The sequence below is a fragment of the Carettochelys insculpta genome, chromosome 5 (assembly GCF_033958435.1).
Source record: "Carettochelys insculpta isolate YL-2023 chromosome 5, ASM3395843v1, whole genome shotgun sequence".
Classification (NCBI taxonomy): domain Eukaryota; kingdom Metazoa; phylum Chordata; order Testudines; family Carettochelyidae; genus Carettochelys; species Carettochelys insculpta.
This window is the reverse complement of record NC_134141.1, coordinates 117,274,013-117,528,384: the sequence shown is the minus strand read 5'-3', so window position 1 is coordinate 117,528,384 and position 254,372 is coordinate 117,274,013. Positions and strand designations below refer to the sequence as shown.

The window sequence follows — 254,372 nt, the reverse complement described above, 5'->3', positions numbered from 1 at the left end:
GCATTCGGAAAGCATTGGCCTTCCCTTCCCATTGAGGAGCTGCTGCTGAGGGATGTGAGAGTGGCTGTCAGGAGTCACCTGAAGTAAGCACCACCCCCTCACCCCTTCCCACGTCCAACTCCCTGCTCCAGCCCAGAGCCTGCACCCAAACTCCGTCCCAGAGCCCACACCCTCTTCTGCACCCCAACCTCTGCCTGGTGAAAGGAAGGGTGGGGGGCAGGGAGTGGAGTGAGCAGAGATCAGGGCATGGCCAGGGTACTTGGGTTTGCACCAGTAGAAAGTTGGCAGCTCCCCAGGCAAGCATGTAAAAGCTGTAACATGCCCAGCAGTGCAGCTGGAAGCTTGGTAGGCACCAGCCTGTGCAAGCACAGATATTGGGCAGACCACGTGTTGACGCCTGCCTTGGGAACCCAAACTGCTGTTGCCCACTCTGCTCTCCCATCTTCATCCATTTCAACCACCCCAGCCACATCCCTGATACCAGCTCTACTTACACCTTTCCATGGCACCTGCTACAGCAGCTCAGTGCCAACCCAGTCTCGGTCCCTGGTATGTCACCTCCCCAATGCGACATCCACCCCCTCACTGCTATCTGCCAGCCTCCACCCCGGTCCATGCTTCCCCCCCAGTATCTCAGCCACCCCTCCCCCCTCCAGACATACCCACCAACACCTTCCCCTTCCAATTCTATCACCCATAGCTTGGTCATGCCCCAATCACCCCCTACCGCTAGCACTGCCAGTGACATTATCCCCAGCTCAATTTCAGGCACTTGTGCATGTCCCCTCACAGCTCCAAATCTGCCCTGCCCTGCACCAGCACACATGCCCTTGCTGAGAAGTTACACTAGGTGAAAGCACACCATATGAGACGATCAATTTCACACAGACATGTATCATAGCTATTTTATTAACTAGTCAGGGAAAAAATGGTATTGGGGAACTGCTAGCTCTTAATTAACATGACAAACAAATCATTACAAATTTACAAAAATAATCCAAACCATGCCCCACTCATGACAAAGCAGCTCATTTGGCACCAGTGTTCCTTGTAAGCTGAGCATGGGAGAGGCCACCCAGGAGATATTCAAATGCTGCCCAGCAGAAGGCCCACAGTGGGCGGCCTGTGTTTCCACGGGTGGTGTGCATCCCCACATACCTCAGTGGACATTAAAATTATTCCACATGGCTGGAAAAAATTAGAGGGAACAGCGTTCAGCAGCTATCTGTTATCACTGAGGGCACCCTATATCTTACTCAGCACAGACAAATCTCATCCCACAGATCATTTACTAGTCAAACCTCCTTGATTTTCTAGTAACAAAAATCAGTTCTGTACAAATAATTTGTAAGGAACTTGATGCAAACAGTTCTGCTGTGTTTTCCAAGCAAAAGCATCGTTCTGATGTTGCCGAACAGCCTCACTCATCCTCAACTCCAGCATTCAATCTAGCCACTTATCAAATCATGTTATGCCTGGCTGACTTATCAAATCATTTTATGCCCGGCTCCTAAAATCTACAGCTATATTATGGACATATGGCCTCAAAATCCTAGCCCAGAATATAACTGGCATAATGCAAAGAACTATGAATTATGGTGGAGTCTTTGAGGGCTATGATGTGTTTGGGGTGGAGTCTTTAAGGGCTATGGCACATTTGTGGTTTTTGTCATTGCTCCAAACTCCCAGTTAGAAAGCTCATAGGCAAACAAGCAACAAAAACTTCCCTTAATTTCGTTTGAACTTTTTTTCTCTTCTGCAGTGGTGAGTGATATCTTTGTGATGCATTTAACTGATGGCTGTAGTCTGTACCACAACTGCTTAGGCACCCTAAAATATTTATTGCCACTAATATTCTCAGACTGAGTCACCCTACAGGTAATGTACCTGCCCTGAACGTCTCTTGTATATTGACTACAGTAGTGGCAATTCTACTGCTGTCAATAACAGCTCACACAATGAAGGAACAAAAAGCAGTCAAGTAGCACTTTAAAGACTAGCAAAATAGTTTATTAGGTGAGCTTTCGTGGGACAGACCCACTTCTTCAGACCATATCAGACCATGAATGAAGGAACAGCTATGAAATAGCAATTTGCAGTACAGATAAGGAAGGTGTTTTGCCCTTCATTTCCAAATTAGCTTAAGTATCAGAGAAGTAGCCATGTTAGTCTGTATCTTCAAGAACAACAAGAAGTCCTGTGGCGCCTTATAGACTAACATATTTTGGAGCATAAGCTTTCATGGGCAGAGACCCGCTTCATCAGATGCATGAGTCATATATAACTTAGTATATAACTTAGCAATCTGTGTGCTTCAAGTGCACAGAAAAATGCCAGGAGATAGTCACAGGAAGCTTAATTTGTAGAAAAGTTACAGTTTCCAAAAACTACAGGTTGAACCTCTCGAGTTTGGCTCCCTCAGGATCTGACCAGTGCAGAATGAGAGAATTTGCAGAGCCCAGTAGGTAAATATGAGCTAGCAGCGTTACCAACATTTCCCCTGCTTACTGGGCTCTGAGAAGATACTTAGGAGTAAATTACAGCTAAATAACAGCACAGAATACAGAAAGCCAGGACTGGTGTCTCTAGACAAACTTTATGAGATTGTGGGAAACTTGTCTACACCTATTACAAGCGGTCATCCAGCTAGCTAATATGCCAGACTATGGCTGTTGCTGAATGAGAGTATGCTGGACTAGAAAGGTTCAACCTGTAGCAAATGTCGTGCTTTGGGAACATAATAATCCAATGAGAAATTTTTTTGGTGATATAAGACTTGTACTTCTGCATTCCACTGCTGTTCTTGGACTGGAGGTGTTAGTTGCTGGAGTTCTGTGGCCTCAGATTGAAATCTCCCGTCTACAACTTGCTTTTGAATTTTCACTTTAGCTGGGTTGTATTAATCTCATAAATTCAGGCATATTCCAAATTTGCCTCCATGGTCTTACGGTCTAGTTCCCTAAACACAATAATAAAAGCTTGTATAATAACCAGTGATTCTGACCTCAGGTTTCATTTTTATCATTAACATTTTTCAGTTTGAAATCATTTGCCTTTCCAGACTCCTTTAGACATGGACAACATCAGCCTACAAAGGAAAGTAGTTCCACCTGCCCACCACCACCCTTCTTCAGGTCCTGAAAACTGAACTCCATGTTGTGTTGCTAGCTGTTTCAAACTTTTCCTTTTTCATCTAAGGATTGATTTTGAACTTCTTTTAGATACTCTCTAGTAGGGATGTTAAGCTGCTAACCTGTAAGCAGGAGGTTTACCGAGACGCTCACTAGTTAACCAGCTCTTCCCAGTGAACTTGGGTGGTGGCCAGCCTCACTGGGACAGAGCAGTGGAGGGGCCAGCAGGATCTCACTGCCACAGTGACACCTGATGGCCACAGCAGGCCCAGGTGCTGGGCCAGGAAGCAGACCCTGAATTAAAATGGTTAACCGTTTCAACACCCCTACTCTCTAGGACATAACTCAGAGAAAAACCTTCATTTTTGGTGACAGCTTTCTTTCTCTTTACAGTTGTCTGGGTAGAATGTTTCTACTTTGCATTTTCACCGTCAGGACAGGCTTCTTTAAATCAGAGGGCAAATACTGAAGCAATCGACGTTTCAGAAATTCACGGCATTGCTCTGGGATTAACTGCACTCCGAACAAAAGGAAACCCTTTGAGAAGCACAGCTGTATCTGGAGACTTCTGTGTTTATTTCAGTCAACTAAATGAGTAAGTAAATCCCTCTCCCTACTTGCAGGACTGAGTTAGGATCATCAGTCTCTTTCGACAATTAATTTAGAGCTACATTGTAGCCCCTCTGTTCTTCAAGTGATGCATGTGGATTTAGCTGCATGACTTTTATTTCTTATTGCGAGTCATGTGCCTAAAGCCCAGGGCACCACTTGAAAGACATTTAGTAGCTGTTTCTGTAGGCAAGAAACAAAACAGACTATCTACTGCTCTGACCCAGCCTGGAAATCTCAGCAGAGAAAAACAAGCTTCTTGTAAAGTATAACCGAGTACTAGCTCTTACCCTATGGCCCTGTACTTATTCTTCTACTGCCATATCAGTAATCTCTCTAAGGAAAGACCTTAGCTGTTGATCTGCAGTTAATTCTCTTTTTGCAGCTTTCAGATGAAAGCCTGAGCAGTGACCAAATCATAAAGGCTCTGTACCCATTATAATCCTCTAACTCCAAGGGAGGGTGGCCTACTGAAGAGAATGCAGGGCTGGGACTCAGTAGACCTAGATTCTAGTCCTGTCTCTACCATGGGCCTGCTAGCTGACTGAGATCAAATTATTATGCCTCAAATTTCTCCATCCGTCAAATGGGAATAATTATACTGTTCTCCTTTGTTAAGTACTTTGGGAACAAATGACAAAGCAGCAGCACACAAAAGCTAGATGGGAGGGAGCTCTGAGCCATCTGTTTTGGTGTACATGTGTAACACAATGCACTGCTTCTTCTGCACTTTACCTGCTTGCTTTTTAATAGTCTGTGATCTGGATTTACAAATGAAATCCAGGCTCAATGGGCTTCTGCTGGCTTTTAAAGAAATGAGTCTCATAGCTGGGGTGGCAACCAGCAGACCAGGGATGGGGACTATCACATGTAGGTGTTGTGGGGTGTAAGCAGCCCTCCCTTCCTATGTTGCTGTTGCATATGGGGATCTCAGCCAGATGGAAATGGGGATCAGCATGGCAAAGAGCAAGAATCACTGTTTAAATTCATAAAGTTTTACATCATTTTCAACCACGGGTTTCACTTGCATTTACAGGAAGCTGTGGAGTGAGTCTCCCCGCTCCAAACAGAGGCCAGAGAAAGGCAATCTACCTTCCGGGGCATCCTGTATGGAGAGCCTGCCAATGAAGTTCCATACCGGTCTACGTACAGTCGCTGTGCTCGTGGCTTCTCATTCCAGAACAGGGGAGAAAGCAGAAGTCCCAACCCAGCAAGCTCAAGGTCAGCACAGAGGTGCGTTAGCAGGTTAATGCCGGAAACCCAGGACTGGAATGGCACAGCGGTGGTGCTGCATTGAAAATTGCACACAGGCCCAGCAGAAGAGGAATACAGGCCGGCAGCTACGTGCGACAATGACCGGCACTCGGTAACAACCTCAGGGAACATCGACAGAACTACTTGGCAGGGAGAAACTGAAAGAATAGCGAGCTGTAGTCCAGAACTGAGCTCCAGCGGGACAGCTGAGTGGAAGTACACATTGACAGAGTAAAGAGAGGTTACATCAAGGATACAGTGGCAGAGCTCCTGCCTGTGCTTTGAATTTGTGGCTACAACCAGTCTATCCTGGCCTTTGAATCAGGAGGAGCAAATTCACACCCTCCCAAACTGAAGCCTATTTTAGAGCCTATAAAATTACACATTTTCTATGAAACCTTCAAATCTGAAAGTATATATAATTTATAATTGTGTATGTATATAGAGTAAATTATCAGGATATTTAAAGGTCATTGTTAGACAACATATTCCTCTGTTGTCCATTTCGTAAAGATCATTAAAATGTAGGTGGTGAGAGATGAATTGTGCCCCATCACATTGGGATCTTTCCCCCACAAGGAAACAAAGTTCCACTTCCAAATTTCATGTGTGCTCCAAACCACAAAATCATGCATAGCTCAAGCCCAATTTCATCCCTGTTGTTCTAGAATCAGAAGAAAAACATATATACCCCTGTACTAAGAACTACACTCAAACATGCAGACTTTATTGGTGCCTGTGTGTCAAGATAGCAGACAGGTAACATGGATGTGAAGTTTGGGGAAGTTCTAGTCTGGAAATGAGCTTTTCAGTTCTAGGTCAATGGCAGTAACCAGATTATTTTCTGCTTTATTAGAAACTAAACACCCAAATCCCAAAAATTGATAACAAATGTGAATTCTGTCATTGATTTTGATGGGAGCAGGATCACATCCCAAGATGTAAGGGAGATAGGTTTGCTAAATGGGGACAGAAAAAGGCAATAAGAAAGTATTATTTCTTTTATTTTCAAGCATATTGAACAATGGAATGCAAAAGATAAGATGTAGCTGACATCATCCCTGAATTGTCACTTCAGATGGGCAAAACCTCACAAAGTTTCTCACTCTGAGTCCTCTTCAAAAAGATGTACCCAAGAGTTAAGCTGCTCACGCAAATTAGCCTGATTGGAGTTGGCAAGGTATGTCAAGAGGAGATTAAGTGGCAGGCAGCAGAACAGTGGCAAGCCCTGCCTCCTAGATGTGCTTCTCTGGAGGGCCAGCTTATGTCCTCCAATTATTTAAGAAGACTGGAGGAGTCACCGCCTACATCTGCAAGGATGGTTTTGTATTGTACAAGAATGGCAGGGAAAGGAGCCAGATAACTTGTTCACCTTCCTCTTACAAGAGCCCATATTAAAGTCAGTGGACTAATCCAAACAAGCTCCTGAAGCATGATAGACAGACAGGATATGAATCAACTTCTTCCAACACTTCCGCATAGCCTGGAGCAAACGCGCAGTTCAGCCGCATAAATACCTCTCGAATTCTAACCTCCAACATCACCATGAGCAAGCAGTCTAATGAGCACTTCCACAGTTAAACTAGGCTGTGATCTTAATCACCCTGGTGAAATCCAACATAACAGACCAAAACCTGACCACAGGCGCTGCTGTGACCTAGATGTTATGCGCACACTCCAGCCTGCCCAAAGCACTGTACACAATTCCCCTTGGCAGCACTGGAAGGGCACATGTGAAGTCTCAGTCGTCGTGGTGAGAAGAGATTTCTTCTGTTGAAATCCTTTAGAGAGAGTCTTCCAGTTGTTGAGTTTTGAACATCACAAAGAAGCGTGATGAATACCAGAACATGAGCACCTCCCGTCGATACAGAAAATTCCATTGGGTTAGTGAACATTATTCAAAGTTTCAAAATTCTCCTTTCCGGCGTTGAAACTGAGATATCAGTCTGTGTGTGTGTAGTTTGCTGCCATGAAGGAAGAAGGACCTTGATGAACTTTGCATGGAGCCTTCAAAATGTACCAAATAATTACCCTAGCATTTCAAAACATATTTTTTTTAAAAAAAAAGAACAAACAGTTCCATGCGCTATCCCTGTGCCCGATGCAAAAATAGCAACTGAATACACTGGTTCTGAGGGGTAGACTGGGCAACTACATTTCTTGTACTCAGTGGCACTGCTAGGCATGCAGCTCCGAGACCCTGGAGAAGAGGAGGGAATTGTAAGAGTCAATATTTCACTGTAAGAAACAGACAGAATTAAACGTAAATGATGAAAGGAAAAGGAGCCTGTTAGATCATCCAGCCCCTTTCTCAGCCCCTGCAGGCTTGTAGTGCTTTTTTAGTGCAGCTTTTAAAAATATCAAAGGATGAAACTTCCAATTCTTCCCATGGGAAACTATTCCACAATTTTCCTGCACATTCAGCCCATATTTTCTATTTCCTAATTGTCTCCTGTAAATATGTAACTGTGTCCTGTACTCTGGCGAGTCGTTCTGTATGAGAGCATCATGCACTAAACAGGCTGTGTGGATCCTAATAAGCATTGACAAAGCACTGTTTGAAACTGGGCTACATTAGCATGCGCTAGGACCTCCAAGTACCCACCAGTAGGCTCTCCATGGACTTCTTTGTACACAGCATACTGGTGAGGACTACCCCACACCAGTGAGGTGTAAGGTCTAACACAGACCCCAAGAAATGCCTTTTAGAATTAAAATACTTACAGCTCATGCTAGTGATGTATTAAACTGTACCCATCAACTGTCGCATAATCAGGATCACCTGTAAAATAGAGATCACAACAGGAACAGCAAGCTGTTATATTGAATTTTTCATTCATAGAGCTCAGAGCACTTTAGTAAAGAGGTCAATAGCATTATCCCTGTTTTTACACAGGAGAAAACAGGAGCCGAGTGAGGCTTGGTCTATGCTAGGGAGTTAAGTCAATTGCCGATATACAATTCTAGTTTCGGCAATTGCACAGCTAGAATCGACTTATCTCCAATCGACTTACCTGGCCGTCCACTCAGAGGGAGGTGGACAGGAGAGTTTCACAGAGTGAAGATCTGGGTAGTGTAGACATACCCCAAAGAAAAAAGGGCTTGCTCTAGGCCACCCAATAGGCAAGTAATAGAACCCAGAGCTTCAGAGTTCCAGACAAATGCCCTATCCATACTACAGATAATAAAATCAATGCTATCTAAGTAGAGGAAGGACCCAAGCTATAGCCTTCAGGTCCAAATCTCAGCTCTCAAAAGTCCACAGCTGTCAATAACCAGGACTTTGGTTTGAACCTGTTGCTGGATAAACTCCTGACCTCACTGAAATCAGTGGCAAAACGGACTTCCGTGGAACCATCGTATCACCTTGTAGTTCTAACAGACACTTACAGGTGCCTGGAACAATGTTTTTAGAGCCATCAATGGCTAGAATTATCAGGGGAATATGAGAATCAGTCAAGATCACCAACATTTACATGGCTGTGGAATTACAGGCCAAACTTGCAAGATCTGTAAAATTTAAATATTAAAGAGGAGTGCATATTAAAATGTTTAAAAATGTGATTTGTAGAATGACTTGACGTAACTTACCTGGCCCGCTCGCAGGGATTGGTAATGGTCCCCTCCTGCACAAAGAAGAACCAACACTGGAATCCTTGTTGCCAAATTATTCAAATCTTTTATATTATTTAATTCTTCCCTGGGTCTGTGTGAGACCCACCAGGCATTTTCTTAGATCATGAGTGCAGAGAACTTTGGTTGGTTGGGGTGTACATGTCCGGATTTCAAAATGTGCCATTATTTACTAGCCTCCTGCAATGACCTTGGCAACAGAAAGACGCAATAACCAGAAAGCCTTTGTCCCACCAGAGCTTGGACTTTTCAGTGGGGTGGGAAGAAAAGTGACAGCCAGCCAAAGCCCTTCACAGCGCGAACCATGGAGCTCCACACACAAACGTCACATCATTTAGCCAGTTCAATATTCCAACCCAAGCCACCAGGGAGCCATTTTTACAAGTGACTCCTCTACTGCCTCCTACTGCAAAGCAGCCCTGGAGGTTAGTCTTCACGGAAGAGCAGTGAAGATGAGGGTGTTCTCACATTCTTTTCTTCTCCCCATTGCAAAGCTGTCCTTCATTCGCAACCCCCCTCCCATCTTTAGTCAGCGGATTCCCTTACTCTCCCCACCTCCCAGTGCAGCTGATTTAGAACGTCTCCTCTGCATGGGGGCATGTGTTCTTAGGTCACCCAGCCTTCTCCAGGCAGATAGAATGGGGAGAAGGGAGTCACACAAGAAATCCAGGAAGTTCCCAGCAGCAGGGATGGGCTAGGGAGCGAAGGAAGTGGCAAATCAAAGCCAAAAGATATCAGAGCATTTCTAGGAACAGAGTAGGGCTCAATTCCACCTCAGTCCCAACCTGTTCTGCCTCCCCACTGCCTCTACCCCACCAATCCCCACCAACTTCTGTAGGCACCTGAAAGAGCCTGAAACACAGACACTTCTGAAAGACTTAGAGTATTTTTGACCCATAGATTCCCAACAGCCAGACAATTACTTTTATTATGTGTGTGTTGGGCTGGGTTTCTTTCTTACCTCCCTATCCCAGGAGCGGGGGCCTGACTTCTTGTTGAGGTTGCACTTCTTTGTGTGCTATAGTAATTTTCATAGACCACAGGAGCTGGGGATGAAAACAGAAGTTAATTGGAAAATGTAGTGTTTCTAGGAGTAGCTGGCATGCGATGTACAGCATCACATCTGAACAACAGAGGTACGGGGTTCCTTCTTCAGCTCCATCCCTTCCACTCTCAAACAGCTGGATTGTTAGTAGGAAAGCCTACAGAAACGAGGGCAGGCCTACACAGCACTGCAGTGCTTGATTCCCCCAGGGGTTGATTTAGTAGGTCTATTAAAGATCACTGATCACACACTCATCAACTCCAGCGTCCACTGGAACAAGAAGTATAAGTGAACTAGATGGGAAAACTCTCCCACGGTGGAGACCCTGCAGTAACTCAACCTAAGGTTCCTCAGTTCTAGCCATGCTATTCATGTAGCTGGAGTTATGTACCTTAGACAGTGGCAAGGTGGTAGGGGGGCCTGGTTCCCATCCCCAGAAAGGGCAGGGCCAAAGGCTGAAGGGGTGGGGTATAGGGCAGTTGGCTCTATCCCCCACCCACCATGCATGGAGAAGTGGCACAGCGCTCCATGGTATTTCAGAGTGGCCCAGAGCTCCAGCCACCACTGCTACTGGTAGCAGCTGGAGCTCTGGGCCCTTTTGAAAGTCTGGGCCCAGGTCCTCTTTACTCCCCTCCACTAGTTGGCAGGCTGACCTTAAGTTGACATTGCCCCAAAGTGTAAACCTGTCCTGAGTTTGATTTCTCTTCAGGGACTGGTGGCTATTTCCTGCTAGCCAGTGCAAAGATATACCTGTAGAAACAGGCTTCATTTTGAGACCAACACAGAAGCAGTTCAGCACCATGCTTTGTTTAATAAAATCCATACATTTGCTAGAGCCAATGAGCCGTGCAGAATGCTGGTATCGGCACAACTTTGAAAACCGACATCCAGCAGTTACCTGGGGGTATGCTTCCTGTTTTACGGAAGTTTACAAAATATTCAATATCTTTCTCAATGCTACACATTTCTAGACTCCTGCGGATTTCTTCATACTTCTGTTAAGAAAAAAAAAAAAGTTATTTTTTTCAAAAAGCATGAAGTGTAGAAACAAACATTCATTTATCTTTCTGAGAAGAGAAAGAATGTAATTTGCAACAGCAAAAAAACCAAAGTGTCAATAATACAAGCAGCAAGTGGTGAAATTCTTGGCCCCACTGAAAGCAATGCATTGACTGGGTATTCGTTATTGCTATCTGCTTGTCAATATTGCCATAGATAAAGCTCAAGCTGTGCACAGATTACCCTGCCTGAGCTAGATGGACTACAGCTAGCGCAGGTCGCAATAGCAGTGAAAACAGTGCAAGGCAAATGAAGAGCCCTCCCCTTCTGCTCAGCCAATAAAAGGCGTGAAGAGCCTTGGTTTTGGTCGGCCCTACCTCATCACTCTGGACGCACTCCTGAGACAGCAGGTTAACGTGCACCCACAGCGCATTGCGGAAGTAGTTGATCCGTTCACACTCCTGGGTCTCAAAGAACTGCAGGGACAAGAGGCCAAGTCAGAGTATCATCAAAAGAACTAAACAGCGTTGTTCCCAGCCAGCTGGGATTAATCTTGGAAGAGGTAAATCTTCTAAGCCACCTCCCTGCCAATGCAAGTTAGAGCCTATTGGACCCACACCAGTGCTTTGTCTAGTCCTATTTCTGGATGTTTTAAGTAATGACCTGACCTTGGGTCAAACTGCATGTCTGCCTGGCATGTGGCCTTCACCTCCCCTCTCTGGGGGAGCCTATCCTACTCTTGTAGGAGGCTGGACTTGGTCTCACAAGTCTTTTCCATTGCTAACTAGTCTAATCCCTTATTCTGTACTGGAAAAAGAGATTAACGGCCAGCGACAAACCAACCTTTTTAACACTACATGATATTAAACAGATGCTGCTCAGTCGTGTGTCAAGGCAGAATCCACCAGGCCCTGGCACTCTGCTCCCTCAGGGTTTGCACATTTTCTAAAGGGACCCCATCTCCTCAAAATGGGTCTTCATATTTCTCCCTGGCCCCATCTCTCTCAGGCACCCACACCCTGAGGGCATCCTGCCTGCAATACCAAATGGCTAAAAGTTGCAGGCCAAACTTATAAGGGAAGCTCAGTCAGGTTACTGGCTCCTGTTGCATTACAGTGGAAGGAGTGACCATAGAAGCTGACACCTATGGACTGCGGGGTGGCAAGCCAACTAGCCAATGCACTGTTTGGTCACCCCTTGATTTGCTGATCCCAAGTCACTGCTCTCATCCCAACACTCAGACCCCACTCCCATGTTAGCCTCATTCAGACTATGTTAACACCGCCTTGGGAGATCGACCCGCTCTGGGTCAATCTTCCAGAGTTTGATGTCACATGCCTGGTAGGGAAACGTGAAATTGACCCCTGGACTCCTCAATATCACCAAGAGTAAGGAAGGTTGGCGGAAGAAACTCTCCAGTCAACCTTCTTTAGTAAGGACGGCCAAGTAAGTCGATTGCAGATACATCAATTCTAGCTATACAGTTGACGTAGCAGATTTGCATATCTGCAATCGAGTTACTTTCCCTAGCGTAGACATAGCCTCAGATAGGCAGGAAACAGTGCTGAAAGCTCCTTGCAGCCCCAAACTTTTGATGTCTGCCCTTCCCTATGTACTCATTCCCTCAGAAGAGTCTGTGGAAGCCATTGTGGAAGTCTTGTATAGAAGCCATTTCACATCCCTTACTTCTGCATGCACACAAGAGCCTGTCCTTTCCTTGACCTGTTTGGGAGTGGCTGGGAGGATAACCTCTATGGAATGCGTTAATGAACTGTTTGGAGTTGGGGATCCAGCTCCCTTGTACCTGTTTTTCCCTGCTGATAACCGTTTCTCTTGGAAAGTGATTTACAATTCTCTAACTAATTGCCTCTGACACTGGGCTTGTTTGTGTAAGGGTATAAAATACTAGAGTTAGCTGCATCAAGCAGCCTTGCTGGACCTGGTTTTACAAGTGGCTCATCTGTTGCCTTATTGAATTCAATAAAGCTGAATGTTAGCCGCCTAAACACAGAGAAGTCACGTGCTTCAACAAGTCCTTTTCCCATTTCCACTGAAAACATGTAACCTTTCACCCAGAGCACACACTTTATCAGCAGTACCTTTTGCAACAGACCCATGGCAGAACGTTCAGACTTGGTGCTCCTATTCAACCTGACCGATCTGTTTCCCGCCCTTGTGTGGGAGCGGACAGACTCTCATTGGACAGAGCCACTGACAGGTTTTGTAAGAGAAAAGCACATGCAGGCAGGGAATTTCTTTTTTAAGAAAGCAAGGCAAACCGGAAAAAACAGCCATATTTCCAGATGGAGTGTGCACTACTGGGAATGGTCTGAGCTGAACTCATAAGTGTACTTCCCTTTGAGAGCAGAGGTCTCAGAACACTTTACACAGGAGATCAGCATCATCATGTTTATTTTACAGGTGGGAAACTGAGGAACCGAACGCGGATGTGACGTGCTCGAGGTTACCCACCTGTTCTGTCTAAAACAGCAGCATCGCCAACAGCAAATGCGATACATCAGTGCTTATGCAGATGTGACTGGAGCATAGGCGTGTCAGAAACGGCAAGACAAACCCTTTGGCAAACAAAGCAATTGCTCCGTCTTCTTGCTGTCACCTTTGTATGCTCCCGGAGGCTTGAAGGCACTCCTTGTCAGGTGATAGGTTACCTTATATTTAGGTCCCTACCATCCTTCAAGGCCAATTTTGTGGCCAGAGGATTTGAAACTTGGTAAATTTCCTGTTTTCAGTGGTCTAAACCTGAAGTTTCACAGTAGTGCGACCATGAGGTCCTGATCCAAAACAAGATTGGTGGGAAGGGGGTTCCCGCACACCTGTTGTAAAGAGGTCACGGGATTGCCACCCTCACTGCTGAGCTGGGCTCTGAGCTGCCTGCAACTGCAGGAGGTTCCACGAGGTAGCAGTGGGATTGATCTCCCCTGTGCTGCTGGGCACACTCATGCTAGGGGCTTGGAAAGGACAATACTTGCTCTCGGTTTGCACAGCTGTAGAAAGCACTGTGCCCCCTGCCCCACGCTCACTCAGCTGGAGGAACCTCAGGCTGCTGCCCAGGTCCAAACAGTGTCCTGCAACAGGGGAATGTGCCTGGAGGCAGAGTTTGTCTGGTTCCTGCCCTCCCACTGTCAGAGCAGTTTGTAGGGGTGTTTACAAATCCTGTCCTTCCCCTGCCCAGTCAGAGCTAAGAGAACAACAAAAAGTCTTGTGGTGCCTCATAGACTAAGAGATATTTTGGAGCAGAAGCTTTCGTGGGCAAAGACCCGCTTCTGATGAAGCAGGTCTTTGCCCACGAAAGCTTCTGCTCCAAAATATCTCTTAGTCTACAAGGCGTCACAAGACTTTTTGTTGTTCTCAAAGCTACAGACTAAACACGGCTACCTCTCCGATCCCAGTCAGAGCTATGTAGCCCGCTTTGAGCACAACAAGGAGCCGTCAGATTTCTCAAGGAAGGGCTTATTTCACAACCTGACAATTTGCATAACTGTGAAATGGGGAGGGCCTTCTTTATATTCCACACCTCTCTCAGCCAGGGACACATGAACTAATTCAACTGTCACTTTGCCTGGTATAAAGTTAGGGGAAGCTCTTTCACCAGTGTAACACCTGTAAGCAAGAGGAGATACACACATACATCTCCTAGAACTAGAAGGGACCTTGGGAGGTCATCTAGTCTAGTCCCCCGCCCTTTTGGCAGGACCAAGCAACATCCCTGACGTCTATTTGCCCCAATCCCTAAATAGCCTCGTCAAGGATTGAACTCACAACCCTGAGTTTAGCAGCCCAATGCTCAAACCACAGACCTATCCAGACCTTTGCCAGCATTTATGATTTTGGGGGGGAAGGTTTGCACCAGACTGAGACAATTCCAAGTTCCAGCCTTCCATCAGTGTGTGTCACCCTGGGCACGTTTTTTTGGTTGGATCTCCCTATGCCTGTCCATTACTGTATTAAATCAGTGTTTCCCAAAGTGTGGTACGCGTACAATCGGCGGTATTTGAAAAGGAGTTCAAAGGGTACACGGCAGAAAATAAATTACTAAAACCTAGGGGATAAGTACAGGACAGCCCTGGGAGAAGGGGGAATACTGATAATGCCAAAGTCACAAAAGAGGAACACAAAATGTTTTAAGTTGGGGAATCACAACAAAATAATTTATTAGGTGGTGGGTCTGTCCCATGAAAGCTCACCACCTAATAAATTATTTTGTTAGTCTTTAAAGTGCTACTGGACTGCTTTTTGTTTTGATAGGATATAGACTAACAGCTCTCTCTCTGTTACTGTATTAAATCTAGAGTTTCATCCAGTAGATGGCAGCACTCTCTGCACAAACTAGCCAGGGTGAAAAAGCCTCTATTTCCCATGCTGATAATTTATGGTTTCCCCATATCTGTCCCTGTTTTTAAAATGCCAAATTCCGGGCCTTTGTATCCAGAAGCCATGTGTCAAGGACATGCAAGTTCAATACGTGTCTCAGTGTTTTACCAATTAGGAAATGGAAGATTCCAACTGTGGTCCCTCACTACCACTGGCAGTGAAGGAACTGCAATCCCAACCTTGAAAGACAAAGCCATCCCTCATTAAGACCCTTTGTTATCTCTAGCATGGATGTCCGCTTTTACCTCACAGGCTTTGATGTGTTCGTTCTGCCATTCTTCCCTAATCTTCTCAAGCATGCCCACGTTCATCTGGTAAATCTTGTCTGGGAGGGAAAACCACCAGCAGTTTGATCACATGTATCACACACAGGTCTGGATGCATGAAAGACTTGGGTAAACAACTCTAGAACACTGATCAAACCCAGTTGTACCCTGGATTTAACTTGAGTCTGGAGCATATGAAATGGGCTTCAAACTCATTTCAAAGGATCAGATTGCTTAATTACAACAGACACACTTTCACCTAAAGAAGCTAAAGATACTTCAGATCAATCCTGGGCAGTAGCTGCTCTTATTTGGTAAAAATAAATAAATAAAAATAGAATTTCCGTTCTATCATCTCACATTGTGACAAGACAGCAGCTGTAGTGAACACTAAGCACCGCATCTCCTAATGAGTCATATACTAATGTAATAAATCTTTTGCAAATGCAATATGCTAAAAGGATATTTTCAAATTCCAAAATCAAATAAAATTTCAAAAACAAAGAAGTTCCCCACACAAACATTTCAGAAATTCCATTTGGGGGCAAATGTCAAAAACATCTGTGTTCATTCTGAATCGGAACAAAAAGAAACTCAGAGGTGTTGAAATTTTCTGCAAACCAAGAATTCCAGATCTGCCACCTGTTCTTGTCCAGACAGTGTCTCACAAACAAAACCCTGACGTTTTCCCAAGACAAATGTGTTCCAAAGTGGGAATATTTTTTATTTCAAAATATTTTTGCTGGAATGTGTGTCACAACTGAATAATTGTTATGCCAAAATTATTCAAATGTTGACAAAAGTAGCATTTTCCATGGGGGAAAAAAAAAGTTTCAACTAAAATTTCCAACTAGTTCCAACCAGGCCATTGTCTCTTCACAAGATGACAATGAGCCACCACAACACGGCATCCAACTGGATGGGGAAGAATTATCCGGTATATAAACTATACGACCCACTATTTTAGGAAAGGAAGGTCTATGCCAGTCACCCCAATAGGCCACTTTCATAATGCATTCCCTTCCATCCCATCCCTTGCTGGCAGAGCCTTGTATGTCCCAGGCAGTAATAGATATCCCATGTTACCAGTACTCACCAGAATCTTCCAGAGCTGTCTTGCTCTGAGCCAACTTCACAAACAGCTGAAAAAACGGAAAGATAAAGGGGCATTGTGAGACAGCAGCCCAGTTTACAAACACTGCAGATAAACCAAGGCTGGAGGTTCTTTCTAGTCTGCAAATCCATCCTTAACCAGAAGGTGAAGTAAAACCACCACACCAGAATTACATCCCTGAGTGTGTCCATGATTCCTCACCAGTGGCTCAAATCTTCTGCTCTGGTTGTCAACTGCCAGGCCTTCAGCTAGCTGCCAAACAACCCAACTCACCTCTGGACTCCAAGCAATTCTGCTGCCAGAACCTCCATGAAGTGAAGAGGGGCTCTCCAGAACAAAAGCAGCTGCAGCATCAGGGTCCTTGTTTGGCAGGTTTCTTAGAAACATCAGCCACTATTTTTAGAACTAAAGTTGTATTTTTTTCCTGGAGGTGATTTAACTGATGAAAACTGTTGGTGGCACAGTATCTAAGACAGCACAGGAAAAGTGTCTTCTAGTCACTCTTCCTCTTACCTTTTCTTGTTGCTTTTGTGTTACAAGATTTGCGCTGCGGTGCACAGCCTGTTCAGCTTCATCTTTATCCTTGCATCGTTGCTCATACAGCCTCTTTGCCTGGAAGAGAGGTGAGTAGGAAACGCAACACACACAGCCACTGAACTGTTGGACCAAATCCTGCACTTACGTTTAACCAAGGCAGCTACAGAATCTGTCATATACATGATTGGTGCTTTATTTCAGTATCCCTCCTCTGGTAGCCACCAACATCTATGCCTCAAAGGAAGACAAAGGCAGCCAGCTGTGCAGCTCTGTGTACCTCTCCTTCCTGCCCAGAGATTGGTTTATGCCCTGAAGTATGAGAACTGATCACTCTCACCACGGCCTTCTAACACAGCTGGTCCCACAGTCGTTTTCCTCCCACATTCTTTGCATGTGCTTTGTACCTCCTGGTCTGCAAGCCGCTTGCCAAGTGCAGGAAAAGATATAGGAAATACATAGGGCCAAAGCCAATGAAAGATTTGGTGGTTTAGTCAGCTTCAGTGCTTAGACATAGGATGTTTTCTCATGCAAGTACCATGTCTACTGTTGAATCATTCCAGTACAAAATTATATTTGGTAATACACAGGCAGTGTTGTATTTCTAATGGGCCTGCATGTGACAGCTCTGGGGCCTGTGGGAACCAGAGAAGGGATGCTTACCTCCACTGTTTTCTTATACTGCAAATTCCTGGTTTTGTGAATAGCATCCATGATAAGCTCAACCTGTGAAGGGAAGAACACCCACATTAGACCATTCCCACCCTCAGGAGTGCTGCAAGCACCGAAGAGCTTAGCAGCCCAGACAGTCACCTTGATAGGTTAGCAGTTCAAGTCTTTTTCTGTGTGTGTCAGATGACAACCCAGCAAGGTGAGACCAACAAATCTCTTCAGGACATATTGTATCGCTTGACTTCAACACCCTCCCTGAGTTGGGCTCTACCAAATTCACAGCCAGGAAAAATGCATCATGGACTCAGAAATCTGGTCCCTTCCCATGAAATCTGCTCTTTTGTGAGCTTTTATCCCAAGTTGTACAGATTTCCCAGAGGAGACCAGTGTTTCTCACACTGGAGGTCCTGACCCAAGAGGGAGTTACAGAGGAGTTGCAAGGTTATTTCAGGGGCATTACGGTATCGTTACCATTATTTCTGCACCGACTTCAGAGCTGGATGGCCGGAGCGTGGTGGCTGTTAGACAACCACCCAGCTCTGAAGGCAGCGCTCTGCCAGCAACAGCGCAGAAGTAAGGCTAGCGCTACTGTACCATGCCATCCTTACTTCTGCAGCACTGCTGCCTTCAGAGCTGGGAGGCCAGAGACCCAGCTCTGCAGGCAGCAGCATAGAACTATGGGTGGAAATGGCACATTGTGCCCTCCTTACTCCCGTGCTGCTGCTGGCTGCACCTCTGCCTTCAGAGCTGGGCTCCTGGGCAGCAGCCAGCTGCACAGCTCTGAAAAAAGTATCACTGCCAGCAGCTGTGCATAAGTAAGGATACGGCAACTCCTCTCTGCCACACACACACACACACAAAACTCCCTTTGGAGTCAGGACCCCTAAAATCACAACCCCATGAAGTTTCCCATTTAAATAGCTGAAATCAGGACTTTACTATTTTTAAAATCTTAGGACCATGAAATTGATCAAAATGTACCATGAATTTGGTACATCCCAGAGGCCTGGCAACCTCCGTGAGCCACCTCTCTTCTGTTTGGTATAAAGTTATACAGTTTAACTACTGATTAACTATTATTATCCTTCCCTTTACAGACAGAGAGCACACTAAAGACACACAGGAGTTAAGCAGTAACAGAGAAAGCCACGCTAGTCTATATACTATCAAAACAAAAAAGCAGTCCAGTAGCACTTTAAAGACTAACAAAATAATGTATTAGGCGATGAGCTTTCATGGGACAGACCCACTTCTTCAGATCATAGCCATACCAGAACAGACTCAATATTTATGGCACAGAGAACCAAAAATAGTAATCAAGGTTGACAAATCAGAAAAATATTATCAAGGTGAGCAAATCAGAGAGTAGAGGGAGTCAAGAATTAGATAAAGCAAACTATCTAAAAAAGCCCCTATAATGAGCTAGAAAATTGTCATCCCAGTTCAAACCATGTATTAATGTGTCGAATTTGAATATAAGAGAGAGTTCAGCAGCCTCTCTTTCCAAACGGCTGTGAAAATTCCTTTTCAGTAAAACACAGACTTTCAGCTTAGCCCAAAGTCCCATGGGAGAAGAGAATGGAACCCAGCTTTCCTGGATCCCGAACATAATACAATCCACTAAGAGCTTGATTTCCAGCTATATTCCAGCCCCACAGTGAAAAAGGCAAGTACTGGGTGCTGAGCATGTCTGAAAACCTGGCCAGGGACCACAGCTGCCCCATTAAAAGCAACTGCATGTTGTAAAGATTACTCGCCAAGATCTGAAGTTCAGGGAGCAGAAAGGCTTCAAATGCAGCTTTCACGGGGGGGGGGGGGGGGGGGGCGGGGGGGAGATACTAAAATGGTCTTTATTTCCTCAAAAGAAGCACAGGAATGCAAAGGCAAAACACATGCAGCTTGAATGAGGAAGTTGTAAAATCACAGCACTGTTTCACTCTGGTGCGGTTACAGCATTCAGGAATGAACTCTGGACCTCCCAAAGCAACAGGGAGTTCAGGGCAAGGGAAGGGACAGGACAGAGAAAGAGAAACCTTACCCCAGCAGACAGCGCACACACACACACACACACACACACACACACACACAAAAACAAACTTCCAGTAAACCTTAGGCTCTTTCACTGTTCCCAGGCCCAGGCGTAAAGCTACAGAACTGGGGTCAAAGATCCTGCAGCCCCCTTTGCAGAAGCCAATGTTTTAACCTTGGCAGTCTGTTCAGATTCCTAGGCATATGACACCCTCCCAAAGTCCTGACCTTTTTCCGATGAAGTTTTTGCTTTTCCCTGAAGTCCTCCATCTTCCTTGCCTCATCCCGGAGCATCTGGGCCAGCTGGATGTGACTCTGCCCTACGTAGTCTATCTCTGCAAGTGAAAAGAAAACAACACATGCACAATGACTGTCTTGACAGGAGTCACTTGTTTTATCTAACATGTAAACACTTCTAAAACACCTTCTCTGGGCGTTTTGTGTAGAACCAGGTACAATTCTTCAAGCGAATGGCAATCAGCTGGGATAGGGGAGGCAGGGGTTCAAATCCTCCCTCTGCCTGATGTGAAGAAGAGATGTGAACTTCATTCTGCCACGTTGTAAATGACATCTCTACCCATTGTCTAAGGGATAATATAGAATGGATCTTTCTCAGACTCCTTCTTCTGACAGCTTCTGCACAAGAGCAGACCAAGGTCCAGGTACACTGGCAGCGTAGTGGGAAGTTAAGGTAATACTGAAGCTACACCTAACAAGCTGCTCACTCCTCTGTCTCCTGCTGCTGTTTGTAACCCATGATATTAAATCTCACAGGTTTAATATCATTAACCAGTGTACATTTTCAACCAATCAGGATGCTTTTAGTATATCACTAAATCAATTAAGTTATCAACTGGCATGAAGTTATCACTTTACTTGCTGTGAGAATAAATCTCTCTCTAAAGATTTCCCTGTTGCACTGTGTAAATATGAACAGCACCACAGTAAACGGACCAATGAATTCACATGTTGGCAACTCTTTCGGGGCAATATTGATCCTCGGTGATCATCAGCCACAGAGCTCTGAGTATCACTGCTGCAGATGGGTGAGTAAAAACAGCAGCGGATGTATTGCAAAGGCAGGGTTTTCACTGACATATTTCACCCACTGGAACGAAGTGCTGGCCCCTCAATCTGTCTCCCAGTGCAGGTCAGAAACCAGGAAAAGACTGAAAGTCCAGTGCTCTGCATGACAGCTGCACTAGCCTCTCCAGAGGCAGGACAAGGAGGTAGCTCGGGTGTACGAGGATCACCACCCTCTGTTGGATGCAAAATTGAATTGTGCATCTGTGTGTAGCCCACACACCTCGGGGTGTGGTTCACTGCCCCATGTAGTGGCACCTAGACCACCTACAGAGGGCAAGAAGGAATCTCCTCTACAGCCTTAGCTGAGAAGCAGCTGGCTTTTAGCTCAAACTGTAGAGGCTCCTGCACTGAGCTCCACAGGTCCCACGTTTGAGTCTGCCTGTGGGCAGTTACCTGCGCGCATCACAGGTAGGGCCATACCAAATTCCAGATGTGAAAAACATATCACAGACTGAAATTAGACCTCCTTCGTGAAATCTAAGGGAGGAGCAGTGGAGGAGGGGCAAGGCTGGGGAACCCCAGCCAGGGGCTCCTACTGTCCACTAGCTGTTAGTCCACCAACCCGGGAAGGGACAGGACTTCCTCTCCCCCAACACAACTGCTCTGCAGGTGAGAGTACCTCTGGATACCTTCTCTGGCTACTGGCTGCAGAGAGCTCCAAGAATGGACCATCCAACCCCACCTCTAAAGGTAGCACAGAAGTGAGATGGCAATTCCACGCTGCTCCCTGCCCAAGAACAGCTTTTCAACCCTCCCCACAATGTCCTTCGGGTCAGGCACCCATCGTTACCATGCCACAAAATATCAGGTAGAAAAATGTGAAATTGATCAAGTTCCAGACCCACACACCGTGAAATTTATCAAAATGGGACCGTGAATTTGGTAGGGTCCTAGACACAGGCAAGAGAATTAGTCAGGACAAGGTTGACATCAGAACCTGAATATTTATCTAAATGCTTCACTGACGGGGTTTAATATCAACGAAGTTACAGCAGAACCCTGCCTGCTTTCCTGCCAGCATCACCACCTGGCTCTGCAGCCCTGGTGGGTTATTGGTGAGCTCAGCCTTCGGGTTCACAGGAGCTAGGCAGCCTGCCCAGGATCTAGGGCTCCATTCCATTCTGCAGCAAATTTCAAAATTTCTCTTTTGGTTTCACTCTGATTCAGAATCAAGTTTTGATAGATCCGACTCTCCCCCGAAAACAGAACTGCCTTTTCCTGCCCTGCGCCAACCGACGCCAGCTGGCTCCTGCTTACTTTCCCACAGTAAGTTCCTCTGCTTTTCAAGCCAAAGTCATCTGGGCCCCAGCCCCAACAACGCCAGGACGTGCTAGAGAGCGCAGCACACAGAACAGCACCAAGCGTGCCATTCCTAGTGCACCCTGGATTTCCCTTTTAGCGCACTCTCTCACTTCTAGCGGCACCGCGGGTGTTGAAATGCCAACACTGCTACAGTTGCACCAGCAGCTTCCTCCCTTGCAGATGATCTGCTGGGACAGAACGTTATCGTGCAGATAACCACACTTGCCACCTGGCGCCAGCCTATTTTAAAAGGCAGTTTAGGACGCCAAGGTTGCCTTAGTGGCTCGATTGTGGCAGTGATTTCTAACTTACCCGAACTCTTTTCAAGAGACAAGCTGGTTTCTAAAAAGAGACGAGGCACATTCTAACCACGGCTGGAGAGCTCAGAACACTAGTATACAAAAAAGCCTTCCTATAAGACCCAATAACTTTATTGTTCCATTCTCCTCCCAGCCACTTCAATTTCCCCACCAGGGAAACGTCAGCAAATTCAACAGCATCCCCTGGTTTCATACCATCGTAAGTGGAAGGCAAGTTGGGCCCCTTATCCCCAATTCATCTGATTTTACAGTTGATTTCTGGAGCAAACGATTGCACAGGCTTACGGGCTTTTGTGTGGCTACAGAGATACATTTTTTGAGCTGTAGCCCACCATCAGTGCCGCCAGATTTCTTGACAAATACAAAGAACAATGTAAAGCAGTTACTCACGTTGCTTAAAAAGTTCAAGGGCTCTCTTCAGGGTGCTGAAAAACACAGGCACAGAGTTGGTAACAGAATGGCCTGACCTACCATGGCATGCAATCGCTGTTTCACTGCTCGATAGCCCCTTCGCTCCAACCGGGCAAGAGTTCAACCTCTCCTGCAGCAGCACCTTTAATATCACTCCATACCCCAACCAATGGGGCCGTTCAGGATGATATTCCTGTGATGCCCCAGGCAGCTCTGGCCCATGCTTATGTTATCATAATTAATATTTGCTGGTATTGTCATAAGACCTAAATGCTCAGCCAAGATCAGGCCTCGCTGTTTTAGGCACTGCACATAAATACCGTAAGAGGCCATGACCTGTTTAGGGCGGGGTTGTCCAAGCACACAAAACAGGTAAAGGAAGAGTTATGCTGCCTAGTCTATGGACAGGGAGCTGAGGTGCAGATGCTGCAAACAGAACACAGATCTAGCTTGTCTGCTTTAATTCCACTCCCTTTTCTGGGGCTGCAGCAGATATGGGCTGTAGTCTAGCTCCCACAGGTCACAGCAGCAGCACCGACACGGGCTTCAGCACAGTCTAACAGTCCAGTGGGGACCCTGGGAAAGCACATAGGTCGTTAGCCTACCCTGAAGCCCATGCGACCCAGGTCTGCATGGCCCCTGAACATGCTTAAGCTGCCCATGGCAATGAGACCCCCACCCCCCAGGTCTGCAGACCTGGCCTTGCGCTGTGCCGCATAAAGTCCCTGGCAATGGTTGTGGTGCAGGCTGGCGCTCCGGCTCAGAAGCCTACGGCACTGGGGAACAGCAAGGAAGCCTCTGTGTTTGGGCTTTGCCTCCCACTCCAGCCACAACTTCAAAGTACAGCTATTTTCCAGGGCTCGCATAAGCCAAGTGTGCAGACCGGGGCCGGAAGGTGCACTGCAGTGGGCTAGCAGCAATATGCCTGCCTGGGGTACAATCACACCTGCATTGGCAGCAAAGTCCTAAGCACCCCAAGAGGAAAGTTGTAGCAGAAAAGGCAGCATAATGATCCTACAGAAACCTCATTATATGTTCTCTTGGGTTTGCAATGTCTTTCAGAGCATAGTAGTGTCAATCCCAACCCCCCTTCACCACCCCTAACATGCGCACGTTGGAGTGTCCCCCAAGAGCTTGGAATCTTTAGGGGAGTGAATTTCAATTACGCAGTGTAGAGGAGATCTGATTTCCATTCAATACAAAGCCCGGCTGCAGGAGGACGCAAGCAAGTCGAGAACACGGCACTTCCCACGCTGCAGCTCGGGGAACTGATGGGACTTACCCCAGGCCACCATGAAGCCAGGAAGAGAACCGGGCTCTCATGGCTCCCAGTCCTTTCCTCCAAACACTAGATTGCAATAACTAGTCTTGACTTCCTTTAAGTAGCATTAATTTCTGAGTAACAGGAAGTTTACCCGGAGGCTCAAGTCAGTGGATTCCAGTTACTGGCAGGACTCTCACAAGTCTCTCTTTTTAGACAGTCTTTTTTCTGTAATATCACTCCAGTAATCCCGCGATCTAACGGACGAATGCGGGAGAGGGGTGTCCGTTAAAACCACAAGTCTGTTATATTGGAGGGTTTACACCAAAGTTTTGCTCTTCTGGCTCCCAGCGCCCGCGCTCTGCCCTGAGCGCGGCGGCTCCTTAGGCTCCAAGTCGCCCACGCTCAGGGCAGAGGCTCCTCTGGCTCCGAGCCACTGCTGTCGCTGTGTGCTCCTCAGCAGCGGGGCTGGGGGGGACGGCACAGCAGCAGCAGCAGCTCTCCAAGCTCAGCCGGGGACCCCACAGCTGCAGAGGTTCCAGCCGTGGCCAGGGACCCCACAGCCATGGCGATTCTACCCACTACCACAGAGGTTCCAGCCTGGGACCATCCCAGGCGTGAGGGGACCGGTGGTGTCTCTGGCGAGTTGCCATTAATAGTACCGTAGAGGACGGTGCTGTGCTCTACTTTCTTTTGCGGGGGGAGGCTAGTGGACATCCCTTATTACCACTATCCGGTTAAACGGGGTTTGCTATAGTGAGAGTTGAGTGTACTAAATTTCAGCTTCCCTCTGACTTGCCCTCCTGTCTTTGGATTTGACATCCCAGCGCAGTCCATCGGTGTTCCAAGCCAAGGCAGCTTCTGTTCTGAACACAAACAGGAATGAGAAAACACACGCAGCCATCTAGACTTACTTCAGTTCTGTCTGCCCACAGGGCTTCTTCTTTGACAAGTTAATGAGCTCTTTGCCATATTTTTCTTCGATTGTTGCTCTGTCACGGAAAGAGAGGAAGTTAGAGGAAATTCACACGCAGTGTAGAGTCTGCAGGGAACTTGCTATAAAAGGGTAAAGGTTGGAAGGCGAGAGAATCAAAATGATCAGACCAACTATGCACAGCTTGCACTGCCTTGTGCTATCTTAGGGTGCCCTGCTAAGGATATGTCTACACTACAGGAAAGATCGACTCAAGCAGGATTGATCTTTCAGAGTTTGATTTAATATGCCTGGTAGAGACATGTGAAATCGAACGATCTGGGGTGAGCAATCGACCCCTGTACTCCTTGATATTGCAAGAAGTAAGGTCGGTCGATGAGAGAGTTTCTCCCATCCACCTCCCTCAGCGAACACAGCCAGGTAAGTCGATTCTAGCTACAACAGTTGTGTAGCTACAATTGCTTATCTGCAATCCACTTACCTGCCTCATGTAGAGCAGGCCTGAATCTTAAAAGGCTAACAACTCTGAGGGCAGAGCCTCCAAAGGACAAATAGCTGAGGTTTGGCCAAAAATGAAAATGAAATAGTGTGATTTTTCCCCCATCCAGCTCCCAGTTGTCCGGCCATCTGTTACAGACAGGCTGCAGGTCATTGGTCCAAAACAGCAGCAGCTAAGAGTAGATCATCACTCTTTACCCCAAAGTCCCCCACAACGCATTTTTCGGGGGAAAAAAAAAAAAAAAACAAACATTTTGTCAAAACAAACGGAATAAAAAAAATCACCAGATGCTACTTGGGAGTACATGGCTGCCAACCTGTGTTCAGACTTTGTTCTCCCTTGAAGCTTAAAGGACATCTCCCCTCCATATTTGGAATAACTGGTGAAGTTTACAACAGTTACCTCTGTTAAGTGGAGGGGAAATTCAACCCTAAAGCTCCGGTGGGAGGTTTCTACAAATCGAGGTCTGTAAGGCTTAAAACTTGTTTTTATTCCAAAGGTACAACATCCAAAGCAGGATCCGAGTCCTGGAGCTGTCACCCACCAACTGGCACATCCCACAGACTATATAGCATTTTTGAGATATCAAACTAGCTTCCTCTCTCTGGAGGAAAATGGAATTTGAACCTTTGGCTGGACCACATGAGGATTGTTCGGCACCTTATTCTAGGCCCAAGTGGCCACAACCAATTGCCATGAAACCAGTATGCATGCGCCCAAGCATATTAAAAATCTAAAGAGCCACTGAAAGTTATGCAGCTATTTATATTTACGCTATTGCCTGCCAAAGCTGACATTCGCATCCCCCTGGGCTTCCTCTTAAAAGAGAAGTAAAAACCATAAGGTAACCCCCGTGTGATGCATACCACACCCTAGTCATGGTGTTCATGAGGCGTTACTACAGCGGTGGCCAATCCGTGGCTCTCAAGCCACATGCAGCTTTTTGGGCCATTAAATGCAGCTCTTTCTTGGAGCCGCACGCCGGGACTATGCTCTGCAGATGCACATCAGCACTTGGTAGGAGAACCGCATGGCAGCAGCAGCTCCACTGAGTTGCTGGCATTGAGTTAGAGTGGTGGGGGGCATTGGGTTATAGCAAGGAACTGGGGGTGCCTGGCTCTGGGGGAGGGCATTGAGCCATTTATTGTATATTTATTTTTATCTGTCTACATATATAGAATATCTATAACTGATATACTACTTGGCTCTTTGCCAGTAACTGGTTGGCCACCCCTGCACTAGTACTAGAATGGTCTTCAGACTCTCTTCTGCAATCTTTTTCTGAGGCAACAGTACACTGAAATCCTGTGGCAGCTGTGAGTAAATATAAGGGCCAGGGGGAGTTAAGGCACAATGCCTCAATGTCATTCATTGGAACAATGATGTACATGATACAGGCCTGCGAAAAGCCAAGCGGAGCTGATGAATTGAGAGAGGAGCTCTACTGACCAAGACCAAGACCACTTTGTCATCTTTAGAGACGCTAGCACAGGGATTCCCAACCTATGGGTCAGGACCCAAACATAAGTCACCATTAGATTTTTCTAAGCATCGCCATCTGGGTGGCTCTAAGCAGCATGTGGCTCTTTAAGGAGCCATTTGCAGCTCCTGATGTGCCGCCACTCGCTCCTCCAGCTCCCAGTCCCTCCCCTACCATGGCGAAATGGAACTCAGTTTAAGAGGAAGGGCCCAGCCATTAAACCAATTAAATTGAGTCCCATTTCAGCTCTGCAGGGCAGGGAACTACCCATGTTGCAGGTAGGGGAAGGGGGTAGGAGGGCTGCGGGGAGCCATGTACAGGAGGCAGTGGCCGATGAAGGAGCCATGTGGGGGGCAGCAGTGGAACTCTTGTGAAAGTAGGTGGCAGGGTGTTTTGGGACTGCAAGGTGTTAACCTGGGGGCAGTGCAGAAGAGAACCTACCTACCCACCCCAGTTTTGAATTTCCTTGGGTCACAAAGTCTTACTGAATTGTCAGAATGGGTCGCCGTCTCGAAAAGGTTGGGAACCACTGTGCTAACCCTTTCCTCTTCTAAATCACCAAGTTGGACTGCGGGTTAGGTTGGTAGCAAAGGAGATCTGTTACCAATCGGACAATCCTGGGGTGGCCTATGTGAAATGGATCTCAGATTTCCAGTCCAATAAGTCACCGGGACACACTTGACAGAACATCACATACCAGGAAATGGAGGCCACAACTGGGAGACAATCATGTTAAACTTCCTTCTACCCAAAGGGAGGATCTGGTAACAAATCTGAAGGCGGAGGCCAACGTCACTGAATGGGACCCAGAGAGGACGGACTTCATTAGTGAAAGGAAAGTTTGAGAGCAGCAGAATAAGGGTGTAAGAGTTTAACCAGTGAACTGCTAAGCTGATGTTTATTGGTTTCTGGGAACTTTGCTGAGAGTCTAGGAGCCCGGGGCAGCGCAGTTCTGGAAGGCGCACGGAGCACGAGCCTCTTTGGAAACACCTCCTAAGATCTCAGTCATGTCTGAGAACCAGGGGGTGATGTCTGGGGGGTTTCAGGGGGTCACATCCTCCCCCCGCACCCTGAGCACTCACTGCTTCCACTGAGTGCAGAGATAATCCTGCCCCTCCCCCAGGACAGCCTGGCCCAAGAGCCGCACCAGTTTCCTAGTTTGCACTACTCACAGAGCGGCAGGGAGGGGGAATGCCCCTGCACTCACTAGAAGCAGCACTGCCCTTCCACATAAGAGGCAGGCAAGGGGGTGGGGCATGGGCAGGGGCTCATGGATGATACCCCCTGGAATTCCCACACCAGCCACCACAGCTGAGGACATCACAATGGGAGCCAGGTAAGTACAATAGATCATCTGAATCTTGCACTCCCCCTGCAGAGGAGTGTCCTATTCACTTGAGGCATGTAATGTTGCAGGCATGTAATGGCTGCAGAATTTACCGCTGGGCTTGGGAACCAACACTAAGCATCATTGGACCAGGACTTCAGGCGAAACAGAGTACCAGCCTCATAGGAAAAGCCACATAAAAACATGTGTTCCACCAGGGAAGATTTTTACATCACCTGTGCAGGGTGAAAGACAGAAAAACCAGAGGGGAAGAGCACATTGAAGTACAGGAACCTGAGCGGTACCAGACGAGAGAATTTGCTGGATGACGGGAATGCAAGACTTTCAAGCACATTAGCAACACTTCAGCTGCTTACTGGGCTCTCAGAAGACCTTTAGGGGTCTTTTACAGCTAAATAACAGCACAGAACATTGAGAGCCAGGACTGGGGGCTGTAAACAAACTTTATCGAACACAGGAAACTTGGCTACACCCATGATAAGTGCTGGTCCAGCTAACTAAAATCATGCTGGACTACAGAGTTTGCTGGATGAGAGAGTTCCAGATTAGAGAGGTTCAACCTGTATTACCATCCCATTGCCTCATCACCACTTAGGTCGACCTCCTCCTCTTGCATTGACTTGATACACAACTCCAGCTATAAGACTAGTTTAAGCTGGAGTCAATGTACCTTACGTCCAATTTCTCCGCCGTCCCCACAGTGGAAGGTCAATGCAAGAAACTCTCCTGTCAACTTCTCTGACTCCTTGCATCTGCAAATACTACTGGGATTGACTGGGCCACCCTCAGTGTTCAACTTAGTGGGTGCATACTAGACCTGCTAAATCAGACTCTAGAAGATTGGTCTCCAGCTATTTTAAGAAAGCTCTGTACCTTTCCTTCAGAAAGTCTTCAAATTCTTTGCAATTCTTCCTCCCATCATTCAGATGCTGAATGATGCTGTCGTAGCCAGCTGTGCTCGTTAAATCGGTACTCTGCAAGCACAAGTGAAAAAAACAGGTCACTCTAGGATCAGTGGAGATCATTGTCAATATCACCTCTGCTTGGAGTTTAAAATGCTCACAGTTTAGCCATTTCCAACCCTTCGTTTCTCTTTCAACTTTTTGTCTTGCATCTGAAAAATGTATAAAATGAAATCTCTTCACTCTGCATTACAGAAGGTCTCACTTTGAGAAAAATTGCATCCCGATTCGCAGGCTCAGATACTACAGATCTAGTGCCAAGTCTTGCACAAGAGGGTCCTGCTCTTGAGTGAGATTTGGGGGTGCTCCGGGAACATAAATAAGAAAAACATTCTCACCACGCAAAGGTAATACCTTTAATTATCTAAGATAATGGCCACAAAATTATCATATGCCTGTCTAAGTAACCCATGCTTTTCAAATGAATATACCCTCAGAAGATCGCTGTGATGGACAGAAGTGCTAGTATACCTCTTTTACATACAAGAGCATGAGGCTAAGGCAGACTAAGGAACTTGCCCAAGGTCACACAAAAATTCTGGGGTAGAGTTGAAATTGAACCAGACTCTCTCCTGGCCCAGGTTAGTGCTCAAACCACAAGACCTTCCATCTCCTATACAAAAAGCTCAAAGCAGATGCCACAAGCTATATCTGGATGGAAGATGTCCCCAAATGATTGGGCAGCTCTGTGTTGTGTGCATGAGAGTTTAAACTGGTTCAGAAGAGACAAACAAGCAGTGGAAAAAAGAAACCGAGAAAGATGGGTGTGCAGTTTGCAGAAAGGAACCAGAAGTCACAGTCAAACAGATAACAGGAAGCCTAAAGTGAGAAGAGGAATAACACCAGGACTAAGATTCAGGAAATGGTTCAAAACCAAGGTGGTCAGAAATGATGGGAGGGGAGGGGAATTTCTAGAGGGTTTGCACATAACTGGAGAAGTTGCAGCAGCACTGTCTGCACACAGCCAGCGTTTCAGCACTGCAGACTTCATCACCGTATGTCAGGGAAGTGAAAGTCAGGGATGGCTAGAAAGGAAGGATTCTCTCATAGAGCTGGTGAATACACAGGGCTAACCGATACTCAGGGAAAGATCAACCCTGGGCAGGTCGATCTTCTGGAGTTCAATTTTCCTGTGTCTGTTAACTTAAAATTAACAGATACACTTCAGGGGAAGAGTCACTCGTCTTCAAGCTGCAACACCCTGTTGTAAATCCTTCAGAAATATCAGAGTAGAGACAGGAAGAGGTGAGAAGTTGAGCACTATGACCCAGGGGAGGCATCGCCTCCCTTTGCCTCTTACACCCATAGCCCATGCTTCCCCCCTTCGGAAGCTGCTCTGCACACTCTTGATCACACGTTACCCTACTCTGAACCTTTGTCAAATTACTATATTAGACTGGACGGCAGCATGTAGAGGTCCCATGCAACTCAGAGTTCATACCCCAGAAATCCCCTTCCAAGGTGCATAGTCACAAGATAGCTAAGAGAGGAGCAGCAGGCAAGAGGAAAAAATGGAGCGAGGCTCCTCCTGACCTGTCCCAGGGAGGGTTGCAGGTGGACTGGAGAGCCCTGGCCCTGTACTAGGCAGGCCTCAGCAAGGAACAGGAAATGTGTTAGACCAGATGTCAGCAACCTGCAGCTCTTTAAGGAGCCATTTGCGGCTCTGGATGCTGCCACTGCTGACTCCTCCTGCAGCTTCCTGCACTGCCCCCTCTGAAATAATGGAACCGAATTGAATTGGTTTAATGGCTGTCAGGCGGGATCCGGCCATTAAACCAATTCAGTTCAGTTCCATTATTTCAGTGGGGGCAGCGCAGGAAGCCACCCACACTGCATGTGGGGAAAGTGAGCGGGGGGAGGGGCGGCCAAGTCTGCCTCTGCTGGAGCTGCACAGCCGCACCTGACCCGGCCCAGCTCCCCACTGCTGGCCCTGGGACGCAGTGAGTCCAGTGCCGGTTCTGCTGGGTGGGAAGGGTCTGAGAAAGTTGCAGGTGCTTTCTGGCCTGACAAGTTTGTGGGGGACCCAGAGCGGGGAGAGGAAGGAGGATGGGGGGACCCAGCATGCATCTGAGGGAAGAGAGCAGACAAGTAAGACCCTGATTCAGTGGGAAGGTTGGGGCAGGCAGGCTGAGGCGGGTTAAACCTGTGGATGGGGGTGCGTGATTTGGCGCCGACAGGGGTTAAGCCTGGGTTGGTGGGGGGCAGAATGGGGGTAAAGCTTGGGGATAGGGGTAACAAATTTCTAACTGGTACAAAATTATTGTGTGCACAGTTCTTAAAACAGGGGTGACAAAAAGCACAGTTTCACATTATTTATTAAGGACCATCTTCTAGTCACACGCACTGCGGCTCTTGAAGTGCTGATTTTGTAACTGAATTTGAAAAAATGGCTCTCATTGCTATTTTGGTTGCGGGCCCCTGTGCTAGACTCCCATTACCAGTGGAGTACCCCAGTAAAGCTGCTCTAGTACTGAGAAGCACACACTGCATCGTGGTCTAGCCATACCTTTTCCACAGAGCTACTCCTTTAGGGACTCCTGCTTGGCTTCCTCATGCGACCCTATCCCCAGCACAGGCAACGGCTTAGAAAACAAATATCAGAGAGGTAGCCGTGTTAGTCTGTAGCTTCGAGAACAACAACAAAAAGTCTTGTGGCACCTTATAGACTAACAGATATTTTGGAGCATAAGCTTTCGTGGGCAAAGACCCGCTTCATCAGTGGGTCTCTGCCCACGAAAGCTTATGCTCCAAAATATCTGTTCGTCTATAAGGTGCCACAAGACCTTTTGTTGGCTTAGAAAACATTTCCTTGTACTCCCTGCACCTGTCTTCCTCCCTCTATTGCCTATTGCCTCATACTTTGTAAGCCCCATGGAGCAGGGACTATCTTCTTCTTTGGGTCTGCACCTAGGGCTTCCAGATGGTACAGTAACAAGAACAATATATCTCTATACAGTACCCCAACCATGGCGCTGAATACAGCTGTTCCTTCGTACAAACCCAGTGGAGGTGAAAGTCTCCACCGCTCCCTTTGCTCTGGAGCCAGTTTTCAGCAGAAATATCACTTCTCACTTTGCTTAAGAGCATGTTTTGGAGAGGACCTTGTGAAAGGCTTTCTGACCATCCATCACTATATTCACTGGATCACCCTTGGCTTCATGTTTGTTGACTGTCTCAAGGAATTCTAATGCATTGGTGAGGCACGATTTCCTTTTACAAAAACCATGTTGACACTTCCCCTACATAGTGTGTTCACACATGGGTGTGAGCTTTCTTTTCTATATTTTAAACCAATTTGCCTCGTCCTGAATTTGAGCATACAAGCCTGTAATTGCCAAGATCACCCCTGGAGCCTCCCTTTTTTTTTTTTTTTTTTAATTGGCCTGTAGTAGCTATACACCAGCTCTTTGGTACAGAAGCTGATTTAAGGGATAGGTTATGTACCACACTTAGTATTGGAAAGTGATTCTCCCTCCAGCACACTGCCAAAGCCAACACATCACTGCATCAAGCATAGCAGCCAGTACTCTTAACTGTTCAAATTCACAGAGGTTAGAGGCACCCCAAGAGATTATCCCACCCACCTACCTGCCACCACAAATGTGCTCTCTCAGGACTACATCTTTGTGTGTTTTGTTCAGTCATCAGATGTCTCACTACCCTTTGGAGACACCATTTCACAGCCTAAAAAGACCATATCCACTGAGAGTCAGCTTTAGAGCTGCTTGGGAATTTTCCAACAAGCCAGGTTTCTTCCGGAAAATGATGATGGGTGAAGAAAGATTTGTAAAGAGCAGAGAAGAAAAGAGATCCACTGCAGACCATCCTACTTACTACGCTCACCTGGAGTATGATATCAAAACAAAAAAGCAGTCAAGTACCGCCTTAAAAAACAACAAAATAATTTATTAGGTGATGAGCTTTCGTGGGACAGACCCACTTCTTCAGACCATAGGCAGACCAGAACAGACTCAATATTTAAGGTACAGAGAACCAAAAACAGTAATCAAGGTTGACAAATCAGAAAAAAATATCATCAAGGTGAGCAAATCAGAAAGTAGAGGGGCAGAAGAGGGGGGTGTCAAGAATTAGATTAAGCCAAGTGTGCAAAAGAGCCCCTATAATGACCTACAAAATTCACATCCCAATTCAAACCATGTATTAATGTGTTGACTTTGAATATAAAAAGAGAGTTCAGCAACCTTTCTTTCAAGGCTGTTGTGAAGATTCCTCTTCAGTAAGATGCAAACTTTTAAGTCATTAACAGAATGACCCACTCCATTAAAATGCTGGCTGACAGGTTTGTGGATCAGGCGTGTTTTTACGTCTTTTTTGTGCCCATTAACTCTTCGTCTAAGAGAGTTTGAAGTCTGTCCAATATACAAAGCATCTGGGCATTGTTGGTGCATGAGTATGATGATATACTTGGGCTCATGTCTCTGCTCCAGATGAGGCAGAAAAGGAATTTAAAATCCAGGCTTTCCACCTCCCAGGTGAATGCCCTAGGAAACAAGTTATCGGCTATTCTGGAATTTATAATTTCTCTTGTTACCTTGGAAAGCTTTTAAAAAGTCTACTTAGTCCAAGTGTGGGGAAAGGAGATATTTTCCACACAGTTCTATTTAGACTATATTTCACTTTATTAAGGAAATAATACAGAGGATATAAACAATTCCCCTCCATTCCAATAATTGTTACAATGAAAATGAGGCTTTTAAACAAGCTGATCACAGCACGAGCTCTTTTTAAAAAGCAGGGGGTGGTCATGAAAAAAGTCAAGGCTTTAATAAAAAAAAACCCACACAATCAACTTCTGGCTCTAAGCTACATCTTTCGGATCATTTATGTGAAAAAGGAAGCATGCATTACACTGTTATAATTCCTCTGGCAGTTACAGAACAAAGGAACATTGCATCTAGACTTTGTCTGGTGGATTTTCAAGGAAATACAATAGACATGCACACATTCAAATGGCCTAAGCTCAGGTGCTGTTCCCCTAGCCTAGAAGGGAGGTGAGCAACCCTCTCCAAGGAACCAGTCACATAGTATGCAGCTAAGATTCTCTTTCCCCCAGGCTCTAAGTCACTTCTACAGCAGGTCAGGAATTACCCATTGGAATGCTTTCCCAACCCAAAAAAAAAAAATGCCCTTTTCACATAATTTTTGATTTTCCACTTGAAGATCAGAATAACAGTCTCCTTGAAAAGCTCTTGTGGAGTTCAATCCCTATTTGAAGGGAGAAAGAGGAACTGACAAAAGCCTTCTGGACAGACAGCTGTGAAGTCTGCTCTCTCTCTCCACACACACACACGGTTTGGTTCTTGTGGTACACTGTGCTTCAAAGAAGCACCTTCCATCTCTGTTATGTAATCATGAGACGTTCTGTACAAAGTATGCCTTGTGAGCTAATCTGAAACGCTTGATCTAATGAACATTAATATCCTGCTGGATTGTGCAGGTTGAACCTGTCTAGTCCGGCAATTTCTTGTCCAGCAACATCTGTCGTCCCACATTATTTTAATTAGCTGGACAACAATTTATCATTGGTGTGGCCAAGTTTCCTGAGGTCCCATAAAGTGTGTATATAGCCACCAATCCTGGCTTAAGTGTTCTGCGCTGTTATGTAGCTGTAATTTACCTCTAAATGTCTTCTAGGAGCCCAGTAAGCATTGAAAGTGTTGGTAACGTGCTACACAATTTCAGCCTACCATCGTCTGGCAAATTCTCTCGTTTGGCACTGGTCAGGTTCCAAGGGTGCCAGACAAGAATCATTAAATCTGTATATGCTATTGCTGTATGGGAAGTTAGGAAGTTTTGCTATGTGTGTGTGTTACTGAAATATGTTGTAAGGCTGGAAACAACAAGCAGCCTTTCAGCTGCAACAGTGGAGGAACCAGACTTGGGGATAGCCCATTCAAAAAACCACACTCCCAATGTCTACCCCTGGAACCACATACAAGCATGACTTCTCAGAGACAGCACCCAGGCACTGCTTCAAGCTTGACTCATAGCATACCAAAAGGAGCCTTCCAGCAAGCTGAAACAAACCATTAAAGAGGGGAAGTGACATCATCACTTGGCCTCTCTCCCCCACAGCAACACCTGGAAACAGATCTGGAGGACATGGGCTGAACTGGTGAGGAGGTCCCAGGCTGAAGGGGCATTCCAACCTGCTCATATTACGTCTCAGGTGGAAACCCGGCTTGATTCAAATCCTGTCTAATTTATAGAACTCAGATTATGATTTTACTTTTATTTCTTAGGGAACCAATATTGATTAATTACAATCACTGAAAAGCCATCTTTCTGTAGTTAATAAATCTGCTTTATACTTTATCTAAATTGGTGTGTTTTGGTTTAAACGCTTGGGAAGTCTGCTCAGGAAGAGATGCTCAGGTGCATGTCCTCTCCATATTGAGGAAGAAGTAGATGGGGTTGTAAATTTACACCTTACAAAGGCAAAACAGTACTGCTCAGGGATTCAAAGCTGGAGGGAACTGGCTGGCACCTTCCTGCAGTTGATTCATGAGTGGCTGGCAAAAGTATTCATATAACTCAACTGGGTACGTCCCTGGCTGTGAACGTCTGTGTAAGTGCAGTACAGAGGTTTGCAGATTGTCATAACATCACAAAGGGAAAGCCCTTGACAAAGCCCTAGCGGAAATGACTTAGCAGGATCTGGACCTGCTTTGAGCACAGGCGTGGAATAGAGGAACTCCTGAGGTCTCTTACAGCCCTAATCTTCTTGGATTCCATGACCACAGCATGAGCAGGAGCCCAGGTTGGTAAGCCAAAGGACTCAGTGGTATCCCAGTTCCAGTCTGGACTTTGGGGAGCCCATCACAGATCTCCCAACACAGCAGACTTTTGGAAATCTGTTCCTGTGAACAAATATTTGTCTCAATTCAGGATGCTCTCCCCACCCCCTGATCCCCACCAGAGTATGACAGGGGGACAGAGAGGTTTTCCATCATCCAGCCACCTTTAACATAGTGCAGCTCCAATGATCCGAGAATCAAGCAGCCCCAAGACCAAGTGCTGCAATTCAACTGTAGGAGAAGTGCTAGAACAGCTAATAGATGAGACGTGAACACTCCGACCCTTTAAAAATAACACAGATTTCTAGGGCCCTGCCACATTCACAGTCCAATTCAGTCAAATTCAGTCATAGAATTTTAAAGACGGTAAATTTAATTATTTCAGCTATTTCAACCTGAAATTTCACAGAGAGTGTTGTAATTGAAGGGATCCTGACCCAAAAAAGAGTTGTGGGGGAGGGAGCAAAGTTAGTGGAGGCTGGGTTGCATCCTTGCTACCCTTATTTCTATGCTGCTGCTGTTGGTGGCACTGCCATCAGAGCTAGGAAGCTGGAAAGAGGTAGCTGCTAGTTGGGAGTCCAGCTCTGAAGGCAGAGCTACCAACAGCAGCACAGCAATAAGGATAGTATGGTATGGAAAAGTCACCTTTATTTCTGCTGTGCTGCCTGCAGAGCTAAGCACATAGTCAGCAGCTGCCATGATCTGGGAGCCCAGCTCTGAAAGCAGCACAGAAGTAAGCGGGATATAGGTATAGTATCACCACCCTTCTGCAATTGCTGCTGCGTGGGGTGCTGCCCTGAGAGCTGGGCACCTGGGCAGCATGACAATCACTGCTCTCCAGGCAGAAGGCAGCACAGAAGTAAGGGTGGCAATACCTTGCCCCTCCTAAAACAACCTTGTGATCACCTTGCAACTCCCTTTTGGGTCAGGACCCGCAATGTGAGAAACACTGGCCTGTGAAATCTGCACACTACCAGGTAAAAGCACACAAAAGGCCAGATTTCACAGGGGGCCACCAGATTTTACAGTCCATGATGCATTTTGTATGGCTGTTTAATTTGATAGGGCCCTAAAGATTAGCTGGCACTAATTTTATTGCATGATGAATGAGTGTGATCAAACCTGCATGGTCCGATACCAGTTCGTCCAGTACCAGTCTAGTCATCAGCTTGTATTCCTGGGTCCCTTGTGACACACCAAACCATTTCCCTCTTCACATCAAACCTGTTTTTAATTATCCCACTCCTCCCATTACACCGCAGCCCCTCAATATGCAGCAGCAGTCAAAAAGCTAACAAAAGGCAAGGAACCATTAGAAAAAGGATAAATAATATCAGAGATACCACAACATAAACCCAGGATATGTCCTTTCCTTAACCCCATCGGAAGTTCTGGTCACCCTTTGTCACATGAAGAGTTGGAAAAGGTACAGATAGAATTCTCAAACTAGAAGGGACCTTGAGAGGTCACCAAGTTCAGGCCCCTACACTCAGGGCAACACCTAGCACCATCTACATCAAGTATGTCAAATGTGCAGTCTCATCAATCCTTTTTTGTGGCCCTGGGGCTGGGAGCCGGCTGGGCCACAGAGCCATGCAGGCAGGTCCAGCCCCAAGGACCTGGCCAGGGCCAGGGCAACCCCGGCAGCCCCGGGATTGGGCTGGAGCTGGCAGGGGTGCAGCTTACCTTAAGTTTATTTAAATTAAAAAGTATTATATATGAGCAAATGATTTTACATATCAAATTTTATGAACTACTAATACAATTATAAAGCAATTAAATTCATATTAAGTATTAAATTCAACCTGTGGAACTCCTTGCCAGAGGATGCTGTGAAGGCCAGGACTCTGACAGAGTTTAAAAAAGAGCTTGACAAATGTTTGGAGGTTAGGTCCATAGATGGCTATTAGCAAGGGGTAAGGTATGGTGCCTCGCCTTTTGTTGAAGACAGGAGATGGATGGCAGGAGACAAATCGCTTGATCATGGTCTTCGGTTCACCTTCTTTGGGACACCTGGCACTGGCTACTGTCAGCAGACAGGATACTGGCCTAGATGGACCTTTGGTCTGACCCAGTATGGCCGTTCTTACGTTCCTAGTCTCAGTTAAAGTTATTGTATTCTATTCACACAGAACCTGAAAAAAAATTATAAAAATATACCTAAAATGTAACCTATAATAAATAATTACAAATTTCCAATAGAAGCACATTTTCCCTGGTGGCCCTGAAAGCTATCAGTTTTCATTTGTGCAGCCCTCAGTATTGTTGAGTGCGAAACATCCTAATCGACAGCATCCCTGCAGGTGTTTACCTAACCTGCCCCTAGCTACTTAAAAGCGGTTATCATGAAATACATTTGAGGTCACAACAAGGATCAAACCTACAACCCTTAGTTTACTAAGTCAGTGCTCTGGCCATTGAACTATTAGGATATAGAATAGCTTTGGCATGGGACTATACAGGACTTAGACTCTGCCTTAAAAAGAGACAACTAAAGAAGAACTGGTAAAAAAAAAAATCTTGAAATCGTGATGAGCGTACAGAGAATAAGGAAAGATCACCTGATGAAATTAATTGGCAGTAGGTTTAAAAGAAATAGAAGAAAAGGTTTCGTCACCCAGCACACAGTCACTCAATCTGTTGCACTTATTGCTTGAGGTTGTGAAGGCCACAATTAGAACTGGGATCAAAAATGATTTGGATAAGCTCATAGAAAATAGGTCCATCAATGGCTATTTGCCAAAGCGATCAGTGACACAACCCTACGTTCTGGATCTCCCTTGTGGGAGCACGAGCACCTGGTGGCCGGGCCTCACTCGCAAGGCAGAATGACCATACACTCCATCTTGGAATGCTATCATACAGCGGCGGGAAGGTCTGAAGTCAGGCCAGGAGAAAGAAATCAGAAAGTTGACAAGTAGTTGGAGAGTCCCCAAAGAGAACATCCTGACAAGCAGATAGTAAGCCCCCAAAGAGAACAGCTGGGGCTAGTAGCTGGAAGCCCCCCAAAGAGAACATCTTGGTTGTACAACATCAGAGGGTCTCAGGGGAGGTTCAGAAAAAGACCAAGGACAGAGGAAATCTTGTAACATGTTCTAACAGGCCGGGAGGATAGAAAGCCCAAATTAGGTAACAAACGCTTTAATTGGCCAGGTATCGAACCCCCAAGTAAGAAACAGTATAAAAGGTGATTTAACAGGAATAAGGGTGTGGGCTCCTGGACACAAGGCGGAGGCTAGCAACTTCCAGTCCAGACAGCAGACCCCGGCCTGATCACCCGGACGTCACCACCACGAAAGGTCCCAACCAAGCCGTATCTCTGACTTGAAGGGCCGCTGTAACGTAGTTATTGGTGAGATGTGGGAGCATTGGATGTTATTGGTAAGTCACATGTAATTATATATAGTTATATGTAACCTAGTATTTAGCTTATGCCAAATAAATAACTATCTATCTATCTATATATAACAAGTGTTAAGTAATTGTAGTTATGAATAAATAAATAAATCACTATTGGTAAATACCACTAGCTGGTCTAGCTGGGTCTGTATAGAGAATTATTGGAACTTAGAACAGCCACAGGGCATTGTGGTGTTCACAATCGGAGTGTTATTGTTCCTGGTACTCATAATACTGTGGAAACCTAGGTTTTAAAGTGAATACACTGAATCACATATTGCTGCTACACTATATCAGGCTGCTATAAAGGTGGGGTGGTTGGTCCTGGGCCACCCGACTCCTCCCGCTGTATCACACCCCACGCGCACCCACGGGACCCGGAGTAGGTCGGCACATCGTCATGGCGTCACTGACAGGAGGTCAAGGGTCTTATCCCTTGGGACGTGGATGCCCGTGGGAGTCAACAGGGAGGGAGTCAAAGCCTGAGGAGTTATTTTATCATGCTCAGTTCCATAAATTGGAAACCGAGCAGGGCGGAGAAGAGGGACTTGGTGTATGTCTGTTTGATAAGGGGGATGACAGGAAGTATACTATGAGAGTGTCAGTTGAGGGACTGGCTTGTGTCTTAAGAAAACACCCAGGGTCGAGGTTTTATCCCAGGGAGGAAAAGAAGCAGTTGCAGTTGGAAGGGATACAGAAACCGCTGGATCCCAAGCAGAATCAGATGCATGCTTATAAAGTGTTTTTAGGATGTGTAGAGAGAGCTACAAAAGAAAAGAACCCGTGGTTTCCGAAATATGCCTTGGAAGACGGGGGACAAGCACATAGGTTGCTGGTAGAGACAGCTGAGGAGTGCTGGGAAGCGCGAATAGCTCATAAAGTAAAAGCAGATGATCATGACCCAAGGCGATTGTTAAAAATCGTGGCAGAGAAATTTGTTAAGTTGTTATGCACCCTAGACACGTCAGAAGGATTGGCTAGGTCGTTGGTCAGGGAACAGGAAAAGGCATCTGCTCTGGAGAAAAAAACAGGAGGACTAGGGGAAGTAGAGAAGGGGGGCACCCAGCTCAGGGAGTCAGCTCCTCTGAGAGAGCCACCCCCCCCATATCCCCCAGAGGTGATTGAGTCAGCGGTCCCCTCAGCCCCGACATTGTATCCAGATCTCAGGCAGCTGAAGGAAAAGGGGGAAGGACCGAGTAGCATAGGAAAAGGGGAACGTGAGCAGACTATGGCTGAAGGGACAGGAGTAATACAAGCATTTCCTATAGCAGTCACACGAACAGAGCATGATCAAACCGGGGGAACAACTACTAAGATTGTGTTACGGACCCGGACCCTGGGGGAACGGAAAGAGTTATTAGACAGCACTAGCAGAAAACCCGGTGAACCGTTGCCTCAGTGGTTAGGTCGGTTAGTATTACAGTTTGGATCAGATCTAGTAGATAAAGAAGAGGCTAGATATTTAGTGCGAAACTCTCGATGGTCAGGGGGTGTTGCGAATAGCCGGGAGATAGAGGATAACACCCAATGGCCCGTCACTGTCCCAGCTGTCGTCTCCTTGATGACAGAAGGCACGTTACAAATGTTTAACATACCGTTGGGATCAATTAGGACTGAGGAGGAGCTGATAAATACCATTGCTGGCATGTCATTTATCATGTGGCAAGCTCGCCAACACCCCTTAGGACTAACAGCAGCTCAGGCTAACAATCCCCGTCCTTATTTGTTTTTGGCAGACCCGTCTCAAGTACCCGTTAGTGCAGTAGCTGTTGAAGGGGCTGGTGAGGCAGCAGGGGTTACAGCAGGAGATCTCATGTGGCTGCAGACAGTAGTCGGACGTCCTTTGGGTACTTTGTTTACGGTCACAGGCAAACTCAAGTTTCCAACAAGCGTAGCGGAAACAAAAGTCCTAGCAGCAAGCGAGAGCAGGCAGAACCAAAAGCAAGGAGAGGGAGAGCAAAAGTTTTCCCCCCTTGAAAGGGCAGTATTTGGGTTCTTGCTGAATAACAGCAATCTTACAAGAAGTGAACTGAGAAAATTGAGTCCGGAGGAGCAATTCACCTTGGCAAAATCGAAGGGTTTTGTCCCTTACGGAGACAGTGAGAAGGGGAAGAATGGGGCAGATGACAAGGCAAAAAACGATTAGGGGTTGCTTCAGACAGGGCCGTATCTGAAGTAACCGAGCTTAATCGAGACACAAGGTCCTACACTAAAATACATATAGAAGGGGAAGTAATCAGATTTTTGTTAGACACGGGTGCACAGGTTTCAGTAATTAAGCCATCTGTCCCACACACTAAATTAGGGAAAAAATTATGGGTCCAGGGACTGCACGAAGTAAAAGCCGCAGAAATGGCTATGGTTAAGGTTAAAAGGGGTAATAAATTTTATAAGATTAGAGCTATTATAGGGCATGAAAATTTACTAGGGGTAAATGAGATTCGACGACTGGGCCTGAAGACATTAATATGGCAGGCCTTACCAGTAAAATTAGAAAGTGCTTCAGTGCATAGTCCAAAAGTAGTTAACGGGAGTCCGTGGAAGTTCAAACTAATTCCTACCCCAGAGGAAGGGAAAGGGCATATAAGAACTTTATTAAAGAAATTGCTGTCAGAACAAAAAATAGAGTTAGTACCAGAGTCAAGGTTTCTGTCTCCCGGGTGGGGAATAAGGAAGCCGAGTGGAGGTGGGTACCGGCTGGTGGCGGATTACAGACAGGCTAATGCACGAGTAGAAAGGGTACAATTTACAACACCATACACCTTACCGGAACTCTGGAAGATGTTACAGTCTAAGAAACTGAGATATGGGGCGAGTATTGATCTTAAGGACATGTTTTTTCAAGTCTCCCTAAGGGATGATCAGGGCATCTTAAACTTTTCAGTGTTAGGGAAATTATATAAATGGAAAGTTTGTCCTCAAGGCTATGTTAACTCCCCAGCAGTGTGCAGTTTAAAGTTGATGGAGACTTTAAGTAAGATAAAGGAGGAACCGGGAACGGTTGTGTTAAATTACGTAGATGACATTTTAGTTGCCGGAGAGGAGAGGGAAACCACACAAAGGCTTCTAAATAAGGTATATCAACAGTTAAAACTGAATGGATGGCAGGTCAGTGAAGATAAGTCGTCCAAGGTCGTGCAAACAGAGTTCTCTTTCCTGGGCCTGCAAATAGACTCTGATGGCATTAGGCCAAGGGAAGGAAAAGACAGACGATTAAAGGAGTGGGAAAATAAGCATCCTGAGAATAAACAACAAGTACAACAAATCTTAGGAGAATTAAACTATATTCGACAGTTTTTCCCCCTAGAAATTAATTGGGCAATTAGGCTATTGCAGAAAAAAATCACTAAGAAACACCCATTTTATTGGACCACAGAGGATTCAGAGGCATTGACAAAACTTATTGAAGTTAGTAACCAGCCGTTAACTCTATCCAGGGTGAAACAGGAGATTCCCATAACTATATGGCTGGCATGGACCGCAGACCATTTTTTAACCAGGATAACTCAAAGGGGCAAGATAATACATTTGGAGCAATGGAGCATAAATGGATCAGAACGAAACTATGGGCCGTTAGGGAAGCTGTTGTTGGGACTTGCACACTTGCAATTCTGGTCAAAGGGGCACGTAGGAATTATAGAAGCTCCTTTAATAACTGCATTAAAATGGATTACACCCGACTGCCCTGCCCCGGATTTTTCCGGGACCCTGCGCACCTGGGCACAACTAACAACACAGGCCCAATATTTTTGGGGAAATTGGGAGCTTAAGGATCAGATTAATGAAATGGAGGATATAACTACCCGCCCTGTGTTTTGCAAAGCAGTAGGGCAACCGTGGATAGTTACAGATGGGAGCACAAAGGGAGGACAGGATAGAGCGGCAATGTACTGTGTAAAGTGTGAAGCCGTAGAGGTTAAAGCATTGCCTTTCAAGCACGGAGCTCAGCATGCAGAAGCTGAGGCATTCTTTATGGGTGTAGAACATGCATTGGAGAAGCATTCACCAAAGGAGGGGTTAATTATGGGAGTCGATGCACACTATATCATCCTTATAGCTACGGGTAAGGGAACTGCAGATTTAAATCGAGACAGGTGGAAAAAAAATGTTACAAAGTGTTAGGGAAAGGTATCACCGAGCATATATAGTGCATATACGGTCCCATAGGCCAGATACCTACTGGGCTCATAAATTTGTGGACGAACAGGCACAACAGCCCATTGCAGTAGGGGCTAATAAGGTTCCAGAGGAGGAAGTGCAATGGTTAGCAAACTGGTTACATAATGAATGGGGACATTATGGGGCTAGAAAGAACTATCACCGATACCAGCGGGAGATAGTGGGGAAAACGGAGATACCGCTGAATATTTGGGAACATGCAGGACGGCAGTGTTTTGTGTGTCAATCAGAAAAATCCATGGGGACGATCGCCCATGACAAAGGTGCTTTTGCAGCTGAACAATTCAAACCGGGAACAGTTTGGCAGGTTGATCTAATGGGACCATTAGAAGGGGCCAGTCAATACCCCAAGGGGCTGGTAATAGTCGATCTGGGAAGCAGACAAACATGGGTCTTGCCCTTGCGAAGGACAACAGCCAAGGAGGTAATCAGAGGCCTTGAAAAGGCAGTGGCACATTGGGAAATACCCACAGAAATTCAAACGGATGGGGGACCACCATTCACTGCATGCCAACTAGAACAGTGGCTTATAACATCAAACATCATGTTCATTTACAATACCATCCCCAAAGCAATGGTGTAGTAGAACGAAAAATAGGGGTACTGAAATTAGGAATTAAAACAGAAAACAAAGGAAAAGGTTATAAGGGATGGGATTTAATTTTGCCAAAGGTACTTATTAATTTAAACCAGCAAACATCAAGGTGGCCAGATTTGCAGCCCAAAATCCCAATGCCGTGGCAAGGAAAGTTTGCGGCAGAAGAGTCAGTATGGGTTCATATACCCCAATTGAAGGGATCAATCCCAGAGGAGGGAAAGATAATACGACAGGCCCAATACCCTAATACCTATTGGGTAACTCGCTTACAGCACAAAGGGGAAGTGCTGGTGCATCACAATTGGCTTAGCAGAAGATAATTTGTAACATATAATCTAACCATATGGCCAGGATAATTTTCTGAGCCTAATGTGTTTTATTACAGGTCAGCCTAATTCATGCTGGAGCGGCAATCCCGTATGGAAATCGGCAGCACGAAACTCCACCAATATTGTTGAATTATGGGCAGCTGCATTCGCAGTTTTAGCCAATGCCACTGAATGTGTAGTTTGTACTAACAAAGTACCCTCTGCTAATGAGGCTCCATTTCGATTGGACCCTGTGTTTATGAACAGTTCTAATTTCAGTTCTACTAACCTCGGATATTACCCCGATTATCAAGAAAGAAATTCCAGAGCAAGTACACTTATAACGTTGGCTATAACGGATACCCCTGCCCCAGAAGGAACTTTTTGTTGGGACTTTCCGCGTTTACATGAGACACTATATCGATGTATTGGAGAACAGCGAGAAGATTACAAGCCAATTTTTGTTGGGTTTCAACAAAACTGTAATTTGACGCTTTCGCTGTTTGAGTTACATAATCATTCAAATATAAATGTAACCGATAATTTTGTTAACAAGAATAATACCCATTGGTTATCGCTTGCAGATGTGTGTAATAATGATAAGTCGCATCCAGCATTTTTTGCAGCCAACGGGGTTTTTCGGCAATTGGATATGGTTGAACGGGGGTGTAATATTACCAAATACTCCACTAAGCACTTTAATGCTACCATCATAAACCCCATGACGTGTTTGGGTCACTCACCCAAAAGTAAGGCCAAAAATATGCAAAATCAGGGTGTGCTGGGCAGATGCCCATGGTGGCACAGGTTTAATAATACACGGCCACAGGCCAAAGTTCCTGACCACTTATTGGCACATAAGTGGATAAAACAAAACAGCTTACCCCCAGCCTGGTTTTGGATTTGTGGGAGTCAGGCTCATTCAACATTGCCGAAGTACCCTATCGGTCGCTGTACTATAGGAAAACTAGCAATTTCTGGTGGCACCATTTATACCAGAAAGAATTCCGAATCACGATTTATAGGCCAGAAAAAGCGAGGTTGGACATCGGATGGTTGGGTTGCTTTTAAAACTTGGGTATCAAAAACAGCCCAAGCTATTGTTAGCTTTAATCCATTAGGTAACCTAGTTATGCAGGAGCAAATATTAGCTTTAGGCGTAAGTATAGCACATTTAGGGAATAGAACTGCAGAAGCATTAGGGTTAACAAATGATAAAATGGAAGAAATTCGTACCTATGTTATGCAAAATCGCTTGGCATTAGATTATTTACTTGCTAAAGAAAATGGGTTTTGTGAATGGCTAGGTAACAAGTATCCACAATTTAATGGACAATGTTGTTTTGAAATTAAGTCAATCAAGCAAAATGTAAGTGATATAATCCAGGATATAGAACAAATCGGTCAACAGGCCAGAGAGGCGGCATCTTGGTGGGACAAATGGTTTGGTGGTATCCCATCCATATTTGGATTGGGAGGGTTAAAACAATTATTTTGGTCTATTTGCATAATACTCATAGCATTATTACTTGTCGTTTCTTTGGGGTGTCAACTTATACGCAGGATAACCTCAATAGGGACTCAGGTCAACTCTCTCGCCCTCCACGCAGATACTGAGCTGTTGTTAGCTGCTGATAGCAGTAGTGATGTGGAGGTATAGGTCCTGCTCGCTCGGCCACGGCCAAAGGGGCATGTGGGAGCACGAGCACCTGGTGGCCGGGCCTCACTCGCAAGGCAGAATGACCATACACTCCATCTTGGAATGCTATCATACAGCGGCGGGAAGGTCTGAAGTCAGGCCAGGAGAAAGAAATCAGAAAGTTGACAAGTAGTTGGAGAGTCCCCAAAGAGAACATCCTGACAAGCAGATAGTAAGCCCCCAAAGAGAACAGCTGGGGCTAGTAGCTGGAAGCCCCCCAAAGAGAACATCTTGGTTGTACAACATCAGAGGGTCTCAGGGGAGGTTCAGAAAAAGACCAAGGACAGAGGAAATCTTGTAACATGTTTTAACAGGCCGGGAGGATAGAAAGCCCAAATTAGGTAACAAACGCTTTAATTGGCCAGGTATCGAACCCCCAAGTAAGAAACAGTATAAAAGGTGATTTAACAGGAATAAGGGTGTGGGCTCCTGGACACAAGGCGGAGGCTAGCAACTTCCAGTCCAGACAGCAGACCCCGGCCTGATCACCCGGACGTCACCACCACGAAAGGTCCCAACCAAGCCGTATCTCTGACTTGAAGGGCCGCTGTAACGTAGTTATTGGTGAGATGTGGGAGCATTGGATGTTATTGGTAAGTCACATGTAATTATATATAGTTATATGTAACCTAGTATTTAGCTTATGCCAAATAAATAACTATCTATCTATCTATCTATAACAAGTGTTAAGTAATTGTAGTTATGAATAAATAAATAAATCACTATTGGTAAATACCACTAGCTGGTCTAGCTGGGTCTGTATAGAGAATTATTGGAACTTAGAACAGCCACAGGGCATTGTGGTGTTCACAATCGGAGTGTTATTGTTCCTGGTACTCATAATACTGTGGAAACCTAGGTTTTAAAGTGAATACACTGAATCACATATTGCTGCTACACTATATCAGGCTGCTATAAAGGTGGGGTGGTTGGTCCTGGGCCACCCGACTCCTCCCGCTGTATCACACCCCACGCGCACCCACGGGACCCGGAGTAGGTCGGCACATCGTCATCCCTAAGCCTCCGAGTACTAGAAGCTGGGACTGCATGACTGGGGACAGAGCACTTGATCTTGCCCTTTCTAGCGCTAGCCACTGTCAGAAGCCAGCAGACTAGACGGACCATTGGACTGACACAATATGGCCATTCTTACGAATAAAATGTAGAGCTAGCAACAGCTGCCATGAAAAAGGTTGTCAACTCTTTGCAAATTTCTTAGGCCTTTTGGTTACATAAGCAGAGGATGAGCAAACTGCAGCAAGTTGTTGTTTAGACCTTAAAACCAAAAATAGACAGCAGAGTCCTCTGCCATAGGATCAACAATCAACGAAACAGAGACAAACCCATCCCTGACGTAAACGCCACTGGTCAGCAAAGCCTTCTTGGTTTTTGTTGCAGCCCCGGGGGGTGTCTCAGCACAAACTCAAAAGCGAAAACATATATTTGCTGCAGGGGCTGGAGCTGAGACAAGCAAACTTTGTCAATAAAAAACTTGACACTCTGGACTAACTCCTGTCTCCCTCTGTGCTGCTACACAGGAATGGGGTGAAAAGGCTGAAGGTCAGGACATGAAGCTGCAGCACACAATCCCTCTTTTAGAGAAAAAAAAAAAAAAAAAATTTTTTTAAAACGGCCTTTTGAAAAAAAAATATTTTGGGACTATTTCTTAACTTGTTTTTGTGTTCTGCTTTCGCTGTTTTTCCGTTCCCACCCTGTAATCTATGGAAAGCTATTTAGACACACCAAAAAAAAGGTTCTACCACCAAGTAGTTCCAAGGAAAATCCGCCCTCAGTTTGCGACTTTGCTGAGTGTCCCTGACGGGAGCAGGCATAGACACTTGCAGAAGTAGCGTCTCATCAAAACTGAAAGTTCCCCTTTCCTGTTTGCCTAATCTGTTCTTAGAAACCTCCAATGATGGGGATTCCACTACAGCCCTTGGAAACCTATTTCACTGCTTAACTATGCTTACAGGTCAAAAGGTCTTCCCACGAAATTTAAATCACCTTGCAGTCAATTAAGCCCATTACTTCTTCTCCTCTCTTCGGGGGACATGGAGGACAATTGATCCTCATCCCATTTACAACAGCCCTTAAGATATTTGAAGAGTCTTCTCAGTCTTTTTTCCTCAGGACTAAGCATGACCTATTTTTTAACATTTCCTCATCGGTCAGTGTGACAGAGTACACACCTGTATTCACAACCTACACCACTGTAATAATCTTAGTACAAAGTAAGCCTTGTGAAGTACCATTTGAAAGCTCAATTTACTGGTCAGTATTTACCTGGTAAAATGTGTCAGGCACTCCTGGATGTAAAGTTATAAGATTCCCTGTATCATGTTATTAACGCATGTTCCAAACCTCACAACTCTGCCCAAACTGAGGCTAGATCTACACTAGGGTACAAAATCAATTTCTGATACGCAGTTCTAGCTACGCCGTTAGCATGGCTAGAATCAACATATCAGAATCGACTTTCTTACCTAGTGTAGTCCAGGGCTCTTCAGGCTCATGCTGACATCTCTTAATCTACACGATAGCATGGAGTACAGGACTTGGCAGCCAAGCCCATACAAATTGATTTTGCCACGTCTTAACACACTAGGCAAAAATCAAACTCTGGAAGATCGACAGCGGCATGGTCAATCATCCGGTAACTATAGGTTCACATTATGGCTAGCAAACAGAATGTGAGCTCTGCTTTACTTGTGTTTAAGCAGTAAAACAGTCATTAAGCTGGAAAGGGGGAAAAAAAGAGAAGCTCTGACAGGTGAGGAAAAGCATGAAGGGAATATCCTTCCAAATACACATCTTCAAGTAAAAAAAGAAGTCTTGTAACACTTCAAAAGACTAACAAAATTATTTATTAGGCGATGGGCTTTCATGGAACAGACCCACTTTCCAGATCTGAAGAAGTGGGTCCATCCTATGAAAGCTCATCACCTCAGAAATCATTGTGTTAGTCTTTAAAGCGCTACAGGACTGCTGTTTTGTTTTGTGAAGATACAGACCAACCCAGGTACCTCTCTGGTACTATACATCTTGAAGCGTTTTCAAGATGGGGGCTGAAGCAATAAGAGGGAGGGACAAACGCCTCAAGGGACGGACAAACAGACAGACCGCAGCTTCCATGAGTAATCGGTGGGGGCGGTTCTAGATGAGGGGGCGGGGGAGCAGCGCACGTTGTGGCAATCCCTTACATTCCTTTTGGACGTCACTGGACTGAAGCATGGAAAGAACATCATGCGTGCTGACCAAAAGTTAGGCAGGAAACATTTTCACTGGTACATCTTAATGTCTACCATACGTGCTAAAAGCAACTGGGATGACAGGGCCATTGAGTTAGTAAGCTCCTGTTAACAAAACGGCATTTACCTAACTGCCCCCAGGAGAAGTGTAAAGTCCAGCCTTCAGTTGCACTGGTGTCAAACCATCTAGGCAGGCTTTTGCTGTGACAGAAGCAGTTTGATGAACCTGAAGGAAACATTACTGTCTGTGGCCCAACTGTGGTTAGCTGCTTAGCAGCGGCAATCCATAACCGCAGCCACAAGGAGATCATACTTGTTGTCACTTTTTAAGAGGGTGAGGGTTGATATTTCCTTATGAACCTGCTGAAGAGCACAACGAGGAACAATTTTGCCGAGCAGAAGATGGTTGAGGTGGCCACGGTTTCATGGCATAAACCCAAACACCCTTCCGTTGCCCTTCTGCAAGACGCTGCCTCCCTCTCGCTCCAACCCCCCTCCCACGCCCTCGCTCACTTTCAGGAGGCTGGCGGGGGGCTGAGTTGTGGAAAGGGATGTGGCCTCTGGACTAGTGTTTGGGACTGAGAGGTTTCACGTGTCAGAGGTGACTGCAGACTGGGGTGCAGAAGGGGTTAGGGCTCAGGGAGGGAGTCTGGACTGGGCCAGGAGGTTTGGCTTGTAGGAGGTGGCTCCAGACTGAGCCAAGCGTGGGGCATTAGGGTGTGGGAGGGGGTGGCATTTACCTCAGGCAGGTCCCAGAAGTAACCAGCCCATCACTCTGGCAGCAGCTCCCAGGGTGGGCAGGAGGTAGCAGAAACAGGATTCTCTGTAGCCACTGCCCCTGCAGCCCCCATTGGTCATGGTTCCCAGCCAATGGGAGCTGCAGTCAGTTCTCCGGGTGAGGCAGTGTGTGGAGACCAACTGCCCCTCCCAAAGGCCTGCAGGGATGATGCCGGCTGCTTCCAGTCCCAGCACAGAGCAAGGGTGGGCTGGAAGCTGAGCCCTGCTGCGCTGCTGGACTCTTAGTGCCAAAAACCCCTCCCGATTTGGCTGCAGTAGCCTCCAGGAGATGGGGCTTGATTCTTGGACATTCCCAGGGAAACTGGGAGGGTTGGCAACCCTACCTCTGGTGTATTCATCGTCAAGTATCCTGCTTGGTAAGAACTAGCGTACACAGTGTGTGGCCAGTGCATTCTCATTACAGGCCAACAATGGACTTGGATAAAAATCTGGCCTTGGTTTACAGCCATGTCCACCCCCACCAACTGTCAACAGCCAAGTTACTCTGAATTTACGCTGACGTTGCTAATTGGGAATAGCATCTGTAGCCAGCAGCATAGGGGTCCATCAGGGAAGACTTCCCATGTAGAGGTGTGAGCGCTAGGGAGAGAGAAGTGAGACTCAGGTTGTCATAAAAACTTTCCTCACCTGCCTACACGCTTCACGTCAAGATGACACTTTCCAAGCGTAAGCTAACCTCTTTAGCTGTCTAACAAAAGGGAAGCCCGTACAGTAAACCCTCAACATACGCGGCTTCAAGTTGCGCATAACTCACTTTAACATGAGTTAAGTGCAAGTTGACGTGGCTCTGCAGCCCCTTCTCCCTACCTTCTCACAGCCTCATGGCTGTCAGCCTGACAGCCGTGCTGCTTGGGGAAGACAGAGAGAAGCAGCCAGGAAACTGACTTGCTCACCATTGTGGGGGCTCTTAGGAAAGCATGCAATCAAAGTTTGGAAAGAGCCAACCTAAAACAGTGGAATGATCTGTGTCTTGCTGCCTTAGAGAGCAGCCTGCTTTGTCTCTTTCTGGTTACAATATGTTAGCATGTTGCGAATCCTCAGTATATTACAACCTTCCAGCAAGAGTAATTTATGTTTATCTGACTTCCCTCCTTGTATGCTGGGAACATAACAGTGAGCACTTAGTACCAGCTCCACTTAGCAGTGGAAGTTATAGAGATACGATACTGAAATAAGCGATAAGGTCCCCCATCAGGCCAAGTTTCTGGCTCTCAAGCACTATACGTTGTTTGCTTGGGACAACAGGATTTTAGCCACAGCAGGTGATGTCCTTTTGATGTTAAGAGTGTTTGCCAGTGGCAGAGGTAGGAAAAGAACCTAGACCTTCTGCTTCCCATGCCACTGTCCTGTCCCCAGCATCCCCTATTATATGATGTGGAGAGTCTCAGAGTTCTCCTACTCATAAGCTGAAAACAGATCTACAGAAGCAAAGTTAAATTAATAATGTCGTTTCAAAGAAGATTTGAAATAAGGGCTAGAAATATTTTCATCTGACCTCCTAAATGGCCCATTATGAACTATGGCTCATTAACATGGCACATTCCCACCCCTCCCCCAATCACCACTAGTTCCGTTGTCTACTTTGTGTGTTGTGGAACTATAGCAGATCCACACAGAGGGATGCAACACCCTAAATATGAAAGCAAAAAGCAAGACAGTCGCAGAACTCAGACGCAGACTATGTGAGAGCTAGAATCAGAGTCCAATTCAGGTGCAATCTAGATTAAAGTCTCCTGAGCACTGTTGCAGGAGAGTTTGGCTGCTTCTGAACCAAAACTGGAAAGCAAGCCCAGTCCTGTTGCATGTCTAACTCAGACTCAAAGCTGTAAGCTCAGGCTCAGATCCCAGAATCTGACCCCTCTGAAAAGCCAAAGAGCTTCAAAGTCAGGACTCTGGTCACAGATCAGAAACAGAAGAGTGAGTAAAACGGGTGGGGAGGGACACACGACACATCCCACTTCACTGCCAGAAGCTGGGAATACACAACAGGGGATGGATCAATCAGTGACTGCCTGTTTTATTATGAGCTCAGACTTCAAGGTTGGAAGGGATTATCACGCTCGTCCAGTCTGAGCTCTTGCATACTGCAGGGTGCAGAACGTCACCCACCCACCCCCTCCTGTACTAGGTCTCCCTCCCACCCCCACAACCCCAGAGTTACTGAAGTCCTCAAATCATGGGTTAAAGGCTTCAAGTTACAGATAATCCACCAGTTACTTTAATTTAAACCTGAAAGTGAGCTGTGCCTCCAGGGCCATCCTTACCAATTCTGTGCCCATAGCAGCCCGAGCACCTGATTTCCCCACCCCACAACAGACCAGCACTCAAGAAGTAGGGTAGCAGGCCTGGAGCTGTGGGGGGCAGACCCAGAGCTCCAGGGCATGGAAGCAGGGGTCAGGCTTGTCCCTGCACTCACCAGCAGTGGGAAGCTGACCAACCAACCCCAGCCTGCTCCACCTCCCCTGCTCCCAGGCCCAGTATGACCGGCGGCTCTTCTTATGGTCGCTCATCATTATTTGCAAATTTGACATCATCAACCAAGGATGGAACAGAGACTGGGAGTGGCCAGCCAATTACAAAAGCAGTTTCTCCACTCTTGATGTTCACTCCTCCACATTAGTTGCTGATAATGGGCCACATCCTCCCTGACTGAATTGATCTTGTCAACTCTGGCCCTCCCCTTGACTAGGGCTCCCTCTTTTTCATAAGCCCATATATTTAAACCCTCCTCTAGACTACCCCCCACCCATGCATCTAATGAAGCAGGTCTTTGCCCACGAAAGCTTATGCTCCAAAATATCTGTTAGTCTACGAGGTGCCACAGGACTTCTTGTTGTCTTTGAAGATACAGACTAACTCAGCTACCTCTCTGATATTATGTTAAAGGTGGCCTACAGAGGAGACCTGTCCATTACCTGATTACTTAGCATTCCAATTACTGTTATTGCAATAGCACTTTGGAGTCATGGGCCAGGATCCTGCTGTGTAAACGGAACAAGACGATGGCTCTGGACCCCAAAGTAAGTATAAGGCCTTGCTAGTATAAACAAAAGGTGTGAATTTAAACTCCAGATTGGACCTCCCTGGTCCACCACCCTCAGCACCTGTCTGGTCCCAAATGAGGTCCTGTGTCTTTGGCCACCCAGCCCACGACTCCCTGCAGCCGGCTGCATTTCCACCCCAGCTAGCCCACCTGCTGCCAGCTCCCTACTTCCAACCTGACCAGCATCCCTGCTGGGCAGCTAGATGCTGGACCCACGGATAATAGCTCTGGCCTTGGCCACACCAGGCTTTCAGTACAGCTAGGCCGCTAGTCCTCCCAGCCACCAGGCTCCCAGCCACCGTCCTCCTGCTGGTAGGCTCCCAGCCCCAGGAACAGCTGTGGTCTTACCAGACCAGAAATTCCCAATTTTAGAGGGGTGCAATCTATAATATAGTTAAAGCAGGACTCTCCTGTTCCACTGTAAAAATGGGGTCAGTCAGGAACAGGCTTCAGTAAAACCAAAATCAGCCACTCAACTGAACTAATTTCACTTGTGAAGGTCTGTGCATAGACACACCTAAGACAAGAGTGTGCAGACACATACAGAGCACAAGGAAACCATGAGACAAAGCTGCACAGTATGACAGGCAGGACTCAGCCCAGCAGATATCTAGGATACAAGTTTTGGAAGGTACCACAGCAAAGGAAATTTCCAGGAAGGAACAGGAAGATGGAAGAGGAGGTGGGTTTGTGATGAATGGGATTTTGATGTACACAGGAATCCTGAAAGGGTTTTTGTTGTTTGTGGTGGGAGGTTCAGGAGACAATGTTAGTTGTTGTAAGTTTTATAAATCAGTGAATTCAAGTCTAATCTTCTCTTGTTTCTCTAAAGGATCTCTTGAGGCTCTCAAAGAGATTTACTGGGAGTTCTGGTACCTTAATAAGAAGCAGAGGTGGTACATGCTTAACAAGGACATTGTTCCTCCCTTGTCTTTATTATGCCCTTGAATTTAAAAAGTGTGAAAATCAGTTTTAAACAGCAAGACCACGAATCCCTTCCATCCTCAAAAATTCAACTCCAGGTGAACCTCTAGCCCTATTAAAGTCAATGGGACACGTCATCGAGTTCAATAGGGCCAGAATTTCACCCTCAGTCCCTTGCTTTGACACAATCTGACTAGTTTCTCAGCAAGCCTTCAAGGGCAGATGAGACCTAAATTTATAAGTAAACCAACAAGTGAAGGGAAATGTTTTTTTGCTTGAAAAACGTATGATATATAAAGGGAGCCTTAATATAGCACATGTTCAGTTCACACGCACACTCTCCAACCAGCCTTTTAGCAGTCTGCAAGAGCATTAACAGAAACCAAAATGCTATTTACAATGTTATCCACGGAAACTTTAAAACAGACAGACAATTTCAAGGTGACAAATCAGCAGCTGATGTTTCCAGGTTCTGCAGAAGATATACAGGATTCCAAACAAATGGAAAACTAACATTTCAGCCATTTCAATAAAAGGGCTCCAAACCGCAACAGATCTAGAGGGAAACTAGAATACAGGTCTCTTATATTTCATGTCTACAGAGCTGTTAGAAAGTGGAATTTTCATTATAGGGAAAATTTTGACTTTTTGAACTAGATTGGGACAGAAATGTGAGATGAAATATTGCCAGATTTAATGGAATGAAAATAATTCCATAGTTTCACATCACTAATGGTAAAAATGTTGACTTTTTGATCAAGAAAAAAAACTGTAATGGTAAATTGACATTAGTTTAAGCCAAAATACCCTGGAATGCTGCAACATTGTATCTGTAGGTCCACACAAAAATGGTCATTCCGTGATGAACTGTTGACTGAAAACAAAAATGTCAGTTTTAACTTTTCTTGTCAGAAATTAACATTAACATTTTTGTCACAACCAATTTTTTTTGGGGGGAAAGCCGAAGTGTGAAAACATGCATGAAAAGTTTTGATCAGCTCTAGCAAGGGATGGAGGTAGGGGAAGGAGTGTGCAGGTATGAGATATCTATCAACTGAGCCAGAGAGTGAGTGTGTGTAAGTATTCATACAAAGTCAAACAAATTCCAATTGGAGACAGTGAGAACAAGCTAACCTACAATAGCTTAGTGCACTCAACTAGAAGATCTAGGTATCAGTCCCTGCTTTGACTCAGACAATGGGTTGGTGCATGGCTCCAAGCTGCCCACCATTCAGGGGAGCCAGGAAACTGACCAGTGCAGCAGTGCTGGTCAGTTTCCCATTCCTGTGAGTGGCAGGCATCCAGGAGCCAGGCACCAACTCCCCACCACCCACAGGAGCAGGAAAACTGACCAGTGTTGTGACAGTCAGCTGTCACCACTGAGGGAAGTGGTTTCACAGCTACTGTCGGGGCTGCAGCCTGACCCTTGGCTGCCGTCACTGACAGGAGCTGGAAAACTGACTGGTGCAGCAGCACTGATCAATTTCCTGTCTCCTGTGAGCCACAGGGAGCTGGGAGCCAGGCTCCAGCTCCCTGCTGCTCACAGGAGACAGGAAACTGTCCAGCACTGCTATCTGTGCTGGTCAGTTTCCTGGCTCCCTGAGTAAGGCAAAATTTGACTCACATGGGGTTGTGCAGGAACACAACCTCCACATAAGTCAGGGGTCTGCTGTGCTAAGGTCAACCTAGGTATGTCATGTTGGGTGTGAAAAATACCCCAACCCCCTCTAGAGACACTTCTAGGCTGATGAAAGAATTCTTCTGTCAGCCTATTTATCACAAGGAAAAACCCCTTCCACTGCTGTAGCAAATGGCTACACTACTGCATTACTTGTCGTGTAGCCATTAGACTCCTAAGTCACTTACGTACTTTTGAAAATTTCCTTCTAAAGCATTTTCCCCATCCAACTTATAGATACATGGGATTTTTTTTTTGTTTTTGTTTTTTTAAGTCACACAAAGCTTTCGAGATTCAAGACTGCATTCCAATAGGTCATCCTTTGGCTGTTTTACAGCAATTGTTTTTGCCGGTTTCATGTACGAGCATATAAAACAAATTAATGTCCAGTTAAGAGCCAAGGATTTGCCTGCCATCTTACATGAACTATTCTGGGAGGTGAAGATAAACTCGTTTAGGGAGAAGCAGCCACAGACATCCAGGAAACAATAAAAAGAAATAAAAAAAACAGACTTAACAAGATGAGATGAAAATGACAAGTTGCAAAAACTTTGCTTGCTCAATTTTTAGCAACGGCTTGAGGAAGAGCCAACAGGAAATAGATGCGAAAAAGATGGTCTTCGGCAGGTTTCTGTTTTTATTCAAGTTCCTTTTGTACAGGCAGCTTTACGATAATAACTGATCTGTTGCTTCTGGGCACGGAGGGTCACTTAAAGAGGGTAACTGAGATTTTCTGACACCGCTTATATCTTCAATGCCTGAGGTGATTTTGGGGCACTGGTGACGAGAGAACTCTTGGTTGCCCTATAGCACGCACAACCTAAATTTAGACCTAACAGGACAAGTGACAAAATGGGAGTGCAGGGAATGGTTATGAGGACAACATTGTGATTGGTTTTGCAACTGTCCCCTTCACAAGTCCACCAGCAAGGAGCGAACCTGAGACATTCACCCTCAAAGCACAGGCCTCTCTCCTACTGGACCTCAAGGAGTACCTTCATCAGCTGGCAGCAGTAATAGACTCTTATCCTCTATGGGTATATCACATGCACTTGAGCCAGAATCTCTCAAGCTGCACACTTAACATTTTGAAGAAGTTGTACTCTTAAAACATTTGTTTATAAGCCACATTTATGACACCCAGGGAAATGTGCCAACAGAAGCAAAGAAAAGAGCCCAAAGAACAAAGGGGAAGAGAAGTATATGGGCAGAGGACCAAAAGGGGGAGATTGAAAACAGGAGGGGGCTGTGAGGCATGGTAGCAAACCAAAGAAGAGTGAGGGAAGGCAGCAAGGGACGGTCACATGATCTGAACTGTGTTTACTACCTCGAGTATAGTCGCCACCTAATTTGACACCGCAATTACATACAATTTCCCTATGGCTACTCTGACTTCTAATGTCACACAAGGGTATCAAAGCAGACACAGACAGATCATGACACAAAATAAGCAGTTCAGATAAAGTCAGCCCAAAGCTGGTTGGCTTTGTTAACAAGATACAGTGACTTTGAAGGGCTTGCTCTTCATCAGGGCACATCACAGTATTTTCCTCTTTACCTCAATGGTCACAGGGACTTTTTGACTAGCCAGTCAGCATGTAGCTTTGGATAGTCAGCATTCGCAGCTGTACTTGAACACATACTGTCTTTTACCTGTAGCACCTTAAAGACTAACATTTATTTATTAGGTAATGAGGTTTTGTGGGTGAGGCCCATTTCTTCAGGTTTTCATAAAGGCTCATTACTTAATAAATAAATTTATCAGTCTTTAAGATGGTACAGGACTGCTTGGCTTTTGTGAAGCTACAGACCAACACGGCTACCCCCTGAGACTCTGTACCTGTTGTCATTCAATAATAACCCTAAAACTAAGAAACTCTGTAGCCATAATTTGCCACCAGTGCAACTTCACCCTTGGCAGCTGCAGGAGGAAGGAGCCCAGGCTTTTTTGTTTTGTTATTTGTAGTCAGCCAATCTTATAATTAACCCCCTCCTACCCACCAGCCATGAGGACAATCTACCTTTCAGAGTCTGACATTGCTACTACTGATGGAGAAGTACAGCTACCAGGTTTCCTCATGTGATGAGGACACAGCCTTAAGCTCTTACTCTCCCAGGGAATCAATATGTTTAGTGGAGAAGAGTGCTTCTTCCTTTTCCTTGTTTAATATACAAAGAGGAAACAAGTAAAGGGGAACTTGGAGTTTTATCATCACATGCAGCAGATAGCACAGCAATGACTCACAGATAACCTGCTGAAGCCACTGGGCGGAGAACTAAACACGAAATCCTTCTTTAAACTTCCTTCATTGGCTTCTTCTTCTATCAGTCATTCTCCCTCTGCACCTCCACCAAGCAGTCTTGGCTAATCAAGATTCATTATTCCTTTGATCATAAACTCTTTGAGGCACAGATTGTGAACCTAGCGCAAAGGGACCCTGATCCTTGAACGCTTCTAAGTGCTACCACAATGAATCAAAACAACAATTCACTGTAACCACAATATCATTGGCTCAAGCCAGTCATTTTTACTTGAGTGAAACTCCCAAGAATTTTGCCAAAGAGAAAACTGAAAATTAGAGAGATAGATGTTGAAGAAATGAGATTTTATTTATATATAGTGGACATCTGCAGTCATTAGAGGATACTGAATGCCATTTGTCCTCAACCATCACAAATTACAGGATATTAATTACCAAGTTCTCCTTTGGGAAGCCCCAGTAGTTGGTCACCTCAAATGATCACACACAAGGAAATAAGGAAAGTCTCTTATCAGCTATTAGCAGATAAGCTACTGATGGCCTCCACTAGAAAAATAAAGATAACCTAATTCTAAAAGAATGGCTCAACAAAGACTGGCGTCACTAAAAATTAGTGCACCTATAATGAACCCCATAAAACAGACACAGGACAAATCAATATTTAAATTTGGTTACTATTTGTTAACCACAGCAGACCTACCTAGTTTGTTTGACTATTAACAGTTGAGAGATGTGCCTGCTTGGTGAGTAAGAGATTTTTCTCAATTTCATCAAGCCACTAGAAATGGCACAGCATGAACAGAGTAAAAGTGCTCATGCTGTAGCCTGGTAACACTAAGTCAAATAAAGAGCTCCAGTGATTATAGTACCGATTGAACATCTCCAAACTGGGACTTTCTGGTGGTCCACCAAGACCACAAATGTTCCTGGAGCCCCAGTGGCAGAGCTGGTGGCTGCAGCAGTAAGGCTGGTGGTGACTTCTTCTGGTCTGGCAAAGACCCTTGGTTGGGACCAGTCAGGTACTGCGGGTGTCAGATCAGGGAGGTCCAACCTGCTCTTTGTAATGTTACTCTAACAAAAGCTCACTGTTGTAATGTCACTACTTTACTGCCTCTGATACTTACATACTAATACTTCCTAAATATAGAAGTTAAAAAGCCAAAGCCAAACCAAAAAAACATCAAAACCCTGCATATTAATCTATAGGCTTCCTGGGGTATAAATCATTTCTTCCGGCCTGTTCATAAAGTGACAAATAGCAGGATAGAGAATCTAGCAGTATATCCTTTACAAGTCTTAACATCTGAGTACTCCAAACCCACCATAAACATCCCATAAGGCTGAAAGCAGCTTACTAATATTCTAGAACTGGGACAGTTTGAAAAAGGAGAGAATGAGGATGTTGGAAATAATTCCAAGTACCCCTGCAATCAAATCAGGGTCCCCTCCTATCAACACAGCAGGTCTACAATGAAAACTTACATCAGCTAAGCTGGGTCTCAGGGGTGTGAAAAATCCACACCCCTGAGAGTTCTAGTTACACCCACCTAACCTCCAGTAGAGGCAGCACTAGCTACCCCCTGCTGGGGAGGTGGATTACAGTAATAGAAGAACCACCCGTTGTCATTGTAGTGAGCATTTCCATGAAGCACAGCAGCTGTCCCACTGTAGATCTTAAATACAAATGTAGCCCAAGGGTGACTTTACTCATATGGACAATACCATGAATTCCGTAGTACCACTCACATGATCTGACTGACGCACAGACACAAATGCTGACTGGATCAGGCCCTACATGAATCACAATAAAATGAACTAAGCTCACCCCCCCGGTAAGACATTCTATGGTCACTTGTTCAGACGTGAGCAGGGTAGGCAGCCAGTTTCTGCTGAACATTTTTGTCCTGCAGTGGAAAATTATCTCTCTGACCAAAATGAAAACTTGCACACAAACACGCACACCAAATTTCAACTCAAATTAGGTGAGTATTTTAATCAAAACATAGAAACAACAAGATTTTGAAATACTGCGGAAGAGTTTGTTTGGATAGAGGTCAGTGCAAGAATACACTTTTTTTTTTTTTTTTTTTTATTTCCCACCTTCTATGGTTCTAGTGGGAGGAAAAGGGTTCTTTTGTTCCCTGCTGACAAAATTAAAATTTATTTTTTCAAGTATTTCAAATTTAAAAAAATATCCTTTTCCAACTTCAAAATACAAAAACAAAACAAAAACAAAAAAACCCACCTCATTGAAAAATTGACTGGAAGTTTCCAACGAAATTAAATCACAAAATCTCTCTCTCTCTCTCTTCCCCACCTGCTCCACTGACTAGCTTCATTCATTTAGGATACTTCTGAACTGAACAACAGCAGGTCTTCTCCAAGAAAACCCCTGACCTCTTCTTTGAGAATGCAGGGGGGAAAAGGAGCAGCCAGGTGGGACTGCTGCTGCAAGCTTATTTAGAAGCAGCTGTTTCCCAGCTAACACTGTAGACCATATTGCTAAACCAGTGCAGCGAGCTCTGTCATCATTAAGGGGCTCTGACTCATTGATACACACAACTCATAGAGCTGGAAGGGACCTCAGGAGATCATCAAGTCCAGTCCCCTGCCCACTTGGCAGGACCAAGCACCATCCCCTCCTTATACATATATATATTTAAAAAAAAAAAAGCCACCCCCAGTTTTGCCCCAGATCCCAAATTGGCCCCCTCAAGGATTGAGCTCACCACTCTGGGTTTAGCAGGCCCCTGCTCAAACCACTGAGCTATCCCTCAGAGGAAGACTATTGGGACAATATGTTCAGACGTACCCAGTATTATTAGTCATACGGTGGTAGTAATTAGGAGCCTCCATCTTAGACCAGAACCCACACTCTGCTACGTGCTATACCAGGGGTCTGCAACCTGTGGCTCCAGAGCCACATGCAGCTCTTTAATGATTTCTTTGCAGCTCCCAATGCTTTAATTGCAAAGCAAAAGTTATTTTTGATAAACAGTGAATGTCTAAAAGCCCAAAATTGAACAACTCCTATCAAAATAGGAAATGCTAGGTGACCTCCAAACCATGGATAACTCTCCCTAGCATCCTCCACAGACAGAGATGGTTCAGGAGTGAAAGTCAGGAAGATGGGGTACAAACACACACACAAAGTGTGAGGAAAGAGGATATGTAAGAAGTTTGTGAGCCTCCTGCAGTAAACAGGTATCACATTCCAAATCATTGCGGGCAGTGTTCTTAAAATAGGGGCTACAAAAAGTATGTTTTGATGCTATTTATTAAGGAAGGACCACCTCATATTCACTTGCGTTGCGGCTTTTGAATTATTGAGCTTTTTTACCACCCTGGAAAAAATAGCTCTTCTTGCTCTTCTTGTTGCCCACCCCTCTTGAGTTAGGTTCGTTCCTGAACTGACACAGAGACAGGCACTTCTTGCTATTTTGGTTGGTGATCCAGTGTTATACAGGCACACAAAATAAAGCAGCTTCCAATCTCAATAGAGCTGAGTGCCCAGCTTGCCCCTCCACCACCTGTAGCCCTGGTTTTCATGGATATTCAGCTCTTACAGCACTCTTGGTTTCCAAGTAGAATTCAGAGCACTGAGCATCATGGAAAAAGTCAGCCTGTGCCAGTTTCAAGCTCTACACCCAAGACCTGCACCCTCCCAACTGGAATTGCGTGAACACATTGACTTGCCTCGTAAGCAAACAATTTGGTAACAATTCCAAAAACACCCCAGTGTCACCAAAGCAGCACTGCTTGCTGGTGGCGGGGCGGGGGGGGGCAGAGTTTTGGAGGAAAACTTTCAGTCAGCATCACTGATAGGGTTGCCAGTTCTGGCTGGACATACTCTTAGAAGAGGTTTCATCACATGACACGATATTTAATTAAAGATTAATCTTGAATTCCTGGAAACTCCAGGACAGTATCTCCAACAGGGGAACGTTTTGTAAATTCTTCCTGCACAGGGGAAGGAGAGCAAGTGTAACCCACACACCTAAGTGTGGTTCACCGTCCCCTGTAGTGGTACCTAGGCCACTTCACAGAGAAAGAATGAGTGTCTTCTACAGTCTAAGCTGAGAGCAAATTGGCCCTTAGCTCACCCTGCAGAGGTGCCTGCACTGAGGTCCTAGGTTTGAGTCTACCTGTGAGCAGTTATACAAGTGTAGTACCCAGAGGCACTGAGCCCTCATGCTAGGGTGAGTGGAAGTCTCTGCTTGAGAGCCAGCTGGCCTTTAGTTCATGCAGTAGCACACAGGGCTTTAGATATACCCTGAGCACCTTCTGTGCAGAAATGAGAATAGCTCTTACTGTAACACCTCCTCCCCGCTCCCATCTTTGTGCTGGAGGCCAGCACTCCCTGTTGGAGAGGGTCCCAACGAGTGGGACTTGCAGGGAAAGAGACATACATCAACCTCCTTTAGTTCTGCAGAGCCTTAACAGGAAGATAACTCAGCCCCCAGCCTTTCCTGCATAGCCTTGCTGGGATGGACGGGCAAGCGCACACTATCAGAATGCCAGCAGAGCCAAGAAGGGCTGCCCGAGGGCTGCCCAGCCAAGACATAGGGCCTCTGAGAAGGTAGTCCTGGACCTTCCAGCTAGGTCATATGAAAATCTCTAGCTTGAATTAGGGGCTCCATGAAAGGCCCATCAGGAGAGGAGGGCTGCAGGGGTGGGGAAGTGAAGTACTGGCAGTACTAGAGCTAGTCGGAAAAGAGCTGCTCTGTGCTGGTAATACAACCCATTTGGCTTATTCTGGGGTGTCCCTGCTGTCTCTCAAGCTGTGATTACCTGATTCCAGACTACCACAGAGTAAATGCTAGCCAAGAAATCCCCCTAGTTCACAGCGACATCACAGCCAGGCATACAAACCTCTCTCAAACCTTCACATCTCTACTACTTCCCCACCCGCGGGCCTGATGGCTCATTCACGCCAGAGAACGTTGGGGGGGGGGGGGGACTTGAACTTACAGTTCTCAGAGGGACGCTTGTTTGTTTTTAAACACACAGCTCTGGATCTTGCAAGGTTCTGAAGAAGGTTTACAAAACAGAGCAAAGATAAAAATGGGTGTTGTCTAGAACTGAAAAAAAATGGAGGTGAAGCACAAACAAATGCTTATTTTCATACTTCTTTCCAAGAATGTACCTCGTATTTTCATGCTAAGGGTGCAGGGGTAGGAATGGAGACAATTGCCCATTCACCCCTCACATTGCAAACCAGAGGAGTCCCATTCAGCTAATCCAAACAGCAAAGGGAGGCTGCTCTGCGTTTTGCAGGGCTTTTTTTCTGGTGGAATGCACCGGAACAGATTTCTGGCACCTTTTTTCCCCGTTAGAACACCAGAAAAATTTTCACCACGGGTCCCACAGCAGTGCTGAGACCGGACAGGCACCCCCACCAGTCCCACAGCAGCGTGGGGAGGGGGCAGAAGCCCCTGTTGTCCTGCAGCAGCATGGGGACCAGGGCATTAAAACTGAACATCCTAACCCCTACGAAGAATCATCAGGCTTGAGTTCTGGCACCTTTTTTTTCCCTAGGAAAAAAAGGATTGGAACTGTTTCGGATACTACAGCTACACTTGCCATAGGAGACCAGCTGCTCCAGGTCCATCCTCTGAAATGCTGTTTCGTGCATGTGCAAAACAGCATGTTCCAGGGTCAACATCGAACCAGGAAGTCCTCACGAGCCACAAGGATTAAAGAAATTTGACAAGAGAAGCACTCCCATCGACCTTCTGTCATGCAGAGAGGCACAGAAGTCAATGGCTGCTAAGTCAATTTTTGGTATGCAATCGGCGTACCACAAATTGCATAGCAGCTGTCGACCTTCAAGGTAAAAGTGGACATAGCCTCAGTCAAGTTAACAGCTCTGTGTGCTGTCTTTACATCCATTTCACAGATCACCATTTTCGGAAACAGCCACCGATTTTGGGTGACTGTATTAGCATGTCCAGATCCAGGCCCCTAGAGCCTGCTTTTCATAGGCACTGCATACCCAGGGCTCCGACTGCCTACCACTGGAGACATGGCCCCTTCAGCACCTGGGCATCCAAAAATTAAGGCAATCAAAGACAGTGGAGAAATCTGGGCCCAAGCGACTCTCCAAAAAGATCACATACAACTTCAGTGTTAGAGCAGAGAATCAAAGAGCAGAGTGTCTAGCTCCTAACCCTGGGAATACACTATATCAAGGGACCAGGAAGTCACCTTCCACCGCAGGGGGTGCAGAGGGGAGTGGAAGGAGCCTCAGGAGGCATGAAATGTTGTAAGAGGGGCACAGCACAATTGTCTGCTGGGTTTCAGACTCAACCATCTCATTAAAAATGCTGAATCATGTTATTGTTCTTATACCTGTGTATTCACAATTATATACTGATTAATACCGTTTTTACATTTTACAGACTTATGTTCTTACGTGTGGCAGAAGGTTCCCCCCCCCACCTATGAACATAACCAAAACTTCCATCAGTTTGGAATACATTAGACAGGTGAGGGGAGGGGCCTGCTAATTGCAGGGATGAAAGTGGGGTCCCACGGAAAAAGTTTGTTCACCCCAAACTACCCTGTCCCAGCAACCTGCTTCTCGCACACGGAGCCCTGCACTGAGCCCAACCGACTACAATGGAGATACAGCTCACAGGAGCTACTGGATCTGCTTTGCTTGTAGGACTGGGGCCACACACACACACTTTGCTTGCAGGATTGGGGGAGCCGCACACACTCACATACACACACCTTACACTCCCTGCCTCACCCAGCTACCCCAGGACAGGGGCAACACAGTCGGTGCACAGAGTCCTTCTCCCCAACCTTTTCCGCAGGCCAATGCCTGTGTGAGTTGACCTGCCCAGAAATAAGGCATGAAACATCCTGGCCCCACACAAGTTAACGGCAGCCCTCCTTGGTCTTTAATAGGGCCAGGACGCTCCCCACCAGCGCTCACCCAGAGGGACGGTACCGCGCACCACGGAACTGCACCCACTTCTGGGGAGCAACACAGCCCCTGCTCCACTGCACACAACAAACGCCACAAACCAGCAGCTGAAGAGCCCCCGCCCGGGGGAAAGCTGCGCCCCCCCCCCTACTGAGGACCCGCCAGCGGCGGGAGTTACCGCCTCGCAAGCAACTTTAACCGCCGGCATGATTTACTGCAGGAACCACCTCATAGCTCGGGCGCTGCCCTGGGGCCGGGGCAGAAGGCAGCCTGCGCCGGCTCAGAACGGCTGGGACAAGCGCGGAGCCTCCAGTCCAGCCCTGGGATGAAGCTTCTCCGGAGACAGACACCTGCTGCTGGGAGCCGAGAAGAGCCCAGTGTGTGCTGCCTGAAGTTCCAGCTGCTTTCCCCAGCCCCACACCAGACCAGACCAGACCAGCCCAGCCCGCTGCCCCCTCTCACCCAGAAGTTCCCCTTGAACAGACTCTCCTTCATGGTGCAGAACGGGTTGCAACCAGCTGTCCCAGCCTGCAGAGACTGAGCTACCAGCCGCACCGACTCAGAGCCGGTAACTTTTTAGTTCCTCCTCTTCAACGCCTGGTGCCTGGCTCCCCTGGGTCCTAAATGCCTTTAGCAGCCTGTCAGCCTCCTCTCCTGCCTGCTGAGCCAGAGAGCTGGCCCTGGCCACGAGCCGCAGAGCCCAGCAAGACTTCCTTCCTGTCCACCCTCCCTGGTTGCCTTTTTAGTGGCTCTTGCTGGAGGACAAGGAATGGAGAGTGCCTGGCCTTTAGCAGAGTGAGGGAAGTACCCAAAAAGCTACTTGAGTAAAAGAGCAGCTGCTTTCACTTCTGGGTGCTTGAGTATAATCAAGATGTGATATATATGTGTATGTACTTTTGCTCAAGGAGTTTTCCAGAGGGACACTGGTGATTTACATCCCCCCAGGCAGCTGTACTTTTACTCAAGTAACTTTTGGGGTACTTTTTCCATCTCTGGGCTTGAGAAATGAAGGGCCCAGCAAGTGCAGGCCTGGATGTTTCCAGTTACTAAACAGCAGGTTCAAAAATCATGGGTCAAGTCCCCACCAAAAATAAGGTAGAGTTGCCATATAAGACCCTTCCAAAAAGAGGACATCCCTGAGAGGGAGTATCTTTATCAGTATCTACCAACTCCAGTTGTATTAATTTACTATATATACTATACTAGTAGAATATTATACTATTAATTTACCATAAATATAACTAATTTTACTAACTATATTACTATAGTAAATTAGTAATATTTATGGTAAATTAATAGTATAATATTCTACAAGTATAGTATATATAGTAAATTAATACAACCGGAGTTGGTAGACACTGATAAAGATACACTCCCTCTCCAGGGTGTCCTCTTTTTTATACGGTAATCGTAAAATCAGTGTGCCCTATTGGTGCAAGTATTGAACTGGGACTCAGGAGACCAGGTTGCTATTCCTTGCAGCTCTCCTACGAGGTGACCTCAGGCAAGTGGCTCTCTGTGCCTTTGTTTCCCTGTATATAAAGTTGAGATGATCAACAGTATCCACATGCTTTAACAGAGCTGAAAACCTAGGCACTCTGATTAATACCAAGTGAGATTGCTAATGCACACAACCTGCATTATGAGGCCAAGAACAGCAGGAGGGCCAAATTTTCAGTTGCTCAGTACCCACAACTGGTTCTGGGTGAGCCTCAGCCTTTCCAAGTGAATGTTCTTTGAGCAAATACCACAGAGCTATTTGCAGGGCTGAATTAAGGAATGAGAATAAGGAGTAATTCAAGTGTGGAGTGGGAATGCCAACAATAATCACTGCCCACTGGTAACCACCTTCCCAAAATACCAATAGAGCAAATCATCAGGGTTTCTTTAACAAATCGCTGGGACAGAAGCAGAGTTTCACTGCATCTACGCCAACAGGCAAAGGGAACAATTAGTTCAGTGAAACCAGCTATACAGCATTCCCACAAGGTATGTGAGAATTTCCATTTGGTTTAGATGATTAATACACCCCAAGCCAGAAGGGTTCAGTGTGATCATCTAGTCTGACCTCCCATAGAACAGAAACCTCACCTTAGGGTTGTCCATCACCTCAGAAAAATCAGATCCTTTTTGGACACCCAAAATGATGGCCACATTTTCAAAAGACTGTGTTGTGACTGTAAGTGACTCTGCCAGTGTCCTAGGAGTGCGCTAGAGGAACACTACTGAGATGAAAGCCGGGGCTTTGTTCTCCTAATGGCTATACAGTGCTGCTTTCTCTATGTGCATTTGATTATATTTCCATAGACAGCCAATGCCTTGCTTTCGTAATAAGCATTTGTGCCAGCAAGAGCCTTCTGATGTGAACCTGCAGGTCCATTGAGTGACATCTGACTATCAAAACTAGACTGGAATTAGTCCGTCTCATGGCTGCTTTTCAGACACCGGATCACCAAAGCTCTTGGGGGGCTATACAGGAGAGATTCAGGTGCCACCCAGCTGATTTGCACAGCACCCCTAGCCAGCAGCATGTGTTTCTACTGGTGGTGCATCTCCAAGCATGCCTTGGTGCACATCACAAAATTTATTCTGCATACAGATTGAAAAAATAGAGGGAACCCTGGCCGAAACCCACAAAAATCCAGACTATGCTAGGGTAATATTTGCTCAATAGTAAATGTTTCTTCTGGCCGCCATCTGTGGGGGATCTTATTCAGGGTAAGTTAACCTTGCCAGGGTCTGAGCAGCCATACTGCAAAGCCACATTACCTGCATTTCTGCCCTCTCCCATATGTGCCTGGGGGATACAGCCCATGCTTCTTTGTGCTGTAACACTCTAGGATTCTTTCCCATAGATCCTCTTCCAGATAGCAGCTATGGCATTTTGGAGCGGTACGATGTGATGTCCATCTCTAGCAGCTTCCTCTCACACCCTTTGCTTTTTTGTCCTGCAAAGCACTAGAGATGATTGTGACAGGGCGCTCCCATATTTACATAGAAATGTTTTTGAATATGCATAATTCAAATATTCTTTATTCAAAATGGGGCAAGTAACCTATCATTCAAGAGCTTGTAACCCCTTGAATTTGCATATACCATTTGTGGTCACGTATCTGAATTTAGAAATAGGCAGTGTAAACCTATATATTAATCTAGATCTTCTAGTTAAAGCCATTAGCTATACTTGAGGAGCTTAATGTCCCACTGCTCAAGGCAATCATCTACAAATAGGGTTTGTTTGGGTTTTTTTCCTATAAGACTGAATTGTGGTTAGTTCTACAAAGACAGATGACCATGCTACCTAGTGCTAGAATCCATCTTGAATTTTGTCCTCTTCCATGGGTTGGAGAGGGGGGATTTGAACAAAGAGTTCCCATCTCGGGAAAGTCTATTTAAGGGATGGAGAGCCGTCAATGATTGCCTTCAGTTGGCTTCAGTTTCACAAGTGTCTCTTCAGCCTGAGAGCCCTAGAAATGAGGATCTCTAACAAAGGATGGTAAAAGCAGTTATGCTCGGATAAGAGAAAAAAAAAGATCACCTCTGGCATGAAGAACTTTATCTGAAATATGGACTGGGGTGAGAAATTATGACCTCTAACAATTTTTCTTTGTGTATTAGGCTTAGCTGTTATGTGTTGTTTATTTTAACTTACTTTGATCTGTCTGTCCTCATTGCAACAATTTATATCCCATTTTATATACTTAATAAAATACTGTTGTTTATCAAACCCAGTATAAATAATTGTTAGCTGGGGGGAAATGACATCTTGTGCATATCTCTCTTTCATTGATAAAGGGAGTGAACTTATGAGCTTTCTGTATGTAAAATTTTTATACAGCATAAGACTGATCTACTTGGGGTTTTGGTCCCTTTTGGGGCTGTGCTCCTGAATACGGTCTAGTAATTATAGCTGAGCCCTCCCAGAGCTGAGCTATTATCAGTGTCTGAGTTACTTTGCTGGAGAGACTGTTACTGTGACTCTGTGCCTTGGCTGGGAGAGACAAGAGCTCCTATCTCAGCTGGACAGGGCGGTAGGGTGCCCCAGAGGGCAGGTAGGGGGGCTCAGTAGTATGACTGATCCATTGGGTGATGTTCTCAAGGGAATCTCTGTGACCTGACTCATCATAACAATTCTCTGAAGTTTTCAAGTAGCCAGGCCTGATTCCTCCCGGCCTTCTCACAACAACACAAGATGCCTATTGACACTCATTCATTCTGAAGGACCCAAGGCATTTTGCAAGCTAAGGTCTGGATCGTTCCGTGCAGAGGGGACCCTTTATTCCCGTGGAATACATGGCTACAATAAGGTCTTCCCCCATCCTGGGATCTGGTGGCAGGCCCTCCAAGGCTGGGGGTATTTACATCATTGCCTGCGCTAACCTTCAGGCCTTGTGAAGAGTAAATACAGCCTGCAGCTCTATTCAGTAGTTGCCGTGAGGTGGAGATTGCCACAATGGGGGAAGGTTTCTAGGTAATGTGACTTTTGCTGTGTTGCCAGGCAGCTAGAAATGGCTAGAGTCCCTAGAGCCAGTGCAGCCACTGGTGGTCTTTGTGCAGCGTTGTGGCCTCCAACAGATTCCTCTTTACCTCTAGATGGTTCCTCATGGGGACAACATTCCCCCACTGTGGAGTGATTTGGGATAACCTCGTTAGTGATAGTGTGTAATAGACCACTGAGCCATCTGCACCTCTCAGGCTATATCTACGTGCAGGGAAAGCTGCACTGTCTAATGTTTAGGAGGAAAATGTTAACCTTAACTCTTACCTAGGTTTTAGCCCAACCCACTGTCCTCACACGCAGTCCTTTCTGGGCCAGCCACTAGTCACAAATACTTGAGCAGTTCTTGGGGCAACAGCAAGAGCAGCTGCCACTCGCTAGTGACAATGTGCGTGGAGAGGAGGGAGGAGAGAACACCTTGTGGAAGAAGGAATAAGCTCCCAAGGTTAGTGGTTCCAGAAGGGTAGTCGTGTTAATCTGTATCGTCCCAACACAAGACAGCAGTCCTGTAGCACTTAAAAGACTAACAAAATAATTTTTTAGGTGATGAGCTTTCGTGGGACAGACCCACTTCTTCAGATCGGAATTTCAGAATTTCCAGGTCTGAAGTGGGTCTGCCCCATGAAAGCTTATCGCCTAATAAATTATTTAGTTAGTCTTTTAAGTGCTACAGGACTGCTTTTTTTGTTCTGCCAAAGTTGTTCATTACCAGCATCGAGTAGTTCCATGACAATTAGCAATGGCATTTGTTTATTTACATCCCACAAAAGCAGAAAGACCTGGCTGTTCCCAGAATGAGTCAGCCCTGTCAAGTTACTAAGAATAACGTGGAAAGATAGCCGTGTTAGTCTGTATTCTATCATTATCATTATCATTTAGTCTTTAAAGTGCTACTTGACTGCTTTTTTGTTTTGTAAGAATAACTCAGTCCTTAATGAAAAAATAAAACAGGTTTCTGCTCTATTGCCATATAATATACATGTAGATGTCACTGAACCCTGTGATTCAGAGCTGGAGTAGGAAGCTGGGCTGTTGAGAATGATAATTAAATCCATTAGGCTTCCTTTCTATTCAGCATAAAGATAACAAAACCTTTGGGTCAATCCTCCTTGCACAGAGATATGTGTGTTTTTAAACGTGGCAAATACTGATTGGCTCCTCCTAAGGGGGTTTCGTCCTCCTTTGACAAAGACTGAGTGTCCGCAGCATGCTTGAGGAAGGGCTAGTGGTGTAGTTTAATATGCCAATGTATGATTAGCTTCTAGAAGAGAACAAAAGGCTGCCCACTAAGAAATAAGGTTGATTGAAGAAGTAAAGGTCCGTGCTCAGTAACAACAACATGAAAGCTATCCACTCACTAGGTTTCCTAATGCCTGTCCCTAAGCTGGACGTACTGCCACATATCTTGTCTTAATCTTCAAGGGATGAATGAAAGAACACTTATACCTGCATGATTTATGCCCATCCCAAGTATCTGCTGGTGCTCTGGGACCATTTGTGGAATTAGCTGTACCGCCGCCTTGTGCCTCCGTAGAGCCAGTTTAGGCCTTCTGAAGATTTTTTCATACTGATGTACAAAACCAATGGTTATTGGGAACTGTGATCACAGGCAGAGCCACCTCTGCTGCCAAGAGGAGGATTATCTGAATTAGATTTTGGTAGCTATCTCGTTACATTGTGAGAAGCTGTAAAGGCTTCTCCCGATATAACTGACATGTTGTTTCTTAAACAGAGTAGAAGCACCTTTCCTGGAAGGGATGATCTTATGCTTAAGGCACTGGCCCTGGACTCAGGACCCCTGGATGTTGCTCCCTGCTCAGCCACAGACATCCTTTGTGGCCTTGAGCAAGTCATGTAGTTTCTCAGAATGAAAGAGGAAATTACTCTTATTACTGATCTATGTTACCATCGTGCCTAGGAGCTCCTGGCATGAATCAGAACCACTAGAGTCATACTAGATGCTGAACAAATGTGCAACAGAATGAAAGTCCCTGCTCCAAAGAGCTTACAGGCTAAATTCTTCCTTTCTCTCAGTTCATAATCATAATTATAGAATGCCAGAACTGGGAGGGATCTCGAGAGCTTTAATGGTCCTCAGTCTGCTGTTGAATGGAAAAGAGAAATATGCCCTGACTTGACCAGGACAATCTAGCCCTTTGAGGCCTGCCCCTTTTGCCTGAGGCCCCACCCCCACCTTGCCCAGGGCTCCTGCAATTTTGTCTGCAGCCCAGACTTCCCCATACTGCTGCAACAGGATGTACCACTTGGCGCCCTCATAGCTAATGCCTGTTTTAGAAGGATGGCATTTGCAAGAAACATTTGCAGGTTTCTGTTATTTTATACTAAAAATAATACAAAAAGATACAAAGAGGAGACAGACTAAAAAGGAAAATGTCAACATGCTGGCTTACAATTTTAAAGTGGATGGGTCTGTTTCCTTTAAATTCACAAAATTAACAACCAAAGCAATGCAATTAGTATCTCCCAACTGAGGGGCCTGGAGGAGGGATGGAAAAGACGAGACAGATGTCTTGTTATTGGATTTCTCCAGCAGTGTTTCCCAAATGGTGTTCTGCAGAGCCCCGGGGTTCCACAAAGTGAAAATAACGGGTCCATGAGAAAATTCCTCTGTGGCTCCCTGCCCTGCTGCCACTGAAACAGTAGAACACCATTTAATTGGTTTAATGGCTGGCAGCGATCCAGCCATTAAATCAACTGAATTTAGTTCCACTATGTCAGCGCTGGCAGGGCAGGGAGCCACGGAGAGCCCCTCACTCACCCCGCTACCTGAGTGGCCGCACCCCTCCAGTGGGCATGGTTCGGCTCCCACCCTGCCAGCAGAACACCTCCACACCAGCCTTCCTTCTGCTGGGTGCACATGGCCCCCTGGCGTAGGCTCCCCACCTAGTGCCACAGATGGGTTAATCCCGGAGGCTGGTTTGGAGCTGAGGTGGGTTAATTCTGGGGCTAGGGGGCAGGTTTGTGGGATGGAAGGTAAAGCTTGGGGATAGAGGAGCCGATCTGGGGGCTGAGGCAGGTGAAGCCAGGGAATGGGGCTCAGGTTTGGGGACCGAAGGGGATAGAGCCTGGGTTTGGGGTTCCACAAAATTCTTTTGCATTTAAAAGGGTTCCATGGCCAAATAAATTGGGAAACACTGCTTTATGTAAGAGTCATGTCTCCACATAGATTTTCTATAACTGTGTGAGTCAGAACAAAAAACAGTCAAGCAGCACTTTAAAGACTAGCAAAATAGTTTATTAGGTGAGCTTTCGTGGGACAGACTCACTTCTTCAGACCATAGCCAGACCAGAACCCACTCAATATTTAAGGCACAGAGAACCAAAAACAGTAAGCAAGGAGGACAAATCAGAAAAAGATAATCAAGGTGAGCAATCAGAGAGTGGAGGGGTGGGGGGGGAGGTCAAGAATTAGATTAAGCCAAGTATGCTGACGAGCCCAGAAATTTCCCATCCCAGTTTAAACCATGTGTTAATGTGCCAAATTTGAATATAACAGCCAGCTCGGCTGTTTCTCTTTGAAGAATGGTGCTAAAGTTCTTTTTCAGTAACACACATACCTTTAGGTCATTAATAGAATGCCCCATTCCATTAAAATAAAAAGCAGTCAAGTAGCACTTTAAAGACTAGCAAAATAGTTTATTAGGTGAGCTTCCGTGGGACAGACCCAATGTTGACTAACCGGTTTGTGGATCTGGAGTGTTTTGATGTCTGTTTTGTGCCCATTAACCCTTTGTCTAAAGGAGTTAGAAGTCTGTCCAATATACAAAGCATCTGGGCATTGTTGGCACATGATGGCATATATGATGTTAGTAGAGGAGCATGAGAAAGTGCCCGTGATTCTGTGAGTAACCTGGTTAGGTCCAGTGATTTCCAGAGAAGATATGTGGACAAAGCTGGCAGCGGCTTTGTTGCAAGGAAAGGTTCCAGGACTGGTATTCCTGGGGTATAGACTGTGGCTGTTAGTGAGGATCCTCATAAGATTGGGAGGTTGTCTGTAGGAGAGAACAGGCATGTCACCCAGGGCCTTCTGGAGTGTGGCATCCTGATTAAGGATAGGTTGTAGGTCTTTAATAATTCGTTGCAGTGGTCTGAGTTGGGGGCTGTAGGTGATGACCAGTGGTGTTCTGTTCTTGGCAAATTTTCACCGAAACAGGGCACCAGTACCTGTGAGGACAAAATCAGAAAGTCTAAGGCAGGTGTGCACAAAGTGGGGGGACCCTCGGGGAAGGGACCTGAAATTTCATAAGAGGGCGTGCAGCACAGTCAGCTGCTAGGTCTCAGGCTCATCCATCTCATTAAAAATGTTGAAATATGTTACTGTTTATATGTCTGTGTATTCACATTTATATACTGATGAGTAAAGTTTTTATATTCTGCAGACTTATTTTCTTACACGTGCTGAAAGTTTTTTTTGTTTTTGGTTTTTTTCTTTCTTCCACCTGAACATAACTGCAATTTCCTTCAGTTTGGATGACATTGGATGAGTTGCAAGAACCCTGCTAATTGCAGAGATGAAAAGTGGGGCCTGACTTAAAAAGTTTGCTCACGCCTGGTCTGAGGCACAGTATGAGTCACACCTAGTAAGGGCCATTAAAGCTAAAAAGAAGAGTTTCCATAAATACATTAGGAGCAAAAAAGATGAAGGAAAGTGTAAGTTCTCTATTTATCAGGGTAGCAGAACTAATAATGGATAACTTCAAGAAAGCTGAGGTGTTTTATGCCAATTTTGTTTCAGACTACACTAAAATGGTGAATGGGGACCAGATACTTAACACAATGGCCGTGTCTACGCTAGCCCCAAACTTCGAAATGGCCATGCAAATGGCCATTTCGAAGTTTACTAATGAAGCACTGAAATACATATTCAGTGCCTCATTAGCATGCGGGCAGCCGTGGCACTTCGAAATTGACGCGGCTCGTTCAGACGGGGTTCCTTTTCGAAAGGACACTGCCTACTTTGAAGTCCCCTTATTCCCATCTGCTCATAGGAATAAGGGGACTTCGAAGTTGCTGGGGTCATTTCGAAAAGGAGCCCCGTTGGGATGAGCCATGCGGCGGCGAGCCACGTCAATTTCGAAGTGCCGCGGCCACCTGCAAGCTAATGAGGTTCTGAATATGTATTTCAGCGCTTCATTAGTAAACTTCGAAATGGCCATTTGCATGGTCATTTCGAAGTTTGGGGCTAGTGTAGACATAGCCAATTAATATTAGCAACAAAGGGGAAGGAAGAGAAGCCAGTACAGGAATAGAACAAGTTAAAGAGTATTCATATATGTTACATGTTTTCAAATCGTTGGGGCCTGATTAACTGCATTCTGGGGTAGTGTTGTGGTAATTGGGCCTGCAAATTTACCCTGACTGTGAGGCCACCTATGAAATGCAAGTGTAAGTTCATAAGCTGCTGCAATAACCAAAAACAGCAAAATGTGGTGCTGGCAGATACCAAAGCAATACAGAAGAAGTAGGAACAAAGGCCTACTGATATAACCAAAGGGTTGCAGGTTAAGAGCGTGTCTGATAACAAGAAAAGTGTGGAACCATAAATCAGCATGTCAAAATAAGCAGGCTGGAAATGAGGCCCAACTGGCGGACAAAGTAACGAGGAAGTGGCCTGCTCCCTCTCCCCCCATTCCAAAGTCCCGTTTTCAGTCCTGAAATGAAGAGACTTTTGGGAATAAAAATTATCTATGGGAGCAAGTGTCACCCTCCTGCCTGCCACCCCCACTGGGGCTTGTGACCTTTTATTTTTTTATGGCAGGCTGTACTACATATATACATATCTCATAGAGCTAGAAGGAAGCTCAAGAGGTCAACAAGTCCAGTCCCCTCCACTCACAGCAGGACATCACCATCCCTGACAAGCTTTTCCCACCCACAGTCTATTTGCCCCAGACCCCAAAACAGCCATCTCAAGGACTGAGCTCACAACCCTGGATTTAGGAGGCCAATGCTCAAACCACGGACCTTACTCAGGCCTTCTCTAGCATGATCCAAAGAGCTGTCCTGACTGGACCAGGCCAGAGAGAAGGACCCAGATGACATTGCCACTTCTACTGGCTCTAACTGAATCCCAAGCACCAGCTGGGATGTGCGGACTTTGTTATTCTCCAGCCTCTTTATACGGTCTTTTCCTTTTGCTCCCTGTTCCTTCTCTCTTCTATCCCTTGCCTTTCTCTTTCTGATCAGAGTCTGGCTTAGCTGTCCAAGACTGCTCAGCTTGGCTTGACTTCTAATTTTCAGTGTTTGTCAGGAAAGCATCATTTTGGGAAGGATGGAGGCAGAGAGAGGGAAGCTGTGGGTTGAAACCTGGTATTCAGAACTACGGAGCACTCACAAATCCCACTAAAGTCAATGGGTGAAGTTCACCCCCAGTTTCCCACTTTCCCCTGTCCTGCCCTTCCTTTCCTTCACAGTATTTTAGAGCTACTACCCCTCTGGCATGTATTTATTCATCTCCTTGTCAGTTCTTGGGCTCACTGCTGGAGTAACTAGGTGACATTCAGACTGAGATAGGAGGTCATATTTGATCAGGGTGGGCAATAATTTTTCCTGGGGTGCCAGTCAATGATTTTGGTAAGTGATCAAGGGCTGCACTTTTCTATGGGGGGGATGCAGGGTCTGGAGCAGTGGTTGGGTGCAGAAAGGAGGGGGAGTGGGGTCTGGATGGGAATTTGGGTGAAGGAGGCAGTTGTGACCTGGGGCAAGGGATTGGAGTGCAGAAGGGGGTGCAGGATGGGGGAGGGGGTGTGGGTGCAAGAGAAGATTCTGACCTGGGCAAGTGGTGTAGGAGAAGGTGCAGTGTCTGGGAGAAAGTGATGACCTGGATGCAGGATGGGGCGCAGGTTTAGGTTGTGACCTGGGGCAGGGATTTGGAGTGCAGGAGGGGGTGGGGTGGCAGGTGTAGGCTTTGGCCAGCAGGTGCTTACCCAGGCAGGTGCAGCTGGCAGGCCAGCAGGACCCTGGGGCAGGCTCCATGTCTGCCTCGCTCTTCACGCTGCTCAAAGCGGCTGGCTGCTGGGGCCACGTGCATTTCCACACAGTGTGCCATGGAGGAGGGAGTGCCTCTGAGAACTGCTTGCGATTGTGCTGGGGATGGGACAACACGCAGAAGCTTCCCCCACGTGTACAGGATGGGCCCAGAAACCAGTCACTTTGAGCAGTGTAGAGGGTACAGCAAGCAAGGAGCTGGCCCAAGGGTCCTGCTGAGCCACAGAATAATGGTGGGCCCGCTCTGAAGCTTTGGTGGGCTGAATCCAGCCCGCAGGTTGTATTTTGCCCATGCCTAGATTAGAGGATCTAATTTTCTCTTCTGGCTTTATAAGCTATGCCACAGGTCTGCTCTTCCCTCCAGCCTTGTCCCGCTCTGATATCCCAAGTCCCTGCAGACGTATGCACACCCAGCCTCCTGCAGGCCTGAAATGCTCAAGTGGAACGTATGACCAAGTCCCCAGGGACTCTAGTTGGAAGCTGAGTGGTGGGCCTCTCTTGTCCTTGTGCCACAGTCCAAGTCCATGAAGGCACTATTCCCATGAAGACTGGTGAGGCCTTTTTCTTCACCTCACCCCATTAGCTTCCCAAAAGCAGTAGTGACATTTGCTATGGGGCAAAAGAGGTTGGGGCAACTACCCTCTCCTGACTTTCCATAGGTTTATATGCTCCATATTTCCATCCCACTCAACCCAACTTTGGAAGCAGTCACAAGCTAAGCAAACCCCGACTGCCCCCACCCTGCCGTGCAGTTCTGAAATGACACCCCTGCCCGAGAGCATGTAGGTGTGGGTAAGTCCATGATGAATGGGTTATTTGAGTGCAGCCTGGGAGGGAAATCTCCCCTGGAGACAGCTGGGTTGCCCAGGGTGCTAGGAAACTAGAGAGGGAGGGAATGGGTGTAGAGCCAGTTGCTCTCAGCTCAGCCTCCGGGTCAGAGCTGTCCCCTTCTGAAAGCCCTGGCATGTCTGGGGGTCCTGAGGTTAATCTCTGGCCTCTTATTGGTTCATGTGAATGTATTGTTTGTTTTCTGTCAATAAATAACCCTCCTCTTCCCCTTCTTCAACATTCCAGACTTTGAACCTGTTTGACCAACACCAGGACTCACTGACTGCCTGTCAGCCCCAGCTTCCTGGAAAAGGAGGACATCCCAGGGGAACTGGTTAATTCTTGGGAAAGGGAAGTATTGATATTTGGGCCTGGGGCGGCTACAGAAAACCAGCCTCAGCGCTCATGATGGGGCAGTCCTGCCATGCTTTCACAGACCTACCTGTGAGGGGTGGAAGCAGTGCCTTCCCCAGGTCCCGGCAAGAGTCAGTGATGGGGAGGATCCAGGTGTTAAAAGCCCTCAGGGCACTTGTCATGATGGACGTCTGTAAAGGGTTAAACCCAGAGAGAGGGGATTCTCTGTTGGCCAGCAGCCAAGTGACCAATGGGAAGAGTGGGGGATATTTTGAAATGAAGTAGTTATCTGCTGAGGGGCCTTTCTTTTGTCTGGCTGGAAGAGACAATAGCGATGTTTAATCCTGAGCAGGTTTAATGTCCATTAACTGTTCAGGCCACAACATGACCTGGGCATACAGCTATGTAAGTAGAAAGGCAATGCTTAGTCAGAGGCGATCAGGTTATTTTTTATTTTGGGTTTGGAGTGGGACTTTTCTGGCTGCTGTAAAACACATGCACACCCTGTCCCCACCCAGTACACTGGAACTTCTAAACTGAATCCCAGGGAAGTAATTCTCTGTTATTTTAATCTACCTTTTTTTAAGTTGCTCTGTAACACCTAGCAATCAAGTGTGCTTTATCACTTTATTGGTGGAGTTAGTTGTTTGTTTTATTAATAATCAATTTTTCTTTAAGGCAATGATTTAAATCCCTGCGTTTTAGGGAGGTGTCCATGAATATGCATACCCAAGACTGAAAGGTCATCTATCAGACTGCAGCTTAATTTCTTCCTCTTTGTTTCAAGTTCTCTCCAAAGGGAGGGTTAAGCGTTTGGGGTTACCCCACAGGGAGATATCCCAAGTGCATCTTCCTGGATTTTAAAGTGGGGTTTCTCACGAGTGGTGGCAGCTACCTCCCAGGGTCAGGGGTCTGTGACCTTGGAAAGCTTTTAACCAGAGCCCTATAGAGGCAAGGTATTTTTAAAGTCTCGTGCGACTCCACACCTTCTGTGCTTGGAGTGTTAGAGTTGGGGATCAGCCTTTACGGTACTAGACAATGCCTCTCATTTAGTAGATGGTCTTGGCCTGGCCCTTGTGCACATGGGGCAGACAGGTGAAACGACCTGTCCTTGTGCAGCCCATGTAAGAACTAGACTCACGGCAGTCTCTGAGTGCGAGGAATTCCTTCCTCTGTATGCCATGTTGAGCGTGCAGTATCCCAAAGGGCCTGGATCACACAGCTTCCACTCAACTCTCCCCCTGCCACTTCGGCAGTCAGTGTGAATCTCCTGGACAAGCACCACTACTAGCAGATCTCTAGTTAAAAAAATATTCAGCAAAACCTTCTCAGATTTAACAAGTGGCCTCATAGGACCTTTTGGGCCATCAAGTCCTTTCTCCTACCACTGCAGATAATCCTGTCACATTATCCCATTCATAAAGTTTCATTTTAAAACTATTTAGGTTTCTTGTCCCCCACAATGCCTATTGGGAGGCTGGTCCGGAATCCAACTCATCTGGTATTAGAAACCTTCCTCTAAGTTCCAGCCTAACCTGATTCATGTTCATACCCCTTTGTTCTTGTGTCACCACAGCCCTTTAGTTTAAATTCCCAGAGAAGACGCATCTCAGACATGGCATCTGGCAGCCAGCTCTTACTCCGAAGGTTAAATCTGCTGCACAGGGACGCCATGTGGGTTTGTGGCCCTTGCTGGAGCATTCCATCACATAAGCTTATCCAGTGAATGGCTCATATTAATCTACATACTGTATGGTGTTTATCCAGTTGAGAACAGTATGACCAGAGTATACATTTTCTTTAGCTGTATCAGAATCCTAAAGAGCCTGACAGATCAGAAGTTGCAAGGTACATCTTGCTGTCTGGGTTGTATTGTATTGTATTTCAGAGATAAATGTATATTGCTACTCAAGAATACATGATTCTACACTGATAACACTTAGCTCTAATGTGGCACTTGTAATAACTAGACCTCACAGCATTTTACATTCTTTAATGCTTTACAGTCTTTAATGTCTTAATCTTCAGAAGATACCCTAGGAGTTATATGAGGATTACCATCCCCATTTTTACAGGTGTGGAAGTGAGGCACATTGAGATTAAGTGATATAACCAAGATCATTCAGGAAGTCTGTGGCAAAGCAAAAGGAATTGAACCCTGGTCATAGGCAAGTACCCAAACCACTGGACCATGTGCATCTGCTGATGGGGAGGATTATAAATGCAGAGTGTATTTTCTGGTCATGCTTCCTGTATATTGCTACCCTGTTTAGTACTTGCAGTTTCAAGCAAAGATTGCATATATTCCCTTAGTCTTCTTCCTACTCCTGTTGAAATAAATGACCTTGGAGCAAAACCAGCATGTGGGGGAAATATGCATAACCTTCTGAAGTGTGTAGTAATGGGTCCCACTTGCTAGAGATAGTTGCACATATAAAAAAAAACTATCAGGATATCTCATCACCCTACCTCTAGGCAACCATTGGCTTACTGAGCAATCACTTAATCTTAGCAGACATGTCTATCAGCTAGGGATAACAACACTTGATGCCTTCCACCTGAGAGCTTTAATCAATGTGTCTAAGGTGCATTGAGCTTCTCAGTTAAAATATGCATGGGAGAGTCTCATAAAATTAAGAGCATCTGGGGGGACTTAGCCTTTCTCTGAAGTGGCAACAATAGCTATTGCTGGTAACTAGCTGGGCCATTGGTCTGACCTCACGTGGCAATTCCTAACTCTTGTGTGGCTGCATCTGCACCTGTAATCCTCCAGTGGTGCATCTCTAATAGGGGTACCACTGGGGGAAGGTGTGTGCAGATAAAACACAGGTATTTTTTGTACTGAGTTAGCTAACCCTACTTTGACTACACGACAGCTTCCACCCTTGGTGTGGAATTTTTTTTTCCATCATGTAGGACAGGCTCCTGCCTCTTCCTTAACGTTTCTGCTCACTGTCAGCTACATCTGTCTGTCAGGGAAATGGCCCTTGAATGTTTACTGGTACGCAGAACCAGTATTGTGCATTGTTTCTGGCTGGAAACTGACAGCACAGCTCACGCTCCCTGTTGAATGAACTGCAAGGAAAGTTGCAGAACAGAAATGTGCTTTTTCTGAGTGGGGCAAAAAAAAAACCAGTCAAGAATCCGAGGAATAGCCGAGTTAGTCTGTATCTCCAAAAACAACAAGAAGTCCTGTGGCACCTCATAGGTCACTAACAGATATTTTGGAACATAAGCATTCGTGGGCAAAGCCCCACTTCCTCAGATGCATGGTGCACCAGTCAAGAATCATTTATACAAACTGCTTTTTACCCTTTCTATTGTCATGCTTCCCAAATCACCTGCCTATCCTCATCTATCAAGTACTCACTGCACCTTCAGAGCTCTGCCAGTAGCCAGCTTGGCAGAAAATCCCCACAGACTGCTTCACTGAGGAGATGGCTTGAAACTTTTCATGGGCCATTTTTTATAAATTGAAAAACAGTTATTCTTCATTCAAAATACTTGCAAAAATATCACTGGCATCATTTTTGTTTGTAATTTTATTTTTTTTAAATCAAAATGGTTAATTTACCAAAACCCTGAGTTTTTTGGAAAACAAAAAATGTTTTAAAATAGTAATTGAATTATTTGAAATGCCACAAATGATTTCAGTAGAATTTTTGGTAAAAGAACAATGAAAAATACAGGAAATACTAGCTCCTTTTCAGCCCCTGTGAAACAAAAAATAATGTATAAAAAAGTCACTATTTTTATTATTGTATTTTTTTGCAGTCAGCTCTGCTCACTGAAGACTTGTCTTGCTTTACTGACAATGCAAGGTTTTCAGAGCAGAGAATGAGTCATATCCATTGGTTATTGCAGAAATAAGTATTTATATATGATCATGTTTGAATGCCCCAACAGACAATCCTTGCCTTGAAATGCATCTATTACTGGTCCAATGGGAGGTAATGAGACAGATTGGGCTATGCTATGTAACCCACTAACAGGAAGCTCCCAGTTTATCAATAAACTCTGTTATGGCATTATAAAACCCAAGGCATCTGTCCAGAAATTAATGCTATTAAGTGGTCAGGTTAAGGTAAAAGTGAGTTTGGGAATAAATGAAGGAAAATGCAGTCCCCTTATGCGAAGGAGATATTCAGTCTAATGGGACACAGATATTTTAGATATCTTTTAAACCTTCTGTCAAAATCACCTCATTTTAATCACTGCCAGCAATATACTGACTTCAAAAACAAACCACAAAACCTGAAATTTCACCTGGATGTGAAGTTTCTGTCCAGCCTGGCAATGAAAAGCTTAACTAGTAAAGGTCACCTGCGGATACCAAAACAGAACTCCCATGCTGCTAACCTGAAACTAGTCTGGGGATGATGTCTTTTACTAGCAAAGAGAATGTGAGGTCATGGGAATGTTTTCCCCCTTGGGAGATTCAGATTACTGTAAGAGCTAATGCATATGAAGCAATCTGAATCCGGTCTTTTCCTAGCTTTGCAACTACGATTCTTAGCAACTGCAAACTTCCGCTTCTCTCACTTCCCGTATTTTTAAAGATTCACTGTCTCTTTTTTCTGTTCAGTGTTTTGTTTCCCCAGATCTATGATTCTTTAAATACTGTTATGTCTCTAAAACATCTGAGACTATGGTGAGGTCTACATTACCCCAGAAGATCGACCTGCTCAGGGTTGCACAATTGACCTATCGGGGTTGGCTGTTGACCCCTGTACTCATGTATCGTGAGGAGTAAAGGCAGTTGATGGGAGAAACTCTCCCATCAACCTTCTTCAGTGAGGACAACCAGGTAAGTCAATTGCAGATACGCTGATTCTAGCTGCGTAATTGGCATAGCTAGAATTGCTTATCTGACATCAACTTACCTGCCTAGTATAGACATAACCTATGTCTCTTGGGCTATGCCTACACTGCAGGGTTTTTCAGAAATAAATTATTGCAATGTTCTAACATGAAAATAAGTTATTTCTGAAAAGAGTGCTCACAGTGCAACAGCATTTTGAAACTGAGCGTTCACACTAGAAAGCCCTATTTCTAAATAGGACCGTGATGGGATGCCTCCTTGGAGGCCAATAAAGTTATAATTACCTTTGCTTAGTACACAATCAGTTTTGAAATTGAAAGTGGGTGGGGGGTTGGCAAAAGTCATTAATTTTGGTGGAGTTACTATTTTGAGTTAAATGCCCTGCTGTTTCAGAATAAGAGGTTCTGCAGTGTGTATGCAAACGGTTTTTTCCAGAAAAAAGGGGTTTTCCACAAAAAAAGACCCAATGTAGACAAGCCCTAAAATATTGTAGTCTGCTGTTTATTGTGAGAAACCCTGGTCTGGTCAGCGGAACCCACGATGGGAAGCTGAATAAGTGCTCCAGTTCTCATGCTGATTATCTCTGTGGCTTTGCGCAAGTCTCTTAATCACTATGTGCTCATTTTCCTGAACTATAAAACATGCAATTGCATGAGAGTGGGAGAGAGTATTTGTTAATACTTCTGAAGGCTTTATGTTAAATAAAATTAAAGTAAATTGGAGATCTGTGTGGGGAATTTTTATCAATAAGGTAACAAGTATCACAGAGGTGACCAAGTTAGTCTCTATCTTCAAAAACAAGAAGTCCTATGGCACCTTATAGATTAAAAGATATTTTGGAACATAAGCTGATGAAGTGGGTCTTTGTCCACAAAAGCTTATGCTCCAAAATATCTGTTAGTCTATAAGGTGCCACAGGACTTGTTGTTTTATCAATAAGGTACATGCTGATATAATGCCACTCCATTGCTCACTATTTTCAAAAAGTCAGTGAAATTTACAGAAGTTATTTAGGTGCAAGCACTCACATCCATCACTCAGCATGGAAATGAGCCAATTGTGCTTGTAGAGCAAGGGATGAGCGTGCAGTGAATTTATACAATAGGATTTTCACCACTTAAGGTATATTTATGTCAGGAGATAAGAACGTTGTCCAAAACTGTTTCTTTTGTCATTTGCACTGAACAAACAAGTCTTAAAAATCCTCCCAAGCTGGGCTTGTCCCTCGCTCTTAGACCATGAGCTCCCTGAGGCAGGGATTGCCTTTGTCTTGGGTTTGTGCAGCTGCTAGCACAGCAGGTTCATGACTGAGGGTCACTGGTGCTACCGCAGTACAAATCTGCAGGCCAGCCAGAAACCTGAATGTTAGCGTGGAAGGCTGATGAGAGCAACAACCGTACCTCATAGTCCAGGCATCTGTAGGACCTGTTTCCTTGCACTCAGTTGTGAATTCAAAGGCCTTTTCCAGAAGGAAAGCAGCTTTGTATTGCAAAATGTCTTTCCCTTGACCTGACTCCAGTGCCAGATTCTCAGTGGGTCCAGGGAATGGAGAATTCGTTCCATTGCTTTTCAGAGAGGCACTGCATTTACAAGCATGTGTGTAACACAGGCCTCTACAGCCATTGGTGATTTCCCTCATAGAAGTCTGGATTTCGGTACAGACACTGCTTCTCTGCTTGATTCTGTCACTTTATATGGGATTCCCCTGGCGGCAACCCTTCAACTGCTGGGTCACACAGGTTGACTCAGAACTGACATTCAGTCTAAAAAAACTGCCCTTAATCCCCCTTAATGTACACAGGGCCCAGTCCCCACTGTACGTCCTTATTATGAACAGTAAAATCAATGGAAGTTGCCCACCTGCACCTGGAGGGAGATTGGGCCCCCGTGTCTTTTCACCACAACACAAACCAGGAAACCAAACCCCACCCCCCTGCAGCGTTATAGGCAGCGAGAAGTAAGATGGGCTCTGTTGTTGCCCCCCAGTTGCCCACGGTCCTTGCAGTGAGTTCTCCCTTTTCATCACTGCTGCAGCAGAGGGTAACAACAGCTCCAAAGACTGGGAATGAAGTGATGTGTGCATGTGCCTACCCATAAGTATGCAAAGATCCACTGACATAAATAGAAGAATCACTTTATCCCCCAGCGAACAGTCTATTTACAGGCTATCCAAACCCAGTTTGGAACCAGCATCCTTTCAGCACAAGCTCGTCAGTCTCCTCTAAAGCAGCCTGAATTTTGGAACCAACGTGATTCCTGCTAATTTGCATTCATTTTCACGTTGCTGGTTTGAGAAAATAGGGGCTGTCCAATGAAAGCTTCCATTAGGTATCCATTCACTGTTCATTTCAGCCTAGAGCAGCATGTTCCAGAGCAGGAGGCGGCAACCCAAATAGCAAGAAGAGCCATTTTTTCCAATGTAGTAAAAGATTGAACAGCCCACATGATGCTTTGGAATGCGATACGTGTTTATAGCAGGATGTTCCCAAGCTTTTTATATATACTATTTCCTCCCACTTTACATGTGTGTTTGTACTATTGTCTTCCTGACTTTCACTCCCAAACCTCCTCTCTCTCCAAAACACGGTAGGGGAGTTACCCAACATTTTAAGAGCAGATATTGTTTGATATTTAGATATGAGTTGTTCGTATTTGAGCTTTTAGACATTTGCCGTTGATCAAAAATAATCACGAAGGTTTGTTTTATTTTAGTCATAGGGTTGGAAGCCATAAAGAAGTCCTTAAAGAGCTGCATGTGACTTCAGAGCCATAGGTCGCAGATCCTTGTTCCAAAGCACTATTGAAGATCTAATGCAGTGGTTCCTGAACTTTTCAGTAACAGGGCACACTTCAATGAGTGAAACAATACCACAGCACATCCACATTTTTCAGCTGAATCAATTGCTCATACACATCACACATTAACTTACATTTACTGTAGTTATAGTCTTACTAGAGAGGTTTGCAAAATAGCGGGGCACACAATACGCTAAACGAGGATGGATCAAATGCATTAATGCTTCAGATCAGTCACAGAACGCACTGTCTTGGACAGCGAGCACAGACGCACTTTCAAAACCTGCTCAGCGCCATCCTAAGCACGGAAAGCAGGCTCCCTTCCCCACCTGCCTGTTGGAGCCAGGACGCTGCATTTACACCACATCCCAGCTCCAAAAAGCTCTCACCCTCGATCCCTTCCCCTGGCTATGCCAGGAAGTGGGGGGACGGGCTCCCGGCCAACTCATTCTGGTCTGGAAGCAACATTTCAGCTGCCTCCTGGCACGAAAGGGGTTCTGTGGGGTCAGCATTTCCCCTCACAGTGGCTTTGCAAAGAACCTCTCTCTCTCTCTCTCTCTCTCTCTCTCTCTCTCTGTGTGTGTGAGATAGAGAGAGAGAGAGAGAGAGAGAGAGAGAAAAAACGAATGCAGTCAGCCTTACGGCTTGAACCCCAGCTGGCACAGGGTCGTCAGTGCCTTCCCTCCCACCCTCTTGCATGGTGGCTGGGCAAAAAGCTAAAGAAAGGGGAAACTGACAACCTTTCAAGGCACACTTTACAGTTCTCAGGGCACACCCATTGAAAACTACTGATCTTGTGCTCTCTTCCCCATCTTTCACAGACACAGAGATTTGGGTTCTGGCTCTACAAGCTGTGATGAAGGCAAGTCGGAAAGCTGCCTCCCAGACATGTGATGTCTTGTAAAAATTTGGGGTTGGGCTCATAAAGGAAATACTGACAGGGTGTCACAGCCCTGAACGGTATGCACGTCCGGCCTTTGCAGAGCACATGAACTTTATGACCTGCTTGCTCTTTTCCATCTCTTGTCTCCTCTAGATCCTGTGCGCATGATGTATCACTCTTGCTCATTCCTCTCTAGAGACCTACTCCACTTCAACAAGTTTCCAGTCATTAGACTTTGAAACCCTAAACTTAAAAGGACACAAATGCCATAGCATTGGGGAAACTGATAGCCACAGGCACCTAAATTGCCAGTGTCATCCAAGGGCAGTTCCATATGGGGAAACTGAGGAAAAGAAAGCCTTTTAAGTTGCAGGAGCTTTGAATTGCAGTGAAATCTTTTTAGGCTGCTACCTCACTCCAGAGAGGGCACAATTAACTATGTTTAATAAAACTATCAGCTGTATTGCATGCTATTCATTGCAGAGAATCCCTTCGCCCACCAGTGAGATGCAGCCATCTCTAGAGTGGAACATAACAGCTGTTTACACAGCACAGCAGTCAGGGACAGGAAATGAAGACCATCCCCTGCCCCCTTTGGAACAGCAGGGAAATTTCAGCAGGCAGAATGCAACTGAGCAGCCTCATAGGCAGGGAGGGGTAAGATGTGTTCTGTTGTGGCACTGCAGTAAGTTTGAAGACTAATTCGCCTCTGTCCTCATGAGCTACTATATGAAATTCCAGCTGGATATTCCAGAAATTAGCTCTCCCCTGAAAGGAAGGGAGAACGCACATGATCCTTGGTTGGTCATCAGTGAATCAAGGCCATTAACAATTTTCATAAGGTTGGAGTCACTGCATTGTGTTCAGCTGAGCTGTTTCTGACAGTTCCTCCTGTCCTTGCTGCTTGAATGCTGCAATGCCGTGCTGCCAATAGGTCAATGAGGGGCTCCTAAAAACACAGCAACCAATCAACAGGCTGAGATCAGTCCTCACATGCACATTCACACAAAAGAGGGCTGAAGGACTGTTTATCTTCCCTTTTATGGAAACAAAGCTGCTCAACTGTAATGCACTGGCAAACTGCATTTGCTGAGGACATATATACTTTGTTCCTGAGAACTGTGGTGAATGCAATGTAAGTTTGTAATGGAAATGGCTACACAACCTTATTGACAACAGTTGCTGCCCCTTTAAGGGTGGTAACTGCAGTGTTCCCAGCCTTACACTGGTTGGGGAGGATCCAGAAGGTTCCTAGCTTAGGGCCCTACTCAAGATTCCTGCAGGGTGGTGAAATCTAGTCTACTGCAGAGATACACAATAGTTTGTTCTTCAGCAGCATTTGATTCCCAGGATTAAGAGTATTAATAGCTGTACAGGGCAAAACAAAACAAGCAGTCCTGTAGCATCTTAAAGACTAACGATTATATTTATTAGGTAACAATCTTTCATGGTAAGTCCCACTTCTTCAGATTCTGAGCATATGTACAGGCTTTATGAGTAACCCTCAGACATGTTCTTCAGTACTGTGTTTGTATGTCCTCTCAAGCTCAGGACATCATCAGACACCACAGACTACCTACAAAAACAAAAAGCAGTCAAGTAGCACTTTAAAGACTAGCAAAATAGTTTATTAGGTGAGCTTTCGTGGGACAGAGCCACTTCTTCAGACCATAGCCAGACCAGAACAGACTCAATATTTAAGGCACAGAGAACCAAAAACAGTAAGCGAGGAGGACAAGCTTACTACTTACTTACTTACAAGTACTTACTTACTTACAAGCTTACTTGTCCTCCTCGCTTACTGTTTTTGGTTCTCTGTGCCTTAAATATTGAGTCTGTTCTGGTCTGGCTATGGTCTGAAGAAGTGGCTCTGTCCCACGAAAGCTCACCTAATAAACTATTTTGCTAGTCTTTAAAGTGCTACTTGACTGCTTTTTGTTTTGATAGTGTATAGACTAGCACAGCTTCCTCTCTGTTACTAGACTACCTACAGTATGCCTAATGCAACAGGGGCTTATGATTATATACCAGTAAACAGAGAGAGCATGAGCACCTTGTGTAGACAAAAGACACAGGCCTCAACTTGTGAATCTCAGCTGTGTCACCCCCACTGGGTTCAGCAATCCTGTTTCTAACAGGTTCCCCTGGTCCAGTGCACCTCCACAGTGAACAGCATTGTTAGCTGTCTAGCGCCATCCTGTGGTCAAAGCCTATCACTTGACTTTCCAGCTAGCTTTCCAGGGAGGGCTATGCTAGAGAGGTTTTGAAACATCTTATTTTGAAATACAACACAGCTATATACAAAATGCATTTCAAAATAGCACCCAGCTATATTGAAATAGCATTTCCGGGGACACAGCGCTATTTTGAAATGGAGCCATTGGGCACAGTTATGGCTGATATCAAAATAGCACTATTCTCATAATAGTACCTATTTTGAAATAGGCATTACTCCTCCTGCAATGAGGGCTATTGATTTCAAAATGACACACCAGCCATTTCAAATTTATTTTGAAATGACACATGCATTGTCTCGATGCTAGCAGTTATTTAAAAATAACAGCTGCTGTATCAAAACAACTCTGTAGCCCCAAAGTCCTAATTTGTTAGTCTCTCAGGTACCACAGGACCACTTGTTATTTGTGAAGCTACGGCCTAACCAGGCTACCTCTCTGAGACTATTTACATTTTTCCATGCCTCTAAGTGTTATTTAATATGAGGCACTCACCATAACAAGGAAACAGAATTGGCACTCGCCCCAAAGTGTGCCAATGGTAGACAGCATCAGACTTTGAAAGGGTCAAGTTCTTCTCATAGTCCCCAGTATTACTATACACCGAGGAGTGGCCAACCTTTTTTCATTATGGCAATTTTTTTCCATGTTTCAGCAGCTGATCACAAAATAGCTCCAAACTGCCCCTGCCCCCTGGGTTAACCTTTCGCAGCCCCAAACCCAGGATTAATTTCCCTTACAGAGGAACTCAGGGTGCTGCCAACCCACTGTCTGCTTGTCTGCAGGGCTGTATAGCTCCCCCCACATACAGCGTGGCAGGGGTAGTTCCCTGCCCTGCCGCACTGAAATAATGAGACTGAATTGGTTTAACAGCCAGATCTCTTCTAGCAGCCGTTAAATCAACTAAACTGAGTTCCATTTCAGCATGGCAGGGGAGAGACTGGGAACCAGAGGCAGGAGTGGCAAATGGCTCCTTAAAGAGCCACTTACAGCTCAGAGCTGCACAGACAACTTTTAAATTGGCACTGCTGCTCCCTGCATGGGCTGGATAAAAGGCTCTGCCAGCCACATTCTGGCCCACAGGCCATGTGTTGGACATCCCTGCATCAGACCAATAGGTCTCAACTCATAGCCCAAGCAGCACACAGCCACAGCCTGTTTAACACATCCTCAGGAGCATGCAGTTAGTGTATATATTGTGATGACACAGCCCATGTAACAGAGGAACTTGCATATGTGGCCCACAACGGTAAATGGGTTGAGAACCACTGCACCAGAGTGCGCACACACCTCAGCATACACCAATGCAGCTAGAGAATACCAAATAATCCTCTCACGTAACAAAAAAAGTTTATGTGCTCTGCAACCAGTCCCTGTAGAATGGTGGAAACTGGGAAGTTGGCAGCAAAAAAGATCTGGGAGCGAGGGGCACCCTACCCCTAACCCAGGGGAGAGCAAACATTTTGGCCTCACAGCCACATTTTGGTATCAAAATTGTATGGCAGGCCATGAATGCTCATGAAATTGAGGGGGTGAGGGTTCCAGCTAGGGGTGCAGACTCTGGGAATGAGGGGGTTTGGGGTATAGGCAGGTACTCCCAGCTGGGATTGATGGATTTGTAGGGCAGGAGGGGGTCAGTGCTGGGTAAGGGTGGGACACAAGGGCTCAACCTCTGGCTGAGGAGTTTGGGGTTAGTGGAGGGCACTCCTGGCCTGGATTTAAGGGTTCAGAGTATGGGGGATAAGCACTGGGGCCAGAGCGATGGAACATGGAAAGGGGTAAGGACTCTGGGTCTAGGGGGCACTTATCTCACGCAGCTCCTGAAAGCATCAGCAAGTCCCCCAGCAGCTCTCTAGCTCCTGTGCAGAAGCATAGGTCAGTGTGGAAAGCTGCCTGGCTATCTGCAGGCTCCACCTCTACAGCTATCATCATCAACTGCTATTCCTGACACAGGGGAGCTGTGAAGCCAGTACCAGAGGCAGGTCACGGTGTGGGAACCCTGACACCCTCCCCTGCCCAAAGGAAGCAGAGAGAGAACAGGCCCCTGCGTCCAGCATCCATCCCAAGCCATGACATGTGGTGTGATCCAAGCCCCGACTCCATTCCTAAGCACAAGCACTGGATTAAAAGGTCTGCATGTGGCCCAAGCGCCCTAGTTTTCCCCACTACTACCCTAGTATTACCAATCCTTTCAGTTAAGATGAGCCACAGAACTGATCTGCAAGGAAGAGGATACTACCCACTTGTCTTTCAGGAGCACTCTATTGATTAATGCTTTGAAAACAAGGGCTACAGAGGGCAGGTCTTCATACATGCTGTGTAGCAAGGACCTATGAAGGTTCAGTGGCAATTTGTTCACCTACAAGAGCCCGAACGTTTATATTATGCTGACATACAAGTAGTCTGTTTTCACTGTCAAATACAGAGTCCCAATAGCCACATCTTTCAACCACAAATCCCAATCTGCTAAGATACTGAAGGATTGCTCCACACAGAATTTTGACAGTGTATTAGCACAGTTGATGCTATTTTACACTTGCAGAAGAATGAAGCAGCTGAATATTGTGGCACAAATTCTTCAGAATATTGGACTAGACTGAGGAGGTTGAAAGCTTTTAGGGATATGTATTTTATTCATGCACATGCTAAAGGTTGTAATTTTGGCTCAAGTGCACTAGGGTTTTTATAAAATGGATTTATTTTGACAATTCCATTCCTGGTGATGGATACCAAAAACTCTAAAAAGTAGTTTAATTTCATTTTTCTCCAAAGTTTGGAGAATATCAGCTAAAATGACCCCTACCTCTTTATAAAGATGGAAGGAGAACACAATATATTTAAAAGTCAGAATATTGTGCATTAGCCATCTTATTAGAAAAAGGTGCTAGTTTTATGTAAATTATTTTAGGAACAGAATACTGCTTCTCCAGCAATTTTCTCAGAAGTCACATACTGGTAAGAGTAGGACCATGGTTACCAAGGGTGATTGCAGTACATTTGAGCACATAAGCATGAAGGCCCCTAGCAGGATTTACAATAGGTATGCCTCTGTTGGTGCTTTCTGTAACTTGTCTCCCTGTTTAGGCAATGCTAATTTAGCCTCAAGTCTGCTCAGAGATCCAGGACTAAGGCCTGGACAAAGGGGCTGACAGCTTCATTTATTCCTGAGGAAGTTTATACTAAAAAAAAATTAAAATTCTATGAAAACTGCATCTTGACAGCTTCATACTCCAGATTCCTAGGCAATCCTAACTCACTGCACCCTTCACAAAGTCCTAAATGTATGCATCAAACATATACCGTACCCTAAAAAGCCAGTATATATAACTATAGGAGAAAGTGAGTTAAGTACTTTCCGGTACCTATAATCTGGGCACCTGCTACCAGCCTGTTTGGTAGTGTTCACTAGCCTAACAGGTGATGTTTATTACACATACAGCCTATCATGTACCCAGTTTTCATTCCACCTACAGATCCTATTGCTATTGACAAGTGAGCAAAAAAGGACCCAGATAGGCTTTTAGACTATAGATTCTTGGTGCCGTGAGTAGAAAAAAATACTTGTGGACTAAGGCTGCATCTACCCACTATAGCTTTAATCAATGCTCTGCAGATTTAGTGAATTAGTGAAGACCAGTCAAAACCAACAATGCTCTCTTGGATACTCCAGCCCACCTGAGAACAGATTCTCCCATTAACCCAAGGTTGTATATAGATACTGTGGATGGTTGGCCTATAGTATGTCAAGCATATTTAACAGTTTTCACGTAACTGAAGGAGTTGCATACATTAGGCTGACTTACTGTGATAGATGTTTGCATAAGCTACATCTACACTGATCTGAATTTATAAACAAGCTTTGAGCATTATATTTTCCACATGGCCGTCCAGAGTTAAACAGTGCATCACTGAGTAAGGAAATTTTTAGGGGAGATCTCAATTCTGTTTGTTCATTTGTTTTTAGTTAAATCCACACTACTGTAACACCTGGAGAGAAAAGCATCAGTTTATACTGAGTATCTTCAACTTTTTACATGGAACCTTTTATTTTCAATGAAATATCTGTACAGTCAAGTCACACATACTTTAAACTTCTGAAGGAGTTTGAGCCATACAATTATCAGTGACATACAGTCTGGCAGGTTAGAACACTTCGAGTTTATGCCTCAAAAGTAGACAGGAAGTTTGTGACTATTTCTTTCAGCTTTGCTTCTGTTTCCTCAGAGATCTTCCCATCAGTCCTGGAAGGAGAAGGGGGAGCAAAGAATCACACTTCAGATCCAGTGATTGGTTGATTCCCTAGCCTCCCCTCCCCCTGGACAAAAAAGAAATCCAAGCTGATAAGATTCTAGATAACTCAGAAGTGGTCTGTTGCAGGTTAGCAAACGAGTGAGCAGGAATGTAAGCGTAAAGCGGTGAGTTAGACTTTAGAAAATACTACTGAAGGTAGTATGTTATTTTGGGAAAAAAACTCTTAGATTTGCTGAGGTCTCACTGATGTTATGGTGAGAAAGAAAGTACACTTCTGGCATAAATGCAGTATCTAGGTTAAATAAGTTTCTCTTTGGTGCCAGTGACATCTCCTTAAAGATAGTTCAAGATGCTTTAAATATGCTTTAAGACCAGATCACATGCTCTCCATTTCTATCCTTCAAAAATCAGTGGTCACTATCAACTGGTCAGTCCTGGGGAATATAAAGTCAATTGCAATCGGCAGGCAACCTGGGATCACATTGCCAGACTGTTCCAGCAAGCAGTTAGCACAGCCATGCAAGTATGAGAAGGGGGGCCAGGAATCTCAGCATGCTGGTCCTTGCCAGCAACCACCACCCCCTCAGCTCCCCTTGGCTGGGAATGGGGAACTGTAGCCAATGGGAACTGAGGAGGCAGTGCACAGAGCCACATGCCCCCGGCCCCACAGGGCACACTGGTCCCTTCCAGGAGTGGTGCGCGGCCAGGACAGGCAGGGAGTCTGCCTCAGCCTTGCTGCACTGTCAACTGGTAGCCACCCATGCCAAGAGCTACTCACTGGGAGGCCACACACCAACTCCCAGCTGCCTCCTGCATCTAACAACCCATCCTCTGCCACAACCTGAAGCCCACTCCTGAACGTAAACTCCCCTACACCTTGCACTCATCAGCCCCTCCTGCACTCCAATCCTTTCACCACCTAAGCTCAGAGCCTCTTTCCCCCTCCACCCCCCATGCCCACCCACTGCAAACTTCTCAGCCCCAGCTGAGAGCCCATATCTCCTACCAAACCAGTAAAAAAGTGAGTGTTGGGGGAGAACAAGTGAGAGGAGCAGGGCAGAATTTTGAGTTGCTCTTCAATTCAGAAAGCGATCTTGGGCATAAAAAGATGGAGTAAACACTTGAAACATGACTACCCACAATTAAAAATCCAATTTCAATGTTCAAGACTTCACTGTTACAAAGCAATAAGAATCTTTGTATGTTAGAGTACTTCAGCATTACAGTAGTTGAAAAACATGTGCTCAAGATCCACATACCTGATTGTGGCAAGAAGGGCCTGGTGCTGGCTCAGAACATGGGCTAGGAAAGAACTCTCAAATTTTGTGATTTTGCTGGGCTCCAGTTTGTCCAAGTGACCTCTTACACCAGCATAGATGACTGCGACCTGTTCCTCAATAGCCATAGGAGCTGCAGAGAGAAAAGTGGTGTTAGCCAGCCTGTATTTCCACCTCAGAACAATACAGCTCAGTGTTATGCAGCGAGTTCTCATGGGGCTCCTACACATCTGTAATGAGATGATTCAAAAACTCATGCAGACTGCATTTTGTGCTTTCTGCACCTAACAAAGCTGTAGCTGTGATTAAGTTACTGCATTTGTAGTCAGACCCTGGCCTGCCCCGATTAGTCCTCAGAAGCTTCTAGTGGTCCAGCAACACCAAAACAGAACCAGAAGTCACCCTACAAGCCCTGGCTGATCAGACATCAAGGATGAAGTATTTCACACCAGCTGACCTTGCTACCAACCCAGACTTGTTCTTCTTGCCCATATAGTTAAGCATTGTATAAAGTCAGGGAACTCACCATACTGTCCTTGTTTGAGGAGCTCTGTCAGACGCACGCCACGATTCAGTAGTTGTTGAGTAGCAGCATCCAAATCAGATCCAAACTGAGCAAAAGCAGCTACTTCACGATATTGAGCCAATTCCAGTTTCATGGTACCGGCCACCTAAAATGCAAGAAAAGTTACTTGGTTTGATTTTACACACCATTTTGCAAGTGGCTAAAACCACAAAATTTATCTTCCTTAGAAAGCTCACAGAGCAACATCAGTTCATTTTATGTCCATATGATAGGTATAATTCCAAACAAGAGTGATTTTTAGTGTTCCACCTTAATCTTTGCTACTAGTATCTAAGAACGAGTATCTGAGAACCCAGATGAGTTTGACACGAGTACCTCTTCACGTAGAAAAGAAGTTGTACAGACCCCCACCCCAAGTCTCATCAGATACTACCTTCAGGTATAGATTCAGAGACAATAGCTGGACACTAGTTTGATTTCATCATGTCTTAAGTGAGGATAGGAACAGGAATTTCTATAACTACACCAATATTTACAAAAATTGAATGTGACGCCAGCTTCTTGAGGTTCATTCTTTTAGCATTTACAATTAGTATATTTACAACTGGTTTTAGGTAAATGAATAACGAAACCAGTTTTACTGTGCAGTTACTTTCATGTTGCTATCTTAAATCCTTGTAAAGTAGGTAAACATGAATACAGGGTAGGACACAAAGGAAGATTTCAAGCAAGTGTTCTGGTATCATCTGCTCACCTGCTTCATGGCTCTGGTCTGGGCAGCAGAACCCACACGGGAAACAGACAGCCCAACATTGATGGCTGGACGGATACCTTTGTAGAAGAGTTCTGTTTCCAAGAAGATCTGCGAAGACAAATTTCTGGAGTTTCTAACTAGATACTAACAGACTTATGCACTCTTATTAAAGTGCATATCTGATTTAGTAGATCGCTAGCACACAAGAAAATGTCCTACCTGTCCATCAGTGATGGAGATTACGTTAGTAGGAATGTAGGCTGACACATCACCAGCCTGAGTCTCAATGACTGGAAGGGCAGTCAGGGAGCCACCTCCAAAGGAATCATTCATTTTGGCTGCTCTCTCCAAGAGACGAGAGTGCAAGTAGAACACATCCCCAGGATAGGCCTCACGACCAGGTGGACGTCGCAGCAGCAGAGACATCTGACGGTAGGCAACAGCCTGTATAATAAGGAAAAAAGTCTTTAATTTTAATGACAATTCTAAATTGTGTTTATACTTCAGTGTGAAGTTCTCAAAGCTGTCAGAGTATTTCATTGTACCTGTTTAGATAAATCATCATAAATGATGAGAGCATGTTTTCCATTGTCTCGGAAGTATTCCCCCATAGAGCAACCAGAATAAGGAGCCAGATACTGAAGGGGAGCTGCATCTGATGCTGTTGCAGAAACCACAATAGTATACTTCATGGCATCTAGAGAGAAAGTTTGTTGAGTTATTGATGCTATTTTGCTTAGCAATGTCTAAGATTACATATCCCTGTTCGAGAATAGACATCTGAGACCACATTATTTGCCAACAGTTACTGCTCCAATACAAAAAGTACAATTCAGTTACTGATGCCAGATGGGGAATATGTAACAAAACAGTTTCCATCAGGATAGGTTTGTTTAAGAATGGCCTACGATAAGCATTTACAGGTACTTTAAGTGGTGGTCAAATCCCCAATCTCAAATTAAGATGCACAGACTGAAAAGCAAGACTGTCTTACTATTTAAAAATTGACAACTTATTTTCCTCTGGATAGAAGAGGATAAAAAGCCTATACAAATTTGTTATAATGGCTATTAAGTCTGGTCTCTAATTCAATCACTGTTTTGGCTTCCCTCCAATGTTTATAGCTTAAACTGAAGTGAAGCTGCTGCTATGGCATTATGTAGTCTGCTTGAAATAGAAGAGTAAGGGCTCCTCCTTTAAGCAACCCCAAGGCAGCAGTTCCTGCAAAACAGTTGTAATGCTGTCCTTTGCTCCATGAGACTACAGAACAGTGATAGTGTACCGTATCTTCTCTGCTGCCTGGGGTAGACACTGCATGATAAAGGAGACAAGTTGGGCAGCTCTACAGCCAGTGTTGGATGTTTTTCAAATAGCAGTGAAAGACCACTAAATTTCAAAACAGATAAGCAAAGTGAATATGCTTTTATAGCTCTGTCTGTACTTACTAACCCCGAGACTACAGCCTCACCTACTATCAGACTCTTAAGGCCCCATTTTGTGCAAGCTCTACTTGGGCACAAAGCATAGCCACAAGTTGCTTATTTTATGAAGCGTCAACAATGCACAGCATCTCAGGTACAGTTAACCAGCCTAGTGACAAAAAGGTCTGGCTGGAAACTGAAATCAATAGCGTAGTTCTACTTGTAAAAGCCACCTAATGAACACTGTCAGGATCCTTGCTTGCCTCAGCAGCTTCCAAGGAAAGTAGATTCTATTAATACATATTTTTATATTTTTGCCAACTGGAAGCCCTACAGAAACAAACAGTCTGGGAATCTGAAGTCAAGCTGGTTCTTTTCTTGTGCAGCAGATTCAATGAAGTTTGGTCTTTGGAAATTTGTGCACTCTGACGACATTTCATATGCTCGCATTACTCAAATTTGCTTGTAAACTCATTAAATGAGTTTAACAGTGTAAAAGCTGAACTGCAAAAGACACTTGAAAGATTTCCAGTATTTTCTCCAATTCTTTATACCTGCATCAGTAAGCCTCTTCACGAGCTGAGCAACGGTAGATCTCTTTTGACCAATTGCCACATATATACAGTACAGTTTCTTTTTCTCATCAGTTCCATCATTAAATCGTTTCTGGTTGATGATCGTATCAATAGCAATTGAAGTTTTGCTGCAAAGTAGAAGAGAACTCATATGGGATGAATTGATCTAATTTAGTTTTCTTCCCCCCATATGTACTGATTATTGTATATTCCACACCTTTTCTTCCATAGATAAACACCTTCCTAGCAACTTGAACATTAGTCAACAAGTTTCAGAAGACATTAATTGCTTACCCAGTCTGTCGATCACCAATGATCAATTCACGCTGGCCACGACCAATAGGTACCAAACTATCGACAGCCTTGATGCCAGTTTGCATGGGCTCACGCACAGAGATTCTGGGAATGATCCCAGGAGCCTTGAGACCAACTCTCCTACGTGTCTTAGAGGTAATCGGACCCTTGCAAGCAAAAGAAACCCTGCAGTTATTGCCAAAGCATCTGTCACTATGTACATTAGACAAATGTACATTACACAAGCATTTGCCACATTTACCTTTCCATCAATGGCATTACCCAGAGCATCTACCACACGGCCCAACAGCTCATCCCCAACTGGGACATCCACAATGGCACCGGTCCTCTTCACAATGTCCCCCTCCTTGATCAGTCTGTCATTACCAAACACGACAACACCAACATTGTCAGGTTCCAAGTTCAGGGACATACCCTAAAAAAAAAAAAAAAAAAAAAAAAAAAAAACCATGATGCAGCCAGGAAGTCAGTCACTTCTTGTAGTTTCAGATATTAAGAGTTACAAAAAAAAAAATAGAGATATTTTGAATGGCAACAGGCCTAAACACAGCTGAGTTCATGTCTTCACAGATAGAGTTGCCAGAGAAGGTAGACTGAGGCTGCCCCATTTATAAATCAAGCTTTTCTAAAGTTAGAGGGATTTCCAGGAGTCACGTTTTCAATTAATGACAAGGCACTAAGAATGCAAAGTTGTGCACATCAGAAAACAAGCCCAACTATACATCTATAACAGGATCCAAGTTAACTGTTACCACAGAAGATGTTGGTTATGGATAGTTCTCTCAAAAAAACAGTCTGCTCCACATGCAGCAGCAGTCAAAGCTAACAATGTTAGGAACAGTTAAGAAAGGGATAAGGAGTAGGATAGCAAATATAGTCACTACATAAATCCACGGTATTACTTAAATATTATGTTTTAAAAAGATGGAAGTGCTTCACAGAACACAGTAACACATGGAGTGTAAAGGCCACAAGTGTAAGTGGTTTTTTAAAAAAAAAAAAAAGATTAGTTAAGTTCATGGAGAATAGGTCCATAATGACTATCAGCCAAGATGATCAGAGACCCAACCCCATGGTCTGACTGCCTGTAAGCTTCTCACTGCCCGTATCTAGACAACAGGGTGTGAATCACTAGGATAACTGTCCTCTTCTGTTCATTCCCTCTGAACCACATGGCACTGGCCAGTCGGAAGGCAGGATACTAGGCTAGATCCTTGGTCTTACCTTGTACGCTCATTTTTATATGCTCAGTTCAAAGGAAGTGAACAACTCCCCCTTTAAAAAGTTTTGGTGCACTTGCTGCATGACTTTTCCTGGGAAGTTTGTTTGTCAAATCTTTAAAATTAAAAAAAGAAAAAACTGTTCACTGAGCTAGGTTGGCGACCATCCAGTTATATTAAGAGCTCCATCACTCCTTCAAACACAGGGTTCTACTCCCAAGCTCATCCCCCTCATTATTTTGAGGAAAACAGCCATATGGAAAACTCAGTTTAGATGCTACTAACCACCCAAGTGTTGCAAGTAACAAAACATTATGCCCAGCTCACTTTGTTCATACTGGAACTATAGTCTTGATTAAAAAAATCCAGTTAATAACTATGCACTGCATTTAACCTTGTGACTTAAATTACCATACTGAACTAAAACCATCCTGGAAACTCAGAAATCCCCTCCTTCTGACCCGCAAGTTCACCTAGGCTACGTCTACACGTGCAGACAACATCGAAATAGCTTATTTCGATGTTGCGAAATCGAAATAGTCTATTTCGATGAATAACGTCTACACATCCTCCAGGGCCGGCAACGTCGATGTTCAACTTCGACGTTGCTCAGCCCAACATCGAAATAGGCGCAGCAAGGGAACGTCTACACGTCAAAGTAGCACACATCGAAATAGGGATGCCAGGCACAGCTGCAGACAGGGTCACAGGGCGGACTCAACAGCCAGCCGCTCCCTTAAAGGGCCCCTCCCAGACACAGTTGCACTAAACACCACAAGATACACAGAGCTGACAACTGGTTGCAGACCCTGTGCCTGCAGCATAGATCCCCAGCTGCTGCAGAAGCAGCCAGAAGCCCTGGGCTAAGGGCTGCTGCCCACAGTGACCATAGAGCCCCGCAGGGGCTGGAGAGAGAGCATCTCTCAACCCCCCAGCTGATGGCCGCCATGGAGGACCCAGCAATTTCGACGTTGCGGGACGCGGATCGTCTACACAGTCCCTACTTCGACGTTCAACGTCGAAGTAGGGCGCTATTCCTATCTCCTCATGAGGTTAGCGACTTCGACGTCTCGCCGCCTAACGTCGAAGTTGGTGCCGCTACTTCGAAGTAGCGTGCACGTGTAGACGCAGCTCTAGTGTTTTTTTTCCATCTTAAGACTAATCAATGGAAAGAAATATCAAAGAAGCAAGACATTTGCAGGAAACACCAACACTCTAAAACCATAACTTTTCAGATTCTAATTTAAATTCTGCTCTCCACCATAAACATTACTCAAAACATTCACTGCACTCACATATGAAGATAAATGTGCTACCACACAGTACCTTATCAAGCAGAATCTCCCAAAGTTCCAATGACACTTTCAACACCATGACAGAAAACTGAAAGCTTTGTTTCAGTCTGAGTGTATCAACTTTACCTTGAGTCCAGATGAGAATTCCACCATTTCTTCTGCTTGTACATTCCTTAGACCGTAAACGCGGGCAATACCATCACCAATGGATAGCACACGTCCAGTCTCCTCCAGCTCAACAGAGGTATCAGCTCCTAAGATACGTTCCTCAAGAATAGAGGATACCTCAGCAGTGCCTAGTAAGAATGAACAATTTTAAAACTGGAACAGGACCTTGTTTAAACAGTTTATGTTCTTGTATACTACTCAATTCATACAAAAACCAGGCATAATGGTACACACTATGCAAGACCCTGGACACAACTGTTTGTTAGAACTACTGGGGAGAAACCACTCATGGTAGTCATAGCTACTCATTTGTAAATGGCAGTTTTCTGTTGGGGTAACAGCATAGTACCTGTATGAGGCAGCATGATGAATTTAGGAATGAAGCTGGTGGGAATGTATTAAGATGGGAGCACCTAATTGTCCACAAAAAAAAGAGCAGTAGATTTGGACCCACTGAGCATATTAGAACTACTCAACAGGTAGTGAGTAGGTGCTGTGGGGCTTATTTTGGTAGCACCTGTGCTAATCCAGTTAGCAAACCTAAAACTGAGATCTACTGTAGTACAGCTTTTACTTGGACCAGGTACATTAAGATTCTGTAGGTGCAGAAATTAGGTTTTGACAAGAAAACTCAGAAGTAGTATTCCTAAAACAGTTTAAAAATTGAACATTCCTCTAAAACTCACAACTCAAGACTGTAGCAACATAATACATTACATGGAAGCATAACCGAAAAACTGAATTGTTTATTTTCATTATTTTAATCTTCCCTTGCTTTGCAAGCCACAATAATTTTTTGCAAAACTATTGCAAAAGACAAAAGAATAATAATTAATAAAGCAAGATTTAATCAAAACATCTTTTGTTACAAGCTTTTTGTCTTTGTTTGGCAATTTTACATAACCCAGCTCTCATGGAGCTAAGACATCTAGTTACATTAAACAGATTAAAACAAAAGACTATATTATCATCATATCTAGATGTGTTTTAGACATTGCCTATGTACACTGCCCAACTAAGAGAAAAAAATTTGCACCAAAGTAAACAAACTAGGCCTATGCTATTAAGATATTTACATTTCAAAGTCATTCATCCTGAAAGATGTTAAACCACTTAATTAGGTCAAATATAGCAGCATTGAGAAAACAGAGCCAACTAGTCAAAAAAAAAAAAAACACTGCTGGGGGAACTGGGAAACTATGACCAAGGACACTGTCAGACCCGAGAAATTCTTGAAAAAAAAAACAAAAAAAACCCTTGAGTTCTAGTAGGAAGGAACCTGGGATTTGAGAGTAGACCTGCACTTACTGGAAGAACAACCAGGTCAAGTCCATCTTCCAGGGTCCTATTTTGTGCACGTAGTAGGGACATGCAAAAATCCAACTACCAGGGTCGGTCACCCCTGTACTCATCCTTGTGAGGTGTAGGGGAGGTTCTTCCCCTGACCTCCCTCAGTGAGGAGGGCCAAATAAGTCAGTCAGTCATAGATACGTGAATTCCAGCTACACAATTACCATAGCTGAAATTGTGTAGCTGGAATTCACGTATCTAGGATTGAGTTCAAAGTCTAGTGTGGACCTAAAACCTGCCCTAAGACTTTTCCACATGGTACTCTTTTTAGAAGGACTAAATTCAATCTTCAGTTCCATGTATTCTATAGATGACCCCTTTTTGTCTTGAGAAATGTTGATTAGCAGCAGCGGTGAGGATCTATGGGCAGCGTTTGAATCTGCAACTTCTCGCATGGCTTATCCATTCAGTATTGATTTGCATGGTCGAATGCAACAACAGTTTATTTCCAAATTCTTCAGTCTGAGAGCCTTTCCTTCTAAGATGAATTCTTTTGCATGGCTTGCACATATACTATCAAAGGATGACGTACCCTGTCACAGCAGTCATTGCCAGGTATTTCAATCTGATGATGTAGATTCCCTGGATTCTGAATCTACGTTAAATTTTTTCATAGCATTTCTGCACACATCATTGATCTTCCTCTTGTTCTCAACTCACATGACAGTTCACTGAAAAGGATTTCTTTGAGAAAATGTTCATCACCCATTCTTCTCACACGAACAAGCCAATGTAGTCTTTTGCTGTTGAGGATCACTATGAGACTTCCTGGGTATGCCAGAACTCGACCAGACATCTGCATTTGAAATTGTAGTCTATGTGCCCCAGAACTGATGTTTAGATCTACTGTACCATTCCCTCTAGCTAGAGCATACCATTAACAATTGGCCAAGGTCACTCAAAACAACATACAGATTTGAACCTGGGGTCAAACATGCTAGTCACTAACCACATATGGCTAGTTGGCTTGAACAATGCATTTTCAGAATAATGTAGCTAGTTCTCTATAGCAGAAACCACTATAGTGGCTACTTCTTCAGAACGGCTGCTACTTCAGAAGTGGATGGACACTAAGATTCTAAAACAGTTTGAAATAAACAAATCTCCACAGAGCAAGATGCAAAACCTAATCACAAACTGAAAAGTAGAACTTGTATGGAAAGATCATCTTCCTACTTGCTGTCACCATCACCCTTTAGTTATCAAATGTGAACCTGTAACATTTGGAAGGCATGTCTTATTCTAAGTTCCTTTGGACTCACCAACTTTTTGAAGATTGGGTTTGGAGGCATGGAAGTTCCTTGTAGCAACAAATGTTGCTCCCAGGGCATTTCTGGAAACCTAACACAGCAAAAGTCATATTTGAAGAGTCAATTTATTGTTGGTTTCTATTGATTATGTAAAACGTGAAACAGGAACACAATTTTAAAGGACACCCACACCTTGAAAGCTACCTGCATGTACAAGATTTCCAGAGAAAAATCCAACAGCTAATTCCTCAGTTTCACAAGTTGCTTCTTAGTGCCCTATGCAGAGGCCCACTGACTTCACTAGGCTGCCATCATGAGTTTGCAGGACCAGGCCCAACATTAGTGAAATTAAACAGAGCAAGTAAAGAATCCCCATTTTTAATTTACTTTATGTATTTTTCCATTTGGAATCTATTTTGTTCACTGCAGTACACGAACACCTCCCAGCATTGCTTTAAGCAAGAGCATAACCACATCAGTTTGTGAGCAATCACTTTCTTCTTTACCAGGAGTCCTGTGACACTGAAAGACTAACAGATTTATTTGGGCATAAGCTTTGGTGGGTAAAATCCACTTCCCAAAATGCACGATAGTGGAAATGCAGAAGTAGGGCCATATATTCGCACTAATATAACAAAAGGAAACACTTATCAAGCATAGGACCACAAACTAACATCTCTACCCATCTGAGACATTTGTTCTTTGCACGAGTTTGGGTAAAAGCCAAGTAGCACGACAAAGGCAGACCAGACCAACCATACAGCAGTGCTCAGGCTCACCAAACGACCTTGAACATAACCAAATGCCAGGCCAGGAAGACTGGGAAGCCACCCCGACCCCTGAATCACTTTCACCAGGGTCACGGCCTGAGGCGGTGTAACCTCAGAGATCCCTGCTCACCACCCCACGGGGACTCCCAGGCCGCCTGCTCCGAGCTGGGAAGGGCAGTGTTAAGCCTCAGAAGGGCGCTGGGTCGCCAGCGCACAGGAGCAGCCTTACATAGCAGCGAAGCATGTCGGGGGGGAGCCTCTAGGCTACACCGTGCTCACGCTCCCAGCCCCCAAACGTCTCCTCCCGCCACCCCGCAGCTCCAGGCCGGGGGACAGCTGCCCACCGGACTCCGCTCAATGTCACCCGAGGCCCGGGCTGCAAGATGGCGGCCACGGAGCGTCCGCCCGGCGCCCGACGCGCTCTCACCAGGCCGGCCTGCCTGGGCAGGGAGCGGGCGAGGGCAGCAGCCACGCGGACTGAGAGCATCTTGCCGAGCTGAGGGACGAGTGCGAGGACGTCTCCTTCGGCTGCTGCCGCCGGCGCCTTATACACTCCGCACAAAATGGCCGCCTCCGCTCCACCCCTTCCGCGGGAAGGTCACGCCCCCAGTAGCCAACGGCGAAGCGGCCGGCACAGCCCCTGACCCGGAAGCGCTTTTTACGACCCCGTCCCCGCAGTACCTGTGATTGTTTTTGTCCTACGATGGCGGGGTTTGGTCGCGGTTCCGAGGAGGCGCCAAGTTCCGCGTGTAAAAAAAATGCCGTTTGGAAACGGAACAAAAAGAGCAGCTGCCCTTGGAAATGGCCCCGCCCACCCTGAGCGGAGGCAAGTGCCCTTCCCCCTGTCAAGCAAAGGCAGCGTCTAAGGGCTGAGCCAGCCCAGGCCGCCAGGGGGCGGGGCAACCCTCCTGCCCCCCGGCCCTACAGCCGTCAGTTCTACATCGGTGCACAGTGTCACCAGGTCTCTCAATAATATGCTCATGCTGGGTGCGTTTCGTGAAGCTCCCGCTCCTGGAATGACGTGATTCTGTGAGAGCCTCCGCTTGAAGGTTCCTGTGAGTCTCTGTAGTTAGCTATCTAAAGCAGCGTCTCCCCCTTTTATTTGGCAACAGAACCCTTTTTCATAGAATCAAAGAGCACTAGGACAGGAAGGGACCTCGAGAGGCCATCGAGTCCAGCCCCCTGCCCCAATGGCAGGACCAAGTGTTAGCCGGTGGCCGGGTAATGTGCGGTGAGGTACCAACTATGCCCTTGTTACCATCCGAGTCTTTAACTGCTAGAGTGCTGGGCTCCTAGCACTTTCACTGGTGGCCAGGCTGTGGTAACCAAACGGTTACAGTTCTTTTGATTGTGCCGGCTGTGTTGCAGTGACAAAGAGTAACAGCAGTCAGGCTTAGATCTTAACTAGTTACAAGTTTATTAAGCTATAGTTATAAGCCTGCAGTTACAAAAGGCTATTGTCTACTTCTTATATGCTAGCAGAGTACAGGTGTTAACAGGTTACGTTACAATCCAATACGATGACATCTTAATATGACGACATCAATCTATAGCGCTCTAATTCTTTAACTGTGTACACCAAAAGGAGACCTTAATGTGGGTACATCTTACCCTCCTTGCGTCTCTTGATACCAGCGTAACCAAGCCAGGATCGGTCACTCAGTTCCATGGAAAGACGAATACGAGGTTGGGCATCCCCAGTTGTGGACCTCGGGGGGCAATCACCTGACGCGACCAGCAGGTAGTTGGTGAAGATGCACTCAGAGTGCTGCTGGGCCCATCTTTATACCTCTTGGGTCACGTATTCTCTTTCTTATCTATGGTGTCAGATCGTACTTGTCTGTCTTTTGTGACGCCAGTTTTTACAAGGGCAATTCTTACTTAATTTGCACTTGTAAGACAGGAGATAAGCAATTTGGGAGTACAGGACATTCTTTTACAAGGGCGGAGATTTCTCTTCTGGGATGGCTGTGTGGGCGCATCACTCCATTAATGCCAGCTAAGGGCAGTTCTCTGAGGCCCTTTGTTAATGGTTAGCCTGCTAGCCCTCTATCTGTGTTTTCTATTTCTCAGGGTCATGATGAGCCAGCACATCTGGGCCACTTTAGGAAGGCATCAAAGACCGTGCTGTTTAACTGTTGCTCAGTGCCCTGTGTGCTCTGAGGCACCTTAGAGGGGAGGCAAAAGCTGGTCTGTCGTGGGGAGATTTTGTCTGGCTACACCAAGTACTGTCTAGACCATCCCTGATAGACATCTATCTAACCTGTTCTTAAATATCTCCAGTGATGGAGATTCCACGACCTCCCTTGACAATTTATTCCACTGTTTGACCACCCTGACAGTTAGGAACCTTTTCCTAATGTCCAACCTAAACCTCCCTTGCTGCAGTTTAAGTCCATTGCCTCTTGTTCTATCCTCAGAGGCCAAAAAGAACAAGTTTTCTCCCTCCTCCTTATGACACCCTTTTAGATACCTGAAAACGGCTATCATGTCGCTTCTCAATTTTCTCTTTTCCAAACTAAACAAGCCCAATTTTTTCAGCCTTTCTTCATAGGTCACATTCTCTAGACTTTTAATCGTTCTTGTTGCTCTTTTCTGGACCCTCTCTAATTTCTCCACATCTTAACATTTTAACTCAAAAATATATTGCAGAACCCCATTCCCAGGCTCTACCTTCTCGGCCCCCAAACCCACAATGGTAGTAGCTGAGTGCCTTCCAGTAATGTATTAAGCAGTGTGGCTAACATCTGCAATGATTGTTTTGTCTCATCCTCCCTTCAGCAGGAGAATTATATGCAGTGGAGTGTTTTGGTCAGGAAATGTTTTGATAGTAATTATTCTTGTTGCTATATGTTTGTTGGAGAAGGCAAGGTCAAAGGTATACCCTTTGCATCTGGAGCTAAAGGTGGCAAGGTTTATGGTGGCCCGTAATGGTTGGGGACATTCACTCCACAGTCCTGGTTAGGCCCCCGACAAACTTTGTATCTTGCACCAATGGATTTTTCCATTGTCATAGAAATGTTATTTGTACCGCAGTAACAAAGCTGCTGATAGGAGTACATCTTTAGAATCCAGTATGTATATAGCAGGGGGAGAGGGGAGTGCAAAGGAAGGAGGAAAATAACAGGGGGGTTAACAAGCAACAAAATCACGAGACCTAACCACTTCAGCCACTCCATCAGAGGCACATATACTTGCACATCCACTAATGTGATATATGTCATCATGTGCCAGCAAAGTCCCTCTGCCATGTACATTTCACAAACCAGACAGTCTCTGCGCTAAAGAAACAACGGACCTAAATCCAATATCAGAAACTGGAATACAGTACATATAAACTTCTAGCCTATAGGGGAACACTTTAACCTCCCTGGACATTCAATCATGGATTTAAAGTAGCCAATGCTCTACAAAAGATCTTTACCACAAGATTACAGAGGGAGACATCTGAACTGCAATTAATTTGCAAATCTGACACATTTAAATTAGGCCTTAACATTACTAGGGCAATTTCCCCACCTCTGGTGTTCTCAGGAATTGGGCATATCCTACTTATTTGCTTGTCTGCTGCTCCTACTAGTGACAGGTAACACCCACTTATTTTTCCTATTCCCTTTGCCCTGCTCCCTCCCTGCTATATAAACCATGGATTGTAACTGTGTACTCTAATCATCTGATGGAGTGCGTCTTACTCACGAAATTTCATGACCTATTTTTTTTAATCTCTAAGGTGCTGCAGAACTGCTTGTTTGTGAAGCTACAAACTAACATGCCTACCCCTCTGATACAATGTTGCTGCCAACAGTCTTCATGTCTGACTTTTAGATGATCTCAAAGATACCTATGCCAAGCTGTTGAGCATCCTGAAGAGAAGGACTAAGACCATAAACTTGATTTAGTGTAGGGAGTGGAGGACAGGTCCAATGCAGTAAGAGCAACCAGGAGTGGTGCATCATCATATTATAACATGATTCTCTTTTCTTCAAGATGTCCATATTCTATGTTAAACTACAAAGTAGGGCACTACTCTGTTCTCAGGAATGGAGTAAGGACTTCAGAGTTGGGCTCCCTACTTTGAAGTTAAATTTGTAGTAAGAGAAAATACTTGTAGACTCTCTGCTGGCTACTTCGATGTAGTGCCTAACTTTGGAGTTAACTTCAAAGTCAGTTCCTAGTGTAGACACACCTAGTTTGTTCATCACAGTGTGGCAACTTTGCTTCCTAATATGTAATCTTTGATATGATTTCTTTTATAACATTAAATCGTCACATATGACAACACAGTAGTTATTTTTTAAGAGTCTCTGTTTGAAAGTGGCCTGACATGGTACTATTTTGTCAACATTTTCAACATGCTGACTTTGTAACAACACAGACATGATGATGGGTTTTCCTGAGAATGACACCATGGTACAATCCCGCATTTTTGTAATACCAGGTCATCACACCAGGACATGGTGATGTCAATACATTGTGATACAGCCTTGTTTTGGGTGTGGCTGGAGGACCATTTCGTGACATGGTGACAGATTTCATGATCCTGTGTCCACACACATCAACACAGTGTCAGGTTCCCTGCCTCTAGGTACTGTAAAATAAGGTGGGGTTGTTGCTATTTCTGCAACAACCCTGCAGGAGGCTGGACAAGGAGAGCCCCCAGCTGCTGACAGATGGTCATAGTCCAGACCCCCTTGCTCCCTCTCTAGTCAATGGGCTCTACCAGCCCTTTCTGGGCGTGGTTTAGGCAGGGGGCGGGGTATAAAAGTTGACTGCAAACTACAACTCCCAGCAAGCGCCGCGGCATCGAGGTCTTTTGGGTGGACGTCCTGCGTGCTGGGCTCTGTGCTGAGGATGATGGGAAGGAGGCGGGAAGCGATTCAACGGGGCCGCGCTCAGCGATGGAGCCCGGGGCAGAGGAGAAGCTCAGTCGGGTAACTGTCGCCGCGTGCGCGGCAGCCTCTGATTGACAGGCGCGGAGTCCCTCAGAGACGAGCATTTCTGTCCCGATTCCGCGCGGACGCTCTTCAGGTCGCCGCCGCGGGCCACTCCGCTGTGTGTTCAGGGCACCGCCCTTCGCCCCTTTGCCTCCACAGGCCGCCCTGTTCCGCCGAGCCCCCTGCACCTCTGGCCTCTCGCCTCTCGTCCGCGCTAGGTCCTCCGGCCTGTCTCCTCCCAGCTCCATGCCGAGCCCTCCCTCCTGGACCGAGCCCCTCCTCAGTGCCCCGTCCGGGACTGAGCACCTCCCCAGTACCTCCCGACCGTGGTCCCCTCAGTGCTCTCTCCTGGACCGAGCCCCACCATGCCTCCCCTCCCTGACCGAGCCCCCTTCCGAGTGGGGCCCCCCCCCGACTGTACCTCCCCTCAGTGCCCTCTCCTGGATCGAGCCCCCCATGCCTCCCCTCCTTGACCAAGTCCCCACTCTGTGTCCCCCCCCCGACTGTACCTCCCCTCAGTGCTCTCTCCTGGACCGAGCCCCACCATGCCTCCCCTCCCTGACCAAGCCCCCACTCTGTGCCCCCCCCCCCGACTGTACCTCCCCTCAGTGCCCTCTCCTGGATCGAGCCCCCCATGCCTCCCCTCCTTGACCAAGTCCCCACTCTGTGGCCCCCCCCCGACTGTGCTCCCCTCAGTGCCCTCTCCTGGATCGAGCCCCCCATGCCTCCTCTCCTTGACCAAGTCCCCACTCTGTGTCCCCCCCCCGACTGTACCTCCCCTCAGTGCCCTCTCCTGGATCGAGCCCCCCATGCCTCCCCTCCTTGACCAAGTCCCCACTCTGTGGCCCCCCCCCGACTGTGCTCCCCTCAGTGCCCTCTCCTGGATCGAGCCCCCCATGCCTCCCATCCTTGACCAAGTCCCCACTCTGTGTCCCCCCCCCGACTGTACCTCCCCTCAGTGCTCTCTCCTGGACCGAGCCCCACCATGCCTCCCCTCCCTGACCAAGCCCCCACTCTGTGCCCCCCCCCCCGACTGTACCTCCCCTCAGTGCCCTCTCCTGGATCGAGCCCCCCATGCCTCCCCTCCTTGACCAAGTCCCCACTCTGTGGCCCCCCCCCCGACTGTGCTCCCCTCAGTGCCCTCTCCTGGATCGAGCCCCCCATGCCTCCCATCCTTGACCAAGCCCCCACTCTGTGCCCCCCCCCGACTGTGCTCCCCTCAGTGCCCTCTCCTGGATCGAGCCCCCCATGCCTCCCATCCTTGACCAAGTCCCCACTCTGTGGCCCCCCCCCGACTGTGCTCCCCTCAGTGCCCTCTCCTGGATCGAGCCCCCCATGCCTCCCATCCCTGACCAAGCCCCCACTCTGTGCCCCCCCCCGACTGTGCTCCCCTGAATGCCCTTTCCCGGACCAAGCCCCCTCCCCCAGTGCTTTCCCTCCCTGACTGTGGCCCCGGTGACTGTACTCCCCTGAATACCCTGTCCCTGACCAAGCCCCCGCCCTCAGTGCCCCCTGTGACTGTACTCCCCTGAATGCCTCTCCTGGACTAAGTTCCGCCCTCAGTGCCCCCCCCGACTGTGCTCCCCTCAATGCTATCTCCTGGACCAAGCCCTCTCCCCCAGTGCTCCTCTGACCATGCTCCCCTCAATATTCTCTCTTGGGCCAAGACCCCCCCCTCAGCATCCTGCTGACCACGCTCCCCTCAATGCCATCTCCTGGACCAAGCTGCACCCCCTTAGTGCCCTTGCTCCCGGATGAGCGCTCCTTTGAGGCCCCTCTTAATTCAAGGCTCTTCTCTGGCCATGTCGCTGCCTTGTGTTGCAAATCTCTTGGCCTTCCTTCTCTCCCTGCCTCTGTGGAGGGGGGCGTTCATCATGAGCCTCCTCTTTTCGTTACTTGGTGCTGGGCAGTTAGGAAGGCCTCCCACACTTCTAAGTAACTTCGGGTGATAGCAATGCTGTGGCTTATGCATTGTGTTTAACCAGACACTGAGCTTCTCGTGACCGTGTGTGGAGAAATTGGTAGGTGTGTGAGTGAAGAATGGGGATGCAGGTTCCGGTAACAGGGTGGTGTACGCCTAAGGAGGTTTTGTCCCCTCTTCCCTTGTGTTCTGAACTGCAAACTCAGTTGATGGGATGAATCCACTTGAATGACTTCTCTTTAGGGTAAGAGGAGTAGAATAACCAATGTGTTTTGTCCTTATTGTCCCGCAGTAAGCTGTCTGTTGTTGATGGACGTGTCCTATTTGGCTTGAGCATGGGCCCATTAAACCTGGGGTTATGAGCTCAATCCTTGAGGAGGCCATTTATGAGTTTGGGCAAATACATGTTTTAAAAACAACTTGTCCAGGGAAGATGCTTGGTCCTGCCAAGAGGGCAGGGGACTGGACTTGATGACCTGCCAAGGTCCGTTCCAGTTTTATGAGACCGGTTACTTCCTGTCCAAATATGGAGATGTATCTATTAGAGACCAGCATTTCACCCTGATTAATATCACTCTGCTATCTGGTGATTTTTAATCAGAGAAGCTCATTAGACAAATGCTTAAATAGTACCTTACAGTACAGGATGCAAATGTTGTAAATGAGATTAATGCAGGAATCAACTTGAAGCATTCAATGAAGTCAAACCAGTGCTGGGCAAACTACGTCCCCTCACCACTTTCTGCAGCTGCCGTTGGTCGGGAATGGTGAATCTCAGCCACTGTGAGCTGTGGGAGATCATGCCTGAGAACAATTAATGGCAGCAAAATGTCTTGCAACCAACCAACAGATTTACACTGATGGGCTTGCCCACTAAGATCTAAACACTAAATACATTTCTTATAATTGTTACTTATCTGTTTTAACAATACTTAGAGATATACTACTCCTAGGGGAATTCACTAAAACATTAAAAATTCTGCACAAGATATTTTAAAGTATATAGGATTCTGCATATTTTGGCAACATAACTATAATCTCGCCAGTTTCAATTATTTTTGAAATACATTACCAAAATATTTCAGCAAGTATTTCTGTACCAAGATGACAAAAAATCTGGATATGATTTTTTACAAATAGATTCATTACTAGGCATATTCATAACAGAACTGTAATAATTCATTTAAGCTACAGTACAGGGTTGTGTTTCCCTCAAACCTCAAAAGCAGTGCAAAAGATTGGGTAAGTCAAGAATAATGGAGGAGCTGAGAGAAAGCAAAGTAAGTGCTAGGAAGGAACCTGGGTGTGAACTTGTAGGGTTGTTGGGTATGAATGGGGAAAAATATGGAACAATTTAGTTGGAGGATGGGAAGGGATTATGAGTGCCTCTGTGCAGATCCTGCGACCCCTTAGCTCTTCCCAGTGCCTACATCTACGCTAGAGAGTTTTGCTGATAAAACTTGCAGAGCATCCACAGACAATGCGTTTTGTTGACAGTATGTCAACAAAACTTGGCAATTTCGTCAACACCTTTCTGCCTCTCCCCCATGAGGCAGAATGCTTTTTCTCAAGAGAACCTGTCAACAACAAAGCCGTGTTGATGCTCTGGGGGTGGGTTTCCAGGTCATCGGGCAGTCCTGTCTGCTGTTCTGTCAAGAGAGGGCTGAGAAGTCCAGCCACTCTGTGGTGACAGAGCAGATTGCTTTTTCAATCTGCTTTTGTGTGTGGCTACACTCTGTCAACAAGCTTTGTTGAAAGATCTCTCCCAACAGTGACTTCTGTTGACAGATTGTTGTAGTGTAGACCTAGCCATTCAGTCAGTCACATCTGCCTATTTCTTCCTTTCTCTGTTCCTGCTCAGCCATTTTCCGTTACACTGTAGCTCTGTGCACCCTCCTGCCCTGCCCCACTATGTCCCTCACTACTAGCCCCTGTCTGACTCCACAGTCCACCACCGCCAACCATCTTCACCCTTTCTGGGTTTTTGTACTGCCTGTCTCCTGACCTGGGATCTACAGTCACTGTGAAGAAGACAGTCTCTTTCTCTTCCCTTTCCTGGATCAGGCTTGCCAGGAATGGCTGCTGTGTTCTGATGCTGGAGTGCTCTTTGGTGGGTAAATGGTGGGACTGCAGTAACTTTTCAGCATAATCTATTTTTTTTTTTTTTTTTGCAATAAATAAATAAAAATATTTGCTGCACATGAAATATGCATACATGCAGTGGTGTAGAATTCCCCCAGGAGTAAATATATATATCTGGATTCAATCTAGCTCACCTCTGTCAATGTTCTATTGAGACAGGGGGACTTTGCCATGAGCTGGTAATTTGGTCTGAATTACACTATGTTGATACCAAGTCCCCGTCATGTAAATACATTTCAGCTACATCTACACTGGGACACTACATTGAAATAGCTTATTTTGATGTAGCAAAATTGAAATAAGCTACTTTGACGTGTAGCGTCCACACATCCTCCAGGGCTGGTGCTGTCAATGTTCAGTGTCGACATAGGAAAGCGCTACGACAAAATGGGCCCTGCAGGGCAGCGTCTACACACACAAGCAGTCCCGATCGGAATAAGGGGGCGAGGAAAGCCTGTGGACAGGGTCACAGGGTGGACTAGCCCTTCTGGGGCTACAGCAAGCTGCTCCCTTAAAGGGCCCCTTTCATACTCGGCCTGCACAGCATGAGGTCCGCAGAGCTGACAACAGATTGCAGACCCCATGCACGCAGCATGCACCTGCAGCAGCAGCCAGAAGCCCACAGGGCCATATCTGAGGCAGGGGCTACCCTGCTTGGTGCCATAGAGGAGGCTGCCCAGCACCTCCTGGAAGATGAGCCCTCCTCCTCGGGGGATGAAGGAGCTGCCCCAGATCATCATGGGGCCCACCCACACCAGCAGTTTGGTGTGGGTAAGGCTGCTGTTGGGACTGTTGTCATGGAGGTAAGGAGGCTTGGGAGGGGACCCTGGGGGGTGGCGGGACCTGGGGTGGTGGTGGGGGGGGGGGGGGGGCCTCAGGGAGGGGAGAGCCTGTGGGCAGCTTGGGTGGGGGGGCAGGCATACCCTGCACGCCCCTCATGGGTGCTCATGTCCTACCCTCTCCCCTGCAGGTGGTCTGTGCGTTGAACACTGCTGCTCCACAGGCTTGTGCAGCTCAGGGACCTGGATGCGCCCATCACGGGTTTTGCTGGCATGGGATTCCCCAACTGCTGTGGGGCACTGGACGGGACCCACATCCCCATCTGTGTCCCAGAGCACAGCGGAGGACACTTCATGAACAGGAAGGGCTACCAGTTGGCCGTCCACCATGGCCTGGAGGACCACCGGGGCCGCTTCTAGGACATATATGTTGGCTGGCCTGGCAGCACCCATGATGCCTGCATTTTTAGGAACTTGAGCCTGTGCCACCAGCTGGAGGCAGGGACCTACATCCCTGAGAGGGAGATCCCTCTGAGGGACACCACCATGCCCCTCTGCCTCATGGCGGATGTGGCCTACTCCCTCGAGTCCTGGCTTATGTGCCCCTACATGGGCCACCTCAGCACCAGCCAGGAGGGGTTCAACACCCACCTGAACCATGTGCACCAGGTGGTTGAGCGGACTTTCGGGTGCCTCAAAGGCTGCTGGAGGTGCCTCCTTACCCGCCTGGAGGCAGGGCTCCCCAACATCCCCCCCAGGTTGTGGGTGCATGCTGCATGCTCCACAACCTGGTGGAGAGCAAGGGGAGGCCTTCGTGCAGGTCTGGGCTGTGGAGGCTGGCATGGCCTACCCCCAGTCAGCCACCCCGCCAAGCTGACCGTGAGGGGATCTGGGTCCGGGAGGCCCTGCGGGCTGATTTCGACCAGGCTGTGGGGTGAGCACAGGTGGGGCCATCCTGGAGGCCCACTCACTGCCCCCCCACCCAACACACTACTGGACTCACACCCACAGTACTGGGCCCTGAAAGCACATGACACGTTTTTGTTTTAAAAATAAACCCAAACATTATTGAAACCAACAAAAATTATGAATATCTTTTAACAGGGGTTGGCAGGGGGTGGAAACTGTGTACATTGGGGGGGACAGCTACTGAGGGGGGGGGTATGACCACTATGTATAACGAGGGGGGAACTATGTACAAAGGAGGGGGGGCCTGAGTGGCCCAGACTTTGCCCCCTTCCCTACTGTCCAGTGCCCAGTTTGCGGGGGGGGGGGGGGGGGGGGGTGTTACCCACACCTGGGCCAGAGGCCCCATTGAGGCTGGGTGGGGGCAGGGAGGACCAGCAGGTATGGCTGGGCTGTCTCTTGAGCCCTGCAGTCCTCCTCCTTGGCGAGCTCCAGGGCAGGTGGAGGGCGACTGGAGCGGCGGGGAATAGCATCCAATTAGTGATCTGCTCAAAAGTCCTCATGAAGGACCCCCCCAAGCCTCCTGGCACCAGGACAGCACTTGTTCCTGCAAGAGGAGCCGATGCTCCTCCACTTGCAGGTGGCACTCTGACACCTCCACCTGGTGCCAGAGGGTGGCAAGGAGATGGGGATCAGTGGCTGCCCGCAGCTGGATCCAGAGGTGGCAGGCTCATCCCAGGGCCGGTCCCTGCTCCGTTCCCTGGCTGCCACAGTGCGACATCCTGGGTGGGCTGTCTGGCATGATGGAAGCGGCGCCCACACTTTTGTGGCCCTCAGATGGCGCAGCTGTGGAAAAGAGCGGGGAAGATGGCCACAGGTCAGGACCTAGACTAATGGCTTACGCCCCCCACCCCTCCCCCTGCTGGGTCCCCATCCCCTGTTCCCCAGGATGATGATGGGTGTGGTGTCCCCCATGTGGGTGACTCCATTGGGGGTTCTGCTCCCCCCTACGCTCAGCGATGGCGTGTGGCGCTGTCCTGGGGGGCAGGTGCTGACTGGCTCTGGGGGTCATGTTGCTGCTGTCCTGGGGCCATGGTCTGGCTGTGGTGGGCCAGGATCAGCTGGGTGTGTGTTTGGTGGTGGGGGGGGAGGCGCTGGTCGCATCCCTTGCTCCCACCCCTTAACCCAGCGCTGTGCGCCTGGAGTACATACCTGATGGTCTGCCTCCACAGCTGGGGGACACCCATTGGATGGACGCCCTGCTGGAGCTGCAGGAGGAGAGATTGATGAGGAGCCCCCCATTGCTGGAGCCCTCCTCCTCTGCTGCCCCGGGGTGGGCTCTTCTGGGGACCCCTGGGGTGCAGGGCTGGCCTCTGGGCCAGACTCCAGCTCCGGGGCTTGCTGGGGCTTGTCAGCTGAGGTGTCAAGGGTGGCTGCAGGGGGAGGAGGTATACCGGGGGCCCAGGATCTCCTTGAGCTCCCTACAAAAGGGGCAAGCGGCAGGGATGGTCTTAGACTGGCTGGCCGTGTCATGGGCCCAGGTGTAACCCTGCCACATCTCCTTGACTTTACTCCCGACATGGTCAGGAGTGTGGATGGGGTGACCCCGGGCAGCCAGGCCCTCGGCCAGCAGGGCAAATGTGTCTGCATTCCACCACTTGCTCCCCATTATCTGGAGCACCTCTTCCTCTCCCCGAAGCCCCAGCAGGTCCCGGATCTCAGCATCCTACCAGGAGGGGCCCTGCCACCTCTGTCCCCTCCGCCCGCCCGCCCAGCTGGGAGCCCTGGGTCCCCCGGGGGGTGTGCCCTGGGGGCACTCAAGGGGCTGGCTGGCTGTCATGGGCACTGGGTGGGGGATCGGGGCGTCTGGAGGGTGCGCAGGCTATGCATGTGTCTGTGCTGCTGCCTGAACACTCTCAGCTTCCTGCCACAGGAAGATCTCTGGGGGTGTGGATCTTTAAGGGCTGCTGCACGCGGCGACCATAGAGCCCCACAGGGGTTGGATAGAGCGTCTCTCAACCCTTCAGCTGATGGCTGCCATGGAGGACCCCGCTATTTTGACATAGCGGGATGGGGATCGTCTGCACATGCCCTACTTTGACTTTGGACGTCAAAGTAGGGTGCTATTCCCATCTTCTGATGGGGATAGCAATTTCAACTTCTCACTGCCTTACGTTGATTTCAACTTCGAAATAGCTCACAACGCGTGTAGATGTGACGCGCGCTATTTCGAAGTTGGGCCTGCTATTTCGAAATAGCTGGCTTGCGTACACACAGCTTTCATTCTGTATTAACAGACTTGAGGAATTTCTGTAATATTTCACTGTAATTATGTACAAAACAACATTGCTGTACATGTCCAGGAGGTCTAGCTTTTCCCTCAGGGCTGTCCTCTTGCTTTCGCCAGTGTGATTTAGATTGAAGTTCACTGATAAGTCAGAGGTACAAAACACAAGGCAAAGATAACTACTGTTGTGGGAGTGTAAGGAAAGCAATGTTCCTTTTGAACTCTTCATGGTCTTGGTCCGTTTAGGTGAACAAGAGGGAAATGAAAATGGGTTTTAGAGAGAGATGTATTTTGAAATGGACTTTCTAAAATCTCCCAGTTCTTTCCATGGATGTAGTTTGTGAAGTGACTGTTGTGTTCATGTGGTTTGTTTGGAACCTGACATCACTGTTAATATTAAAGTTCCCTTTTTCTGTTTGTGTTTTTTGTTTGTTTGTTTTTCTTTTTTTCTCTCCTCTGGATTCAAGACACATTTAAACTCCAATCTAAAACTGTTTCAGACTAACCTGTTAGGAAGAATAGTTCAGTGGTTAGGGGCCTTATTTTGGAGATGTAGGTTCAAATCCTTACTCTGCTACAGGCTTATGTGAACATAGGCAAGTTGACTCTGACCCTCAAACATACTGATTTCTTTCAAAACAAAAAGCAGTCAAATAGCACTTTAAAGACTAGCAAAATAGTTTATTAGGTGAGCTTTCGTGGGACAGACCCACTTCTTCAGACCATAGCCTGTCCCACGAAAGCTCACCTAATAAACTATTTTGCTAGTCTTTAAAGTGCTACTTGACTGCTTTTTGTTTTGATAGTGTATAGACTAGCAGGGCTTACTCTCTGTTACTGATTTCTTTGTGGGAATTTTGATCTGACCCTTTGTTCCTCATTTGTTTTATGTGGACAATAGCCTATCTCTGTCTCATAGAGCTGTTTAGAGGGTAAACATATTAAACATCATGTGATGCTTGAATACCATTGTAACAGGAGCCATTGTGTTTTGCCTATTTGCCTGGCTCATGTAGATGGACCAAACAACTCCTAACTTAGCTGCAGTTGAATGCTGAAGAACTATATTTGACACCAAATACAGTAAACTCATATCCTGCAGCCCCAGGACCAGGAGGTTGCCAGATATTCAGATATTCTGGATAATAGATATATCTAGCAATGCAAAACACTAAAGAAAAACAAGTTTAGATATTAAGAAACAAACAAAAATGTATGCAGAGTATTTTATTTACCAACAACACTAGTATTGTGCACTGTAAAGTTGTACTGTATTTGCTGTATTTATTTGTATTTACTTTCAGTATACTATACTCATGGAAAATGTAACTAAAACTTACTTATGGTTAAAATGCTAGTTATTTGAGAGTTCTGGATAATAGAATGGAAGTGAAAGAGTTACTGAATATGGTGGGTGAACTGACATGAAACAAATTATGGTTTTTAAAAAATTGCTTTTAAGTATGAATTGGCTTTGAACTGCATTCAGGTACAACGTACCTTAGGAGCCATTTAGCCTTATCTATGCTAACATGCCAATTTTTCATAGTACTGGAAATTCCAGACTATTTGTTAGATTTTACAGGTTGCAGTCTACTATTTCATTGTCTCGCAAGAGCATTGTCCTGAAATCTCACCCCATTTTGTATGTGAGCTTCATGTTCTCCTTCATGGTTGTAAAGGATGGGATGGATCATAAGAACATAAGAACATCAGGATTCATGTTGCGCTCCCTGTCAGTATCCAGCCAGGGCCAGTAAAGCTAATGATCTTATCAGCAGACTAAAGGTGAATCTACACTAGAGAAGAAGGTTGATTTCAGATGTGCAGTTTTAGCTGTGCCATTAGCATAGTTAGAATCGACATACCAGAATCAAGTTTCTTGCCTAGTGTAGTCCGGGCCTCTTACGTGATAGTGTGGAGTATGCGGGTTCATGGCCAAGCCCAGAGAGGTCGATTTTGCTGTGGTCAATCTTCTCTTAAGTATAGGTTAGTGCTAAATTTGAGGCACTTTGTGTATACACAGAGAAGATGGCTGCTGTCAAAGGCTATGTTTACACCAGATAGTTCTTTGAAAAAATTTCATTATGCTACACCAGTAGGAGGAACCAATGAGGGGAGAGTATACAATTCCCTTGTACTTCTACTATTGTGTTTTTTCAACTCTATGCTTCTCGTCTATAGTTGCACTTCTGCCATTGCTACAACCCATGATAGTGCAACAATGGATGATTGCCCAAATTTACTTGCACACACACATCTAGTGTAAAAAAGACCCAATATAAAGGAATAAGATTCATGATTGGTGGATGCATATTCTGGTTCTCATGTCTGATGTTTAATTCCCCTTCCTTAAATTAAAGGTTTTACTTTCTGTACTCTCACTTTCTTGGCAGGTTACTTTATGGCTAAAAAGAACATTTGGAGATCAACCCATTCCACAATATGAAGTGAATTCACGGACTATCGATATCTTATATGAGCTTGCAGAATGCAATGAAACCAGGGACAGGGATGTCTCCCTTGTGATAGAGGATATGAAACAGAAGACTGCAGAATATGAGTCAGAAGGTGAGTGTGGAGCTTCAGACTCCAGTTCCAGCAACAATGCCTTTTTCTAAGTGAGTCTGTATGTTTCTATTTTCTGCTCAATATAATGCTGTTCTCTAAGGGAAGCAATTTAGGATTCTGATACAGCAGCGATATTATTTAGCAGCTCCTTTACTAATCATAGGGAGTGAGCAATGCATAAAATGGAGAACAACTAAGTATATCCTGAGTAACTAGGAAGCTCATGCAACCATAGTAATTTTTATTTTAGCATGTCATATATTAAACCACTAGCAGGGTTTTAAATAGATAGAATTCTACAGCATCAAGTAAGAAGCCTGATACTGTGTTCAGGAGAATTTCTGTCTCCTTCCCTAGCCCCTACCAGACACAATTCTATTTCCCACCCCCATGTAGTCTTCAAAGTCATTTAGCATTTCTGCCATTTCCACATTTTCCATTATTGACCTCCCCACTTCCTTACCTCTGTTGAGTAATGGGCTTTTCCTTGCTTCTAATGTAATTTAGAATGTTTCTATTTAGTTAAAATTTGTGCCTTGGCCTTTCTAATTTTGACCGAAAATGCTTCTGTTATTTATTTATATTCCTACTGGGTAATCAGACTTAGCTTCCACTTTTTGTAGTACTCTTTTAAGAGCCCTCCATTAGATAAAGTAACCAAATAGAGCACAGCACATTGGACCTTAAACTGTGTCTTTTGAGTCTGTTTAGACTGAAAGTACCTTGAAACAGAGATGTCGTGTATTATAAGTGTGTATATATGCATTATAGTCCCATGTATGCCTGTGACAAATATTAAACAAAAGTAACTGTGTGGTTTTTCAGTCAACTATCTACAGGATCTTCTTATGGAGAGTGTGAATCTTTCCTTCAACAGTCTTTCTAGTGCAGGCACCAACTATTTGAATGCACTGGTAGATAGTGCGATGGCGCTTGAAACCAGAGACACTTCCCTAGCAAGGTAATTCTTCCTACGGTTTTCTGAAGTCTGGAAAAATGGTGTCCAACTTTCTCATCTGATGTCACAAGCAGTACTCTGAGGCCAATTTTCTGCCACGTTCTGCTCCTGTGTGCCACTTGTACAGCACAAAGGGCAAGCACCTACAGTTCTGTGGTGGGGGAGTTCCCAGTGGGTACAGAAATGTTCCAGCAGGGGACAGGCACCCCTTCTCAGCTGTGCCCAGTGGATTGTGGTGGCCAGGGAGAGGTGCTTATGATTTGGCATGAAGTTGCTGAGGTGAAAGAGGACTGGGGGTAGTCCTCTCTCCCCAGGGCAACTTGCACACTGAGCCCCTCAATCACAGCCCCGCTTGACAGCCAGCACCTCCATCCAGAGCCTTCACATTCCTGCACGCCAACCCTCTGCCCCAGGCGTGATCCTCCTCCCAAACTCAGAATTTCTTGACTCCATTGCTGCATTAACTTTTTTATGTGCACTAATATGACGATGATGTGTTGCATGTTAACTCCACATTGGTGCACATTAGAAAATTTGTTACACTCAGGTGTGGGGAAAAATTATAGTGAACCCTGTGCTGGAGTAGTCAATATTGTTCTCGCCCCCTACTCCTGTAATGCAGCAGGGTTGCTGATAAGCACTTCTAGCAGGAAAGGGACAACAGCTATTCCTTGGGCAGCTGCAGTGGGTGACAGTTGAACAGATTGGGCTGATTCATAGGTCTCTGCTGGAGATTTGCAAGGTGTGGTTCAGGGGTTGCATTTTCAATTAATGAAAAGATTTTTTTTTTCCTTAATATAGTTACCCTCAAGGGCCACCTATTGGACACCTCAGTTTTGCAAATCTGATTCCCTAAAACCTGGCAGGGTCTGCTCAGCCCTTCATCCTCAGGAGATATTTAAATAGAACATGGGTCTATTTACCCTGTGTAGCTCTCCAAGGTGAAGCCTTACAAAAATGCGGTCCAGTCTGGTGCTTTTAATGAAAATAGGGATTTGCCATGTGCTTTTAGCTAAAATGTCCCTCTTTGCCTCTGTTCCTCTCCTTCCTGCTCCAGCTGGTGTGCAGTGTGGTGTGTTCAGACTGCTTGCCGTCATTTGCCTGAGAAGCGATAGCACTTCAGGTGGTGCACATTTATAGACTGTGAAATGGTTCAAGATAAAAGGAGGTGTATAAATGTGTATTGCACAGCAAGGAAAATGTTAAGCTATTTTGAATTTTATGTACATTTTCAAACCTTGGTATATAGAAATTCTTAGCTATTTGGATTTTCAGATAGTTCAGCTAGACATGACTGTTACCAGATTTGCAATTATTGGAGAATAAACCTATAATAAATGTTAAAGAAAATAAATGGTTATGTAACCCTGTGCTTCAACAGCACTGACTCCTTAACGGGTCAATGAAATCTTTTGTTTCATTAGCTTCATCCCCGCTATCAATGATTTGACCTCAGATTTACATGCGACGGAATCGAGAAACAGAGAAATGGAACTTGAATTGACCAAGCTTAGGAAAAAACTAACTGCAGCACTGGTGCTGGAGAAAAAGCTCCAAGAGTGAGTACTTGGGGAGGGGGCGGCGCTAAATGGGGTGGATTGGTTCCCTATTCTCAGAAACATTTCATATTGTCTCTGAACAGTAACAAGGATATCTGAATATTTGGTTTTAAAAGATTTTTAACTTGAAAATTTACGTGATGCTGCTTGGGTCACACAAGTAATTTTTGCTTTTCTTTATTTGAATCATTGCTCTGGGGAGGGGTTGAGATGAGTGGTTCAATACGCAGACAGCTCTAGCCCTCTCTCACTGCAGCAGCTTGGGGTCAGGTGAGACGCATCTGTCCAGGATGTCTGCAACTGCAGTAGGTACAGCCAGGGGAGGAGGGTGCCTGTCTTCTGGCTAGGGGACAGACTGACACGCACAGAGAAACTCTCTGAAATATATAATAGATGTCCCTTTCTCCACCCTGCCTCTTGCTGGGCCCAGGGGGTTAAAGCTATCCTTGTCCCCATCTTTGGCCCCTTGTGGCACTCCTGTGATGATTATTACTGATGCTCTCAGCAGAGACCTGCCTCTCCATTTTAGGAGAACCAGTCGCATTCTAGGCACATACCATTGTCCTGGCACAACAAAACTCATGCCTTGATTTAGGTAAGAGGAAGCTGCATACTACATTTGGTGGTCCCAGCTCTTAAGATGCATCTACACTTGTATTCCTCTTTCGAAAAGGCATGCAAATGAGGGAAGTCAAAAATGCAAATGAGGTGCATGTTTGGCACCTCATTTGCGTGTTATATCGAAAGAGCTGCTTTTGAAAGAAGAAAACCAGTGTAGATGCTGCTCTTTCAAAAGTAAACCCCATCTTCAAAAGAATCCTTCCCTGTATTTAATGGAAAGGAGGATTCTTTCGATGATGGGGTTTACTTTTGAAAGAGTAGCATCTACACTGGTTTTCTTCTTTTGAAATAAGAACATGCACATGAGGTGCCAAATATGCATAGTGTTTGCATTTTTATTGCCCTCATTTGCATACCTCTTTCGAAAGAGGAATGCAAGTGTAGACGCACCCTTAGTGTTTAAGAGTTCTTGAAACATGGCTGGACAGACACACAAACTCTCTCAAATGTAGTAGTTTCACAGCAATTTAAACCATTAGGCAAGGTTCTTGCAACAAACTTACTTCCAAGAGTCAAAAGAGATTTTAAAACCCCAAACTTACAGTGATTAAATAAAATACGAGTTGAATAGTGCTCACAAGTATGTTGCTTTGTGCATAGATAGGGGATTTCAGAGTTGGCAGGGTCCTTTCAAAAAGGACCCCCCGTCTGGACGAGCCATGTGGAAGCAAAAAGCGGCAATTTCGATGAGCTGTGGCCGGTGGCATGCTAATGAGGCACTGAATATGCATTTCAGCGCCTCATTAGTAATCTTCGAAATGGCTGTTGCGAAGTTGTGTGCTAGTGTAGACGTAGCCTGAGTGAAATTAAGTTTTCTGCTTCACTTTGTCCCTCCTGTTTACTTGAGTGTGAATTTGATGGAAGGTTAGTAAGCCACGTATTCAACACAATTTTCTTCTTAAAGGGACCTTAAAAAAACAGAAGAACATCTGGCAGTGGAAAAAGCCAAATCTGACAGCAGGACCCAGAACATGAAGTTCCTAAAAGATAAATCTGAGGACTTCAAATTCAGGATCAAGGCTGCAGAGGTTGGTGATAAGTCTTCTACTACTATTTTTGAGGGAAGATGCGATCTTGGGCTCTGAAACGTATAGTTTTATTACTAGTTAGAGACATCTTTGGAGCTTTTCAGCCTCCAAGAAGGGAAAACTATTACAAGTGACACTTGGAAATAAAGAATGGTTGGTCCCTGAAAGGAATCGATTGTAAGTGATCCTAAGTGCCCTTTCCTGTATAGCTGGGGATATGTAGGTGGATGTTGTGATGCTTGGCTCCATTTGATAAGGTATAAAGGTCCTGGTGGGTTGAATGTGTTCCCTTGCTGAAGTGAGGTGGTAAGTAATTGCTCCAGTATTTTAAAGTTAGGAAGGTTCTTGCTCGTCATGTATAAGGCAATGATGTGCTCACACAAATTTTTAGTCAGTTTCACAACAGAAGTGAGGGGTAGATTTATTAAATAAATGATTACCATGAACACTCTGACTGCTTGCCAAAAATGTAGTCTTAGTTATGTACTGGGAGTACAAATGCAAACATTTAAGCAAACGTATAACTTGCATGAATGTCCCGTATAAGTCAAATGTATACATGGGTTTTAAGGACTGAGACTTTAAAGAAACTCTTAAAGGTAAGTAAATTCAAGTCCCCCATTGTTCTTATTCACTAGAAAAATAATTTGTTTTTTTCCATTGTTCCTTGCTGTGGAACCCTTCATAAATTAAAAAAAATATGTAGACATAGATTATAGTTGGAATTACTTTTCACATATTTGTAGAGCCCTACACTGATACAAAAATGGTATCTGCATCTGCAAAAATAATCTACAGACAGCCACATCTGCGGATGTGGATAAATGTGTACCTAGAACCCTGCAAATTTGCAGGGTGCTAGATGCAAAATTTGTATCCATATCTGCAAAAATGAGCCCTGGATATCTGCGGATTTGCAGGGCTCTACATATTTATCTGCATAGATGTTATCAGATAGCATGTTATCTTCCAATGTCATGCTTCTGGTAGCAGTGCAGTGTAGTGTGCATTGTACATTGGTTATTTGACTGATTCTGAAACCCATTTTTGGACTAGTTAACCACTGTATGAGAAATGGAGTTTCCCAGCCCCTTTATGAAGTAAGGAAGAGTGTTACAGGACACTATGACCATCTATATAATGGTTTGATAATTCTCAGGGATAAATGTTCTGCTAGCATGACATTGTACTGGGTTAACCTACTCATGTTCTTGTTTAATGCTCTAGTCGTGCTGGCTTTCTAGTCGGCATATTGGTGTTTCTCCATGTTTTATTAGCAACTGACTCCACAGTTAAAGTTGCTTGGAGATTTGCACTTTAAAACAGCAATAAATTCCAGCTATCATAAATGTTATTTCTTTTTATATCCTTATGTTCAGATACAATTGAGCATCAAAATATCTCTATGCACTGCTTCTGTAGAGCTTTGCTATGAATAACGTATAGTACAAAGTCTGTTTTGTTAGAGGAGCAGTGTGTACTGCACAAATTTGTGAACTGTCTTTCCCTTGTAGGAGCAGCTTTCTGCAAGCGGGATGGATCCTTCCTTGACACATCAGTCATTAGTGAGCCTCTCAGAGGTGAGTATGTAATGATAAGAGAGACACATTTGATGTTCCTCAGCTTTCATCTGATATTACTCCCCCTTTACTTACACTACATCAGTGATATCTTTATCATTTGGACCCATGGTAAAGAGACTGTTGGGCTAAGTCTATACTACAGAGATCATTTGAAAGAAGTTCTTCCAGAAGAGATCCTCTGAAAAAACCTCTTTTGAAAGAGCGTGTCCACACGCAAAAAAGCGGATAGAACAAGAGGCGATGGACTTAAACTGCAGCAAGGGAGGTTTAGGTTGGACATTAGGAAAAAGTTCCTAACTGTCAGGGTGGTCAAACAGTGGAATAAATTGCCAAGGGAGGTTGTGGAACCTCCATCGCTGGAGATATTTATGAACAGGTTAGATAGATGTCTATCAGGGATGGTCCAGACAGTGCATGGTCTTGCCATTGGGGCAGGGGGCTGGACTCGATGGCCTCTCGAGGTCCCTTCCAGTCCTAGTATTCTATGAAGATCAATCCACTCTTTCAAAAGAGATCATCCACACCGCCCCTGCTCTTTTGAAAAAATGGGCCAAGGATTGAAAAATCTGGTGCCACGAGGACTGCTCTTTCAAAAGAGGGGCCCGTGGAGGGTCTACACCTGCTTTTTTTTGAAAGAAGGTGCTCTTCCTGATCTGGGAGTGGAAGAGGGCTTTCAGAAGAAGAGCCACATTTTGACAACCTGCATGCCACCATCAAACTCAGCCTTGACCATTCCACATGCGAGATCCATTTTCTGGGCACCACGATACAAATCACTGATTGACAAATCAATATCGTTCTCTACTGGAAACCCCCTGACTGCTACACCTTCCTGCATCCCTCCAGCTTCCATCCAGGTCACATCACATGATCCATTGTTTATAGTCAAGGCCTTAGATACAACCGCACCTGCTCCAAAGCTGCTGAAGGAGACCAAAAACATCAAGATCTCTACTAGGCATTCATAAAACTTTACTCACCTGGAGAAGTAAAAAATAGATTGACAGGGCCAGGTGAATACTGGAAACCAGGTACTTTTAGGTAGGCCCAAGGTCAATAACAGAACACTACTTATCAACACCTATAGCCTCTATCTCAAACCCCTCCAGCACATAAACAACCTACAGCCTGTACCGCAACATGATACTACACTCTCAGAGGCTGTGGGTCGGGGCCTGTACTCTCCTACAGACAATCACCTAACCTCAGGAAAATTCTCACTAGCAACCATTTGCCATGCCACAGAAATACTAATTCTGGAACTTTTCCCTTTAGCAAACCCCATTGCCAACGTTGTCCACATATTTACTCTGGAGATACCATCACTGAACCCAACCGCATCAATTACATGATCTGGGGCTCATATTCCTGTATCTCCACTAATGTTATGTATGCCGTCATGTGCCAGCAATGCCCGTCTGCTATGTATATTGGACAGACAGAACAATCACATTGCCAAAAAATGAATGGACACAAATCAAACATTAGGAATCTGAATACACATAAATCTGTTGGTGAGCATTTCAGTGGAGCAGGCCCCGGTATTAAAGACCTGAAAATCTGCGTCCTAAAACAGAGAGACTTTAACACCAGAGACATCTGAACTGGAGTTTATTTTCAAGTTCAGCACTTTGCAGCTTGGTCTGAATAGATATTGCAATTATCTTTCGCATTCGCTTCTCCACCTTTGATATTCATAGTGATCTCAGGCAAGTCACTTAACTTAACAGACACTTGCCATAAGTAATTTCCTTCCCTCTCTTCCCTGCCCTTTGCTTCCCCTCCTTCTGTTCTGTGTAGCTGATTGGTCAGTTTTCATTTCTTTTTTTTTTTTTCTATCTCTGTTATATTTTCATCATGACAGTTTACTTCCATCAGAATTTCTAGATTTGAAGAAGTAGGTCTGTCCCATGAAAGCTCATCACCTAATAAATTATTTTGTTAGTCTTTACATGACTGCATTTTTGTTTTGTGAAGATGCAGACTAATATGGCTACCTCTCTGTGACTGTGTCTGAAGCTGTGAATGTGAATAACCATTTGGGCAGTGTAAGGAAATAACATTTATGTTTATGTTTGAGACAGACCCAAATCAACATCCCACATGCAAAATCCAATCTGTGATCCAAATTTTGCATCCTGAGGCCACTTCCAGTTTTCTGTGAATTTTTGGACATAATTGTGAATACTGTAAGACAATCATGGCATAATTTCTTTAAAAAAAACACTGTCACAATACTTTATTTAAAAAAAACCAAAACAAACACATCTTTCCTTTGTTTCTTATTGTGGATGCTCTGGCTCTTTGCTGCAGCACATGGCATCTGTCTAAGCCTGTTCTGTCTGCTCTCACAAAACTCATGCAGGTTGGACCTCCCTGGTGCAGCATCCTTAGGACCTGACCAATCCCAAAAGAGGGACTTTGCTGGACCGGGGGTGATCTCCTGCCTACATTCCACTACTCCTCTCCACTGCTGCACACTTCTGCTGCAGCTGGCTCCCCTACTATTAGCCCAGCTTGATTGCCAATCCCTGCTGGCTCCATATCTGGCCACAGTCTTGCTGTCAGCTGCTGGCCCCATGGGCCTAGCAGGGCTCTCAGCCACCAGCCCTTCTGCCACGAGGTTCCGAGCTGCACGGCTTTCTGGTCTGATATTTCTGGACCAGAGAGTCCCACTTTCAGAGATGCAACCTACATCATCCTGGGTTACTTTAACAGAATTGCAAACGTGTTATGTACTTTTTGCTATTTATGTTGTTCTTCTTTCTTGCTTATTAGTTTGAATGTTGAATATAGTCTAGTCAGTTTAATTTTGTAGAAGTCCTGAACCCAGCATTGTTTAGCAATATGTGGACCTCAGAAGATTCTGGTTGCAAATTTTTCCCAAACTTCTATGTAGAGATTGGTTTCTTTTTTTTAACATCTTTATTTTCTAATAGAGCAGGAGTGGGGAGCCATTTTTGGGTCAGGGGTTACTGACCCATGCACAACTCAAAAGCAAAAAAAAAAACTTCAACCCTCACTGCCCTGGCATCCCAGTTGAGAAGAGGGGAAAAGAAAAACACCCCTCCCAGATGTGGCTCCCAACTGAAAAGCAAGAAAAAAAGAAGACATCCCCTTCAAGCACCAGCCTCATAGCAGGAAGGTGTATGAGCGTGTTTGGAGGTGCTGAGGCTCAAGATTTACCCCCAGGGATGGATTAACTCTTCTAAGGGCCTAGTGGATTTTGTGAGGCCCCACCCTAGGCTCTGGGATAGGGCCAAAGACGAGGAATTCAGTGTGTGGGAGGGGGCTGCCAGGGAGCTGGGTAGGGATGCAGAGTCTGGCGGGGGGGAGTGCAGGAGGAAGGTAGGGATGCACGGTGTGGGAGGGAGGGTGCAGGAGGCTGCAGTTGGTTGTGATTTCCTAGCCAATGGAAGCAATGGGGGTGTGGTGCCTGCAGGAAGTGCTTCCCTGCAGTGCAAGGAGACACTTCCTCTCTCTACCAGACATAGGTGGGCCACAGCTTGTGGGCCCATGAGGCTTGGGGCTCTCTCCCCCACCTCCTTCAAGGAGTAAGGAGCCAGAGCTGACTTGACCATGGCATCCCCTGTGTGGAATACCAGCTCGCACTGCTGTGCGGGCACTGAATTTCCCACCCCTATTATAGAGCCTAAATGTGGGGGCAAGTTTGACTTGACAGTGTTCATTTATCTGTTTTGCAAAGTGATGAACAAATATTTGGAGTGGAGGGGTGAATTATTGTATCATAATGCATTATAGGTTTATTTTTAAGTGGTATTAGTGCTAATGCATTTTGCTGGGTCAGAAGCCCTTAGGAGTTAGCTCTTCTCTTTTTCCACTGAATGGATGCAGTACCGAAAGTGGTGGTGAAAGGTTCCCCACGCTGCCTTACCTATGTGGTTCAGCCCTGTTCTGGCAGGTCATCCTTTAGGTGTTAGCAAGTAGCTCATTCTTTCTTGACCTATTCAGTCTTAGCCTGAACTGAGATTTCCAGCAAAGGTCTGAGGTAATATCCATTGCAATGGTGTTTTTCTATCATGTAGACACCTTTCCAGTGGCTTCTGATTGAGATTGCTGCCTTCTTCAAACCAGACCAGCAGAAAGGCAACAGTTGCTAATACTGTGTAAACGCACATAGTATGTTTTTATAAGGGTAATAAAAATGCATTTTTACTTCCATATAAAACTGCAGCTGGTTTTGACTAAATAAAATTGTTGGAATATTAAATCATTTGAAGAATTACAGGTCCTTAATGAGAATTACAGCAGTAATGGATTGCCTTAAAACCTGTATAGAATTAAACAGTTGAAAATAACTAAAATTAAGTATTTATAAATTTCCATCACTTATACTAAATTAGACTGCAGAAATATAACCTGGATGCTTTGCTGTATTCACAGAAACTGTCTGAACTAAAGCAACAGACTCTGCCTTTGAAGAAGAAACTGGAATCCTACTTGGACTTAACTCCAGTAATTATTTCTACTAGTATTATATCATATTCTAGTATCCTAAAAGTGTATGGCTGTGTCTACACTTGCATTCCCCTTTCAAATAAGGGAAGCTCATGCTTTATTTCCATAATCTCTTTTTGGAATAGATTCTTTTGAAAGGAAACAAAGCGGTGTAGATGGGGCTCTTTCCAGAACAAACCCCATCTTTGAAACAACCCTTCTTCTGGTTTTGTTTCAGGAAGAAGGGTTCTTTCGAAGATGGGGTTTATGTTCAAAAGAGCCCCATGTGCACTGCTTTTTTTTTTCTTTTGAAAGAATCTCTTCTGAAAAGAGATTATGCAAATGAAGCATGTGATATGTAAATCAGTGCCTAATTTGCATTTTCGATTTTCCTCATTTGCATTCCTCTTTTGAAAGAGGAATGCAAGTGTAGACACAGCCTATGTGTATATAAAAGAAATTGGAATAGCTTTCTTTTAAGTGCTATAGTTATGCATTAATTCCACTGAAATATATCTAATAATATAGATATCAAAATGTAAATATTTTCTTTTGCAATGAAGTTGACACACTCCATTGCAACTGTCTTGATACCAGACTGCTATGTGTGTACTTAACAAATTGTCTGGAAAAAGGACTTTGCTTAAATAGAAGGATGATTAAATAGTTTTAGTTAGATTTTTGCTTTCTCCTCTCATAATGCATGGGAATTGAATCCAAATTAATGTTTAAGCTAGGCATCAGTTCATTATTTGGAAAAGGTAAGACGAGAACAAACATCTATGGAACAGAAACTTTTTCCAGAAGTTTATCATTAATTTTAAAAGATTTATAAATCAAATTGCGAATCTGCTGGTATCCCTTACCAGCATTCCTGAAATCATTTATGTATCAGTATAAAAGGGTTCTAGCACTGTACAGTAGTTGGAGTTCCTAGCCAAATTTTCAAAAAATGGTTACTCAGAGTTAAACTCTGAAATCCATGACTGTACACTGAAATAAGTGTGGTGACTTTTAAACCTGTGTTGTTTTTTTACCTGGATTGATTTCTATGGGAGTTGCTGGGCTCTGAGCCCTTTAGAAAAAAAAAGTCTCCTCATTTAGGCATCTGACTGTGGACTTAAAAGCCTAAATTTTAAATCTTGACTGCTGTTACTCCCACTGAGCTGTACTGGGACCTGTAAGCAAATTGCCACTGAAAGCATTCCTTGGGCTGAAGGAGTTCATTAGTCTGAAACCTGGAGAAAGCCATGTTACAGAATCCCATTTCAGTTAAGGGAACTGCTAGTAAAGATATTAGAGCCAATGGTAGTTTATTGATCCACTAAGTGAGAGGCATGTAAATGGTGGCTTCACATGAGGCAGGCAGGTCACCTGTGTGTGTCTGGGGGACAGTCTAGCTGCATCACTTGCACAGTTCCTGTGGAAGTGAACGAAATACAAAATTTTTCTCAATAGTGAATGATTAACCCTCTTGGACATAGAGAAGATTCTGCAACAATTGAGGGCAGCATTGTGATTAATTAAATTAACCTATGTATAGAAATTCACAGTTCTATGTATCTGACTGCTATTAATGTAATCTGTGGACACCTCACAATCTTTAATGTATTTATCCTCCACACCACCCTGTGAGGGCGGGAAGTGCTATCATCCCTTATCTCGGATAGGGAACTCAGGCACAAAGCCATTAAGTGACTTGTTTGAGGTAACATGGGGAGTCAGTGCTGGGACAGGGATCTTGAATCCAGGTCTCCCAGTCTCTCAGGTCCTAGGCTAATATATTAATCACTGGGCCATCTGCCTCTCTTTACCAAGCCTCTCCTTACTGTTGGCCTGATTCCCCCACCTCAGCTGACCATTGTTCCCCCCGCTACAAAAATAGAAAGCTTTCTGATATGTACCCTTCCTGAGGAAGGGCTGGGGTCTGGTTCTGTCCTAGTTCCAAAGGCAGTTTGCTTGGTTCTCTCAAGAAATTCACAACACTGAAATTCACTTTTATCCTTCCCTTTCTCCTTATCTTGCTTTTTCAGTGGAGTGGAAGGCTCAGTCTCCCCTTCCCCTCAGCCTTTGTGCTTTTCTCACCACTGGCTAAGTGCCTGAGATGGTCAGAGTGGGACAGGAGTGTTCCTTCAAGCTAGCTATGTGCACATTGGGCACTTTCTTATTCTGTGTCTAGCTGCAAAGACTGCTGGGAATGTACAAAGCCGGGCTGTCTTCATCAAAACTTTTGTGAATTTAACAGAAATGCTTCTTTTAACGTTAAGCCTTGTAAAAGCTCATTCAAAATCCAGTACATTTGGGGTTTGTCTCTTGTCTATAATGGCAGCACATATTGTGCCTTGGGAGAGCACGTGGCGGCCATTTGCTTAGCCCCTACGCCTCTCCCAACCTTAATTAAAATCTTTGGGTGAGGAGAAGCCCTGTGTTTCACGCTGACATAGGGCTATCTCTACTTGTCCTTAACATGCAATTTTTCTTTCTTTTAGAATCCATCCCTTGCTCGAGTGAAGATTGAGGAAGCAAAACGAGAGTTGGTAGGTGATTTTGCTGCTTACAGAGATTTAAATGGAGACTGTCTCTTCCAAAAAAAATCATTCTAAACTCCAGTGTTGATGTTAGTTAGGTAAGGGCTATATGCCATATTCTCAGTGCAATCAATGGAAGTTAGTCCTCTAAATACCTTTGGCTGGGTCTACATGCCACAGCTCTCTTGGCCGGTTCATGCTAATGAGCAGCATCGGGATTGCAAATGGCTGCTCATTAGCATAGCTGCGTGAGAGCTCGCTCTCAGCAGAGCTGGGTGCTGGCAGTAAAGAGGTTGTGTGGACGTGCCCCTGCCGGCATAAAGCCCCTCTGAATTTTTTCAGGCATGAGGGGCTGGTGACAGAGGGGCTTTTTGCTTGCAGGGGCACATCCACATGACCTCTTTACTGCTGGCACCCCTTTAATAATTTGCCTGGGTATGCTGTCTGTGTTTGGTAACCCTTCTGAGCGTGATGGGAAGCTTAATACCTGTCTAGCATTTTTCTGGTTTTATGCCTACATGTGGAATTTGTGTGTGAATCTCAGTAAAACAAGAGTTTAAAGTTCTCCCACAGCTGGGTTCTTTGCATCACATTGTAAGAAATTGTATTGTGGCCTGGAAGCCCCTGTTTGCCAGCTTCTTTGTTCTAAAAATGTTGCATTCCAAGGACCAAGAGGCTCACACAGCATGGATCAATGCTTTCAGTTTGAAAATAAGTTCTTGTGATTGAGCCTTTTACCTTCCTGGGGATAAGAGCTCTAGATGTTGTCATAACAAGTTTGGCTTGTTGTAAATCCATAAACAATGGAGTCTTTAGTAGTGTTTGATATTTGGAGATTGTCCTGAGAACAATGCAACATTGTCATAATTTTTAAGAATACTGTAGATCTTTCTGGGTATCAATTGGATTAGTAGTGCTACTCTGTGGCTCTTTATGACTCACTTTTCACAGTTCATGAGCTGCTACATGCTGAGTCACTTATGTTATCTCAGCCAACTGTGTGGTGTACTGACTACTGGTAATGCTCTTTCAGTCAGCTGAGTGGATAAATACAAATGATGTCCAGTAGGGCTGAACATTAGAAATATACAATTAATGCTTCCATATCCAGCAACCCTAGAACCTAGAGATTGCCGGATATTCAAATATTCTGAATAATAGAGAACTATATGTTGTAATACATAACACTAAAGAAAAACAAGATTAATTATTAAGAAACAAACAAAATGTATGAAGAGTACTTTATTTACCAACAGTAGTATTATACACTATACTTATATTTGCTGTATGTATTTGCATTTACTTTAACTATACTTTAGTTACAGAAAATGTAACTAAAATTTACTTATGGTTAAAATGCCGGTTATTTGAGAGTTCTGGATGATAGAATGCTAGATATGAAAGAGTTTACTGTATTTGTCTGACAAAGATGTGAAAGTTATTTGCCTTGTCACTGACTTCTCTTGCTTCTTTCTCCAACTAGAATGCTCTTGAGGCTGAGTTCACCAGTAAAGTGGACATGATGGCACTGTCTGTACCAGAGCCAAGCCAACGCCGATTTACCTAAAGTAACCCATATGGAAAAGGACTTAAAAATTGTAGTCTTTTTGGGCTCCTAAACATGGTGTTATACTTCTCACTGTTGGGTCCTGCACATTTACCTACTTCTTGGAGCTCTGGTTTTGTAAAAATTATGTATATTTTTGTTGTCCGTAAGCCTGAATAATAAAAACAGGGCTTCTGTTTCTGTCTGTTTTTATAAGTATACTGGTAGATGGCCTCCAGATGTCACCCTAATCAGCAAACGGGCAGTTCCAGGTTTGGTTAACTTTTTGTACCAAGCATCTTGTATTTTGCTAAATTAGATCAACTGGGGAGAAGAGGAGGGAGGAAGGAATTGGGGCTTGACTGAAGGTTATTTGGTTACTCTTGGCCTCTTTTTCTCCCCTACCCAGCTTCTGGATCTCTAGCCTTGAAAAATCACAGGAAACTAGACAGCATTTGTTATAATATCTTGTGAGATAAGAGTCTCCTAACAACTCCAAACTCAACTCCTAACTTTTTCTTTTAAGATCTTTTCCTAAAATGAGATGAAACTTAACTGCTTTGCCCTCTTTAATATAATTGGCTCCTGCTGCAGATGTAGATTGAAGCAACTGACTTTGGAAGACTTTATGTAGGCATTGAGAGTAGTAAAGCTACTGTAACCTATTCAAGCAATGGAGGCAGCCAACAAGGAGGATGTCTTTTTTTGTGGGATGGATGCTTGCCTGCCATCAACCTGAGCTCAGTGCTTCATTTCATGGAGACTATTGACCAGCCTTTGGCTAGCAGTAGTTTTCACTGCTCACCTGTGTTGGATTTGAATCCATGACCTGGAGCTGACCCCAAGGGTGTCTGCTTGCCCAGCACTCTAATCAAATTAGATTATATCTTTCACAGTAAGGTTTGTACTGGGTTAAAGCTTTGTTGCCTTTCTTGTTGGTGGGTTTTTTTTTCTTTAAGTACTTTATGATTAATACTAAGTGAATAGAAGACACTCCAGAGAACTTGGCATAGTTCAGCCATTAAGGGAAAAGTGGTAGGCAGAAGAAAAGAGAGAGATGCCCTATTGACTTCTCTGCTAGGTTTTGGGCATATTGAATATGGAGAATGTGGAAATACAAGCAACAGGTGAATGAGCAGACAAAAGAAGGGTGCAGAGTTCATTTGCATACTGTGTACTAATTACTGACCTGTATTGTCACTTCCTGCAGCAATAGTTTTCCACTCAATTCACAGTGGGGACTGCGATTTCCTGGATCTGTGGAAGGGTTTTTTTTCTCCATGGCCTTCATCCTGCTTGTGCCTACCTGCTTCGTGATGCCATACTGACATGGGGTCTAGAGCCATGGTGTTCTTGGTTAAGTGTGTGATCAGGAGCAGCTGATCCATGGGGCTGCTGTGTTACACACTCTGTCTCCTTTTTGATCCTCCCCAGACCTTTCCTAAGGGGATGATTTGAAGAACGCTCTGCAGACTGAATCTCATGGGATTTTCCTAAACAGTCTCATCTTTGCAGGGGAAAAGACTGTTGTGGTTTGGCTGTTTAAATGGTAATGTTAAATAAGCCCCAGGATTAGAGCTATTTGGCCTTGTAAATGGTTTCACTTATTTCTAGGTTCAGCTAGTAGGACTCGGACTCTAAAAATATCTATCAGTCTGCTGGCTACAAGTGTGGCAATGGCTGGCTGGAAATAATATTTTAGTGAAGCTTGATTCAGTTCAGTGGGATCCTTAATTGCAGTATGCTCCAAATTTGCAATGTTCTACACCTAGGTTTGCAGCAGCACCGACCCAAGATTTCACCCTGTGTACATGGATATTGCAGATACCCTGACTATTCAGAAAGGGCTGGAGTTTGACTTCAGTGCTGCTGTCTCAAGATCGCTGGATGCTACTCCTACTTGGTACTGGTAGGAAACATACTGGGTGGGTGCGTAGGGAGTAGAGGGAATCAAACAGCTGTGTGCTAGCTCTGTTCCAGAACTAAGCCATCTGCTGTAGTCACACAAATCAACTGCCAGTTGTCACCTCGTACTGTTCAGCTTTCAGTAGGTTTGGTGACAATCAAATAAATGTCAGACCTTTATACTTATTTTTAACAAGAGTTCCGAGTTCAATTACACAGTGTTGTAAATGTATATGTTGCTATACAAAACTGTAAGCAATCCTTCATTGGTAATGTACATTATGAAACGGTCATATAATTGAGAATACTCCAGATATTAGATAATTTAAATTGAATTGGACTATCCACCTATATTTTGTAAAACACATTGCACCTGATTTTTCAGAGGTGCTGAGTACCCACCATTTCAATGGAAGGCCCCTCCTGCTAAGACTTGTTTGCTTACTTAGCATCATGTAGTTTCATTGTCTTTTATGGAATTTACTCAGCTCATGAAGATTTCAGAGGTAGCCTGTTAGTCTGTTTCAGCACAAGGAGTCCAATGGCACCTTAAAGATTAACAATTTTATTGTGGCATAACTTTTGTGAGTTGCACCTCACTTCATGAGATGCATGAAAAAGGAACAGATAGTGGGGATACAGAGATGAGTGTTACAACAGAACTAATAATGAATAATTCTGAATAATAATGAACTAGCTCTGATGTAACTTTCCCATGTTTGTTTTAAAATTTTAAAAGAAATAGTAGGGATACAAACACTCATTAATTGTTTGACAATTAATAGCCTATGCCTTAAAAGAAAATATATAGGTGCTGAAGTTCAGATAAAAAAACTATAAACAAAAACTAATCTAGAGCAGTGGTTTTCAACCAGTGTGCTGTGAGAACTGTCCAAGCGTGCTGCGAAATTTTGTCAGTTTCCCCTCATGGTGGCTCTTTGAAAGCCCCCAGGACCCTGTTTGTGCTGGGAAGCAAATGAAATATGTTTCCTGGCCTGAATGAACTGGAGGGGAGCACACCCCTACTCTTTGCTCTGGCAAGGTGGAGGGAGGGAGGAAGGACAGGACTGTTGGACCTGGGATGTGGTTTAAATGGGCTGGTGGGTAGGGGAGCCTGTTTTCAGTGGTTACGTGTTTACTCAACATCACTAGCATGGCACTGAGCAGATTTTGAAAGTGTGTCTGTGATTGCTGTCTGAAATGGTGTATTCTGTGGTGGATTTGAAATATTAATGCATTCGATCCTTGTTTAGCTTGTTGTGTGCACGATTGTGTTACAGACCTCTCTAGAAAGACTGTAGCCATAGTAAATGTCCCTTTTACTTACATATATGAGCAGTCAGTTTAGCTGAAAAAAGTGAGTGCTGTGGAATTGTCTCAAGGAAGTGTGCTATGATACTGAAAAGGTTGGGAACCACTAGTCTGGAGGGCTAAGTTTAAGTTGAAATACATAAAATTAGTTAATTCTTTCAGTTAGAATACTTCAGCTTAAAAATAATTTTTAAAGTTTTTTTTTTCCCCAAAAATGTCAACGCAAAATTTTTCTATTATTTGCAACTACTTCAGGGCATTTTTCAAATTTTTCATTCTGTAGTGTTGAAAAGTTAATTTTGCAATAGTTTTGGGAAAAATTGTATGAAAAACAAAATTGTACTGTGATGGTTGTAAGTAAAGTATGTGAATAATATTTCTAATAATCTACCCAATTAAAATTTTCATGGCGGGGGGCAGGACTATCAAATGATTCCATTTCGCACAAAAACATGTTCAAGAAATCCAGAAGTTGTTCAGGAAAACAGTCCAAAATTTCAACTAGCTCTTGTAATGACTGTGATTATGATGATGACAGGATAGGATTTAATAAATGAATAATCATTTCTTCCTTTTATCTGCCTGAAGGTTGTAGATAATTTTGTTCCATTCATGTATTCATAATTCTGGTATCTGGGCATTCAGTTGTCCTTCCACAATCTTAATGATTTCAGAAACTTTTTTTTTTCCTGTTTGTATTTTGGCATTACATTGATTTCTGTGAAATGATCCCAGAGTTAAATTTCACTCAGTATAATTACAATTTCCTTTATACAAACTCTCAGATATATCTCTTCTGCAAAATGAGAAGAAAGCTAACTAAGGATTTACCAATAAATATCTCTTTAAACCAGTGGTTCCCAAACTTTTTGGCATCATGCCCCCGTTTTTGATTTTTGAGACCCTCATGCCCCCCACACCTCTTCTTTACCGTCAACCAACCCCACTTTTTAACAAAAAATTCAATCTATAATTTAAAATAAACACAAATTTAATATAAATGTTATTTGAAAATAAAAATAAGCACAGATAGTTTTCTCTTGGCCCCTCGTGGGTGCTTGTTGCAGCCCCAGCTGGCCAGCTGCCTGAGCCCCATTGTCAGCTGCCAGAGCTGCCTGCGCCAGCTACCCACCACCCGAGCCTTGTGCTGTCAGAGCCACCTGTCCAAGCTGACCAAGCCCTGCGCAGCCAGGGCCAGCCGCTCGCCAGGCAGCCCAAGCCCTGCAATTCTGGGACCAGCCACCCAAGCCCCATAAGCCCTGCAAACTCTCCTCCTGAGCCCTGTGAGCCCCCCTGCCCAAGCCCCTCCCCTCCCCCAAAGCCAGGTACCCCAGTCCCCCACTCCATGCCCCTCCCCAAGCCAGGCACCCCTAGCCCACATCTACCTGATCCTTCCCCTCACCAACCCACACTCACTCCCCTTTGCAGGAGGAAGATAGCTCCATGTGGGTCTTCGCCAACTGCCTGCTTTTTATAGCACCTGTGCTGGGTTGCTCACGTAAAATGGCAGGGGCTGAGAGCCGGAAGCGAAGGCCAGTTTTTTCTTTTGGGTGGAGGGAATGGTGGGGGGCTGGGTCAACTCGTGGCCCCTCCCTCCGGAATTTCTTCATGCCCCCCAGACAGGCAAGCCCCCCAGTTTGGGAAGCCACGCTTGAAACTGAAAAATCCAGAGAGTTTCTTCTCTCATTCAGCTGTTTTAGCTGAGTGTCCCCTACCCACTGCAATGCAACACTACTAGTTCATGTATCAGAGAAGTAGCTGTGTTTAGTCTGTAGCTTCGAGAACAAGAAGTCTTGTGGCAATTTATAGACTAACAGATATTTTGGAGAATAAGCTTTCATGGGCGAAGACCCGCCTCATCAGATGCATGAGTGGGGAGGGTGGTTTCAGAGGGGTATTTAAAGAGTGGGGTCCCAGTGAAAGGGAGGGCCAGAGCTGACAAGGTCTATTCAGCAAGGTGGAAATGGCCCATTATGAATAGTAGGTGTCACGAGGAAAAAACAAGTCAGATCAGACGGGGGTGGGGGGGGGGATATGAGCCATTGTCAGAGTCTAATGGGGAGATTATAACACCTAGGGCAGAGAAGCTGCCTTTGCAAGATGTGAGCCACTCCCAGTCGCTCTTTAATCCTTGGTTAATGGAGTCAAATTTGTTTAAAAATAAATTGCAGCTCAGAGATTTCTCTCTCCATTTGATTTTTGAAATTTCTTTGTTTCAGGACTGCCACCCTTAAAATATGCTGAGTGTTTTCGGTATAGGGTGGTATTTATGTGACCGTCGCTTATCTGCACAGTAGTGTCCAGGAAGTCTGCACAGTTATGCCCAGATCCACACAAGAGATTCACTTCCTGGACACTACTATGTAGATAAGCAACAGTCACATAAATACTACCCTATACCAAAAACCCATGAACCTCTATGCTTATCTACATGCCTCCAGCTTCCGTCCAAGGCATACTACACGATCCATTGTTTACAGCCAGGCACTAAGGTACAACCGTATTTGCTCTGATCCATCAGACAGCGACAAACATCTACAGGACCTTTACCAAGCTTTCCTCAAACTAGAATACCTCCCTAAGGAAGTGAGGAAACAGATTGACAGAGCCAGATGGGTCCCCAGAAGCCACCTGCTATAAGACAGGCCTCGCAAGGAAAAGAAGAGAACACCACTGACCATCACATACAGCCCCCACCTAAGGCCTCTCCAGCGCATCATCAGTGATTTGCAACCCATCCTGAACAATGATCTTTCACTCTCACAGACCTTGGGAAGCAGGCTTGTCCTCGCCTACAGACAGCCTTCCAACCTTAAACAAATCCTCACCAGCCACTACAAATCACAAACCAGTGGCTCTAGGCCTGGAACCAGCCCCAGCAATGGTCCTCGCTGCCAACTCTGCTCACATATCTATACCCATGACATCATCACAGGACCGAACACCAACCATACCATCAGGGGCTCCTTTACCTGCACATCTACTAATATAATATATGCCATCATGTGCCAGCAACACCCCACTGCAATTTACATTGGCCAAACTGGACAGTCTCTACATAAAAGAATAAATGGACATAAATCAGACATCAGGAATGGTAATGTACAGAAGCCTGTAGGGGGACACTTCAATCTCCCTGGACACTCAGTAGCAGATTTAAGGGTGGCAGTCTTGAAACAAAGAAATTTCAAAAATCAAATGGAGGGAGAAATCTCTGAGCTGCAATTTATTTACAAATTTGACTCCATTAACCAAGGATTAAACAGCGACTGGGAGTGGCTCGCAGCTTACATAGGCAGTTTATCTGCCCTGGGTGTTAAGATCTCCCATTAGACTCTGACAATGGCTCATATCCCCCCCGTCTGATCTGATTTTTTTTTCCTCTTTTGATAGCTACTATTGACAATGGGCCATTTCCAGCTTGCTGAATAGACCTTGTCAGCTCTGGCCCTCCCTTTCCCCGGGGCTCCATTTTTTAAATACCCCTCTGAAATCATCCCCTCACCCCGCCCAAATCATGTATCTGATGAAACGGGTCTGTGCCCACGAAAGCTTATGCTCCAAAATATCTGTTTGTCTATAAGGTACTACTACTTCATGACCCCCATGCACTACTAACTTAATTCCTTGCTCATGACAGAATTTCACATCTTTCCTGGTATTCTTAAAGGATTGTAGAACTTCTTTTCTACTTTCAGCTACCTATGACTAATGTAACCTTTGGCATTTGTGACAAACACCTTAAAACACCCCATCTCCTAGTAGCCTCAGCTAACAGAAGTTCCTCTTTTATCCTTATGCTTATTATATAACACTGTTGGTTAATTAGCTACATACTGGGATTGTATAGAACAGCAAATAGTAGGCCTTTTTTTTTCCCTTCTGTTCTTAACGGGTCTAAGTTGTGGTTATGGAAAAAGGTTGGGCCTCTTGAGGTGTGGTCTGTTATGAGAAACAGCAGGGTGATTGGATGTTTTAGATGGGTTTTAACTGTGTATTTGAAACTTAAGTGGAAAATAATGCATAATTTAAATGTGACCTTTTATAATGGGAAGGGGGAAGAAGTGGAGATGCATGCATTTCTGATCTACGTGGTGCTTAGTACCATGACAATAGATATCTCTAATTGTTAAATCTGGGTATAGTGGTTAAAAGTCATTTGCCAGTAGAGAGGGCTCTTTAGCGAGGTCCTGGTTTTAGATTGGGAATGGTTACTCACAGAGCAAGATTTTTGTAGGTCTAACAAGGAGCAATTTCGAGATAGTTTCTTTCTAAATTCAGTGATGGGGAGGGAGAAAGCACAAGTGAAGATCGAGACCAAAATGGGGAAAGGGATTCAATTTTTGGAACGTACCTTGGTATTAATCACTGAAGTAATCTTCAGAGATGAGCTTTCACTCTGATAGTGCTAAGTTGTGACCATATTCTATACTAATTATGATAATAAGAACAGCCATATTGGGTCAGACCAAAATCCATCTAGCTCCAGAGCCTGTCTTCCACTAGTGGACTTGTTCCATTCATTCCCTCTGGGACATCTGGCACTGACATCTTGATCCATCCTGTCACCCATCCTAGCTTCTGGCAAACAGAGGTTAGAGACACCATTCTTGCCCATCCTAGCTATTAGTCATTGAGAGACTCATCCTCCTGATCTAATTCATTTTTTTTTTTTTTTTTTGCACCCTATTATGGTCTTGGACTTCACAACAATCTCTGGCAAGGAGTTCCACAGATTGATAGTCCATTGCGTGGAGGGAAAAATACGTTTTGTTTTTAAACCTGCTGCCCATTAATTTAGTTTAGTGACCCTTAGTTCTTGTGTTATGGGAAGGAGTAAATAACCCTTCCTTATTCATTTTTTTCCATACTTGTCATGACTGTATAGACTTCTGTCATACTCCCCCTTGGTTGCCTCTTTTCCAAGAAGTCAGAGTCTTATTAATCTCTCCTCAAATGGAAGATGTTCCATACTCCTAATCATTTTTTTTTGCCCTCTTCTGACTCTTTTCCGATAACCGTATCTGCACACAGTATTTAAGATGCGGGCATACTAGTATTTTTGTATAGAGGCAATATAGTTTCTGTCATCTTAGCTATCCCTTTCTTAATGATCCCCAACATTGTTTTTTGACTGCTGCTACACATTGAGTGGATGTTTTTACAAAACTATCCACGATGACTGAAGCTTGCTTTCTTGAGTGATAACAGCTAAATTTCATCTCGTTTTACAGGTTCCACTTCCCTAGTTCAGCACCCTGAAGAGCCTGATCAATCCTGACCTAGGGAATCTGCCAGACCAGGGGAAGTCCATGCCACTCCAGCCACAGCTGAAGAGCTCCCACTGACTAAGCAGGGATTGAGGGGGGACAGTTAGGGGCCCAATCTCAGTCACTGGTCTGCGTTCCTGGTCCCTGCAGGTAGCAGCAGCGCTCCAGAGCCACCCTACCTCTTCCCCCAACTGCTCCTCCACCCCTGTTCCCAATCCTCCCCTTCCTCCCTGATCTTGAGTGATGCAAATGAACTATGTGTGGCTCTCTGGGGCAGCAAGGGAGGAGTTGCTGAGTGGGGGGTCCTAGTTTTTACTTTGGATTGCTCCAGCCCTGGACTTCCCACAGGGCTGCTGAACCACAGCTGGTGCCAAACTGCAGAAGCCCAGATAATGGTTGTCCAACATATATATATATGTATGTATGTGTGTGTGTGTATATATATATATATATATAAGATGGGTTTATATAAATGAAAGCCTGTAAAGGGTTAAACTCTGAAAGTGGGTTCTCGGTGGGCAAGCAGCTAGCTGAGGCAAGGGGAAGAGAGGGATAATTTTGAACTGGAGCAGTTATGGGCTGAGGGGTCTTTCTTTTGTCTAGTTAGTGCCTAGAGAGACAGATGTGTAATCCTTAGCAGGCTTAATGAATCCAGGAACTATTCAGACTGCACCATGATCTAAGCATACAGCTTTATCTCTAGCCCAGCATACAAGTCAGCCTCTCTGTGCCCAGAGGACGAGGGAGCAATGGGTGACCCTTCCCACGGGGTGCACGTGGGGGGCAGTGAAGGGGCTCTGGATCACCTCTCGCTGCCAGGGGTGCTAGTTAGGCGCTCTGGATCAGTCTCCCAGCGGAGAGGGAGTGATCCAGGGGAGCGCGGGGAGCTGCTCCCGCCGCAGCTGGGGGAAGAGGGGGGCAGGGGACGGGCATGAGCCTGGTCCCCTTACCCGTACGGCCCTGGGGTGCCAGAAAGACGGGTCTGCTGCTCCCCTAGCCGGGGGTGGGGGTTCGGCGGACTTACCCCGCCCCCTTCCCCGGGGTTCCCCTTCCAGCCGGAGCAAGGTCAATGCGCGAGGGGCCGCCAAGTGGCGCTGCAGGAACCCGCGGCGGCACCGCGCTGTGCACGCCTCGGCCACAACCGGGTGACGGCCGCCGGAAGTGACGCCACGAGGAGAGCCGAGCGGCCTCCGGTGACATTTTCTCTCACGGCGCTGAGGGCGGGGAGCGAGGCAGGCGCGGCGGAGACCCAACCTCGGCCGCCCATGTCCGACCTGCTCCCTCGCGGTGGCGGCGGCAGTGCTGGTGAGTGACCGACCGACCCGCGTTCCGCCGCGGGGGGCCTGGTCGCCCTCCTGAGCTAGGGGAACTCGGGCCTCCCCCCGGCCCTGCGCTTACCGGGCTCTGGGGTCCTCCTCGCGTCAGGGCGGGCTGGGAGGAAGAGGGTCTCGTACTCCCGTCCGCCGCCGGCGCGCCGGATCTGGCTGGAGGGAGGGGTCGGCCGTTGGGAAGCCTGTGAGTGGAGTCAGGGCCCCGGCCCCAGTGCGCTGCACCGGGCTGGGCCTGAATAAGGCTCTGTGGAGGGGAGGGCCTGAGGCCGTAGAGCGCGCAGCGCGGGCGGGCTTTGCCAACGGCCTTCGGGCGCCAAGGCGCTGGGTGACTTCGGCAGGGTGGGGTCGTCCTGGCTCCTCCGTGCTCGTGTACAGTGTGAGTGCCCGACACCCTGCTGGGAGGTCACATCCACACCCTTGAGCTCCGGGCAATGCAGTGCTCGGCACGAGGGGGAGTGATTCTTGAAGAAGCTTCTAGCTGTGGGGGCAGCTTTTCCGGAGTCCTGAGCTGTCTCTCTCCCGCCCTCCGCTGCTGCCCATTTTACCACATGGTAGGAAGCGTAGGACTGCAGCGCTTCACTTCTGATTTCAAGAGAAGCCCAGTGGAGACCTTGAGTGTATCTAGACTTGATCCGATCCTCCATAAGGTTAATTCATTTCGGAAGTGTTTTCAATCTTTAAATAAATTAGCCAAATTATTTGTGTTCTGAGAAGTTCACCCATTTGCCTTTGCGATCATTTTGGGAAATCATAATTCAAACTGTGTAGTTACAGGGTCTCAAACTTTTCATGATAGCTGATCTGCTATATAATTCAGAGAGTTTGCCTGTTTGATGTAGAGCCTCCTAAATTGTAAGAGCTAGGATCACCAAATTTAGCATACAGCTTCCTCTTCCCATGGCTTAAAGCATTGTAAGGCTTTGGTTGTGCCAGGAAAACAGGATGGCCTTGGAATGGGATCTGTTCTAATAAAACCAAACAGAAAAGAGACAATCACCAAATTAAGTGCCCTCCTCAAAATTAATGTAACTGAGCGAATGTTGAAAGAAGAGCCAGAAAAAATTGGGTGACTCTGGAATAGGATAGCATCTCAATAAGCCTTACAGAACACATAAAATGGAGAAATTTAGAGTAGTGCTCTGTTTTGAAACTAGACGAAGAAAAATACATATGAATTCCCAATTACAATTTTAAAAGAAATTATTAAAATTAAATGGACAAGTTAACAATCCCTTTTAAGAAATCAAAAATAAAAATTGACCTCATAAAAATGACACTTTTTCAAAAATATAATCATTTACATAAGACAAATGTTTTTCCTTTATTCCCCTCCACCCAAAAAAAAAAAAAACCCAAACCCTTAATGAGTTAAAGACCTGAGCAAGGCCAGGTAAATCTCCTATTAGTATATATATAACTGTTTTTGACTTAGTTTCAAAGATTGTTAGAACTCTTATGTAGATGTGTTATTGTGATATATATAAATATAGTTGTCTTTTACTGGAAATAGTGAATCTTGGCTATTTGGGTCAACCAAACATAAATTTTTGTGGAACCACCTCACAACATTCCTTTAAACATATCAGATTTCAATTAATCTTCTGAGAACTATTTTGCTGTAAGTGTTCTTCTGTGATACTTGCAGCCCAAGTAATGTTATATTATTTAGAATGATTATGCACAAGTGAAATTGCTAGTCTATTTTTTTGTCCAAGCTAGTGACATTCAAAATATAAACCATATAAAAGGTGAAGAGTGAATAAAGACTTCTTCAGTTTAGTGTTTCTGAGCCTTTAATAAGGTCTTTAAGACCTGGCATTTTCTTATTTAAGGCTTTGTCTCTACAAAAGCTACTGGTTGACCTCAGCCACCTGACAGCATCCATTTAACCCAGGGATTCCCATCCAATGGGTCAGGACCCAAACATGGCTCACAGTTTGGTTAGATTTGTTAAAGACCGCTAGGAGCTGCATGTGATCCTAAAGAAGCCATTTTCAACTCCTTAATGCTGCCGCATCCAGCAACTATTTCTATCAGTAGAGAACATAAGAACATAAGAATGACCATACTGGGTCAGACCAAAGGTCCATCCAGCCCAGTATCTCATCTGCTGACAGTGGCCAATGCCAGGTGCCCCAGAGAAGGAGAACAGAAGACAATGATCAAGTGATTTATCTCCTGCCATCCATCTCCTGCCTCTTTACTGGAGGCTAGGGCACCATACTTTACCCCGGGCTAATAGGCATTTATGGACCTAACCTGCAAAAATTTATCGAGCTCTTTTTTAAACCCTAATAGAGTCCTGGCCTTCACAGCCTCCTCCGGCAAGGAGTTCCACAGGTTGACTGTGCGCTGTGTGAAGAAAAATTTCCTTTTATTAGTTTTGAACCTACTACCCATCAATTTCATTTGGTGTCCCCTAGTTCTTGTATTATGGGAAAAGGTAAATAATTTTTCTATATTCACTTTCTCCACACCATTCATGATTTTATATACCTCTATCATATCGCCCCTCAATCGCCTCTTTTCCAGACTGAAAAGTCCCAGTCTCTCTAGCCTCTCCCTATATGGGACCCGTTCCAAACCCCTAATCATCTTAGTCACCCTTTTCTGAACCTTTTCTAATGCCAATATATCTTTTTTGAGGTGAGGAGACCACATCTGCACACAGTACTCAAGATATGGGCATACCATAGTTTTATATAGGGGAAGTATGATATCTTTTGTCTTATTATCTATCCCTTTTTTAATAATTCCTAACATCCTATTTGCTTTACTAACTGCCGCTGCACACTGCGTGGATGTCTTCAGAGAACTATCCACTATAACTCCAAGATCCCTTTCCTGACCTGTCGTAGCTAAATTTGACCCCATCATGTTGTACATGTAATTTGGGTTATTTTTTCCAATGTGCATTACCTTACACTTACCCACATTAAATTTCATTTGCCATTTTGCTGCCCAATCACTCAGTTTGCTGAGATCTTTTTGTAGTTCTTCACAATCCCTTTTGGTTTTGACTGTCCTGAAGAACTTGGTGTCATCTGCAAACTTTGCCACCTCACTGCTTACCTCATTTTCTAGATCATTGATGAACAAGTTGAACAGGATCGGTCCCAGGACTGACCCCTGGGGAACACCACTAGTTACCCCCCTCCATTGTGAAAATTTACCATTTATTCCAACTCTTTGTTTTCTGTCTTTTATCCAATTCCCGATCCATGAAAGGATCTTTCTTCCTATCCCATGACTGCCTAATTTACATAAAAGTCTTTGGTGTGGGACCGTGCCAAAGGCTTTCTGGAAATCTAGGTATATTATGTCCACTGGGTGCCCCTTGTCCGCATGTTTATTAACCCCTTCAAAGAATTCTAATAGATTAGTTAGACATGACTTCCCTCTGCAGAAACCATGCTGACTTTTGCCCAACAATTCGTGCTCTTCTACGTGCCTTGCAATTTTATTCTTTACTATTGTTTCTACTAATTTGCCTGGTACTGATGTTAGACTTATCGGTCTATAATTGCCAGGGTCTCCTCTGCAGCCTTTTTTAAATATTGGTGTTATATTGGCCGTCTTCCAGTCATTGGGTACCGAAGCGGATTTAAAGGATAGGTTACAAACCACTGTTGTTCACTCCACAATTTCACATTTGAGTTCTTTCAGAACCCTTGGGTGAATACCGTCTGGTCCTGGAGACTTGTTACTATTCAGCTTATCAGTTAACTCCAAAACCTCCTCTAATGTCACTTCAATCTGGGAGAGTTCCTCAGATTTGTCACCTGAAAAGGCTGGCTCAGATTTAGGAACCTCTGTAACATCCTCAGCCGTGAAGACTGAAGCAAAGAAATCATTTAATCGCTCCGCAATGGCACTGTCTTCCTTGATCGCTCCTTTTATGTCTTTATCGTCCAAGGGCCCCACTGCTTTTTTAGCGGGCTTCCTGCTTCTAATGTATTTAAAAAACGTTTTACTGTCATTTTTTGAATTTTTGGCTGGCTGTTCCTCAAAATCTTTTTTGGCTTTTCTTACTACATTATGACACTTAATTTGGGAGTGTTTATGTTCCTTTCTTTTTTTCCCTCACTAGAAGCAATTACTTGTTACAAAGACCCCTGTAGCTATCCCAGGCAAGCCACTTAATAGACTCTTGCAGTAGTTTTTGCCCCTCTTCTGTGTAGCTGATTTGTCAGTTTTCTTTTTGTTTGTATCTCCCCCAGTCCCGGAGTGTGACCGCCAGCCCCCTAACCTGTGTGTGACCCCAAAGCCCTTGTGTCATCCCCAGTCTGAGTGTGACCCTCCATCCTCTGAGTGTGATCATCCCAGCCCGAAGCCCAAATGGGATTGTGCCTGAGTGTGACCCCCACAGCCCCTCAACTCCCACAGCCCCTCAGTGTGAACCACCTAGCCTCTGAGGGTGACCCTCCCAGCCCTACCAATGTGAGCGTGACTCCACAAGGCTCTCAGTATGACTCTTTCCGGCCCCTGAGTGTGACTCTGCCCCCAGCTCCTCCAGCCTCTGAGTGTGCGGTTTAAGCTGGGGGAGTGGGGGGAGAGAGAATTGGGTTTGAGGGTCTTTCCCCCCACCACTACTCAGATCAACTATAATAATAAACTATAATAAGTAGTGTATTTTATTACTTATGTATGTTCCCTTTTTTATGAAATAATTACTATATATAAACGTGGGGGTGCAATTTTATATTCTTGCTGCAGACACAAAGTCAGCTAGTTATAGCACTGCTTCCCCAACCCCAGTTTTTGAATTGCTTTGGATCACCAAGTCTTCCTGAATTGTCAGAATGGGTCCCTGTCTGAAAAAGGTTGGGAACCGCTGCTTTAACCATTTTAGATAGAAGTGGTGAGGTGGAAATTCCTTTAGAACAGTGAGTGGCCTGTGAGATGTTATGTTGGTCACATCCAATATTACCTGTATAGCTGTAAGTATGTCACATGGTGTGCAATTATAACCTGATTGGTCTGCACATGTCACTCTTGCCTTGGTGGCAGGTGCTTCAGAGGCAGGTCTGTTGTGGTGTTTGATGCCCTAGCTTGAAAGTTGAGTATAACTGTTTTTACTGTAAATACTAAGAGTTGTATGTGGAAAAATGCACCTTTCTCCCCATGTCCAGGGCAGCTGTTCTTTTAGGTCTCCTCCGTGCAAATCTATAATTCATTTTATAAGTCTAACGTAAAGTTCTGAGTGGCTCAGGATTTTCTGTGATATGGATTTAAGGAGTGCACAATCTTTTTCTCCCTATATAGAGTTTAGATTGATATAAAAATAATTAGCATCATCCAGGGAGATTAAATGTTGTGCCATTTGGCAACCAACATAAACCATTCTTTAGACTATATAATCATGGTCTTGATCAATTTGAGAGTGCTGTGCTCTTGAACAGTTATCTGCATGGTTAATGATTTGGAAGAGTCAGGTGTTTACAAAAGAAACTGATCCAGAGAAGGGGTTTTATTACTCGGAGACTTGAAAGTCAGAAATAATGCCGATGATTTGTTGCATGTATAATGATGGAGTGGGGAGCAGAAAAGGCTAGAAAAAGACTGGGGAATATAAGTAGTTGCATATGAACAGAAGAATTAGGATAATAGTTCAGATTCTTTTTTATGTGCATACACACTTGTATTTTTTTTATTAGAAATGCCAGCTATCTCTTGTTTGCTGTTCAAGCTAATCATTAGTTTGTCTGATTTTATAGCCATCACAGCAGAGGCATGTCTTAAGGAGAGCTTCCAAAGGGGAAAAGATAATGACTTTGTGTTTACAGTTACTTCTGTTTACTTGTATTTTGGTAGTAGGGAGCTGCTGCTAAAATAGTCATTGTAAAAAACAGCAGGAGAAAGGCCTGCATGCCCTGAAGGTCTTACAATCTACAAGATGACAAACAGATGGTACCAAAAAAAATGTTAATAGCTTGACAGTCGGGGTCACAGCACAGGTCCCTTGACTCTTCCTGAATCAGAGAGGTAGCCGTGTTAGTCTGTAGCTTCGAGAACAGCAAGAAGTCTTGTGGCACCTTGTAGACTAACCGATATTTTGGAGCATAAGCTTTCGTGGTCAAAGACCCGCTTCATCAGATGCAAGAGTGGGGGCCCCACTCTTATTAACTTCTTGTTGTTCTCGAAGCTACAAACTAACATGGCTACCTCTCTGATACTTGTCACCATGCAAGACACTACATTTAGTTGTAATGAGTGGAAGCCTCCCCACTCACGCATCTGATGAAGTGGGTCTTTGCTCACGAAAGCTTATGCTCCAAAATATGTTAGTCTATAAGGTACCAGAAGACTTCTTGCTGTTCTTCCTGAATTGTAAAAGAAGACATGAATACACCTATGGGAAGTTGATAGACTGCTAGATAAGGCTACAGTCAATAATGTGAGGTGGGGTTGGGTGTCAATGAAGTAAGACTGGATGAACAAAGAATAGAAACAGAATTGCGAATAGCCTTGAAGATTAAGGAGAAAGCATACAGTGAAAAGATCTACAACACAAAGCAGTCAGTCCTGTAGCACCTTAAAGACTAACCATTATATTTATTAGGTAATGAGATTTAGTGGGTCAGACCTGATAGAAAAAATCTGATAAAATGGGTCTTACCCACAAAAGCTGTAATAAATAAAATGGTTAGTGTTTAAGGTGCTGCTGGACTGCTTGCTTTGTTTTGTGAAGATACTTACTAGCATAACTACCCCTCTAAAAAGATCCAGACAGGGATATAATTTGGTTAAAGTGGCAAGTTATACCTGCTGTTGACTCTCTCTGCCTGTTGCTGTGATTACATTTCTCTTTGAATCCTTCACTGTCTTCCGAATTATATCGCATTAAGTTGAAGCTTCCTCTCTTTGTTTTTAAGGCTCTTCATAGCTTTGTGTTCTTACTTGCCCATCTCCTTTTGTATGTTGTTACGACCACTCCTATATCCTCCGCTCCACCAACAATGCAAGTCTCCTCTCTCAAGTATCTGTATCCCTTGGATCCTGTAGTCTCCACAGATCTCTCAAGACAGAGGAGTGGCTGCATTTGTATAAAGAAAGTAGTAAGAACTCTGTTTACTGTATGTGTTTTCCTTCCCTGCCTAAGCTGCTGTTTGTGAAGGGTATTAAAATATAGATTTTAAAGAAACACAATGAACTTTTATCTCTGAACACTTAATTACCTACTGGCAAATTTTTTCAGCATTGCTGAGTCCTTAACACAATTATATACTTTTGGAAAATAAAATGAAAATGTACAGCTTTATTTAATTGATTGTATTTTTTTTAAAAATGGTTCTTTTTTAAAGTTAATTTTTGTTTTGATTTTTCAAAAATGGATTAACTTTTCCATTTTATATTTTTAGTAATTTTTTTAAAATGGGAAGGATGGTACTTGATTTGGTGATTGTCTCCTTTTGGTTTAATTTTATAAGAAGCAGTCCAACTCCTGGCACATGCAGTTTTCCTTTCACAACAAAACACTTAAATTGCTCTGAGTTATGGTAAGAGGAAGCTGTATGCCAAATTTGTTGGTCCTAGCTCTTACCATTTAGGAGGAATTCTTCACCAAACAAACACTCTCTAATATTTATATTAGTATATTCTTACATGCAACTTGTAAAATTCCTAAATTATAATGTCGCAAGAAATAGTTCTATATTTTAATAAACTTTTTATTTGATACTGTAATGCAATGTATTAAAATATATATATATATATATATATATATATATATATATATATATATATATATATGTATGACCTAAAAGTGCAGGTGCTGACTTAGTGATGATTAAGTATAGTAAGTCTTGTCCTCAGTTCTTAAAACTGACTAGATTTCAAATTAATGGTGTTCGTATTGTAAAACATGTATCTAGATTCAGCATAGAGAGCCTTCATTTTTACATTTAGCTTTTTGCTTTATCTAAAGTACTGGGAGTTGTGAGCTACCCACAGCATTGGTGTCTGCTGCAATGAAATAATATTCTCACACTCAGTCTATTTTTAGTGATGATTTCCATGGTCGACTGCCAAACCTAGACTGTTCAATTCTCATTAATATATATATGTCATATATAGCATGATCCTAAAAGCAAGTCAGTACAATTAGCCTAAGGAAGAAAATGCTCATTGTACTGGTGTAATTGAGGTAAGTGTAGGGATTTGTAGAAAAGTCTGTATAAAATACTTTGTGTGCTGCATTAGATAAATTTTAGAAATGGTAACACCTACATTATGGAAATTATCCCTGTTATATGAAAAACCTACTTAGGGAGATCTCAACTGAAGTGGTGGTATAGATGGGAGTCCGGGCAACTATTATAGCCAGGATTAAAGTTTAATAATTTCTTGCTGACGGTCCTGTGTTTTTATTATTAGAATAGTCCCCTTTTCACACTTGAGTGATCTATCAAAACAAAAAGCAGTCAAGTAGCACTTTAAAGACTAGCAAAATAATTTATTAGGTGAGCTTTCGTGGGACAGACCCACTTCTTCAGACCATAGCCAGACCAGAACAGACTCAATATTTAAGACACAGAGAACCAAAAACAGTAAGCAAGGAGGACAAATCAGAAAAAGATAATCAAGGTGAGCAAATCAGAGAGTGGAGGGGTGGGGGGGAAGGTCAAGAATTAGATTGAGCCGAGTATGCAGACGAGCCCCTATAGTGACTCAGAAAGTTCCCATCACGATTTAAACCATGTGTTAATGTTCCCCCCCCACCCCACCACTCTCTGATTTGCTCACCTTGATTATCTTTTTCTGATTTGTCCTCCTTGCTTACTGTTTTTGGTTCTCTGTGTCTTAAATATTGAGTCTGTTCTGGTCTGGCTATGGTCTGAAGAAGTGGGTCTGTCCCACGAAAGCTCACCTAATAAACTATTTTGCTAGTCTTTAAAGTGCTACTTGACTGCTTTTTGTTTTGATAGTGTATAGACTAGCACGGCTTCCTCTCTGTTACTGTTCAACATCGAGTGATCTATGTTTCCTTGATAGCTGAAGAGGACAGCACAGATGTATTGCTACCTTATTTTCCTAGAGCTTACATGTTGACACACACAGTAATTTGCTATTCAAGATCAAAAGTTAGGCACAACGTTTGGGTTAGTGAGGTGTTGCTCTTACTCAATTACAGAGAGTTTGCCTGAGGTACAGGAATGTCAAGTAATATGCCCAAGGTCATTTGGTGGGTTGAGTTCACGGCCAGGGTGATCCAATATGTTTCCTCAGAATTTAAATATGTAATTTTTCTTTCAAACAGAATATACAGAATTCAGATGTACTTTCACAGATACACTATACCTCTCTAGATGCTCAATCTTTATGAAGAAAACTTAAAAATTAATTACCTCAGAGAGGTAGCCGGGTTAGTCTGTATCTTTACAAAACAAAAACAGTCCTGTAGCAACTTCAAGACTAACAATACAACTTGTTAGGTGATGAGCTTTCATCCCACAAAAGCTCATCCCCTAATACATTATACTGTTAGTCTTCAAGATGCTACAGGACTGCTTTTTTGTTTTCTTAAAAATTGTTTATTACATCACACTACTTTTAATCACAAATAACAAGTACTTTCCTCAAGACTAGAGGTGAGTATCAGTATGTGTATTTAAAACACTTTCAAATTTACATTTGCATCCCTTCGTTTTCAAGAGGCAACTGAAATTATGTCTTTGGATCACATTGGAAATTTCTCTTGTCCCAGCCTGCTCCAATAATGTTTATCAGATGGTCTGTATTTTAATCATCAATAAAGCTGTACAAGGCTTCCCTTCACAGAAGCTGGCAATATTGTCCTCATTTTGGGTAAACAAGTGAAGTGGTTCAGTGACATGCCCCTTTTTTACAAAGTGAGCAGCAGAGTTGGAAGTATGCCAAAGGAGGACTGACTCAATCTACTCCAAATGACAATTGCTATTCTACTTTTTTCTAAGATAGGTAATTCTGTTTTGCTTAGGAAATTATTCCAGTATTTAAATATCGCTTATATTAGTTTTGTCATAATGCCAATATCCATCTCTGGTAGTACTGGGGAATCAGGCTGACATTTGTTAGCAGGAAAATAGTTAAAGACTACTAGACTTTTCTGTTTTATTTTAGCTTTCCAATCAGTTGTCAGCTTCCAGTCCAATCACTTCAGTCTGCCAGTTCTGTCTTTTCTGAGAATGCTTTCCCAGAGAATTCAGAGATGAATGTCCAGCAAGAACTGGCTGAGCCTATTAGGGGAAGAGGTGGTGAGTATGTTGGGGATTGAAGGCTGACTATTCATAGCACGTGCTTGTTGCTGTGGCTGAAGTTGAAATCTTCTAACTGAGGTCACGTTTTAATATAATTTCTATGAACTGTGTGGAATCAAAACACCAAGCTTCTTCCACAGAACAAATACAAGGCCTCAAAGCAGTGCAATTCAAACTTTGTACTTTATGCAGAGCTTCTCTTCTTCCTGTTTACATGGCCGCTAATAAGGACTTGTAACATTGGGCACTGGTCCAGGACCATAATTTAAAAAAAAAAAAACCTCAATAGTATAGGTTCAGTATAAACAATATGCAAATTTGATTTTCAGTACAAGGCATCTTAGTTAAACTGGTAATCTAAAGAGATATTGTGAGTAGGGTTGTTAAAGTTTAACCAATTAACTGGTAAGCCTCACCCAAACGGATGAGGCTTACTGTGTATGGTTAACTGGTAGGTGCTGGATTAGTTCCCCAGCCTGCTGTGGGTAGGGGGTTGTTCCAGCCACGTGGGACTATCGTGGGCAGGGAATGCTCCAGCTGGGCTAGAGTAGCGTCCTTGCCCCGGAGGGGTGTGTGGCATAGCTGGGGAAGTTGCCACAGACCGTGGCTGCTCTGGCCAGGTTGGAGCATCCCTGCCTGCAGCAGACCAGAATTGCTTCAGCTCAGCTGGAGCATACGCACCTTGTAACGCTCCTGGGGTGGGCTTCTGTGGATGGAAGCTACTCTGGCTGTCTTATGAAACACTATGTTGTGATTAACTTTAATATTGGATAAATTAGAAGTATTTTATGTCAGAATTAAAATACAGTTTCCACCTCGCTGGTCCAACACCCTTGGGACCTGAGTCAGTCCCTTGCTGGCTTTTGTCCCCATTCCCCCCCAGTCTCCCCTCCCAGCAGTCAGCCACTGCTCCCTAGCCCCTGACTGTGGGCTGGATGCTGCCATCCCCCTGTCTCCAAGTCCCCAACTCTCAAGGCTTCAGGGCTCTCTGGTCCAGCAACGTGTGTGGTCGTGTTGTTTCACACATGTTGCTGGACCAGATTCATGGATTTTGGAAGCTCAACCTGTATTTGAGAGGAGAATGAACAAGGACGCCGCAGACTAAACTAGCCTGGGAATGCTGACTGTGCCTCTAGCAAGCTCAGATTCTAGACAATCAAGGTAGCATCTTTCACCTTGCACTAGTAGACTTAAGAAAAGAAGAGGAAGTATTGTAGTTGGTTGGTCTCTTCTGCAGTATTAAAAGCTTGAAGGCTAATGACAGAAACACAGGTATAGCAATGCATGTTACTTTCATGGAGGCTTCAGCAGTATTTTCATGATGTACCTGCAAGCTGTGCTACAAAGTTTAGCTAGCAATAAGGCTGACACATTTAAAAGTGGCTGTTTGTTCTTGTGAGAGACTGGCAATATTCTGTATTAGCCTGAATAAACTTTATGTAATTAAGGTAAAATTTACTGAATTACGGTAAATACCTTGGAGGTAAAATATATTAAATGCAATTGTATACGTGTTGTGGGCATTTGTATGTACCTTCCCTGGTAATGGATGCTAAAATACTTTCTCAACCCCTCTTAGCCACCCCCTGGAGAGATCTGCATACACTTGTTCAAACTGGACTCTCCAGAGCACATGGGGCAAATAAAGAGATTGCGTGTAAGTAGACTAGTTTTAAAGAAAGGAGGGGGGAAAAAAAGTAGCTGAAGATCCTGGATTTTAAGAGAAGCAGACTTGGATTATTTTAGGGAGTTGATGGGTGGGATCTCTTGAGAGGCTAAGATGAAGGGGAAAGGAGTCTGAGAGCTGGCTGTATTTTAAAAAAATCTTATGGAGGGCACAGGAACAAATCAACCTGGTGTGCAGAAAGAATAGCAAATATGCAGAATAGCAAGTGACCAGCTTAGCTGATAGAAATCGTCAGTGAACTGAAACACAAAAAGGAAGCTACAAGAACAGGAAACTTGGACTGAGGAGTAGGGAAGAGTACAAAAATATTGCTTGACCTTACAGTGTAGGAAGGCCAAAGTGCAGTTGGAGTTGCAGCTAGCAAGGGATTTGGAGGATAACAAGAAGGGTTTCTACAGGTATGATAGCAATCGGAAGGTCTGCCCTTACTGAATGGGGGAGGCAACCTTGTGACAGATGATGTGGGGAAAAAAGTTGAAGTAGTCAATGCTTTCCCTCTCTGTGTCTCGCCCCACCTTGGTCTTCACAAACAAGGTCAGTTCCCAAACTGCTGCACTGTGCAGCACAGCATGGGAAAGAGGTGAGCAATCTCAATGATGGAAAGAACAGGTTTAAAGACTGTTCAGGAAAGCTTGATATGCACAAGTCCTTGGGACCAGATTTAATGCATCTGAGGGTGCTGAGAAAATTGGCATGGTGCAAGGGAATTTAGGAATAGTAGGTTGCTGCAAAGCTTGTTGGGATGGAATGCCATAAAATTCATGTTAGTGTTTTTACAATCCAGTGATTGAATTCCAGCCTTTTAACTCAAATTTCAGAAAATTTGAATTTAGGGCAGAGACTTAACTTCTTTCTGATCATATGTGATAAAATTATCTTCTCTTTTCCTCGATACATTAATAAATCTGATTTGTCCATATATAGTCTTACTGAAGTATAATAGCTTGAGAAGAGCATGCAGACTGAGGCATTCAGTATTCCTTATCTTGTATTTTAAGTGTTTTAATATTAGGGATCTACTATGTGCGTGGGTGGTGAGATTCTGTGGCCTGCAGTGTGCAGAAGGTCAGACTAGATATCATTTTGGGTCCCTTATGACCTTCAAGTCTTGAGAATATTTAAAGGGAATAGTGTTATTCTCTAATCATGCTAACTTTACGAGCTGCCTGCTCTTTTCCTTCAGTGTAAGGATGATAAAACCATTTCTCTCCTACCGTCAATTCAGTATTACCTTATTCTTTAAAAAACACAAAATAATTCAGGTTCTTCTTCTAGTGGTCCCTGTGGGTACTCCACAGTAGGTGTCGGGCTTGCCCCGGTGTCACAGATCAGAGAATTTCCAGCAGTCTCTGTCAGGTCGCACATGCGCTGATGCGGGTTGGTCCTTTGCGCGCTTACGGTCATGTGTGTGATCCGGTCCCCGCCAGTTCCTTCTCAACCGCCAACAGCTGCAGACGGAATCCACTCCGGCTCCAACGCCTGAGACAGATAAACTCTGTTTTACTTACTGTTAATAGTTATAGCTTGTTAATTAGTTGTTAAAGTAATTTTAGCTTAGCGTGTACATAGTTTTAAAAGGAAAAGGGAGCGAGAAAAAGGACAGAGGCGGCCACCTTCGGCGGGTCCGCTATCTGACAGCCTTGAACGTTGTTTGTTGACTGTTAACAGTTAGCTGTTGCCGGATTGATTGACTGCTAAGTGCCCTGTTAGCACTTAAAGACTTTAAAGCTTAAACAATGTCCTCACTGGGTTTTAAGAAGTGTGAATCGTGCCGGGAAGCCATGCCTGCCTCAGACGGACATAGTAAATGTATTCGGTGCCTCGGGGAAGCCCATGTCCCCCAAAAATGCCATCATTGCTCTAAGCTTACAGCTAGAGCTCGAAAGGACAGGGACATGAGGCTCAAAATGCTCCTGTTCGACAAGGCCCTCCAGCCTGGGACATTGGAAAAGCCCCATAAGGAGGGCGCTTCGGGCTCACACAAGAGGAAGGCGGCCTCTCTGACCTCCTCTGTGCAGAAGAAGAAAAAACTTTCACCAACTTGATCCCTGCCAGTTACTTCTATGAGCAGGACGAGTGGAACACGGGGCCCGGGCCCGTTGGCCTCTTATGGTGGGAAGGCCATGGCGCATGTCCCCGTGCAGGGGCCTCCGGTTGTTAAGGAGGCGGCACTGGGAGCTCTGCAGGCACCGGAAGGTCGGCACCGGCTTCTGCGGCTCCGACGGCACCAGAGCAAGAGCACCCGGCACGGAGCCCAACAGTGCTGGAGGAGTCTTCCCGAGCGGCACCGGGGGCAATGGAATGCAGCACGGCACCGACGACGGTGCTGAGCCCCCCGGCACTGATGAGAACACCTGCGGTGCCCGAGCGGGGGAAAGCGAAGGCAAAGACCCGGCACCGCAGCCCTTCCCCTGAGATCATTACGCTGCAATTATCATCTTGCTCTCCCCCAGAGATTCAGTGGGCAGCAACTCCAACAGCCTGCTGCAGGCCTCCATCTCCATTCCTTCAACCGCCATCTCCTGGACTTGGACGTTTTTCACCAACTTCAAGCAGGGATCCCTATGAATACTATCACAGGGGATCCCCGCCTATGTCAGTGTCATCTCGACGGTCATGCCAGTCTACGCTTTCAGGTCGTGGTCCAGGTCCTCATCACCGGGCCCTTGCCTTTGTTGCTATGGCCGTCCTTACTATACAGGACATTGGCACAGGAGATCTGGGTCTCGGCGTAGATCCCCGTCAACGCCTCGTCAACACCACAGCGCACAGCCTCACCCTGGGGGAACACCACAAGTTTCCCAGTCAGAGGCTGGTTCAAAGGATCTGGAATCCCACCTGGAAACCTCAAAAGTAGAACCATGTGAACAGAGTCAGGAACGTGAGGACTTAGAGGAGATGTATCACAGTGATGCCTCCTCGTCCTCCCCAGATGAAGCAGTTGTTCCTGGAGATAGCTCTACCCCAGATGACCTAAAGCAGTTTCAAGAGCTGTTCAAAAGGGTGGCTCAATCACAAGACATTCAAGTGACGGAGGTGCAGGAGAAACACCATAGGCTCCTCAAAAATCTCAGACCTCCAGCTTCATCTAAGATAGCCATCCCATTGGATGAAGCGATTATGGAGTCAGCCGCCAACATATGGCAGACTCCAGCCTTTATCCCTCCTACTAACAAGAGGGTGGATAAGAAGTATTTTGTCCCTGCCAAGGGCATGGAATTTCTGTTCAGTCACCCACAGCCTAATTCACTAGTGGTTGAATCCTCGCAACACAGAGCCAAAACGTCCCAGTGTAAATCCGGGGGATCAGACAAGGATATAAAGAAATTAGACCTCCTCGGCAGAAAGGTTTATACATCATCTACCTTACTGCTACGAATGGCGAATTACGCCGCTCGTTTGTCGAACCACAATTTTGACAACTATTCTAAACTCACCTCACTCATGGACTTTCTTCCAGAGGATAAAAAGCCGGTCCTCAAGGCAATCGTCCAAGAAGGCTACGCAGCTTCACGAGCAGGAGTCCAGATTGCCTTGGATGTAGCGAACACAGCGGCTCGTTCCGCAGCCACTGCGGTGGTAATGCGCAGGGAATCATGGCTCCAGACGTCCGGCATTCCCAAGGATCTGCAAGTAAAAATCGCAGATCTTCCTTTTGACAGGCAGAATTATTTGCGGAATCAACTGATTCTGTTCTACACTCTAGTAAGGACTCGAGAGCTACACTTAGGACCCTGGGTATATATACCCCGCCGTACAGGAGGAAGAAGTTTTTACACTTATCAACCACAGCGCACTCAGTATCAACGGGGGTATGATCGGGGCGCCAACAGCAGCCACAGCAGTACAAGGCCCCTAGACATCGGCCACAGCAGGGCTGTGCCCCCTCCGGACAAAACATAAGACAGCAGGTTTGACAGGTGCGTCGGGGACTGCAAAACCAAGACCGTCTCTCAGTTCCAATCTCAACATATGTTTCACCATCGACTCAAGCCATTCTACGCTCAATGGCAAAGCATCACCACAGACAGATGGGTACTGGAGATTATAGCCACGGAGTACACAATCCCTTTTCAATCATTGCCGCCACCGAACCCTCCCACCAGGCCCCTTTTCAAGGATCCCTCTCACCACATAAAGTTAAAACAGGAAGTGGACCACCTCTTGTCCATAGAGGCGGTGGAGAAAGTACCGGAACAATTCCAGGGCAAAGGCTTCTACTCCCAGTACCACATCGTATCCTGCATAAGACTGTGCTATGAGCTTCGCAAGACTCCTCTGCCAGTTCCGCCCAGGGCTCACTCCGCTAGAGCGATGGCAGCGTCGATGGCCTTCTTCAAGGGAATTGCACTGAGACATCTGCAGAGTGGAGACTTGGTCATCCTATGACACCTTTGCCAAGCACTATGCCATGCACCGGGTGTTTGATGCGGATACACGCCTGTCGACAGCAGTCCTTTCAAGGGCAAGCTGCGCATAAATCGGGTACCCACGTCGTTTTTCGGGGTTACTGCTGGGTAGTCACCTACTGTGGAGCACCCACGGGGACACATCTCGAAGAACCATCGTTACTACACAGGTGAGTAACTTCTGTTTCCACAGTACTCGGAACAATCTTATGCTAGTGACTAATAAATTCAAAACATCTCTTATTTAGTGATACCAACAGCGTTGCTAATACAGTTGATAATGTAATGTCCTGCTATCTTAAAGCAGAGGTTGTTTTTTTTTTCTGTCATGCCTGCTGGAGGAGCGATATCATGTCCAGTGTTAAAAAGTTGACTTTCATAAATTTGACTTTATTCCTATGTGTAGACATACTCTTAGGGCCTCCTTAAGATGGAATAATTGAGGAGTATATTCTCCATTTATGGAACCAAAGTATGTACAGTTCAAATGTTACAATAATCTGCTATCATTCAGCAAAACTAGTTCTAGAAAACTTCCTTTCCTGCCTCATTCTCATAACTTATCATAATTTACTCTTTACCTGCATCATGTGATGGGCAGATTATAATAATGTGCTAAATACGCTTTGATTCCCATTAGCGCAAGAAGAAATTTTATGCAGTCATAAATAGAGCAACTGTACTAAAGATGAAAGGAATTGTTACCACCACACCATCTTCAGTATCTCAACTCCAGCATTCAATTGACAGCTTCAAATTGGCACCTATCTCTCTTTGAAAAGGAATTCACATGCCTCCTTTCTTGAAAAGATCAACACAATTATTTTGTGTTGCAGTTGTCTAGAGTTCTCAAGTATAGTTAGTGTCCCATTGCGAAGATAGTTAAACTGATATTTAGAAATGGTTTTACGTGTTTCCCATTTGTACAAATGGGAATTATTAATCAGAAGGCTGTGATCTACAAAATAGGAACCAGTTATCCCTGTGGTGGTTGAAGGGTGACTGGATCCTCTATTGGCCAATATTATTAAAGGCTATGTCTATACTAGAGCATAAAGTCGATTTTTAAGGGAGTTGGGTCAATTTTGTAATGTACCTGTCTTCACTACAAATATCATTCGGTTGATTTTAACATTGACTTTTCTGTTCCAGCTTTCTCACAAGGAATAATGCCAAATTCAAACTTACAAGTTCAATTTAATGCTAGTGTAGACTTAATGTTATTTAATTTAATTTTTATTGGCCTACAGAAGTATCCCACAAGGACCCCAGTGTGTCCGTTGTTACCATCACTTTCACCTCTGCTACTCTCTAAGAGTGCGTCTGCACGGGGAACTAACTTCGAAGTTAGGCACTACATCAGAGTACCCAGCAGAGTGTCCACACCCACTTTCCTTTACTTCACAGGAATGGCATAGTGCCCTAACTTCAAAGTAGGCTGTGTGTAGATGCTCTACTTTGAAGCTGTACTTTGAAGTAAGTGACTTTGAAGTTATTTTTGTAGTGTAGAGACAGCCTAAGTGAGTAGGAAGCAGCTGCTGCTCTCTGCTTGACACTCCTCTTCTCCCACTCCCCCGATCCCACCACCATGCAGCTGCTGGCTGCCCCCAACCCCGCAGCTTCCAGGTCAAAATTTAAGTTAAAACAACGCTATCAAAACAAAGCATTTCAACACTACCAAAAAACAACTTTTCAGTAGCTCCAAACTGAGACTTTTCAGATTTCTCAGGGCTGGCCCCCTAGCCTTGTAATAGCATGTGCCAGAGGTAGGTTGTGGAAAAGTGGTGCAAAAATGCATTTGTCAGTTTTTCAGTGGGAGCAGGGAGTTAGAGCAATGCACTCTGGGACACTCACAACCACATGTGACACATCTTCTTTTCCCCATAACACACAGGCATGGAACCCAGCATGTGGCGGGGGTGTGGGATCTGTGGTGTAGGTACCCACAATACACTGCTGACAGTCGAATTTAGCAAAGTTAATGGGGATACACCGTTGACTTTCTAAATGTGTGGGCACTCACCATTGACTTTATAAAATCTAGTGGTATAAAGTCAACTTTGTTAAATTCAGATTTAATTGCTAGTGTAGACATAGCCAGAGTTTCGTTCATTGTGGGCAATCTGACTATTCTAAATTGCTTAGTAATCATAGCGCTCACGTCAACTAGGAACATTCTCTTTCTTGCCCCTAAATTATCAGGAAACTGGTACTGAGAGTAACCTATCTGCAGCTGGTCTTCACCGATGTTAACTTCAGTCATGTTTTAGATGGGGGTATGGCACTGGTAGTTCCTGCATTCACTTTACATAATTTTCATCCTGCTGGATTTATCAGCAGCCTTCACTTCAGTTTGATCATAATGTGCTGTAGATTTTCATACAAGAGCTATCAATAGTAGATGGAACCAGACTAACATGACTTTGTTCAGACTGTTTCATATTCAAATGTCTACCACAGGGGTGTCCAACATGTGGCCTGTGGGCTGGAATTCAGCCCATGGAGCCTTTTCATCCAGCCCATAGAGCTGGCAGCTGCACTGTTTTGAAAGCTGGCTGGGCAGCTCCAATCCACATGTGGCTCTTTAAAGAGCTATTTGCAGCTCCTCCTCCAGTTCCCTGCTCTGCTGCTCTGAAAGAGTAGAACTCAGTTTAATTGCTTTAACAGCCAGCAGAGAGGGATACATCCATTAAACCAATTAAATTGAGTTCTACTATTTCAGAGCTGCAGTGCAGAGAGCTGCATGTGCTGTAGGTGGGGGGAAAAAGTAGGAGGGTTGGGTGGGGAGCAGTGCAGCTGCGCTGAGGAGGAGATGGCAGCCCAGCGAAGGTGCAGCGGGGTGGCACCACCCAGCGCTCCTGTGTAACGAAAGTTAATCCTGGCCTTGGTGCTGCAAAGGATTTAAGCCTGGAGGCAGGGCAGTCAGTGGTTTGGGGCTACAAGGGGTTTAAGCTTGTGGGGGGGTAGCAGGGTGGTGATGGTTTGAGGCTATTTTGTGTTGGACCCCCAGAACATGTAAAAAATTGCCATGTGGCCCCTGATGAAGAAAGGTTGGACACCTTAGTCTGTCTTAACCGCCAGGCATTGCACAGTGTTTAAAGGCTACAACATTAGTAAAATACTGTAACTGAACCAAATAAGAAGAATGGCTTGTGAGTGTGGTGCTGGCTTGGGATTCAGAAGATTATTCAAATTCTAGCCTTAGGGCTCTGTAGTCCACACAGCAGTGTGGGCCCAAGTCAAAGTAATCATATTGCAGAGTCCTTAGTGCCCCTTTGCCACTCAGAATTGTGAGAACTCTAGCTCTAAGGCCAGGTGTGATGTGGGAAAACTTTACTGTGCACCTTGTGTGTTACTAGGAAGTAGCTTTCTTTGCAAAAGGTGTGTTGGTTCATTTTCCATTACAAACTCAAGAGACTGGCAGTGTGCTTGCAGATTGGTTTTGCAGTGACCTGAGCAGCTGCTCTTTGCCAGCGAAAGGGGGTGGGGATGATATCCATTTTCAAGAGTGGATTGCATACTAAGGAAGTTTTTACTTTGAAGTTCCAGCTTATTCATGCCGAAAAAGGATTGTATGCAGAAGTGTTTTACAAACAATACTCAGTTTTACAAACATTGGTTCTGTTACGAACACATGCCCTCTCTACTGGGTTTAGATGGTTTGTATGCACAGTCTGTGGACTAATATGGTTTATTTTTAACCTAATTTGTTTATGCAAAAATAGTTGGAGCAGGCTTGTTTTATCCTTTCCTCTTGTTTCTGTAACCATATTGGTTGGAGAGGGTAGGATGTCCAGTTCAGTCCCGTTCATATACATGTGATGGTATAGTAGTGTGAAAAAAATCTAGACGCTCTTTAGCAGCCCAGGTTTCAAATTTAAGTGAAGGTAGATCAACCATCTTGAGTTGAACTAAGTTCCATATAGTCTGTTACGTATATGGTTATGTGTGGCATCTTCTGTCAACAGATAACAAAAGACGTCGTCTTGGAGCTCGCAGAGTAAATAAACTTGAGTAAAAATGACACTGTGGTGGATGGGAAGGAAAACATCCATACCTGTGCACCTGTCATGAGGGAGACTAGTCTTTCTGGCAGAGAGAGGGTTGTTGGAATTGATTTAGGTTTTCTGGCTTTCCTTTGGTTGTTTAGATATTTTTATTGTTGAACATTTATGTAAATCTTGAATTCAGTATTAAATTATCATTGGTGGCCTTCATTGAAGGGGAAAAAGGTTTTGAGTTGAGTATTGTAACAAAAGGGGAGAAAAGGGGTTCCAAGCGTAAAAGATGACATAAAAAATTGTGAATACCTATGTGCAGGTCTTCTGGATGAGACTTTAAAATTGGAAAGCATTAAAGGTCTCATGACTCTTTAGTAAGAATAGAAGTTTGCTTTGGTGTCGTTGGCCAAATTTTCCTCTCTGCTTTTCTCTGCTGTGGTACCTCGCTGAACTTCAGATGGGGTTATAACTATATGCAGTAGAAGTATTTAGTCTGTGTTTGTGCTTGTGTATAGAAACGTACTTGGGGATTCTTCAGTCTGCTACATAAAAGTAAAATATATAAATAGCAATAATGAGAATATAAACATCACATGTATTAGAAGATCTCTGCAATGAGGAATGTGTTACTGTTGAAATTCAGCTGCTAATTCTGTAGTCTCAAATGTTGTTGGCCATGTTCTTTTAGACCTTATTTTCATTTAGAAAGTGTTGAAACAACTAAACAGCCAACTGATAGTAACTAGTTCAAGTTATCAAGATCTGCTTTGAAGTGGTGATCTTAGAGGTGAAAGACAATTGTTTGCGGACTCTTGGGGGAATTCTGCACCATTGTGAATGTTCAGAATTCGTGTACTGCACAATTCTTCCCTCCCCCCAGGGTGGAAAATACATTCTGCTGGAAAGGTGCCGCTGTCAACCTTTTGCTGACCAGGGCATGCTGTGACAACAAAACACAGTGCAGCTGCTTTAAGGTGGGAGTAGTCCCAGCTACAAATAGGGAAGAGAGAGAAGCCGCCTCCTCACAGTGCCTGGCCCATGGGGCCAGGTTAGGAGGCATGTGGAGACTGATACCATGGGGCTCCTGGGGTGCAAAGGGGGATACCACAGGCTGAGATTCAAAAGGGTTAGTTGGGGGATGACAGGTGGGGCTTAATAAGAGTGAGGTGCAGGGACATGAGGAGGTGGAGGTGATTGTAAGAACACATGGGGTAGGTGGTGGGTGTGCAAGGATGAATGGGAGTATGGGGCTACAGGGTCGTAAGGGGTATTGCAGGACAGATGGCTGAGTAGAGTACAAGGACAAATGAGGAGAGGGGGATTCAGGGATATATGATATGGGGAGTGAATGGGTGGCTGAGAGAGGGTGCATGGACACATAAGGATGGAGGGACACATGGGTACAGAGGCAGATGTGCCTGCATGGTAGAGGCATCCTAACAATCCCTCCCAAAAAACCCCTAGTTCTGTACTTCTCCCACCTATACCCAGGCTTGTTTTCAGCAATTAACTTCCCTCTGTTGTAGCACTTCCAGTTAACTTCTTTTCAGCAATTAACTTCAGCTTCAGCAATTAACTTTCAGCTTCTTTTTAGCAATTAACTTCCCTCTGTTGTAGCAGTGCACAGTGTCATGGAGACACCCACGCTCAAAACACTGGCATCAACTGGACGTGGTCATCGCTAGACGTGATAATCTCAAAAACGTCCTTCTGACACGCAGCTATCATAGTGCTGACTGCGATACAGATCACTTGTTAGTTTGCTCCAAACTCAAGGTGATTCCCAAGAAGCTGCACCACTCTAAACCAACTGGAAGGCCCCACATTGATGCCAGAAAGACGTCTGACTCAGAGAGAGCTGAAAAGTTCAGAGCGACCCTCTAGGAGAGTCTGCTTAGCAACCCTGAGGGTGCCGATGTGACATCCAGATGGCAGCATCTGAGGGATACAATGTACAACACGGCTTTGTCGGTGTTTGGAAGAAGGGCTAGAAAAGCAAATGACTGGTTCAAAGCTAACTCCGATTAGATGATTCCAGCCATCGAAAAAAAGCGTGCTGCGCTCATGGAGTATAAACGTTCGCCAAGCCAGAATACCCTGCAAGCGCTCAGAGCAGCCAGACAAACAGTACAGCAGATGGCCAGGCGCTGTGCCAACAACTACTGGCTCGAGCTATGCAGCAGCATCCAGACCAGTGCTGACTTTGGTAACCTCAGGGGAGTGTACAAGGGCATCAAGAAGGCATTAGGACCCACCCAGAACAAGATGGTACCTCTGAAATCTAAATCTGGTGAAGTCATCACTGACAAAGCCAAACAGATGGAGCACTGGGTCGAGCACTACTCCGAGCTGTACTCACACGAGAACGTTGTGGTCCACTCAGCCCTTGATGTCGTCGAACTCCTACCAGTAATGGATGAACTGGATCAGGAACCAACGGTGGATGAACTAAAGAAAGCCATTGACAACATAGCAGTAGGAAAGGCCCTGGGCCAGGATGGTATACCACCAGAGGTTATCAAGTGTGCCACAGACACTCTCCTGGAACCCCTACATGAGCTACTGTGCCTGTGCTGGAGAGAGGGAGAGGTTCCACAGGACATGTGCGACGCAAACATCGTAACCTTGTATAAGAACAAAGGAGACACAAGCGACTGCAACAACTACCGTGGAATCTCCCTCCTAAGCATCACTGGTAAACTGTTTGCTTGCGTCATCCTCGACAGACTCCAGAAGATTCCTGAGAGGGTCTTCCACTTGCGCTGCCTCAGGCACATCCTTGGAATATCATGGAAGGACAGAGTGTCCAACACTACCGTCCTTGAGCAAGCTGGAATCCCAACTATGCACATCCTCCTCAGGCAGTGGCAGCTCCGCTGGCTTGGCCATGCCCACAGGATGAATGATGGAAGGATCCCAAAAGACATCCTGTATGGCGAGCTAGCCTCTGGCAAAACACCTCCCGGACGCCCCCAGTTGCGCTACAAAGATGTTTGCAAGAGAGACCTCAGGGAAGTAGACATCAAGCCAGACAGCTGGGAGGAGCTGGCAGACGATCGCAGGAGATGGAGGCAGGAACTATACAAGGGCCTTCAGAAGGGTGAGTTGAGGATCAGACAGCTAGCAAAGGAGAAGCGAGCCCACAGAAAGCGCAGCAAGGACCAGCCAGACACCCATTACATGTGCACCAGATGCAGCAAGGACTGTCACTGTCGTGTGGGTCTTCACAGTCACAGCCGACAGTGCAAATGAGGATGCTGAACGGAACTATGAAGGGCGCAATCCATAGTCTGCGTAGACTCAAGGATGCTGCTACTGCTACTACTACTAGCACTTTCATCATGTGTGATTCCCTGGGTCTTTGCACTGCTTCCAAGGGAGGTGGGAAATATGCTTATGTATTGAATTTTGAATGAATTTTTACCCAGAGTTCTGTATTAATATACCTAGTAAGGAATATGTTTGTGAAAAATAATTACCAGAATTGAGTAGTGGTATGTATTATCATAGACAGAGTTGCTGGTAAGTATTTTGAAATAAATTGCCAAAATAATTGAAACTGGAGTGATTATATTGTGCTATTTTGGTAAATATGGAGTTTTGCAGAATTGTGAAATATTTTGTGCAGAATGTTCAATTTTCCCATGACTGAGGGAACACAGGATACTTGGCTGCACAGTGTGAGCTCATGCTGCAGCGGCACTCCCCCCTGTTCCCCACCACACATGAACTTGGTGAGATCCTGATACAGTGCAAGTGACAGGCCTGCCCCAGAAGAACCTTGGACGCCCCCCCTCTACACCAGGTACACCAGGTGTTAGCAGCGGGACTCAGACCAGCATATCCAAGTCTGGAGGGACTTAATGTGTGGCAGAGCCAGGTGTGGCATGAGAGGAGTCTGTGTGTGGCTGGCTGGGTGGGGAAGAGTCAGTGGGAGATCTTGATGCAAATGCAGTTAGATTCTGTAGGGTGGTCCACATGCTGGTGGGTGGCCTTCAGCAGGGAAATCTGGGTGTGTGTGGGTAGACTCTCTGCAGGAGGTCTTCGTGGGGGGCTCAGCAGGGGCAGTCTGAGTGTTGGGGAGAGGGGCCTGATGCAGAGTAGGAGTTGCAGCCAAGGGCATCCCTAACTCCTGCAGTGCTTCACCTCTTTACCGGCTGCTCCGCTTGACCAAAGCGGTGTGACCATGCTGCTTGGGCGGGTGCATAACTGTTCTTGCGGCTTCTCTATCAGCCCTTTTTCTATAGGAAAGCAAAGAAATCTGCAGGGGACATGAAATCTGCATGTGCTCAGTTGCACAGATGATTCCCCAGAGTAGAGATTGGACTGATGGTGTCTGGAACCCTCGGGAGTGACTTGCCCCGAATGAGGGGATTTGCTGGAGGTCCCTGCCACTGGCTCCCAGCCAACCTGTGCCCCAATTCCAGCCCCACTCTCTCCAACCTTGATGCTGCCTGCTGTAGGCTCCTACTGGCAGCCCTGCAGCTGGCCCCAGGCTCCCACAGGTTCCAGCCTGGAATTCTCTGGTCCAGGAACATCCATGTAGGACAGAGTCCCAGTTTTTAGAAGTACAGCCCGGAATAGAGCAGAATGTTGAAAATGAGGGCCTCTTAGTTTAATTCTTCATTCTGTAATGGTGTGGTATTTGCACAACTTTTTGTGCTTCAGTTTGCCTGTGTACAAAACAAAGTAATAATACATGATATTACAGAGATCTTATGTGATATAATGAGCTTCAAGAAGTTCTTTTGGAGAACTAGATTAAAGGTTAGAAAGATGCTTAGTGTTACTATGCACCAATTGATGGCAGGACCTATGAGTTTTGCAGTCATTCTGGTTCAGTGCCTGAGTTGTTTGCAAGATGCACTTCAAGAAAAGGTGCCCTATTTGACAGCTTGTAAATTAATTTTGCATACAGTTTATTGCTTAAGTAGAAGAGAAAATGAATCCATGAGTTGACTTCTATGAACGTACTTCTTTCATAAATATCATGTTAGATATTTAGAGGTGTGTATCAAATTTTCCATGCACTGTTGGGAGGAGAAAATTCTTTGAGTTACATGGGTCCAACATTGTTGTTTACAGAATGGTTTTCTTAATTGTCAAGCAAGCATTTGTTCAGTATGAACCTGGACAAAGTTGGTTTGCTTGAATGGAATTCCTGGGCATTTTATAATTAAATATCCATTTGAGCCTTTGATATTTTCAGTTCAGAGGTTTTCTGGTGTAAGTAGCCTGCTTGACTTTCACTTAAGGTTACCTTGAGAACTTATGTAGCATGTTTCCAGGAAAGCGTGGGAGTATTCAACATAATCTCTTTGCTTTTTACCGCTATGAATTTCTCAAGTAGAACTAAAATTTTGTTTTAAGATTTGTTTTTCCTTAGTTGTTTTCAGAGACAATCATCTCTGTATGTTCTTCCCTGAATCAAGGTAGTACTTTGAATCTTGACAGACCACTCTGTAAGTGTTGCTAATATACAAGGGACACTCTCCTTTTGTTTTGTTTTTTTAAATGAAAAGGTAAGAAATTGACACATCTGGAAACTGCAGATCTGTTTTTTCAGAACAAATATTTTCCACACAGCCTAACCAGTATGCATTGTTCTTGACCAGGTGGGTATTTCCAGGAGTGAATTTAATAAATGGTTTGTTATGACGACTGACTTCTATTCACTCCATGCCACAGCTGCTGGCAGGGAAAGGTACTGCCATCTGGAGAAATTGTTGATGTGCCTTGCTTGTGCCAGTATATCTTCTACTAGTCCTCTTTGGGGAAATGAGCTCCCATTAATGGGATGCAGATTAACTATGCTGATGGGAGAAGCACAGGAGTGTGTTCATTTAAATGCTACAGTGGCTCAATTGCAGTACTGTACATGAAGACAAGTTCTAAGCCACCTTATTATACCTGTAGCTGGAGCATTTGTCTTTATGTGGGCTCTGTGAAACATCAGGGTGCAGATGTTGATTTCAGAATGGAATCTGTAAAATCCACAATCTGCAAGTGGAATGTAGTGGGTTAATTTCTGGGCTCTAGGGAAGATCTGGTGGGATCAGAATCTTCAAGCTCCTTAATTCATGGGGAGAGGTAAAAGAACATACACTTGCAGAGGGAGCAGAATCTTCATGCTTCTGCCTGAGAGCTTACCCCAGAGATATAACATTTCTCTGATCCCGCTAAGAGGAAAAGAGCCTATTATGAAATTGAGAATTTCCAGATAGAGACCATTACAAAACCAACATCATGCTTTGGCATTTTGAGTATGTTGCCGTGTGTGCAGATAAATAGTTGAGAAGCAGCAAACATCTGTACAAGAGTTTAGCTGTTTACCTTGTTGACTTCCATACTTGGTAAACCTCAAGTTCCCAGACTTGCTTTGTCCCAGGCATATGCTGCTTCTCTTCTGGCTCCCAAGCTCAACAGGGAAGGCAGTCATGAATTTTTGTCTCCACAGGGTTTCCCTTGATCTCTAATGCCCATATGGTGTAGCTTCTCCAGTTTATCACTGGAGAAAACTAGGGCAGACAAAGCTTGGATGAACTCCAGGTTAAAAATGCTCAAGCCCATCTGAGTCTTGTCTGTTTGCTTTCTTCAGCTAGTTCTGTTAACAGAGAGCTACACCCAAAGTAAATTAAAGGCTAATAAAAAAAAAAAAAGACTGAATGCAGACAGAGCCATGGGTTCCTCAGTATAATATATTCCACGGTTTCTCAACTATATTTTATAAAGAACCCCTTTAAAAACAAACAAAAGTATCCCCAGACTTCTCGCCTACCCCTAAGGGTATGCATACCACCAGCTGAGAAACATGGTCCTAAGATCTGAGGTCTTGAAACAGGTGCAATTCAACCTTTCCAGGTTACTGTATCCTTTTCAGGAGTCAGATTTGTTTTGCATAACACCAAGTTACAGCTCACTTAAAAACTGCGTACAGAAACATACAAAAATATCACAACAGACTACTCCTGAGAACTTGCTGACTTTCTGCCACCTCATTATCAAATGAATGAATTGGAATAGAAATATTGTACTTACATTTCAGCATAAGGCATATGAAGCAGTGGAAACAAATCATCATCTGAATGAACTTTTGGATTGAACTGACTTTACTAAAAAACAACAAGAATTCCTGTGGCACCTCATAGACTAACAGATATTTTGGAGCATAAGCTTTTGTGGGCCAAGACCCGCTTCATCAGATGCATGAGTGGGGAATGTTCCAGAGGAGGGTTTAAAGAGGGAGTCTCAGTCAAGAGGAGGGCCAGAGTTGACAAGATCTGTTCGGTCCCAGAGGATGTGGCCCATTATCAGCAGTTAATGTGGAATTGTGACCAGCACAGTACTAGGATGCCTTTACATCTCAGAATACGCACTTTGCTAATTATAAGGGGTTTTTTTTTAATTTTTGAGGTAATGTCACAATGTTTGAAGAGGCAGAGAAAGTGGATCTTATGCAGTTATACCGCATCTGTAAGAGGTGTTTGTCTAGATAATGTAAAAATCCTTTATAAAGCCCCCCCCACCCCCAACACATATTTTAAAACCATACAATACAATGTTCTAATAATGAATGCTGATAGTAATAACTATTAAATTACCATGGTAACACTTGTTTGGTTTTAGGCTGAAGTAGATTGCCCCATTTAATTCATGTTAAATGGGTATGATAATTTGATTTTGTGTGGTTATATGATATTCTGAATTTTAAGTTAAAATACTGATGGAAGGAGATTTATGACAAAAAGGAAGGTTAAAATTAACGCTTTTTGCAGGTGCTCAGGTATTGCTGTGGTTGGGGACATAAGTTAGCAGCTTGATAGCTAAATTTTAACATTAACATGGAACAATGCTGTTTTTTAAATTATAACATGAAGTTATAGATGTTATTGAAACTTGGTGCGGATAGAAAACATTTCTTGGCAGCAGTCTTACTAATGCTAGTCATATCAGAGGCCATCAAGGGTCACCTAAATGTTGCATGAAGAATTATTAGTACTTCACCACAAGTCACTCATTGCTACCACTTCTCTCTGGGCTGATACTAAACCAGAGCCTCAGCAGATTTAGTGCTATTGAAAGTGGATTGAGAACTCTAATCGGGTTACCACTAGCATGAAAACTGACCTGCGTTGTCACACACAAAGGTGACTTTCTCAGGCAGAAGACTTGAGGGTTTTTGAGTTTCATTGTGGCACATTTTACCAATACTGAAGTTTCATTTAAAGTAGAATTAAAAAGGCTTCTACATAAAAGCTCAATCTGCTTAAATTGTGTTAATTAAAACTTTCCAAATTAAGACTTTAGAAACTGCTGGGTTTTTTTTTTTGAGCTGTTGTGTTAACTAGGGCAGATTGAACTGAATTTTATACAATGATAGTGCTATTTTTCATTGAGGAAGGGAAGGTATTAAGCAGGTCAGTGTAGCAGACTGCCTAACCCAGGAAAAAAGCAAAAGCTAAAGAAAAGGACCATGGCCAAAACTGAAAGCAGGTATATGGTACATGCAACTGAATCAAGTGATATCAGTGGCTAAAATTGCGAACATGACCTAAAAAGTAGAGGTCTACTCTTTGAGTATACTGACATTACTGTTCTGTTTTTCTGCAGGTTGCTTTGCCATTAAACCCGATTTAGTTCCCCCAGTCCTCTAGACTCCATGCTCAAACAAAGGAGGAACGTGGAACTCTGAAATGAAGATGGAGGCAGTGGGAAAAGTAGAAGAACTTAATGACTCAGAAGTCTCACCCAAACTCTCTGAAAAACAAGAGGCAGCTCTTGGTGAGGATGGACCTATAGAACTAGAAACACATGCTCAGAAAGATGGTGTGGCCATTGTAGCAGATTCTGTGGTGCTCTCCTCAATGCCATGCTTGCTTATGGAACTGAGGCGGGACTCCTCGGAGTCTCAGTTAGCATCTACAGAGAGTGACAAACCAACAGCAGGCCGAATTTATGAGAGTGACTCTTCTAATCACTGCATGCTTTCACCTTCTTCCAGCGGGCATTTGGCTGATTCAGATACACTGTCTTCCGCAGATGAGAATGAGCCCTGTCAGGCTGAAACTCCTGTAGAGGGAGATCCTTCTGGAGTTTCTGGGGCTGCAGTTGGGAGAAAATCTAGACGATCAAGGTCTGAAAGTGAAACCTCAACTATGGCTGCCAAGAAAAATCGGCAGTCTAGTGATAAACAGAATGGACGAGTCACCAAGGTAAAAGGTCATCGGAGCCAAAAGCACAAAGAGAGAATCAGGCTATTAAGACAGAAACGAGAGGCAGCTGCTCGCAAGAAATACAACCTGCTGCAGGACAGCAGTACCAGCGATAGTGACCTGACCTGTGACTCAAGCACACGTTCATCAGAAGACGATGAAGAGGTTTCAGGGAGCAGCAAGACAATCACTGCAGAGATACCAGGTAGAGGATGTTTTTTAAACTGAACTGTAAAACGCCTGACATCGTTTCTCAGCTGTCATGCTAAATTAGTTGAGTGACACTTGAGAAAAAGAGAACTGCAGCTCTGTGTAAATTTGAAGACTGCAGTATATTAACAAGACATGGCAAATTTTAAATCTGTTCTGAGGTTTTTCAGTGCACTTTTGCACAACAGCAAATTGTACAGGTAAATTGTAGAAGGTTGAACGATCTTAAATCTTGGAACTTTCAGATTTTTCTTGTAAATATATATATGAAAACTTTTCAGTGGTGGTTGGATGGTAATAATCAGAAAAGTTCAATTAGGCAGTCCATTATCATAAGAGGGTAACCATGCTTTAATATATTACAACAGCACCTCTACACCTGTATTTAAAATAACATAGTATATCAGTTGTCCACTTTACCACAAGGCCCCATTCTCCAGTGTTACGCTTATACTGAGCTTTCAGCTCTACACTTCAAATTATAAGTTTAGTCTTTTTAATTACATTCATGCACTTTGTAGCTGGCCACTTACTTTAGGGTTTAAATAAGAATTATTTGTACTTGTCCTAAATTGTCCCTACTTCTGGTGTCTCAAAATTTTAGGAGTAGGCTAATTCCATTCTTTTGTATATTAATATATAATTTTTATATTTCTGAATTTTCCATATGTCTGTTGTTGACAAGCTGGGTACAGCGAATTACATGAGCGCTCTCATAACTTCAAAGCAGAAAAAAGATGAGATCATAAAGTTTCTCATCTGGTTAATCTTTATTATTCAGTTGGCCCAAATACCATGGTCAGGATTTTATGTGAACTTTTTTTTTCCAGTATACTGTATGTCAAAACCTTCATCATATGGCAACCTCAAAAGAAAAAAAAAATTAAAATGTTTTGGTTTGCCTGTCTTTTCTTGGTGGGCCTGCCCATTTCCCCCTTCCTACTAATGAATGAGGTTGTTTGGGGGATAAACTGCATGCTGAACACCAGCATATTTCTATAGTTTTAAAGGAAAACGGCAGTCTTAATCTCTGACAGCTAAATGAATAAATATGTTAATACATTAATTTTTACTTACAGTTTTACAAGTAGCTGTAATTATTTCAACTTTAATGCTGAACAGTGTCTGTCTGCTTGGAAAAAAAACCTGATATTTTGTTTGTACTCTGTAAGGCCTGCAACTCTTTGCTAGGCTGTAGATTGAACACAGGAAATTCAGTTTATCATTGGAAAGTATGGGAAATGTACAGACTTCCCTGATTGTGATTTGTTCTGTTCTTTTGGGGTTTTTAAAAACAAGTTTAATACTATTTCAGTAGCTATATTTGTCAATTAAAATAGTACAATTTAACTGGTAACTTTGACAGTCAGTTGTCTCATTATTTAGTATTTTTAGTGTCTTCAGCGCTTGAAGCCTGATTCAAAATTCATTGTGGACAGACACAGCTAGTGCAGGGATTCCGAGGAGGTGGGAGGAGCACCAGCTACTTGACACCTTCCCTGCTTCATCCCCTCCCTTTCTCCATCCCCACTTGCCTCTTCCTGCACTGGGTGGGAGCCACATGCACCCCTCTCCCCCCACATACTTGCTGTCAGTGCTATGTCACTTTTGGTGAGTGTTGCGGGGGGAGTCTCCGCTACGTCCCATGGAATAATGCACCTGGAGAGCAGCACAAGCTAAGAAGCAGCGGTGATGGTGAATGTGGGGATGTAAAATCCCAGTTGACTGATAAACCGGTAAATGCTAGGTTTAGCCATTTAACTGATTCAGCAGGTGGGTGGAGGTAGCTGGGGAGGCTGCTTCAGCTGAGCTGGGCTGGGGCAGCCCCCCCTACTGCAGACAGGGGCTGCTCCCGCCAGGCTGGTGCATCCCTGCTCGTGGTGTGCTGGAGACTGGGGCTGCTCTCGCCAGACTAGATCTTCCCTGCCTGCAATGCTGCCCTGTGTTGGGGGCCCCTCCAGCATGGCTGGAACAGCCCTCATTCACAGAGGCCCTAGAGGTGCTCTGGCCCAGCTGGGCTGGAGCAGCCAGCCCAGCCACCCTTCTACCCCCAGGGATGCTGCATTTGGGGCTACTCCTGCCTGATTGGAATGCCCCCACCTGCAGCAGCCCCGTGGGACTAAAACAAATCCTTGTCCATGGTGGGCAAGGGCCTGCTCTAGCCCATACTAGTAGAATGGTTCACTGATTAAACTGTAACATCACTAGGTGAATGTGTGTGTAGAGGGGTCCTCAATGCTGTGGGCAGGGGGTGGTGGAGGGGAATGCATACAACCCCCTGTGCACTGTTGGCAGCCTCAGATTGCAGACTCCCATTGATTTTAGTGGGCTTTGGATCAGGTCCTGCAGAACAGATAAATAGATCAGGGCCAATTTTTCAGAAGGAATTTAGGTGTCTTAAATTGCAGTTGAGCCCTAATGGGATTTTCAAAAAACATTTAGACACCTAGTTCCCATTAATTGCAGTGGAAGTTGGCTACATCATCAGGTGCCTACATGCAAATCTGGCCCTGGAGCTTGCTTTCAAAGGGTCTGATTAAGTGTCCACTGAAATCAATGGAAGGGCTTTCATTGACCTCAGTGGGCATTGCATCACAACCTTTTACATGTGACACAAGCAGTGAGGATACAAATATATTCTTTCATGGCCTTTATGGTGTGATACTAAACAATAGGTTTGCTCTTTTGATGATTCCTTTTTAAATATTTAACATACTTGATCTTTTTGATTAATCCTTTTTAATTAGGTGCAGAGGTTAGAATATATTCTTTCATATTTCATTTATCCTTTAAATGGGAAAGGTCGTGAGAAAGATGTTCCAGATTGCATTCTATCGCTGTACGTAGACTACTGAAAATTAATAAATTTAATAGGTGTACTTGAGCCTTGAATCTGACCATAATTTTCAGCTCTTTCATTGTAGGTGTCTTCCTAATGATCTGTCATGACTACCTTTACTTAAATAAATATTTAATTCTGCTTGACCCTTCTTTGAACTGGGTGACCTGGTTTGTTAGTTATAAATATTTAACTTAGCAGAGAGCATTGAGAGAGCAGAGTTGACATTATGTTGTGAAGAAGACCTTTAAGTACTTTTAAAATGAAAGATCATTCAGACACTAGTTCTGGGTAGCCCAAAGTGCAGTCTGAAGGCCAAGTTCAGCCTGTGTTTACCCCATTGGTGGTAAAGGCTGAAGTTAAAGCTCATCAGCTGCAGGATTGCTCCTGATCTTGAGTGACACGAAAGAGCTGTGCATTTATCAAGAAAAGCACAAGAATGAGCAAATGTTTTCACTTATTTTGAAAAATTCCATACCTCTTATACAAATGAGTCATGCTACTGCCAAGAACCGTGTCCACTTCAGTGTGAAAGCTTGGATGCTCTTGAACTAACAAATTATTGTTTCAAGACTGGTTCAGCAGCTTATCAGAGGCCAGGTCTACACTAGGGGACAAAATCTAATTTAAGGGTCTTGGGTTGATTTTATAAACAACAGGTTTCACCACGGTGTTCAATAAGTTGATTTTTATATTGCTGAATTCTATGGGTATGTCTATCCTTGGGAATGAAGTCCGGCTTATTAAAGTCAGTGCATTGTGGGCACCTGTCCCACAGTTCCTGAAGATCTGTTGCGTTTTGGGAATCTGTGGCAGCATCTTGTGGAGAAAAAAAGTTGCCGCAAGTGGTTCTCAGTTACTGATGTCATCATCCCAGGCTACATTTCCCTCACTTCCCACTCCTGCTGAAAAGAAACAGACAAGTGAATTTTCGCACTGCTTTTCCATTAACTGGCATCCGGCATTGCAGAGGATAACATGGATCTGGAGACGCTTCAGTGTTTGGTACAGTGTTGTGTGATATATTCTGCACTTAATGCCCATGGAAAATAAGTGGATGGAGGGGAGGGGACACTAATGGATATCAAGATCTGGAGAGGAGGAACTCAGCTGGTGGAAGCACTGGAATCATTGTACACTGTGGAATGCAGACTCTGGACCCATTAAACCAGCTCAAATTTGTGGGATCGTATCGTTTTTCAGGCATGGGACAATCAGCAGTGGCCCCAAAACTTCCTTATGCATAAGGCTACTTTCAAAGAACTTTGAACTGCTGTCTCCTACCCTGAAGTGCAGTGATACCAGAATGAGACCTGCTCTGACAGTTGAGAAGCATGTGGCAATTGCTCTGTGGAAGTTTGCAATGTCAGATAGCTAGCAGTCGGTGGGAAATCAGTTTGGAGTGGGCAAATCTGTGGTGGGGGCTGTTGTCATCCATGTAGCCAAGGCAATCAACAGGATTCTCATGCAGAACACAGTGACTCTGGAGGATGTGCAGGATGTAGTGGACAGATTTGCTGCCATTGGGTTCCCTAACTGTGTTGGGTCCATAGATGGAACACACAATCCCCCCATCCTGCCACCGGACCAGCAGGTGTCAGAGTGCATTAACTGCAAGGAGTACTTCTCTATGGCGTTGCAGGCATTGGTGGATCACAAAGGTGGTTTCATCAACATCAGTGTGGTTGTGAAAGGGGTGTGATGCACAAATCTTTAGGAATTCTGGTCTGTTAACAAGGCTCCAGAGTGATACTTTCTTCCCAGACCAGAATATCACTACTGGGGATGTGGAAATGCCCAAAGTGATTCTTGGTGACCCTCCTTACCCCCTTGTTCCCTTGTCTCATGAAGCCACACACAGGCACCCTGGACCCTAGTAAGGAGCTCTTCAACTACAGGCTGAGCAGGTGCAGGATGAGGGTAGAATGTGCCTTTGGTCATTTGAAAACCAGGTTCAGGTGTCATCTGACCTGCTTTGACCTCAGGGAAGAAAGCAGTATCCTTGTTTTTGGAGCCTACTGTATTCTTCGTAACATTTGTGTGGCGAAGGGGGGAGAATTTCATGCCAGTATGGGGGCCAGAGGCAGATCTCCTGGTCAGTGATTATCAGCAACTGAACACAGGAAGAAACAGTAAAGCACAGAAGGATGCAGTGAAGATCAGGGTGCCTTGAAAACCAAGTTTATGAATGAGCGTGGAGGGTCCTGAATCTCCTGCTAACCAGCAGCTCTCCCTCCCACTACAGCAACACACCCATGCTGTTTCTTTGACATTTATGAAACCCCCTCCAGCTGCATGACAAGCCTCATTATCACACCCAACCCCAAAGCATGGACTCCAGATCACTTTAACTAATAAACAAAACATTCTTTTTCCAAACTACAGTATTTTCATTTAGGGGGCCCTAATGACAGATTGGTGGGTATAGGGAAAACAAAAGGATAATGAAATCGTGGTTGCTGGAATGTTAGCCTTCTGCTGGTAGGTGATTCCCTGGGAGTAGAGTGCAGGGTTCTCTGTAACCTTTTTCCCCCAACCTCACTCTGGGGCCCCAAAGAGGGTGGAATATGTGGAGGGAGAAAGTAAGAAAGGAGGGGGACATAGATTATATGGGTTATGCAAAACTCTGACAGGGGAGGGGACTGATTGGCGGAAGGTCTGAAATACTGGTGCCTGGAATGATTGGGGGATCCAGAGCACAGGCCAGGGGAGGGGAATGAATATGGAAAGCGTGCCATGTAATGGGGCATGTGTTGCACATGGTTTGTAGAGTTTGTACAGTTTGATTTTTTTTTTTTTTTTTTTTTTTTTTTGAAGTATTGCTTCCATGCTCTCCGTCTGCCTGGTCATTAAGGACAGAACTGAAGAATGCATTTTAATCTGCTTTGTGCACCATGATTCTCCTCCACTCCTCTGACTCCTGTTTCCAAGGTCACTTCCTGCTTAAAAATGTAGGAAAGTTAAGGGCATTGTCAAATAGCAACATCTTTATCTTTACTCAGAACAGTGAGCATACTGACAGAAAGAATGGCTGTCTGTCTCTATGGAAGAACATATTGATATGGCAAGGTCACTGTGTGGACTCTTAAGGCCGAAGAATATATGAATCCAAGCATAACGATTCGAGCTCTTCTGCAGCTGATGTTTACCTTGAATACAATGGTAAGTTATCCTTGGTTCATGGGGGGGGGGGGGAATGATGTGGAAATGCCCCTTCTGCCATTTGCATGGGGAATGGCTCTGAGTGGTGGCAGCTGTGCTGCATGTCCGATCGATCAGACGCCAGTCCAGGGTGTGTGCATGGGAGGAGTCTGCCACGTATGCTGCTTAAGCAGTGGCTTGATTTTAAAGCAGGCCGCACCAAGAGTTTAAAAAAAAATCATTACAAGTTACTTCAAGCGCACACGTGAAAAGGTCTGATTGGATGCCAGCCTGGGGAGGGGGTGTGAATTCAGCAGTGCAAAAGTTGGCCTTAGAGTTCATTGAAATCAACTTGTTGAGTGCAGTGGTGAAGACTTTTGGTTTATAAAATCAACCCAAGACCCTTAAATTCAATTCTATCCCCTAATGTCGACTTTCCTTATCACTTTTCTTTTTCTTCTGAGAAGGCTGATGTCTTGTTGGCACCCTGTAGTGCAGGGGAAGTTTCATGACGTGCTAATGATTTTTTTGTGTGTGATCCACCGAGCACAGTGCAAACCTCATGCAATCTCACTGGCTTTGAAGTCGTGGTGAGGGCTTTAAAATCAAGGTGCTGCTTTAAGCAGCCTATGCTGCAGCCACTCCCAGGGCCAGTGTCTGCTGAGATAAGCAGCGTTCTCTCTCCTCCTCTTCCCCTTGTCTCCAGGTCTTGAGGGTATTTGGGCCCTCCACTGGTTCATGTGTACTCCTGCAGTGACTTTTAATTATTTAGCACCTCAAGAAGCAGGGTTTTTACATAAGGCGCCACCCACTCCTTCCTGGGCCATGCTGGCAGCCCATCGGACAGTTGGCAAAATTTTTTCCTGTGGACCAAAGGTAGCTTACAATCCATTGTGTTTTAGGTGGACGTCCACTGCAGAAGGGCGTAAATCGTTATGCCTCGAATCATGCATTCTTCAGTCTTAAGAGTCCACAGAGTGACCTTGCAGTTGCAATATGTTGTTCCACAGAGACAGCCATTTGTTCTGTCAGTATGCTCATTGTTCCTAGTAAAAATAAAAATGTTGCCATCTCCAATGCCATTAATATTTCTACATTTTTTTTTCCAGGAAGCGACCTTGCAAACAGAAACAGAGGCCCCAGTCCCCCTGAAACAAGGTTGCCACAAATGTGGAGAAGGAAGAAGTCACGGCAGGAAACTATGCAGAATTATTTTGAAGCGGCAAAGAAAACAGTTGAGCTGAGAGAGTGGAGGAATAGCATTCTCGACAGTCAAGCACAAAGGAATGCTTCATTCCTATCAGGAATGACAAGGGAGACTGAGATAGCAGAAACAATGCTTGAAAAATCAAAATCGCAATCAGCAACCCCTTCCTCAATTGAAGCAGTGCTTGATAAATTGAAGTCAGCAATCTCTGCACCCCCTGTGCAGTATGTGCCACCCTGTGCATACTGATTCTCCTCACCTGGTCAAGGCTCTATATTCCCCAGCCGTTCCAGGCACCCCATTACCTGACACCCTTACCACATTCATTCTCCCCTGGTGGGGGCTCTGCATTCCCCATACAATCCATGCCCTCCCTTCCATACGTCCTCCCTCTGTACATTTGACCCCTCGTCTTGTCGGGGACCCAGAATGAGGTAGGTAAGGTCATGGAGATCCCTGCACTCTACTCTAGGGGATCAGCCACCAGCAGAAGGCTAACATATAATGAACCATGAGCTCAGGATCATTCTGTTTTCCCTATTGCTGCCACTCTGCCATTAGGGCCCCCTAAATAAAAATATTTTAGGTTGGGAAAAGAAAGGTTTGTTTATTAGTTTAATGATTTGAGGTCCATGCTTGGGGATTGAGTGTGGTGGTGAGGCTTGTCATGTGGATGGAGTGGGTTTCATAGAGGGCAACGAAACTCTGTGTGTGTGTGTGTGTGTGCGTGTGCGTGCACGTGAGCGTGAGAGAGAGTGAGTGGGGAGTGCTAGTTAACAGCAGGAGATTCAGGACGCTGCACGCTCATTCATAAACTTGGTTTTCAAGGCATCCCTGATTTTCATTGTTTTGTTTGTAATGTTTTCTTCACTGAGGTCTGAGCGGGTCAGAAGGCACCTGAACCTGGTTTTCTAATGACCAAAGGCACATTCTACCCACTTCTTGCACCTGCTCAGCCTGTAGTTTAAGGGCGCCTTACTGTGATCCAGAGTGCTTGTGTATGGCTTCATGAGCCAAGGGAACAAGGGTTAAGCAGGGTCACCAAGAATCACTATGAGCATTTCCATGCCCCCAATGTTACTTTCTTCCCAGACCAGAAAATTATCATTCTATAGTCTGGTAAACTGACCAGAATTCCTAGAGATTTGCGTGTCATTCATCCTTCCCAATGACCCCATGCTGATGATGTTAGAACGACCTTTGTGATCCACCAAAGCCTGCAACAGCATAGACAGTGATGAAAAATGTGCCCATAAAAGTCACATGAGTAAAAGTACTGCTTCTTTTGGGGAAAAAACAAAAAAGAAACTAAGTAAAAATGAAAGTATCCTTCTGAAAAGCTACTTGAATAAAAATACAAATGTGTTGTAGCTTAACTGTACTCCTGGCATTGATATTCATATCTGTTCCTCCTTCTATGCCCGTAATACTCCCCAGGTAGCTAAACTGCTCCACATCTTCCAGGTCATCCCCTCCCAGTGTAGTGGTGGTGGTATTGGACTGGTTGATCCTCATTGTCTTGGTCTTTCCCTTGTTAATTCTCAATCCAGTTATGGAGGCAGTTTTGTCTAGTGTTGTGACCTTTTCTTTCATATCGGTGTGAAAGGAGGGTGACATCAACAGCAAAATCAACATCCTCTAGCTGAAAAGTGTCCACTGAATGCCTCGTTGATGTCCATCTGTTGTCCTGTTCATAATCCAGTCCATCCTGATCAAGAGCAGGAAAGGTGATAATATGCACCCTTGTCACGCTCCCAAAGGTATGCTAAAGGATTCTGTGAAGACACCATTGTGAACAACTTGACATGTTGAGTTTGTACATTGAACAAATCGAGTTAATCATTTTGGGTGGGAAGCTATAGTCTTGCGCCTCGTGGTCCATTCCTTGTGGTGAGGTGTAAGTTAACAGAAACATCTACAACTACACAAGTCTTGGGAGGAGTTGACATTCTGCTCAGCTTGAGTATGAAGCGTGCCAGGGAAAGCCAAAGTACTCTATGCCATTATCTAAATCATTGATGAAGATATTGAACAGAACTGGCCCCAAAACTGATCCCTGTGGAACCCCACTTGTTACTCCCTTCCAGCGTGAATGTGAACCATAAATAACTACTTTCTGTGAACAGTTATCCAACTAGTACCAGAGCGATAGCCGTGTTAGTCTATAATCTATCAAAACAAAAAAAGAGAAAAAAAGAAGGGGGGGGTGTTGACAAAAAAGCAGTCATGTAGCGTGTTAAAGACTAACAAAATAATTTTAGGCGTTGACCTTTTGTGGGGGTGATGAGCTTTCGTGAGACAGACCCACTTCTTCAGATCTACAGCCCTACCAAAACAGACTCAGTATATAAAACACCAAGGTGTTACATGACTGCTTTATTGTTCGGGTAGTTATCCAGCTAGTTACGCACCCACATGTCTGTGTATTATATACTATATACACACTTTATACTATCCATTTGTATTTCAAGTCTGGCATTTAAATATAGTCACAGCCTTCATTTATAAAGGTTAAGAATGATCACATTAAATACAGGAGTCAGATTACAAAAATTTCAGATTACGGGTGTGTGTGCTGCAACTGGTACTGCTTCGCCCAGTTGAACATCCCTGCTGTGAGTGTGCCCAGGACCACTGCGGACAGGGATTGTTCTAGCCCAGCTGCAGCACCCCACCCTGCAGAACACCCCGGCTACTGTGGATGAAGGCTGTTCCTGCCAGGTGGGGGCACTCCCACACTGGGTACTGCTGTGGGGGGTTGCTCTGGCCACACTGGAGTGCCTTGTACCTGCACCAGGGCAACACCAGTCCCTAGCACACCACAAGCAGGGGCACTCCAGTCCCCTTCCCATTTAATCATTTAACTAGTTCAACTCAGCGTTTAACAGGTTAACCAATTAAAAGGGATTTTCCATTCCTAATCTAGGTGGGAGGTAGGGTAATGGAGCAGACTAGAAGTGGGATGTCTGGGAGGGTGCAGGAGTAAGCTGGAGTGGGGTGTCTGGCTGGGGGGGGTGCAGGAGCAAGGGAGAATTCAGAAGGAGACTTGGAAGTGGGAGAGCAGGGTAGGGGGAGAGTGCAGGAGCTGACTGGGACTGGAGGATGTGGGGGAGAAGGGTGGGGATGCAGGTGCTTACCTGGCTCTGTGCTCCCAGCCACTCCAAGGTACCGCCCTCTGCTGCTTCTATTGGCCAAAATCTGTCCAATGGGAGTAGTGGGAAAACCGTCCCATGAGCAGTTTCCAGCACCATGTTCCCCCCAGCCAGGGGGAGGGTTAGCAGCTGTGCGCAGTGCCATGCTGCTTCTTCCCTGCGTGCTGGATCCTGCCTGCAAGGCTTGGGTTTCCCCCCCCTCTGTGTAGATACTGTTTTTGAATGAAAAGTTGTTGGAGAAGCCTTTTAAAATCTGCATAACATCAGGGCTCTTGTGCTTGTTGATGACTAAAGCACAACCACATGTGCAAAGCATGCAATCATCATGCTGTGATTTTTTTTTTTCTTGGAAAATAACCAGTCAGAATGCTCACTTGTGCAGTTGTCAGGGGTGTGATGAAAGTGGCAAGTAACTAAGCGCTTCTGGAAATGGTAGTGTCAGAAAAAGTACAGTATTTTCTTTAAAAACAACTTGAGTACAAGGTGAAGTATTACAAAAATAAGTACCTTGAATCAACTACAAATACTGAAAACAACATGCATGAGTAATGTAGCTAAATATTTTTTAGTTACTTTCTACCCCTGAGAAGTACCATTTGTTGTTAATGTACTCTGAGGCCTGGTGATCCATTGTCGGGATGGAGATGGGGATGTGTCTTCCATCTGTGGCCCCACCGCAATTACAGAACCCCATGACAGCAAATCTATTCACTATGTCCTGCACGTTCCCCGGAATTGCTGCCTTTCACAGAGATACTTGGTGATCGCCTTGGTTACCTGGCTGACAACAGCCCCCACTGTAGAATTTGCCCACTCCAAATTGATTGCCCGCTGACTGGTAGCTTTCTGGCATTGCGAATTTTCACAGAGTAATTGCTGCACGCTTCTCAACTATCAGAGCAGGTTTAATTCCAGTATCACTGCATTTCAGGGCGGGAGACTGTACTTCACAAAGTTCCATTGAAGTAGTTTTATGTATGTGGCAGTTTTGCAGCCGTTGTTGATCGTCCTGTGCCGGAAAAGCAATGCAATCCCAGCAGTCCGAGCTGGGTTCACGGGTGCAGAACCTGCACTCCATGCTGTGCAGTGACACCAGTGATGTCAACAATTCCGCAGTGCTACTCTCCAGATCTTCACGTTCGTTAGTGCCCTCAGCATCAAAGAACTGATAGCGACTGGGCATTACGTTCAGAATATACTGCATCGCAGCATGGGAAGTCATCACAGAACATTGCCCCAAATATTCTTGGGGTCCATATTATTCTTTGTAATGGCAAGTGGCAGTCAATATAAAAGCAGCGTGAAAATTCCCTTGTCCATTTCTTTTCCATGGGAAGGAAGGGAAATGCAGTCTTCGATGACATCAGAAACCCAGAGCCACTTGCGGCAACTTTTTTTCCCCACAAGACACTGGCACAGATTCCCAAAATGAAATCGGTTTGCAGGAACTGTGAGAGAGGTGCCCACAATGCACTGCTGCCATAGTCGAACATAGGTAAGCTGGTGGGGACACACTAAATTGACTTTGTGAGCAATTACGCACACTTAAATTCGACAATAAAATCTAATGTTAAAAAGATGGCTTCAGTAAATACGACTGTATTCGTAAGTGTAGACCTACCCTAACAGTCTCCATGGTTATAACATTTGGTGTTTTTCTTTCCACAGTTACATAAAGAGATTAATTAAAAATGAAATATTTGTGCTGTCATCAAGCAAAACGTAAAATTACTTTACAGCTATATGGAAAAAAGTTCAATTTAAACCCGTGGATTGTTTGAAAATTAAAGTGACGTACTTAGTAGGGCACGATTCTGTTTTAAATGCCAAAAGATTTCATTGAATGTCTTCCATTTTAAGAGCACAGAGAGATCATTTTTGAACCCCACAATATGATTTTTTCAGTGGGTTTGAAATGATTAAGAAAAATGCTCTGTTTACATCCACAGTGATGCTGTAAACAGTCTTACAGGCTTTCATCCCTTCACTCAAACATATGATTTCTGAATCAGATAAATTTGTGATAGAAATTCAGTTCTCACTGCTAATCTGCAAACTTTACAATTCTCAACCTATTAGCAGTCTTATTTCACTTTTCAGCAAAGTATAATGGTGAGGTTTCATTACTATTACTACATTACATTTATAGCTAGGTTAGTGTGCTTACATTATAAATGCCCATCACATTCTGTGTTGCAGTATTCTTGAATATTTTACCTTCTTCCTTTATGCGTTGTAGGTACTATCCCACATCCACTCAAGTTAGTGAGAACATTTATGGTTACCTCAATGAACACTGAATTGTGCTCCAGTCTCAACTACTACTGCTTTTTAATTAATGCCAATTAAGATGTCTCTCTTGTATTTTAAAGTTTGAACATCAATATTGGGGTACAAGATTCCTAAGCAATCCGTGGATACTAGATGACATGTCCTTTTGGCAAAAGAGGGTGATCTGTAGTGAGCCCCTATGAAATATGATACAGCAGATTCTGCTAGCACTTCTGTAATTGTTCAGGATTTTGTTCTTCATGGATTTCATATTTGACTGTACAGACTAGCTCTTGATTAAAACACTTGGCATGCAAAATGAGCCTAAGAATCAGTATTATTTTAAAAATAATTTGATTCTTAAACTATAAAAACATAATATAAAAATAGTATTGTTGTTTCAGATACTGTTGTTCTCTGCAGTAAGTCAACAACTAATTTGAATGTTACAAGGGCATTAATCCATGTTTTAGGCTAATGTATGTGGGACTTTTAAAAGCTGAAATATTAAAGTTAGAAAAATTGCTATTTCATGTGTAACTTACCAGTGTATTTATAAGGATTTTTAGTATGTGAGCTTTTCTAACATATAATGCAGTTTACATCAGTAGAGTGGAGCAGCACAAAGCATGTGAACCATTTCAGTTTCACCTAAACTTCATGCCTAGGTCTGATGTTGACCCACTACCAAGGAATGGAATTTTAGCGAAAGAAAATAACTGAGGATGATTATTCAAGAGTGGCAGTATTTTAAAAATCTCTTTAGAAATATTTAGCTTCAGCATATACACTTTTCCTTGAAAGTACAGGGCTAGGGTATCAGCCAGTGATACCCACAGTTAATTTTTCCCTCTTTGCTCTCTGGGCTGTGACCTGCAAGGGGACCCAACACAGGAAAGGTGGCAGAGCCCTTAAATCCAGAGAGCTCAAGGAGAGATGCTGTGGAGTTCCATAGGTCTCAGCACACTGTCCTGCCCCTTATGGAAAGCCCTGTTATGCAGGCTGCCACCCCCAAGCACTTCCTTTTTTTAACTTGCTGCCTACTGCTTATTGGCAACTTGTGGGTAATGGTAACTCTTTGCTGGCAATTAAAGAATTGCTCATAAGAGGAGTCTGTTGAACATAAGCGCTGTTGATGATTTCAGAAGCTGGTGTTCTAATTGCCAAGTCAGTATTGAAACACCTGTCCCAGAGCATTGCTGAGGGATATTGTTCTGCTGGAGCTGTTGTGTTTCATGTCAGGCATAGTATTTATACCCTTTGTGCTCATTAAAGATTCCAAGGGATTTTGGTGTCCTAGCAAATTCAAAAGCTATCAAGTTCTCAGAGACTGCTGAGAGATCTAGTAGATAAATGTTTTAATATCATGCAAAAAGCACCTTTCAACGAGGCTTTATGGTATGTGAAGATTCCAATGAGATTGACTAAGACATATTGCAAATGAATATCCTGTAACATTTTAGCATGGCAGGGAGGAGCACAGGTCTCTGACTGCACAAAGGTAGGAGATTATCTTGCACTCCTCCTGCTGCCCCATCCCCGGGGACAGAAACTCAGTGGCAAAGATGCACCCAATCCTGGAAAAAAAAACAAAGCCTGTACCTGCCCCAGAAATACCCTGGGATCTTGCCCCTCTGTGATAGGCACACCTGGTGTGAAGCATTCAGAATCAACCTGGCAGGATCCAAGTGTAGGGGAAGCAAAGTTATGGTGGGAGGACTCTGGAGGACAGTCTGAGTTCAGGCAGTTCAGTAGGCCATCTAGGTATGGGAGGATACAGAGTCGTGGAAGCTTGTTTTGCGGGGGAGGGAGGTGGAGAAGTTTTCCAGCTGCAGGGGCAATAGAACTCAGCGGAGCTTCCAGGTTAGAATTCAGCAGAAGGGTCTGGGTGTGGGGAAGTGAAGCTTAGTGGGGTGAGAGTTTACATGCAACTAGTTGAGTTTCAACATATGGAGGCGCAGAGTGGTGCTGGGGTGGGGCACATCTAACCCAATGAGAGTTTGCATGCAGGAAATTGAGTGAGACAATCTGGGTGCAGAAGAGCATCCAATGCAGTGACTGACGTTCTCTGGGGTGGGGGTTGGGTATGAAGGGCAAGAAAGGTTCTGGATGTATCAGCTGAGGCTGTCTGGGGTGTCTAGATATTAGCAGTTCAGATTCACAGGTGCTGGGGTGGATGTGAGAGCAGTTCCTCATACGGTGGTCTCTCCACCCACAGCTGAGGAGTGATGGGGGCAGGAAGCAGGGGAGAATGCCGAGCTTCCTGCAAGTGGGGGCGGGGCATTCTGACAGCTACAGCCACTCCTTGCAGAAGAGGAGAGACTCCTAATTTCCTCTGTCTCCAGCCCAGCTGGAACTAGCAGCTGAATCTGGCTTAGGGTAGGAGTCACAGGCTGGGGAGTTGCGAGCCTCACAATGAATTTCCTTTTGACCACGTGCTTGAAAGAGTGTACCTGCCTTGCTAGCGAATGTGCATGACTGCTCTTGCGGATTTCCTTTGCTTCCCTGTCGGTCAGTTTTCTTCAGAGAAGCAAAGAAATCTTCAGGGGACTTGATTTCTATGCATGCACAACGGCACAGAATTCCCTTAGGAGTATAAAGTGTATTGTACTCTGAATAGTGCTTCTTTAAAATGATGTCAGATTGTATATGTCTCAACAGCTATATCAGATTCCTTCAGGTGACAAGTTAAAACATGTTTTTTCTAGTTTCTAGTCCTGAAAACTCATGCAGGTTTTGGACATGTGACTATTGATAATTTTTTGCCCATCGTCACCAGTAATAAAATAAGAGAGGATTGTGCAATTACAGCTTGGTTAACAAGTTGTTGGGGGTCTGATCTGAAACCCTTTGAACTCTTCCATTGAATTCCATTTTGATCAAGCCCTTGATGAGCAAGCATAGAGTTCAGCTAACCCTTAGTATATTGGCCTACAGTAATACTTGGCAGTAAAAAGAAGAGGAGTTCTTCAAGTGATTGATCATGTCCATTCCAAGCTGGGTGTGCGCTGGCACAAGCCCAGTCATTGGAAGCTTTTTTTGCCCTACTCAGAAGCCATAGGGTCGGAGTGGTGCCTATATGACAGACAATATATATATGCACTACCCGAGCCCACCTCCCCTCTCCTTCTCACCACGCTGCCGGTCATTGGAGCTCTTGCTTTCTCTGTTCAAATCATTAGCTAGTAGCCTATTGTTGTGTAAATAGTTCTTGAAGAAGTATAAATAGTTTTAATAGTAGATAGATAGTCTTAGTGTTTTAACTAATAGCCGAGGCGGGGCTTTTCGTCCCCGTTGGTGCTGGGGAATGCCTGGCTCCCTAGGCTTTAAGACTTGCTCAAAATGCGGCAAAGGTATGCCCAAAAGTGACCCCTGTTCAGCATCTTTGACTTGCTTCGGGGAAGGACACTTGCGTGATTGCTGTTCAGTTTGTAAGGCCTTTAAGCCCAGAACTTTGAAAGATAGAGCCCAATGCCTTAAAGTCCTCTTAAAGGAGGCAGCTCTTAAGCTTCGAGTCTCCAAGAGGAGCGGAGTGTGGAGCCTCCTCGGTTCAGATTGCACTGGCACCATCAACCACAGTGCCGCCTAGGGATTCCTGGCACCGGGAGCAGCTGCAGGCACCGTCGTCTTCTTGGCACAATAAGAGCCAATCTCCGGTGCCAAAGAAGAGTCATGAGAGCTATCGCTCGCCGAAGTCAAAGAGGGGCGGCCTCAAGTCCAAGGTTCCTGCATGCACATTCAAAGGGCAGAAGGTGCGTATGTTGAAGCTGGTGCGGAGCGGGAGCCCACAGGCACTGGATTTGCCCTCAACGCTGGCAGCATTTCGAGCAGCACAAGGACTTCAGATGTCTGTGCTGGATCCTTCTCTGTCTATGGAGGACAGGTGCCGTACCACTGAAATGGAGCAATCAGCGATCATGAATGTGACACTGACTCCAACCCCTGTGCTCATGTTGACACCAGCACAAACACCGTATTCAGTGCTGAGTGTTCCTGTGCCGACCCAGCAGACTGTGGACCAGTTTCAGGTGCCCTATGCTCCGGCACTGGCACCGTCCTCTGTGCACATGACATTGGCGTCAACTCTGATGGCCCCGCCGTGGTCATCTGCCTCTGAATGGGCATCTGAGTCGGACTCGTTGTACCACCTGTTGCGGAGTTTTCTGTCCAACCAGTGCCTATGTGAGCTCCACCTATGGGTGCTTCCAGGGTTTCCCCGTAATCCCTGTGGCGGGGCCACGGGACTGAGCAGGTCACAACTGCCCTTGCCCTCCAAATGGAGTTGCACAAGCTATCTTCTTCCCAGCTGAGGCAGTGGTGAGCTTATCGGCCTCACCTGTACTGGAGAATGGTAGGGCATTTCAGGAACTCATCAGGAGAGTGGCCCCAAACTTAGGAGTGCAGGTGGAGGAGGTTCAGGATGAAATGAACCTTTCACAGACATTTTGTCCTCTGCAGGCCCCACCAGGGTGGCTCTGCCCATAATCAAAACAATTGCCACTACGGCTAAAATGGTTTTGCAGACCCCTGCTTCTGCCCTTCCCATAGCCCATAGGAATGAGAGATGGTACTTAGTCCCATCTCAGGGCAACGAACATTTGTTCACGCACCTTCCCGCCCTCCCTTACTCCCTGGTAGTGAACACTGCTAACCATAGAGAGCACCAAAGGTTCCAGGGTCCCTCCCCGAAAAATAGAGAAGCTAAGCATTTGGACCTCCCTGGGAGAAAGGTTTGTTTATTCAGTAGGAGGGTTACAACTAAAAATTGCTAACCAGGAGACTCTGGTTAGCAGGTATGCTTATAATGAATACAGTCAGCACCCTGTCTAGGTTCTCCAAGATGGTACCACCTGAAGCCAAGCAGGACTTCACAGCCGTGGTGGTGGTGAACAAACTGGTTTAGAGGGTGGTCCTGCAGGCAGCATTCCATTATGTGGATGCTGCTGCGAGGGTTATAGCTTTTGGAGTGACAACGTGCAGGGGTACTTGGTTGCAGGTTTCTGGCCTGCCTTATGAGGTCCAGCAGGCGATCCAGGACCTCCCTTTTTGTGGCCCTACCCTATTTTCAGACAAGACAGATTAAAGACTGCATAGTCAGAAAAACTCTAGGGCCACCGTCTGCTCCTCAGGCCTGAATATACCTGCCAACCAACACAGGTATTTTAACCCCCATCCTCAGCAAAGACAGTTTCTGCCTCTGCAAAGGGATGGCAGTAGAAGGCAGAACAGGATGGGCAGGTGCCGTTCAGACTAGCAACCATAAGGCCACCAGAGGGGCCCAAGCCTCTGTTTTGACAGCACAGTTGGGAGTGTTGAGGTGATCTCACCCACTCCAGCATTCCCACTTTTTTCGTTCCACCTATCCCCCTTTTTATATGTGGTACAGCATCACCACAGACTGGTGGGTCCAGCATATGGTAGGCAGGGGATATGCTTTTCAGTTCTTTTTGTACCCCACTTCCCACCCACTTCCCGTTCCCTCTCCTGGGACCCCTCTCATGAGCTCCTGTTGCAGCAGGAATTGCAATCCCTCCTAGGTTCGGGGGCCATAGAAGTAGTGCTTCCCAGGTTCAGGGGACAGGGGTTTTATTCCCGATATTTCCGAATTCCAAAACCAAAGGGGGGCTTGAGACCTATTTGGGACCTACAAAGTCTCAATGAGTTAATAAGAAAGATAAAGTTTCGTATGATATCCCTAGGTCTCATAATCCCGATGTTTCAGTGGGAGGATTGGTTCATGGCTCTCGACTTACAGGATGCATATTTCAGTCTACCCTCCTCACAGGAGGTTTCTCAGGTTCGTGGCAGACGGGAGCCATTATCAGTTCACAGCTCTGCCTTTCGATCTGTCTGCGTCCCCAAAGGTCTTCACCAAATGTATGGTGGTAGTAGCTGTGGACCTATGCGGGCAAGGGGTGAAGCTGTTCCCATATCTGGACGACTGAGTGGTCAAGGGTCGTTCCAGAGAGCAGGTGCTTCAGCACGTACAGTTGATCCACCAGACTTTGGCAAGCCTTGGTCTCTTGATCAAAGAAACAAAGTCAGCGTTGGTCCTGTCTTAGTAGTGTTTGTAGGAGCCCGGCTGGATGCCAGGTGTGCCAGGGCATTCTTAATGGACGACAGGTTCAGGTCCATGGGGGCCACCATCTGAGACATCTTGACAGTTCCCACCAAGACGGCCAGGTGCTGCCTGTGTTTGCTGAGTCACATGGCAGCATGCGCCTTCATGGTACAGCACACCAGGTTGAGCATGTGCCCTCTGCAGCTATGGCAGTCATCAGCATATCGCCCTGTAGGAGACAGTTTAGACCTGGTGGTTACGGTGCCAACACAGACTTTTGTTGACTCTGCACTGGTGCTTGGACGAGCGGTATGTCCTCACAGGAGTCCCCTTTGCCCCTCAGCAGCCCTCATTTTCCCTACTAATGGGCGCTTTGGATCGCAGGTGGGGAGCGCATCTGGGTCAGCTGTGAACCCAGACTCTTTGGAGCGTCACAGACCTTTGGCTCCACATAAATGTGAGGGAGCTTAGGGCCATCAGACTAGCATGTGTGACTTTGAAGGCAAATCTGACGGGACATTGCATGTCAGTCAGTATAGACAACACAACAGCAATGTACTGTATCAACAAACGGGGGTGGGTGTTCCTCTCCTGTGTCATGAGGCCATGACGCTCTGGGATTTCTGCATATAGCACAGCATCATGCTGCAGGCTGCCAGGTGTGCACAATTCACTGGCAGACCAGCTCAGCAGGTTCTTTATGGATCAGATGTGCTCTCTTTACCTGGAGGTCGTTCATTATATTTTCCAGAGGTGGGGGTACCCCCAGGTGTACCTGTTCACCTCCCACCTCAATGCAAAATGCAGGACATTTCGCTCCTACTGCAGTCAGACGTCTTCAGTGTCCCCTGGTCAGGCAGGCTGATGTATGCATTCCCTCCAATCCTGCTCATTCACAGGGTCCTTCTCAAGATTTGCTTACAAAGGGGCATTGATCATTTTGGTGGCATTGGCATGGGCCCGCCAGCACTGGTTCTTAACCATCCTGCACCTGTCAGTCCACAAGCCATTGCCGTTGCCGATCGGCTGGACCTGCTGATGCAGCAAGAGGGGAGATTGCAACATCGCTATCTCCCGTCACTGCACCTCACACAGTGTGGATGCTCCATGGCTGAGGGACCAGGAGCTGGCCTGTTTGGATTCCATAAAGGAAGTATTGTTAAATAGCAGAAAAGCCTCCATGAGGGTGACCTATTTGGCTAAGTGGAAAAGGTTTTCGGTGTGGGTGCCTCACAGAGTGCTCTCTCCATCGCAAGCCTGCGTCCTGTTGATTTTAGACTACCTATGGGGTCTGGTATAGGAGGGCCTGTCCCTCTCCTTGGATAGGGTGTACTTAACTGCTATCTCAGCCTTTCACCTGGGTGATGGAATGTCTTCTGTGTTCTTAGACCCCATGGTAAAAAGGTTTCTGAAAGGTTTAGAAAGACTCAAACCCCAGGTTCAGGCACTGCTGCCCACCATGGGATCTCAATTTGGTGTTCCCGGCTTATGGAACCCCTTTGAACCCCGGCTACCTGCTCCCTCCTATTTCTGAGTTACAAAACAGCATTTTTGGTGGCATTCAGTTCAGCCAGGAGGGTATCTGAGCTGAGGGCACTTTCAGTGGACCCCTTGTGTACAGTGTTCCACAAGGATAAGGTTAGGCTGAGACCTCACCCTGCATTTTTACCTAAGGTGGTCTCTGCGTTTCATGTTAACCAAGACATTTCCCTCCTGATATTTTACCCTAAGCCCCATGCCTGAGTAATGTTCACGTACCTTGGATGTTGGAAGGGCACTGGCCTGCTGTATGAATAGGACTAGACCCTTTAGAAGAACGCAGCAACTCCTTGTGGCAGTTGCTGATAGGATGAAGGGCCTTCTAGTCTCCTCCCAGTGGATTTCCTCGATAGTGATGTGCATCAAGGATTGTTAGAAGCTCCTGGGGGGTTCCCCGTCCACCAATTAGGGTGCATGCCACAAGAGCACAGGCATTCTCTGTGGCATATTTGGCACAGGTGCCTATCCAGGACATCTGTAGGGTGGCCACCTGGTCCTCAATTCATATGTTTACAGCACACTATTCTTTGATGCAGCACGCACGGAAAGATGATGCGGTGGGCAGGGCTGTCCTGCGTTCCTTTTGGAGCTTCAAGCCCATCTCCTAGGCGTTGGCTTGTATTCACCCAACTTGGAATAGACACGAGCAATCACTCAAAGAAGAAAAGACAGTTCTGTTCTGTAAGTGGTGTTCTTCGAGATGTGTTGCTCATGTCCATTCCAAAACCCTCCCGCCTTCCCCACTGTTGGAGTAGCTGGCAAGAAGGAACTGAGTTGGGCGGTGCATGTATTGGCTGCCATGTAGGCGCCACCAGGGTGCTACACCAACCCTATGGCTACTGGCGAGGGCAAAAAGCTTCTGGTAACTGGGCATGCACCAGTGCACACCCAACTTGGAATAGATGTGAGCAACACATCTCAAAGAACACCAGTGATGGGACAGGTAACTGTCTTTTTTGTCAGGGAGTAGATATGACCCTAAATGTATACAGAAAGCAGGTGTGTTTAGCAAGAAGATACCATTTGCAATTATGATTTGTAATCAAAATATTGTTTTATGTAAATTGCAGACAACACAGCTGAAATCAAATATTATAAAAGTTTGTTATTGAATAGAGACCTTAATGCTCACTTTTAGCCTGTTTAGTGTAAAAACAGACAACTGTTAAGTCCTTAAAATGGGTTTGTAGTGGAAATGCCATGTGACTTAATTATAGCATTGCCAATAGAAAATAAGAATAGAATAATCTTAAATACAGATAGCTATCCAAAATTTTAGGATTCTTCTACACATCTAATTTAAATGGTTTATCAAAAGGAACGTATTATTTAAATGGCATGGGAAAGAAATCCCCAGTAGTGTTATACCTACTACTTCCTTCTTCACTTTACTACTTCACTGGGCACAGGAAAAAGGGCCCTCTAGAAATAAAATGCCATTTTTCTGTTACTGTGGGGAATAAGGGTCTGGACAGGCTCAGTCAGTGGGAGTTCTGCCATTGATATTAATTTGATCAGGCTTAGTCTTTGCTTGGATTAACACTATGGTGTGGTCTTTGCTACCATCAGAAATAAACAGAAGCTGTTTGACTCTTTCCCCCATATAGTAGCCTGATGTTACTTACGTACTACATCTTAGATCATTTTTTGGTGACATTTTATTCCTTAAATGTCTAATGTATTAGAAGTAAAGGCTACCTGAGAGGGCTAAAACTTGGAATTCGCTGCTTGAAACAGTACAATTTAGTATCGATTGCTATCGCTGTTATGTGGACAATTGTGTGTGTACTCACACCTGCCTTTGTTGGGGAGGCATGTCAAACTATTTAAGTGTAATTGTTGAGGTTTGTCCATTTAAAATCAATGGTATTGTTGTGTTGCAGTTCAACAGAGGTATGCATTATGTTGTTAAATATTGTGTAATGATTTGCTTTCTGAATCAGCGGTGAAAGCATCTAAAGTTTCTGTGGGAATTGGACTAAAATTGGTTTCCAAAACCTAAAAGTACATTGTGACAGCAGAGTTACTGGACAAATCTAAAATAAAATATTATGAAACCCAAGAAGTTGAAGTAACTCTTTGATGCCTTGGGGGTTTTTACTTTGAAGTTAATGCTTCTGGTAATTTGGAGGCTGCAGATTGCTGTCCCAATGATGTAGCCATCTGCCCATAGTGTAAAAAGTTGATGCTGTTTTCCTGAATTAGCATGCCTTAATAAAAACTATAATGTTCTTACATAACAATTGTCTTATCAAATGGCCTCAATGTCTTTAAAGCTGGCTTCAGTCGTGCTGGGGGATCTGGAGGAGCGACCAGGGAAATTCCAGGATTGCTTGACAGGGGCACCGTGTGGGATAGGAACTGCATAGGCAATGTCCTGGAAGAGGCCATGAACTGCTTTGCCGAGATGCAGAGGCAGACAGAGGAGAAATTTCGAATGTGGATAGAAAAGCTAACTCGTCTTGACACAGATGAAGAAAGCAAGCAACAACTGGAGCCCAGGGAACCTAAAATGCAACTAGTTGGCCAAAGAATTCCCCCTACTGCACAGTCAGGGGCATACATGCAGATGCCTGATAGCCAAGTACTTCCACAGCCGTCCTTTAATTCTTATGTGAGCTATCAAAACGTTGACACTACATTAGAGTTTCCAGCAACTTTTAATAATAATTTTCCAGCTGTGTTTCCAGAGAATGGGAATGTTGCAGAGCATGGTTTGAATCAACCAAAAACTTAGTCTTTAAATGCTTGATATTACTTGGGATTATGTAAAGAACAAAATTTGTTTTTCTTCCATGCAAGTGGTGGCTTTTTTGTGATGGTTTTTAACATGCCATACATATTTTATTTAAGGAAAACATAACATGATTTTAAAAAGAACAAAGCAAAATGCACACAAGTGCACAAAACACAAACCACCTTTCACCAAATTTGGCAAGGTGTAAGTTAGAATCCTTGTTATATATTCTTGAAATGTTACAGCTATTTTGTCATAGTAGAAGCAATCACTGTATTCAGATGTACCTGTTGCATGTCAAAAAGTTTATATAGGGAAATACAAGTTTAAATTTAAAGACTTAAGGAATACCAGTGAACTTGAGTATATAATAATAAATACATACTCAAATATCCATTCATACCTAAATTCTGCAGAATAAACTTAGTCTACATATTGAACTTCCTCCTTTTTTGTCAGAAGTTACAAATAAGCCTACTCTGAAGATCAGCTATACATACTGAATGTGCTCTGTTGATATTCATGTCCTGTTTGGTAGTTAATTTTTTCACAAGAGCATCTATTAATGTCACTGCCACATTACAAACAACATTCTATTTAGCGTAAGCACCAGTTTTGTACATATAGTTGTGTACATATAATTATGTATACACATACACTTTTGTGTGTGTGCAACTTATGCACACAAATAAAACGTGTGTGTGTGTGAAAGTGAGTGTGTGAGAGAGAGAGAGAGAGAGGGAGAGAACTATCTTTCATGCCAAAATGAAAAGAGCAGTGTCAGTCCTGAGAGAAAGAAACTTTGTAGTAAATTTGAGTCTTGGGCCAAGAATTTAAAATGAAACATCTGACATTCAGATTGATTTAATGTACTGTTTGCAAGTGGGTCATAAAACAAGAGTATTTCTTTAGCCATTTCTCTGACTGCCATTGAAATGATTACATGTGATTGGGAATGTCATAGCATTAGTTTTGTTTAAATACTATAATCTACAGCATGGGTTTTGTTTTAGTTGTTATTGATAGTTATTCTGAGTAGTCAGGCTTGAACCTTTGGTGTGTAAATTAGGGTTAAGATGTATACATAGAAATAATTCTCACCATTTCCAGAACCCATGTAGCTTTCTGTTGCCTTTATGATTGGGCTTTCATGAGAGAGTGATTTTTCCTTACTTATCAAAAGTATACATTTGTATAATTTATTATCCCTTATTATTTGTACAATGTTTCCTAATGAAGATAAAGTCAAAATTAATAATAGGGATCAAAAGACTCTACCTAGATGTCATTTAAGAAAAGAGAATATAGCATATCTTCTGGAGCTCTTAGAATTTCAGTTTTTAAACCATGTCGATTTGTAAAATTTTATTTAGCTTTTTCTTCCCCATAGAAGTACCATTGTGTATTCTCTGGGCCTGCTACAAAGCCTAGTGAATGAAGCTGGTAGGAGTCAAGAATGTACGTAACCTTTTGATCAGGACATACATTAATAACTCTAATTTTAATTGTTTTAGGAAAAATAGCCTTGTTGTGTTAATATTTTCCCTATCCCAGACAATTTTTCTACATAATTTTTTAAAAATGGTAATTGTATATGATTGCTTTAATTTTTTTAACAGTGAGCTTTGAGAGTTGTGTGTTCTCAGAGAGACTGAAGGGTTATTCAGTAGATAATTTTAAAATAACTAAGTAAATTTCTTTGCAAGATTACCTTCATGTATAATTTTTATAGGCATATTGGTATTAATTAGCTAGAAGTCTCCCTGCTCTGAAATTATATGTTAATTTTTAGCTCAAGTTATGAGAAGCTATATATACATTTAAACACTGAGTTGCTTTGTGTTTGGTTGAAATTTAACAAACCTGTCCTCATCTGTTTAAAAACTAAGATCTTCCAGGGAACATTTCTTGTAAATTCATAGATTTAATATATATACTATATATATATTTAGAATTATAATCTGAGCATCATATTTAAGCATGACGACTCTATACAGTTTTTTCCATGCATGCAAAAGCTGCTTCCAGCAGTGATTGTTTTTTTATGTATAATGGAGTCACTTATCCAGTATGTTAAGCATGCTCTGAAACATTACTTTTTAAATGGATCAATTAGGCATTTGAAAACAAATTGCCTTAAGAGTTCAATAGAATTTGTTCCGCTGTGTGGTATGAAATTTTATATACAGATTCAAAATCTCTTGTAACTGGACTTTTAACATTGCAATGGTTGTAATCAATGAAATTTCTCTTTAACTTCTCTGCCTTGGGTAGGTCATAGGAACCTTAAAAGCCCTTAGCATTGAAGCTGGATAGGATTTTTTTAATTGACACGAAATTCAAGTGTTTTGATGTTGACTGATTACCAATGCCGCACACCCCCCCCACCCCGCAAAAATAGGGCGAAACACCTTCTACTTCAAAAAGACTTTTTCACCTCCATCACATTACAGTAAACTCTTTCATATCCAGCATTCTATTATCCGGAATTCTCAAATGACCAGCATTTTAACCACAAGTAAATTTTAGTTATGAAGGGTATGCTTGTGTTCTTTCGATGCAAGATGCTAATTCAAGTGCGTTTATGCACAGGGAGGAATACTGTGCTTCCCCCACCCCCCTCAGTTCCACAAACATTCTGGAAAAAGGCCCAGGAGGAGGGAGAGCTCAACATGTGGAGCGGAAAAGTACAAGCATGTGCGGAAGTATAATATGATTGGTTAAAGGTTCCTATTGTGTAAAGGGTCATGTTATGTAACTGCCATGTGCTATAAAATCTCCAGGGGTTGGGCTTCTCTCTTGAGGAGCTCTGGCTGATTTTGTACTGGGGCTCTCCCTTTGTGCTCATTGAATAAAGTTTTGTTGACTGGAATTGAAGCATTGAAGACTCCTCATTCTACCCAACACCTGATTCATCTGGGTACCACAGAATCCCAACAGTTACGTTTCCTATAAGTGCACTACAATGAAAGTAAATGCAAATAAATATAACAAATACAGTATGGCTACATCTACACTAGAGAGTTTTGTCAACAAAACTGGGGTTTTATCCACAAAATTTGCAAAGCATCTATACACAAAATGTGTTTTGTTGACAAAACTCACCACTTCCACCAACAGTGTTCTGCCTCTCTGCCATGAGAAATAATGCCTTTGTCAACAGTTTGTTAACAAAAAAGCCATGTAAATACTCCGTGGGGCCCTCTGTCAACAGCCCTGTTTGCTGAGATTCCAGTCGGCTGTTCTGTTGAGAGAAGGCCGGGCAGTCTGGCTGCTCTCAGTTGACCGAGCGAGTTGCTCTTTCCGTCCGCTTTTGTGTGTGGACATGCTCTGTCAACAAGTTTTGCTGGAAGATCTCTTCTGACAGTAACTTCGGTCGACAGATCGCAGTAGTGTAGACATAGCCTATAAGTTTACAGTGTACAATGCTACTGTTGTTGGTAAATAAAGTACTCTGCCTACATTTTTGTTTGTTTCTTAAATCTAATCTTTTTTTTTAATTTCTGTAGTGTTATGTATTGCTAGGTATAGCTTTCTGTTATCAAATATATTATCAAAGAATATTTGAATATCCAGCAACCTCCCGGTCCTGGGGCTGCTGGTTATGAAAGAGTTTACTGTATTTGATTTTACTTTGTAAATTGCTGTGAATGTTAACAAATCAGATGATAATGGTCAAACATATATATTTTGATGCGTATGGGGATAATGCTTTTAAGGATCGTGCCCTTTTCAACACAGATTAGTTCAATGGCACCCTGTTGATAAGAAAACGTTCCAGATTAGAGATGTAGAGTTTAATTATATTTCCATATACAATATGGAAAATACAATTTTGAAAATATCTGAAATGTGTAAATGGCTTTAGTCGGTTGCTCTTTCTGCCTCTAAAACATAGAGACACACATCTTCAGCTGGCATAAGTCAGTTTCGCTCCTTTGAAGTAAAATCCGGTGTCATTTTGTACAAGCTAAGGATATGGCTTATCAGCTTTGTGTTCTGGTTTCAAGGATTATATTTGTACTGGGGGAAAGGGCATTTCTCCACTTGCATTGCTTTGGTGTTAGTGAGATTTTTTAAACAAAGGTCATGTCTACACGTCCCATTAGAACAGCACTGCATTTTTTCAGGCATAAGGGACTGGCAACAGAGGGGGTTTGAGCCGGCAGAGGCATGTCCACATGGCCTTTGTACTGGCAGCATGCCTCTCTGCTGAGAGCGAAATCTCGCACAGCTAAGTTAATGGTCCTCCATTTGCAATTTCGTGAGCTGTCATTGGCATAGTGCTGCCAGCAGTAGCTCTGTGGTAACGGGACGTGTAGACATGGCCAAAGAGTGCATATTTTTGCAGGAGCATAAAAACAGCAATCATTTTCATTGTACAATTAATAATTGTCTGGTTTGGTGCTGTATATTATGAACTAAAAAGATGTACCGCAGGAAAACTGACCTTTTTATGACATTATTATTGAATTAGCTTGAATTGTTTGACAGCATTTCTCATCTTTTTTAACTGAATGGAGTTCTGTGTCTGTTTCATAATACAGTTTGAGACTATTTCTGAAAGTATTTTTGTTTTATGGTGACATTCACACAACTACAGTTAAGGTTGTCACAATTTCTGCTATAAGCGCCTATTGTCAAAGATTTTGACTTGAAATTCATATTTTCAGGGAATTAAAAATTGCTCTGAACTGAAATTTTAGTATAGACGGTCTAATCCCTTGATCTTGACTTCCTGCTAATAAAATAGTCTGGCCTTTTTATATTAAGAGTATGAACTTTGTTAAAAAAAATAAAATGTAATTAACTGTTGTGTTAAATGAATACATTTGTGGGCAAGCCCAATAAGAATTCTGCATGTTGTGGGGAACAGCATATTGGAGTCCTGGTTGCCTTTGGTTACCTTATGGTTTTTGCTTCAGAATGGATTAAAGAAACCTTTTTTTGTTTCTTAAGAAAACGTTGCTTGCAGTCTTACTGACTCCTGTGAAAGAATGAATTTATGAGAACAGCTTGTCAACTGGTGTAAACTGGCATAGATCCATTGAAGTCAGTGCTTATATAAAAGCAGATGAGGAACTGGCTGTTAAATTTTATATTCTCTTTATTTAAAATCTTGAATTAAAAGGACACCTAAATACTGCAGACAATTGTGTATGCAGATATGGAAGTTCAGGAACTAGGAGTTGGTGCTTCTGGCCCTGGAAATATTTATGATTTTTATAATAGAGTGTAAATAAAACTTAAATCTTTGTATACAATCTTAATTTAAGTACCACTATGGGTGTGTGTCAAGCTGATAAATGAGGAAATTCAAATTGAGATGCTAGACTTGGTCTGCTTTTAGAACTTCTTTGAAATCTGATGGGATTTTTAATTCAGTTAGTTGCAGGCTCAGGTTTTCCTGTAGGTCCTTATGGAGACTTAGTGCCACTTGTCTCCGTCACAGTGGAGTAAATTAAGAAGGATGGATTAGCTATAATTATGCATTTTTCTGTCTTTTAACTAGTTTGCTTCATAAGCTTCTTACTTAACTAGAGTTTAGATTTTACTTAGCATACAAATGATAGTTTGACACTGGTTTTATGTTTTATAAATTATATATTATTGTTAATAAAAAAGTCCTATTTTAAAAGGCTTATAACTTTAAAATATTTTTAAAATAGTACACAGCAAAATAACGTATAGTAAACACTAAACAGGGTAATGTGTTGTGTTACAGAAGTCCAGAGATAGAAAACATAATTGCCTCTGGGACTGAAGGGGCTTGTCTACACTACCTCCCTACTTTGAAGGGAGGATGGTAAGTAGGGTGTCGGGAGATTATTAATGAAGTGCTGCGGTGCATATGCAGCACTTCAATAAGCTAATTCTCCCCTGCAGCAACTTCGAAGTGTTAAGCTTCGAAGTCCTGGCTCACATGTAGCTGCAGCTAACCCACGTGTATTTCGAAGTGCCTGGGCAACTTCAAAGTCCCTTTACTCCTCAGGACTTTGAAGTTGCCCAGGCACTTCAAAGTACCGGTGGGTTAGCCACGGCTACACGCAAGCTGGGACTTCGAAGCTTAACACTTTGAAGCTGCTGCAGGGGAGAATTAGCTTAATGAAGTGCTGCATATGCACCGCAGCACTTCATTAATAATCTCCCGACACCCTACTTACCATCCTTCCTTCGAAGTAGGGAGGTAGTATACACAAGCCCAGGGAAAAGTATTTGTAAAGCAAGTTAGCCTAATGTAGTTTAATCTCCATAATTAAGCTCTAAGAATTTTACAGTGGGCTGAAATGAGTCATATGTGGGTTTTGCTTGAGAGCACTTTTTTAAACATTTTGATTCAAAATTAATTTTCGTGCACTGATAAATAACTTTAGTACTATTAGATCCTATTCTCTCTCAGATATCATTTAATTTCAGAAGTTTCATTTGACAAAGGATTAATTTAGCTGAGACAACTAAAATCTGATGTGACCTTGGTTACTGTAAATGTACAAAAACTACAGACACAAAACCAGTAAAATAGCTCTTCATTTTAACAGGCATCCTTTGACCCCACACCTGCAGATCTGATCTGTCTGATCAAACTCTTGCCCCAGTGTAGAGTCCCAGTTAAATCAGGAGGTCTGTCAAGGGGAGAAGGATTTATTTATCTTTATTTTATTTTTTTTCTGCTTGTAGACAACAAGAGCTTCAAAGAAAGCATCTTTATATACTGGTCATAGGTACATGTCTGGTGATACTACTGAGCTAGCTCTTGTGATTTCATGTTATGCATTGAATTTTGATACATTCCAGTTATTTGAATTGAAGTTAATAGAAGTCTGTACATATGTACAAGGCCTATTGTTGCACACAGGCAGACTTGAACCTGGGACACTTGGAGCTTAGTGCAGGTGCCCCTACAGCTTGAGGGGAAAAAAAGCCACCTGACTCTCAGTTTAGGCTGTAGAGGACACTTATTCCTTCTCGGTGAAGTGGCCTAGGTACCACTACATGGGACAGTTAACCACACATTGGCATGTGGGTTACTTTCCCTCCCTTCCTTCTATCCTATTTGATTTTACAGTTTTTATTGCAATTTTTTTCTTTTTGGTCCTCTGTACTTACATAAGTCAGTCTGTATTGGAAATTAAATTGATCTGAAGAACTGGGTCTGTCCCACCAAAGCTCATCACCAAATAAATCATTTTGTTAGTCTTTAAATTGCTGCATTTCTGCTGATTTGTTTTGTTTGTACACATTTTTGCAAGCTGAAGGTCTTCAGAAGAATTCTTCCAGTATAGTTAATTATGTATTTTATTGAACATCATCAACTGGAAAAATAGTCACTTTAAGAGAGACAAATAATTTTAGGCACTGCACCTAACCAGAGTCTCTCTGAGTTTTGTGGTTTTACTGTCACACTTTTCTATTTATTTTAACAAAATTCTTTTGCATGTTACTTTGTGATGATACAAACAGGGAAAACTGAATGGCTATTGAGATTATACAAATGAAAGCATGAAATTAACTACGCAAAAAGCTCTATGTCAGATTCACAAAGTTAGAGGGACTGAGAAGGCTGAGACAAATTAGAAAATCAGGTTGATCCAGCTGCATCACTCAGGCATGTGAAAAATCTACATCCCTGTGACCTGAGTCCCTTTGTAGACACTAGACTGTGGAATGAGACTCTCAAAGCAGAACCACTTCTGTTGGGCATTGTCTACAGTTAAGTGCTATGCTGTCTCATTTCAAGTGTAGGCAAGCCCTGAGAAAATGGCAGGAAAATAATATTTTGCCCAACACGTTTCACGTAAGCTGATCCTCTATTGCACTTGTAACAATGATAGGTTTAAAAAAAAGGATTAACCAGAAACATTTTGTCTGTAATGTTTAATGTATTTTTCAGAGCTGCTGAAGTTAAGGATGATTATCAAACTGAATCTAAATCTTTCTGGGATTATTTGTGGCAATTGTTACAGCCTTAAAATTATTTAAATAATTCTGTTGTCAATAATATATATAGTCTTTCCCTGTAGCACATGCTGTATGTTACTACTGGGCATTTTAACACAGCAGAGTGAAATTCTGGTTTCTTGGAAATCAGTGGAAGAAATCCCATGGACTTCCATGGAATCAGTATTCCACCCTTATTTTTAATTCTGTTGGATCCAAACCTATAGTTCTTACTGAAGAAAAACTTCCATGGCCTTAATAAGGCCTTTGCATGAATAAGGTCTGCAGGTAGGTAAGTGGTAACCGGTAAGTGGCTGTTTGCTTAGGTTCAACATGAAAGCCTGTTTATATATGACACAGCGGTTTCAAGAAATAATTAGAATGAGTGCTGTGGGATATGTACCGTATAAACTACACATTCAGGCTCATTTGTAAAGCTGGATAGAACCTTGCAAAAATTGAAGCCACAAACCTGTTTCTGTGGGGTTTTTTAAAAAGTTCTAATAATTCCATGTAGTATTAGCTCAGGAAAATGAGGGCACATGCAAAATAGTTTCTTTGGCTGAAGGGGACTCAAAAAGTCAGATTGAAGTTTGTGGACTAGTCAGACTGCCTCAACATTCAGTTTTCGTAATGTTTATCTCACAATGCAATAACAATAGAGAGAGAACATGCCATCAGAAGATAAACATGCACTGTAAGATAATATGCACCACTTCCTGGAATCTTCAGGACAGCCATGTTCCATGTGCCTTTATTCAGCGCACAACTAAGTGACTTTATCGCCTGTGTATTGTCAAAAAAGGAAAATTGGTTTCCATCTAGCCATCAAATATCCTGAAAATATGAATGTTGGTTGAAAAAGCTAAAATATATGGACATGGTACCTTAAAATGAGGTTGAATCCTGTCTCAGAACAGATACTCATTTACTTTTCTTCTGATTTTGTTGTCATGGTGTAAATTAAATTACCTTATTAAATGAAGGAAAAATATGAAAAAGAAAAACCTCAATAGCAACTTTTTGTTGATTATGATTTTAGGGCAAATATATTTTTGTTATTTTATTGTATTCACAATGTGGGTTTATTTTTGCCTAGCCCTGTACATTTTGAAATGTAACTACTGTAACCTAGAATGAATAAATATAAATAGTAATAAAATGTTTCTTGTTACTAAATTGTAGACAATGAGCAAGATTATTTTCCTCTCTTTGGGGAAGCTTTGTAGAGTTCAGCTGGCCTGGTTCAGTACTACTTAAACCACACCTATTATGGGACTATTGTGTCTTGAATAATATCAAGCTTGTATTGTGTGTGGTTTTTTTTTTAAACACAAAGTATCTAGCCAGTCCATTTTTTAAAAATCATCCTATGAAGTCACAGGCATTAGTATATATTGCCTAAAATTAATGTTTCAAATAGTATAGGGCCATCTTCTTAAGCATAACCTTTGTGTGTTCTTTGGGCTGTGTTATACAGAAGGTCAAACTAGATGATTCTAATGACCTTTTGGTCTTAATCTATAGAATTCCACTTTTAAAAAAAAATTGGTTTAACTTTGACATAACTCCATTAATGTAAATGGATTTACTTTGGATTTATACCTTAAATGAGAGCAGAATCTGACCTTTTTTGACCTTTTTATTCCTATGGTTATTTTTTAAAAATTTTAATAGTCATCTCACATGATACTCATGAAACAGTAAACCTCTCTGTTGTGGAGTAATACAGTTCAAATACTATAAAGATGAATTCCCATAAATAAGATACAGAAGTATTGTACTGCAAGAATAGAGGGAGCCTTAACTTTAGTGGTTTTCCATTAACAGAGTGCTTCTCCCATTTCTTTGTCATCTTTTTTAATATTTGTTTCAGGGAAACATTCTGATGCTATTTTTTCTAACCATTAGTAATTAACTGTATAGAAATATGACTGGGCTAGGACTCAGGAAGCAAGATTCCTAACTTGGCTGCTGGTTGACCTTTGGCTGCGTATCTCAGTTCTCCAGTCTGTAGGGTGGAGATGATGGTGCCTGCATCTTTAATAAAGCAATTTAAGATCTTCTGATGGGAAGCACTGTGTTAGAGATTGTTGTTTATCATATTTGTTCTGTATATGAAAACATAGTGGCTAAATGATTCCTACAGCATTAGCTCCTGTTCTAAACTTCTGCAGTATCATAGTGTAAGTAAACAGCTGTTGGATTTCAACAGAAAGAGGCTACATTTTAAATGCACCAATCATTTCACCCACCCCGAACTTTAGTTGTGATACCTTCACTCACAGTGAGTACCATTTCAGCTGGATTTAAGACAGCAAGGGTGGCTGAATCTGGCCCACAGTGTTTTGTAATTCAATAGGAATAGAGGCACTCTCAATGGTTAATAAACGTAAGTGAGTTAGTGACTTGACTGTCAATATTTTTATATTTTAAGTTGCAAATAGAGGTCTGAATCTGATTTTTGTACTCGTTTAAATTCCATTGGCACTACTGGAGGCAAGAACAGAATCAGACCCTGGATATTTTTATGCCAGTGATGGCCTCTGCCTATGCAAGGGGTGGGGGAAGTTGGTCTTCGCTTTTTGCAGCATTAATGTTCAATGTTAACATCAGTATTTGTTTCTGATATATTATCTTTCAGACTTGTCTTTTCCCATGTGTTTATCGAAATAATCGTGGATTTGAGCTTTCCACCTTCGTAGCTGTAACAGCACCTAAATTGACTCTCAGTAGGTCTGATTTTTAAAAAAGAGGGGGAAAAGAGTTTAGTCTTTGTCAGCTGACTAAAAATCTTCCTGTTTCTCTCATGTATTATAGTTTGATTGTGCCATAGTCTGCTTCAGTAACTGTCTCTTGCATTCCTTTTACTCAATCCACTCCTTTGAAAGAGAAGCCTTATTCTTGTGAGAAAAATGGAAAAAGTAATAGTGCTGAATTCTCTTCTGTCAGCCTTTTCATAAGGATATTGTAATGAAAACACAGTAAATTTAATACTTATTCCCTACCTAGACTCAGTGGTCCTGATCTTTATGGTGCTATATGTTAATGTTGCATTGCACCACCAGTGTAAACTGCCCTAAAGCTGGTGTAATTGGCTTGTAGAGAGGGTAGTCCATCAGTGGTATGGAGCCGGCATAAGAGCTCTAATATTACTTCTACTTCTGGTGGGAAAAGAGAGCCAGGCTGAAGCAGGGGGACATGGCTAATGCATTTCTTACTGTGTCAGTTCTGGGGGCCAGCTTGTCCACAATTTTAGCTGCAGTTGAGTCCTATCTATCAAGCTGCCCTAACGTAGGGCAAGAGCTTCGTAAGCATCCTCAGTCTCCACTCCAGTTGAACTTGGCCCTTGTGCAGAGAACCAACACAAAACCAAAGCAGTAAGGCCCAGATCTTCAAAGTGTACTTATTCTCCACCTCCAGTTGAAATGAATATTTGCAGGGAATGTGTAGCCATTCCTGGGATATTGGAGAGACAAGTGTGGCTAGGTAATATCTATTTTTGGACCAATTTCTGTTGGAAGAGAATAGCTTTCAAGCTACACAGAGCTCTACGTTGGCCATTGAAATCAATGGGAGTTAGGTGCTTTAAACACTTTTCAAGATCTGGGTCTCAGGCCTCAAAATGAAGTGCAAAAGTGTATACAACTTTTGTTCCTTTACAAAGTGCACATTTGAGGTTACCCTTTGTGCTTATCAGCTATGCCTTGGGACATATCCCATAATTTTGTCTTTATCAAGATTCTGGTGGCAGAAAGATGCCAAATTGGCAGCCCTAACCTAGAGACTTTTTTATCCATTAAAAGAAGTCCGGCGCAGACAGTAGTACTCTTAGCTTCCCCATGCTGCCCTGTTACTTGCCACATATGGAGAGGATGTCATTCATCAAGGTGGCCATCAAGAATTCCATTTGTAAGCTATCTATTGCTGTACAAACTTCCTAAGTGCTCCAGTCCTCTTAGAACTGCCTTTAAGGAGAAAGCCTTGAGTAGGTTTTTTTTAAAAGGGCAGCACAGCTTTTCAATATGGAATATATTCTAGCTTCACACATGCTTCACGTCTTTGGATTTTGCTCCAGTCTTGCAGCCAATAAGTTGACATAATCAGTCATTTGCTGATGATAGGCTTAGCTAGACTCTCTAGTCAGAGCATCTTTTGTTTGTAAATCTGATTTTGAAAGGCAAGGCTGAAAAAAGCAAAAATTTCTCTCCATTATAGATGTATATAAAAAGTTCTGTTTATGCAGATTTTTAAGATCATTTAGTGGTAGCTGTCAAATTGACAATTACTGAACAGTAATGTAAACAATATTGAAGATATTTCTGTCTGTCTGATGTATACTAAATTTAAGCTAAGTTATAAGGTGTGCTGTTTGGAAGTGTGGAAGATACAAGAGTGGAGCTACAGATAACAAGTTTATGCTTGTATTTCCTACTGATGAAGACTTTCACACAAGTTATTTCTATGGGTAGGTGAAGAGAATATCACTCTGCATGTATATACATTTATTATACATTTTTGCATGATTATACATGTAGGAGTGGTACAATTTTGACTTGAGACTTTTGATGCCATTTGTCCAACTATAATTTGACTCATGTAGACATGCATACTGAACTTACATTTGGCTTCTACACATAGAAATATTAGTAGTAACCAAAAAAGAAACCAAACATTGAAAGAATTATACTCAGCTCCCTACATTTTAGATAACATTCTTACTGAAAACATGGTCAAACAGTCAATATTGTACTTGACCCTCGTATCTTCTGCACTCAAGCATTTATTTTTATAGATCATACAATGTATTGATACCATATCACACTGAACTCTGATGATAAGACTGTGAAAACATGCCTTTGCATAATTCAATTGTTTTTGTAAATTCCACATGTGATTTAACCTAAAATGTGCAAAAGAACTGCAAAAAATGAATTTAATCATGAAAATGGTATTCTTGTACTTTGGATTTTCCTTTTTAAAAGGAAACTGTTGTCTTTCCAATAGATATCAGGATTTTTTTCCAGTAATAATCATCAGCATTTCATGTTGTGACATGTTTGCTCTTTTATACATTGACATTTAACTACCCATTTATTTTTGTGTTGGGTCTGTTTTTGAATTTGTAGTGTAACAACATTGTTCTATGAAACTGATGTCTGGGGCTGTTCTGAGTTGAAATGGTTTGTGAAATTTTTCATGTCAGGTTGCAGAACTGAACTTCAGCACAGTTTAAGCAAGATGCCTTCATAATGTTGTGCTTGAGTGAAGTGGGCTGCTAACTGCAGAATAAGAATTCCTTAAAATTGTTGTGTTGGATTATTTTTCTGAAGGATTAACTAAAAACTAAACATGCTCTGGTGGATCAGCCATGCAGTGAACCAAGTTTAAGCTTTAATTATACACTGATAGTTTTTTCTTCAGTGCCAAACACTTCTTGTGTTATGTCCCTAAAAAGCCAGAATTTCCTGAAACAAATGCTTCCTTTAGAGAACTGCTTTTATTTGTTTTATAATTTAGAAGCTTCTGTACTACCTATAGTAGTATTAGCCTTTTCCATGTATCTTTCTTCTGCAAATAAAAGCTATGCTGAGCTGACTGACATCAGCTGAGTCTTGACCCAGAATATTCTGATATTTTTACATGTACCACTCACTCTTTGGAGGAAATCTTGGTCCTGTTGAAGTCAATAAAAGTTTCACAGTTGATTTTCAATGGTGTAAGGATTTCACCCTCTGCAGTGCCTTGCATGCTGTCTAGATCAGTTAATTAGTGCTATTAAAGGAGGCAGGCATCCTTTTTGAATGAAAAGGGGGACTTTCATAATGATACTTGTTCTACTTCCTCTCCCAAATGATCCTTTTACTGGAAATTGATTTTGAGAGTAGGCTGCTTTTGGTACCCCCTCAAATTATGTGTTATTCCCAGCCCTCAGGAAAAGAAAATGGGTGTTTGAGATCTGGTGTCCACCATTACGTGAGAAAACAAAGTCATGCCAAAAATACCCCCTAAAACTTCTTGTTGTTTTTCAGTAATATTTGCCATTTTGTGAAATCCAGAAAATTTATATCCCCTACCCTATCGCCTTTGGTGGCAGTAGGTTTGTGCTGAACACATACTTGTCACTATGCTTTGCTTTTAACAGAAAACGCTGCCTGAGGGGGTACGATTCACTTGTTTATTTTTACATTTTTAGCACTCCTATATGAAAAAAGTCACCGTAGTTTTGACAAATGCCAGTGTCATTGGCAGGTGCAGTTTATGTAAGGATCTTGCCTGATGTTAAATGTACTGTAGTTGGATCAGTTCTCCCCAACCCCCATCTAAATCAGTGCCTAAAATGTAAGTTGTCATTTGAATTAGGTACAATTCCATAAACATTTTCTCTTGCCATACTTAACGTCTTGTCATTCCAAATATTATTTTTCCTTAAACTGAAACATTGTGTCTGTTTTTAGTGTTATAAATGTCACATTGCTAAATAAGGAGAATTTTATGCATTAATGTAAAGGATAATATGTAATTAAGAGAAATGAAAGGCTTAAATGGCGACATATTCTGTATCTTTTCTATTCATGCAAAGCTTAAAATGCCTCCGGTGTAGACTTTCTTCATCCAATTGAAGTTTAATCATTAATATATCTGCCTCTGACTTTTCCTTGAGGACACATTTAGGAAGATGTGAGGATTGTAGATGTAGAGATTTATGTTTTAAAAGTGTCTTTCACAGTGTGCATTATCTTATGTCTATTGCTTTTCCTTTCCTCCTCAGATGGACCTCCAGTTGTAGCTCATTATGATATATCGGACACAAACTCTGACTCTGAAGTGGTAAATGTGGACAATCTATTGGCAGCTGCAGTCGTTCAAGAGCACAATAATTCTGTAGGAAATCAGGACACAGGAGGTACCTGGAGGACCAGAGGTCTGCTAGAGGAGCTGAATGCCGACACAGGTTTGTCTGAAGAAACCTCTGTCTCTGATGCTGTAGCATGCATGCATCCTGAAATTGGTTATAAAACGTATAGAATAGCACATATCAGGTATATATAGTTATGTTGAAGAAATGTGTGTTGAGTGCACTTGGGTCTTGTTTAGGGACAGATTCTGCCACCCTGTCCTATGCTCAGTAGTCTTATTCTGTCTCGTTTCATTGAAATCAATGGACTCCTCACAGCGCAGGAGACTATAGTGCAGACTGGGTATGAACAACATTATATTGCTGTGAATCACCCGGCATCAACCTATTTATGCACGTCTGTGCTCAAAATTGTCTTTGGATGACATAAGAACCCCATTACAGCAACAGCAAACCCACCTCCAGGAATCGAAAAGTTGTTCAGCCAGTGCTTGATCCAACCTGTCAGCGCTCATTTCGGGGCCCAGAAGGCGCTGTCTGCAGCTGCTCTATGAATGCTACCATCAACCTTGAATTGTTTTCAAGGTTGTACCCTCTGCAAACTGTCCTTGAAGACATCCTCATGTCCTCAGTTGTGGTGCTTCCCGCACATCTTCAAGTATAGGCGGGTTACGTGGCCTGTATTTTCCACATTCATGAGACTAGTGAGGAGCTCTGTCGTCTCCATGCTTCTGTCAGAAATAGTAGCGAGGGAAAAGAGTGGCAGGGCCTGTGAGATTTTTAGAAGTGTGAAAACTATGACACACGGGGCATTATGGGATGGAGAAAGTTTCATGCTGGGCACTTGATCCCTAGGTCTTAGATTCCTGGGTGTATCATTCTATTCCACCAACACACTGAAAACGTTTCCCAAAAGGCACTGCACTGGATGTTGGTGCATGGCGATACCTGTGTCACACTGCACTTTGCATCCACGTAAGCACTCTTGATGAGTATGATGCAAGCTGACCAGTGTGCACACATGGGCAATGTACAGGCTTCGGCTGTTGTATGCTGACATCATCAAGCTTTAACGACAGTTGGTAGTTTGGAAACGGCCTACTGGCATAGGATGTGATCAGCTACTAATGATGACAGCAGGAATCTGTTTCCAGGAGAAGCTGAATCAGGCCTGTAGGTTAGATATATTCCACGCTACCTGTAAACATAAAGTTCAAATCCCAGCAGTGTCAAACTCAGCCCTTCAATCTTTCAAGGTAAATAAAATTAGTCCCATAACATTTACTATATATGTCTTTTGGCAGAGACTATCGAAAGCTTATGAGCTTGATTCCATAAGATGCCTGAGCACCTTTGTCTCAATCTAGCTAAGTATTTAAGCATGTACTTAGTTTTTATTTAAGTAGTCCATTTAAAACCAATAGATTAGTCATGTGATTAAAGTTTAAGTATGAGCTGGAAAGAGCTTGATTGGATTAGAGCCAGAAGGCTCAGCAACTTGCAAAGGTCAAGTCCTATATGACCAATCCTGAAAACACTATTTCACTCCTCCTTTAGCTTTAAGAATCAGTCTATTCATAGGCTGTGCGCCACAATTAGAGGAGTTTACAAGTTTGATACCCAACATCCAACCCAAAATCCTTGGGAGTTAAGCACCTAAATATCTTGGAGGATCTGGGCCTTAGATCCTATGTGTGCTACATTGACACTAAAGACCCATGACACCCTGACATTTTGCCCTATGTTATTAAGCTAAAATTCTACCCTCACCTTACAATTCACCAAAGACCTAATTGCATATCCGTGTTGTATGAAGGAATTCCGGTGTTCATAAAGTTTTTAAAGCACTATGGGGTGGTAGGATGGAAGATGTTGTAGAAATGCAACATCTACACTTGTTTTTAACCACAAGGAAAAATTTACTAGTACATATAAAAATGCCTTACTGATTTATCTCACTGCAAAACTGCTGGACGTCTGTTCTTCTCCCATCCCCAAACCATTGCTTGGAACTTCAAAACCGAAGTTGGATTTTTCATACAATCATACATGCAGACTATTCTGTTATTGAAGAGACAGCTGTGTGGAGCTATCACTGTTTTACCTCTTAAGAAACAACCAGCCAATCCACCATTTAATCACCCTATTGGAGAAAAATAATCATATTTCAATAATTGCATGGATTTTGCAAACATGTGAGGGTAGTGGGGGAGTCAGTCAAATTTTGGACCTACTTCTCTTACTGCGTCTTTAAAATTTGAAGTGCTGTATTCCTCTTACTGCTCACCTTTCCAAACACATTATGAAGAATAAGCCAAGTATGTTTGTAGTAAGGGTGGACAGTGGGAAATGTTATTGAATGATGTGAGATGCTGATGTGAGTGACTCTCATGGACCTCAGTGCACAGTTGATGCTAGAACCTAAAAATGGCAATTTAAATGTCACCATTTACTGTTTCACTGCACATCATTTTAGCAGAAATAAGCTAATGCTTATTCATTGTTGTTGGATGTAGAAGATACTTAGGCTAAATCTACACTTACTAGGAAAGTTGATGGCTGCTATGCAATTTGAGGTATGCCAATTGTGTACCTAAAATCGATTTTACAGCCATCAACATTGGTCCCTGTCTTCACTGCAGAAAGTCAGCAGAAACACTCCTCCTGCTGACATTCCTTAATCCCTGTTGTTTACAAGGAGTTCTGGGTTGAACTTTGATCCCGGAATGCGCCGTCTCTTGTGTGTGCGAAGCAGCTCCTTGGAAGATCAAAGCTAAGTGTTCACTCTTCTGCAGCTAGTGTAGACCTAGCCTTAGTCATTGTGACAGGATGAGACCAGGTGAACAACTTCCAAGAGGAAAAGCAGCTTGAAACAGCCCTGGCAATCAAGCAGGGTTAGAGCAGCTGGGCAAGAGGCTGCCCTAAATCAGTTAGGGACAGCTGATCCTACTTGAGGCTGACTTTTATACAGACCTTCCCTCCAGTAGGGTGGTGGGCAGAAAGTAGAAAGAGGTTGGAGAGTCAGACAAACAAGGCGGGAATTAGAGAGCAATTCAGACATCGGATATTCAGCCCAGAGACAGTGGAGGCAGGGAGCAGCTCCTGCTGGTAACCTGAGGGCTCAGCCAAAGGCTGAGGGGACTGAAGGCTGAGCCTGTTAGAACCAGGGTAGGGCCTTTACCTGCTGCACTTTGGGCCTTGGAACTGAAGCCTGCCCCCCCACCCCCAGCAGCAACCAGGCCCCACGCTGCGGGACTGTGGCCAGAGCAGAGGACTGGGACCCAAGAGATATACGCACCCTGTCACATCACCTTATGGCCAGGTAGGACAATTGGATTATCTAGTCCTGTATAGCACCACTCCCCAGCATCCACACACTAAATCCATCAACCAAAATTAGACCAAAGTTACAGCCCATAGACGAGATGTACCACTAGGAGAGAATAGGCAGGGACAGGAATGCACAGAGGCAGAGGCCCCTGCAGTAGCAAAGAAATGAGTGAGATGATCCAGGCAATTGACCAGCACCCACATGCTTTACAGGACGGTTAAAAAAAGAAAAAAAAAACGGTCAAGGTTACTGCCACCTGTGGCATTGTCAGATCCTGAATATGTGAACAAGAACCAGCCAGCCAACCGTCTGAAAGTGAGAATGCCTGGTGTCACCTCAGATCACTGGCCCACCTTGGCAATTTGTGTTCATGAACCAATGCAGTGCAGGCAAACAGTTCCTGTCAGTGTTTGTTGGAGAAGGTAATAAGTAATTCACACATTCCTTTCTGAGTTGAAAGTTCCTGTAAGGGCCATCCCAAGGATGGTTCAGGGCAAGCACTGCAGGCCCTGTGCTTCAAGGGGGCCCCATGGCAGCCACCTTAACAATCCCGTGGAGGGCCCAGGGTAGCACAGGGAGATACCTGGGGCCCCAGCAAAGGGAGGCAGCAGGGGTTTCTCCCCACCCCCACTTACTGCAGCTGTTGGAAATGAAGCAACCTGCTCTGCCACCCTCTCCCAGCCTGCTGTGCTCCATTTCACTGTGGATGTAGGAAGCAGAGGGCCCTAGCCCCAGGATGCTCCACTTTCTGCCACCACAGTGAAGCAGTGCACAGCGGGCTGTGAGAGGGCAGAGCAATCAAGCAAACTGTTGGGTCACTCCAGATGCTCCTGCCGTAGTCCCATCTGAAAGGGATCGGAGATACTGGCAATCAGTGTGTAGAGAGGCTAGTCTAGTTTTATGTGAGAAGGAAGTCTGTTTTCAAGAATCGGGGAGATGGTACTCTGCAGAGAGAAGAGCTACCTTTGTCAGGCTGGTTCTTTTTGCACACGTTGTTCAAGTTTAAGAGTTTAAGATGCATGAAGAAGGAATGGATAGTTTGTATTGATCTTTGATTGTGTGATTTCTCCTTCCCTTCCCCCTACTTTTAAAAATAAACCTGAAACACCACAGGTTTTATTCTGTTTACCCTGTGACTCTTGGGAAGTTTCTGTCTAACTGCACAGATCCAGGCCCTGTCGCACATACTGTCATTGAAGTTGATTTATTCACTGTAATGTTGCCTTTTCCGAGTCATGGGTGAGCTTGGGCTTGACTATGGCATTACTATTTCCTTGTCTGGTGATTTTTGTGCGTTCATTGTTTGTGGTGGAGATAACATTCAAACATAGTTGCCACAGAAAACAGTATAATCTTAAGAAAAGGTAAAAGGAAAGCAATTGTAAATTTTCCTCTTGCATCTTCAGTAACTGACTTGAAGGAATTTGCTCTCTCAAGGATAAGGTATCATTTGGATTTCATGTAGCTCTATTTCAGGATAGTTTGGGAGCAGCTTGCCTCCTAAGTCACTTCTGAAGTAGTACAGGGGGAAAATTTAATTATTTCTAGAGTTAGGAAGCTCTCGTAACAGTAATTTGGTATCACCTTTTGTGCGACAGCCCTATCACCTGAGCGACTGCAAACTAGATTGAACAAATCACTTCAATAAACAGTATCCACCAGTCCTGAAATGGGAGGGTATTAGATGAGATCCACTAATAGGTCCATTCATCTCCAATTCAATGATCATTATTGTTAGTTTGAGAACTATCTTTCAGGATTGCTTTCCTGAGTTCTTTAGGCTCAGATTGTGTTTTGCATTTTTTTTCTCCTATGCAGGTCATCTGGATCCAGGTTTGCTAGCAAGTGAGAAAATCTCTTCTGGTAATGCACAAGTCAATGAAGAAATTAATATTGCTTCTTCGGACAGCGAAGTAGAGATTGTGGGGGTCCAAGAACATGCAAGGTACTTACAATTTTTTGCTTTATATATGCATTTTGAAGTCTTCGGCTTATTCAAACCCTCTTAAACAGCCAAAATAAATTAAAACTAAAAACTCCGACAGACGTCCTATGTTGCCGTTTGTTAGCCATGGCCAGTGCCAAGCATGCAAAATCTATACAATTTTATTTAGGTTCTTATATTTGGCCTACCTTTGTTATATCAGTTGCCTGTCTGTTTTAGCCAATTAGTGTTTTCAGATGTACACAGATTAAGCATGTGGTTTCTTTATCAAATATATTGATTTTGATGTCAGGCATACCCAGCTTATCATGGGTTTAATTGGTGTACAGCTGAGCACACTAATCAGATGAGAAAATTATAGGTATTTTTAAAGGCACCCACTGTATGTGTGTACAGTGCCTTCAAAAATATGCACTTACTGCGTTTCAGTACTGAAATGATTTCTTGGGTATTTGGTTTAATTTCCCATTTTAGAAACATGGACCATTAAACACTTGCATGGTCAATGTGATAATATAAGGATGCTCGCTATGATTCGCTGCACCTTATTCACCATAGTGATATGGTTATAATATAATTATGGTGAATCTTCTATAAAATATGTCATGTGAGGGGTCACTGGAAAAATTAAGGCTTGCTGAATATGGTGATCCTATCTGTATGCATGCATCATTTTCGTATTTGGAGTTAGGAATGTTGACTTTTGAATGTTCTGGTTCCTGGGTAACATTCACAAAGTTTGGTTACCTACCAGCAGATTGTGAAGGGGACATCCAAGATAACGGCTCATCAGCAAAGACAAGGGGCCGTGGGAAGAGCTTGGCCTCACCTGATAAGCTTTCCTGTAGATGCTTCATCCAAAACATAAGTAATGGCTGCCTGACTCAAAGTGTGCAAGGCGATGTGAGAAGATCATGTGTTACTGAACTCCATCTTGTTGCTGGTATTTTTCTACAAATTGTGCTTGAGGGCTTGTCTTGAAACAAAGTTCCCTCCATGCGGAAGAAGCTACAAAAGGGGAGGTGATAGCATCAGTAGGCCTTCTGTTCCCTACAAGACAAAACCTGGTAACACATGATGAACAAAGAGTGAACTGGGGAAGTGGGGGTGGCAGGGGAGAAAGTCTGCCTGGGGATGGAAGCTTGGTGGACTGTTAAATGCTTTCTAGCCTGGTGGGATACTACTTTATTGAAATCCTATTCCCTGCAGAGAACTTTGATGACTTTATTTTATTTCTTATGGCAATCTACTTTGATCTGTACACTGTTACTTATAGGCTATGTTACACTTGCCCCCTTCTTCGAAGGGGGTGTGGTAATCAGGGTGATGGGAGATTACTAAAAAAGTGCTGTAATATACAGCACTTCATTAAGCAAATTCTCCCCCACAGCAACTTCGAAGTGTCAAACTTCAGAGTACCAGCTCACATGTAGCCCATGGGCACTTCGAAGTGCCTGTGGCTACGTAGCATGCCGGCACTTTGAAGTTTAACACTTGGAAATTGCCACGGGGGAGAATTTGCCTAATAAAGTGCTGCATATGCATCGCAGCACTTCATTAGTAATCTCCCATCGCCCTGATTGGAGGCAAGTGTAGACGTAGGCATAATCACTTAAAATGTGTCTTTTGGTAGTTTTTTATTTTTACCGAAAACACTATGTTTTAACATAAGAACATAAGAATGGCCATACTGGGTCAGACCAAAGGTCCATCCAGCCCAGCATCCCATCTGCCGACGGTGGCCAATGCCAGGTGCCCCAGAGAAGGAGAACAGAAGACAATGATCAAGTGATTTATCTCCTGCCATCCATCTCCTGCCCTTGTTCTGAAGGCTGGGCACCATACTTTATCCCTGGCTAATAGCCATTTATGGACCTAACCTGCAAAAATGTATCAAGCTCTTTTTTAAACCCTAATAGAGTCCTGGCCTTCACAGCCTCCTCGGGCAAGGAGTTCCACAGGTTGACTGTGCGCTGTGTGAAGAAAAATTTCCTTTTATTAGTTTTGAACCTACTACCCATCAATTTCATTTGGTGTCCCCTCGTTCTTGTATTATGGGAAAAGGTAAATAATTTTTCTATATTCACTTTCTCCACACCATTCATGATTTTATATACCTCTATCATATCGCCCCTCAATCGCCTCTTTTCCAAACTGAAAAGTCCCAGTCTCTCTAGCCTCTCCCCATATGGGACCCGTTCCAAGCCCCTAATCATCTTAGTCGCCCTTTTCTGAACCTTTTCTAATGCCAATATATCTTTTTTGAGGTGAGGAGACCACATCTGCACGCAGTACTCAAGATGTGGGCGTACCATAGTTTTATATAGGGGAAGTATGATATCTTTTGTCTTATTATCGATCCCTTTTTTAATAATTCCTAACATCCTATTTGCCTTACTAACTGCCGCTGCACACTGCGTGGATGTCTTCAGAGAACTATCCACTATAACTCCAAGATCCCTTTCCTGATCTGTCGTAGCTAAATTTGACCCCATCATGTAGTACGTGTAATTTGGGTTATTTTTTCCAACATGCATTACCTTACACTTACCCACATTAAATTAAAAGCTGCCCTTTTCTCTCTCACTGCCTTTTTAACATGGCTGTTTAGCCATGGTGGTTCTTTGTTAGGTCTCTTACTGTGTTTTTTTATTTGGGGTATACATTTAAGTTGGGCCTCTAGTATGGTGTCTTTAAACAGTTTCCATGCAGCTTCCAGGGATTTTAGTTTCATTACTCTACCTTTTAGTTTCTGTTTAACTAGCTTCCTCATTTTGGTGTAATTCCCCTTTTTGAAATTAAATGCCAGAGTGTTTGACTGCTGCGGTGTTCTTCCCAATACAGGAATATTAAAAGTTATTATATTGTGGTCACTATTTCCAAGCGGTCCAGTAACAGTTACCTCTTGGACCAGATCCTGCGTTCCAGTCAAGACTAGATCGAGAATTGACTCTCCCCTTGTGGGTTCCTGTACTAGCTGCTCCAAGAAGCAGTCATTTAAGGCATCAAGAAATTTAATCTCTGAATCCCGTCCTGAGGTGACATGCACCCAATCAATATGGGGATAATTGAAATCTCCTATTATTACTGTGTTTTTTATTTTGATAGCCTCTCTAATCTCCCTTAACATTTCAGCATCACTATCACTGTCCTGGTTAGGTGGTCGGTAATATACTCCTAATGCCATATTCATATTAGAGGAATGAATTGTTATCCATAATGATTCTATGGAACATTTTGATTCCTTTAGGATTTTTGCTTCATTTGATTCTATATTATCCTTCACATATAGTACCACTCCGCCACCCGCACGACCTGTTCTGTCTTTCCGATATAATTTATATCCCGGTATGATAGTGTCCCACTGATTGTCCTCATTCCACCGTGTTTCTGAGATGCCTATTATGTCAACTTCCTCCTTTGATATGAGGTACTCCAGTTCACCCATCTTATTAGACAGACTCCTAGCATTAGTGTAAAAGCACGTTAAAAAACTACCACTATTTATATGTCCGCCTTTCACAGACGCGTTGGATTTTTTTATATGCGATTGTTTCACATCTGATCTTGCCCATATATTATTTCCCACGTTCGCTATCTGACTAACTTCTAGAGAATCCCTATCTATGGAGCCTCGTGTAAGAGAAGTCTCTGTCCGATCCAGGTGCTCCCCCGCACCAATCGGCTTTCCCCCACCTCTTAGTTTAAAAACTGCTCTACGACCTTTTTAATGTTTAATGCCAGCAGTCTGGATCCACCTTGATTTAGGTGGAGCCCATCATTCCTGTATAGGCTCCCCCTACCCCAAAAGTGTTCCCAGTTCCTAATAAATCTAAACCCCTCTTCCCTACACCATCGTCTCATCCACGCATTGAGACTCTGAAGTTCTGCCTGTCTATCTGGCCCTGCGCGTGGAACTGGAAGTTTTGCTTGAAGTACTTGGGGAATTGGGTCAGGGACCAGTGTATTGTCATCTTCACATCGAAGGAGGAGCAAATTGGCTGTTCATCTTTACTGGTCAAGCTTTTGACCAGGGTAAGATGGTACAGCTCTGGGGTCCTACACTGTGCAGCTGGGTCGTGGGCGGGGCAGTAGTTGTTAATTCATAAATGGCTTAGGATAGTAGTCACATAACTGCAGCTAGGTCTGTCCCTACCTGTGTAAGTGTCTGTGTAAATGCAAGTGTTCAGGGGACTGTGTGATGTTGTTACACACTAGTGTGAGAGGAATCCCAGGCTGGTTGAGAAATAGGGTGCAGTGAAACCCCAATTCCAGGTTGGATCCAGGTGGCTCCATTACACCCACTGTATATCAGTTGGATTGATCCCTTTCCCAGATAATTGGACCAACAACTGTTGTCTACGTGTGTGTTAGCCGGTGGCCGGGTAATGTGCGGTGAGGTACCAACTATGCCCTTGTTACCATCCGAGTCTTTAACTGCGAGAGCTTGGAGCTCGTCGCTGTGGGCAGCCGGGCCAGGCTGACGGATGCCCCTGGGTCCTAAACAACCCAGTTTTTAATTGCTAGACCAGGAAGCTCCTAGCACTCTCTCCTATGGCCAGGCTGTGGTAACCAAACGGTTAAAGTTTTTTATTGTGCCGGCTGTGTTGGAGTGACAGAGAGTAACAGCAGTCAGGCTTAGATCTTAACTAGTTACAAGTTTATTAAGCTACAGTTATAAGCGTGCGGTTACAAATGGCTATTGTCTGCTTCTTATATGCTAGCAGAGTACAGGTGTTAACAGGTTACGTTACAATCCAATCCAAAGATACCTGTTACCATTTAACACAATGATATCTTAATACAACAACATCTAGTTACGGAGCTCTAATTCTTTATCTGTGTACACCAAAAGGAGACCTTAATGTGGGTGTATCTTACCCTCCTTGTGTCTCTCAATACCAGCGTAGCCAAGCCAGGATCAGTCACTCAGTTCCGCGGAAAGACAAATATTAGGTTGGGCGTCCCCAGTTGCGGACCTCGGGAGGAAATCACCTGACACGACCAGCAGGTAGTTGGTGGGAATGCACTCAGAGTCAGAGTGCTGCTGGGCCCATCTTTATACCCCTTAGGTCACGTATTCTCTTTCTTATCTATGGTGCCAGATCGTACTGGTCTGTCTTTTGTGACGCCAGTTTTCACTTGTAAGACAGGAGAAAAGCAATTTGGGAGTACAGGACATTCTTTTACAAGGGTGGAGATTTTTCTTCTGGGATGGTATGTGTGTGCGCATCAAATCCATCAATGCCAGCTGGGGTAATTTCCTGAGGCCCCCTCCGTTAATGGTTAGCCTGCTAGCCGTCTATCTGTGTTTTCAGTTCCTCAGGGTCACGATGAGCCAGCACATCTGGGCCTCAGTGAGAGACATCAAAGACTGTGCTGTTTAACTTCTGTTCAGTGCCCTGTGTGCTCTGAGGCACCTTAGAGGGGAGGCAAAAGCTGGTCTGTAGTGGAGAGATTTTGTCTGGCTACAGTGTGCTATGTTCACAAACGAGTGAACTGTAAGCACGCCCCAGTTGGGGTTGACTCTATTTTTTTAGAATAAGGATCCGATGAAACCACGTTAGCATGTGACCGGTTTTGTTCTTACTGGAACTCGTCAGGCGTGCGTAAACTGCTGTCTATTGCGTGATTTGAACCCAGGACACCTTCATCATAGTCAGGGATGATACCATATCTCCACAGGTTCACAGCATCCGTTGTGGGAAAGGAGTATATGTAGATCAGTTGGATTGATTGTTTTCCCAGATAATTGGACCAACAACTGTGTACACCCACTGTATCTTAAAAATTAGCTAATACATTTTTGGAAGCCCTTCATTTCAGGATATTCCATGCACCTACCCTGAGATGAAATTGGAGAGTTAACTTATGGTATACTGATAATTCTTCTAAAGACTCTCCCACTTGGAATACATGGAGTTCATCCTGCACATGTATTATCTAGAAGGTCTTTCTCCTCATGATAAATTAAATTGGCCTCTCCTCCACTACTGGTTGATCCTCTTTAGTTGGATGCCCTTGGGACCTGACTAGTGCTGAACAAGAGAATTTACCAAACCACTGGAGGTCAATATTGTCCACCAGCATTACCAACACTTCCACTTCTTATTACACTCTTATAACACATTTAGGGGTAAATTTGAACTGAAAAACATCACGGAACACTGGGAACCAGGACTGGTGGCTGTAAAACTTTATGGGACCAGGAGAAACTTGGCCACACCCATGATAAATAGACTTCCGTCTAACTAAAATCATGCCTGATGAGAGAATGCTGGACTAGAGAGGTTCAACCTGTACTAGTTTGTGTTAATAGTAATCAAATTTATGTGTTAATACTAATCCTTTTCTCTCTCTTGCTTTGTTAAACTTTCTAAGTTGTTCCCCTAGTTATACTTAAAATGCAGTCCTTTCTAAATTGAGTGCACAGTTGCTGGTGAAAATTAGTTTTAGCAGACATAGATTTGTTCATATAGAAATATTTCCTTCACTTCAGAAAGGAAGGAAGGGTCTAATGTTTTTATAGCACGTTTTTCTTAAGTCAGACTTAGGTAGGTTTTCCTTTTGGTTGTCACTGTTTTACTATCAATGGGAAACCACTTCTCACCAGTTCTATTTGCAACTTGCACCTTTTGGTTGGTTGTTTACTGTTTAGAATTTTATTTCTCTTGCAAGTCTAGGCTTGCAGTTATGAAGTATTGATGGGCTTCTGACAGGGTTGTCGTGGAAAAGGTTTTAGGTGTTAGATCAGTATTTTTTGCATGACTAGGTGGTATGCTTGGATTCAGTTCTGTTAATTCATGTGGCATTTTTTACGTGCTCCATACTCTGTAGTGTTTCTGGATTGATGCGGGCTTTGAAGCCCAAGTTTGTATTTTTTCATTTGTGGTGGTTTGGTGACATTTTTGATATGATGACATTTTTCATTATTAGAAATGATTTGGCATTTAGTTAGAGCACTAAATCCTATTGTTATGTGTTGTTTTTGCCTGAATTTGTGGAATGGATTTCCTACCATGCATGTATTTAAAAAAATCCTTTTCTTCTTTTCTGTTTGGGTCTTGTTGCATCTATTTAATACTTTGTTTACTTTAGGCTCACGTTGTAAAGCATGTTACCTCAGCTAGTGTTTGAGCCATCTACGGTTGGCTACCTTTTGTGATTTGTTCAAGAATATGATTTTTTTTTGTCAGGCATCATTTCTATGTAGTAGTCTATTGCTATATTTTTGTTGCCTTAAGGATGAGAAGTTATCTTTAGCTTTACCTAGATCCCAAAGGTCTGGGCTGCATTGCTGTTTAAGTTGATATAAGTTCTGTCGTTCTGGAGCGTAAAAAAGTCAAACATCTGGGAGAGATTTTGCTTATATTGAACTAACACAGCGTCTCTACACTGTGCTGTGCCAGTGGAGATGCTTCCTGCCAACTTACCTCTCATCTCTTGAAGAGATGAAATACTGAAGTTGATGGGAGAGCACTGTCCCATCAGCTCATGTCTTCACCAGGCACACTAAATCAACATCACTTCATCCATTGCAGTGGTGCCGATTTAGTGCATGGTATATATAGGCAAGGCCAAAGAGACTGTCATTGATGTTGGAACACTGCACTGTAATTATCATGTTTTTGTGGATTCAAGCATCATGAAATACTTCTGTTTTGGCCATTGTCTCATACTATCTATTATTATTAAAGCCAAATCCTGGATTTAGCTAGAGCTTCAGACTTCTGCGTATGATGAATTTTTGTTAGAGATGTACCACAGCAAAAGGTTTGAGACAACAAGTAGATGGAAAAGCCACTTTGAACTTTACATCTATGGGTAAAAAGTAGGTCACAGGCAGAAGGGGAAACATGAATGCAATATTCCAGTACTTCTCGGAACAGCCCTACTGGGTCAGATCAAAGGTCCATCTAGCACAGTATCCTATCTTTTCAACAGTGGCCAATGCCCAAACTAGACCATTGAATTCAAAGTACAATGGCCCAGAAAGCTGGGCCAGGGCTTGTCTGGAATTTGAATCAGGGACCTTTTGCTTCCCAAATGAGAATCATTAACCTAGACCAACAAACCACGTCTGAAGAGCAGTAAAAGCAACATTAAAATATCACCTTGGTCAAGGAAGATTTTAATCTTATTGTATTATGAAAACCTCCTCTTCCCATCACAGAGAAATGGGAGGGAATTTAACCCAAAAAGACCTGTGAAAATAGATCTAGCTGTCACCGTACAGAATTAAAAAAATTGGAATGCATGGAGTGGTTTGAAAGATTTACTGGCACTGTACAAAATATCGGTATATGTCTGCTGTAAGGCAAGTACAGTAAAACCTCGAGTTACACGGGGGTTGCATTTGTGCAACCCGCCCTTAACTCGAATTTTTGTGCAAGTTGAGGAGAACAGGAACCAGGCTGCAGGCTGGTTTCCAGCTCCCCTGGGCTTACAGGAGATGGGAAACTGACCAGCCCAGAAGGACTGGTCAGTTTCCTGGCTCCCACAGTGGCAGAGAGCTGGGAACCAGGAGGCAGCCTGGTTCCCATCTCCCAGCTGCTTGCAGGACCCAGGAAACTGACCAGCTGATCAGTTTCCTGGGTTCTGCAAGTGGCAGGGAGCTGGGAATTGAGCAGCAGCCTGGCTCCTGCTCCCCTCTGCTTACAGAGAGGGGAAACTGAGAAGGGCAGCAGCCTTGTTCAGTTTCCTGGCTCCAGCCAGTGGAGGGGAGCCAGAAAACTAACCAGGGCTTCTGCCCTGCTCGTTTTCCCAGCTCTGCAAGTGGAGGGGAGCCAGGAGCCAGGCTGCTGCCTGATTCCCAGCTCCCCACCACTTTGGAGACTGGGAAACCACTCCTGTCAGCTTCAGCAGCCTGACTCGCAGCTGCTGCCCTTGACAGCAGCAACTGCCGCCCCTGACAGAAGCAGGAAACTGCTCCTGTCAGGGGTAGCAGGCGCATTAACCCTAGACACGCGCAACTTGATTGCACATATCTCGAGGGTTTGCTGTATCACCTGTATTAATGGGAATTTGGTCTCGTAGGAATTTTTTTCCTTTTCTTCATGAAAGGTTTTCCTATTGAAAAATGTCTTCTTAATAAAGGCTAATGGCTGCAATTCCCAGCAGAAAAAAATACCCTGTTCCCCCCACCCATCCCCAGTACAATGCACATATTTGAACAGTACATAACGCTACATTACATAGCGTATTTCTAATGGTAGGAGTCCCACATGCATGACTTCCTGCGAGCGTCATTCCTTTCTGCTGGCAAAATTGGATCCTTTGTATTTCAGTAACTGACTGCAGGGAAGCTTCATTCTAAGCTCTACATTGTTTTCTGTTCTGTGGGCTTAGGTTCCAGGGCTTATTGTTCAGAGTGTATATAAAAGCTGTTGAAAGGCATGTGGGTCCACCCACATGGACTTCACCAATGGAAAAGACAGGAGGAAAGTTTGAAGAGAGACCTGTTAATTAACACATTGTCACAAGTCACCATTGTGGTGTTCTGACTGGTATCCTGCTTTGTCAGTGATGATAATGGTTCGGCCATGTGGACACGCCCTTGTTGTGTACCACATGAGCCCTGCACAGATGGCTGATGTGGTAGACTCCAAGGGAGCCCCTGAAAGACCACAGAATTGGATAAAGATTGAAGGTGCCCGAAAAAAGTTTATTGTTAAATGAAGCACAGTAATAGTTGTCAGCAGACTTTGCCGAACCACTATGCATATGTATCCCGTATCAATCAACTCGACTCAGGTCAGACATGGAATCTGTCACTGCTCTCCAGGTTGCAAAAAGACAACTCTTTGGGGCACCCTTATACACAGGTTCAAACAAGTTACATGTCACTCCTGACGTATCAGGTTGCCGCCTTCTGATGTACCTAGATCCACCCATTACTTTGTACATGATGGTTTAATTAAAACATCACTGTCCATGCTGTCATCCTGACCCTGTCCTGAACCTGGGTTGGTACGTCTGTTGCTTGTGGGGAAGCACATTGGTACCAAGATGTTTCTTCACAAGATGTTCAGTTACAACCCCCCTGGAATGTATTTTCCAACTTATGTCTCGTATCAATTAGGTGTGTTTCTGCAGTACTCAGCCCTGTTTGTGCCACGTGCTATGAGCAGGGCCTGCCTCTTGCTCACAGCTTCACACCCGGCCTGTGATATAGAGGCTTGTTTCAGGCCCCAATCTTACTACAAGTTGAATCCCTTAATCTGGCACCCTCTGGGCCTCACTGGTGCTGAATGAGAGAACTTGCTGGACCAAGGGAGGTCAGTATTGTGTAGCACATTACCAACACTTCCACTGCTTAATGGGCTCTTAGAAGCCATTTGGGGCAAATTACAGCCGAACAACAGCACAGAACACTGAGAGCCAGGACTGGTGGCTGTAAACAAACTTTGCGGAACCACAGGAAACTTGGTCACACCCGTGATAAGTGGTCATCTGGCTAACTGAAATCGTGCCGGATTACAGATGTTGCCGGTCAAGAGAGTTCTAGACAAGAGAGGTTCAACCTGTACAATTGCAACTAAGGGCCTTATGTAGAGAGTCGACAGTAATGTTAATGTTTTTGCTCTTTGCTTTGCTGCAGGTGTGCCCATCCTAGGGGAGGTGTGATTCAGAGTGTGTCGTCTTGGAAGCATGGCTCAGGCTCACAGTACAGTAGCACTCGGCAAACACAGTCATGGACATCTGTGACCCCCCAGCAGAATTGGTCTTCACCCCCAGAAGTGGTTGATCTCACTTTGGAAGAGGATACCAGACGCAAATATCTACTGTAATGCAGTGTCACTGTGTTCTTGCCCCCCACCCATCCCCTCCCCTCTTTATGGCACAGAAGTTCATTGTTTTAGCTTCAGCTTCAGAAGCCCAGTTCTTAGCTTTATGGACTTCAAACTCCTGGAGAATTTTCTTTTCCATCAGAATGCAGTGTCATTTTAATATCGCTTAAAATATTTTACCTTCTCAAAGGAGGATTTTTCCTAATATGAAAACTTGATAGCACTGAATTTAAATGACGCCTACAGTTATGGATTGTGTGTTAATCTAAAGAAATAATTGTTCAGACAGATACATGCTCCCATCCTCTCCCACCTCTGAAGTGATATCAAAATGATTTTTATTTACCAGTAAATTGATTTTGTTTGTACAAGCTAGTGTTTTTGGTGTGCGAGCATCAGAGATGGTAATCGCCTGATTTTGAGAGGTGCTCAGCCTTGCTTCGTTGATTTCAGTGGACCTGCGAGTGCTCAGCCCTTCTGAAAATTGGACCACCAATATTTATACCCAATGTGGCTTAGTTTCTTTACCAGCAGGACTGTCATTTTAATAGAAAGTCCCATAGCATGTGCACTGGACAGCTTTTTAATTAAAGCGTTGTCATTTTCTATGTAATTTATAGTTTACAATTCTATTCAGTGCTGTGTCTTCTGTCTTTCTTGGCCTATGGTGTTTTACTGGTCGTTTTGCCACAGCATGTTGTATTTTTTTCAGATTACAGTGACTTAATAACAGCCAATCGTCATAAAAGCATAAGAAAAAAAATTACAAAAAGACGCAGCGTCCTTGCCCATTTTAAAGTGATCTGAATCCCTTGCATGTTAAACTCCACCTATTTTTTTTAATCATACTTCTCAATCTTCTTCAGAAAAGTTCCTTTTGTACTTCACTTCTTTTCTTCATCTTCTCCAAAAATGTATTCTATCAGACCCCATTCCAGCAGAGTCTATAAACAAATGTGTAACTTTACACACCAGAGTATCCCCATGGAAATCAATGTGTCTCCTCCAATGCTAAAACTGTGAATGTGCTTAAATATTTTGTGGGATCAGGGCCTGTATTTGCCCTTTGGGTTTTAAGAAGTTCTGTCCTATTTGCCTATTCTTAGGTTATGTTTTTTCCTAATGTTTGAACCTCTTAGGGTCTGATCCTGCAAATGAAGCCTGGTGCTTACTACAGTGACATCAGTTGAACTGGACACTCTAGTAAGCATTAGTTCATGTTGCAGTAAGTATTGAAGTAGCCCTTAATTAAACACACACTGGCTTTTGTTCAAGGCAAAAACCAAAGACTAAACTTCAAAACAAGAGGCTGTTCACTTTAAGTATCTATTGTGCAATTGAAATACGTCCTTTCGTATTCAAAATGCTTGTAATAGAATTTTTCTACTGTTCCAGCATAGAATTTTTACCAACTAGGGTTAAACAGCAAGTACACGGGACACCAGGAGTCCTAATCTGGTTGACTTGGTGTCAGTATGCAAAAGCGGAGCATGTCTCACAAAGTTTGTTTGGCTTCCAAAAATCAGCTGTATGGACAAGCATTTCGCCTTTGTTAGCACAGATCTGTTCTAAAAGTGATTCGAGTATTGTTAATAGCAAATGGCCTGCTTTGCTTCAAAAAGTGGAAAGATTGCAACTGCACTTTAAACAGCAACTAGGTAAAGGATTTCTGTTCTCTTTTCAAAGTTTCTAAAACGTTACATGGTGATCAGCGTGTTGCATGACCATAACCTGTAAAATGTATTTGGGGCTTCAACTGGTCTTTGTTGGAGGGTGGGAGGGGGTGCAGTAAATGAAATCCATAATCATTGCAATAGAAAACTGTTCTGTAATACACTATATTAATAGTGACTAGTTTTCTCATAACTGGTTAATTGCATAACTCCTCCGTCATTGTAGCAGATTAGCACCATTCTGTAGGTTAACTGGGAAAGCTGATTTAGTGTGGCTGCTTTTTACTGTTTCATGCATTTGTCTTTAAAAGATCAGTTTCTAAGAGAGCTGCAGGGACCTATCTGTAGTCCTTCCATTTAAAAATTTGCAAACAGACTTTGTTTCTCAGTTTGTATATGATGTGACTTCCATGTATATATAAAAGTGACTGCATCCTAACCAAACTTCCTTCAATTGTGCACTGTGTTTGTTTTAAACAGATCATGTATTTTAGTCTGATGCTGGTTTTCTTTTATTTAAAACACTACATAGTTCTTTTATTCAAAGACATTTTAAAGGTTAGTGATCTAAAAACCACAATCACTGGATAGCTAGGAAGTACTTCTTTTTTTTTTTTGGGGGGGGGGGGGGGGATTTTTTAAGAGAGCAAAAGATGCCTGGGCAGTTTTACTGTTCTCAACAGGAAAGTGAAATGTTAGTCATTGTATGGCTAAGAACCAAGTCACTTGGGGCCTAACTCAGAGTCCACTGAAGGCAATAAGAAGCTTTCAATTGGCTTCTCTCAGCACTGTCTTAAGCCCTTTATGGTTCAGCAGTTCCTCTGTGGCTAGCATTTGAACTTGGAATCTTCTGCAATGGAGACAAATCATTGCTTAGACTTTAATGTTCAGAATGTGCAACTCTAGTAAAAATTTAGTTCTTCTTGACACTCGTCATTTAGTTCTCATTTTCCATCTAGTATTTAATGGGATTTGGAGGAAAAATTAATAATAAAACAGAGTGTTATATATATATATATATATATATATAAATATATATATATTTTTTGGTGCAAGATGAGACCTTCTGTTTTTGAAACAAGTCTGTAGCATAAAGGTTAAACTATTTTAAGACAAAATAAAATAGAGTGTATTATTTAAACAATGTTATCTTGTTTGGGAGTTTTTTTCCACTTTCATTTAATATGGTGATATTTGGAGTGCCTCCAAAAGAAAGCTTTTAAGCCCTGAGTAGCTTATATACTTTTAGCATTCATCACTACTCCCTTCCTTCTCTGATGTTCAGTGTGATACCTAGTGTTAAATATTTTATTTCATCACCACAAAAGCTTTCCTTCATTCCTTCAAGGACTTGGTCCAGCACAGCAATTTTGGATTAGAGTGCTGATGGGAAGTGACAAACCAACCAACACCCTGTGGATTCCTGTATTAATTTATAGGACCTAGGTACAGCAGGAGTACCAGCAAAATAGGTTTCTACAAGCCATTCCCACCACGTGCCTTCAACTGTCCCAGCTGGGACCTCTGTAGGGATGAGACTACTAAAACCAATTCTCTGTCCAGATACTCAAAGCCTTTCATAAGGCTGGTCCCAGCTACCTGAGATCTCCCCTCTTCCTCTGTGAGTGTAACCATCTGTGTCAGCTTAGTTCTATTGTAAACTCACCAAAGGGAGAGACTTCTGAATGTGAGTATCAGATCTTCCCCTGAGGCTGGGTCTGCTGGACTACAAGAACTCACTCTTGCAAGAGGTAAGAATGACATAGGCCTCTCCACATTGCAAATTAAATGCCAAGTTCCTTTCTTTCACTAAATTTACATCTATATTACAGGGATAATCACCCCTGTCACATTCAATTATCTGGAGTTCAATTCATTGCTACTAGTGGGGACATGCTAAATCGAACTGACAGGATGGCCCTGTCGACCGTGGTACTCCTGCCCCATCTTTAGGAGTGAAGGAAATCGCATGCTTCCGTCATCCTGCCTCACTGGAGTTGGCATGGAATTAACATAGCTGAAACTGTGTACCTTAATTCAACCTTCCCCTGTAGTGTAGATGTGCCCTTGGCTTTCCCATGACCTTTCATTATGCTTATGCATAGGAGAGAAGCAGAATAAAATGGGGGAAAAAATCTAATATGTTTCACTCTATTCCTGCAGGAAGAGAGGATAAGATGAAGAGTTTTGTTTAGAATCTGGCTTTTTTAAGATGAAGACCCAGCTGTGTACTACACCGAGTGCCATATACAGGAAATACAAAGACAAACAGGAAGAGATAGTAAAAGTAGTTCACTTTTCATACTCCTTAGTATTGAAGGACAAAATGTGGGGTGGTTTTGTGTGGTGGGCTACCAACTAATCTTGCATCCAGCATCAGAAAAGTGGTTGACACTTTAGAGTCTGATGCAAAGGTAAAGAGAAGAACTGGTGTACCCGTCAGTTGTTCAGCTCCTGAATTGACATAGATGCTTATTTTGAAAGATTTCAGTAACAGCCTGGCTATGTTCTAACCATTTTTCTATCAGTAATAATTTTAAAATCTGCATTCGTCCTACTCAAAAGGTGCCATAAACTAAGCCTACACCAACTTAAATATACAGCATCTAACAGTCCACCCTAAACACCTATCTCTTTCCTCATGGCTCAGACTGATTCATTTCACATTGCCACTTAGCTTTATAATAAAAAAAAACCAAAACAATTTCTAGGGCAACACAAGAATTGGGAGGAACTAGTAGATCATCCCTGGTTTTCCTGCTTTCTCCTCCCCCCATAAGATCTTCGGGATGCAAATTAATTTCCTGGCTAAAAAGCTGTTCCATCTGTTTTCAGATGGGAATTGAAAGTTGTGGAGTGAACCATAATCTAGTTTCACAGTAGCGTTTGTAAATACCTCTGCATCGTTTGCGAAATAATGTCCCTTCCCCCAATGCCAGCTGCCTTCTTAGGACCATAGTCTGCAAATGACAATTGCTATCACTTTGTTTCCCAGAGCATCAATGAGCCATGGCTACAGTTTACACTGGAAAAAGAGCAGCATTCCACCAAAGGCTGGGTTACCATCACCAAGTCCTGAATGTGAAGTGATCTGAAACAGGTAAAAATAAGGATAATTTAAATCTAAAACTGAAATCATATGGAAAAATCCAGGAATTCAGAGCCCTTACTCTTGGTACCAGGGCTGTGCCAAGCTTGTGTACATTTCCTAAGCAGATCGGTGTGTTCTGTACAGGCTGGATGAGGACACTGATTTGCAGAGAACACCCCCGCATACCCTGGCTGGTCTCTTGGAGATGGTTAATTACAAATTCAGCTTAAAATTAACATTCACTGCTAGCTGCTGATAGGAGATTATATTGTTCAAAGGGTAAACTCCAAGGGGGTGAAACAGGCAAGGGAACACCAGGTGAAATTATCTGGCTCCAGATAAATCTGCTTTGTTCCTGCTCTGATTTGCCCATTTAGGGACGGCCTGTGAGAAACTGGCAAGAGGCAAGTGAGAAACCACGCCAGAGAGAGATGGGGGCAAAAGAAGGAGAACACACGTTTTTCACACAGTGCTGACGAAACATCTGAAACCTCTGGTATGCGGTAAAGTCCAGTGGGAGGCCCTAGTTAGATGGAATGTTTCAAAAGCCAAATTCGGCAGAGCACTGAAGAAAGGGAGAATCACAGCATACCACAGGGAGTTCCACCTTCCTTACCTCCTGGAGGGCCTGTTCTTTCCATCATTTCAAAACTGCTACCCTCCCCAAAACTTTCTCTTATTTTATTGCTGAAAAATTTTCTTTAAAGGTGTTTTTTTCGTATTCAGCGATTAAGGAAAGGTAATGGGAGACAGAGCCTGTGGCCTAGGATCTTTCTTTGAGTCCCACTAAGGCGTTAGAAACTGAAAGCTATTTTGCTAGTTGCTGGACCGTCAACATGAAGGGAGTTACAGTCTCTGTCTGCAGCACAATGGGTATTTTGGTTGGCATAAAATAGTTTCTCATTCTTTGCAGTGGGTCCCTGCGGCTCAGAGTAGGGACATGTTTTGGAAAAGGGGGCAGTGGGGGTGGTTAACGTAAGAAGGCTGCTGGTATCTCTCTATAACTAAATAAAGAAATTCCATCTGCAGGGCTGTCAGACTAATACCTCTCAGGCGCACTCTGTCTGAAGACAGTACATTAAACACACACATTCAAGAGCTAACTTAGCTACTGACAGCCAGGATGAAGAAAAGCATCAGGCCTGTGTAAAACTGAGGCATGTGGTAATACATATACTTGGTGCCTGCTGGAAGCAGGAGCTTTATTCATAGTTGTTCAGAACTTCTGCTTTCTTCCCTAGACTCCCTCATCCCTCTGGCTGCCAATCTCACAAAGAACTGCTAAATTCACACCTTCTTTTCCTACAGTCGTACTCAAGTGAAGATGCAGAAAACAAGAGCATCTGTTTTCCTGCTTGGCTTATAGTTGCGTGAAGGTGCTTGGCTATTCCAGTAGGCATTCAATTTCAATTGCTGTGAATGCAATGTCAAAACCTAGATAGATAACTTCCTCTTTGACAGATGCAGCTTTTACTCATTTGACCTTCACCTTATTAAAACAAGTCTGGCAAGCTTCCAATTTCGGTAGTGCCATTAGTCGGAAGAGGTGGAAAAGGCTTAACATGTCAGCTGGTATGTCCTTTGCTCGTTGCAAGTTTATTCTCTCTGATTTACATAATAGAAAAATCCTGGGTTTACGCCATCTGCTGTTTGGGGCAGTAGCCTGGAGCATAATAGAACTTTTCCCTTGAGTTGGAATGACAAGGATTTGTACTACTGTGGTTGCCTAAAGGCCCCTTTTGGTATCGGGTCCCTTTGTGTTGGATGCTGCACATACACAGTAAGGGATACAATGCCTGTCCCAAAGCGTTTGCCTGACTGACAAATGGGGACCTGAAATCTAGAGAATGGAAGCGACGTGGCCAGGATCACGCAGTCAGTCTTTGCCAAGCAACAATTTGTGCCCACATCCCCAGAGTCACAGTCTAGTGCCTTAATCACAAAACCATTCTTCCTCACATGATGTTTTTCAGGTGTGTGATAAATGAGTTCAGCCACCGTCTTTCATTAAAATCTGCCACTTGTGAGATCTGGAGTTTGGTTTATACGTGATAAACTTCAGATCTTACTAATGGCAGATTTTAATGATAGCCTGGACTAGCCCAAGTTCACCCCAGTACTCCTAATATTAACCCCTCAGAGTGCCCTAAAGCTTTGCAAGTGTAACCCCTAGGGTAAGGCTGAGGACTAACTAAAATGCACACCTACTATTACACTCTCAAATTCTGCATCGGGACTATATAAGAATGTGGTGTTGTCCTTTGTATGGTGGTCTGGTGATGGCCTCATTATTATATGGACTCCAGTGGGAGAGTTAGTGTCAGGAATATTTGGCTGGGAGTTACCTTTTTAAGATTCTGAGGGAAGTGTCTTGTTGGTGTTCTTCAGGGTGTGTTCTTACTCTAATCTCATCTTAACCGCTCGAATGGACGCTCAGGCTCTGACAGGGATTCATGAAAGGAAAATTGTATTGCTTTTCCGCATGATCACGTTTCCCATTTGGGGCCATTTGTTAACACTCCCTCGGGTCTGTGTGGGAAAAAAAACACCTAATACAAAACCCCAAGACAGGATATGAGCAGGCTACAAATAACAAACTCAACACCTGCGATCTATTTTTTGATATCTTAGTAATACCTTGGTCTTGACAACATTTTACAGCTCTAATGGGTTCTCGTCACCTACATAGATAGCCAGAGAAGAGTCCTGTATAACAACCCACAGAGCTGGCTGGCTACTTACAAGCTGTTTTCTTTGTGGGGTTTTCTTCTGGCTGCACCTTTTCCTGAACATATCGTTCCTTTTTCATTATTCAGAAGAGATGAACCTACGTGGGCAAACAGTTCACAGCAGAGACTCTTTTCAGTATTTGGGATGAGGTACTGAGCCTTGTGATTGGTAATTTAAACCACATAATTCATAGACATGAAGACCGGATGGGACTATTTGCTCATCTAATCTGACCCCTGCACATAACAAGCCACAGAAACTCACCCAGTCATTACTGCATTGAGCCCACAACTTCCATTTGATTTATAGCCGAATATTTAGGAAGACATCCAGTCTTGATTCAAAGACTACAGGGACTCCCAGAAGTCCATCTGGTTGCCATCTGTGTGCTAGTTAGTTAGTTAAATTAATAATCAGCTTGAAGCTGAATTCAAAATAACTGTTGCTGAACTGGATTGTTTCAGACAGGCAGGAAAGCTGAGTGGACTATTTTCCCAAAGTTTCATTGTTATAACAGCTTCTGTCTCTGTCTGCCACTGGAAAGGTAGTTGTTACTAAAGAGAGACTATTCAAGCAAGAATTCCATCCTAATTGTGCAGCTTGAGGAGGAACAGATAGACCAGAGGTTTGGAGAAGTACCAAACATCTGTGGGCTTAGCCAAAATGAACTTCCACACCTGCAAAGGCTTCTCCAAATCTGTTACATGCTACAGTTCTCTGCAGGTATCAGATCACCATGTGGCTGTAGCTAGACATTTGGGGTGAAGCAGGTTAGCAGGTAGGCTAGATATGCTAAAAAAGTGCTCCCAACACACTTAGAAACTGCCTCATGCTTCAGAAATTGAAGCCTCTCATTCATTGGCCAGACTCTCATTCATGGGTATCCTTCATGAAGCAGGAAATCTTCTCTCTCTAGACCCCTTGTTCATGGCCATCTAGAAACTAGTTTATTTTGCAGCAAGTTGGTACGTATTGATTGAGCCAGCAGGCAAGGGGGTAGAAATAAGAGGACCTCCTCCTGCTCCCATTCACATCAGTGGAAATCGATCCTTCAAGCAGTTGCTGTTTAATGTTCTGTTTCCCATCTCCTGGAGTCATGTGATGATGTGGGAATCTCAGCTTCAGTTTGAAATAAAAAGTCTTAGGCTACATCTACACTACGAGATAAAATTGTCTTTAAAGGAATTAGCTTAATATTAAAACGTAACTGTCTTCACTGTAAATACCATTAGCTTGAATTAGTGAGCCCTAATACTGATAACAAAATGTCGATTATTACGGGATGGGTATAGCATCAATTCTGAATTTAAAATTTCGAATAAAGGCAAGTGAAAGCCCCATGTCTTCAATTCAAATGTATTAGCCTCCAGAAGTGTTCCACATGTACCCCACAAAACTACGAGGTGCCCCTCCATGTCTGGCTGTTTTCTTCTCCGCTGCCCTTCATCCAGGTGCGCAGGAAGAAGGTCACAGGAGGCCCGCAAATTTTTGATTGAATTAGAATTAGAATTTGAGTTCTACAGTGCCTCGGTCTGCAGATATAAAGGTACAGACATGCGGCTGATGGAACTGGGCGGGGGTAGACAGGGCTGATAGCACAGCTGCCTGCCTCTATGCCAACGTCCGCAGAAGATGCGTGGCACAGGAAACCTGGGAGGGTTTGGGGGAGGGCTGGAGGCACAGCTGCCAGCTGCTATGCTAATGTCTGCAGCGGATGTGTGGCGGGCAGAACCGGGCAGGGGTGGACAGGGCGGATAGCACAGCTGCCTGCCGCTACGCCAACGTCCTCAGAGGATGTGCGGCACAGGGAACCTGGGTGGGTTTGGGGGCGGGCTGCATTTTGTTACTGAGCGCACTGAATTCTGGGACAGTGCTTTGCATTCTGGGATTCTACCCACAAGCAGTTGGGGCTAAGGCACTGGGATAGGTGCCCACAATGCATTGCTCATGCTGTCGAGCTTGCATAGGGCAATGGGGAGCAGAAACTTGACATGGAAAAATGATGAGTGGAGTTTCAAGGAGGTTTGTGGGCACTTAAATTTGAAGTCATAAGACCGAGGTTAAAAAATCGAATTTATAAAAAGTCAGATTTATCTCATAGCATAGACGTAGCCTGAGTCTGGCTGGCTCCTGTAACTGAAGTCCGTCCAGGTGTCCCTGGGCCAGAACAGGTGTTCCCAGTCAGGCAAATTAAGGGAGCAGGATGACTGCTGGGCTTTCAAAATTCAGAGCACCAGTGAATCATAACTGGCTGAGGCAGCACCAACACAACCCTCACTACCACTACCATGATAACTGCTGCTGCCACCAGAGTGCCCTGGCAGGGAGGGCAGTGAGCCTAACAAGCAATGCTGAGGAGCGATTTTGTTTGGACCGTAGCCGTGCCTAAAGGAGCCTGTGGGAGTGGCAGTGAATCCTTAGCAATCTTGGGAGAAGCCCAACCTTGTCACAGTGTGTTTCTAAGCCTCGGCATTGTGGAGAGAAGACTCAAAACTTGGCCAGAGTGCCCCTGAAAGCTCATAACCACAAGGTAAAGAAAAGGTGCCTAATTTGTTCTGTTCTAAAATCTCATGATTTTGCAGGTTCTGGCTCTCACTTTGGGACCCTCTGGAGTTGGTTGGCTGGAGTATATTGCACAGGGAGACAGAATGGCCTGGAAAAGAACATTAACAGGGTCCTTTGCCTTAAGAAAGAAAGAAACATACGCTGAGCGTATCTTGGCTTGGAGGATACCGTGTGCTGCTCAAATGATCATGCATTACTTAAACTGGAGAGAAAATAGAAGCCTTCTCTTCAATAATTGAGGAAGCGGTGTCTTTTTCCTATGGCATATGCTGTGCAGAGTAACTCAAAGGACTATTGCCAGTTTCCTGTAGAACACTTTAGCATAAATTCATCTTTCAGCTGAGATGCTGTAACAGCCAAGAAAAAGTGTAACGTACATCCAAATGCTGCGCAAATGTTTGTGTCTTATTCCAAACCAAAGAAGAACAGCTATAGAGGGTCAGATCAGTGGTCAATCAAATCCAGAATCCTGTTTCTGATGGTGTCCAGTGCTAGGTTCTTCAGCAGGAATGAAAAACATGGTGCTATTGCAAGTGATCCGTTCCCCTCTCGGCACTTGAGGGTTTAGGGACCAAGGGATCTCAGCCCTGAGTATCTTGGCTAATAGCCATTGATGGATGAACTGATTTAATCCTTTTTTTAATCCAGTTATACATTTGTCCCCCATGACATCCTCTGGCAGTGAGCCCACAGGTTGACTCTCTTAGGTGAAAAAGCACATCCTCTTGTTTCTCAAATTTGTGCAGTGTAGTTCAGGAGCAAACATGCCACTTAGCACATATTTTTAAAAAATACTAACATTACAAGCAATGGAAATCTCAGGACACCAGCACCAATCTTAGCAACCCAGTGCATCTATACAGACTATTAAACAGCGATATTAAGAACATATGAACCTTCAGGGTAACAGTCCAGGTCCCTGCCATCACAGGGCAGCCCCGTTCATACATTTATTAAACTCGCTTTGAAAACAAGCTAGGTTGTTTGTCTCCACTCATATTGGAAGGCTGTTGCAGAACTTCAGTGACCAGCACCCAGTCAGTCTTAACTCTACATGAGATTTGTGTAACGGAATGGATCCAGACCCACAGCCCCTGTGTTTCCCTTGGGAAACCTACTACCCATCCTAGCCTAGAGCCAGTTCTGCTAACATTGTGAGATATGGTTAAATCATAGCAGAGCTATCCTCTGTGCAGCACAATCTTCTGCTAATGGCTTTGTGTTCACACTATACTAGATATGGGCCCAAACCCTTCTGGATTCACATACCCACCTAGCAGTTTGCCAGAGATGAGATTTTTGAGGTTTGGCCCGTTCTAAAAATGGGAAGGTGCTAGCTATGAAATAGGGAGCTGAGTTTAAGTCTGTCCGGATTTTAATCACCCTCGGAAGTGTAAGGGCGATTTGGATCCAGGCTTTAGGGCTGTGTCTGTCTTCCTGAAAGAGAACTGTACTTTGTTGATTTAGGCAGGAGCTATACTTCGTACTTGCCAGCGTAGTATTGTCAGTTAAGGAGGCGTTTTTTTATGATAGTTCTCTGCCAGCAGAAGCCCTGCTGTGAATAGTTATATCAGCCCAAAAAAGTGCTCTGGTCAGTAATGTTTTGTCGTTCAGGGAATCCGTACAAATGATACCAGCAGAAGAAGCCCTGTGTCTTGTGAAGCTGTGTCTCTGCTAGGGGGGTTTGCCAACTGGCTGAGGTCTAGTGTACAGACTTCTGGTGGCAAAGCCACATTGCATGTGGGGTGATGCGATTCAATCCCTGACTAACAGGCCGGGTTGGCAGAAACCCCTGGTGGAGACAAAGTTAAATTGCACTTCTGCATGTAGCATGCTTTGCTCATGGGGTCCTGGCATCCACGACAATGTTCTGCTGGCATAGCTAGGTCAGCTGGCGGGGGGTGATGAAAAGTCAGCACAGATGCAACTGTGTTTCTGTGGGCAGAGCTGACGCTGTTTGGGCAGGAGGCGTGATTTTGCCAGCAGAAAAAACTCCTATTGGCCTACTGCTACTGCGCTGGTGTGCTGTGCCAGTGCAGCTCTGCTGGCCCAGTCTCGGTGGGGCCGGGCCAGCTGGGAAGGTTTGGGTATGCTGGCAGGAAATACAGCTATGGCAGCACAGAAGGGCTCGTGACAGGAGCTCTTCCTTGGTATAGCATCTTCCTGGGGCTGGGAGTGCATCCACTCAGCTTCCCTGCCTTGGAGTAGCCCATGTTGTCCTGCTTCAAACAGGATTTCCTCCTCAGCTCTCTTGCCTTCAAGCGATCAGTATGCCCCTCCTGTAAACAGGTGCTTCCTTGCATTGGGATCAGTGGATTTTGCCCCCTGTTTGAGAGTGCTTATGACCTTCTTCAAGTTTCTTGGTTTCCTTAACAAATCAAAACAGCAGCCACGTAGCACTTCAAAGACTAACAAGATAATTCATTGAGTGATGAGCTTTCCTGGGGCAGACGCACTTCTTCAGACCCAGAATCCAGATCGGAAGAGGTGGGTCTGCCCCACAAAAGCTCATCAGCTAATAAATTATTTTGTTAGTTTTCAAGTGCTACATGACTGCTTGCTTGTTTTGTGAAGATAGGCTAACGCTCTCTGTGACTTAGTGTCCTTAAGTTATCTCTCATCTATTGTCCCATCAGTCTGATTCTCATTGATGACTGCCCCTTTCCTCCTTTAAAGTTGTCAGTGTGCCCACTGCTCACATTTTAATGAGGATAAGGAGTAATAGGAGTCTGGTCCCTTCCCAGAACACCCAGTGAAGGACTTGCATACATTCCTCACTCACACAACAGAGGCTTTCCTTGGCATAGAGACAATATCAGCATTTAGACAGAACATCGTTAGTTTTAACAAACACTCATCATGCTCTTTTACAATCTGAGTTCAACATCAGATACAGGTAAATCATTGCAACATTGTCCTAAATTAGATACAACTAAAGTAGAGGAGGATAGGGGTAGGATTCAATGGAATCGGGGTGATCGTGGCCCTGTGCATTAGGGTTCCTTTTGGGGTGAGAGCATTTACCCTTATTCAGGTGCTTGATTCATATGACTGGATGGGGAGATGTTGGAGGGGGGCACATGGCCGCCCCCTCAAGGGTGGGAGGGATCAGGGGCTGGCCAGAAGCCAACAGTGCAGGGGTCTGGCACCCACAGCAGGTGTCCACCCCCTCCCCGCACTCACCAGTGGGAAGCACACCTGAAGGGTGGGCGGGATCGGGGCTGGCCAGAAGCCAGCGGGTCCAGAGGCTCTGAGTGACCCAAAGACTAGTGTGGGGGCCTGGCACTCACAGCAGGGTCAGGTCCCCCTGCGCTCACTGGTGGGAAGCACATTGATGCAGTCAGTGGAACGAAGCAAGCTGTGCCCATGTTGCTCTGCTTTCCCTGCTGCTGCGTAGGGGTGTGGTGGGGGCTGTACCCTTGGCCCCACTAATCCCCCAGACGGAGCCGGCTGGGGAAAGAGGTGGGCTTGGGAGAGGAGGGACCCAGACTAGGGAGGGTTGTCATGGCCATTCCCTGGACTGGGGGAATCGTGGTCAGTGGCACCCTGGTGCCTCCTCACCAGTAGCCCTTGTAACGGGTCATTGCTGACCTCTGGGCACTGGAGCAATATAAACAGATGATAATTCTATGTAAACCCATTGAGAAATAGTGAAAAGAGAAGCTTTCCCCCAGTCACCCCACGCTAGCCCACTCCAGCACACCAGAGCAAATCCCGGGTCCTTCTAGACCTGTAACCTGTCTCGGACAGAGGCCAGCACCAGCTGTTTCAGAGGAAGGTGTAAGGTTTGGGGTCAGAAGTGATCATAGCCATTTTGCTGGCTGCTCTCCAGGCATGCAGGAAACAGCCTGGGAAAATTTGTATTTCATTTCCTGTTTGGCCAGCATGGCGAGCAGAGCAGACAGTACAGCTCAGCAGCACATCTGGCCATGAATTCCCGGGGTCTCAGATGAGCTCCAGCATGGAGCCTGCAGGAGATCCAGGGCCTAATTGCTGTGGGAGGAGGATGAATGTGTGCTGGGAAAATTATGAAACAGCAAAAGAAACACAGACACGTACGCCAAGATCTCACAGGGCACAGAGGAAAAAGAATACACCAGGAACACCCAGCAGTGCCATGTGAAAATAAAGGAGCTCAGGCAGAAGTAGTATAAAACAAAGGAAGCAAATGGATGTTCTGGGTCATCGCCGCAAATGTGCTGCTTCTGTGAGCAGCTGCAGGGGATGCTGGAGAGTGAAGAGAACCCTGAGGAAGCCTCTAGCAACAGCAAGTAGGACATGGTGGATGAGGAAGAGGGTGATGACAATGGTCAGCAGATGAATGGAGCAACTGATCTCACCAACAGCGATGACCTTTTTGTAACATTGGATCTCATCCCCTCCTCCCAGGACATTTCACTCCTGGCCCTGATGGCAGGGATGGCACCTATGGTGAGTTCTCGTTTTTATTCATGTTACAAGTGGGTTAAGGCTATTGGGTGTGATCTGTGGTAGCTGCTGTACCTGCATGGCCCAGGGCTCCTGGAACAACTTGTTAAAGTATCTGGGGAAGGAGCACTGAACCTCCCTGCACATCTCCATAAAGCTCTGACAGGTACTATTTCATTTTTCTCATGAGGTTTTTGGGGAGGCCTACCTTATTCTGACCTCCACAATAGGACATCTTTCCATGCCAAGTCACCAATGAGTAATCAGGAGTCATGGCATCACAAAACAGTACAGCATACCAACCAGCCTTGTGCCCACATGGAGTCAGCATCCATTCCTTATCAATGTTTGTTAGTCTAAGGAAACTAATATTTCTCTTTACAACCTAGAGGAAGCAGAAGAGGAGCATTAAGTTACTATATGATAGCATAAGCTATTCGTCCATGCTTGGACCCCCACCCCACACACATCTTCCCTAGTCTGCGGGGGGAAGGGAAATTTTCACTGGCCCAGCCAAGTTGTGGGGTGGAGCCACATGGCCCCAAGGCCCACGGGGGAAAGTGCAAGCTGATCCACCATGCCTAGACCACCCCTTCTCTTCCTCAGGCTGCTGGGGGAAGGGAAGATTTCACTGTCCTAGCCAAAGGTCTGCAGGGGTGGACCATGAAGTGTTAAAGAGAGCTAGGCACACATGACCATCACTGGCACAGCAGTGGGTCCCTCACATCTGCTTGCAGCATGCACAGCTGCAGAAACTGCCTTTGCAATTACAGGGTTGAAAATGTGTCTCCTCACTATGTCTTACCATGGCTGGAAGCAAACCCTGTCAAGCAGGCCCCATAAGATCTCTGTTCAGTACCTGCTGCACAGAGGATGCTTAAAAGTCAAAAATTTGTCCTTTAATGGAATACATCCCTATTGTCTTTCACAGAGGTTCATTCATGAAATTCCTTTGTGTTTTGTTAAACTTGTCTACAGTAAATGTATCTACTTAATGTCTGGCCTTCACTTATGTTTTGTTGCAATGTGGTCAACAATGGGATCTTTGACCACCGCTCACCCCCCACACAAACACAGCTGTTAGACTGGCGCAGATCCACTGGAGAAAATGAACATGGGAAGATATTTTCATAGATTACATGGAAACCACCCACACGGACAGGACGCAGTTAAATATGTGGAGGAGAACCATGCTGGAGAAGAGAGAGGGTGAGCAGGAGGAAAGGAGAGTGGATTGTGAGGTGAGGAGTGAGCTCAGACAGTGTGAATTGGAGACCCAGCAGGAGATGTTGCAGCTGATGAAGGCAGCAAACAGAGCTTCTGCAGTGCCTGGTACAGGAGCACAGAGTGTCACCACAACCCATGCTGAACAATACACCCGACTACCACGTTCCCTAACCTTTCGCCTTGGCACCCCTGAATGCAGGGTGAGGGGACGGGGAGTCAAGAGTAGCCTTGCATTCAACTCCCAAGGCCACTTCCCAGAGCAGAAAGCTGACATTCCATCACCTGTGATGGCAAAATACCCTTGCTTGCTTACTCCCAAAGCCCATGCCGTGAACTCCTTTAGTGTCCCCTGAATAAAAACAATTCAGCTCACAAAACCAGTGTCTCTATTTCTTGTGTTGCATGGGGGGGGGGGTGTATGTAGTGGTGGGGGATTTACAAGCTTTACAGACAAGCACACATCATCATGGGAAGCTCCTTTAGAGCAACAGACATGACTGTCATGGCCAAATGCAAATTCTACTAATATTCATAAAGCTGTTTTTCAAAACCTCCTTGATTAGCAGTGCCCCTTGCTGTGCTCTCCTGATTGCCCTGGTGGCTGGCTGCTCATAATTCCTGTCCAGGTGATCTGCCTCAGCCCTTCAGCCTGGCAAGAAAATTTCTCCCTTTTTCTCACATAAATTATGAAGCACACAACAGGTTGCTACCTCGAGGAGAATGTTGCTTTCTCTGAGGTCTTAAGTGAGTCAGGAGGCTCCTGAACCTGGCTTTTAAATGGCCAAATGCACATTCTACTACCAGTCTGCACTTGCTCAGCCTATAGAAGTACTCCTTACTGCAGTCCAGGCTGCCTGTGTCTGGCCTTATGAGCTAAGGGAGCAAGGGGTAAGATGGATCACCCAGGATCATTATTGGCATCTCCATGTTTTCAATGGTAATTTTCTGGTCTGGAAGAAAGTTCCATTCTGCAGCTTTCGAACAGACCAGAGTTCCTAAAGATGTATGCATCATGCACCTTCCCCAATCATCCCACATTAATGTTGGTGAAACGATCCTTGTGATCCACCAGTACCTACAACACCATGGAGAAATTCTCCTTTCAGTTTACGTACTCTTTGGCAATGTGGCCTGGTGCCAAGATAGGGATGTGCATTCCGTCTATTGCCCCACTGCAGTTAGGGAACCCCATCACAGCCAAACTTTCCACTATGTCCTGCACATTTCCCAGAGTCACTGTCTTTCACAGCAGAAAGGTATTGATTGTCTTGGCTACCTGGATCACAGTAGTCCCCACTGTAGATTTGCCCACTCTGAATTTATTGCTTACTGACCAGGAGCTGCCTGGCATTGCAAGCTTCCACAGAGCCATTGCCACTCACGCTGACTGTCAGAGCATGTCTCATGTTGGTACCTCTGCACTTCAGGGTGAGGGAAAGTAATTTGCAGTTTCAGGAAAGTGGCCTTACACATGTGGAATTTTTATAGCCACAGCTGATTGTCACATACCTACAGAACAATGCAGTCCTACCAATCTGAGTTTATTTCATGGCACCAGAACTGGCACTCCCCTGTGTACAAAGTATTGAGTGCAGCCAGCATCTCCCCTTTTCTCTTCTCTGGTGTCTCACCTTTGTATAAGTTCGCGTCCTCTTCAGCGTCTTCATCGCATTCACAGCTGCTTCCCTATTGCTAGAATAGTCTTTTTGTCCATCCCTGTGACCTTCTGAGTTTAAATTGCAATGTATGATCTCAGAGACAATGATCTAAGTCAACCTCTACTTCTTTGCTGACTCTGACATCCTTCAAATAAGATAACCATCTCTTGGATATATGTGCATTGGCAACAATGCTTCTGGCTGAGCAGAAGGTGTCAAAGATATAGCAGCAGAAGGCATCTATGATGGTCAATGGCATATGAATCTCTGTGGCACAAATACCCTGGAGGTTAGGTGCCTGTCTCTTCCAGTACAAGAGGCTTCACAAGGTCAGATGGAGATTACCACACAAATTCATCTTCTTTCATATGGCCAATGTAGAGCAGCAACTACAATTTCACCTGAAGTTCATTGAGCCAAACATCTACGTCAGGAGAAGCAGAATTCATTGCAGTAACACCACCTTCATATTTATGAATTGGACAATAGGTAGTGATACGTTTGATGATCAGTCACAGGGAACCACACTTGCAGACTGGGGAGTCCTTGATTTTCCAGTTGTGCGTTAGATATCTGCCTCTACCATGGGTGGTTTGAATTTGCTTCAAAGTTGACCAAGACACCTGTAGAAAGTCAAACCCAAGAACCTTCTGCGTTATATCTGGCACACAGGGCTTATTTTCGGCCTCGTTTAGCCCAATCTGCTTTTCAAGCCCTCTGCTGGTCATAGCCTGATGGCATGAGGCAAAACAGCCGTTCCTAGAAAGGCTTGAAGGGCTGTGGTGGGCAACCTGTGGCCTTCAGGCCACATGCAGCCCACTGGTGCACCACCTGTGCACAGCCTGTGGACCACCTGACTGCCCTGCTTCCTCCTGTGCCTCTGGGGCACCAGAGCCCCACACTTACCGATTCCTCCCACTCCCACCCAGCACTTTCAGAGCACCACAAACCTGCAGAATCATGCTCCGTCTCTGCTCTTCTCCCTTCTCCCAGAGCTGGAACACCAGGAATCAGCTGCTGCCAACTGGCAGCCACCTCATGTCTTCCTGCAGGCCAACCCTCTCTCCCAGCCAGAGAGTGAGGGTGAGGGAGAACGAGTGAGGGAAGTGGAGTGGGTAGGGATTTGGAAAGGGTGATGGGGGCTCAGGGAAGGGGCGGGGTAGATCCTGGCTCGCCTTGAGGTTCAAAAAGCGATCTTGGGCGTTTAAGCTTGGAGACCACCGCTGTGGTGTAATAAATGGGGCTAGCTGTTGTGATGGAAACACCAGTCAAATGGAAGCTGGCCTCAGCTCAACCAGTGTGGCCCAGCTGAGAAGTCCTCAGGCTAAAATTTGAGGCAGGTGGAGTCCAGTCTCCATTCTGGTCCTGACTGGATTATCTCTCTGCCTCTGTTTCCTTGCCTATGACATGGGGGTAGTGCTGAGAGATCTGTGCGTTTCCCACAGGTTGCTGAACAGCCCTCGTAGCATGGTAGTTTTTTGTCACTACTTTGAACTAGTTGAGACATGTTAAAGTAATGCTTTAGCAGAGAAGGACTAGGCCCGTTCCCCCAGACGTGAGCCATCCTATTGTCCCCAGACTTCTGAATTCCTAACCTGTGTGCTGCCTCTCAGCTCACCCAGGAGTTTGGCTTCTCAGGTGAGCAATAGCTCAGCCTCGCAGCTGTGGGTCGTGGTTTCTCATTTTAACACTGTCGTCCTTTTCTGTACTTCAGAAAACCTGCCCTGTGCAAAGAGTGGGAGCTACCTAGGATGGTTCCCCTTTACACCCCCTAATAAACAAAAGGGAGAAAACAGATCTGTGGGCAGAGGGGAATTGTCCATTTAAGGATTAGTCAAAGCTCCAAATCAGAAAAAGCCATCTCAGGGCCCACAAAGTTGACATCATTCCTTCCCCTGGCCCACGGATCCTCTGTGAGCTTCACTGAGCTTTTGCTCTCTGCAGGTTCCTCTCACCTCATCTGTAACTAGCCTTAAGAGCAACCACTACAGCCTCAGGACTGGTCATGAAAGCCTGTTGTATGGAACAACACGATTCACAGCCCAGAGCTTACTGAGCCCTTGTGCTCTGGAGAAAACTTGTGTGTACAGGTTGCACCTCCTAAAACTTGTCACTCTCTGGCCTAGCAGCATCTGACAGGACCACAACAGCTCCTTGACCAGACAGCCCAGGCAGGAGGGCCAGCCAAAGCTGGGGCAACAGCCCAGGGCGGAGCCAATGTCCCCTGGCAGCCCCGGGGGATGGGCCAGTGCTGAAGTCTGGCTGCCCCCCTCATCCTCAGCAGCTGGGCAAAGAGCCCAGTGGGGGGTGAGGACGAGGTAGGGTGCCTGTTGTGGGCTGGGGTGGCCCATGGCAGGGGACCTCCCCTGGTCTGGAAAATTCTCTTGTTCGGGACCAGCCAGGTCCCAACCTGGGACTAGAGAAGTGCAGCTTGTGTTAACCAGCAGTAGCCAGAGCTCAGCGCTGGAGCACAGAGCAGTGCACGGGAGCAGGTTTATACAGAGCCGTGGAAGTATCCAACTACAGTCATCTAGCTGACAAAGGGCAGAGCGGCGAAGACAAGCGACCATCCTGCCTGCAGAGGACTAAACCGCAGCCTACGAGTGAAAGGCAGGAAGTGGATTTCATGGCTCCATGTCTTTGCACATACTCCTTTAAAGTCAGAGCATCCAAGGTCCAGGCACTAAACTCTGTAGGAACCCTTCCTTTCCTTCACCCCACAAGAGGGACACACAAACCACTTCCAACTCTCCCCCAACCAATGTTTAACCTCTGGGTTTTTTCCAACCATGTGTCGAATGAATTTTGTTGGGTTTGCCAAGGCATGGGCAGATGTGTGCCACCAGCAGAAACACACGCTGCCCGCTGAGGTGCTCTGCTTATCAGCTGGGAGGCATTTGAGTCTCTCCTGGGTGGCTGCCCACACGCTCAGCTTACAGGGAACACTGCTGCCCACTCACATATTTGTGATAATCTAATGCAGAGGTTGGCAACCTTCAGCACACGTACCAAGAGTGGCACACAAGCCAATTTCCTTTGGCATGCAGCAGGAGCTCAGCCCTGCCCCTCCTGCAGCTCACTGCAGTAGTTCCCTGCTGGGACCAGGGGCAGCTGGGGTTCCATGCCCCTAGCTTCCGGTGGCTGCCCACCTGGGGCTGGCTGGGGCTCCATGCACCTGGCTTCTGGGACCTGCCTACCCAAGGCCTCCCTGGGCTCCATGCTCCTGGCTGTTGGGGGCTGCCTAGCCGGGGGGGCCGGGGCTCCATGCCCCTCACCGCCAGGACTCCCTGCCCCAGGCTACTGGGGGCTGTCCACCTGGGGCTGGCCCTGGTTCCCACCTGGGGCCAGTGGTGGATCTCTGCCCAGGGCTAGCAGCAGCTCTGCACCCTGACCACCAGTGGCTCCATTCCCAACACTTAGCAACTGTTTGGCTGGGGCTCCCTGGTTCAGCAATATCCACTTAAAATCATCTGGACAACAGACATTGCTGGACCAGAGAATCTGGGAAGGAGCCAGTCTTAAAACCTGTATTAAAATCCCAGACATTTTTAGATATTTAAAAAACCCAACTGGACAGAGATTTAAGGACCAAAACAGCAAATCTCTGCATCTCAATTCATTTATTCTGACACTGTTGTAAGTAGGACTATTAGTGACTAAAAAATATCACCGGCACTTGGACCATATGTAGAGGTCAGACCAGCCCATCACACTGCTGCCTCATTGCAGGTCTGCTGCTATTTTTCGCATGCTTGTTCCATCAGCTGGAAATCACACACCCAGTTGTGGTGTAAACTCACCCGCTATGTCCTCACCAGTGGCTGTTCCACTATGGGCAGCTGCTAAATGACAGGGACTGATTTTGCTAGTCAATAGGTTATTTTGTTAGTCTTTAAAGTGCCACAGGGCTGCTTTTTTGTTTTGTTAAGATCCAGACAAACACAGCTACCTTTCTGTTCCTCCCCGGATATGTCAGTCTGCAGAGTGCCATGCAAGGGCGGTTGCTGGGAGCAGAGATCTGAAATTCTCCCTCTTCTCTCCCTTCCCCCCGCCCTTCCTTTTCTAAATCTTCCCCCTTGTGCCTTTCCACATTTCCCGCTCCTTTTCTGTCCCTTTCCCATTGGCAGCTGCCCCCATCCCGCCTCCCCCATTCAGTTCTTTGTGTGCCTGTTTGTTAGGGAGGGTTGTGCCTTTGACCTTCTTTGCCTCTGGTGGCAGCCTGTGGTACGAACCGGCTTTGTGTGCAGAACAGCAACCAGCAGAGTGCAACTAGAGACACCTAGTGAAGAGAGCAGCAAACTGTGCAGACTGTGCAGGGGAAGATGCAGCAGCATCACTGCCCCTGAAGATGAGCCCTGTGCGGCTTGGAAGTTTGTCACTCGCCAACAGAAGCTGGTCCAAAAGAAGATATTTCCTCACCTGCCTTGTCTCTAATACCCGGGACCAAGAGAGCTACAACAACAGTGCTTCTGCCCCCAAAGCCAGCACCGACAGCAATGGGCTGTAGCGAGGCTGGGAAGAGTTTGACTTTTGGCCGTAATTGTTGGTTTCATTAAACATGCAAAATGGAGGGGGGAAAATGCCCAGCCGTGATCATGGAAATTTACACCTAAGCAAAATAAAAGGATGATGCTTGAGAACTTCGCTGAGTTTGATTTCAGGAGATTTACACTGTCTATTTTAACATGATGTTGGCAATTAGTATCCAAGCAGTAACTTTTAACAGCTGTCTGTTATGAAGTGTTCATCGTCCGATCCCTCTATTGTCTGTGCCCCCCGATTTCCCACAGGGCAAGAATTTCAATAGCTTTGAAAATAAGAATACTTAGACCCTATGATTTTCCACAACTGTGAAAATTTAAATGGATACAACTAGAAAAAGTGCTTCAAATAATTACCCTACCAGTCAAAATTATTTATATATATAAAGAAATAATAAAAACTGAATTCTACAAAGCTTAGCTGTAGCATGGGGAAATGTGCAGCAAACTCTTCCAAGGCTCCTGTAGTTTCAGAGGAATCCCCATATTAACATGCTGAGAGAGTGTCCCATGTGCTTAAGCAACTAGCTAGCAGAAGCACTGGATATAATTCCTATATTAAAGAAAAAATTAAATAAATATGTGACCCAATCAGATCTAATAATCTGTTCTGACATCTTGTGCCAAGTCACTTAAGGGACATGAGTTTGATTTCAAATGCTAATGTACATCCTTACTTTGTTACAAACTCTGCAAACAGGGCACCATCAGGTCTCCCGAGTTCTCTCTCAGCTCTGGGAGGGAGTTGCGATCTAGCGAGTTATGAGGGGAGACACATACATCTGGGTTCTATCTAAGAATGTCAGAATGGCCGTGCTGGTAAGACCAACTGTGCATCTATCCCACTATCCTGACAGAGGTCAATGAACAGACCAGGTAACCATCAAGTGATCCATCCCCTGTTACCCGTGCCCAGATTCTGGCAAACAAATGTAGAATATTGATTTCCTTTAAAAAGAAAAGAAAAAAAAAGATTTTCATGCTGACTCTTCCTCATCCAGCGCTGTTTGTCTCTGTATCTGATACTTAGCTTCACCCAGTTTGCCCACTGCTGAAGTTAGGGTTATGGCAGCTTGTAATTGCCAGGATTACCTCTGCAGCCATTTTTAAATTTTAGTGTTACCTCAGCTACCCTCCAGGCATCAGATACAGAGGCTTGTTTCAGTGATAGGTTAGGTACTCTACGGTTAGTTGTTCTGCAATTTTTTATGTGAATTCCTTCCAAACTCTTGAGTGAACACTTTCTGGTCCTGGGGACTTACTACAGGTTGAACCTCTCTAGTCTGGGGACCTGGCTGGTGCTGAACCAGAGACTTTGCTGAACCATGGGGGGGTCAGTATTTTCTAGCAGCATTTCCAACATTCCACTGCTTACTGGGCTCTTAGAAGATGTTTAGGGGTAAATTACAGCTAAATAATAGCACAGAACACTGAGAGGCAGGACTGGTGGCTGTAAACAAACTTTATGGGACCACAGGAAACTTGGTAACACCTATGATAAATGGACATCTGGATAACTAAAGTCACGCCAGATCACAGATATTGCCAGACCAGAGTGCCAGGCTAAGAGGTTCAACCTGTATATTTAATTTCAGTTTGTCCTAAAACCTCTCGTACCGACACATCGATGTGGGTGGTATTTCAGATTTCTCACCTCAGAATAAAAGCTCTGATGTTATTCCTCTGTCCTGGCCTGGCAGGATGTAAAATTTTACATGCACTTGTCTATGGTACCGATTTCAATCTGGCAAAGAGGCAAACCATCAAGCGCAGTGGATGGGAGAATAACTTGGATACAATGATCAGAGAGGATGCCATTGGACAGAGTGCAACATCTGACTACTTAAGATCAAAACCCAGATGGAAACATTGAATGAAGATTCATCTGGGGATCCCTTTCCTTGGTGTACATTGACTGCTGCTGCCCCAGGATTTGCGCTGTCAGTTCCATAGTTATTAAGGCACTGCACCCAACATTCAGTATGTTCTGGTAGACAGGCCAATTGCATTCTTTCAGTGCCAGTTGGCCCCACAAGATCTGGTTCTTGAAGGTTCCTTATTAGATTTTCCACTAAGCAGCCACAGGGACACCAGCTTGTCAATTGTTTGTGCAGAGGGAAGTGGAAACATGCTAACAAGTGGAGCTGGCTGAAACTGGTTCCAACTGAAAACCACATCTTTTCCAAAAACTGAAGGAAAAAGCCCTAGTTTTTGTATGCTGGATTTTATTAAAGAAAATGAGTATAAAACTATTTTGCATTCATCAACATCTTTTGCTGGCGCCAAATTTTCTGATGAGACATGAAAACATACAGAGTTTAGGGGCTCTCTGAGTACCTCTGAATCTAGATATGTAATGCCAACATACCTAGGTCACCAGCACCAGGGATTGCACCTGCAATCATAAGGTCTAAAGCTTTGTGCTCTATCACACGAGCTAAAGGCCAGTTGAGGCTGTACAGTGGGGACTTCACTCACCCTAGTATGAGGTCTCAGTGCCTCTGGGTACTACAGACACAAGCTGACATAAGGGTTAACTAAAAGCACTGGACTGAACCCTGAGACTCCCTGCCTTTTTGAAGAGGGAGAAAATCCCAAGGACAAGAAGACCTTCAGACTAGCTTCTCTCTCAGTTTAGCTGCCTCATTTCTTCTGACCTGAGAGGAAATGGAGAGGCTCTGGGTGGCTTATGGCTTCGTGGGACACATTTTTAATCGAAGAAATATAAAATCCTATTATGACTGGGCATTTGGATGCCAGTCAAATGGAGACTCTCTCCTCAACAGTTTGATGCATCACTGCATCTTTGATTTAACAAAATAGAATGTGAGTTTTGTCATTAAAGACATGATGCAATGATTTCAAGTGAGCATTTCTTGCTTTTGCAGGAAAAAAAAATCAATTCTGTACCACACCCCAGGGCAGCACCAGCAAATGTGCCACTGAAGGCCGGGACTGTGATACACAGTGTATCTATACAGCAATGTCCTCTGTTGGCTGGCTAGCACGTCACATTGTCCAAGGGTGTGTGTAAGCACATTGGCCTCCACTGGTTATATCAGAGCCTTCACCTCAAGGGTGACAAATGGGGGAGGGGCACAAGGGATCATATAACCCCCACAGCAAGCCCAGTCCTGCACTCACTGTCAGACCTGCGCCACTTCTAGTGATTGGGGGCGTTTCTGTCCCACCCTGGGAGTGGCATGGGCTCTAGCTTGTTCTGTTCTCGGGACAGCCTGCTCCGCGGGAAGGGCAGTCCCACTCCTACACTCACCAGAAGCGGTGCAGGGCTTCTGGAGGAAGGGGTGGGGCTTGGGCAGGGAGGGGCAGGGCTCGGGGCAGAGCAGGTGCATGTGGTCAGTGACCTCCCTTAAGTTCCCCTTCATCAGTTGTCACTGTTCAGGCTGGTGCATCTAAGAGGGATTCTGCTTTATGTCAAGTGGTAGAGCAGAGAGGCCTGATCTTTGGAACCAGGTAGCCCTACAGTCTAGCCTTGCTAGTGAATCGGAATCCTTCAGTGCCACAGGGTTGTTACGCAAAGATTGGCGACGGGCTAAGAGCCCAAACTAATTCCTTAATGGCATGTATTCATGCTACAGCTGCCCTCCACTTCACAAGTTATCGGAGTAGCTCCGGGGCTGTAATCTGTGCAGGACAGAGACACTGCTGTTGTCAGCGCTGTCAGAGTTTGCGCATATCATCTGTCTGGTGCCCAGGGAGCTAGCAGGCTCGGGCTACATAGCTTAGGAGGTTGGGAACAGTCCAAGATCTCTGGTTCCGCCCCTCATTTAGCACAAGGGACATTAGATCTCCTTGAAATCATCAATCACCAATTGAAACTCCAACTAGAACTAGAGCTTGGAAAGGGTCACTAGATGGCGCTAAAGTTAGCCACATTTTTTTGGACCCCATTCAAAACCACACCCAATAAACGCGCATTGCAGACATGTCCACCTGCGTTCTGCGGTCACGCCTGCTGTCTATGGATGGATGGACAGGATGAGCAACTGATTGAATGACAGGTGCTGGTGAGCCCTGAGCAGTGCTTGAAAGGGGAGTGAGACTTGAGCTGCAGCACCATGAACGTTTCCCCAGCAGAATGCTGGGACAATCCGAGCCCTGCTGGCTAAATTGGAAGGCAAGGTGCAAAAAATCTGGCTCTGCAATGTACAAAGCAACATACAGCACTGACTTCATAGTGTGCAACCCAACAGTGATTTTGTGGGGCTGGAATCTTTACCTGGTGTTTTGCTGGCTACATGCCTGGCCATGGTCTGCTCTGCCATGTGGCATGGAGGTAACCCTAACAAATGCCAGGTTCCACATCCCAGTCTGGAGACATTCCTCAGACATCCACAGCTAAGCAAGGAATCTATCTGCTGCAGAAAGTAGGCATGGTATTAACTAGGGCTGTGGGGTCCAACATGCTAGCCACGCATGGCTATTCGAATGTGTCTCGTTGGCTTGAACAATAAAAACTCAAAAAATGTTGCATTCAAAAAGAATTTTTTAAATCAAAAACCAAAATTTTTCAGAGACTGAAAAAAAAAATGTTCAGAAAACTTTTCTGAATTCTAAAGCCACTTTTGTTAATTTGACTCTTCTGCTGCCTGGGCTAAATTATTTACATTTTTCAGAATAACGTGTCTAGTCCATTATTGTAGTAGCCATTACGCTTCAGAACTGGGTGGACACCAAGGAAATACAGGAATCACCCAGTTGTTTGGGGAGCTGGGATTAGCTTCCTGGTCTTAAATTCAGGCCTTGATCATTTGAGCACACTTTATTCCTGGACAGTCTTTCTTCCCATCAACACAGCCAGCTCGGCTCTACTCCTTTCTAGATTGCTTTTTTGCCTGCTGCAGAATGCCTTCCTGCCTCCTCTGTCCCCGCGTTCAGCCAGGCTGTCCTTCAGGCCATCACATCTTCTGTGCATCCACACCCACAACTCTAAGCAAAACAAAAAGCAGTCAAGTAGCACTTTAAAGACTAGCAAAATAATTTATTAGGTGAGCTTTCGTGGGACATGTCTGTCCCACGAAAGCTCACCTAATAAATTATTTTGCTAGTCTTTAAAGTGCTACTTGACTGCTTTTTGTTTTGATAGTGTATAGACTAGCACGGCTCCCTCTCTGTTACTATTCCACTCTAAGCAAGTGTCTGTCCTTCTGCACACAGTCAAGTGTAACCAAGTGGGAATTTTCTGTGAACTTTTTATGAAGCCTATGTGTGCCTCAGTTTCCCTGATATTTTGCATGGCTATTGACACAACAGGTGTTTCCAGTATGGGCCTGCCTATCTTTAGGTTTCTATCACAAGAAGTAAAAACTGTTTGATGGCCAGGCCTGGTAGTGATCATTTTCAAAAGAAACTGTTTAAAGCCTGAAGGGGACAGGGGGAGCCACACTAATGGTCTATACCACAGCAATGAGCTTATAGAAAAATACTGGCTAGTCTAATGGAGCAGTTTGCCTCACCCTGTCGCAGGGACT

The 254,372-nt window shown here is 44.6% G+C and overlaps 4 protein-coding genes and 1 long non-coding RNA gene across 8 annotated transcripts; 2 read left to right on the top strand and 3 right to left on the bottom strand.

Annotated features, from left to right (window-relative positions):
* Positions 1-5,981: 5,981 nt before the first annotated feature.
* On the bottom strand, positions 5,982-65,680 carry PSTPIP2 (proline-serine-threonine phosphatase interacting protein 2). The gene is made up of 15 exons (XM_074995827.1): positions 65,630-65,680; positions 29,192-29,292; positions 24,972-25,049; positions 22,776-22,810; positions 19,906-20,012; positions 17,641-17,703; positions 16,957-17,055; positions 16,426-16,471; positions 15,309-15,388; positions 11,049-11,147; positions 10,571-10,667; positions 9,589-9,673; positions 8,586-8,620; positions 7,719-7,776; positions 5,982-7,194 (listed from the first exon to the last, which is right to left on the bottom strand). The coding sequence occupies exons 1-14, from the start codon at positions 65,660-65,662 to the stop codon at positions 7,727-7,729; spliced, it is 1,008 nt and encodes a 335-aa protein (XP_074851928.1). The 5' UTR covers positions 65,663-65,680; the 3' UTR covers positions 5,982-7,194; positions 7,719-7,726.
* A 26,931-nt stretch (positions 65,681-92,611) lies between these two features.
* ATP5F1A (ATP synthase F1 subunit alpha) lies at positions 92,612-104,333 on the bottom strand. The gene is made up of 12 exons (XM_074995826.1): positions 104,190-104,333; positions 103,005-103,083; positions 100,351-100,520; positions 97,951-98,124; positions 97,689-97,855; positions 97,374-97,522; positions 95,944-96,095; positions 95,618-95,842; positions 95,399-95,506; positions 94,645-94,789; positions 94,101-94,251; positions 92,612-92,831 (listed from the first exon to the last, which is right to left on the bottom strand). The coding sequence occupies exons 1-12, from the start codon at positions 104,247-104,249 to the stop codon at positions 92,750-92,752; spliced, it is 1,662 nt and encodes a 553-aa protein (XP_074851927.1). The 5' UTR covers positions 104,250-104,333; the 3' UTR covers positions 92,612-92,749.
* Positions 104,334-104,695: 362 nt separating this feature from the next.
* HAUS1 (HAUS augmin like complex subunit 1) lies at positions 104,696-133,780 on the top strand. Of its 2 annotated transcripts, none has more exons than XM_074995825.1 (9): positions 104,696-104,817; positions 119,128-119,302; positions 120,128-120,263; positions 121,685-121,819; positions 123,345-123,468; positions 124,983-125,048; positions 129,456-129,527; positions 131,999-132,046; positions 133,521-133,780. In XM_074995825.1, exons 2-9 carry the CDS (start codon positions 119,269-119,271, stop codon positions 133,602-133,604), a joined length of 699 nt encoding a protein of 232 aa, XP_074851926.1. In that variant the 5' UTR covers positions 104,696-104,817; positions 119,128-119,268; the 3' UTR covers positions 133,605-133,780. The 2 variants fall into 2 exon arrangements, with proteins under 2 accessions (XP_074851926.1, XP_074851925.1); XM_074995824.1 differs by lacking the exon at positions 104,696-104,817 and adding an exon at positions 108,603-108,693.
* Positions 114,836-143,813, bottom strand: LOC142013872 (uncharacterized). The gene is made up of 3 exons (XR_012645812.1): positions 143,468-143,813; positions 115,657-115,925; positions 114,836-115,290 (listed from the first exon to the last, which is right to left on the bottom strand). It is a non-coding gene; the product is annotated as an uncharacterized LOC142013872 (long non-coding RNA).
* ARK2N (arkadia (RNF111) N-terminal like PKA signaling regulator 2N) lies at positions 143,224-229,272 on the top strand. Of its 3 annotated transcripts, XM_074995820.1 has the most exons (5): positions 143,224-143,374; positions 172,346-173,152; positions 210,815-210,997; positions 216,051-216,177; positions 226,778-229,272. In XM_074995820.1, exons 2-5 carry the CDS (start codon positions 172,429-172,431, stop codon positions 226,965-226,967), a joined length of 1,224 nt encoding a protein of 407 aa, XP_074851921.1. In that variant the 5' UTR covers positions 143,224-143,374; positions 172,346-172,428; the 3' UTR covers positions 226,968-229,272. The 3 variants fall into 3 exon arrangements, with proteins under 3 accessions (XP_074851921.1, XP_074851922.1, XP_074851923.1); XM_074995821.1 differs by lacking the exons at positions 210,815-210,997; positions 216,051-216,177; positions 226,778-229,272 and adding an exon at positions 195,644-201,913; XM_074995822.1 differs by lacking the exons at positions 210,815-210,997; positions 216,051-216,177; positions 226,778-229,272 and adding an exon at positions 180,247-181,727.
* The last annotated feature ends 25,100 nt before the right edge of the window (positions 229,273-254,372 follow it).

Bases quoted from the DNA above. Each gene is read 5' to 3' on its own strand.
- PSTPIP2 (XM_074995827.1), bottom strand. From the start codon at position 65,662: ATGAAGGAGAGTCTGTTCAAGGGGAACTTCTGG. The intron at 25,050-29,191 runs GTACAGAGCTTT...TTTCCGTGACAG, and splicing joins GAAGACTTTCTGAAGGAAAG to AGCAACAATCGAAGAAAAAT. The intron at 8,621-9,588 runs GTAAGAAAGAAA...TTCTTTGTGCAG, and splicing joins CCCGCTCCTGGGATAGGGAG to GAGGGGACCATTACCAATCC.
- ATP5F1A (XM_074995826.1), bottom strand. From the start codon at position 104,249: ATGCTCTCAGTCCGCGTGGCTGCTGCCCTCGCCCGCTCCCTGCCCAGG. The intron at 95,843-95,943 runs GTACAATGAAAT...CTTATTATACAG, and splicing joins ATGATGATTTATCTAAACAG to GCTGTTGCCTACCGTCAGAT. The intron at 92,832-94,100 runs GTATGTGGATCT...TTCTCCTTCCAG, and splicing joins GCCCTTCTTGCCACAATCAG to GACTGATGGGAAGATCTCTG.
- HAUS1 (XM_074995824.1), top strand. From the start codon at position 108,661: ATGGAGCCCGGGGCAGAGGAGAAGCTCAGTCGG. The intron at 108,694-119,127 runs GTAACTGTCGCC...CTTTCTTGGCAG, and splicing joins CAGAGGAGAAGCTCAGTCGG to GTTACTTTATGGCTAAAAAG. The intron at 119,303-120,127 runs GTGAGTGTGGAG...GTGGTTTTTCAG, and splicing joins TGCAGAATATGAGTCAGAAG to TCAACTATCTACAGGATCTT.
- ARK2N (XM_074995820.1), top strand. From the start codon at position 172,429: ATGAAGATGGAGGCAGTGGGAAAAGTAGAAGAACTTAATGACTCAGAA. The intron at 173,153-210,814 runs GTAGAGGATGTT...TTTCCTCCTCAG, and splicing joins AATCACTGCAGAGATACCAG to ATGGACCTCCAGTTGTAGCT. The intron at 210,998-216,050 runs GTTTGTCTGAAG...TCTCCTATGCAG, and splicing joins GGAGCTGAATGCCGACACAG to GTCATCTGGATCCAGGTTTG.